This window comes from Balaenoptera acutorostrata, chromosome 15, assembly GCF_949987535.1.
Source record: "Balaenoptera acutorostrata chromosome 15, mBalAcu1.1, whole genome shotgun sequence".
Classification (NCBI taxonomy): Eukaryota; Metazoa; Chordata; class Mammalia; order Artiodactyla; family Balaenopteridae; genus Balaenoptera; species Balaenoptera acutorostrata.
The window spans coordinates 84395219-84680525 of record NC_080078.1 but is presented as its reverse complement, the minus strand read 5'-3'; the positions used below and the strand labels follow the sequence as shown (position 1 = coordinate 84680525).

The 285307-nt window shown below is 49.7% G+C and overlaps 5 protein-coding genes across 14 annotated transcripts; 1 reads left to right on the top strand and 4 right to left on the bottom strand.

Moving 5' to 3' along the window:
- Positions 1-31482: 31482 nt before the first annotated feature.
- Positions 31483-37118, bottom strand: PCK1 (phosphoenolpyruvate carboxykinase 1). The gene is made up of 10 exons (XM_028167289.2): positions 36996-37118; positions 36557-36820; positions 35866-36047; positions 35150-35353; positions 34836-35023; positions 34459-34621; positions 33617-33841; positions 33388-33519; positions 32906-33001; positions 31483-32523 (listed from the first exon to the last, which is right to left on the bottom strand). Exons 2-10 carry the CDS (start codon positions 36778-36780, stop codon positions 32069-32071), a joined length of 1869 nt encoding a protein of 622 aa, XP_028023090.2. The 5' UTR covers positions 36781-36820; positions 36996-37118; the 3' UTR covers positions 31483-32068.
- A 37772-nt stretch (positions 37119-74890) lies between these two features.
- On the top strand, positions 74891-104468 carry CTCFL (CCCTC-binding factor like). Of its 5 annotated transcripts, XM_028167274.2 has the most exons (11): positions 74891-75208; positions 75308-75430; positions 75859-76060; positions 79803-79973; positions 80283-80416; positions 83032-83152; positions 83830-83979; positions 86717-86877; positions 89938-90120; positions 99543-99666; positions 104320-104468. In XM_028167274.2, exons 1-11 carry the CDS (start codon positions 74891-74893, stop codon positions 104466-104468), a joined length of 1836 nt encoding a protein of 611 aa, XP_028023075.1. The 5 variants fall into 5 exon arrangements, with proteins under 5 accessions (XP_028023075.1, XP_028023073.1, XP_028023076.1 ...); XM_028167272.2 differs by having other exon boundaries at positions 74891-75430; positions 75874-76060; XM_028167275.2 differs by lacking the exons at positions 99543-99666; positions 104320-104468 and adding an exon at positions 90646-91396 and having other exon boundaries at positions 74891-75430; positions 89938-90118.
- RBM38 (RNA binding motif protein 38) lies at positions 96143-187278 on the bottom strand. 3 transcript variants are annotated; one of them, XM_057529806.1, is made up of 5 exons: positions 186838-187278; positions 185979-186102; positions 185461-185515; positions 96579-96693; positions 96143-96400 (listed from the first exon to the last, which is right to left on the bottom strand). In XM_057529806.1, exons 1-4 carry the CDS (start codon positions 187072-187074, stop codon positions 96609-96611), a joined length of 501 nt encoding a protein of 166 aa, XP_057385789.1. In that variant the 5' UTR covers positions 187075-187278; the 3' UTR covers positions 96143-96400; positions 96579-96608. The 3 variants fall into 3 exon arrangements, with proteins under 3 accessions (XP_057385789.1, XP_057385790.1, XP_057385788.1); XM_057529807.1 differs by lacking the exons at positions 96143-96400; positions 96579-96693 and adding an exon at positions 138796-139131; XM_057529805.1 differs by lacking the exons at positions 96143-96400; positions 96579-96693 and adding an exon at positions 171949-173558.
- Positions 187279-201246: 13968 nt separating this feature from the next.
- RAE1 (ribonucleic acid export 1) lies at positions 201247-220650 on the bottom strand. 3 transcript variants are annotated; one of them, XM_007185258.3, is made up of 12 exons: positions 220464-220650; positions 217317-217413; positions 216637-216741; positions 215534-215626; positions 211256-211342; positions 210192-210278; positions 209681-209752; positions 208528-208635; positions 206107-206213; positions 205947-206022; positions 205166-205360; positions 201247-201709 (listed from the first exon to the last, which is right to left on the bottom strand). In XM_007185258.3, exons 1-12 carry the CDS (start codon positions 220643-220645, stop codon positions 201623-201625), a joined length of 1296 nt encoding a protein of 431 aa, XP_007185320.2. In that variant the 5' UTR covers positions 220646-220650; the 3' UTR covers positions 201247-201622. The 3 variants fall into 3 exon arrangements, with proteins under 3 accessions (XP_007185320.2, XP_057385572.1, XP_007185321.2); XM_057529589.1 differs by lacking the exon at positions 209681-209752; XM_007185259.2 differs by lacking the exon at positions 211256-211342.
- Positions 220651-226579: 5929 nt separating this feature from the next.
- SPO11 (SPO11 initiator of meiotic double strand breaks) lies at positions 226580-239178 on the bottom strand. 2 transcript variants are annotated; one of them, XM_007185260.1, is made up of 13 exons: positions 239048-239178; positions 237113-237226; positions 235745-235833; positions 235257-235323; positions 234916-235024; positions 234488-234571; positions 233743-233779; positions 233342-233451; positions 230943-231042; positions 230488-230525; positions 229478-229554; positions 227184-227295; positions 226580-226699 (listed from the first exon to the last, which is right to left on the bottom strand). In XM_007185260.1, exons 1-13 carry the CDS (start codon positions 239176-239178, stop codon positions 226580-226582), a joined length of 1188 nt encoding a protein of 395 aa, XP_007185322.1. The 2 variants fall into 2 exon arrangements, with proteins under 2 accessions (XP_007185322.1, XP_007185323.1); XM_007185261.2 differs by lacking the exon at positions 237113-237226.
- Positions 239179-285307: the final 46129 nt, after the last annotated feature.

The following is a 285307-nucleotide window of genomic DNA, read 5'->3' as shown; positions in this document are numbered from 1 at the left end:
TGCTCCGCGGCATGTGGGATCTTCCCGGACCAGGGCTCGAACCCGTGTCCCCTGCATTGGCAGGCAGATTCTTAACCACTGTGCCACCAGGGAAGCCCTCAAGCATTATTTTCAGGCCTTTTCTCTCCATCTCTCTGAGAGACTCTCTCCAGATGGCTGCCAGCCACCCAAGACTTACAGCCTGTCAGCTTAGCAACCCCAGCAGAAAGAGAATTCTTCAAGCCAAACACAAGAGGTAGAATGTCCCAGGGAGGATTCTGATTGGTTGAGCATGGATCACATGCTGATCCTTGAACCAATCAGGGAGAATGGAGCTCTGATTGACTAATGTGGAGTCAAATGTGCTCACCTCCATGGTGGGGGAGGTGAAAGCATCCTGGCTCTCACTGCCTGGCTCACGTTTTTTGACCCACTCGCACATTCTCTTTCCCACCCCAACCTGAGACCCTATGGCCTTTGCCTCCTTCAGCTGAGTCTCCACCAGCTGCTGGAGAAGCGGCCCAGCTGGGAAAAGGCTGCAAAGCCCAGAGATCAGGGGTGTCAGACAGTGGGCGTGAGGGCCGGGCTGCCCCTTACCTGGGCTGCAGAGCCCCCAAAAGGCCTGTCATCGCCTCAGGGCGGCAGACCCAGCTCCTCCCACTGGTGGGAGGCATGAGGGTGCAGGGACGCAGAGTCTGGGACGGAGGCTGCGAGATTCTAGAGGGGAATCCGTTTCACTCTCCTATCTGTGTGACCCCCATCCCTCACTGCCCATTTAAAGGCTCTGAGCCTCAGCCTTTTCATCTGCAGAATGGGCCAGGGAGGCGATTAAGGGCACACAGCTCAGGTGTGCGAGAGTGCTAGACGGTATGGGGGCCTCCGAAGGCTGGACCACACGTGGGAAGAACTCAGTAAAGAATAAGTAGTTCAGTGGTTCCCCACTGGGGCCCATTCTACCCACATCCTCCCATCCTGGGGACAAGTGGCATGTCTGGAGACTTGGTTGTCACGGGGCAGGGGGAGTAGTCTCCTGTTGCTGCGGTAACAAATTGCTGCCCATGAGTGGTTTAAAATAACTTAAACTTAGCATCTTCCTGTCCTGGAGGTCGGAAGTCCCACACGGCCTCAACAGGCTAAAATCAAGGTGTGGGCAGAGCTGGTTCCTCCGGAGGTTCAGCGGAGAATTGCTCCCTTGCCTTTTCCAGCTTCCAGAGGCGCCTGATTTCCCAGCTCGTGGCCCCGTCCTCTGTCCCCAGATTGAGCAGAATCACATCTTCCAATCTCCCCTCCACCCCCTCCTCTTTCCTCCCTCTTCTAAGAATCCTTGTGACGACTCTCCGCCTACCCCGCCAATCTAGGATAATCTCCCCTCAAATCCGTAATCACATCCACAAAGCCTGGTTCACTATGTAAGGTGACATACTCATAGCTGCTGGGGATTAGGGCTTGGACATCATTGTGGGGTGGGGGTGGGACTGTATTCCGCCTCCCCCTCTGCTAGGCAGCACCGCCCCACAGCAAAGAATTGTCAGGACCCCAATGTCAGCAGTGCCAGGTTGAGAAAGCCTGCATCGGTGATGTTATTAATATCCTGGAGATAAAAGAATGAGTGGGGCTTAGCATTGCAGCCCTAGGCGTAACCTGAGCGTAACCTCAGGTAAGTCCCATCACCCCTGGGCCTCAGTTTCCTCCTCTGTGAGATGGGCAGAGATAAGGACAGCACCCTCCCCATGGAGTTCCTCAGGAGGATGAAAGGGTGTCTCGCACAGTGATTCTCAGCCCTCAGAGCGTCTAACAAATGCTGAGTCCAGGTCCAGCCCAGATCGATTGATGACAGTCTCTGGGAGAGGGGCCTGGGCAGCGGTATTTCTTAAAGCTCCTCCATGATCCCAAGGAGCCCCTTGGGGGCTGAGATGTCCCTGCCTGGCTCCAGGTGGACACACCCAGGACACCAATGGACCACAGCCGTAGCTGGGACCCCAGAAACCCCCACCCAGCACCACTTTCTGGCTGGTCTCTGTGGCAGGAGAGCGTCTGTGGGGAGAGGAGCCCCAAGCCAGGTCCCAGCCAGGTCCCAGGTCCCAGGTCCCAGGTCCCAGCTGACCTCAGCCTGAGAGCCTGCAGTGGAGGATTTGGGGCTCAGCCTGTCACGGCTTTGGTCCGAGCGCCACCTGCTGGCTGGATATAGCCCCTCACCAGGCAGGGCTTGTGAACTTCCAGGGTCCCAGTCTGGGGCCAGGCAGGATGGGACCATTCCCTCCCAGCAAAGTGGCCAGACCTACGGCATTTCCCCTAGGGTTCTGGGGCTCTTCACTGCACCCTAAGCCTGTCCACAGGCCCCAGGTCAAGTCCCTGCACTGCCCTCCCTTCCCACGGATGCCAACACCCCAAAGCCAGAAACCCAGTGCCCACAAGAGCTGATTTTCTTCCCTCAAGAGGAACACCCCTGTAAGCTGGGACCCGCCCCCGGAAGACCCCAGACCAGCTCCTGCAGGAGTCCCAGGGACCTTGCCTGCAGCACTGCAGCCCTGAGCCCTGATGTTTGTGGAACTCCCACTTGTACTAAGTCGCTTCATCCTTCCATCCAGCCTGTGAAGAAAGGGATTCTCAACCCATTTCACATGGTGAAAATACTGAGGCACAGAGAGGTTAAGTTACTTGCCTAAGGTCACACAGCCAGGGTTGAATCCAGGGGACAAAGTGGGTTAAGATAACCCCTTTGGATGTAAAAGAAAACCTTCGTGCATGGAAGGCCCACATCATGTTTGGGCAATGCCTTGGTCTGGGAGGGCATATGGGGTTGGGGGCCCCCGCTGGTGAGTGGAACAGGACCCCATCTGAGCACAGTCAGGCCCCCTGTCCTCACGCAGGCCCGCCATGCAGGTGGATGCCCCCGGGTCTCTGCGACAGTGTAGGGCTGAAGAGAACAAGCTCAGGGCCACCCCAGTTCGAAGTTCAGTCCCACCATTTCCTGCTGTGTGACCTTGGGCAGATACCTAATCTGCCTGTGCCTCAGTTTCCACACGTGTAAAATGGAATAATCGTAGTTCCTCCCTCTCAAGACGGTTTGCAGGATGAAATCAGTGTCTGGCTCATAGGAACCAGGAGTCCCTGTGTCAGTGCTGTTGGTAACTGTGCCCTTCGCCACATGGCCTCCCAAGCTGCCCACGTCTCAAAGGCCGCCCCCCTGCCATGTTGCCCCCCCGGACCCCATCTTCCCTCTCTGACTCCCTAGTTTTAATCTGACATCAGTTTGGATAGGATGGTCAGAAGCTGAACCGCCCCTAGTGAGCCCTGCTCAGGCCCAGCAGGCAGCGGCTTCACCCTCTGGGCTGTGACCTCAGCAGCCTGACCCCGCAGTGCACACACAGCTCAGTGCCCAGGGCAGAGGGGGGACCTCCTGACAGGGCAACTCCCTCCCACCATCACACACACACACACACTCACATCACACACACACATCACTCACACACACACATCACCATCACTCACACACACATCACTCACACACACGTCACACATCACACACACACATCACTCACACACACATCACTCACACACACATCACACACAAACATCACACACACACATCACTCACACACACATCACACACAAACATCACACACACACATCACTCACACACGTCACACACACACGTCACACACACATCACTCACACACACACATCACCATCACTCACACACACGTCACTCACACACACACACACACGTCATACACACATCACTCACATCACACACACATCACACACACACGTCACACACACGTCACACACACACACGTCACACACACACGCACACACGCACATCACACACACACATCACTCACATCACACACACACGCACACACACACATCACTCACATCACACACACACACACACACACACACACACACACACACACACACCACACCTCGGGGCCACTGGGCAGCATCACCTCCTCCTGCCCAGTGCGGGGCAGCCAGGCCTGGGCCCCATCAGGGCTCAGACTCTTACCAGAGGCTTGGCCCTGGAACTGTTGTGCAGTCTCCCTGAGCCTCGGTTCCCCGTCTGCAAAGCGGGGGGTTAACAGAGAATCCGTGGCAACGCCTAGCACGCAGCGAGCATTCCGTGGACATCCATGGAGCGGCTGCTGTCATCCCTGTGCTCACGGTTCCCCACAAGGCCACGGCCACAGTGGCAGCAAACAGTGGGTCTAGCCTGCTGTGACTTAATGACATCTGTCACTCAGGCCCCTCCTAGGAGGTATCCGACTCCTCTGCAGCGGAAGAGAACAGGCCGGGCTGTTCCAGAGTTTGCCCGACCCACAGCCCATGAATCTACATATGAACACAGGCCTAGGAACTGTCCCTCCACACAGACGAAGGCTGTTTAACCCTCACAACAGCTCTATGAAATGGACAAACTGGGATTTTGCCCATTGCACAGATGAGGAAATTGAGGCCCAGGAAAGCAAGATCAAATCCAGGTCTGACTGGCCCAGACCGGTCCCATTGTGCATCAGGACCCTCCAACTCTGCGAGGAGCCTGGGGTGGGTCATGAGGTAACTCGGAGCGCCGCTGGGAGGCTGGGTGGGCCTGGTCCCCAGAGCCATGAGGTTTGTATCTGAATGTGGATTTGTCAAAACCCCTTTCTCATCACAGAGCCGAGGGCTTTGAAGTTTCAATCTTCCTCAAGGGAAGCAACGACAAAACCAAAAAACTCTGGAAAACTCACTTTGCTCCAATAAATCCAACCTACAGTGCTCAGCCAGCCTGAGTCACCCCCTGGCCCCACCCCGAGGGCGTGTGCAGCTGCTCAAGTTATGTTGTGAAAGAACCTTCAGTGACACGGAAAGACATCCAGCATCTAGCGGTGCATAGGGACAATCCTAGTAGGTCCCAGAGCTCTGTGTGGGGTGTGATGCACTTTTTGGGTTAAAAAATGTCTGGATGCATGGAAAAGAGATTGAAGGAAGTCAGTGTACATGTGAAGAAAGGCTCTCTATGGCTGAAATCCCAGGTGGTCAGTTTCTTTTGACTTTGGGTCTTCGACTTTATCTGCAGGGCATGTGCATTAATTGCGTAACTATAAACATCTGTCATAGAGACTCCTGGGCCCCCCACTGTGGGCCCTGACGCGGGCCATGGCCACGGCTCTGGCCACCAGGTGGCACCCCCGATCTTTTTTCTGCAAAATGAGCCCAAGTTTGGAATTAACTGAGCAGTGAGACAGGGGGTCATGGGATCCACTTCTCTGCCTCAACTAAGCTGGGACACCTAGGGTGAGGACTGGTTCCTGAGGTCCAGAGCTCAGACTCTAAGATCCCCACCTCATCTCTGTGGACCTGCCACCCCCAAGTTGGGCAGTTCTTCTGCAGAGCAAGGGTGACAACCCTGCCCATCTATCCCGTCCGCCCAGAGGTGTGTGTCCTCAAAGTGACCTTCGGGTGCCTTTGTGTTCAGCTCCTGCAGGGGCCCCACCTGCTCTGGCCCCTTCCCAGCCCTCTCTGACCCCCTCATTCTCGTAGGTATCATATCCTATGCGCGCCTAGAGCCCTAAGAGCTCTTGTCTCTCTCTGCATCCTTCTGTCTGATTTCCTCTCTCTGTCTCCGTGTCTCTGTCTGTCTCCCGCTCACCATCCCCTCCTACCACATGACATCTTATGGTCCAGCAAAGTCCATGTGTCTGCGCAGATAGCCTCCCAGCCCCCCACCTATGTGAATTCCGGCCAGCAGGTCTGGGTGGGGCCCCGGAATCTGCATTTCATGTAAATCTCATCAGACTCTTCTCTGCTGAAAACGCTCTGTGGTGAGCTCACTGCTCAGAATCCCTCCCAACTTGGGCTGGAGGACAGACCTGGCCTTGCCCGCCCCTTGGCTTCATCTCCTGACGTCCTCCTGTCTCCCTCCCTAGCCCCAACCTCACCAGCCTCGAATTTACTGCAATCCTCCTGCCTCAGGGACTTTGCACACACACTCCCTCTGGCTTCCCTTCTCTGTCTCTTCTGGCTGGCTCATCTTCCAGGTCTTAGAGGGTCCCCTCTTCAGAGAGGCCCCCTCCCTGTCACCCAGGCCCTCTCTGTCACACCCACTGAGCAATTTCCATTTAAGCACCCAGAGTAATCGGCCATCATTTTACTTCCCTGTTCCTTTCATTTCAGTCTCTCTCCCTGGACAACACTCTCACCCCACCAGGGCAGAGATCTCGTCTGTCAGTTTGTCCGCTGTCCTCTCAGTTTCAAGAACTATGTCTGGCTTTCGAGTAGGGACACAGTGTGTATGTATTTCATAAATGAATGAATGAACTCCCGCAGGTGACTGATGTCCAGTGCGGCTGGAAACCGGGACGATTAGCTTGCCCTTCAGGGCCTTTCAAGATATGGCCTCACCACTAGGCTTCACTCCCTACACTGTCTCCCTCATGTGCTCCCCAGACCTGATTACTCCAGTGTAGGGTCACCCTTTCCAGCCGCCAAGGCTTTGCCTGGGCAGCGCCCTCCACCTGGATGTCCTCCTTCAATGCTGCCCACTAAACTCAACTGTTAAGGTCCCACCCAACCTCCAACTCCACCAGGAAGCCTTCCTGGGTTGTTCCCTGAGTCAATATTTATTTCTCTGTCCTATAAACTCCACCCCACACTTTATGGGTTTCTAGGGGTTCCGCCCAAGGCATTTGCTGTTTTCTCCAGGGGCAGCCCCACCCAGGGCCCGGCCTGTATCTACCATCCTCAGACCCCAGTGTGGACTCCATAGAAGTGCTGGCTCCGGAGCTCCCAACCAAGAGGTGTAGGGTGAGTGTGGCCCCGGGAATCAGCATTCAGCAGCCTCCTCCCGAGAGCTGACGCGAGCTGTGGTTGGCTGAACTCGATGACTCACGTCTTACTAAGCCAGGGGCCCAGAACCCAGAATAAGCAGCTCCCGCCCTCTGCCCTCTGCCTTCTGCAGGACCCAGGGCAGCAGGGTAAATTGAGGCCTCCTTCTCCACCTTGACCCAAGGGCAGGGGCTTTGCCCCAGAGCTGCCTTGGCAGTTCAAACCCTCTCCCAGGCTGGGCAGCTGTGGGCAAGCGCACAGCCTCTCTGTGCCTGGTTTCCCGCCTGCACCAACCTCGCAGGCTGCTGTGTGCGTCCAGGGATCCCAGACACCCGATGTGCCCGAACAGGCCTGACACAGAGAAGTGAGAGCTGTTTGTTTATTGAAGAAGGAAAAGTCAGTCCAGAAGCAGAGGGCGGGCTCCTCCTCGAGGCCCCGTATGACGCGTAAGGCAGAGGGGCGAGTGTGCTGGTGACCCTCCAAGGTGCTTCCCTCGCCTGTAACAGGGCCCCTCATCCTTCCGACCTCCCCCCTGGATGGAAGAGAGGGACTCAGCTCAGCACGTGTTCCCTCCACCGAACAGTGAGCTCCTAAAGACCTCGGCCCGTCACTGTGCGTGGTCCCAGACGGCCCTGCCCCCTCCCGCATCCCTGTCCGTGGTCCCAGACGGTCCTGCCCCCTCGCCCCTGTGAAGGGAGTCTGTGACCCCTCGATGAGGCCATCACAGCGGGGCTGCACCTCGGATTCCTTGGGGGCCCCAGTCAGGCTCCAGGAAGATCGGGTGCCCTGGGAACCCCACAGTCTCTGCGCCCACTTCCCTTCGGGCTCCGGCTGCCAAGCACCCACACGCAGTCAGGCGTGTGGGGTTGAATCCCATGGCGGGCTGGGACTTTGGGCTGGGACTTCGCTCCAGGCTTGGGTAGTTATGGAGACCCAGGGCTCGCTCCCAGCGCTGACAACGTGGCCGATGTCCCCATCGGAGTCCTCGGCTTAGGCATTGATGTTTCTGGCTGATTCTGGCTTTGGACGGGGGACATCTAAGGGAACTGCCAGGGGCTGGACATGGTGGAAACGGTCCAGAGATTTTCCACCTGAGGCGGGGGCCACCCCTCCCACTCCTAACCCAGCCTCTCCCTTGCTGGCGTTCAAGGCCCAGACCAACGCCCTCCTCTCTGCCCTCGGCCCCAAACTGCCATCCCAGCCCCCCACCTGCACCGCGAGTATGCCTCCACTCCTCTGCCCAACCGTGTCCCCCCTCCAGCCTGCCCTCCCCGTGTGAGGGATGGGGAAAGGTGGGGCTGAGCCACGCCTTCCTGGCCCTTCCAGCAGCTCTGAGGTGGTTCTGCCTCCTCCTGGGTGAGACAGAAGTCCTCCGAGGGAAAGGACCTGGCACCCTGGGTCTCGGCCCTCCCAGCACCCCAGGAGCAGGCAAGAGCCTGGCCAGGGGACTCTGGGCGTCCCCAACCCTGCGCATCACGTGCCCCCCAGGACCCCGCAGATCTTCTCCCTTGAGAAGTCTCCCCGGGGAGGGTCCTGACAACACTCACTCGTTAGAGCCCTCAAACCCACCCGAATCCCCACTTCCAAAGCCACTCTGGCTGGGACCATCTTTCTAGGGCGCTGCAGGAGCCTCCCCACTGACCTCCCCTCTCACCCCTCCGCCCATTCTCCACGCAGCATCCAGGAGACTTGGAAAATGCCACTCCAGTTCTGCTGCCCCCCCGCTGCAACCCTCAATGGCTCCCCATTGCCCCCTTGAACTTGGCCCTTGGGCCGGCCAGACCCGGCCCTCCACCCCCTCCACCTCTTCTCCCTGCTCCCCGCCCCTCCCCCAGCTCAGCCCGCCACCCCCAGCTGCTGCGTCTGGCTCCCCACGCGTGTCGGCCTCACCCTGGCCTCCGAGCCTCCGCGCAAGGCCATTCCCTCTCATGGGAGGCCCTTCCTCCTTTTTCACGTGGCTCAACTTAGGCGTCCCTCTTCCAGGCAGGAGGTTCCTGCCACTGTCCCCACAGAGGTGCCGTCTTGGTGCCGCGGGTGGCCCTGGGATTGGCACTCAGCCGCAGGTCTCCATTGGAGACAGCTGCGTTGGGCCGACGTGGGCCTGGGGTGACAGAGGCTGTGGGTGTTCCCAGACACAGCAGAGTGGGGAGGGAGGTCCAGCTCCCTGCCCGGCCCGCGTGGGGCACATTCCACCTGCTGCTCAGGTCCCCTCCCAGCGGAGCCCCTCACTCTTCCCTCCAGCTGATGTTAGCGGGTCTCGGTCCTGCCCTCAGGATCTGTATGAGTCCCCAGCTGCGCATCCCACTGGACCACCTCACGGGGAACTGGCCACTGGCCTGGGGTCCCCCAGGGGGAAGTGTCTCTCTCCATCTCCATCCCAGGCCTGTCCCACACCTGGCTCACAGGTGGCCAAGGGGCTCAGAGCTCACCTGCTCTACTGTTTCCCACGCGGGACCCTGGGTAGGGGCCTGACCCCGCTGAGCCTCAGCGGCGCCCCCCTTCCCTCGTGTGGAGCTAAGGATAATTTCCCCACCCAGCGGGGCCGGTGTGAGTCAGGCAGATGTTGAGCGCCCAGAGCCATGCCTGATGTGTAGTAAAAGCTCAGTAAATGGGAGCGTTTCCTTTTCCATCGCATCATCCTTTTACCAAGATTTTATTTTTATATTCATGTCCGCATCTGGAGTCTCACACCATCAGGTGCTCCGTCGGTGTTTAGTGAATAAACAGGGGTCCCCAGGCTCCAAGAAGACCCCGCCCCTCTTTATAGGCCGTGGCGGGAAGGGGGCGTCTCTGGGGCTGCCCAGCTCCTGTGCACCAGCCCCCGTTTCTCATCTGATCTCATCCCACCGCATCTTCGCTCTGGAAGGAGCGTGAGGTGGTGTGACCCCAGCCGCGGAAGCTCAGGCCTTCCCCACGGACCCCAAACCTCCCCCTTTCTCGGGTGCTCACAAAACACCCCACTGGAATGATCATGGCCGGGCATGCTGCTGGGGCCTGGAAAATCCATCCAGGCGGGCTCTCTGACGGACAGGGAATGCTTCACAGAGCCGGCTCGGGCCGGATCTCTGGCTGGAAACTTCTGAGCTCTCAGAGACATTGGCTTGGGTTCACTGCCCCCACTGCTCAGGACTTTGGTAACGAAAAGCCAGGCCCTGCCAAGCCCTGTCCTAGCAGGACAGGGGGCAGTGCAGGGGACACCAGCTGGACTTCCCCCCACCTGCCAGGAAAGCAGAACTCCCCAGAGCTGGTGGCATCCAAGGGGGGAGAAGGGGGACTGGTGACCTCAAGTGCACGATGCAGCTCTGTCCTGGTTTGCTCCTTGACTGATTTTGAACTTGGAGGCATTCCTGGGGAGGGGGCCGCTCACTCACAGGCTGGAGCCCAGGCCCCCGCGGGCCAGCCGGGGACTCATGCAGGGCAGCTCCCCCAGCTCAGCCCTCTGCCCTGGGCAGCCCTCCTCTGAGCTGCAGCTCTCGCCCCAGGGCCACAGCCCCAGCCCAGAACGCAGCCGTGCAGGGTCGGGATGGGCCAGGCCTGTTGTGTGCCAAGCTGGGCGAGGAGCGGTGTGACAGTTGCCCCAATTCCTCCTCCCAACAGCCCCAGGGGTAGGACAGGGCGGTGGGGAGGCGCCAGGGCAGACTGGGGGCCTCACTGGCTGGGCTCAACCCCAGCTGTGCCATGGTTTTGTTCTCTGCAAAATGGGCACAGTAATCCAACTCAGAGAGCCGAGCTCAGAGTGGGTAGGCCACTGACCACGGGTCACACAGCTGGAGAGCAGCCTTGCAGGGTTTGAGTCCATGACTCCCCCGGCCGCCACCGGCAGCCCTGCCCCTCCTGCAGATGCTGCCCGCACTGCAGCCAACTCCAGGCACGTCACAGGGTGTCAGCGTGAAGGGTGCTGACTCAGGGTGGAGCCAGCCTTTGCTGCCCACGGGGAGGAAGCAGTAGGGAAGTACTGTGTGGTTGTTGATTACTGGAGCTCTGCTCTTTGAGAGACTTGAGTTCAAATCCTGCCTCCCTGTGTGGCCTCAGGCAGGTCTAGTCTCCCCGGTCATAGTGTCCCCATCCGTAATGAGGGCAATGATAGCCCCTCTTAATGGGGGGTGCTCAGAAAGCACCTCTGGGGCCAGCCCCCAGAATCATCCTCATTTTCATCATTCATGTCCTTGACCTGATTCCTTGAAATGTCTGGGTTAGGGTCCAGGGTTAATATCCAGGGTTCAACCCAGGGCTCATGAGGATTGATCATAAATCACTTATGCTTTCTGGCCTCAGTGTCCTCATCTGTTAAATGGGACTAATAGCAGTCTGCACTTCTCAAGCACTTAGAAGGTACCAGGCCCCATGAGTACAGGTGTGGGGAGGGTGGCCCACACCCCCTCAGGCTGCTAAGAAGAGCACATGGGTTAGTCCTTCTAAGAGGCTGGAACACTCCTGGCACACAGGGAGTGCCGAGCATGGGCGGCTTTGTCACTATTCCCAAGGTGGAACCATATGCTTCGCTTAACTGCTCCCCAACCCCGGCATCCCCCAGGATATACCAGCATCTGTAGAGCCAGCCCAAGGGTCCAAGCCCACCGGGGTAGGTGCCCTTCTCTCCTTCTTGCTTCTTCTTACTCCCTGCGGATGTGGAGTGACACCAGGGGTGCTGCAGGCTAAACCCCAGAAGCCTCCTTGGAAGACCAGGTCTGTTTCAGGCACCAGGTTAGGTAAGCAAGGGCAGAGCCACCCACATCACGATAGCAGGATATAAGGAGGAACATCTGGGCTCATTAAGGGTTGTTTTTAATCACTGGAGTGTTTTCTGGGACGTAGACTTGAAGCCCTTGAGGACCCAGAGGGGACTCGTGGCTGCTGGCACTGTTGGGCATAGCTATTCTGCAGCTGCTTGGGAGAGAGGAGGGAGTTCCCCATCCCGGGAAGAAACCAAGCTGGGATGTGCGTCCTGTTGTCCGTGGTCCTGAGGTGGCTTGCCTGGGTGGGAGGGTGAACCGGACAGTTCCCTGAGGCAGCAGTTTGACAATGAGGGCGGGTGGGTAAATGAGTTAAGACCTGGTCGAGCATTTAGCACAGTGTCTGGCTCACAGCGCCCTCCATGTGCTGGTTATTCGTTAAAGGTCCCTTCCCGTCCTAAATTGCATGAGTCTGTGGCTTTGTGTATATGCCCCAGTGCATAGCATGAAGAAGGGACACCAGGCGAGAAAATGCTGCAGGATTAAGGATTAAGTTAGAAACCAATTAAGGAGTGAGCGAGTCTAGAAGCTTCTCGGAGCCCCGGCTGCCTGAGTGCTAGAACATCCATGGAAACGTGACCAATTGGAGAAATTCATATTTATTAGAGCCCCTCTCAGAGAGAGCGTGTTTGTGATTGCAGGAAATCTCAGGACAGACTAACTGGTCTGGGGATGAAACCTCTTTCCCAAAGATGTGCTTGGACCATAGAAGCGTCCCTACAGCTCCTTCTAAGGAGGTGCAGCCGTGCTCCAAAGGCCTCGTGTTCAGCGGAGCACATGGGGGCTGGAGCAGAACTGCTCGGGCCAAAAATGGAGGTTAAATCCTGACTGTCACCTTCTACACTCTGAACCCAGGACACAGGCACGAGGACATCCAAGGGGGAGGTGGTCTGGGGGCCTTCTGTCCTCTGTCTGTCCAAGAGTCAGTCGCAAATTGAGAAGCCTCTTGATGGATGGAGAAAGATGGGAGACAAACAGGTTCCTTATGGCAGCAAGAAGGTGTGTCTCCTCCTTCCAGAAGAAACCACAAGGTGGACTGCTCAGTCCCCTTTGCCTGAGATGCACCCCAGCTGCCCTAGAGGACAGAAGAGGCCCCTGACGCACCCTCAACCTGCTCCCAGGGAGTCATTTCTCAACGATGACCTTGTACGATGACCCCTGGGCCGCCCCACCAGAGCATGTGCTCCATGGGGACAGGGCCACATTTGTCTGGTTCTCCATTGTGTCTTCACATGTGCAAAGTTCCTGCACATGGTGGGTGCTCAATTAATATGTGTTGGATCAGATTACATACAATCAAAGCCTCTTCCAGAGATAAGCATCTGTTTTCATTCTCTACTTGCCATTCCTGAGCTCCTACGTTCAGTGAACCCATATGTCCCTCCCCAGCCTGACAGGCTTCTCCCCAGCCCATCCCTGGGGCATCTTCTCCTGAGCTCAGGGAGGCGGCTGGCCAGCTGGTCCCCAAACATGGTCCTTCCCACCTCTGCTCCTTCCTCTGCCATCGGTCTGTGCTCACAGCTCTGCACTTCATTCCAGATTTCTGTAAGTCCTAAACGCGTTCCTTTCTCCCCACCTCTCCATCCTGCACGAGAGTCCTTGGGCCATATCAAACATTGTTTACCTGAGCATCCGAATACCACGTGCAAAGAACGGAATTATTTTTCAATGCTTTTTAAAAGTGATCATCTGGTTTTTAAGTTGGTTCTGGTGTGGGGATAGCTCTGTTCTCCGACGTGGAAATTCACGGTGAGCCCACTGGTGTCCCAGCCAAAACCCCCTTCGTACCTTAGTACTGCCAGGGTGTGGCCGTCATTGGAGGGGTCCATGTTTGGCTGGACAACAATTCTTTTAAAGCTTTGAATGCAATTGTGGAACACAGCTATTGATTTTTTCTTTCCTGCCTGGGGCACAGCCAGGTTCACCCCCGGTGTTCTCCACCCTGACACCTATACCCACTCTCTAGCTGAAGCCAGAAACCTAAAGGGTATCCTTGGCTCTTCTTGCCCGCACCCCCCACCAGCCCATCCATCTCCAGGTCTGTGGGTCAACCCTAAATGTAGCCTGACTCTGACACGTTCTTTCCACCCTCCTCTCTCCCCTGAAGACTCTCCTCCCTAGGACGGAAACCCCTCTGCTGCTTCCCACCTTCCTCCCACATGGCAGCCAGAGGAAACTTTTCAAACTGTATGTCAGGGCACATCTACACCATTGTCTACGCTGGTGGTTCTCCAACGTGAGTGAGTGTGGGCCAGAGTCTCCTGGGGGGAGATCCTGGGCCCACCCCGAGTTTCTGATTCAGCAGATCAGGAGTGGGGCTCCCAAGTCAGCCTCGGTAATGAGTTCCCGAGGGCTCCTGCTGCTGCTGCGGGAGCTGAGAGACCCCAGGAGGAGAATGGTAGTCGGCTCGGGGCCTTATCCTGCCTTCAAACCAAAATCAGAACCACACGTCAACTACGCCACAGGGTAGGGTGTTAACACACAGACTGTCTGGTTTCAAGTCCTGGCTCTGCCGCTTCCTATGTGTCCTTGATCAAACGACTTCATTTCTCTGTGCTTCGGTTCAGTTTTCTTCTCTGCAAAATGGAAGCAATAACAGTATCTTCTTTCCAGGGTTGTTGTGAGGATTGAACGAGCTAATACTGTGTCTGGGTCGGGTTCTCCCAAGGGCAGACTGGAGACAAGGATGCGAGTGATCCCGGAAGCCCTGAGGGAGGGGTGGGGAAGAGACACCCGGAAGCAGGAGGCAGGAAGTGTAGGGGCCTGTACAGGGTGGGTTATCCCCGTGGGCAGCTTGGACCCGGCCCTACAGGGGAGCGCTGGGAGCCAGTGCAGGACACGCCACTGGTAACCTTGAGATCGAGGCTGTTCCCTCCGGGAGGTGAGGGAGATGGGGCGTTTATCCAACAACAGGAGCAGCCGCGAGTTGACAGCTGCCCCCAGTGTGGGTGTGAGGCGGTGTGAGCAGCCTGCCCCGCAGCTGGAAGAGCAACTCCAGTGGTCCCAGAAAGCCCCCCGCCCAGTGAGTCATGGTCACCACTGGGAGAGAACCAGGGGCACGTGGGGACCTCCCGAAAATACCAGCAAGGCAGGCGGAGCACCGGGGAAGAGCTGGTGTGGTGGAGTTCCAGCTCCTTTCCTAACTGCCCCTGTGACCGGATCCCCATCCGAATCACCTTCAAGGCTGGCTGGCCCACGCCAGCCCCCCGGCCGGCTTCCTGCTCCCCTGACACGCCCAGTCCGAGAGCCCCTGCGCTGGCTGTGTGCCCTCTGCCCAGAGCATCGTTCCCAGCTCTCACAGGCCTCTCTTCCCGCTTCCTCGTGTGTCAACACCACCGCTGCTCGGGGAGCGCTTTCCTATCTCTCCTGTAAAGCCAGCCCCCCCCCCCCCGTCCCTCTCAATTCCTCCTCCCCTTTCGCTCCCAGCCTAGCACACCTACTCCAAAATCTCCTCGTCCAGTTCCCTGCTCACTGGTTCACAATCCGTCTCCCCCAGCTAGTCTATTTCACCCTGGATTCCAGAAACAATAGTGTTTACCATCCTGTTCCCAGACTCTAGCAAACACAGAATGGCCTTCACTGAACAAGTGAATGAATGAATGAATGACTAGAAGTACTTGGCTGAGAGTCAGAGAACCAGCAATGTCATCTAAGGAACATGGGTTCCTGAGCTGGCACTGCAAGGCTTGAATCCCAGTGCATTTCTCACTCCTGCATCTTCCCTCTGACCCTCCGTGCTTCACTTCTCTTGTGGGGCCACTAACACCCCTCTCACCTTGGCAGCTGCGAGCACTGACCTTGACAGTGTAGGTGGGACTCCTTCTAGCTGAAGGGGCCCATGAGCCCCATAGATCTGAGAACAACCTGGACAGAATGAACAATATCTGCTTCCTCCTCCATCCTAGGCACTCCCAAAAGCCTGGAGCGTGGGTTAGGATTCAGTGTGGTACATAGAACAAAGAAACCAAGGTAAGAGTAACTTAAATGCAACAGATTATTTACCCTCATGTAGAAGAAGCTCAGAGGAAGAACGTCTGGAGTGGGTAAGGTACCTTGCAGAAGTCAACAAAGCCCAGGTCCTTTCTGCCTTGTTGCCCCTCCATCCTCAACACAGAGCTTCTACCTCATAGTCCAAGATGGCTGCTTGTGCTCCAACCATCATGTCTGCATTCTAGCCATCAGTTAAAAGAAAGAGGTGAGGAAGATCTTGCTCGCTCCTAATACAGACACCTCCCAGAATGCCACACAGAAGACTTCCACTTATAACTCATTGGCCAGCACTTGGTTGCACAAGCAAGTGCCCAGCAGTTCTGCCATTCTGTTATTCTTTGATTCATCTAGTATGTGTTGATGAAACAGCAGGGGACAACATGAAGAAAGCCCTGCTTGCTGACTGATGGGACCCACATTCCAGAGCGGGGGGACAGAAGAGAATCAGGTCAACACACACATGAACTGGTGGCTATGGGCAAAGCCCTATGAAGAGAATGGGGAATGGGGAGAGAGGAGGTGAAAGAAAATGAGCAGTGGGGAGAGAGAGGGTGAAAACCTGCCCGAGCCGAGGGACACAGAGTGAGCCTTTCTGGGGAGGAGACATTTGGATGGAGCTACTGACCATTCCAAGAAGCAGGAGATGGCTTACATGCCTCCGCTCGGCCCCGTGCCCGCTGTGCACCCCTGGGCAAGTCCCAGTACCTCTCTGAGCCCGTTTTCTCTCCTCTGCAAAGTGAACAGTAGCCAATCTCTCATTGGTTTGTGGGGTGGAATCTTGCTCACACAATGGGGGTCTCCATGAAGAAATGGAGGCTTACAGAGACTGAAGAACCTGGCTCTAGACCAGTAGTTCTCAGCTGGGTGGGAGGGTGGATTTTGCACCCCAGGGGACATGTGCCAATGTTTGGAGACGTTTTTGATGGTCACAACGGGGGAGGGGGCTGCTGCAAGTGGCATCCAGTGGATGGAGGCCAGGGGTGCTGCCAGAAACATCCTGCAATGCCCAGAACAGTCCCCAGGACAGAGAATCATCGACCCCAAAAGTCAACAGTGCCAAGCCTGAGAAACCCCTCCCTCTGCAGTCGCCCAGCCGGAAGGAGCAGAGTCAGGGTCTAAACGCAGGGTCACTTCACCCAAAGCCCACTCTGTCTTCTCCAAATGCGTTTCAGAATCCCCACCCCAGACCCCTTCCGTGTCACCCAGACAACGGGGTTCAGACGTCTGCTTTCTTACAAACGCCCACGACGACTCTGATATTCACGGAAGTTTAAGGAGAGCTCAACTTTGTGCTTATAAAGTGCCAGGCACGTAGTTGCCACCCCCATACTCACCAAAATCCATTACAAGTTTAAAGTACAGCTATTATTTTTACAGCATTGCTTAGAAATGGCTTGCAATCTCTAATTTGCTAAATTGATGTGTATATTGACTAAATAAATATTCGGCACGAAGCCCGAGTCCCCCTCCACACTTATTAATCCTCAGGAAATGGAAACACAAGACACGAAATGAGCTTTTGCTCAGAGCTGCCGACAGGAATACATTATGTTGTTTTTCAAGCGTTTGGGGACTTGACGCGCTGCAGCAGGGGCGGCCGAATCGGCAGCCTCCAAGTTTTCCATGACGCACATGTCTGCCAGCAGACGTGACTGTGCTGCTATGCCTCTGTCTCGGACTTTGAGAGCCTAGGACAAGAAACCTTTATCTCCATGGGGGAAATCTGGGGTGACTGCCTTTTGGGGGAGTTGATGTGAGGGGTTGATGGATGGCACCGATAACGGTAAATAGAAATCACAGCTGCTGCAGGATCCTAGAGAGATAACCTGGGGACAGTTTCCTTTCTTTTTTTTTTTTTTTTTTTTTGGTGTTTGTTTATTTTTTTTGGCCACACCGCGAAACGTGCGGAACTTCCCCAACCAGGGATGGAACCCGTGCCCTCTGCACTGGAAGTGCGCAGTCTTAACCACGGGACCACCGGGGATGTCCCAGTTCCCTTTCTTTAAGGACTAGGGCTGTTAGTGCTCTCAGCTCTGGGGAGACAAGACAGAGCTAACTGGGGCGGGGCAGTTTCCGTGGACAAAGCTTGCTTTGAGTTTCCCCACTCCTGGAGGCTCTCATCCGGGGTGTTGATGAGTCCTGGGAGCTGGCCTTGTACCAGGGTGACCAGGGGGGCCCCAGACACGTGGGGGTGAGCCTGGGTGTGGAGGAGGTCTTTCAGGAATTAACATGTAAAGGTTCCCAATCCATGGAACATTCACCTATGGTGCTGGCTGATACCAGTGAAGCAATAGAGCCCAGAGTTAAGAGAGAAGTTCATCTCATGAGAATTGGGAGGTGGAGAAATGTCCTCCAGAGAGAAAAGGCGAGAGCTTTCCTTTTGCCCTACTGGGAGGCCGTGAATCCCAAGGGGGAGGCATTTCATCAAGTCTAGTCTCTGCCCAAAGCCAGCCCAGACTGCTCAGGTCTCCTCCCCAAGGAAAGCCAGATTCCATGGGCTAGAGACAGAGGGGGGGCATGGGCACCATGGAGACCTCAGTTTCCTGGTCTGTCAGATGGGGTTGTTCATGATGGGACCACCCACAGTGGCCTCGCCCGCAGCAAGCAAGCTCCTCGCTGCAGAAGGCAGGGGTGACTTCTCTCCGGACACATGTTTACTGACAGATGGGGCTGGTGGATGGGGAGGCAGCAGGGGCCTCTCTGCAGCCTCTGCGCCCTCAGGGCTGCCCCCCATCCCCGCCCCGAGTGAGCCTGTGGGACCCCAGGATGGGGCAGCTACAGAGGACGCAGGGGTGAGAGAGGAGAAAACACAGACGTCTCCAAGGGAGGCCCCTCGTCCCTGCCATTCTCCAGGCAGAAGGAGCAGCCAGTGAAAAGGCCCTGGGGTGGGACTGGACCTGCTTAACAGGTGGGCCTGAGATGCTGCCCTCCCGTAGGACCCGCAGAGACTTTGTGGATGAAACAAAGGGGAGTCCCACGCCAGATGCCACCGCACATCTCGGGGAGGTGATAGAACCGGCAGACCAGGGTGCCGAGGCAGCGCTCGGGCCGCTCGTCCACTTGGAAGTCTGTTTGATGGTTCCTTAAAAAGTTAACTGTGCATCCGTTCTACCCAGGAGAAAGTGCCCAGAAAGACCAGGTCAGGCGTTCACAGCAGGCTTACGCTAAACAGGCAGAACCAGAAACAGACCAGGCAGCCAGGCCGAGGGGAATGGCTCAACCAGCTGTGGTCATCTGAGCGGAAGGGTGGGCTTCTGGTAGTGAAGCCCCTTGAGGATGCTGGGAAAAACAGGCAGAACACAAAATGGCACACAGAGGATGAACCAGGTCCACCCCGGTCTCTGTCTACCACGGATAAGGCGAACCCTGTCTCTAGTGATAGAAGGGTCAGTGGTTCCCTGGGGCTCAGGGAGGTGGGGATTAATAGGAAAGGGCACCAGGGAACTTTTGGGGGGTGAAGATGGAATGTTCTAGATCTTGATCCGGGTGGTGGTTACACCCAGGGGTCCAAACTCATCCCACTTCCCACTTAAGACTGTGCGTTTTGCTGCATGTAAAACATGCTTGAGTGAAAAGTATCCATGAAACGGGGTCTGCAGTTGGGTTTGGGGTCCATGACCCCCCTCCTCTCTCTTTCAAGCTGCCCAAGTTTCCCAGACAGAAGCAGAAGTTCTGTGCAGGTGGGAAGTGCCTCATTCCGGCGCCGAGGGCTCCTGAGGCCACCGCGCCTGCCTTCCTGCTTCCATCGTGTTATTGCCAGAGCCTGAGAATTGCTCCCGAGGCGGAATCTTGAATATTCATCTGATTTACGGCCCGCTGCCGCCGACAGTTTTATGAATCCGCCCACCAATACCTGCAGCCGGTCATCAATCTTCCCCCGAGATTGTGCTTCTGCCAGTAACTCATGAATTAAAGAGGCCCCCGGCGGCCCTCACGCCTCCCTCCCCTCGCGTGGTGCATCATGATGGGAGAGGGACCTGACCAGAAGTCAAAACACTGCTGCCGTCTTGCTGCGGCGGCTAGGCGACCTTGGATGACTCTCTCAGCCTGTCTGCAGCGAGGAAGGGAAACTCGGGGGCCCTCACATCAGCCCCATCCCAGCTCCCAGCCTCAGTTTCCCCACCTGCAGAGACGGACAGGGGCTGGGTATCACCTCTGTCTGCTCACCTGGGTGGGGGCAGACAGGCTGAGGCAGGGGGGTGAGAGAGCTCAAGGGAATGCAAGATGCTTGCTATTATTTGACTTGGAGATGCTCACAGAACGGGAGAGGTGGTGGTCCTCACAGCAAACTCCCCTCGGTTTTCTCATAAACAGAGTGGGAATCAAGGTGTTTCCCTCCAGGACTTTCGGGGGACTCCAGGTGGGACACCCGGCCCCTGTCCATAGGGAGTAGATGTGATGATTTTTATCCAGGAAGGAGCAAAGGTCACAGGCTTAGCTCTGGTTCAGGAAGCAGCCCCCAAGTGTTTGCAGAGCTGACTCCTGGGTGGGACCCCTGGCCATGAAGCTGCTACCCAATGCCTTAGCCAGTCTGGCTTGCCCGGGACCCCCAGCACCTGCCATGGGGATAACACTCGGCAAATGTTCCCGGGGTTGAGCGAACCTTCGCCAACCAGTAAGACATTAGTAATATCTGCAAAAGCATTGGAAGAAACCCGTGTCTGGCTCCATCCTGGTCCTCAGATGGCTGCGAGGCAACGTGGTGGATGCAGCCCCCCGGACCCAGACACATCAGGGTTCAAAGCTTCTCTGCCCCTCAGCACCCAGTGACCTTGGTAAGTTGCCTGGCACCAGCCCCCCAGCCCCGAAAGCCGGACATTGGGGTCACGGTTCCCTCAGAGGGTGGGCTAGGGGCTCGGAGAAGCCACCTGTGGCCAGTGCGTCCACTGACCCGCGCGAGCCCGCGGGAGTGTCATCTCACTGTCCTCCCGACACCTGGCAGCGTGCTGGGCACCGAGGTGTGTGCCCTGCTCCTCAGTGGGTCACTCAACAAACACTCGTTTCCCTTCGGATCACAAAAAGCTCATGATATCTGTGCCCGAGGACACACTGCGGGGCGCCCCTCCCCAAGCGCCAGCTCCCAGCAGTCTCTGCGATGAGGCCACCTCGCTGGGGGCTGTGACCTGCTGCCCGGCAGAGGACCGCCAGCCCTTCCAGTGTCCTGCTGGGGCCTCTCCAAGGCTTGGGTTCTCCGGGCTTCTGTCTAGTCCCACATCGAGGTGTCGGTGGGTTAACTAAGAGGCACCGGGAGCCCCCAGCACAGTGCTGGGTTGGGGGACCGCTCGACAAGCGTGCCCTCCCCTCCCCCTTCCTCTGCTCTGGACCAGAACCCCGCTCCCCGTGTGTCAGGAGTCAGGCGGTCGAGGAGTCCACCAACCACCAAACTGGTTCTGGGGACGGAGTACCTTGGAAGGAAGGAAGGAGGGAAAAGGGGAGGCAGAGGCCAAAGCTGAGGGTACCAGTCTGCCTACTGGGCATTCCCTGAAAGGGGGCAGAGCTCACTGGGGGAAAGGTCTCAGCTTCTGGGAACACTTCCCAGGGGGTTTGGCCTCAGCTGCTAAGGTTTCTGACCCCTGGACTTTTCACCTTGGCACCAGCTGCCTGACCACGCTGGCAGTATTGACCCTGCGGGAAGGGAAATGGCCAGAAATAGGGGGCAAGTGTGTGTATGCCCACCCCCTGGGCAAGGGGTCAGAGCCAGGACAGCTGGACCCGGGACCCTAACAGCCTCTGGCCCCTGAAGCTTTGGATGTAGGTTTTCTCCTGATGCCTTCACCCTCTCTGTGCCCATCCTCCTTCAAGTCTTGCTCTTAGGGCTGAAACACTGGTGGATGGGTGATGCCAAACCCACAGCCCCCGTCTCTGGGGATTTGCTCCCAGGGTGGAGAGAAGAGTTAAAATCCAACTCCCACCCTTGCTAGCCATAAGAACTCTTCTAGTGCCTCATCTATAGAATGGGGATAATGATAATTCCCAAGCCTAGCATTGAGCAGAGGAACTAAAGGGAGAATGCCTGGCAAGTGCCCGGCATGCTGTAAGCGCTCAGTAAGGAGAAGCTATTGTTATTGGACCACGAGGGTTCAGTAAATGTTTACTAACTAGATGGGTGGGTGGATGAGAGGATGAATGGATGGATGGGTGAGATGCATGGATGGATGGATGGATGGATGGGTGAATGTATAATTATGCAAGTGGATCCCTAGACAGGTAAATGGAGGTAGATGGATAGGAGAGTGGATATGTACTCATTCACTATCCAGCCTTGCATCCATCCATCCATCCATCCATCCATCCATATATCCATGCATTTATCCATCCAACTCTGTGTGTGTGTGTGTGTGTGTGTGTGTGTGTGGTGGTGAGGGAGGCCTAGGTGAACAGAAAGTGGATGGACAGGTAGACAGATAGACGGTTGGGTAGATGAATAAATACACGGGTGGATGGCTGGCTTGATGGGTGGATGGATGTTCCGCTGGACAATTAGATGAATGAACAGATGGAGAGAGAGATGAATGGGCAGATGAATTGCTGGATGGCTGGGACCACAAACGAAAACCTAAATTGCCTCCCTGCGGAAGGCGGAGATAACAATTACTTCAGCTCCTGCCTGGCACAACATACATGGACACAGCCACAGGGGCCGGAACACTGCAGCCTTCACAATCTACTCATTAACTGACTCATGAAGCTTTTCACCTATTCGATGCCAACAGGGGAGCAGCGTGACATTTCAGATTTCCTTTCAGCAATCGCTTGCTTGGCCTTTCACAGAACACAGCACGCAGCTGTTCGCTGGCTTGCATTCTCTTCCAGAGGTGTCTTCAAGCCCCCAGGCTGGTAATGGGTCCAGCTTCCCCAGGGCCAAGGGGGGGGTGCCCTAAAATGTTGGGGGCCCCTTCTCCCCAGCTGCCTTGCCATATCCTCTGTCTGCAGCAGTACCACCAATCACCTTAATTACCCTTCAGTTAGGGGCTTTAATTTATAACGTGGTGGCGAGGACGTATTGGAGGAAGAGTTTCCCTGGCAACCAAATTTTTAAACCCAAGATCTTCCAGGTTTTAAAAGCCCCTCCGCGTCTAATTCCCCCCCCCACCCCCCACACCCTGAAAATTAGCTTGGAACTTTTCAGATGCTGAAATTTTTAGCATAACAGCAGGCTAGCACTTGTGTCGGAAACCATAAAAGATGTAGATTCCTCCCCTGCCAGAGGCAAGACCCTGGAACGTTGCTCAGTTTCTTCTGCCACTTTCTTCTTGGTGGAAAAGCAGGGACTGCAAAGGCCATTACAAAATGCCCACAGAGCTGTCATTTTCGGAGCTTCAGGCAGCCAGGCTCCTGACAGCAGCCTGTTTTCTGGCTCAGGTTGTTCCAAATCCCTGTTGAGTTCCGTCATGAGCGCTGGATGGAGAGGCCCCCGCCCCGGGGAACGGCCGGGTGGCCTGGGGCTGCACTCACTGACAACCTGGGCCCATCTCCCCAGGTTGAGAAGACCAGTGCCCAGCAGCACCTCCAAAGGGGACGGTGCACGATTCCAGAGTCTACGCTTGGTCCAGCTTTCTCTCACTGGATGCCGCCCATCATCAGCAGGCTTCCCTGTGCCAACAAACTGTGCGCCGGCGTGGGGGCCCGCCCTTCCTTTCCCTCTCTCCACTACCCACACCCTTCACTTTGCCCAAAGCCGCCCTCCATCCATCCAACCTCCAACCACCTACACAGCACCGCCCCCTCTCTTCACCCTCCTCCCGTCCGCAAGCACGCCCCACGCTCCGTCCGCCCTGATCCTGGCCCACGTCCCTTGCTCCACCTGGAAGTCCTTTCCTTTGCCCTGTAGATCTTGGCTTTCTAAGTCTGACAGCAGTTTATGAACACTGCTCAAAGGCGGCTTCCTCTAAACAGCCTTCCTGACCCCCCTCCCCTTTTTTCTGAACCTTTGTAGCAACATGTCTCCACCTCGGAGAGCACGCAGCTCTTCTGCTCCGTCCAGCTGAGCAGTTACTGTGTCCTGGAGGTACATCTTACAGGGAAAAATCAGGCCGAGCTGCTTCAGATTCTGGCTCTCCCAGCTTGGTAGCTGAGAAGACAGAAGGGTGGCTTGGGGTTGAATGCAGAGTCTATGGCTGATTGACCCCGTGGAGGTCAGATGAGCACCTGAGTGAATGGTCCATTGGATGGGTGTGTGGATGGAAGATGCGTGGAGACAGAGATGGAGGATACAGGAGTGGATAATTAAATGGAAGGTAGGGCTGGATCAATGGAAGGAAGGAAGGAAGGAAGGGAGGGAGGGAGGGAGGGAGGGAGAGAAGGAGGGAGGGAGGGAGGGAGGGAGGGAGGTGCATCCAGCTGTCCAGGCAGAATTACAAAGTCTGCGGGGTGGACCAGGAGGCTGACCACCCGGAAATTCTGAATGGGAGCAGAAAGTGAACCTGTAAATTCTTTTCCACAGAAAATAATGCTCCTGATAACTTGAGGCTTGAAGTTTTTCAGCGACCCTGGGAAAAGGACAAGGCCCCCTGCGGGATGAATTCATTAGGAAGGAGAGTCCTGGTCAGCTCATCTGAGTGCGTGGGCCGACTCTAAGTGCCAGGCAGTCAGAGGGCGTTCAATAACTATTCATTGGAAGGTGGAGGATTGATCTTGGAGACCTGCCATTCGAGGGAGGCACGGCTGGCTGGGGACAGCACCAGTGTTTCACCCGTCAGCGCCCGTTCCCTCGCTCTCAGCGGCAGGAAAAGTTGGTCCTGTTGCAACCAGCCCAGACCCCAGGGTTCAGGCGTTGCCCCCGCGTTTGTGCAGTGACTGTAACCCACACGTCAGAGGGGCCCTGGGGCACATGCCTCCCAATGAGAACCAACATGCATGGTTCCAGGAGGTTGTGAACCTCTGACTGTCTGGGTTCAGTCCTGAAGGACCCGAGGTTGCATCAGATCAGTTCAAGGCCACTTGAGTTATAACCTGTTCTCAGGGGTCGATCTGTCTGTGAAGCCAGGAAGACCCCGTAGATAAAGGGCCACCCCGTGGAGTTGTCGGGGGCAGGGGAAGTGGGGTTGAGTGCCAGCAGGCTTCTCCCGCACTAAGTTAGGACCTCCTTTCCAGGGAGGATAAACCTCGATAGATATTGATCACAGATGCACTCAGAGGCCCAGGAAGGTGCAGACACCTGTTTGCCCACTGAGGCTTCATCCCAGCCTGCAAGGTCTGTTCTGACTTGGGATAGCCTTGCAGACTCTCGCCTGGGCGCCTGGGAGAAGGTTACACTGCACAACCCCAGGGGGTGCCCTTCACAGTGACCAGGAGGGAGGGTGGTGGGTTTCAGTGTGCTCCATTGTTGGAGGGGGTCTTCGGGCCTCTGGTCCCGAGAGGGGCATCTGAAAAACAAACAAAACTTCCTAACAGAAGGCACTGAGCTTTGTGCTGTTAATAAAACTGTCTCTTTACTTCTTCCCTCAGACTCCCTCCCCACTAGGAAATAAAGAAAGGGGTGTGGGGGACTGGAGGGCGACAAATTCACTTCTGCCTTATCTCTAAAGTGTTTAGCTAAGTGCCAGGCTCATAATAAGAGCTCAATAAATAACCATTATTAGGAGAGGAAGAGATGGAGGAAATCGGACAGATCAGAATTTAATTCTGCCACGCAGATTTATTGTGTTTCTGCCCAAGGAAAAAGAGAGAAAGATTATCTCAACTTTCCATCTCCTTCTCTCTCCCGGGCTGACTTTGCAGCAGGCAGTGTCCTCTTGTCCCCTTTTGCCTGCAGCCTGTTGAAAAAAATAAAAAGAAGCAGCTAGTCTGGCACGCTTGGCTGGGCCCCTACCTCCCCAGCCCACAGCTCCCTCCAACTTTATGTTTAATTTCCCTGGGTCGAGAGGAAGCAATCTGATGATCCGAGTTAATTCAAAATGTAAATTTCATCTCCTATCGGCTAACGGCTCTGAGCTCCGCTTTACATAACGGGGAACAGCTGCCACATGAGTCACCCAGGCCTCCGGCTCCCCGGTCTCTGATCTTAATGGTGATGAAGCCCTCGCCCAGGCTTCAGACAGCCAAAGCCTCCGTGCCCACTGAGGCCAGACCGGAGTTGACCTTGGAGGGCAGAGTGTTGTATTAACTGGGGGGGGACCATGGGACAGGGGGATAATGTCAACCCCAGGGGCTCTGCTCAGTCCAGGATGCCCCAACTGGGCCAAACCAGTCTCCTGGGGCGCCCACTCACCCACATTCAAGAGCCTCAGCCCTGGCAGAGAATTTCACCACGAGCCGGGGGTCCCCACTGGGTACAGGGAGCTGTCTTCACCCAGACCCGAGAAGTAGCCTTGAACCCTCCAGGGTCTGGCACTTAAGTGACAGCCAAGGTCTTCCAGATGCTGGCTCTCCTGTGGCTGATATGGTCCCGGAAGTGCCCCTGGGCCACAGAGCGTGTCCCCTCCCTCCCCAGCAGATGCTAAGGGCTGAATACCCCACCGTCTAAGCTTCGTGCCCTGAAGACAAAACCAGCAGCAGGATGTCAGTTTCCGTCTCTCCTCTGTGGCCTGCGGGGGAGCTAGGCTTTGGGCCAGGATGGGGGGGCGAAGGAACCTGGGGGGGCGCCCATGAGCTTGAGCCTCCTGTTGCCCACTGTCTTCCCTGGGTCCTGGCGCTGGAAGAATTGAGCAATACGTGAGGGGCAGTGGGATAGACAGGGCGCAGGGGGCGCCCAGGGGTGGGATTGCAGGCATTCTGCATGAGCTCAGGAGAACTATTTGTGGGTAGAACGTGCTTTCCTGTCCCTGAAGTCATGCTCTCCACCTTGTCCCTCTCTCCACACCTGGACCTGGGCTCACTCAATCCCAGTTCTAAGGGTCCCGCCAAAAAGGCCCACGGCTCTGACATCAGGGCAGGTTGGAGGGGGAGAGACTTCCCCGGGGCAAGGCTGGGGAAACCGAGGCTCGGGGAGAAAGCTGTCGCCCGGCTGCCCAGGATCCTCGTTTCCTAACCTGGAGTCCATTCCACAGGCTTCTGCTACCAGGGAAGGGAGAGGGCCCTCCTGCCGTGGCTGGAGCCTCTGGGTCCCGGGCATCTGCGTTTCGACCCTCCCCTGTGAGGTGACATGAGCCCTCCCTTCCGCTGTGCAAATTTCCTGATCCACTGTCAGAGCTGGGTTGGGGCCCATGGCCTCCTGACTCTGGGATTCTTCCCTCTGCTGAAGACCCCTTGACACCTAGAAACTGAGGTCTCAGGTCTGCCACCTGCTGGTCTCCATGGCTTCTGCAGGCTTCTGGCCTGTTCCTCTACCAGTGGCAGAGATGATTTTTGCGGTGCTCAGTATCATTGGAAGAGGGTCACAGGCCGGGCATTAAATAGCATTGAACCCCATAATGAATAAGTCCGTCCCTTTACCATTTCCTCTGAGTCTTCCTGAGGGTCTCCGGGAGAGCATTCCAGTGAGTTGCCTCTGCCCCTTCCGCCTCCCTCTTCCCCCTCATCTCCCGTTTTGACAAGGTGAATGCAGCCCTCCAACTCAGAGCCTTTGGCAGACAACCGGTTTCTAATGCAAGTTAAGACAGACTTCTGTTTTTATTGTATTTATTCTTTTTTTCAAATCGCTCTATGGATCTTTAATTCACATGCCATAAAATTCACCCACTTACGATATACAATTTAGTGGCTTTTACTACATTCACAGGATTGTTCAACCTTCACCACAATCTAATTTTAGAACATTTTCATCAGCCGCAAAAGAATCTCTGCACCCATTAGCAATCTCTCCCCAGTGCCTCTGACCCCTGACCCCCAGAAACCACAAATGTACTTTCTATCTCTGTGGATTTGCCTATTCTGGACACTTCCTATCACTGGAACCACAAAATGCATGTGTCTTTTGTGGCTAGCTTCTTCTGCTTCGGGTTGTATTTATGTGGTTACCTTAGTGAGGAATGCTGCGTTTAATTAACGATTGAGATGCAACCTTTTCTTCTTCATTCAATCTAGTACGTTTCCCCCATTTCAGTGTACTGATCGTTTGCTCGAGTGAGCAGTTACCCAGGGAAGGTGGGATGTGCTTTAGAACGTTTGGAACACACAGTGCAAATCCCGTCTGAGAGGCGGGGTCCCTTTGCTGTTGGTTCTCTGATTTGGGGAATTTTCCTCTCCCTCCTCTCTCCAGCGGCCCCCAAGCCCCTTCCTCCATCCTCCCTGACTTTTCTCAAAACCCTCATTGCTCGGAGGAAAGACAGGGACCAGGGCAAAGTCTCTGCAAACAAGCAGTTCCTCCCTCTATTCAACAAACGCAGAGGGACAGCTGTGGTCTCATCTTCTCCCCAGTCATTCTGGCCGGAAGCAGCATCTACATCGAGTTTAATTATGCAGTTAAAGTCGTTTTCCTGGGCTGAACAAATATTCACGGCATATTTTGCTGAAAATTTCTTCGCCTGGAGCAAGGTTCTGCCTTTGGGGCTGGCGTGTCTGGTGTGCATTCACACATTTACAGACCCCGCTACCAGGGGGCCGCCCGGCGCCGAGCAGGTGGCAGACAAGCAAGCCCCCAGGAACGAGCATCAGTGCAAAGATGTGGCAGGTGTCAGCCAGGCACGTGTGTTCTGGGCCCCGCCCCGGATGTGACTGTGGGCCAGTGACGTCTGTTGTTCCTCCGTAGCAGCCCTGAATCCCGGCTCTGTGGCATCAAAGAAACCTCTGGGCTCTGGGGTGGAGGGGGGGCGGGCAGATGGTAGAGAGAACATCGTGCGTGGGAGCAGCTCTGTAATAATCAGAACCGCAGCCACCCTGCCTGCGGCACTGTCCTTGTCACCCGTGCTGTGGTCCCGGGAGGTGACACTTAACAAGAGCCCGTGTGGAGCATCTCCCATGGGTCCCACTCTGTTCAGCTTTCCGTGCAAGAAGACTCAAGGAAAACTTCAGAAAAGCAGGAAAAAGTCACATTTTTAATATCACTCCCTCTGAAACTTGTCTCCATCTCAGGGCCCGGGTTTTCCCCCTGGAGGAAGCGTAATCTCAGTGCATTGCAGGGAGGCCAGAGGACTCAGGGTTTTCTCAGTTAGAGGGTTTCCGCTCCACCGGCCAAGCTCCATGGTTTGCAGCAAAGTTCTGAGTTGGGGGATTTGTGTAGCGTCAAAGCATCGAGGCGGGGCTAGGACAGGAGTGATGTTCACAATATTTAAAAACCAGTGGGAGCAATGAGCACCTGGAGGGGATCCTGAGCCCAAATTTGGGAGCCCCTCAGCTGTGTGGGGAGGTCTGGGGGTCCTGAGGGAAGACTTGGGATGGGTGAGTCAGGGCCGGTCAGAGGGCTGGGGCAGCAGCTCTCCATCAGCCTGTGTGGGGTGATTTCAGCTTCTCACCTCCAAACCCACCATATCGAATGTCAGCCCTGATTGGAGTGGAGCCCATTTTACAGTCGAGGAAACTGAGGTTCAGAGTTTTGTGCAGTCACCTGAGGGTACGCTGCTCTGAAGAGGCAGAGTGGGAACTCACACCCAGACCCTCTGGGCCCCAGACCCTATGCTGAGTTGGGCTATTTCATTTCATACTCATTGGACTCCAGCAGAGGTATTATTGTGTCACGGCACGGATCAGGGTGTCATGTCAGGTAACACTGCCGGCCAAAGGCAGAGCTGGGATGTGTCCAAGGTCACCAGTATTTACTACCCCTGAGGAAAGGAAGGAGGGCAGGAGGGAGGGATCGGGCAGCCAGCCCTTTCCCATAGATGATGGGACCCGGTCCCTTGTTGCTGCAACTCCTGGCAGTGAGGACGAAGAAGAGGTCACCGCTCTGGCAGGGGAGCAGGCCCAGGAGCCTCCAGGGCGCCTGCCTGTGGCCTTAAAGCCTGGGAAGGAACATGCTGTGTGGCACCCAGAGGGGCGAGAGCAGGGGCAGACTGGGGGCCCTGGGTTAGGGTGGGCCAAAGGAGAGAGGGAGGAAGGGGAGAGGGCCCTGCAATTCCCGACTCCCAGAGCCCCCGGCCCCTCCCCCTCACCTGCTCCGCTCCCCTGGATTCTCCCCCAGAACCTCGGGTGAACATAGGGACAGGTTTGTTGTCCTGGTTCAATATGTGCTATGTACCTACTGTGTTCTGGTCTTTAACCCAGACCCCAGCAGGGCTCCAGGAACCCATGGAGGTCAGGGGGCAGCTCCTACACTGGATTCCAGTAGAGAACGTCAGTGCCTGTGTTGATTTGAACTCATGTGTACTGGGAGGAGGGCTGACCAGGAACTGGGAGGCTGAGTTTTCATTCTCACCCCCATCCCACCCTGACCAATGGGCCACTCTCAGGGCCTCAGCCTGACCACCTGCAAACGGCCTTGGCCTTACCTGCCTTCCTGCCTTGCTCGGGCTCAGGCACAACACTATAATGTCAGCCATCAAGGTCATAGTTTCCTGATTATTGTGGCCACAGGGCCCAGCACAGAAACTAGGACTTGGAGGTGGAACACAGTGGGCACGGTTTTCGGAAACTGACTTAGGCGCCAATGGCGAGTGCTGAGTCCTTTTGGTTCCCTGAAAACTCTTATTCTGTTTAAGGCACCTCCTCCAGGCTGTCCTCCAGGCTTCCTGGGCCAGGTGGCAACATGGTCATATAAGAGTCTGCTGGCTGGGTGGGTGATGCAGTGCACAGGGAATTCTGAGGTGGCTGGCTTTGCTTGAAAAGGGATGAAGCCTACCAAGCGCCTAGAACAGGAAGCCAGGGCCAGGGGCATGCATTTTAAAAATGGTGCCCACGCTATATCCTGGAAGTGCCTCTCAGGGGTCCAAGGAACTGCCTCAGGGGGTGGAAAAAAGGGAGCCAGGGGGCCTGGGTCCCGACACCTGCCCAGCCTCCTGTTGTGTCTCCCTTAGCTGCTGGGTTTCTGAGTCAGAGTACATGTCAAGCGAGAGTTCTGCAGCGAAAAGGAAAAACAAGTCTGAAAGCCACTGATTTAAATTAATACAGCAGATAGCGTTTAATTGAGTTAAATGGTTTTTCCCCATCAGTGGTTTTGCTATCAGAACCTGACACTTTGTGGGCAGAGCCCCGTCAGCTCTCAACGCCTTAAAGGAGAAGGAAACTCTGGCTGCTGTGTCCCAGCCCCGACGGACCCGTCTGACCTCGGTTTCCCCACCTATAAAATAGGGGGGATCTCAGCTTGACCTTCCACATGGTGCCTGCAAGGCACAGAGGACTTTTGGGGAACCAGCGAGTCTGTGAGTTGTGGCAGCGAGCCAAGCCAAGGCGTCCTGACCCCCCTGAGAACACGCACGCCTGGGGTGTGCTGAGCGGGAGAGCCGGCCCAGAAAGGAGAACGGAAACCAGAGAAGGCCCTGTGTATCCGCGGGCCCCGTCCATTGTGTGGTTCGTTCGGATTGCCCGGAGGACCCAATAAACAAACATCGGGGGCAGAGGGACCAGGGGAGGGCTTGAGGCAGCCCACTGTGAGCCCACCAAAGGCACGACACTCTGTATACAGAAGGCGCTCCATCAGTGCCTGGAGACCCCCTTTGCTGTTTCTTCTGAAGGACATTTTTCCCTCTACTCTCTTCCCCCTATGGATGACAGTGGAGAAAAGCATTTGCTCAGAAAAAGTATTTCTTGACAAAAACCTGTGAAGTTAGCCACGATATAATTCTTGTGGAAAGCCGAGCCCCCAGACCCAAAGTTTTGTCAAAAAGCACATTTTAAATGCTCCTGTTCCAGTTACACAAGATCCACCATTTAAATGTTTGTGGAATTGTTCAAGGGCACTAACTAGTGGCTTCTAGGCGCTAACCAGTGGTTAACTCAGAAAATCAAAAGTGTGGTGCAGTGTCACCTCTGGGTGACATTCTCTCTGCTCACACCTCCCCACCTGGCTCTGTCCTGCCCCCTCCAACCCCACCTAACCCCTCCGTCAGGGGGGTCCTGCCCGTCCTGCGTTCTTCGCAGGGGATTCCGTCACAAAGGGCTTCATCAGAGTTCCCTGTTTTTGGTGGTTCTAATAAGAAAAACAAAGCAAACAAATCCATCTTTTCTATAAAAGTTTATTTTGTGATTTTTTTTTCCAAGAAGTGTTAAGGGAAAACGTTGAAATTATGTAGAGGTAAGAAACCACGGTATATAAAAATAATTTAAACACACATATTAATAACAAAGCAACATCGCTTTCTAGCAACAACTAGTAGGTAATCTTGCCCAAGATTTGTCCAGAGTTATTAAATGTGCTTTCGACAACAGTACACAGACACACACACACACACACACACACACATATATACAGCTCAAGTATCTTCTGTGCATTCCGGCTAACTGATACAGCTAAAGAGAAAGAACAAAAAAGACTCTGAGCCTGAGTGTCCCTAAGTTGAACAAACGTGCATTGCATAGTGAACTTTGGAGCCTGCTGAGATTTCCCTCCACAGCCTCATTAGTGACTAGCCTTACTCTGCCGTGGTCTTATCAGAAAAATTAAGAGGTGTCTTTCGATCGGCCCCTGGGTGCGGTCATTGCGGTGCTGCAGGCAGTGAGAACTCAGGAAGCCCCGTCCCTCTCTCTCTCGCTCGCTTGCTCTGTATGGATTGGAGGCGGAGGACCAGGTGAGGTCTGGGGTGTGATTACATCTGGCTGATTCTTTGCTTCAGGGCCAGGACCTCGCTCTCGATCTCGTGGGGGAGGTCGGCGTTCACCTGTTCCTCCAGGTACTTCTGGATGTCTTCTACCTCCTCCTCCCAGAACTCCTTGGAGATGTGGAAGAGCTCCTTCACGTTGACGTCCCCCAGGCCCCGAAGGTCCAGGGCGTCCTCGTCGGGGATGTAGCCGATGGGCGTGAGCTTGGCGCCCCCTTCCCCGCCAACGCGGGTGAACATCCACTCCAGCACCCTGGAGTTCTCGCCGAAGCCCGGCCAGAGGAACCTGCCGGCCTTGTCCTTGCGGAACCAGTTGACGTGGAAGATCTTGGGCAGCTTGGCCTCGGGGCGCTGGGCCATGCTGAGCCAGTGCGCCAGGTACTGGCCGAAGTTGTAGCCGAAGAAGGGCCGCATGGCGAAGGGGTCGTGCATGATGACTTTGCCTGTTAACAGGGGGGCTCTGTTGGTAAATGATGCCTCAGAGGGATGCTGTCAGCACATTTACTGTTGACACGGCCACTTGGCTTTCTCTACCTCTCTACACAGAGAGAGACACAGGGAGACAGAGGCAGAGAGACAAAGAGATGGAGAGGGAACACAGAGACAGAGACAGACAGAGAGACAGAGACAGAGATAGAGAAACAGAGCCAGAGAGAGACAAAGACAGAGACATGCAGAGACAGAGAGGCACACAGAGAGAGAGACACAGAGGCAAAGAGGCATAGAGAGACAGAGACAGAGACACAGAGACACAGAGACAGAGAGCCACAGAGACAGAGCCATCCATCTCCCTCCTCGGCGGCTCCAGATGCTGGCCAGACTCACCCTTGTGTTCTGCCGCTGCCGTGGCCTCCGATCTCATGGCCGCACCCACAAACACGCCATGCTGCCAGCTGAGAGCCTCATAGACCAGAGGGACGCCTTTAGCAGGAGAAAGAAACGTTCTTTACAGGCCTTGACACCCAGACCCCTCGGCCGGCGATGCCGTCTCACAAATGGAAAGACGCAGCTGCGTGTTGTCTTTCTAACTGAGCTAATCCTGCATCCCCAGAGCTAAGGGCAGATGCCGCCACGTCAAGTTACAGCAGGAGGCCACGCAGCCAAAGTCAATCTGGGGGCGGCATCACAGGACCAAGGATCCAGAAGTTCTAGGTGGCCAGAGAGTACGTTCTACGCTGGAGCTTGCTCATTACCCTGCCGTTTTGGAAAGGAAGCTCTGCATCCCTGACACCCTCCGACAAGGTCACGGCAAAGGGGAGAGTGGGCCACGTCCTCCGGTGTCCAGCCCGAACGCAGAGGAGCCTCACCAACAGGTCGGCGCCCTCCGAAGATGATGGCCTCGATGGGCACGCCGTCCGGAGACTCCCAGTCAGGGTCAATGATGGGGCACTGGCTGGCAGGGGTGCAGAACCGCGAGTTGGGGTGGGCGCAAGGCTCCTCTGCAGCAGCAAGAGAGGAGAGGCCCTGAGCGTCTGGCCCGACACACACGCCCATGGGCTGGGGCCCCGGGCCTCCCGGGGTGGGGGGCGTGCTTACCATCCTTGGGGTCCCACTCCTGGCCCTTCCAGGAAATGAGCTTGATGCCCGAGGCCAGCGGCTGGTCAATGCCTTCCCAGTAAACGCCCCCATCGCTGGTCTCGGCCACATTGGTGAAGATGGTATTCTTCTGGATGGTCTTGATGGCATTGGGGTTTGTCTTCACAGAGGTTCCAGGAGCGACACCAAAAAACCCGTTCTCTGGGTTGATGGCCCGCAAGTTACCTGGAAAGTTTTAAACCAGGTAGTAGAAGTAAATACCAAGCAAAGCATAACATATATTCTTATATCTTGCCAGGCTAATTTCTGTACCAAATTCTCAAGTCTTTTATTTTTATCCTCCTCCCTAGAATCTATTTCTCTTTTCTCATCCCAGCATTATCAGTCAACTCTGACTCTTTCTTCCTCACCAGTTTCCCACCAAGCTATTTTTTTTTTTTAGTCTTTATTGAATTTGTTACAATATTGCTTCCGTTTTATATTTTGGGTTTTTGGCCCCAAGGCATATGGGATCTTAGCTCTCCGACCAGGGATCGAACCTGTACCCCTCGCACTGGAAGGTGAAGTCTCAACCATTGGACCGCCAGGGAAGTCCCCCACCAGGCTATGTTAATCAATTTATTATACAAACAAACAGCAGTATAGGGTCCCATTTCAATCCAGATTTGATATGAGATTAAAGAATGCTGATGGAATACGTATGTCTGAGCTTTTGCGAGAACTGAAATAACTGAATTAAAAATCCAAACACTGTGGACTTAAGAGAATTTGGTACGTTCTGAAAGCCAAAACTTCACTTAGGTTCAATTATTATCATCAACACTTGGGCCTACAAGAGTCACCTTGTCGGTCAAATTTCATCCAGGCGATGTCATCGCCCACACACTCTACTTTCCACCCTGGGAGGGTGGGGTTCATCATGGCCAGGTTGGTCTTCCCGCAGGCGCTGGGAAAGGCAGCCGCGAAGTACTTCTTCTGGCCCTTGGGGTTGGTTATGCCCAGAATCTGTTGGAGGCAAGATTTCTCCTTAAGCACTTCGTTCCTTTCTGCCCCAGAGGTCCACGCTTTAGTCTAGGAGGGTGTCTCCATCATCATTACTGATGGAATTTCTAGACCCGTCCTCGGAGCATTGTCGGAACTCTAACGCGGTAGGGGTTCACCACTTCCCCTCCTCTGCCCGACCCTCTACGGCGCGCATTTAGAATTTCCTGCATCTTACCAGCATGTGCTCTGCCAGCCACCCCTCCTCCTTGGCCAGCCGGCTGGCCATCCTGAGAGCAAAGCACTTCTTCCCAAGGAGCGAGTTCCCGCCGTACCCGCTCCCGAAGGAGATGATTTCTCTGCGGTCGGGCAGGTGGGCGATGAGTGTCATCTCCGGGTTGCAGGCCCAGTTGTTAACCAAAGGCTCTGCACGGGAGGACACGCCCACATCAGTGTGCACCGTCCCCGCCTGGGTTTAAGCCGAAGCTTATTTTTTGCTTTTTCTTTTTTTTTTTTCAATTCTAGCTTTTGATTTTGAAACAACATGCTTACTTTTTAAAGGCAAAGGGCACCCCACGGAATGGAGGCACTTGACGAACTCCCCGTCCCCCAGCGCCTCCAGGACGGGCGTGCCCATCCGCGTCATGATGCGCATGCTGGTCACCACGTAGGGCGAGTCTGTCAGCTCAATGCCGATCCTGGACAGAGGCGAGCCCAGGGGCCCCATGCTGAATGGGATGACGTACATGGTGCGACCTGCGGGGCCGGTGGGTGGGAAGTGGTGAGAAATGACCCCGGGCTCACAAACAACCACCGCTGTTTTCCTCGGTGGACCCTTCTCAAGATCCCCCTCTGACAACATCACGCCTTGCTTGCCACCAGTGGCCCCGATCTAGCAGAGTCCACTGAAAAGTGGCCAGAACACCAAAATCAAAGAGTTTTCATAAATGTGCAGTTGGGTTCCACCAAAATCAAAGAGTTTTCATAAATGTGCAGTTGGGTTCCACCAAAATTAAAGAGCTTTCATAAATGTGCAGGTGGGTTCCACCAAGCTATCTTAAATACACATGTGTAGAAATCATTTTCCTGGTCGTATAAGACAGTCTATAAAACCAGAACTGAGATGTACATTTTCAACACACGGCCAATTTCACATGTGGAATGTAAGGCTCTCTGAGGCCATGGGAGTTTCTATGACAAGTAACATTAGGACAGACGCAATAATAAAAGGTTTGCTGATATTTTGCTCAAATAAACGTTTCACTCACCTTTCATGCACCCTGGAAATCGGGCATTGAACGCTTTCTCAAAATCCTCCTCGGACATCCAGCGACCCAGTTGGCTGAGGCCGGTTTTGGGGATGGGCACCGTATCTCTTTGCTCTTGAGTAATGATGACCGTCTTGCTTTCAATTCTGGCCACATCCCTGGGGTCAGTGAGAGCCAACCAGCTGCAAAAAGCAAAATTACACAGGTTAGGATTGGAGAGGAAGGGCTGCTGTTCTGCACGGCATCTGCGCCCTGGACGCCCTCAGCCCCGCGCCGTTCAGGAAGGGACCAGTTCTTCATCATCACGTTCTTCCCACACCTGGCCGGTGCCTGGCGCGCTAACGAGGCTCCGTCAGTGTGGACACAGCCATGCCGCCGGGGACACTGTCAGGGAGACACACACTAGACCAGGAGCTAGTCTGTTAGGACAGGGACTGTCCGACCTTCCTTTGGATCGGGGACCTAGTTTGCAGACAGCATTCGCACGCGTCCCCTCATTGACGACTTGGGCTGCTCTGCGAACGTCATAAAATTAAGTTTCTGTGGTTCTGGCTCTTTTCCTAAGCTTTTCAAGAGTCTGCAAACCACACAGCCCCGTCCCGGCCCTGCCCGAGGCCCTCGCCCACCTCCTCCCACCTGCACCCCGGGCGGCGCGGGGGGCGCCAACGCCGGGCCCCGAGGCTGTGCTCACCAGCTGTCGTACTTCCGCAGCCTCTTGATCACGCCCTCCTCCTCCATGTGGCCCAGCAGCTGCCGGTTCTCATCCTCGGAGCCGTCGCAGATGTGGATCTGGTCGGGCCGGCACAGCTTGGCGTTGCTCTCCACGAACTCTCTCACGGCCTGGGGCAGGCTGTCCAGGGTGCCCTGGACGACTTTGGCTGAGTAGTTGAGGCCGTCTGAGAGCTGAGGAGGCATCTCTGCGGGGCTGGGCTGAGGGGCACGGGCGCCAAGTTTCCTGCAATAGAAAAAGCACAGGCTTCCTGAACAAAAACCACCACGGATGCCCTCCAACTCCACGCGCCTTGTCCGGGTTGCCCCTCGCCAGACAGTCGGGGCTGGGAGGAAAGAAGAAAGCCAGTTCCTGTTAGCACTGCAGTTTGTGAGAGACGTAAACGAACAGCTCCACCTACCTTTCTTCTCTTTGGAGGATCTGGATCAGGGACCCAAAGGTCTCTTTCAAGGCTCTTCCCGCGGGTAAGCGTGAGTTCCCAGTGGGAAGGCCCTGTCTGGTGTTTGGGGGCAGAACTTCCTGGCTTTAAATTCCGTGAAGGACAGAGGTCCAGCCCCTCGGCCACACCCAGGGAGGCTCACCTCTGACGTCAGGGGCTGGTCTTTGGATCACGGCCACGGCCACGGCCACGGTCAGTTATGCTTTGGACCGGCTTACCACAATAAACCCCAGGGAGATAATCATTGAACAGATAGTCGTTAATGAGTGCTGGAGGCCTCCGGCCCCTGGCCCAGCCATAGCAAACCCTTACACAACTTCTGATTGACGAAACTCTGACCCAGTCCCCTGCTGATGCAAAACAGTACCTCCCACTGACAGGCAGGTGGGACAGAGCACCGGCTCGGGGGGACCTCGGGGGTTTTGGCAGTACGTCTTGTGTACGGACCGCTGCTGGTTGGTAGAAAGAGACAGTGGTGAGGTATCACCCCACAGTCAAAGGCCAACGGGAAGAACACCCCCAAATGCAATGGGACGGTGCGCGGCTATTGGTAATTGTCTCAACTAATTAGGGGCGATTAACCTTACAGAGTGTCCATGGTGCGCCCCCTGCCCTCACTCCAAATAGAAAGAAACTCCATGAGGGCAGGGATTTCTGCCTATTTTGTTCCCTTTTTGTATGCACAGTTCCTGGCACACGGTAGGCGCTGAATGAATAAATGCAGAGCATTGGTGTAAGTGCTTTGTATCGACTTAACTCCTTGCCACCATCTGAGGTGGAGCCCACGAACAGTCTGGTTACAGACAAGGACACTGAGGCACAGGGGGCCCAGCGGCTACTCCCCAATCCGGGGCTGGTGGGTGGCAGAGGGAGGGTTGGAACAGGAGCCACTGGGCTCCGGAGCGGCACACTGGACTGCCCCTTGGGAGGAACCTTTGCCCTTTCTGGAACCTTCCATGTATTGTCCAAGGAGTTCCAGGCTGGATGCAGTTATTTCTGGAGTCGACTATACACTTTTTGTTGCCCTTGCAAATCTTAGCGTCCGGGGAGGGGAGGGGGCTGGTTTTGCTAGATTACACTTGAGCAATGAGACCTTTATAACAGCTGCAAAGAATTTGCTTTGCAAGCCGTCAGAACGTCAGTCGAATTTAATGAGCTATGGAGCTGCTGGCCGGCGTGTCGAGAACACTAGGTGAGAAGTCGGGAGAACGGGGCCAAGGCCCGAGTCCCCGCAGCCACGGCTCAGTGGGCGCCCCCTCCCTGGAGGAGGGCAGTGGGGAGTTGCCCGCCTCCCCCGTGGAGTGTGAACTGAGATGGCTCTGTGACTGTGTCTGCAAGGCGCTGTGACAATCACAAGGCATCGGGAACGACAATCTCAGACCAGGAGTACTTGGAGGACCATCCTACGGGGCTTTGCTTCCACTGCCATGTTGGGTGTGCACGTGTCACCAACTTCCACCGAAACTATCAGCCCATCGCTAGGTTTCATTTATTTAGCTTTTTAATTCAGCCAGCTGAATCTTTCAGTATAAGTACAACAGGAGAAGTGTCTGTTTAAAGTCATTTGCCTAGACGGTCACTGGAATTCATTCTTAATAATGCCATCAGCCACACAGAAGTGAGTGTCCTGTCTAATTTCAACCACAATGTAATGCTCCGTCGCTGGGGATACTTCCTTAGCATCTGACATCAGTGAAATTAGCCATTCAAAGGCACAACCGTACATACACAGAACACACGTTTACACCAGTGTGGCTGATCTCCCCGAGTGGGTAGAGATTCCCATTTTGCCAGTAAAAACTGTAATAGTTAAACCAGGTCCCCCCAGAATCGAGTCCCCTTACTGAGTTTATGGTTAATCACTATCCAAAACTGTTCCCTTGCTCTCTGACCTCAATCCCTTTCTCGTCACCTCTGAACTCCATGCTATGCTAACTGAACACTAATCCACCAGCATTAGATGACTCAGAACATTGATGTCATAACATCACTAACGCACTGAAGTTGCTGCTCTAGATTTCATCACTAACTTACGAACGCAGGTTGTTTCTCCAGGGCAGTGTGAGCTCACAGACCCCCGAGCCATGGACCACCTGGCCAGAGAGTCATAAATCAGAGGATCCTGACCCCTGAAACTACGATTAAGAAATGTCACAGAAATGTCACAAGACAATGATTAATCCCCGTTTCTTTGTTCCTCCCCTTTAATAAAACACCCCCGACTCAAAGACCAAGATGGAGCGGATCTGAGGCTTGTCTCCCATCTCCTTGCCTGGAGCCCTGCAAATAAACCCTTACTTTGCTGCAAACACCCGCTGTCAGAGTTTGGCTTTCTGCACCTCCCTTGATAACAGTCAGTGCCGATGGGCTGCGGACCCTCTGCTGGTGTGCGGCTTCTCCTTTGCAGATCCAGCAGCAGCCCAGGTCCCTTTGGCCTGGGGATCTGGCTGGAGAATTCCCTTCTGGAACAAGCATCAGCACCCCTGGGCAATATTTTAGGCTTGCTGTAAAGGAATGGTTTGGGGATTGGAAGACATCTACGGGTAAGCAACCGGCACAAGGGTGCGGGCCGAAAACTTTTTTTTTAATTTTCCATTTTTTTCTTAGACTATTTTTTTTTAATGATTCTTTACATTCTTTAAAAAAATTATTTATTTTATTTTTTTAATTTATTTTGGCTGTGTTGGGTCTTCATTGCTGGGCACGGGCTTTCCCTAGTTGCGGAGAGCAGGGGCTACTCTTGGTTGAGGTGCGCGGGCTTCTCGTTGTGGTGGCTTCTCTTGCTGTGGAGCACGGGCTCTAGGCGTGTGGGCTTCAGTAGTTGTGGCACGTGGGCTCAGTAGTTGTGGCTCACCAGCTCTAAAGCGCAGGCTCAGTAGTTATGGTGCACGGACTTAGCTGCTCCGCGGCATGTGGGATCTTCCCGGACCAGGGCTCGAACCCGTGTGCCCTGCATTGGCAGGCGGATTCTTAACCACTGCGCTACCAGGGAAGCCCTGAAAGCTTTTATCTTTGTATATTGGTGACTTCCTGGTCCCATTGCCAGGTATTGGGGGAGGGATTGGGTTTGATAAAAGTAAGAGCCTAAGATTGCTTTTGGAATTGGTTTGGCTTTTGTCGTGTGTGTGTGTGCGTGTGTGTGTGAGTGTATATTTGTGTTAAAGAAAGTGCACTATTTTAATTGGCAGACATGGGAAACAGAAATTCAGTTCCTAAAAATAGCCATTTAGGATGCATCCTACAAAATTGGACCACCTTTAGTTCTGGTTTCATGACTAAAGCCAATATATATACATATATATATATATATATATATATATATTTTTTTTTTTTTTTCGTAATGGCCATAATATTCTTTAGACTCTGGAGAAAAATTCCCAAGATGTGGCTCACTGGACAATCCAAAACTGGTTTTGCTGGCTTGATAAAACATCTTTTCAGAATTTTGACCCTAAGGAACAAGTCCTTCTAGGAGAACTTGCTTTTCGCTCCCTATGCCTTGAGATGTAAATGTTCTCCCAGGGCTCTCAGGAACTTGTACCTTATCTACAGTAGATCATTCCAATTCCTGAGAACTGAGGGGGGAAAAAAAGGTGGAAAGAATTTAATTTAAATTTAACTTACTCATTTATAAACCAGCAAATTTTATATTGTAATACCTGATTCATGACTAAGTTTTAAAATGAAGCTATGAGATCTCTGTCTGGATGGATGGATGTCTACGTGTGGATTACGAATATGTCTTTATCTCTGGATGGTCTTACCACAATTAATTTGTAAATGAGTTCTATTTAATTGGCTTAAAGGAAATTAAGCACTTATATAATTCTCAGAAATATGAAATAAACTAACCCGAATGAATTATAGGTTCACGTGATCTGGAAAGTATTCAATATTAAATTAATATTTGGTATTAAGGTTAGTTTAAGTTTGTTGGTTTAATTAATATAGGCATGTCTTCAGAGTCATCAACGTTAAGTATAATACTTTTATTGTACCTAGGTTTACTGAAAGTCAAGTAAGTTCATATTGTTTCTGTTACAAAATTTGTCAGCAAGAAAAATAACTTGATGTGATGAAGTCTTTAAGTAAATCAAATGTAAACAGAGGTTTTTTAAGGGAAATTTTTAGGAACTTTTTATGTTTTAGGAATATCTACTTAAAAATAGTCTCTCCAGATTTCGGTAACTTGAAACTTTAGAGTTTTTCTAATTCAGTTAAATGATGGAAATTTATTGAATATCTAGGTCATTCCAAATGTTTGTCTCCCTTTCAAAATTGAAAGTTATCATTTTACTTTTAACCATACTCTTGCCCCAATGTTCAGGATAAAAAGAAAATTCTCTAGTGAAGTTGTCACAGTATAATTACTCATGACATGTATCACTGCTTGCTTTAAGTCTATTGCTATGTACAATGTTTGTGTGACAATTCAGTATAACTGATAAAATATACAGCCTATAAAATGTTTCCCTATTAGCATACCTCTGAGTTTGTTCACTACATCTGATTAGTTTTACCCCAATGTGGATAGCTAGGCAAATTTATTTATTTATTTATTTATTTATTTATTTATTTATTTACAGAAAGGAGGCATAGCACCAAGGGATAATAAAGGAGCCAAAACAGGCAGCAAGGGACAAACACCTCAATCTACTGGAAAATCTGCAAACAAAAAGGGGAAATGATAGAAGAAATTTTCACATATTGAGGTATGGGGCTCATACCTGGCTTATACATGGTTTAAACTAGAACAGCCTATTTGGACATGTACATCTGCTTTAACTATTAAGGAAAAAAAATGCATTTAGAAATCAAAATAGAGTAACTGTGGGTCAGGCATCCAAAACAGAGCTGGGTGGTCATTGTGGATGTGGTTTCAGACATGTTCCTGGATTACTGAGAACTTGAATTTTCTGAACTGTATTAGACTCCAGAATACCAGCATCCGTTCTCAAAACGGTATCTTCCAGCAGCTGCCAAACACAACCTATGACCTCCGGTTCTCCTCTTGTAACTAGGAAACGCTTCTCTTACTTTAGGAATAGCAGTGGCAAATGAGACAGCTCAAGCCATAGCTTCCCAGCAGAAGGTTCTAGATTCTTTAGCCAGAAGAGTACTAGACAATAAAATTGTTTTAGATTAAAGTTTAGGGACTTCCCTGGTGGTCCAGTGGTAAAGAATCTGCCTTACAATGCAGGGGACGTGGGTTCAATCCCTGGTCAGGGAACTAAGATCCCACATGTCTCGAGGCAACTAAGCCCACAAGCCACAACTACTGAGCTCACGCACCTCAACTAGAGAGCCTGCGTGCCGCAAACTACAGAGCCCACGCGCTCTGGAGCCTGCAGTGCCACAACTATGGAAGAGAAAACCCACACACCACAACTAGAGAGAAGCCCGCACACCACAATGAAGAGCCCGTGCGCTGCAATGAAAGATCCCGCGTGCCTCAATGAAGATCCCGTGTGCTGCAACTAAGACCCGACACAGCCAAAAAACTAAATTAATAAAGTTTAGCAGAAAAAGGAGACGTGTAGTGACCAATAGCTCCTTCATGTATATGTTAACACCATATCAGAAGTTAAAACCTACTGAGATAAAATTAGGCAACTGACCACCTGGCTACAGGTTTCCCCAGAAGTGCCAGGTCCAGACTGGTTTTCAGGCTTATTCTCCAGAATTTCTCAGGGAATGAGATCTCTTTTCCAAGGTTCATTAAAGTTCAGGTTGTCACTCCCCCTCCTACATCTAATTGGGTCTGCTGCACCAAAACAGTGGACCCATGATGGGACACTCAGACTCAAGACCTGGAACTCGGGAATATTTCCAACTTGGTATAAAACATTTCCATTCCTCCAATTAAGGTAGGACTATGCCTCATTTCAGCAGGAAGTAGGCCAGAGTGGTCATCACCCTGTTCCCTCAAAGATTTGGGAAAAGTTAAAACAAGAGTGGGGATTGAAACTGAGCCCCCCCTAAAACTGAGTTCCCTTACCGACTTTAGGGCTAATCTCTCTATCCAAAACTTTATTCCCTTTCTTGTCTCCTCTGACCACAATCCTATGCTAACTGAACACTAATCAACCAGAATCAGATGACTAAGACTGCTGTCATCATCGGTAGCGTCATTAACGCACTGAAGTTGCTGCCGTAGGTCTCATCACTAACATACAAACTCAGGTTGTTTCTCCAGGGCAAGGTGAGCTCACAGACCCTGAGCCGTGGACCACCTGGCCAGAGAGTCGTAAGCCAGAGAATCCTGACCCCTGAAACTATGAGTAGGAAATGTCACAAAACGATGGTTAATCCCTGTTTCTTTGCTCTTCCCCTTTAAAAGCACCCCCAACTCAAAGACCAAGAGGGAGTAGATCTGAGGCTTGTCTCCCACTCCCTTGTTTGGTGCCCTGCAAAAAAATACCCTTACTGTGCTGCAAACACCAGCCGTCAGAGTTTGGCTTTCTATACCATGGGCACAGGAGCCCTTGCTCCATAACAATAGGTTAGATTCCCTTGAAGAGTACCTAGATTAAAAACAAAAAGGGGCTTCCCTGGTGGCACAGTGGTTGAGAGTCTGCCTGCCAATGCAGGGGACAAGGGTTCGAGCCCTGGTCTGGGAAGATCCCACATGCCGCGGAGCAAGTGGGCCCATGAGCCACAACTACTGAGCCTGCGCATCTGGAGCTTGTGCTCCGCAACAAGAGAGGCCGCAATAGTGAGAGGCCCGCACACTGTGATGAAGAGTGGCCCCCGCTTGTCGCAACTAGAGAAAGCCCTCACACAGAAACGAAGACCCAACACAGCCAAAAATAAATAAAATTAATTAATTAATTTTAAAAAATCCAACTAGAAAATGGGCAAGAGACATAAAAGAGACATTAAAAAAACAAAAAGGAGAAACTAGAATTTATGCGCAGTTCTACACGCTACCAACACTTACAAGGTTTTTACATTCTGAGTCTCCTGGAGAGAACAAGTTGGTTCAGTTAGAATTTAGGAGCCGTGAGTCATCCGACCATCCCCTTACACACATGTACATGATGGAAGGACGGTATTATTCCTTTGCAAGTGTCCCTTGTCAAAATGTTAGAAGTAAACATTGGACCCAGATTTACCTAAAAGTACTGAGTTTCTCTAGAAGAAAAGAGTGATACAGAGAGAAGCTAGGGTTTTGAGGACTCAACAGGCAAAGTTCCCTAATCCCTCTGTTGATGATGTCTTAGGGCTCCAGTCTGCCCCTGTCCTTGGAGACTCCCTGCTCCAAAGGGGACTCACTGAGCAATGTCTTCAAAGGGCTGACCAGTGACACTGCATCTTCCCCATTTACCCACGGGCTTAGTTGTAAGTAAGTCTCAGAACTGAGTACTGGCCATTGGTTTCCACAGGGACCTGTAAGGGCAGGTCTACTGTCACCCTGCTCCTGGAATCCCTGAGGACCTTCAGTCAAACCCCCTCATGGATTTTTCAACACACTCCAAGGTGGCTGGGGAGGGTGGGTGGCCACCTCTGGCCGGCCCACCCTGTGAGTTGCATTTGTCGTTTCTGCATTTGCAAACACCGCAGGGACCCCCAGCCCCAGCTTTCCCGGGGCCACGTATGTCCTAATGTACAAAGTTGCTCTTCTTTTGAAGAAACATCTAAAAAGTTGAGTCCACATACAAAATCTCTTTGTTGAAAGGAGAAAGACCAGACACTAAAAAACAATAGTTTCAAACCTAAAGGTATCATCTTCCCTACGCCTTCCTGAGGTCACATACACATTTTTTGTTGTCCTAAGCTGCAGCTAGCTGTCCCCAGGGTCCTGAGGAGTGAGGGAGCAAGGCTTTGAAAAGCCTACGGGATGCCTGCGTGGATGGAGCCGTCAGGAGGGCAACATGGAAACCAGGGCAGGGCCAGGACGAGTGAGCAGTGGAGGCGAGGGGTGCAGAATGGCTCCATTCCAGGTAAGCAGTGAAGAACAAAGCCACGTACTTGGGTGGCGTCTCCCAGAGGATTCTGAGGACAGTGTGATTGACATCCATTGGTCAATGGTTACCTTGAGGCCAATAAAATAAAGACAGAAATTCCAAAGACCATCAACACCAGTGCTTGGAGTTCCTGTACAGCCAGGATCTGTGGTTTCCATCCTGTGCTCTGAGGGATTTGGGGGCATCCCTCTGAGCCTCCCAGGGGAGGAAGGGGGAACGGCCAGGTGAGATGTGCTCAGAGCCTTCCTCACCTGCAGCATCTTTGACTTCACCCGTGGTGAGTATGATATTAGACTGCCATATTGGATCTCTGTTTGAACAAGGAGTTTCAGAAAACATTGGAAGTTCACCACTCACAACCAAGTCTTTCATTGGAGGGGTGGAACCGCTGTGACCCAGAGAGGGCAAATAAGCCATTTTCCCAGGCAAGGGCTCTCCACTGCAAGCCTGAGACCTCCCCCCTCCACCCCACCACCGATGGGGGTGACGGAGAGGCTCATTACACCCAGGGAATGACCACAAAAATGCCCCTCAGTTCAGGAATCTGAATTCGTAGGTCAGCATGCCCCTTTCCTGGTAAAGATCAAACGGACAGCAGTTTTCCAGAAGGTGATAAGAAAACTAACTATGTAAATCCCATATCTTGTCCTGGAGCCAAAAGTATGTGTGCAAATCAACTCTGGGTGTCCATTGCCAGGGATGCTACTCCGTGGGCACCAACTGGCCCAGGCGTGGAAGTTTCCAACAGCAGGAAAACACTGTCCAGTCATGTGATGATCTGTACGGCATCATCTGCCCCTGGCAATCCCAATCATCCACCCCGGCTGTGTTTGTTAGGGACAAATATTTAGATGTTCTACTTTTATGGGGAAATCTTAAAAGTCTCTGAAGCATGGAGGGTTTTGTTTTTTGTTTTTTGTTTGTTTGTTTGTTTTCTACAGAGTTGAATGAGTTTAGTTCCTATTTTAAAGCCATAGAATCATATAATTGAAAGGGTCCTTAAAAGATGATGTTAATCCAGCTTAATGGGTTGGGGTTCTCCCTCAGGGGTGATGAAAGTTTTGGAACCAGATAGAGGTGGTGGTTGCATCACATTGTGAATGTACGAAATGCCACTGAATTTTACACTTTAAAATGGTTGATTGTTGTTTTTAACATCTTTATTGGAGTATAATTGCTTTACAATGGTGTGTTAGTTTCTGCTTTATAACAAAGTGAATCAGCTATACATATACATGTATCCCCATATCTCCTCCCTCTTGCGTCTCCCTCCCACCCTCCCTATCCCACCCCTCTAGGTGGTCACAAAGCATCGAGCTGATCTCCCTGTGCTATGCGGCTGCTTCCCACTAGCTAGCTATTTTACATTTGGTAGTGTATATATGTCCATGCCACTCTCTCACTTTGTCCCAGCTTACCCTTCCCCCTCCCCATGTCCTCAAGTCCATTCTCTACATCTGCATCTTTATTCCTGTCCTGCCCCTAGGTTCTTCAGAACCTTTTTTTTTTTTTAGATTCCATTCCAAAATGGTTGATTTTATGTTATGAATTTCACCTCAATTAAAAAACAAAAAAGATAACGTAGTCCCGTCTTTTATGTGCAAGATGTGGGACAATGGCCCCAATGTGGGGAGCGGGTATATTGTATGTGGGGGAGGGGACGCTTGTCTGAAGGTCACTCTAGGAGGCAGGCAGGTCTCCAACACACCCACCCACCTGCCCCCCACCCCTCCACCTAATCCTTTCCACGTCTCTCAACAGCCTTGTAATGTCTTAAGACCATAGTCTTGGGCTGAATGTACACTCACCCAGCAGAGAAGACAATTTGTGTCATTTGGGAATCTTCTCCCAGGAGAAGATTTTGTCTGTATGCATATTCTTTCCACAATGAAGAAATAAAAAATGGATCTAGAGGGAAACCCATTTTGCCTGTTTTGTGTTAATAAAGCATAACTTTTGCACATAAGATATGTTAAATGAACGCTGATAACCAAGTGTTACAACCTTTCTAGAGGGCTCGTTATCTTCCCTTGCAATCATTAGTGACCCACGGAAATAGCAAATCCACACAATCTTGTTTATTTTCATTTTTAAATTAATTAATTAATTAATTAATTAATTATTTTTGGCTGCGTTGGGTCTTCGTTGTTGTGCGCGGGCTTTCTCTAGCTGTGGCGAGCGGGGGCTACTCTTCGTTGCAGTGCACAGGCTTCTCATTGCGGTGGTTTCTCTTGTTGTGGAGCACGGGCTCTAGGAGCACGAGCTTCAGTAGTTGTGGCATGCGGGCTCAGTAGTTGTGGCACACAGACTTAGTTGCTCTGCAGCTTGTGGGATCTTCCCGGATCGAACCCGTGTCCCCTGCATTGGCAAGCAGATTCTTAACCACTGCGCCACCAGGGAAGTCCCCAGTCTTGTTTATTTTCTTTGGAGAGTTCTCCATCGGGTTTTCTGGAGAGGCATAAAGGAGCTCTGGGTGTGCAGAAGTGATGCACATGTTGGAATTCAACATTCCACGCTACATCCATCCCCTGGACGACTTCAGGGCGCAGGGTCACCTCCGTGGGATGCTGACGGTGAGCTTCTATGGAGGCTAGGGCCCCAGGCAGTGACAGAAGAGTCACCCTCAAAGTCAGGACCGCAGATTCCAGGACTGCTCATAGGCTGTGCCTAGCATCGCGCTTCTCTGTACCATGTGAGACCCTAACACCCCTTGTGGAGTGGCTGTTTGAGTTACGTGGCCTGTGGTTTGCAGCCAAAAGCTTCCTAACTGAGGCAGGATCCCAACCTATAGAGAACCCCGACTCAGGAGACCTGGGGCAATTCTGGTTCCAGCTTCCCCAGAAGCCAGTGAGACCAGCATCCATGCCTCACTTTCTTCACCTGTACAGCGCGGAGGTGGATGAGACACAGTCCAGGACTGCTTCTATCCCTAAAGTCCCGTCGATTCGTCACTGCATGTGTTCACTGCCATGGATTCTGAGGTCCACGGTGGCTTTGGTTTTTGTCTTATTTCCCTCTCCCCTACTTTGGAAGACCGGTGACACTGTGTTTGCTAAGCCTCCCTTCTTGTTGGACGCTGGGAAGGACTTTGTTTCCACTCTGCCTGTGCATATTAAAATGGGAAGTCAGAGTCACATGCCAGCTAATTTAGGTACACAACTACACTGGGTGGAAAGGAGCAGCAAACTAAGATATGACAAAAGAAAATTTAACATTCAGGTTTGCCCTAATTTTTTACAACCCTGCCTTGTTCTCTTCATCACTTTCATGCTGTAAACAGAGCATACCCAGATTTGGCCCCAATCCCCAGTTTTCTACTCTTCCTATGTGTTTGCATATGACTTTTAGTGTGGAGGGCGCTAGCTGGGTGGTACGGCTCCAGGTGGTCTTTGAAAACGCTTGTGCCATCGTTACTGAGTGTTCCTGGATCGGTCACTTACCCTCTACGGTCTCAGTTTCCTTATCCCTAAACTGAGCCGGCCCTTCCGACTCACAGTGCCCTCGATCTCAGGTGCTACAGAGTAAGCAAGTCCATTTTCCCAGAGCGCGTGCAGCAGTGAGGACAGATTCACCGCCAAACACCGTTCCAAGCACACTCACAGAGAAAAGACAGCACCACCAGGCAAAGCACGGGGCAAAAAGAACTAATTGCATAGTTACCGAAAAAAAAACAATCCAACGCACTTATTTTGCAGCGAGAAAATGGATCCACTTTGCAGCGCAGTTAACTCTATCGGAAAGAATGATAATCGCTCGGGAACTGAACGCTCCTCTTCCCTAGCGCTCCCTGGTAACTATGCAAATTCTTCCACATGCCTGCCGTGTTGCGGCTCAGAACAAAAATGTCTTTTCTGATCCGTGCTGGGGATAATTCCTAAAACTCAGTAAATCTCAACCCTTCTCCCAAGGGAGGGAGGTGGGATTCACAGCATTGGTACTCAGGACACATCCTCCAGGATCGGGGTCCAGCCAGCATGTCTCATCAGGGACTGGGGCATCTAACTTAGCCGTAAAACCCTAAAATATTTCCAAATTGAAATACAGAGGAAACGGCGGACCCTCAGGATGCTGCTCTCATCCTAGTACCAAATCAGAGCCCTTCTACCCACATGCAGAAAACCCTGTTTGAACAATGACCACAGAGTCTGATGGAAAAAGATGCCAGCCCATGAGCCCCTTTGCCTAAACTAGTCTGTGTTGCTTGGAAGAGGCAACCAAGTAAAATAAATGGTAAAGGTGGAAAGAAACTTTCATTCTGGTGTTTTGGATATTTCAAGAAAAAGTAAAATTGGCAAGGGGGTGAGAAATCTGTCGTGGGTACCTGGAATCACAGGCCAACACAGATGGGGAAGATTTGTCTCGTCAGTAAGTTGGTGTTTCAGCCGGGAAAATGGGAAGCAGGGGCTGGGGAGACCTCTGCCCTGCTTATGTCTCTGTCATTCTTTAATTTTCAATCAGGCAGAATTCCATCCTGCAGCTCTGCCGAAAGCCGAGGTTAGGCAAGTTTTCTTTCCCTGGTTTGGTGCAAGGAAGCTGTGAAGCAAGAGGCCTCTTTCTCAATCCTTCTCTGCCTTGTTGGGGGCTGACCTGGCCAGGACCAGCAGGGTCTAGGGCATGGACGTCTGTCTCAGGGGCTGGCCTCAGCGCACAAGCCCCTGTGGGCTCTCTCTCCAAGTGGCAGGGTCCACTGCACCAGGGTTGGAAGGCAATGGGAAGTCCGGGCTTTCAGACACCAGCTTCTATATGTACAGATGTGGGTCAACCTCACTGACCAGTGGACCCTCTTTGACCATTCGGGTAATCAGAAACAGGGATTGGTTCAGTATTTCAATCTGCAGGCGGGGCCTATGGTGCCCTTTTGGGGGCAGAGTAGTGTAGTAGCCGACAGCGTGGAAGCCAGAGGCCAAGGCTCCCATTCGTATCTGGACCATGTGGCCCTCATCAAGTCATACCCTTTCTATGCTTCCTCAGTTCCCTCATTGGTCAAGTGAGGATACTTACAGAACTTACATCAGAGGGTAGCTCAGATCATACTTGGTAACCCAAATAAACATCCTTGTGGGTTTTTGCAGGGACAAAAAAGCAAAGGCAAAATTCCTGACTTCTAGGAGTCTGTGTCCTCACTCCTTTCAGCAAACTCTGCACCTTAAACCATGCCTGGCACGTAGTAGGCGCACAGCAAACGGCCGCTAAACAAACGCAGCTGGAAGACAAGTTCTATTCACTGAGGAGCAGAACCCCCCTCGGCGACAGTGACTAAGCACCAAGTACAGGGTGCAGGCAATAAATACACCCAATCGATGCATCCAGCCCCTAATGGAGTAACGGCAGTATCACCTCGGGTTTTTATTTACCTTCTTCCGTATGCTTTCCTGTCTACTCTTCTCTCTCAGTCCCTTGAACCAGATTTATGTTGTCACGTGTGTGGAACAACCAGCTTATCTTTCACTCGTGATGCTGCCATTCCCCTGGCATCATCCGCTCCCCGGAGCACGTTCTGCCTGGGCTCATTCGAAGCTACCCAGGCAGGCGTTTTTCTGAGCAGCCTTTCTGAGCAGTTGTTCACCCTTCCAGAAGTTCCACAGTACCTTCTCATAATTAGAAGCATCAGGAACCCCAGGACGTACGCACATTCAATCAAATGGGTGCACTAAATAACCCGAGTAGTTTTCAAAGTCCTGAGTTACGGCCGACCGGGCTCCTATTAGCAGCACGCAGGAGCTCGTCGTGAATATTGGTAAACACTTCTGGTGGGAGACGTGTCTTGACAGCTTTTGATAAATGGCTGGAATCATTTTCCACCTGGCCCGACTCATTCCAATCACAAGCTGCTGAAAATATCCTTTTTACACTTGCCCTTTGCTAAGTGCTGAGGCACGAACAAAAGTCCATTCCCAGGCTGGTTACCTAATTTTTATTAATAATATCTTCACTCTATCAATCATTGTTAACTAAAGAGAACATATGAAGAAATTAATTTAAGCCTGGCGAGAGGAAGCATGGCAGTCCATTACACTTCCCCTCCCCAGTGGACCCTGCGCCACTGGCTGCATCACAAAGATGCACCGTGACTCAGGTCAACCTGCCTCGACTTTCTCCGAGAGAGGACCGTTTCTCCTTCAGAGAGCCGTTTCCGAGGCTAGAGGGCTATGCTAGCAAAGTTTTCTTAATTGTTTCCCATCCCTGATCTCATTCAGCACTGGGAAGGCTGTTGGCCCCCGATGCTATGGGTGCCAGGGGCTAGTCCATGGGCCAGGGTGAGCCACCTGTCTCAAAACTTCACCTGGCACCGAGGCCGGCCTTTTGCTCCCTGAACTATTTATTCAAGTCAGGCCTCCATTTTTTTGACCAAGGGTGGGGAGCAAAGGAAGAGGAAGAGGAAAAGGGTGAATACCAGGCCCAGAAACAGCTCCCTGGTACCCTTCCCATTGACCCGCTACACCAACCCCATCTGTATTCAGGCCAACATTTGTCTTCCTGGGCCTGTGGCATCTTGGGAGCAAGACGGTAGCCATGGACCAGCCCTTCGGGGGCTCGTGTACACTTCTATTCAGCAAACTACAACTTCCAGGTTCAAAGTTTCAAGAGATGCACGAGCATTCTGAACCCTGCGCACACCTGTAAAAAATGTGATGAGTCGCAGACAAGCAAGCCTGGATTTTCTGTGAGTTGGCCCATGGTGGTAAGTGAAAAGTTCCCGTGTTGGGGGTCACGACACGTTTTTAAAATATCTGTATTTGAAGATGTATCTCAAGCACTTCTGTGTTTAGACATTTTTGCATACATTTTGAGTGCGTGAAGCCTAGCTGAGTAACTGTAACGCTTCGTCTTTCTTCCTTTCAGGTGAAAATGTCAGGTGTCCCTTCAGTTAAAATGAGTCCTCACAGCCTCCATTTGCAGAGAGAGAAAGAGAAATTCAATCACATTCAGTAGGCGTCCACACATAAAGTAGCTCATGTGAATTATTAATGATAAATTTCGGCAGGTGGGGGGAACTTCTTGGACTTTCTTTGTTGTACTTTTAACAATTGAATGCAATGCTCATCAGATGTCTTCTTGTGAGATGTCACATTATTTAAATGAGAGCACATCTGACATTTCCAGAAGCACGTGCTAAATTCTGAAAAGGGAATGTTCTCGCTGATTTGATGGGCACCATTTGGGCTTTTCAAAATAAAGGTTTTGAGCACTTTGATTTTGGAGCGACTTGCATAGTTCGACACAGAGATTTAAAATACTCTCAACTACTTTAAAGAAGAACAGCGAGAAAGTTTCCTGCTTTGTGACAAACAGAGGAACCCTCCACAAAGTGACATTTGAAAGGCACTGATGGCGGATAATAACTGCTCAAAATATACTTAGAAACGCTTGCTGTTTCATTGTTCTTTATGTATCTCATTATTTCGGGTATTGTCATGTCAAAAAAAAGTTTCATATGACATATGTTGTTCCTTTAAAAAAAAAAAAAGTCTAAGTCAGAGATGAAATCTAAGTCTCCACGGTACATCGTGGCCTGGACAGGTCATCTCTGGGAAATGACCTTTACTATCTCTGGTTGCAGGCACTCACGTTTTAACAGAAAGGCATTTATTTGCTTGGGGTTGGCCCATGCTGCTCCTTCCCTTTCTGCAGTGCCTGGGACATTTACTGACGCATATTGGAGTGCAATTCATGAGGCCAGACACTGTGCTAACTGATGTGAGGGGTGAGATGGGTGTGGGACGGTCCACAGAGCAACCAGAAGAATCCCAAAAATGTCAGTGCATTGTTTTTTCGTAACCTGTTCCATCTGCTTACCCAACCCTCTGTATCAGATTGTGGTCAGCCCTTGGGAGCTACAAGGAGCTCCTCAGAACTCCAAAATCAGCTTCCTTTTTGTGAGTTAAACTTGGTCACATCCTTGAGCCACCTTTGTTCCTACCTCAGGGCCTTTGCACCTGCTCTTCCTTCTGCCTGGAGCACTGCCCCTGGCTTGTGCGTGGCTGGGCCTCCCTGTGACTCGGGGCTCAGCCTTTCCAAGCAACCCCCAGCACACTGTCCCCAGGTGTGTTTCCTTCCTGGCATTTATTACTCTTTGACATCAGTGTCTTCATTTGTCTATGGGTTAAACTTCAGGATCCCTGATTCAAAAGTGATGAGCTCCGTGCCGGACAAACACCTTGTCAGCCTTGGTCAGGACTGTGTCCCAGCCCTGACCGTGGTAAATGCTCAGGGCTACTTGCTGCAGGAGAAGGTGAACTCCATTTAACCTAACCAACCACCTTGCTTGAGTTCTATAGTCTTGAGCACCGTAGATTATGACTTGGTTTCTGAAGGCCGTGCAGGTCACAGATGCCAGGAGCTCAGTCCCAGCACAGCTCTGGTCTCACTGCAGGTCAGCATGTTGGTGTTCTTGTTTTGAACAACAGTCTCGTGAGCTTGGTTAAGATGAGCCCAACTCTGAGAGCCATCTACTCCCGGGTTACAACATTGGGTTTAAGGATGGGAGCTTGGAGTCGTAACACTGGGCTATGGAAAAGTCAGCCAGAAGTAAATGTCCCCCTCGATGCAACAGGGGGACAGCCCTGGGGGCCTTGCCCGGGCCTCAGACTTCTGCCACTGTTATATCTTGTTTGGACTTCCAAGCAGATCAAGAAGGCTCCGGGTTTTATTTGTATGAAGTACTTTACCTCTCTCCTTTCCTGAGACCTCAGAGCCTATTTGTACAAGAATTCTTTGAGTAAACAAAATACAAAAACCCCAAACAAGTGTCTTGCCAGGAATAAATAACAGCAGCACTAAATTAGACGATCGATTTTAAGCCAGCCACATGTTCAATAGAGGAGACGCAGATGAGCATTTAGGTGCCTGTGCACACAGCATCTACGAGAGCTTAGCAGAACTTCACTGTCTCAAACACATTCTCCACCAGGGGCAGGACCCTCACCACCCCTGGCCACCGGGCTGCCTCTGGAAATGTGTGGAGCTTATGGGGTTGTCACAAAAAGAGGGAAGCATGACTGGCATTTAGTGCATGGGGACCAGGAACGCGCCACATCCTGCCAAGTGCCGGACGGGCCCGCACACCTGTCCTGTCCCGACACCCAGGGGCCCTGTCGGGAATCTCTGCACACCTGAGTTCGTGGTGGAGGGCAGCGGGCGAGAGACAGGCATCCTCCATCCCCACGGCTAACAGGAGGAACGCAGTGACCTCCGTCAGGCATGCAAACATGTTCCAAACTCCATCTCTTTGAAAACGCAGCACCATCAAGAGTCACTGTAGACATAAAAGCGTGATGCAGAATCGCCCTTTATACTGATGATTCATTTGTTTTTGACATTAGGCAATAATTTCCCTCATACTCTGCACATTTACATAACCACGCCAGTGAAAACTCTTAGGAGTCAGGAAGGAGAGTTGGGGTGGGGGGGAGGGGCTTAAGTTCATCTTTTATCATAAGATCGTCACCATTCACTAAATGTCAGCCAAACACCCCCAAACACGCACTGTTTACCGGGACCTTTCTCTGGTCATTATTAATTTATTCATTTATTCATTAAGCCTTTCAGAGCAGTTTACCATCTGAAAAGAGAGATGACGGCAGAAGGTTTGTAGCAGAAAGTCTGCAGTATAAGCCTGAATGAGGGACTTCAGAAAATATTTTAAAGTTTTTCAATAGTGAAAATATAAAAATTTAAGGGGAAAAAAGAGCAAAGTTTGTGGTGGTAAATTATAATATACTAATATTTAAGAAATGCAATTACATATTCATCACTTGCAGTGAAATGGTTATTATAATAGTATGGTATTATAAAAATGATAGGGTCATTATAAAATAATAGGGAATTTATCTTACCTTCATTGCATTAAGATACAATAAAATTACACTCTGAAAACAAATGATGCCTTCTACTGCCTTCACGAAACATTAGCTAGGCCTGGGCCGTCCACTAGAAACTCTCTCTGCCTTGCCCTGTCGAGGCATTGATTTCAAAGTCAGCCTTTCTTTCTTCATTTGGTCATAACATTTGAGAACTGGAGAGAACCTTCTAGAACGAGACTGAATCCCTTCTTAGTCTGCAGAGGTCCACGGTGGCTGAGAGTGGTTGCCTGAGTCTGCGTGGGCTGGAGAGAGATGGGGGAAGAGCCCCATCCTTCCAAGACCCCACTCTCGTCTGGACGCTGAGCTGAGCTGCCCCGTACACCTGAGGCCTGCCTGGACCGCAGGCCGTGGCCAGCTCTGCAGGCTGGTTGGGCAGGTCGGTGTCTGAGTGTAGGGGGTTTCTGTGCAGCTTGTTCCCCAGACACACTGAGGCACACTCTTGGCAAGGTGTTATTCTGAGAGCCTGGTGAAGCCATTGCCAATGGAGAGAAGAAAAAGACAACCGACTGCAAAGGAGATCAAATGGTCAGAATGGCCCCGTCCATTGCCTTTATGGTGACAGGACAAGTGAAATCCATGTCATCCAAGTCTAGGTGGTTCCCTGAAAACCCCTCCTTCCAGCCCTGCCTGGGAGAGGTACGTTTAAGCGTTTATGCCGTGGTTCCAGAAGGACGCCCGGGGAGGGACACAGACGTCAGGGAGGTTCGAGTCACAGGGTCCTTGCTGTGTGTGACTGAGCAAGCTGCCCCAGTGTCCTCGTCTGGAACAGTGGGATAAGAATAGTTCTAACTGCACAGGGTCACGGGGAAAATCAAAGGGCAGAATGCATGGCGGCCCACGGATGGATACACGGGCCCCCAGTAACGTCACATGTCTTTACCTTTGTCTGCTATTCCCTTTCTGAACAGAAGAATCAAGGAGATCCAGCAAAACCCCCAAACATCACCCTGCTGCCACTCCTGCACCTCACTGACACCTGCAAACTTTGTCAAGTCCCGACTGTCCCCACGCCGAGTCAGAGAGGTCAACCCACAGGACCCCATTGTGCCGCTCACCACCCCGCCAGGAGTGCCAATCTCAGATTGTCTGATCATGTTTCCCAGGGAAAGTACACATAATTTGTCTGGCTTCTTAATTTCTCCTAAGACAAAGTGACAGACTGCTCTTCCCATCTGTGTTGGCTTTTATGATTTCTTCCTTTGTTTTTCCATCTCGCCCACTCTTCCCTTGCTGAGCCCCCCAGCTGTATCAATTGTCACTTTAGTATTAGCCCACTGTCTGCCTGGCAACCCACTATTATGCACTTATTTTATTACTTGGTTTCCTACCCTGATCTTGTGATTCATTTCTAACCTTTCCAACTGTAACATAACTCCTTTGCCTTTCTTTCCTTCCTCCCCACCAGCCCCCTCCACCTTTAACTTTCAGATGTCAGTTTCAGGTAAAGCCTGGTGTCCTCACGTCCCCGGAAAACGGCCTTATCTACAGCTCCAAGTTGACAGTCTTGTTTTTTCACTTACAGCCATCAGTTCAACCAAATCGAGAGCTGTACTTAATGTTTTCAAGTCGCTTTGAATAAGGTCAGGAGAGATAAACAGGAATCAAGAAAGAAAATAAGGTTATAAGTTGGTCCCATGGGCAGGTATCGGACTCGAGACAAAAGACATTCCTTTTTCTAACCTCACCTTGCCTGATTGTGTAACCAGAGGGTTACATAAATGTAGGTCAAGGGTCACAATTCCCATGATCCATGCATGGCGTTTCTAAGTATTTTTAGAATCGTATGGGACGATTTGAGAAGAATTAGGAACTTTCTGCTTTAAGGACGCCCCGTTCAAAGGAAATCCAGTATGTAAAACATCCAAAGTTATTTAACACCATAAGCTCTCTTCATGTCAGTGCTGGCAAGATGTCGGGTCGAATTTTCTGGGGCGATGCTTGGCAAGAAAAGAAGACAGGAAGAGAATCTTGGAAATCACAGGGTATTTAGAGCCGGAAAGGAACACGTGGATCATTTTATCTAACTCCCTGAGGCTTAGATGAGGAAATTAAGGCCCTGAAAGTTTAAGAGACTTGCCCGAGGCCTAGAGGCAGGTCTCCGAACTCCAAAACCCAAACGCTTTCCAGCAACTCAGCACCTGGAGGCATAACTTTTATTAACAGAAATAATGATTTTTAAAAATCCTACTTCAAGTTTTTATGATCATAACCTCCTAATTCTCTCCCTCTCTCTCTCTGTCTCTCTCTCTCCCCCTGTAACATACAATTCACACACCCTAAAATAATTCATCCTTTAAAAGTATACAATTCAGTGGTTTTTAATATATTCACAGAATTGTGCAACCATCGCCCCAATCACTTTTAAAACATTCCATCACCCCAAAAAGAAACCACTCACTACTCCCCATTCCCACCTCCTAACCCCTTGGCAACCACCAATCCACTTTCCATCTCTACTGATTTGCCTATTCTGTAAATTTCCTATAAATGGAATCATATGAGATGTAGCCTTTTGGAGCTTCTTTCACTTAGCATCATATTTTCAAGCATATATCAGTACTTCATTCCTTTTCGTGGCTGAATAGTATTCCATTGTGTGTTTATGCCACGTTTTGTTTATCCATACCTCTGCTGATGGACATTTGGGTTGTTTCCATTCAGGGGCTATTATGGATAATGTGGCTGGCCGTTCTCTTTTCCCTTGTAACAATACTATATAAGCTTCCTTGGTAACTGTGATGGCCCACCTTTCTCCTAATCTTGCCTGTCTGGTCCTAAGTCATGGCATAAACTAGAGACCAAATATCACTGGGCTGACCGCCCCCATCCTCCGTAGCAAGCGCTGCCTCTCCTGCCTGAAACTTGACCTTATCTCTAAAGCACAATGTGTTTTGTGAAATGTCCCTTGTGACATTCCTGCTTTCCTCCAGGGCTCCCTTCCTGCACACTCTCTCTTAAAGATCTTTTTAGAATTCTGATATGCCAACCCATCCATTTTCATTTTGCAGATGTGAGAGACCCTGTGGACAGATTTTTGTATGAAACCTTTCTGCTTTCCTTCTTTCCCAAATTCAATCTTCACAATTCTGAGAGGTAGGAAAATTGAAGATTATTCCAAAATACTGACACTGCATATTGAAGAAATGAGCATAGTGCATTAGAGACAAAACCCGAATCTGGCCCAGTTCTGTTGATGTCCAGTCCTGCAAGCTTTCCAGGAGACCTCATGGCAATGATTCAACTTCTTAGACAGAGATAGGGAGCTACTGCGGGTGAACAGGAATGAAAATTTCCTTTTAAAATTATTTACTGCCCTTTGAAAAATCAATAGGTAAAACAGGACACACATGATTAAATTGGGTGCCCCAAATTAAATTACGTGAAGCAGCTATAAAAACAGTGTCATGACATGAACATTATGTATCTCAGAAATACGGAACCATTGCCCTGGTAAGTGCAGCAAAAATGGAAATGAGCTAAGTAAACCTCATCAATTCTGTACGTCTAATAGTAATCCTGACAGAGGCCAGGTTAAAGTTTACCTTCTAAGATCTTTAAAGAAAGCCTTTGCTAAGCAAATTAACAGCGCCAACAGGACTTCTGGTGACTGCTGAAGCTACTTAAGAGCTCAAGCTGTTACCCAACACATCGAGCAAAGCAGGGATTATATATGCACTTATCTCCTGGCGGGTATTGCATAGGCTCATGAAACCAATAAGCAATAGAGACTTACGAAATGAAGTTCCCAGTCATTCTTAATGTTTACTTAATATTTCCCTAAAGAATTTTCTTCAGTCATAGTTTTCTAGCCCAGTTCTTGCTTGGTTTGAAAGTAATAAAGTACCTCTTTTTTTTTTTAATTGGAAAATTATTTGTACTTTTACTCATTCAGCCAGGCCTTCTCAGAGATTAGTCCAAATTACAGTGGGGCAAACTGTTCTGGCCGTGATGTAGAGATTTACAAACCACTGAGTTCCACTGGTAAGGAACATTTGAAATTGGATAGTAATGCAGACCAATACAGGCACTGGAATAATAGAAAAAAAAAAAAACTGAAGCTTTGACACGTTAAGTTAAGCTCTGTCCTCAAAAACCACTTTGTGGTAAATATCAAGAGGCCGGGCGAGGTACAGTTGAGAATGAAGTTATCATTAGAAAAGAGAGAAGGAGGTAAGAGGCCCGGGAATCTCGGTTCACCTGCGTGCAGGTACCACCTGGGGAACCTGTCGTTGCCCTCATTTTGCACAGGAACCTGCGGTCCCGCGAGGTTAATTCTCATCCCCAAGATCATAATGCTAGTAAATATCGCGGGCAACTGCACAAGGAAAAAGATGAGCTCTCCAAAGAGGTAATTCTATGCAGAGAAGGTTTGTCTCCGAGGGGCCAAGGGAGGCTCCAGGCTGTGTGCGGGGAGCTTCAGAAACCTGGGGTCAAGGCACCAGACCACGTGAGCAGCAGTGCGCGGACGGAAGGGCTCAAGGTGGAAGGTCTGTGTGAGGGAGTGTCCCCGAGGAAGAGGCTGAGACTTGCTCCCCCGTAGGTTATCCCCCAGGTACTTGGTTCATAGCAGTCGTTCGATGTTTGCCATCAAACAGACAAAAGATAGCATAGATGAGAAAAGGGAGGATCAAAGCACAATATCGGGCAGGGAGGCCTCTGTAGCGGTGCGGGCAATGGAGCAAGTTATGGAGGACCATGGGCTTCTCCTTGGTCTGGGTGAAGTTGTCCCTTAGACTGGAGCTCCTCAAGCGGGGTGATTCTGCCCTCTCCCTGCGGACATGGGTCAGTGTCCAGAGGCATCTTTGGTTGTCACAACTGGGTGGTGCTACTGGCATCTGGGGGTAGAAGCCAGAGATGCAGCTCAGCACCAGGGAGTGCACAGGACAGCCCTACAACAGAGAGTCTCCCAGCCTGAAACACCAATAAATGTCAGGGCAGAGAAGCTCTGCCCGTGACCGTCCACCTCTTCATTCGATTTTGTGCTCATCAAGCGATCTTCACCTCCTCCTGGTTTGTTTTGCTTTGGTTGCTGATGGTGCTACAATAGCTGCTATGGTTTCCACCAGCCAAACCACTAAGATTCCTAGTGACAGTGGTGGGTTCCATTCACCGGAGCCCTTGCTATGTCCAGGCACCACGATCACCATTCAGTACCTCACTCAATGCAACAACAGGCCTATGCAGTAGATAACATTCTGATCCCATTTAGTAGATGAGAAGACCGAATCTCAGAAAAAAGAAGCAGCGTATTTCAGGGGATGACAGCTGTAAGAGGAATCCACTCATTGACTCTGAAGTCTATATGCTTAACCACTGCATTTGCCTGTCTCATTTAAATCATTCAGTGCTTCTTTTTAGACCCAGAAGTTTACATACATATTTTCCTTTAATCTTCCCAGCTGCCCTGTGAGTAGGAGGCAGGGTGGCTAGCTTACAAATGAGGAAACTGAGGCTCAGAAAGGTCGGGTCTTGCTGGAGGTCACTAGTGGAGCTGGGACTCTGCCCCAGTCTGTCTTTCCACCAACCACAGTTCTCTCTCGTCACAGTAGCTGCAAGGAATGAGGAAGCCTGGATGGTAGAGTTGGGGTCTATCTTTCTAGAAAGGTCGTGTTTTGTCGTAAATTAAGAAATTGCCACCGATTGATATGCCAGTGCCTTCCGAGTCCACTGTGGAGTCCCGACAGAATCAAATTCCTAGACCTTCATGGCGGCAAATCAGACCCTGAGCCCAAGCAACAGCCTCAAGGTGACCCCCCGTCCCCCTGTGCCATCGATCACCCTGTGACATCAACCCATGACACAATGCACTCATTAACAAAGCACAATGCCACACAAACAACTGCAGGAAAAAATAATACCAATGCCCCCTTACAAGTATTAGCGTGTATAAGTCTGACATTTTTGCAGATAGCAACGATGCAGAAAAACTTCCACTTGCAGAGTAAAGCTCCCATAAAAAAATGCCCCAGTGATATCTTTAGGCATTATTATCTAGAATAGGCATCAATAGCTATTACATCCTTAACGTCTATACTGACAGTTCAGACTCAGAAGTGTTCCATCAAATGAAGATGAACATTTTGATATTGCTAAGAACACAGACGTCCTTGAAGTGTGTTCTTTCATCAGTTCTGCTAGCTTGACTTCCACGGCTGGCCCTGTTTGAACTCCATTCTCAAGCAGCCAAACTCTGCCCGGCACTGGCCCCCTCATTAGCAAAGAAGCAGAAAGCTAATTGGTTTTCAAGCTACTGATCCCCTGCATTCATCACTAAGACACAACAACCGGTTCCTGCTGGAGTGAGGGCTGGTCTGTACCAAAGCAAAGATTCAGCGGTCTTTTGTCTCAGTTCATGTGACGACTGCTGGTAATTGGGAAATTACCTGTAAATTCATCTTTCAAAAAACAACTGAAGTCTAGTCTAACTGCTGAAGGGTGCTTAGTCTATAACTTCCTGACAGGTTGCTGGAAAGAAGCCAGAGGAAATTCTCAGAAAGCAAGCAGGCATATGGTGCCAAAGCAAGCAGTAGGATAAGGGGTGTTGGTACACGTCCACTCCGGAGCCCTGCGCCTCCATTCTCTGGAAGGTTCCACGTCTTGGAGAGTTCGTTTGCAAGAGCTCAACGCTTGCACAGGGTTAATGAGAAGATTGAGTTTGGGGAGTTACGAATGCTGTGTCTGCCGTTGTCAAGGTCAAGACCACCAGCAGTGCCTTCGCTCCGTCCACTGCAGGAACTCAAGACTTAAAAGTGCATTATATCAACCGTACTTCAATTTTTTTAATTATTTAGTTAGTTAGTTAGTTAGTTATTTTTGGCTGTGTTGGGTCTTCGTGGTGGTGCGCGGGCTTCTCGTTGTGGTGGCTTCTCTCATTGCAGAGCATGGGCTCTAGGCATGCGGGCTTCAGTAGTTGAGGCACAAGGGCTCAGTAGTTGTGGCTCATGGGCTCTAGAGCACAGGCTCAGTAGTTGTGGCGCACGGGCTTCGTTGCTCTGCGGCATGTGGAATCTTCCCAGACCAGGGCTCAAACCCGTGTCCCCTGCATTTGCAGGCGGATTCTTAACCACTGTGCCACCAGGGAAGTCCTATATTTCAATTTTTTTTTAAATAAAAACCTAATAGATTTATAAATTTTTTTTTTTTTAAAAAAGGACATTGACATTTGGACTCTTCGAGTTCACTCAGCAGATGAATGCCAGGCGCTGTTCACGGCTCTGTGGGACAGAGGGGACCAAGGCAGCCCTGCTCTCCCAGAGCCACATCCTAAGGGGAAACAAACAATAAACAGGCAAACTCATAAACAAGAATTCAGATGAAAGAGCTAATAAAACACATGACGATGACAGAAATCGTGTGCTGTGGAGGAATATTCTAGACAGCAGTTACACTGGAGAAAGTACACTTTCGTTGAGAAGGAGTTGCCATTTCTATGTCTGAGGGAGAAGACCCCCCAAAATGGGCATGCCTTTGGCATTTAAAAGGAAAGCTGAGGCCAGGGAGGCTGCAGCACAGAAACAGTGGGGCAGAGAGGGAGGTGGTGTGACGGCCCAGAGGCCGCTGGCAGGAGCTGGACCAGGCGGGCACGCAGGCCGGGGCAAAGGGTTGCAATCCGGAAAGAACATCTCGGTCTCCTTCTAGATCAAGTGTCCAAGCTCGACCAACCGAAGACTGATTTCCTTACTCTCCAGCCCAGGCTGTTTAGAACAATCAAGACTAAACAGGTCCCAAATGAGCATCTCCACGGACAGTAATCTGATGAGAAAAATGTTTCGGCTGTAATAACAGACGTGTCTTTCAAGGGAGAGACATGGGGATGACCTGGTCATGTTGATGACCTTTCTGGCCATAAGAAATAATTTCCACTCCCTAAGAAGTCCAGACGCCAGGGGTGGCTTGCCTCCCGCCACCTGGCCATTCACCCGTCACCCTCACCAGAATGACACCTTTAGCATCTTTCTCCTGCCAAGTCAGTGGAAACACAGCAGACCTTCCCATCAGCAAAAATCACAGTTACCATTATGAAGTCGAAAGCATGAATCTAGGCACCTGAGGGTGCAAGGAGCTGCGAGATGAGAGATAAGGAAAGGAGAGAACTTTCTAAAATATAAATTGGGTTGCGTCACTCCCAGGGGCAAACCCTTCCAGTGGCTTCCTATGGAACCCAAATAGAGTCCAACTCCTGACCTCGGACCATCCACACAGCCCTGCAGGAACCGACCCTGCCCTCCTCCACCTCCTGGGAGCCCTGAGAACGGGGAAGAAGGAGGGGGCGCTCAGAGGGGGCCTGTGTGGCCCAGGCAGACACAGAAAAAGGCAGATTTGAAGGAGTCTTGATGGATGCTTCAGAGTTGGACTAGTGAAGAGACAGGAAAGTGAAAAAACATGCAGGGAGCAAGCGTGTGTGCGTGTGTGTGTGTATGTGTGTGTGCATTGGGGAGGACGGTGAGAGCTGTCTTTGATGGTGGTGAGAAAAACTGGGGAGCGATGGGGAGGGATGGGGGTTAGCTTCTGAACACAGTCTAAAGTAAATATAGTCTAAACGCATGTGAAAGTCCCTCAAGAAGCAGCAATAGGTCCAACATCACCAGCTTCCCCTTCCAAGTTGGAAAAAGTCACTCTTTCTCTGGTTAGCGCCGTTGCAGCAATTGTCATGCACTTGGGGGCTCTAGCAAGAGCCCTGGGGTGCCCCCAGTCCACCCTGATTTCGTGCACACCTGCGGTTCAGATGCTCAGGCCGTGCCTGGACTCTCAGGCCCTGTGACCTCAGACAAACATCCATGTACCGTCGTACCGGGAGGTAAATCGAGAACGCCTGAACCAACATGGATGTGGTGAGCCTGATAGCACTCTACAAAGTTCAATTTTTATCACTTCCAGAGCTCTCTTCTGAGGAAAACAATGACTTCATAAGTTCCTAAAGCGCTTACAAGTACTCTTTTGTGACTAAGTAATGGGAACCAACGGGAAAATATCCCATTTGGCTTTGAGCCAATCTGGTTCCTGCATCCATTTTCTTTGGCTGACAAGAGGACTTAAAACTTCTTTTAATTAGCTGCCACTGTTTAACACTCAGAGGAATTTAGTTGCACGCTCAGGCCCTGGCTCGTCTAGAAAAATAAGACGCGTGGCATCTGTCTCTTTGTGGCCGCGGCTGAGCGGTGCTGGGAGCACTGTCTCCCTCGGGAGAGGACACCTGCCCATCTCCAGCCGCCAGAGTCACCGATGGGCCTGGTCCCTAAAGGCAAATGGCTTTGCCGCCTTTGTTCTAGATTTTAAAATGTATCCTTTATCCATAATAGAGGCACCTTGGGATGCTTCATGGAAGTGATCACTGTCACAGGACACTGACTATGGTTCCGGGGCTGCAGAGGAAATAAATCTGGTAACACAGGGACCCGATGCTTCCGGCCCCCACGAGGTTTTCTTCCCACTCTCCATGGACACCCCTGGCACTCGAGGACCCAGCTCACAACGTTTAGCTCTCAGACGCCATCCCCACCCCCTTTGTCAGAGGCTGTCCACACACAGACTTTGGGAATGAGAGGACTTTGGAGTAGGAGCTCTTTAGGACTGAAGTCAGCAGCGCTTTGTCACATCAGCATAGTTCTAGGGCTATGGTATAGGAGCCAACACGACCCTTAATGTCTAGATAAGATAAGCATGAGCCTCCCATGCCCATCTTGTGGAAAAATACAACATCCTTCCCAAGATTTCTGCCAGTTCGCAAGGGGCTTAAATTCTTATGGTCACAGGGATGGGGTAGGGGAGGAGGGTGCGTGTGCCTACAAAGGGGTAGCTGGAGGGATTCCGGGGCTGATGGTACTTGGCATCTTGATTGTGGCTTTAGGAACTTATGAAGCTACACAAATCTACACGTGTGATAGAACTACACATGCACACACACAAAGGAGTGCACGTAAAACTGCGAAAGTCTAAATAAACTCTGTGGATTGTACCCATGTCTGCTTCCTGGTTTTGATATTGCGCTGCAGATACCTAAGATGTAACCACTGCAGGGGACTGGGTAAAGGGACCCCCCTGTACACTCTTGTTTGGCAACCTCCCATCAATCCATAATTATTTTCAAAACCAACATCCTCATGGTGGCCTCTGCGTCCAAACCCCAGTTCTGGGTTAATTTCACGTGTGGATCGTTCCCCCAACCCACGCTGGCCTGCACTGCACACATGCCCACGTGGAAGCCAGCCCTTCGCTTGACTTCTATATGTACACAAACATCACACACACACACACCACATACACCGCCCCCAAACCAAGGCCTCTGTGTGTGCAGGAGAGCTCACTGACGGCTGGGAGAGAGAAACGCAACTTGCAGCTTCATAAGATGCACCTCTAAGCGATACCTAAGCCATTTCGCAGTACAGGTGACCCTTGAACAACACGGGTTGGAAGTGCGTGGGTCCATGACAGGCGGGTGTTTTCAGTAGTAAATACAACAGTGCTGCACGGTCCACGGTGGTTGAATCCCTAGACGTGGATGCAGGGGACCCCTGATGGGGGGAGCCGACTGTACGTTATACCAGAATTTTCGACCCTGCAGAGGGTCAGTGCCCCAACCCCCATGTTGCTCAAGGGTCAGCTGTATTGTTTGGCCGTCCCTCTTTCCGTCCTCTCTGCTCTTTTCCTTGCACGCCCCCCTCCTTCGAAAACAAACAGACAAGAAAAGGCAAACACAATAGAGGCGAATTCTCCACGTCTGATACAGAGCAGTTTCTTTATCTCGTTGAGGGTGTTGGCCGGGAACCTCTTCCACCTGCAGGCAACTTATCAAGGTGATTTTCCACTTCATGACAGTCCTGCTCTCCAGAGATGTGAGGAGGCCAGCTGCTTTAGACAACATGTCTTCCCTTGGGTGGCCTGGCCGGAGGGGCATCTGGCCTGAACAGCAACCTTTGGGAAACCTGGTCTATCCGCCAGCCTCCCACTCACTCATCAGGGTTTCTAGTCTGCTTTTCAAGCCCCTTCCTTCCTCCCTTCCTTCCCCCTTCCTTCCCCTTTCCTTCCTTTCCTTTCTTCCTTCCTTCCTTCCATCCATCCATTCACAAATATTTGGTTGAAGTGCAGCCCTGACGACCCCAAGTTGAAGAGAAGACCATTTGCCCTGCATCTCAGCAGGTGTCCCACACACGGAGACTCTTCTGAGTCCTCTGTCACCCTAAATGCAGCCCTTGTTCCACATGAAAACCATCTCTTCCCCCTTCCAAAGTAATGATTCTGAATTTTAATTCTGTAGAACATATACTTTAGAACATGTGTCAACGAAAAGCCAGAGGTACTTTGGGCATAAGAGGTAAAGCATGAACAGACTCTCAGCTTCCGTTTGGGGCTTCTATTTCCTACTGCTGTATTACTGCAGGCAGCCTTTCTAAATCCTCCAAATAGAGAAGTTAAAGAAGCATTAGACGTGTGTGACGTTACAAGGATATAGACAACTAACCTTAAAAGGTAAATGGAACCCACTACGCATTGACTTTGAACACTTGGCTCTCAGAACCAGGTAAGATTATTGCATAAAATGATTGCACAACTATTCATTCAGGTCCATTCATTCAACAGACATTTGTTGAGTGCATTGCAAGTGGCAAGCCTGATCTAGTACCAGGAAGGAACAAACAGCAGACGAAAACAGGACGACCTTGGCCCTGGGGGAGCATGCATTTTAGTGACATTTGTTATGAGCACACCATGAGCCTTCAAGTTTTGGAGGAGATGCCAACCACTTTTAAATGCTAGGGAACGGGTAGCTGACAAAGGACACTGGGGGGTCCGTTTTAAACAGGGACATCAGGGGCGGTGGTGGTGGGATGAACTGGGAGATTGGGATTGACATGTATACACTAATATGTATAAAATAGATAAGTAATAAGAACCTGCTGTATAAAAAATAAATAAAATTCAAAAAACAAAAAAATAAATAAATAAACAGGAAGGTCAGGAAGCCCTCAGAGAAGGGATGGTGGAACAGAGATCAAATTTTAGGGGAGGCTAAACTTTTCCTCTGTCCTCTTAGGGTCTCCAGCTGGGCCTGAGAATTAAATTGATCTAAGACAGATTAACAGGAGAAACGCACACAGATTGTTCCATGGACATTGGCGCCCCCAAGGGAACAAAGACCCAGTGAACGGGTCAGGTCTGGGTGTTTATCCACTGAGTTGAGCAAAGACAGGAAACTATGGAAAAGTAACAATACATGGGGAGACTAAAGGAAAATAGGAATTATTTTAACAAGTCTGCTTGTTCGGATTTCTCTCGACCTCCACGCCCCATCTCTGGTGACAAGACTGTTTCTTTCTTCCTGGTACCAGGAGGGCACCATTCATGGGGTGGGGGGGGGGTTTCATCTCCCGCTTTCAGGAAGAAAAGGGGAGTTCAGGGGGCCCTTCTTGCATCTGCTCTTTTCCAAGTGCCTTTAGCTCAAAATAATCCTTATGCGAAAGTGGGGTATTTGGGGTGGCATTCTGCCATCCTTCAAAGCGCAAAGTCCCTGAGGGACAGCCTGCTTGGGGTGTGAGAGACAGTAAGGGGCTGTGTGACGGGAGCAGGTGGGAGAGAGGTGGTCGCCTAAAGTCTGGGGGACGGGGGGACACCAGCTCTCCTGGCGTCTGGAGGGCTCTGTGTGGGACAGGGTGGTGTTTCGAGCGGAGGCGAGATCCTAGTGGCCTGTGTTGGGGGGTGAGCAGGGGAGGATTGGAGGGGGGGTCAGAGCACTGGGAACTGAGCAGGGACCCATCAGTGGGGTTAGCATTGACCTTGACAAGAGCAAGAATGGAACAGCTCCTGCAAAAATCAGGACATCCCAAGCTGTCCTCGGTACCGGACAGCACAGGGCATCAGTCCTCTTAGATTTTAGAGTAGAATTACCAGCCTCTAATTATCATCTAATTAGGTATGATCTAACTATGCCACTGAATTTAGACCTTTTTCTAATGCTAAGCCTACTGGAGAAATATAAAAATGTAAAATAATCCCTCTTTATCTGTTCTGTGCCAGAAGATGTAGGGATGTCATTTTTTTTTTAAGGCAGATTTAATTTTAGAACTAGCAAAAGAAATCTAAAAAGTGAAGTTTAAAAGGCTTGCAGAGGGACTTCCCTGGTGGCGAAGTGGTTAAGAATCCGCCTGCCAATGCAGGGGACAGGGGTTCGATCCCTGGTCCAGGAAGATCCCATATGCCGCGGAGCAACTAAGCCCGTGTGCCACAACTACTGAACCTGTGCTCTAGAGCCCGTGAGCCACAACTACTGAGCCCATGTGCCACAACTACTGAAGCCCGCACGCCTAGAGCCCATGCTCCACAACAAGAGAAGCCACCGCAATGAGAAGCCCGTGCACCGCAACGAAGGGTAGTCCCCTCTCGCCGCGACTACAGAAAGCCCGCGTGCAGCAACGAAACCCAACGTAACCAAAAATAAATAAATAAAATAAATAAATAAATAAATAGATAGATAAAGACTTGCAGAATTCCAACAACATAAATATTCTATTATAAATAACAACTGTTGCATAAATCAGTGAAAAATACTAATAAAATAACTAACATTTATTTTGTATTTACTATATCCCAAGCTCTGTGTTATTTTTCAGCACTTGATATGGATTATTTCATTTATTCCCCATAATAATAAAATTAGGAAGGCACTATTATTAGGCTCAAGTTACAGATGAGAAAATAGAGACTCAGAGAGGGTGAGTAAGCAGTCGAAGGCCACACAGCAGGGAAGCTGTGCACCACTTTTACTGCTAAGTTATGCTTCCTCTGGATGCTGAATAGCAGTTAGAAGCTTGGGCTGTAGAGACAAACGGAACACAGTCCATAAACCCTCAGCATTTATTTCAGATTTTTGATCCTCCAGGATTTTTTTCCAACAACAAAAAAGTAGATCACCTTTTCTTTCACACTAGTTTTAGGTACCATTTAAAGAAATTATGCACAGAAAAAAACAGGAGTCTTTCCCATCGGCCTCTTCAGCACCCCAGCCCCCAGGTTAACTACCATTCATGGGCTGGAGTACACATTTCCAGATTTTTTTCCCCCCAAGAATCTTGTTTTTGGACTCCATTTAATCAGACTTAATGTAATAAAGCTTTTATTATTTAGTTATCTACTTATTTCCCAAATGTTTCTTCATGTAGAAGCAGGACAAGGTAGAGGTTATAATGATAAAGTTCTGGAGAGTTCCAGAACACCTACTGCACTTTTGCTTAATAGTCAAATTCCCATGCTTGTATCCTGCCTCTTCCCTTCTCATAAACATCCCACATGGTTTTAAGAATTCTCTCCTGTGCCTCCTTTGTTCCCAAACTCTTCACCCTGTGGCCAAGTCCACGAGCAATGCTGAATTGCTCATTACATAAAAGTACATTCGGTCTGTGTTCATACCAAAGGTCAAAGAATAACGATCCATATAAAAACATTGTTTGCCCAACAGGTCAACTGGCAGGTTCGAAAGTGGACGCTCCTTGGCAACCCATTGGTTGAAGCCAGAGTGACAGCAATCACATTTCAGGCAAAAGAGCTAGGCTGTTTATGTACTCTTTGGGCATGAATTATCTTTATGACACGCAGAGGGGCCAACCTTATCACTGTAACAGCGGATTAAATAATAATGTACTACCACTTGCTAGTCAGGCTTCAGTGCAATATAAGCAAATAAACACAGAAACAACCAACCATGCAGAAGAAAAGCTTGGTATCTACTCCTAAATTCTAATATTTGACAAAGTAGAAATTAACTTTCCATCTCCTCTTCCTTAGAATTGAACTGATTATAGTAACACACGCGGCTGAGGCAGTACGAACATACCTTAGTTAGTACTAGGGCTTCCTCCTAACGTATCATGGGTTAAGTTCTCTTTACCTTAAAGCAGGCCCACCGCCTGTCTTGGGAAGTGGCCCATCCAGTGTGGAGTCTGGAAATTCTGGGGTGCCAGATCACCTTTCAGAGAGGTCCTCTGAGTACCCCATTTCCCAACAATGGTGTTAGCAGAGTTAATTATAAACACCTACGGCATGAATGAACAACTGTTGAATAAAGTAAAAAGTTTCAGGAAGGCTTCTTAAAATGAAGAGGTCAGAGATGTCTTTCAATTGTTCAGGTAAATATCTCTGCAGGGCAACAGGAGAAAACCACCCTGACGTTTACTTATGTAAGATTCCAGCATATAAAAACCAAATTCACCCTTCCTGGATGCTAAAGAGGCAAGAAAAAAGAGTGGGGAAGGGCTATGGACGCCAGCATCCAGCAATTCCACAAAACAGTGCCGAGGGCCCTGCCTGTCCTAGGCACGCTGGATACAAACTACTGACAAAGACCCCTTGCCGCAGATTTTCTGGCAGTTCCAACCTTCGCATAGCATTGCGCCACCAAACTCCTTTTTCACTTGGGAAGCTCAACTATTTAAGTGCGTACCACGTGCCTTGTAAAGATTTTGCACTCAAGTTAGGGGGCCAGGGACTCATTAGGTGGTAAGGCTCATGACACTCGCCCTGCAAGCAGTGAGCAGACTGAGAATAAATTCTAAAAGATGTTGTCGGCACTTGCTGGCCTGCCTCATTCAATGCTGTCCTGCAAGACATTCATTTATTATTTTTTTTGTTTCAAAATATTTTTATATTGATCATGTATATGTCTCTGGGTAAATCTATTAACATTTCTGAATAGGATTATACATTACGTCTGCTCCCCCCGCCGCCACCGTCGTCCATGCCTCCTGGGTCAAAAGCAGACCTTGGAGGTAGACCTTGTGGCCAAGAGAGCTGAGTAGAGGTACTCGAACATTTGCTTTCTGCAACCAAGTGTTAACGTGGCCTCCTACCCTTGTTCCATTTTGCGTCGTAAGCACCATATACTTGGCCAGGACCCTTCTTTCCTTTGAGCCACACTGGCTGGTCAAAAGCTGATAATGTGGAGGAGCCAAGGAACAATACCGCCCACGATGCTACAGTCCTCTGTAGCGTCTCCCAGGAGCCCATCCAACAAGCAGCCGTCAACCACGCAGAAGTCCCTTGACATCCTGGGCAAAAGGCATGGTGAGTATCACTGTCCCCTGAAGGAGGCAAGTGACCAACAACTACACCAAAGGTGCTGGAGGAACCTAAGGCTGGCCGGTGCCAACCGCAGCATCTTTAGCAGATGCAACAGCATTTGCCTCCAGGACAGGATGCCAGGTCTCCCAGGTCTCAGCAGGGCTACGCTATACCCATCAGTGCTCTCAGGGACACCTACGATGGCAAAGCCAAGCCAGGCGCAAAGCTCTGGGTATTAGAACAGACACATGGCTCAGCTTACACCCTGTGTGGCCACTTGAGATCATCAGGAGATGGGTCTGGATGGAGCAGGGACAGGGAAGGTGTAAAGGAGGCAAACTGAAGTGAATCTGAGGAGTCTAGACTTTTGACAAGATGGTTGCAGGCCCACGAGTTAATTGCTCTTTTCATTCTAGACTAAATGCAAGCAAGCTGCCTCACGTTTTACCTCAATCCCCCTAATAAACAGGGATCGAGAGCTTAACTGGTAGAAACTGCTCCACGCACTCGGGCTGAAATAGGTCACATCTCTTATTTTGCTAGTCTCCTGCGCTCCAAGGGCCTTTTAGCAGAAATCCAGCATCTCTTTCTGGAGGTGTCTCCCCCTGAATATCATATTAACCAAAAACGCAGGGAGGCTTATGGAATTGGAAAGGAAGGGTCAGTTCAGATTCCACAGAGAATAAGGAATGGACGTGACAGTCACCTGCATCCGCAAAGAAGCCAGCCCTGCCGAAATGAGGCTTCGACAGTCTGGATTCTTCCAGAGGCTGCCAGCCAAGCCTGCTGTCTTGAGATTGTGTCTGGCCTACCGGTGGGCTCCAAATACTGCCCACCTTTTGAACCCACTCACTGGCACAGCCAGGGTAGCAGCTTGGCCCAGGAAGGCTGCCTCCGCACCGGCCACCTCAAGGGCACTGCACCCGTGAAGTCTCCTCCCCCTCCCCCAGTCAGCGGGGCTGCCTGGAGACTCTCAAAGGAAGACAACCTTCTGGGGTGTCTCTCCTACCTCCACCTTCTGAAAGAAGGCTCCGCAGAGGCTCCAAAGTGACACATCCTTCAGTGGGAGGTTTTCCAGGGAGTCCCAGGGGTGCCTGCAAAGAGCAAAGGAAACAGATGCAATCTTTGCTGGAACTTTCCACATCAGAACCAAAGTTTGGAAAACTGCAGGTTTGTCTGCTCTGCTCTACCTCCTTTGAGTGTTTCATCCATGTCACCCTACTCTCCCTTTCAAGGAGGCTCTCTCCCTGCTCGCCCCTCCCCCCGACTGTCTCCTCTTTAAGCCCCTACTTTTCCCTCCAAGTCTACCTCGGTTTCCCCTTTCTATGTCCCTCCTCTCCTTTAAAAAATGTGTTTTTAATCGGTAGTTGAAATTTCTAAACATGAATTTATTATAGAAATCCTGGTAAAACTTTCTAGCTGCATGAGTGTGAGAGCAATAATGCAAAATTACCCGAGAAGGCACTAAATAGGTCGTGATTGTTCAAGCAGAAAAACTCATTTAAATGATTTAAAAGAAGTTATTATAACACACTATTTTCCCAGTGACCTTCAAATATTTATCTTCACCCATATAGCACACATACTGTAATAAAAACCCAGACACAATGTTAAAACTAGCCATCCAAGATTTTAACCAACAAACCCATTACTGTTGGTACATGAGTTTTTGTTTTTTTGGTTTTTTGGGTTTTTATTGGAGTATAGTTGGTTTACAATGCTGTGTTAGTTTCAAGTGGGTTTCTTTTAAAAGTGAATTTAGTTCTATCCTTTGTACTATCAAAAATTTAAAAAATTTGCATACGTACTCTGCAGGATAATGTGAAATAAAATACAGAGAGCTACAAGAAGGGGCTGTGGAGAATGAATGGGCAGACATATAGGAAGCACTTTGATGGACATCAACGGTTCTCTGGCTATGGATGGGAGAAAAATCCATTACCGGTTTGTTGGAAGATGGGCTCACATAAAGGTAGGCCAAACGAAGGCCATTCCTCCACTGAGCTTCTGGAGGCCCCCCCCCCAACCCTGTCCTCAAGAATGCTTTCTTCTTTGAGTTATTTTTTGTTTCCCGGCATCCAAATATATTTATACACAATCAGCAAACATTAAATTTTCATTAAAATTTTGAAAAAAATTTAAAAGTAAAAATAAAACAGAATGAAATTTCCTGGAATAGTGTAAACCATGCCTTAAAAACATCAGTGAACTGCAAATGATTTTAATCATCCGTTGGCTCCAAACTTGTACTTATTTTGCATCTAGTTGGAGAACCAACTCCTTGTGGAGACCATCAAAATCATTATTCTCCATTAAAAAGAACTTATTGAGATGAAATTCGTACAAGAGAAAGTAACCCCTTTAAAGTGAACAATTCAGGGACAGGTGGTGGGTTCACGGCTCCTTCTGAGTTTTACCTCTCCCCACACCCCCTTCTCTGTTTCTCCCTCACTTTCCCTTGCCCTCCACCTGCCTTACCGCAGAGGTTCTGGAAAGAACGTTATAGACTGTTTAAAGAGCCGGGAAGGATGTAAAGCTGTACGGGAGTCCAGCCCCCTCCCAGCGTCTCACCTTCTCGCTCCCTCTCGCTTCCACCTAGCCGTGTCTTCCTTCTGGCCTCCTCATATCTCCTCCACAGCCCACCCTTTCCCCCCTCAACGTCTTTTACTCCACTGACCTCCATTTCTAACCCCCTGACCATGTCCTGGGCTCACTCCTGTCTCCATCACGCCCGCCGTGTTCCCCTCTCCCTCCATCTCCTCCCCCTCTTCCTCTCCTCCGCCATCCATCCCGCGCTCGGGTTTCCGTAGCCTCCAGCGGGTTCCCCCCTCCCCCTTCCACACACGCCATCTCTCAAAACCCCTCTCAGTTGGTTCTCTCCTCCCCTCCACTCCCCGCTCATCCACCTCCCCCCCAGGTCTCAGCGCCCCCTGCAGGTCCCCCCCCCACTCTCCCCCTCATCCACCTCCCCGTATGTCTCAGTGCCCCCTGCAGGTCCCCCCCCACTCTCCCCCTCATCCACCTCCCCGTATGTCTCAGTGCCCCCTGCAGGTCCCCCTCCACTCCCCCCCTCATCCATCCCCACCCCGCCATGGTCTCTCAGCAGTACCTGCAGCGCCCCCTGCAGCTCCCACCTCCTCTCCTCCACATTCCGCATCTTCCATCAACCCCTCCCCCCGGCCCCGCCCCTTGCACGCCGCCCCACTTTCCCGCCCTGCGCCTGCGTACTGCCATTCTTGACCCTCGAGCCCAGGCAGCTGGCTGGCGGCGGTGGGCGGTGGCCTGCTGCACGCGGCACGGGGTGGAGCACGCGGCACGGGGTGGAGCACGCGGCACGGGGTGGAGCACGCGGCACGAGGTGGGGCCCACCGGGACTGGCCGCCCGGGCGCCGAGGCCACGCCTCCCGGGTAAGGGGCCGCCCCCGGGAGCCGGACTCCAGCCTCCTCCGGAGCCGGAGCTGCCCCGCGTGGGCGTGGGCAGGAAGGGTTCTGGTGGGTGGCGAGGAGGGGGCCGGCCAGGGTGGAGCCGGGGTAGGGGGAGGTGCCCCAGCCCAGGAGGGGCGCATGCTAGACCTGAGGTCTGCAGGGCCAAGGCTGCGTGGCTGAAAGGGTGCCGAATCTGGAATTGTGCCCTGGTGGGAAGCTTGTCCAGGCCTCCCTTCTAGGCCTAGAATGCACATTTGCTAGAAGCCTGCCCAGGGTCAAGCGTTCCAGGCCTGGAATGTGCATTTGTTGAAAGCCTGCCCAGGCCCAAATCTGTTGGTTCTAGAATCTTCTGGACAAACACCTGCTTTAGCCTCAATCCTACTTAGTCCAGCCCCTTCTAGGCCTAGGCTGAGTTAACTTAGTCCTGAGCCGTGTGAGCCCCAAAGCCTTTTGGGGCTGGAAACTTGTCAGGCCTTGATCAGCCCCAAAGCCTGCTAGGCCGAACCCACTGTGCCCACACGGCTTGCTTCTTTCTCTGACAGACCAAGTCACAATGGCAGGGACCGAGATCTCTGTCCCTCCGGAGCAGTTCACCAAAATCAAAGAAGGAGTGTTGATAACAGAAAAAGCCCTGGAGGAGGGAGAAGACGGGGTGTGCAGAGTGAGGGAACACCCAAGCTCTGAAGAGTTAGAGGCCGAGAGCACCCACGGGGCCCTCCAGGCCAAGATCCCGGGGGGCAAGCTGGAGCTGGTGCTGGCCATCCCGGAGGAGGGCGAGAAGCACATTCTGACCCTGCAGACGGCGCACTTGACCTCCGAAGATGCGGAGCTGCAGGACCTGGCACCACAGCACCAGGGAGAGGTGCCGGAGGTGGTGCAGCAGGCTGGTAGTGGGCTGCAGTCACTGGTGTGGCTTGGGGAGGGGTCCCAGCAGAGCCTGCACCAGTGTGTCACCATTAGCATCCAGGAGGAGATGTACCCGCTGCAGGAGGTGGAGGTGATGCAGTTTCATGTTCTGGAGGAGAATGTGACCAGGGCCAGTGAAGACAGTAAGTGTGCAGTGAGCCTGGCAGAAAGCTCTGGATCTATAAAGGTACGACTGGTTTTAATAAAATGCGGGGCGGGGGAGGAAGCCAGAAAACTATTTTTTAGAGTTGCCCTTCATGCAGTATTATGTATGGACAAGCAGTTTAAAATTGGCCATTTAAAATTAAATACAGTAAAAATATTTCCCAGGAAAATCTTGGGGGACCTCGTGTTGTTTTTTAAGAGTTTAAAAAGTTACACTCATTAGAATACGATGAGATGCATCGAGTTTTCAAGTTGTATTCTGTTTCACCACCGAAACCCTTGATGCTTAGTAATTACAGTTTAAGCATTTTGGTTGCAATGGACAATCTTCTGTGCTTCTTTAATGTGTGTTTTTCTCTACGGATTCTATGGTTTCATCAAAGCAAAGAGTTGAATCAGGCTGTAATTCATAGTACTGTACTTGTTTGAATACTTGTTTTTGTGTATTAGCTTGAGAAACGTCAGGAAGAGGAACAGCTGCTGGTTGAAGGTGGATTCAGTGAAGAAACAGAAGGGCAGTTTTTTCTTGTGGAAGCAAGACCAGGAGATGAAATTGTTCTGACAATTTCAACCTCAAATACTGAGAAACCTGCGCTGGGTCAAGCACATGTTGAAAAAGCCAACGCTACAAAAAGTCGAAAGAAGACAAAGGGTAGGCCAGTTCATTTGTAAGAGACTCTTCAAACAACAGGGCTGCTGATTCTCTTTAGGGGAAGGGGATGGCAGTTGAAGTTTGAAGTGGTTGCCTTAGTCCCTTTCAGAATGTCAGGAAATGGGAGAAATTTTGAACTAACATTCTGTATTGTAAATCAAATCCAAAAGAGTTTTTGCATCTTGTGCGCAAATGTTTTGAAAGCATAGTACAGAGGCTCCCGAAAAGGGCCGTGCACATAAATAGAAGTTTGGGCCCCATCTGCTCCCTAGTTTGCAGCCCCGGGGGGTTAGGGGGTGTCTGACGGAGACCAGAGCAAGTGCTTCAGGCCCTGGAGAAGGAAGGAGTGATGCCCAGAGGGCAGCAGAGGTGCCCTTTAAGGGGAGGGGATGTTTAGGTGAGGCCAGGAAAGAGGATGACTCTGACCCTCGAAAATTATTTGTTCAGCTTTTTAAAAAGTATTAGTTTCTCCCTTATTTAAATCAAGAGAGTTCACCCTTGAAGTCTCAACTTTTAGCTCATTTATAAAAAGTCATATCTGGCCACCCTCGGCTGTTTCCTCCTTCTAGCAACAGCTAGTCGGGGTCAGAAAGAGACTCAGTTTAGAAAGCCACGCTGCCACCACGATCCCTTCTTCTTACGTGTGGTGAACGTTATTCATTTAGGCTGATTGCCTCTGGCTTCAGTAGCTGGTTGCATTCGTAACCTTTGCTATATATTAGTTTCTCATATATTTAAATCAAGAGATTGTACCCCCAAATTCCCAGCTCCTAGCTCATTTTCAGGTTTTTAGTATATTCACAATTCTGTGCAAGTGTCACCACTGTCTAATTCCAGAATATTTTTATCACCCTAAAAAGAAAAGTGTACCCATTAAACAGTCACTTCTGGGCATTTCATTTAAATGGAATCATACCCAGGTAACACGTGGCCTTTTGTGTCTGGATTCCTTCACTTACCATAACGTTTTCAAGGCTCATCCACGTCGTAGCATGTGTCGGTACTTCATTCCTTCACCCCTGAATAACATTCCTTTGTATGGATACACACTATATTCTGTTTATCCAGTGATCTGTTGATCCACATTTAGGCTGTTTTTACCTTTTAGCTATTGTCCATGGTGCTGCTGTGAATATTCATGGACAAGTTTTTGTTTGCACACCTGTTTTCAGTTCTTTTGGGTGTATACCTAGGAGTGGAATTGCTGGATACTCTATGTTTCACTATTTGAGGAGCTGCAGCTGCACCAATTTACATTCCCACCAGCAGTGTAGGAGGGTTCCACTTTCTCCACATTCTCACTATTTTCCATTTTAAAAAATTACAGCCGTCCTAGTGAGTGTGAAGGGGTATCCCATTGTGGTTTTCATTTGCATTTCCCTAATGACTAATGATGTTGAGTATCTTTTCATGTGTTATTGGCTGTTGGCGTGTCTTCTTCGAAAATGTCTATTCAAATCCTTTGCCCATTTTTCAATTGGTGCCTGTATTAGCTTCCCAGGGCTGCCATAACAAAATGCCACAAACTGGGTGGCGTAAAACAACATAACCGTATTCTGTCACAGTTCTGGAAGCTGGAAGTCTGAAATCACAGTGTTGATACAGCCATGCTCTGTTGGAAGGCTCTAAAAGAGAGTATGTTCCATGCCTTTCTCTTAGCTTCTGGTGATGCAGCAGCTACGGCATCCTTGGCTTGTAGATGCATCCCTCCAAGTCTCTGCCTCTGTTGTCACATAAAGCTCTCCGTGTGTCTCTGTTCTCTTCTTATAAGGATACCAGTCATATTGGATTAGGACCCGTCCTAGTCCAGTATGATCATCTGAAATTGTCTTCAAAGACCCTATGTGGAAGCAGGGTCACATTCATAGATATTTGCCATTAGGACTGCAACCTATCTTTTCGGGGAACACAACTCAACCCCAAAACCTTCTATTCCAAGTTTGTTGAGTGTTTCATCGTGAAAGGGTGTTGGAATTTGTGAAGTGCTTTTTCTGTACCTATTGAGATGATCACGTAGGTTTTTTTCTCCCTTTCTTTTGTCAGTTTGGTGTATTACGTTGATTGATTTCCATCTGTTCAACCTCTCTTCCATTACTGATAAATTCCACGTGGCCAAGGTGCACAGTCTTTTAAATATGCTACTGGATTTGGTTTGCTAGTATGTTGAAAATTTTTGCATCGGTATTCATAAGGGATATTGGTCTATAGTTTTGTTTTGGTGTCTTTTTTTTCAGTATCAGAGTAATACTGGCCTCATGAAATGAGTTGGGAAGTGTTTCCTACTCTTCTCCTTTTTTTTTTTTTTTTAAGAGTTTTAGATGTTAGAGTTTAGAGTTTAGATGTTTTTTAAGAGTTTTAGATTGATGTTAATTCTTTAAGTCTGGTAGTGTTCTCCAATGATGCCATCTGGCCCTGGGGGTTTCTTTATTGAACGTTTTTTGATTAGTGACTCAATCTCTTTATTGATTGTAGGGCTATTAGGATTTTCTATTTCTTCTTGAGTCAGTTTTGGTAGTTTGTGTGTTTCTAGGAATTTTCCATTTTGTCTAGGTTTTCTAGTTTATTGGCAGACATTTGTGTATTATAGTCCTTTTTACTTCTGTACGGTTGGTAGTACAGAAATAGTAGTACACTTTGCTTCCTGATTTTAGTTATTTGACTTATCTTTTTTTTTTGGTTACCAGTCTAGAGAAAGTGTCAATGTTGATCTTTTAAAAGAACCAACTTTCAGTTTCATTGGTCCTCTCTGCTGTTTTCTTATTTTCTATCTCATTTATCTTCACTCTAATCCTTATTATTTCTTCCTTCTGCTAGCTTTGGGTTTAGACTTCTCTTATTTTTCTAGTTCCTTAAGATGTAAAGCTAGGTTATTGCTCTGAAATATTTTTTCTTTTTTAATGTAAGTGTTTACAATTAAAAGTTTCCTTCTGAGCACTTTAGCTATATCCTGTAAGCTTGTTTGGCATATCCTGTATGCCATGTTTTCACTTTTATTCATCTCAAAGTATTTTACAGTTTCTTTGTGATTTCTTCTTTGACCCATTGGTCCTTTAGGAGTGTGTTGTTTAACTTCTATATATTTGTGAATTTTCCAAATTTCCTTCTTTTATTGATTTCTGACTTCATTCCATAATGGTCAGAGAGCAAATTATTTCTGTCTTTTAAAATTAATTGACACTTGTTTTCTGATTTACCATATGGTCTTTCCTGAAGAAGGTGCCCTGTGTACCTGAGAAGAATGTACGTTCTGCTGTTGTCGAGTGGAGTGTTCGGTAGCTGTTTCTTCTGTCCAGTTGGTTTATAATGTTGTTTAAGTCTTCTGTTTCCTTGATGATATTCTGTCTAGTTCTCTTCATTGTTGAAAGTGGGGCATTGAAGTCTCCAACTGTTATTGAAGCATCTCTTCCTACTTTCAATTCTTTCAGTTTTTGCTTCAAGTATTTTGGGGATCTGTTATTAGGTTCACGTGTATTTATAATTGTTATATCTTCATGATGGTTTGACTCTTTTATCATTGCATTACGTTCTTATTTGTCTCTTGGAACAATTTTTGTCAAAGTCTGTTTTGTCTATTAGTAGAGCCACCCAGCTCTCTTTTGCTTACCATTTGCATGGAGCACTTTGTTCGGTTACCACATTAGGTGAGAAAAGGATGTGTGTAGTTACTTTGTATTTAAGTGGAACTTGAACACCTAAAGAAAGGTTTTTACAAATACATAAATGTTGTCTCTCCCTCCTGCAGAAGTAAAACGAACCTTCCACTGTGACATCTGCATGTTCACCTCTTCTAGAATTTCGAGTTTGAATCGTCATATGAAAACTCACACCAATGAAAAGCCCCATATGTGTCACCTTTGCCTGAAAGCTTTCCGTACTGTTACTCTCCTTCGGAATCATATCAACACCCATACAGGTAAACAGCTGAGAAGGATGTTTCCCTTGAATGATGTGTGTTGAGGCTTAGGTAAGAATGCAAATCCATGTGTTTGTATATTAAAATAATGCATTTTTTTAGACTTTAGTTTTGTCTCTTTTCTTCAATTTTAGTTAAAAACGTTGGATGTTGCAAAGATTTCTCTCATATCTTTCCAGGGCATTTGTGGTTTAAAGAGCCTCTTAATTTTTAAAGCATTTTGAAACTGAGTGTCATTTATAAGTTATGATTCCCTTGGAAAATTGTGGTTAAATCTTGCTTAAAAGAATAAACTATGTGATTTTACAGGAACCAGGCCCTACAAGTGTGGTGATTGTGACATGGCATTTGTCACCAGTGGAGAACTTGTCCGACACAGACGTTATAAACACACTCATGAGAAGCCCTTTAAATGTTCCATGTGCAAGTATGCTAGCGTAGAGGTAAGTTCACTCTTAAAGTTTCATAGTTTCGTATTAAGAAGCTGCTGTAAAAGTCATGTAAGTCAAACTACTAGTAGAATCTCTTGTAACATCTCTGCAGGAAATAATACTCATTCTGTTTCCTAAATTTAATTTTTAAAATGTGATTTCTTTTCTTCTTTGATTACCGACTAGTGAAAGCAGTATGTAGAGCTGTACAAATTACAAATAATCTGTGGTCCTTGAGAAATAATTCTCGTATTTGTTAAAAAGTTCTACCTTGCATTCTTTGTAGGACTCATTCCACAAAATCAAAGTGTATTTGCTCTAAGAGAACAGAGATCCAATCTGAATTTTTGCTGAGATTTTTGAGCTTTCCTCAATGGCACTTGACTCGATACAAAGCAATGGGCTTAAAGATTTAAACATGGCCATTTCCACTCTTAATGACAGAGGCCAACTTTTTAAATCTTCAGTTATAAGTCATGTTCATTTCAACTAGATCGGTTTATTTATACCTTCCAGCAGATTTAGCACACCCTCAGTGAAACAACAGCACAGTATATTTACTTTTGAGTGTCACTTTTGTACAATTAATCTTTAAGAACTCCACTATCTAGCAGAGTGCATGCTGGGTCCTGATTTTGAGCCCCATTGGGAAAGGACGATACACTTGAATTGAACTGAGTTAAAGGGGATGGCTAAAGTTTAAATACAGTAGTGATGAAACTGTGTTTCATCAACTAGGAAATTTCACAGACAGGGCAGAATTTGATTCCAAAAAAAAAAATTTTTTTTTTTTTTGCTATTACTATTTTTAAAAATTATTTGTCATCTGAGTTAAAGGTTGAAACTGTACTGTGGAAACACAAAATGAGGGTTTCAAAGAGCAAAGCCACCTGAGAATCCTAAGCCTAGAATAGACTTTTGGTTGGTGTCCCGCCAGTTCTCAGCACAAATTTCCCACTTTCGCTGAGACCCTTCTCCAGGGTCAACCTCGACATATGGACCCCCTGCTTCTGCCATCACCCTGTTTTTTGCATTTTCCAAGTCCTGGCATGCTGGTCTGCTCCAAGGGGGAGTAGCCAAAGCCCCCCACCCTGACGCCACCCCTTTACACATGTGCCAGCAGGAATGTGTGAAGCTGGGGTGCAGAGTACACCAACTTCTGAACTCCCCTCCCTCCCCCTCCTACCTTTCAAAGCCGTCCAGAGAAGGTCTACACACAGCCTTCTTTGATCCTTCACACCACTCAGCTTACCAAACCTCTCATGCTACAATTTTAAACATTCCTTTTGTTTTGCTTTCTGATACACTCAAAGATATCTTTTTTTCTTCTAAAAATCTAAGCTAAATTTTTTGGTTTGGATCTTGTTTTCCATTCCGAGTCTTCCTTTGTTCTTGAATGTTCTTTAGGCTTCTGGGTACTTGCCGTACGTTAGGGAACCAGGCCAAGTGGAGCCTTCCTAAGATCACAGACAGGCCGCTGAGGGCTTTCCCATGTCTGTAGCCCAAGCATGGTTCATTACCTCTGTTTCTGCTAAAGGTAGAAAAGAGCCTGAAGTAAGTGAATACAGAATAAGAACAGTCCTAGAAGGTTAATACAATAGGCCAAAAACATGATAAAATGGGCATGTTTGCCTTTTAACTAATTGCCTACGATATGTAATTAATCAAATTTGAATGTATTTTCTTCTACTTAAAAGTTCTTACAAACTGCTACCGCGTAGAACCTATTCTTTTTTTATATATATAAATTTATTTATTTGTTTATTTTTGGCTGCATTGGGTCTTCGTTGCTGTGCTGGACTTTCTCTAGTTGCCGCGAGCTGGGGCTTACTCTTCGTTGCGGTGTGCGGGCTTCTCATTGCGGTGGCTTCCCTTGTTGCGGAGCACGGGCTCCAGGTGTGCAGGCTTCAGTAGTTGCGGCACACGGGCTCAGTAGCTGTGGCTCGCGGGCTCTAGAGCGCAGGCTCAGTAGTTGTGGCGCACGGGCTTAGTTGCTCCGTGGCATGTGGGATCTTCCCGGACCAGGGCTCAGACCCGTGTCCCCTGCATTAGCAGGCAGATTCTTAACCCCTGCGCCACGAGGGAAGTCCCCGCGTAGAATCTATTCTTAATGGCAAGGAAGGTGTTCCAACATCCCTGGGCCGTTTAGAGTCCACAGAAGTTGGAACTGTGAAGTGCCTCCGACAGATGTCGGTCCATTCAAGAGCTCATGTTTTCAAGTTTCTCTATTTATGCAAGCAAAAAATTTTCTGGCCTCTGCGCTCCTGCAGCATGATCTAAACTTTGCAGCTATTGAGAGGCCGTTGCCTTAGAAATGAAAATAAAATTGTGGATACCACGGAGCAGCTCGATTTCCGTTTTCCTTTGTAAAGTGAAGCTGAAGGTGAGAGTCTCCTGAAGCTCCGCTCATTATCGCCCGAGGGTCTTATGCACACACGTCAAATGCAGTACCTCATGCACCACGGAAAAGAAAAAGCAGTGGCTTTAGCATGTTTTCTTCAGGCTGTGAGATAGGCTCTGCTGTTAAAATCGGACTCGTTTAGATATCTCTGATAACACGGGTTTATTGAAGACTCCACAAGTTGGAAGTTTCTACTGCCAATAAATACCTTTCATTTGTTTATCAGGCAAGTAAATTGAAGCGCCACATCCGTTCACACACGGGCGAACGCCCCTTTCAGTGCTGTCTCTGTAGCTACGCCGGCAAAGACCCCTACAAGCTGAAACGGCACATGAGGACGCATTCCGGTAAAACTTTCTCACGCTTAAGGCCAAATAAGTAAAGCGTAGTTTCCTTCTTACAAGTGACCTTGTCAAAGTTATCTTCAGTGCAGAATTAAAGTTCGAACGTCAAAGCGAAGTTCTGACACAGGGATGTTGCCTTTGCCTTTATTTAGCGTTAAGGGAGCATAATTCAACACATTAAACACAGCACGTAAATACCCCGTGGTGACCCCACTGTGAAGAGTAAACACCGTCAACTATTTGCTCCCATGGGTTTTCCAGGGTTTTAAAAGTCGGCGCCTTAATTCATCCTTCAGCTTTAAGGCAAAACAAAAAACAAGGTGTACTGATTTCGTAAAGCACTCTCTTTATATTTTGTTGTATAAGGGCTATGATATGTGTGCTTCTGGGTTCTTTACACCAAGGGTAGGAACTAGGTGTGGGTCTTGAGCTGTGAGTAGCCGCCAGATGTTAGGAGAGTCGCCCATCTGGGCTGCTGTCCACACAGCTGGACAGCACGTTGTCCGGGCTTGATTTAGGAACCTGGCCCTAGTTGGGAGTTAAACATATGAGAAAGGAGTTGCAAAGGGAGTCCTGGGGGGGAAAGAAAGGCTTTCAGCTGCAGGTGTCCTTTGGGGAGCAGCAGGGGTTTCGGGGTGAAGCCCCTCGGCGGAGGGTCATTGTTGTCATCCGTGTCCCAGGTGAGAGGCCCTACGAATGCCACATCTGCCACGCGCGCTTCACCCAGAGAGGGACCATGAAGATTCACATCCTGCAGAAGCACACCGAGAACGTCCCCAAGTACCAGTGCCCGCATTGTGCCACCGTCATTGCGAGGAAGAGTGACCTGCGTGAGTGTCTGGCGTAGAGAACTTCTTTTAGCTGCCCCGTGGGCCGGCTCTTCGGGAAGCCTGTGGAGCCCTGGGCCTGATTCCAGGGAGGCAGCGGGATTCAGGAGCTGCTCCTGGGTTGTTGTGTTTTTTTTTCCGGACGTCCTGTGGTGCCATCTTGTGGCTAGATAGCGTAAGTGCAGTTTCAGAGTCTGGCCCAGGCCCGGTCCAGGTACACAGATGAGCTCTCACGGGCATTTGAGCTCATAAAGGGCTTCCCCGGGTATCATTTTATTCCATATTGGGCCTGTTTTTACAGATGACAAAGCGGATAAGGGACAAAAAGCGAACTGCCCCAGAGTCTCGTGACCAGGTGCCAGGAGGTGGCCTGATTGCAAGTTCTGACTCTATTAAATGATCTCTCCCGTGACACTCAGCAAATTTTTCTTAAACCCTTGTTGTGACCCTAAACAATTCTGGGAACCGAGGGTGCAAAGGCAAGAAGCAAGACATGGTTCTTCCCATAAGGAACTTGCTTCAGTAAAAGAGCCCGCTTCATGTGACGTGAGATCCGTATTGTGACAAGGTAAACCCTCCTAACAATACGAGGCACCTTGAGCAGCTCCGAGTGCCAGATTGGGAGCTGGGATTGTATCCCGCCTGCAGGGGAAACCGGCCCTACTTAGCCGTGGGCGGTGGTGGAGGTGACGGTGAGTGAACCAGCCCCTCTCCTTTGTTTCAGGGTTCCTGGTCTCTCATTTTCTTCTTTCTAAAACACATGACACTGTGACACTCAGAATATGTCGGCAGAAATAGAGTCCCTGGTTTGCCCAGAGAAATTCTGGGGATGAGAGGCACAAACATTTGCAAACATTTCTGAAAGGGTAAAGGTGTTTAATGAAGTCTTAACAACTTTGCATCCAAATCCTTTGTCAGTTGCAAAACACAGCCCAGTGAGACCCTCTAGGGCACAAGAGTCTTGAGTCAGTTGCCAAGAAAGGACATTTTTGACACCACGGCAAAGAAATACAGGTTATGTCCCATCCAAGCCGGTGGCGCACTCCCTATACCTCCGTATACCCGTAAGATGCTTTGTACGCAAGCTAAGTCTCCCTTCCTGTCACTATATGAGACACCAAGCTCTTTAAATGACCGAGTCGGCACATATGAGGTGTGTACCTCTGCCCTGCAGAGACGTCTTACACAAAGGATCACAAAGCCACCACGCTTTAGACTCAGTTCAGCAGAAATTATCCTAGAGCGTGCCTCTCAATTACGATGTAGGAGAAAACAGAGCACTGGCCTCTAACAGAACGTCGGGGCTTTTATTTTAAGCCAAAATACAGAAGTTATATCTTTGTTATGTAAAACCATCTTTTTTTTTTTAATTTTTATTTATTTATTTATTTATGGCTGTGTTGGGTCTTCGTTTTCTGTGCGAGGGCTTTCTCTAGTTGCGGCAAGCGGGGGCCCCTCTTCATCGTGGTGCGCGGGCCTCTCACCATCACGGCCTCTCTTGTTGCGGAGCACAGGCTCCAGACGCGCAGGCTCAGTAGTTGTGGCTCACGGGCCCAGTTGCTCCGCGGCATGTGGGATCTTCCCAGACCAGGGCTCGAAACTTTGTCCCCTGCATTGGCAGGCGGATTCTCAACCACTGCGCCACCAGGGAAGCCCCAAAACCATCTTAACATTATCCTAAAATTCCACCCACACCGTAAGGTTCTCCAAGTGCTTTGTTTTTTGGTTTTATTTATTTATTTATTTATTTATTTATGGCTGCGTGGGGTCTTCTCATTGCGGTGGCTTCTCTCTTTGTGGCGCACGGGCTTAGTTGCTCCGCGGCATGTGGGATCTTCCCAGACCAGGGCTCGAACCCATGTCCCCTGCATTGGCAGGTGGATTCTTAACCACTGCGCCACCAGGGAAGCCCTCCAAGTGCTTTGTTACATGAACACACTAGGTCCAATATGCCCTACCTTATGTAACTCTTAACTCTATATGAACGAATATTAAAATGAGATAGTGTGCCGTGCATTTAGAGCAGCAGTTTTTTAGCTGAGAGTGATTTTACCTCCCAGGAGACACTTGGCAATGTCTGGAGGCGCTTTGGTTGTCACAAGTGGGGAGGAAGGGATGGTACTGGCACTAGAGGGTAGAGGCAGAGATACTGCAGAACATCCTGCAGCGCACAGGACACCCCCCAGGAAGGCGTTAGCCAGCCTCAAGTGTTAACACAGGCGGACCTCATTTTATTGCACTTTGCTTTCTCGTGCTTCTCAGATACCGCGTTTTTTACAGATCGAAGGTTTGTGGCAACCCTGCATCAGGCAAGTCTATGGGCACCATTTTCCCAACAGCATTTGCTCACTTCTTGTCTCCGTGTCACATTTGGTAAATCTTGCATTATTTCAAACCCTCCACCAGCAAAAAGATTATCACTTGCTGAAGGCTCAGATGACGATTAGCATTTTTTAGCAGTATTTTTAAAGTATGTACATTGTTTTTTAGACATAGTGCTACTGCACACTTACTAGACTACAGTATAGCATAAACATAAATTTTATACGCAGTGGGAAACAAGGAAGTCCATGTGATTCGCTTTATTCGCTTTATTGTGACGGTCTGGAACGGAACCTGCAATATCTCCGAGGTCTGCCTGTAGTAGCAAGGATGAGAAACCCTATTTGGAGGGTAGGGGGAAATCGGCCTCACAGAAAGTAACCCTATTCTCCTACGTTATGCTCTGTTACTCCTTTAGGTGTCCATTTGCACAACCTGCATACGTACAGAGCTGCAGAGATGAAGTGCCACTACTGTCCTGCTGTCTTCCACGTGCGCCATGCTCTCCTTCAGCACCACAAAACTCACAGAAACGAGAAGAGGTTCAAGTGTGAACACTGCAGCTACGCCTGCAAGCAGGTACTGTGTTTCAGGCACTTTGGGGAGGAGCCCAGAGTTGAAAGCAACCGTTCTTAAAGTGTGGTTCACAGACCCCTAGAGGTCCTTGAAACCAACCAGGATCATAAGATCAAAATCACTGTTATTAACTAGTTGTAATGCCAACACATTATTTGCCCTTTTCACTAGGTGACATTGGCACTGATGGTGCAAAAACAGTGGAGCTGCTTTAATGTGAGTCAGTGCGGCCACACCAAGCAGGACCGCTGTGTTCTTGTCCTTCGTGCACTGGCAGCAAAAAGAAAGGGCAGTTTACTTGAGAATGTCCTTGACAAAGCAGTGAAAGTTATATTCACTTTATTCCATCTTGACCCTGAATGCTCTTTTTAATAGTCTGCACGATGAACTACAAAGTTGGCATAAAGCACCTCCGCTGTCCTCCAAAGCACGGCGGTCATCTGGAGGAGGCATCTGTGGGACTTTTGAGTTGCCAGCTCAACTAGCCACTTTTTCATGAATCACTATTTTTTCTTGAAAGAACAGATGACAAACTCTGCTTATTCCATTATTGGGTATTTGGTAGACGTTCTCTTGAAAGCAAATGAAGTGATCCTGCCATGTCAAGGAAAATGGGTTGCCAAGAAAGCAATTTCCACTTTCAAGAGGAAATTAGAATTAGAATTTTGGAAAACTTATATCCATCAGTGTGAACCTGGCAGCTTTCTAATACTTAAGACTTTGCAAATGAGATTGAAGTGATTTTAAGAAAGCATTTTTAATAGTATATATTCAACACCTAGAAGCTCTTTATAACTCAGTAAGCTGATGTTTTCCAAATGACCCATCTGTTATTTACAAAATCATGCATGGGTAAAAGATCCATTCAAAGTATAAAAAGATCAACACATTTTAACGTAACAAAGTACAAAAAGTTCATTGGTGTGGTTTCAGGCCCCACATTTTAACCAACTTTTAAGAAATTACCACTTGTTGAATTTTGGTGTAATAGAGAAGAATATCCACAATTATTTGAAAAAGACTATAAAAATTCTGCTCCCTTTCCCAACTACATATCTGGGAGAGCAGATGTTCTTCATCTATTTCAGCCACAATAACACACCCCTGCAGACCGAAGGCAGAAGCTATTTCCTTTGAATAATGTTGCCAGACTTAGAAATAAAAATAGATAATGACCAGTTAAATTTGAATTTCAGGTAAACAACAAATACTTTTGTATATAAGTATGTCCCAAATAATGCAATCTTACATATGAGGCGAGACATTAGTTTTTTTGTTTTAAAAAAATAGATAATAGACATTTACAGAAGTATATTAAGATAGTTGATTTGTTGTTATTTTTAAATGAATTGCTAAATATTTTTTATATTTTTAATTTCTCAATTGATTTCTAATACAGTCAATATTAATAGATATCATCCCCATAAACAAAAGCTCCTTGGAGTTGTTCATGATTTTTTATGAGTATAATGGGTCCTAAGACCAAAAGTTGAAGAACTGAACAGCGGTTTTGAAGCACTGTGTGCTACTGTGAATATTTTGCCACTGGTCACCAAAGGCGGAGGTCAGTTCTTATTGTGTTTCAAAGTGTGGGCTGGAAATAGTATATGCTTTGAATAAAGGAGAGTGAGTTTTTCTTGTAGACTTTGAGCATTAGACTGTTCGGATGCCTCAGGCTCAAATTTGTTTAAATGAACTAAGAGAGCTTCCTGGAAGATGGATGAGACTTCGGAGGTGGTTCCAGGGAGGATAGAGCCCCAGGTATTTGGGGAGCAGAGAGCAGACCGGGGTACCTGGAGGCCAGGGATGAGGCCGGAGCACTGCTGGGTGCACTGAGCCGCTTTGGTCCTGGAGAGCAGCCCTCCCGGGTTAGACCATGACTCCCAGCAGGAGACCAGGTGACGCTTACCTGGGAGAGAGGGATGAGCTGAAAGGTGTGTGGCGGGGAGGTGTATGTTCATGAGAGAAAGACTGCAAGGAAGACCATCAGTTAGGGCATTAACAGTAACGCAGAAGTGGTCGTATATTCCATCTGAATAATCATGCCATTTTAAGTAAAACAAATAAAATGTGTACTTTCGCTTGGCTCTCTCTATATTCTTGTCCTGATGTCCCAAATGATTTACTCATATAAATCTTAGTTAAAATTTTTGGCGATTTCTTTGCCAAGAACAATTATTTTCACCCAAATGCTTTTTTTTTTTTAAAAAGGAATTTATTAAATTTATTTATTTATTTATTTATTTTTGGCTGCGTTGGTCTTCATTGCTGCGCATGGGCTTTCTCTAGTTGCAGTGAGCGGGGGCTACTCTTTGTTGCAGTGTGTGGGCTTCTCATTGCGGTGGCTTCTCTTGTTGTAGAGCACGGGCTCTAGGCATGCGGGCTTCAGTAGTTGTGGCACATGGGCTCAGTAGTTGCGGCTCTCGGGCTCTAGAGTGCAGGCTCAGTAGCTGTAGCTCACGGGCTTAGTTGCTCCGCGGCATGTGGGATCCTCCCGGACCAGGGCTCGAACCTGTGTCCCCTGCGTTGGCAGGTGGATTCTTAACCACTGTGCCACCGGGGAAGTCCCCCACTATGCTTTTAAATCAATATGAAGATTTGTAACACTATCAGGAAGTAGCCGGGACAATGTTTAGATGCTTAATGTCCTTCAGACAATAGATTTTCAAGTTTGCAGGTTCCATCCGCCCTTTGTAAACTCAGGTCATGGCAAATAACTGTAGAAGTAGGTCTGCAAATACATAAGCTGTTTTGGAGGGGAAATTGATTATGGTTTCACTCCCCAAGGTATGTTCTACTGCATCCCCCCTGGGACTGTGGGACCAGCTGGGATTAATCGTGAGAACTTGGTAACCTGATGGCAGGGACTGTGTAAGCTTGTTTCCCAGAGGCCAGACCGCGCTACTTCCACGGTAGTGCTGTGTCAAGAATGCATTTGCTTTGTTTTTTCTTAAAAATGCACACATCTTTGGGGAGGAAAAAAAAAAGGTATACAATAAATAACGTCTGATGCTAAAAAAGTTCCTGTCAGTAGCTCAGCCATTTGTTTTCCTTCCCTTCTAGGAACGTCATATGACAGTTCACATACGTACCCACACTGGAGAGAAGCCGTTTGCCTGCCCCTCCTGCAATAGATGTTTCCGACAGCAGCAACTTCTAAACGTGCACTTCAAGAAATACCACGATACAACTTTCGTCCCGACTGTTTACAAATGCCCCAGGTGTGGCAAAGGCTTTTCCCGCTTGGTAAGCTCACTCAAGTCCCAATAAATCCTCCTTGAAAAGATCCCTGTGTCCCCAGGCACGGTGTCACACTTGGGCAGTTTTATCCTGATTATAGAAGCTTGCCAGGATTTAAGACAGCATCTGTCATGCCTTAAGAAAGTGGTTATTAGTTTTTTAGAGTCACAAAACTCTTGAAAATCTTATAAACATGTGGTTTCCCTTCCGTGAAAAAAGACACTCCTGCAGACAGAATCTTGCAAATGGCTTTAGGGAGTTCTCAGACTCCCAAACAATCTACAAAGAACCCCTGCTTTTAGGGTAACATTTTAAAAATTGTCCCTGTGGATTAGATTTAGGCTACTTCACAGAGAGAATGCAATTTTTAATATGTTTTGTAGATATTCTTAGAATAGGGCTCTCGGTACTGTGCTCAGAAATACATTTACTCTTCAATTTTATTTTTTTAGGTGTCGTACTAGTTATCTATTGCATAACAGATTACCTCGAGACATAGTGGCTTAAGACAACCAACATTTGTTACGTCTCATTTTCTGTGGGTCGGGAAGTTGGGAGTGGCTCAGCTGGGTGGCTCTGCCTCTGGGTCTCTCGTGAGTTGCAGTCTGGATGTTGTCAGGGGCCGCAGTCATTTGATGGCTTGACTAGAGCCGGAGGCACTGCTTCCAAGATGGCGTGCCCCACATGGCTGTTGGCAGGAGGCTTCAGTTCCTCACTACGTGGACCTCTCCGTTGGGCTGCTCAAGTGTCCTCGTGACCAGAGCGAGAGAGAGCAAGGAGGAAGCCACAGTGTCCCCTAATCTTAGAAGTGACACGACCCTGCTTCTGTTCATTAGAAATGCATCATATAATTCAGCCCATACTCAAGGGGTGAGGAGTAAAGTCCCTTTTGAAAGAAAGCGTGTCAAAGAATTTGTGGACATTTTAAAGCCACCACAGATGATTAGCTAGATCCCTAGATGATGTGTGTACTTTATAAAAGTTTAAAATTATCTGAACTTGACTATTCTTATGGAAGAAACTATCTTTTCTCTTAGAAGAAGATGGTAGGGTAGTTGTGTTTTTTGGGTAATGTGTGGGACAGTTCTGGAGTGTTAATGCTATTAGTTCAAAATTTCAAACAGAAGCGGTGGCAGTGCTCCAAAAATAGTGTCATTCATACTGAGTTAAAATTGTAAAGAAGCTGCCCTTTGGTGTGAGAAACAAGAAAGCAGAGAAAAGAATAAGTCAGCCTCATAGAATCCTTCAGAACATAAAGTCAGAAGTTTTGAAACTTTTCCTTCCATTTGAGAAAGCACATTGGGACTTGCATCTAGAATATAGAAAGAATTTTTACAACACTATAATAAAAAGTTAAATACCCTATTAAAAACAGGCAAAGGGGGCTTCCCTGGTGGCGCAGTGGTTGAGAATCTGCCTGCCAATGCAGGGGACACGGGTTCGAGCCCTGGTCTGGGAAGATCCCACATGCCGCGGAGCAGCTAGGCCCATGAGCCACAACTACTGAGCCTGCGCGTCTGGAGCCTGTGCTCCGCAACAAGAGAGGCCGTGATAGTGAGAGGCCCGCGCACCACGATGAAGAGTGGCCCCCACTTGCCGCAACTAGAGAAAGCCCTTGCACAGAAAACGAAGACCCAACACAGCCAAAAATAAATAAATAAATAAATAAATAAATAAATAAATAAATAAATAAATTTAGACCAAAAAAAAAAACAGGCAAAGGATCTAAGTAGACATTTCTCCAAAGAAGATATACAGATGGCCGATAGGCACATGAAAACATTCATCGCTGAGGAAATGCAAATCAAAATCACAGTGAGATACCCCTAGGACGAGCCATTAGAATGGCTGTGATCAAAGAAGGCAGATAATAAAAGATATGGGAAAACTGAACCTGTTACACATCGCTGGTGGGATTTTTAAATGGTGAAGTCACCTTGTAAAACAGTCTGGCAGTTCCTCAAAAAGTTAAACATAGAGTTACCATGTGACCCAGCAATTCCACTCCTAGGCATGTATCCCAAAGAGTTGAAACATATGGCCACACAAAAACTTGTACACAAATGTTCACAGCAGCATTATTCATAATAGCCAAAAAGTGGAAACTACCCAAATGTCCATCAACTAATGAACAGATAAAACATGGCCGGCCCATACACTGGAATATTATTCAACCACGAAAAGAAGTGAAACACTGGTACATGCTATATAACATGGGTGAACCTTGAAAAAAGCCAGACACAGAAGGCTACGTATTATATGATCCATCCTGATGAAATGTCCAGAACAGGCAAATTCATAGAGACAGAAAGTAGATGAGTGGTTGCCAGGAGCTGGAAGGAAGGGAAATGCAGAGTGACTGTTTACGGTATAGGATTTCTTTCTGAAATGTTCTAAAATTGATTGTGGTGGATAGTTGCACAATTCTGTGAATGAACTAAAAACCTTGAATTATGCATTTTAAACAGGTGAATTTTACGGTATGGGAATTATATCTCAATTAAGCTGTTTAAAAAAAATAAAAGAAAGGGATTTCCCATTTCTGGTTCCATGTGTAAGGAACTTGGAAGTCACTACTTCATCCTAACAAGTAAAAAGCTGAACAGAGTGAAAAATCAACAACTCTTTAGGATCCGTAAAAGAGGTGAGGCCACAGGGCAGACCGCTGCCCCCAAGCTTGGAGACATAGACAGGTAAATGCAGGGAGTTCCCTCTTACCTGAGCAGAGACTTAGAAGCAGGAACTGCTGTGGAAGCCAGTGCCGGTGTAGGAGAACCAGAGCTGTCATTGATGAATTGCTGGAGGCTCGGTGTGGGCAACTCTGAGTGTTGAAAGGTGCAGGGGGATCCAGTCGTAGGGGGATCCCCACAATATTGTGAGCTTTACCACCAGGAGTTTAACAAGGTTCCCACAGCGAACATCTAAGAAAAAACCAAAAAATCTCCTTCTGCTTCCTGCAGGGGGAGTGGAAAAGGAACCATTCTTCTTAACAAGGCCTGTCCTGGGGGTAGACTAGTTAACCAGTGCCTAATCTGCTGGGGTTTTATCAGAGCCTAACTGACCTGGGGAAGGGAAATACCCAACTCCACCCCATTCTAGACATTCTGTCCCACCCAAGAGGGGAGAAAAAAGAAACTGAGAAACCACAGTCCAGAGGCACAGGCTCACGAAAAGGCCGAGCCTTCAACACAGGCTGGAGAATGCACCCCACACCACCACATTACTAAAGGCTTATTTACGGCAGCTTCTTTTATCCAATAAAAAGAAAATTTCCAAGGCGTGCCAAACAGCAAAAAACACAATCTGAAGAGACAGAGCAAGCATCAGGAATGGCGGGGATGATGGAGTTATCAGGCCAGGAGCTTAAAACAACTATGATTCACGTGCTAAGAGCACTAACAGAAAAAGTAGGCAGCACGCAATGTAAGCAGAGCTGGAAATCCAAAGAAAGAACCAAAAAGAAGTGCTAGAGATCAACAACAATGTAACAGAAATGAAGAATGCTCTGATGAAGGAAATCAAAGAAGAACTAAATGGAGAAATATTCCACGTTCATGGACAAGAAAACTCGATATCATTAAGACGTCACCTATAGATTCAATGCAATTCCTATCAAAATCTCAGCAAGTTATTTTGTGGATATTGACAGACTGATTCTAAGGTTTACAGAGAGAACAAAAGACCCAGAATCGCCAACACAGTATTGAAGGAGAAGAATAAAGTTGGAGGACTGATGCTACCCGACTTCAAATAAAGCTTCAGTAATCAAGAGATAGTGCAGTATTGCTGCAAGAACAGACAAACGGATCAATGGAACAGAATAGAGAGCCCAGAAATAGACATCCGTAAATACAGTCATCTGATCTCTGAGGAAGGAGCAAAGGCAAGACAATGGAAAAAAGATAATCTTTTCAACAAATGATGCTGGAACAACTGGACATCCACGTGCAAAAAAAAAAAAAGGAATCTAAATACAGACCTTACACCCTTCACAAAAATTAACTCAAGAATGGGTCACAGGGAGAAGAGGAAGCTGGGACGAAGTGAGAGAGTAACACTGACATATGTACACTACCAAAGGTAAAATGGATGGCTAGTGGGAAGCAGCTGCATAGCACAGGGAGATCAGCTCAATGCTTTGTGACAACCTAGAGGGGTGGGATAGGGAGGGTGGGAGGGAGGGGATATGGGGCTATATGTATACATTTAGCTGATTCACTTTGTTGTACAGCAGAAACTGACACAACATTGTAAAGCAATTATACTCCAATAAAGATATAAGAAAACAAAAAATTGGGTCACAGACCTAAATGTAAAACACAAAACTATAAAAGTCCTAGAAAATACCATATGAAAAAAATCTAGATGACCTTGGTATGGTGATGACTTTTTAGATAAAACACCAAAGACATGATCCATGAGAGAAAAAACTGATAAGCTGGGCTTCAATAAAATTAAAAACTTCTGTGAAAGACTATGTCAGAAGAATGAGAACATAAGCTACAAACTAGGAGAAAATATTTACAAAAGTCACATCTGATAAAAGATTTATCCAGAATATAAAGAACTCTTAAAACTCAACAATAAGAAAACAACCCTGTTAAAAAATGGGCCAAGGACTTTGACACCTCACCAAAGAAGATATACAGATGGCAAATAACCATATGAAAAATTGTTCCCCATCATATATCATCAGGGAAATACAAATTAAAACAATGAGATACCACAACACATTGGAATGGCCAAAATCCGGAACACTGACAACACCAAACGCCAGCGAGGAGGTGGAACAACGGAAATTCTTCTTCATTGTTGGTGGCAGTGTAAAATGGTGCAGCCAGTTTGGAAGACAGTTTGGAACTTTCTTAAAAACATACTCATACCACACAATTCCACAGTCGTGCTCTTTGGTATTTACCCAAAAGAGTTGAAAGCTTATGTCCACACAAAAACCTACACACAGGTGTTTATAGCAGCTTTACTCATAATTGCCCAAACTTGGAAACAACCAAGACTTCCTTGAGTAGGTGGATGGATAAACAAACTGTGGTGCATCCAGACAGTGGAATATTACTGAGCACTAAAAAGAAACAAGCCAGCAAGCCATGAAAAGACATGGAGAGGGACTTCCCTGGCAGTCCAGTGGTTGGGACTTTGCCTTCCAATGCAGGGGGTGCGGGTTCGATCCCTGGTCGGGGAACTAAGATCCCACATGGCCTCGCAGCCAAAAAACCAAAACAGAAAAAAGAAGCAATATTGTAACAGATTCAATAAAGGCTTTAAAAATGGTCCACATCAACAATGAGACGCCTGATTGAACACCTGTATGGACCATAGCCTCCTGGACTTGGGTGGATTTTGACCCACCTCTTGGATGGCTCCTTGTGAGCAAACAGCAGTAAGATGGAGAAGGTGGAGAAGTTTCGTGGTCTATATACCTTCCTTTTCTTTTGTTTTCCCTCCTCTCCCTTGTCCCTTTCCGACTCCTCCTTCTTGAGTAGATTGTAAAGAAAATGTTAGCATCAGAGAACTAGAATTGGATTGAAAGGGCTTCCAAGAATGGAGAGAAAAGCTTTGGTAGAGGACCAGATAAGTCAAGGGATCTTAACCACGCGGCAAGTGTGTGATTTGTCTTGGATGGCGCCAGAGTGCTTTTTCTGGAACTGCATCATTTTGACAGCGCCACATATGCTCATTTAACACAAATTTGTGAAGGACTTACTAGGTGCCAGGCTCTGTGCTAGCCCTAAGGACGCCGGATTCATAAGGTTGGAGTTATGTCTTTGAGGATCGTTAAATCTATTAGTTCCCTAACATTGTCACTCTTTTTTTTTGCTGTTACTCTTTTTTTTTTTAATTAAAAACATTTTTTTAGGTAGAGAACTTCTTATTAATTCCCTTTATATAATTTAAAAAGCAGGTTTTTCATGTAATAATTTAGCATGGCATAAATGTTTAATCATTACAGTTGGAAAATTGTTACTCTTTTTTTTTTTAAATTTATTTATTTATTTTTGGCTGTGTTGGGTCTTCGTTTCTGTGCGAGGGCTTTCTCTAGTTGCGGCGAGCAGGGGCCACTCTTCATCGCGGCGCGCGGGCCTCTCACTGTCGCGGCCTCTCTTGTTGCGGAGCACAGGCTCCAGACGTGCAGGCTCAGTAGTTGTGGCTCACGGGCCCAGTTGCTCCGCGGCATGTGGGATCCTCCCAGACCAGGGCTCAAACCCGTGTCCCCTGCATTGGCAGGCAGACTCTCAACCACTGCGCCACCAAGGAAGTCCCTGTTACTCTTATTTTTAAGAGAAGTTACAAAAGTTAATGGTAATCCAAAACCAACAAAACAATGGCAACAACAACAAAAACATTTAATATCAAAGAAAAACTTCTATTTTGAAGATGTTATCTAGAAAGAGTGAATACTTTAATTAAGTGAAATAATGATTATTTATGGACTTATGGTTACTTACTGGTTTTTGTGTGCATAGTTCTTTGAAGATCTAGCATGACCAGTGCTGAATACTTCTATTCAACTTGTGATTCCCAAGAAAAGGAATGGGTGTCACTTTCATCTCTTTCGCTGAACTTGTAAATACAAGAAGTGGCATTGTTATCAGTACATTATCTTTCTCTAGGAGGACAACAGTATAGTTTGAATTAACTTCCTGTGTTAGGAGTTCATAGTATACACAGTAATACAAAATGAACTGCAGCAACTGCTTGTGGGGTAAAGGATTATAAGTGTCCCAGATTAATGAAAATGGTGCAATTCTCCTCAGATTTCCCCTTTCTGAACATGAGAGCAGCCAGTTATTTTCCTGTTGAAAATTCTCAGATGTTGTATGACAGCGAGTGGAGTGAAGCTATTTCTTCATTAAGAATAGCTATTAAACGTCTATTTCTTTTCTCTCTAAAAAAGACTTGATGGCACAGGCATAAAGAACTACTGACTAAATACTTGGTTTTCATTCTTAGCCTCACAATACACAATGGGCAAAATATAACAATTAGATGGTAGAAACTTAATATTTACTTTCAAAGTTATGGGGCAGGACATTTCAAGAATTGGAAGAAGTTTTATAAAAATTGTTCATAAAGAAAACCTCAAATTTCTTTTTAGCTTCCAAAATAGTTGAAATTGCAAGATCATGTTTTTGACCACTGCAAAAAAAATTTTTTTAATCAGCAATACAAATTTGAATATTTAAAAATCACTCTTTTATAACATTATTAAGACTAAAGGAGAAATCAAGAATAGAATTAAAATTATATTTAAAACTTACGAACAGCACATGTCCAAACTAACGGGATGCAGCCAAAAACTACAGCTATTCGAGTCCTTTGCATTTCCATTTGAATTTTAGAATTCGCTTGTCAATATTTGTAAAGTTGTAGCTTTAAATGAGTTTATAATACAAAATGTAAAAGAGGAAATAAACATTTAAATTAATATTTTAGAAAGAGCAAAAAAAAAGAAGGTCCACATCAAAAAAATCTTAAAAAATAAAAAAAGACATGGAGGAACTTTAAATGCACATTAAGTGAAAGAAGCCAATCGGAAAAGACTCCATACTGTATGATTTCAACTCTGTGGCACTCTGGAAAAGGCAAAACCGTGGAGACAATAAGAAGACCAGCGGTCGCTTGGGGTTGGGGTTTGGGGGAAGAAAGAATAGGCAGACCACAGAGGATTTGTAGGGAAGAAAATCTACCTCCCTCTCAATTTTGCTGTGAACCTAAAACTGCTCTTTAAAAAATTGTGTTTAAAAATAGACAAATAAATGAAAGTGTATCTGGATACTCAAATTCAATTTAATTTTTTAAAAGTATATGATTCACGGGCTTCCCTGGTGGCACAGTGGTTGAGAATCTGCCTGCCAATGCAGGGGACACGGGTTCGAGCCCTGGTCTGGGAAGATCCCACATGCCGCGGAGCAACTAGGCCCGTGAGCCACAATTACTGAGCCTGCGCGTCTGGAGCCTGTGCTCCGCAAAGAGAGGCCACGACAGTGAGAGGCCCGCGCACCGCGATGAAGAGTGGCCCCCGCTCGCCGCAACTAGAGAAAGCCCTCGCACAGAAATGAAGATCCAACACAGCCATAAATAAATAAATAAATAAATAAAATAAACCCAAAGTTTAAAAAAAAAAAAGTAAGCTGAAATATTAAAAAAAAAAAAAAGTATATGATTCACAAACTTCCATTCTTTAGCCCACAGTGGTCCCAGTGTATCTCTATACCAGAATGTCACAGGGCCACCCCTCTCCTCCCCAGTAAGGACCCCTGCTCTGGATTCAGAATACTGGGCGCCTCCTCTCTTGAGAAACATTTCCCTGACACAGATGTTTGTTATATTACTTTGCCCCCTGGGCCTAAATGTCCATATGTTTACCTAAAATCTTACCCCACTTATTTTTTTAAAGGCTGGATGTGTGTTTGTTTGTTTTGTTTGCTCATCCAAACTGGTGTCAGGAGTTCTTAACCATGAACTTTGTGAAGTTGTAGGGAGACTGTGTATGGAGATACACATGCCCTTTGCTGGGGAAGGAGCCTTGCTTTTTATCATATTCACAAAGGAATCCTTGACTCCAAAAGGCTTGGTTTTATATACTTCATCATCCTATAAACCAGGGATTGGCACACTTTTTTCTGTAAAGGGCCAGAGAGTAAATATTTTCAGCTTCACAGACCAGTTTCTGCCCCAACTACTCAAGTCTGCCGTTGTAGCTCAAAAGCAGTTTGCCAACCCCTATGGATAAGCATAAAATGGAAGAAATTTAAACACCATCCCCCTCCCCTTACATGTGGATCCTTCCTCTTTCCCCCGACGCACCAGGACAGTCCTGAGCTCCACTCTGAAGTCTCGATGGAAATTAGGGGTCACATTTTATATAATCAGCATATTTAATGACATGCCGCCAGTATCTTACTTTAGCATATGGACTTAGTGTAAGTGTTCTCACTTATTTTAAACCATCCTGAGTGTTCATAGACAAAAATATATCGTTACTAGGTTTGATAGGAAAGCTCCGAGCTGCCTTTTTAATTCCAAATGTTGTACAGTTTTAATACCTCCTCCATCCTTTACCTCTGGAGGGAAGCTGGCAGGGCAGTAAAATGCCCATGGTATATTATTGATTTTCATAAAATCGAGGATATATTGAATTTTTCAAGCCTCACTTCAGTAGAAGCAGTCTAGGAAAATAAATTTGGCCTTCTCATTGACGACCATGACTTTAAAAATATTTAAAAATAAGCGGGGTTTCGGCTAGACCAAAACACAACAGAAAAGGGTCACCTTTTTAAAAAATCATCTTTTCTGTACAAGATTACCCAAGGCGCGCGCTCCTCCCCGCTTCCCGTCTCTTTAGCCGTGGGTTTTCCACGCCATTCCCAGTGATGCTGGCTTTCCCTGTGCTCTCATTTCTCTGGCAGAATAACATGCAGAGACACTTGAAAACGTGTGGCTCTGGGCAAGAAAAGCCAACCACCTCGGAAAAAGGAAGACGAACAAAAAAGAGGAAGCCGACCATCCCGAAAGAGACGGCCAAGGAAGCCGGTACGTCATGTTAAATGAATCAGGTTTTATTTTGACGGCGGTTTTCTGGTTGTACGTTTCCCTGGGTGCTGAGCGTTACGGTGCAGGGGACGCATCCAGAAACCCTAAGTGTCCGACCCCAGCAGGCGCCTGGTCCCAGCAGCCATTGCTGCTGCCACCCCGACGGGCGGGTTGGTGAAGTGGGGGGATGCGCAGGGGAAGTGAGCCTGGGGACCCCAGTGGGTCCACACCCCCCCGTCACATGGGGTCCTGGCGGGACGTGAGAGCCAGGCGATGACGCTGCACGTGCCCCCGCTGCCCTTGGTCGTGCTGGTGGACCATCCCTGTGCCTGGTGGAGCTATGGGCCTGTGTCCATCTCCTGGGGCTGCCGCAGCAAAGGACCACATGCTGGGTGGCTTAGAACAATGGGAATTGACTTGCTTGTAGTTCTGGAGGCAGAAGCCCTAAATCAAGGCCATCAGCAGGGCTACGCTCCATCTGCACGCTCCGGGGTGGGGGGGGTGGGCACCCTTCCTTGCCTCTTCCGGCCTCCGGTGGCCCAGGTGCCCGTGGGCCTGTGGTTGCATCACCCTGTCTCTGCCTCTGTCTGCCCGTGTCTGCATCCCCTGTATCTGCGTCTCACCTTTTCTGTCTCTTATACAGACACGTGTCATTGGCTTTAGGGCCTGCCTGGAAGATCCAGGATGATCTCATCTCGAGATCCTTCATTACATCCTCAAAGACCCTTCTTCCAAATAAAGTCCCAGTCCCAGTTTGGGGGTTAGGATGTGGACGTGTCTTTTGCGGGGCTGCCATTCAACCCACTCCAGGCGTCAGTCTTTTCCCTCCGGCCTCAGGGAGCAGGTGTGAGTCCCCAGGTTAACACAGGGGCTGTCCGTGCCCTGTCGGCCCTGTGAATGGCTCTGCTCCACGAGGGGGAGGCCCTAGCTCCTGTGCAGCTGTTCTGTATGTTTTCTGTTCCTTTCGTATGAGACTCTTAGAACTTAGAGTGTGATTGGAAACCAAGGCAACCTTCAGCAAAAACAAATGGAAAATGTTTGCATGACGTCCTCATCCTTTAAATTCCCTAGATTTTGATTCCAGCCCCAATCCTGGACTTGTGAATGTTCCCACGGATAGCTGGAAGCCTCTTCCTTCCTTCAAGGGTTGTCAGATAAAGTGGAGGACACGCCCAGTTAAATTTGAATTGCAGATAAACAATGAATAACTTTGTCGTATGAGTATATCCCACACGCTATCTGGGATAAACTTATGCTAAGCAATGATTCAGTGTTTATCGGAAACTCACGTTTAACAGGGCGTCCTGCAGTCCGTCCCTTTCCCCTCGTCACGCCACCCAAGGTCACTGCATTCCGCCGGCCTTTCCCTGCTCTCTGCAGCCCTCGCACTGCTGACCGGCCATCTCTTGACCTCCTGACCCACTTGCTACAGGCGCAGCCTCCTGGCGTTTCTCCTGCCCCTCTAGCTGCCCTCCCCCGACCCCGCTTCTGACCATAGCTCCTCCTCCTCCACAGTCGGCCTGGTGCCCATAGAGGACCGCTGCCCCCATGCCCACAGCTGTGTCATGTCCACACCTGTATTCACATCCACACCTGCACCCACACCTGTGTCATGTCCACACCTGCACCCATGTCCACATCTGCACCCATACCTGTGCCATGTCCACACCTGTATCCACATCCACACCTGTGTCATGTCCACACCTGCACCCATGTCCACACCTGCACCCATACCTGTGTCATGTCCACACCTGTGTCATGTCCGAGCTGCTCCATATCCACACCTACACCCACACCTGTGTCATGTCCACACCTATATCCACATCCACATCTGCACCCATACCTGTGTCATGTCCACACCTGCACCCATGTCCACACCTGCACCCACACCTGTGTCATGTCCACACCTGCGCCATGTCCACACCTGTATCCATACCTCCGCACTTATGCCCTCGCCCTCGTCCACAGCTGTGTCCACACCTGAACCACATCCACACCAGGCCCACGCCCTGTCCTTCAGGCGGGTCACTGGCGTCCAGAACTGCAGCCCCCGTAGCCTCTGCAGACCGGGGGTGAATATTCAGCTGCCTGGTGAGCACCTCTGCTCAGCTGCCTCAAACTCAGTCCATCCAAAACTGAAGTCTTGACCCCCCTCCGCCATCCCTCCCACCCTCGGCCTGGTTCTCTCCCACGTCTCCGACCCACACCGGCGTCTGGGCCCCTGAAGCCGCGGCTCGCACTGGCAGCCCCTCTCGGCCACATCTGGAGGCAGCCGGTCCTGGCACCTCAGCCCCTGCTCATCCCGATTCCACCCCTGCCTCCGCCTGGCCCAGGACACCGTCTCGCAGCGCCTCTCGCGGCCGCCGGGGCACCTTTCGCACGTGCACGTTGGGCTCCTCCATTCTCACCACCCAGCCCCTTCCCTGACCACCCTCTGCTCCAAGGCCCAGGACCCCAGACGCAGCCCCCCAACTCCGGCTCCCAGCCACGCTGGTCCCCTCCCATCCAGGCCAGGCTCAGCCTCTCCTTTGCCGGGGATTCCTGGGTGATGGTGCCCCGGTTCCCCAGGCTTCCACCTGTACCTCCCTGAAAGCTCAGCTCTGAGCCCCGACCGGGTCAGCTCCCTTCACGTGCCCCCAGGACCGTGCCTCTGCTTTGCAGACCCTCACCCGGGGCTGAGTTTCACGTTTCTCTGACCTTCCGGTGAGTGCCCATTCTCAACTGCACCGTGCTCCCCTGCAAGGCGGGCCTGGCCGTCAGGTCGGTCCCCAGCTCCCCCCGACCAGGCTGGCGTCAGTGTCGGTTCACACACCGCTTGTTAAATAAACCAGCGAGTCATGAGCACAGTCTCTTATGGGCAAAGTCAAGCAGGTGAAGTCGACTCAGATCCTTCAACCACGGAAAAGAGATCCCAAGGTCAGGTTCCCCGGACCCCTCGGCTGGATCCCAAGACGCCGACACGAATGTGTGACCTCCCGGCTAATTAGGCACCTAAGGGCCCCCCCTTGATACACAAATGCAGTATCTTCTTTGTGCCTAAATGGTTTGGCACAATTCTTCCTGAATAAGAGTAGCCTTCACTAGCGGCCTTGAAATCGTCACCCTCAGTTGGTGACGTTTCTGCCGGGGAGCAGAGTTCAAGTCTAAGGGCTTCCAGCCTGGGCACCGGCCTCCGCGGTTGCAGGGCAGCACCTCACCCTCATTAATCCTGAGCTGATCTCTCCCCAACGTGCCTTCTGGACGTTGACATTGAAAGAACAGAAAAAAAAGTTTTTTAAGTGATGAAGAGTGGGTCCCCACGTGCGTCTTCTCCCCCATTTACTTACACTAGTCTTTGAAACAGGACCGTTCTGTCGATGAGCTCTGGGAAGGGCCCTGGAGACACGGCTGGCGTTGACTGTTCATGAGCCAGAAGGGCAGAAAGGGCAAAGCTCTTGCAGGTTTAAAAATCGGGGATGAAAAGACTGGATATATTAAAACGTTTTGCATATCGAAGAGGGTCAGCTGTGTATTCAAAGCAAAGTGTGAATTGAGACAAGTAACCTGACTTGTATTAGCCAAAAACAGGACTTAATTCGCACTTCAGGGTTTTTTTTTAACCTACATCCTCCAGGTAATCGTCTCACTTCTACTTTTGCTGTGTTAGTGGGTCAGCGTGTCCCCCACCAGGTCCTCGGTAGATTTCTGCAAGTTACTGTCAGACGGCACCTATTCCACGACTCTTGTGTTTATTTTTGTACACAAGGCCTGGGTCTTATTCCTCTCCCCCCTCCCCCCCGCCCAAATGCTTCAGGGAACCATAAGCAAAACTATGCTGCAGCAAGTTTGAAGTCACATGCGATAAAAGCCTTCTTCTGCACGGGGCCCTCTGTCTCTCATTCCCCATGCCTCGTCAGTGACTTTCCGTGGGTCTTCTTGGGGAGGAATTTGGAAAATGGGTAGGGCGTTGGATGTGGATGTGAGCCTCTGTTTTTAGACTCCCAACGTTGGGCTGACTGTTTAGAAGCCGCTGGAAGGAGGGCAGGGATGGTCACGGATCTGAGTGTGGCTCACAGTGTGTACCTAGCAGGACACTTGACCCGGAGGTGACTCGGGGTATGTTGATTAGCTGATGGGACAGGTGTCCCGAGAGCAGCTGGCCTTTTTCATTTCATCAGTGTCATTCCGTGGGCACCAGGACAAGACTTGTGTAAGACTTCCGGCCACTAATTCACAGGATCTGCATTCACCTTAGGCCGTGGTTCTCAGCGGGAGGTGATTTCGCCCCTCAGGGCACAGGTGCCTGTGTCTGGTGGCATTTCTGGTTGCCACAGCTGGGGGAGGGTGCTTCTGGCACCCCGCGGGTCAAGGCCAGGGAGGCGGCTAGCCACCTAACGGTGCACAGGACAGGTCCCCACAGCAGGGAACCCTACGGCCCTAAATGTCTGCAGAGCTGAGGTTGAGAAGCCCTGCCTTAAAGCTGAGGTTGAGAAGCCCTGCCTTAAAGAGTTGAGATCAGGATATTTGTACTGTCCTATAACTGGAAGTATTGTTTTCTAAAATGCTGTGCTAAAAATTCAGCGATCGTTTCCAAAATACAGTTGCACCGTTTATCAATTCTGATTTCTTGGCTGCTTTATTTTAAATTTGCCAACCCTGTGCCTTTTCCCCAAGAAGCCGCTGCCGAGGAGGCCTCCCTGGTGAGCGGAGAGCAGTACCCGGGAGGGCTGGTTCCCATCGACTTCGGAGAAGCCACGGCTGGAGGCGAGGACCTGGATGAAGACATGACCTGTGAGATGATCCTGGCCATGATGGAGAAGTGATGGGGAGTCAGGGTTCAGTGTTACAACATGTCGTTCTCAATGCACGTTACGAGGGTTTAGCACCGTCTTTGAAACAGTTAAATTCATGACAATGGATGGTCACAGTTTTTCCAGAGCTTGTGGTAGCGCCTAGAATTGTTTGCCTATTTTCAGTTGGGTATTTCAGAAACACTGCAGGTATTTGATAAAGGGCCCAAATCCTGAATTGGAGGATGAAACCTCAAACCTATTAATTCATTCACTTGATACTGGCAGGGTGGCCCACAATGAATGAGCAGTGATTTTTGGATAATAGTCATTTCCATGATAACGTAGACTACTTAGTGCTTCAGCAAACAGGCAAAGCTGGGAAACTACAGGTTGAATTGTACACACCCATGATATTTCTGATACTATGAGTTTTAAACATAAAAGACTAATTTTATGCAAATGAATTATCCATAAAACTTAAAGCTACCATAATACTTTTAATTAGTTCTAAATTCAATGCAAAGGACCCTAATGGTATTTTAAAAAACTGAGTAGAAAAAGAGAAACCTCAGATTAGACTGGAAAGTGATGAGCAATTTTTTTACTGGGGCAGATCAGCAGGGCTCGCTTTGAGATTTTGTATTCTTTCTTAATTTTCTTTGGCAGGTATGAAGTCTTCCCATTACATTCCGTTATAGCTTATTAGTATATCAGTTTGTCACCCTTTTGTTTTGCTAAAACGCCTTTGTTTATATTTTTAAAATAATTGGCCGAGTGAGAAGAAACAGAAAAATCTGATAATGAAAAGGTGTACCTGCAGAGAATTTGTACTTTTTTAGAGCACCTATAATATTTCTCTTTTGCCACACCAAAGAGATTTTCCCACATTCGAGCAGCGCATGAAATGCCTCTTTAGTACTTAAAATTAACTAGTACCTATCTTTATACTGAGTCGTATTTTTCTTCTTTTCTTAGCTCAGCAGCTGCTTTTGCTGTGAACTCCCCTCCACCCCATATTTTAAAATCATTGATAGGTCCTAAGTTCAAATTCTTTTTTTTTTTCAGCTTTATTGTGATATAATTGACAAATAAAATTGTAAGGTATTCAAAGTGTACCTTGTGATGATTTGATATACAATTTGATGTATGTGTGCATTGTGAAAGAATTTCTCCCATCTAGTTGACTAAATTCAAATTCTTAAAATGCTGATCTGCTGTGAAAATACCCCAAGTTCAGAAGCCCCATGTAAGGTGAACATATGGAAGCAATTTCCCAGCAGGAAAGGCAGTATATTCTTTTTATGACAGTGAATTAATTGAAATCACATAATAAGACTAAAACCCCACGGTCTGTTGTATGCTATAATTGGGCCTATTTGAACTTTTGCAGTAGTTTCTTATTCTTTGACTGTTGTTTACAGAGGTTTTTGCAAAACAAAATAAAATAAAATGACTTAAAATTGCCTTTCTTTGTTATATGTGAATGACGGTTCTGAAAAAACGTCTTCTTTGCCTGGTGGGGATGTGGAGAAACTGGAACCCTTGTGCGTTGTTGGTAGACATGTAAAATGGTGCAGATTCTATGGAAACACTATGGTGGTTCCTCAAAAAATTAAAAATAGAATTACCACGTGATTCAGCAATATGGGGATAGACCCAAAAGAATTGAAAGCAGGGTCTTGAAGAGATATTTGTACACCCATGTTCATGGAAGCAATATTCACAGTAGCCAAAAGGTGGAAGTAACTCAGATGTCCATAGATAAATGGATAAACAAAATATGGTCTGTCCATACAATGGAATATCATTAAAAAGGAAGGAAATTTTGACACCTGCCACAGCATGGATGAACCTTGAGGATATTCTGCTAAGTGAAATAAGCCAGCCTCAAAAGGACAAATACTGTATGATTCCACTTATGTGAGCTCCCTAGAGGAGTCAAGTTCATAGAGACAGAAAGCAGAATGGTGGCTGCCAGGGGCCTAGGGGAGGGGGAGGGGGAATTATTGTCTAATGAGGACAGAGTTTCAGTTTGGGAAGACGAAAAGGGTTCCAGAGATTGGTTGCAAAGTGAATGTACTTAACACTGCTGAACTGTACGCTTAAAATGGGTAAGATGCTAAACTTCATGTCATGGATTTTACTAGCATGTAAGTTTTTTAATTTAAAAAGAACAGATAACATAAGAAACATGGTTTGAAAATGTAAACCCCGTTGGTATGTAGACACCATCAAAAACTCCCCAGAAACAGTCTTTCATAGGTAATTTTCAGCGTTTTGCATGTATAACATCTGGATGAGCTATTAGGTAGAATTAAGTTCAGATGCTCGGCTTTGATTCCATTATGTGTCCAGATTCCCACTGACGCCTGGATCAAAGGAGAAATTCCTGATGCCTTTGACTTCTGTGACAGGAGCAATGACACCAGTTTCCACAAGAGGGCAGTGGTTTCTTTCTTTTCAAACACGGAGACGGACGCCAGACCTTGGAGACAGTTAACAAACCCAAGTTATAACAGTCTTGGCGATTCGTTTGATCACTTTCGTACGACACAGAAAAGTGAGTAAAAAGCTGTGTCTTTAGTAGTAACAGGAGGGTTTCTGGTCCTTGAGGTTTCTCAGTGAGAAAAGGGCTTTTCCAGGACCTGGAAGAGAAGACACTCGTGGCCCTGGGGTCAGGATGCCCAGAGAGAGACCGCCTTCGACATAGTTCTGCGAATCCAGCAGGAAATCATTCTGGAATGCACTCCTCTTGCACAATTTAATGCCTCTTTTTTGGGGCAAGGGTGTTCAAATTACAACATTGTTTGACAACAGTTCTACTATATAAAGGATGCTTTTTAAACACACCTGAGGCTTGACTGTTGCCTCTATTGTTTGAGATCAGTCACTGAAAGGGTTGGGACCACAAGGGGGGTTAGTCCTGATGGAACTCAAGCAGCTTACATTATAAAGTTCGACAGCCTTGTGAAAATGGCAGGAATTTCTTATTTTCCAGGTATTATTTCCAGTATAAATGTTATGCATTTGGCTAACCATTGATCATCTTACTGAATAGCCCCTGGGAATGTATCCTTTATGACAATCAGTCTTTAGTGGGCAGTGTTACTTATACTTAAACATGTTCAATGAACAGCCTTAGGACCTTTGGCTTATCAAACCGACTGTTTTCTACATTTCCCCAATTTTTTTTATTGCAGTTTATTTTTAATTGAGTGTATCAGATAAAACAGATTTTAAGGGACAGCCTCGTTTACGGTGCTACTTAAGTAGCTTTTGTCTAATTTCCAAGGCATGGCTGCAATGATGAGCCTCATTTCCATAAATCATTGTCTTTTATAGTATGCACAATTTAGGATGTCAAAAGACATATATGCTTGTTTTCCTGAGCAGTTGCAGGTAGGTACTATACGGGATGCTTACCATGCTTGTTGAGACAAAAAAATGCAGTAAAGGGAAAAAAAACTCTTAACTGAGCCACAGTGGCTGGGAGCCAGCCATGGGAGACCATATAGGAAGACTACAAATAGCTCTCATGGTGGAATATTCCTCAGAGAAACAGCCAAACGACAGCCGGCACGTGATGTCATTTCCTGTTAATGAAGCGTGACAGTTTGTTGAAGAGTCCAAAGGTCACCGATTAAAAGACTCATCCAGGTAATTATTATAATTGTATCCCAAGGCCTGAACTATAAGTATCAGGGAAAGTAATAACAGAAAACAGCACGCCAGACAATGAATTACTTTAAATCAATCAGCATCCGTCACTAACTTGATTGGAAAAGCTGTGTTTAACCTTTTCCAAGGTAGCCCTTTCACTTAATGGCCATTTGAAAACTTTAAATGAATTTGTGGAGGGAAGCTCAACTAGTATTTCAAAGCATGAGAACCGCTTTACCGCCTAAAAATGAGAGTAACATGCTTATGGCATTGAAATCGTCGGTGAATACTGACAAAATAATTCTAAAAGGGATGCTAGGATTTTTCTACGACATAAAAATATTTTGCCGTTAAATAATTTATCTTAAGCAGAAAGAAGAGTTTCACTACACAGGCACGCCCAAGGTTTGCTGCTGGTGTAGAAGGGTTTAAGTACAGCTGCCCCAGGTGTCAAAAATCAATTTTAAATGGAATATAGGGACAAATAGGCTTTTTCTGTCCTGGCCACAGAGTGTCACTAGCAAGCCTGATGCCAACTCCTAAATAAAAAAGCTAATATTTGAAAGTAGGAGTCTTTCGAAGGAGCTAGAGGAAGTTGAAATTTTATTAATGGATGCACCCAACTTAGCAGTGAAATCCCTGGAACATTTTCTGCTGGGACAAGCCCTGGAGACCGAAGTGTCACCCGGCATGACCGTCTCCCTAGAAGTGGCCACAATTGTTGACCACTCTTTTTCAACTTTGTGCGCCTGGATTTTAGAATGTGATCCCAAAGCTCTGGATATTCAATATCGTATGCGTGAACCCATGTTACAGCTGATTCCTGAATTCCCTCGGAAGCCCCAGCAAGAAATGGAAGTAATGTTTCAGGACGTGGGAAGATCAGCTGCGTTCACGAGCCACAGCGGGAGCCTGGCATCTTTGCTGGAGGGGGTGGGGGTGGGGAGGGGTGTTTTCAGGGACGGATGGCGTGGCTGGAGCTGCAGGTGGGCAGTGAGGACAGCGGGACAGCCCCGCCTGGACTGAAGCCTGTGTCTGCCAGCGACACCCAAGGTCTCTGGGGTGCCTCTGCTCCAGTGGCAGCCCGTCTCTGCAGAGGGCCCGGGGCCTGCTCGGAGCAGCGTCGCCTGTTGCTTGGGCGTGTACTTCTCACTGCACTGGTCACCTGGTCCGCCACTGGCCTCGGCCAGCGTGAGGCCCCAGCGTGGCTCTATGTCCCACCACACAACACACCTGACCGTCACCTGCTCCCGTCACGGGGGCGGGGGTGGAATCCCAGCTCCTCCAAGGCCCTTGACCATGGAGGTTCAGAAATCTCTCTGGGCGTTGGGACTGTCCAGGGGCTTGTGAACTGGACACCCCAGTCCATGGAATTAGCAGCTCCAAGTGGCACCGGAGAATCAGGCAGTATTGTGGCAAAGTCACCTCGGCATCATCTGCCCTCCAGGCTGGGTTTCTTCCCTGTTTTCACCAATGTCGGGAAAACTGAAGATGCTTTTAATACCAGGACCTAAGCATTTCACTCTGGGTGGTTCTACCCCAAAGAGCAGCTCAGCAGCTCTAAGGTGGCCTGTCAACTGGTTTTTGTCCCACAGGGAACGGAAGAAGACAGAGCCTCTGGAAGCGACATGTGAGCTGTGTTCTGGAATTTGCGGGGCCTCCTCCGTGGTTTGGCACTGAGATCGCACGCTCAGGTGGCCTGGGACAGCTGTTTCATGGTGGCAGCGCGTGACCCATGGCAAGGGGAGGGAGATGGCAGGAAGATCCTGGATCTGCCAACGGTACAGCAGTTCCTATCAGGCTGCCGGTAAATGTGTCACGTAGAACACGAACGTTTGAAAATGCATTTGTCTGACTTTGCAAACTTTGCATTTGTCCTGTGTCAGGCTAAGAGTCCACTTTGGATAACACAGACCCATTTCAGAATAAGAACAGCTGGATCTTCTTAAAAATTATTCTTACCATTTATTGCAACAGGTAGGATAATGTCAGGACGGATGGATGGATGTGTACAGGTAGATACTTGCTCACATTTTTTAAAATTTTGTTTTTAAAAAATTTCATGAAGAATCAGAAATTAGTCATGGGAATATGGGGCCTTTAAATGTTGGCCAAATAGAAATTAATTTACTAATCACAACTTTTTATCTAAGTGAAATGGATATTAAAATTCTTCTTGGTGCTATTTTCCAACAATACATTTTTTTTACATATTTTTAATTTTTGAGGTATAAGTTACATAGAGTGAAATCCCCCCTTTTAAGTGTACAATTCTGAGTTTTGACAAACGAATGGCCATGTAACCACCACCCCAAATCCCACTGTGCTCCTTTGTTGCTACCCAGCTCCCGAGCCATAGCAATCACTGGTTTCTTTATGTCCCTACGGTCGTCATTTCCAGAATGTCATATAGATGGAATCATATGTTTCCAATCAAATACACTATATATTTGAGTCTGGCTTCTTTTATTCAATGTAATGACTTTGAGATTCAGCCTTGCTGTTTCCTGGATTATTTGTTAATTTCTTTCTACTGTGGGACAATATTCCATTGTATGCCTATTCTACAGTTTGCCTGTCTATTCGCCAGGTCAAGGACATTTGAGCTGTTCCCACTTTGGGCGGATTATGAATAAAGCTGTTATAAACATTTGTGTACAGGTTTTGTGCAAATATATATTTTCATTTCTCTTGAGGTGAGATCTCTCGGTCATAAGACAGAGGTTGTTTAACTTGATAAGAAACTACCAAACCAGTTCCCAAAGTGGACACACCTGTATTCCCACCAGCCAGGTATGAGTGGTCAAGTTGCCCACATCCTCGCCTTCACTTGGTATTGTCAGGGGGTTGTTTTGTTTTGTTTTGAGCTGTCCTAGTAGGTGTGTAGTGACATCTCATTGTGGTTTTAGTTTGCATTTCACTAATATCTAGTGCGTTTGAAAATCTTTCCATGGGCTTACTTGCCATCTGCATATCTTCCCTGATGAAATATCTGGTCAAATCTTTTAACCATTTTTTAAATTGGGTTGAGAGTTATTTATAGATTCTGGACACAAGTTCTTTACCAGACGTATGTTTTGCAAGTATTTTCTCTCTGTTTTCTCTTTTCATTCTCTTAATGGTGTTTCTCAAAGAGCAGATTTTTCTTTTAAATTTTTGATGATGTCTAATTTATCCGTTTTTTTGGTGGTGAATCATTCTTTTAGTGTCCTGGCTAAGACACCTTTGCATAACGCAAGGTCACAAAGACTTTTTTCTAGGTTTACTTGTAGAAGTTTCATAATTTTATGTTTTGCATGAAAGTCAAGGATCCATTGTGAGTCAAATTTTGTTTATGATACAAGGTGTGGATCAAGGTTTCTTTTTCACATATGGATGACCAATTGTTCCAGCACCATTTGTTGAAAAAACCATCCTTTGTCCATTGAATTCCCTTTGCAGCTGTGTTGAAAGTAAATTGGCCACACATGTGGGATCTATTTCTGGTTTCCATTCCGTTCCACTGATCCGGCTTTCATCAGTACCACACTGTCTTGATTACTGTGGCTTTATAGCAAGCATCGAAATTAGAAAATGTGAGTCCTCCAACGTTGTACTTCTTTCCCAAAATTGTTTTGGTTATTCTAGATCTGTTGCCTCTGCCATATCAATTTACAAATCCATTTGTTGATTTGTACAGAAGATGTACAAATTTGTACATTTTGTTGGACAAAAGTACATCTTGGATGAATTTACAGATCTGTTTGGGAAGAATTTATCATTTTAACAATATTGAGTCTTCCAATCCATGAACACCATATATCTCTCCACTTATTAAGGTTTTTGATTTTGTTCATCATTGTTTTGTAGACTCCAGTGTACAGATCTTTCACAGATGTTAGAACTTATACTGAGTTTTTCAGGAGGTTTTTCTTTTTTTGGTACTATTGTAAATGGTACTGTTTTTAGAATTTCAGTTTCCTATTGTTCATTGCTAGCATAGAGAAATACAGTTGAGTTTTGTATATTGATCTTGTATCCTGCAACCTTACTAAACTCACTTGTTATTAGTTCTGGCAATTTGTTTGTAGATGCCTTGGTATTTTCTAAATAGGCAATCATGCCATCTGCAAATAGAGACAATTTTATTTTTTCCCTTCTCCAATCTGTCTATGTTTTTATTTTCTTGCCATATTGCTCTAGCTAGGGCCTCCAGTATGATTTTGAATAGGAGTAGTGAGAGTAGACATTTTTGCCTAGTTCCCAATTTACAGGGAGAGCACTGAGCCTTTTGCCATTAAGTAAGATGTTAGCTGTAGGTGTTTTGTAGATGCCCTTTATTGCACTGAGGACATTTCTTTCTATTACCAGTTTGCTGAGAATTAATCATGAATGAGTACTGAATTCTGCCAAATGCTTTTTCTACATTAATTAAGATGATTATATGCTTTTTATGTATCTGCCAATATTATAGATTACACTGACTGATTTTCCAACGTTGAACAGCCTCGCATTCCAGGATGAACTTCACTTGGTCATGATGTATTATCTTTATTATATTTTGCTGGATTTGACTTGATAATATTTTGCTGATGATTCTTTTATTTATGTACACTAGCAATACTGGTCCGTCGTTTTCTTGTAATATCTTTGGTATTACAGTAATGCTAGCCTCAAGAAATGAGTTGGGAAGTGTTCCCTCCTCTTCAGTTTTCTAGAAGAGTTTGTATAGAATTAGGATTATTTCTTCCTTGAATGGTAGTATTTACCAGTGAAGCCACCTTGTCTGGAGTTTGCTTTGTTAGAAAGTTTTAACAGTGGATTCCATGTCTTTAATAGCTATGGGATTATTCAGATTAACTATTCCTTCTTGAGTGGGCTTTGGTAGTCCATGTCTTTCAGGCATTTGTCCATTTCACCTAAGTTGTCAAATTTTAGGACATAAAGTTGTTCATAACATTCCTATATTATCCTTCTCATGTCTGTAGAGTCTATAACAATGTTCTCTCTTTCATTCTTTTTTTTTTTTTTTTTATTATCTTTCATTCTTAATACTGCTAATTTCTGTCTTCTCTGTTTTTGTCATGGTCAGTCCGGCTAGAGGTTTATCAATTTTGTTGGTCTTTTCAAGTAGCCAGCTTTTAGTTTCATTAATTTTCTCCCTCATTTTTCCTGATTTTAATTTCATTGATTTCTGCTCTTATCTTTATCATTTCATCCCTTCCGGTTAAATTTGCCATTCTTTTTCTAGTTTCTTAAGGTAGAAGTTTGGATAATTCATTTGAGATGTTTCTTATTTTCTAACATAAGCACTTGATGTTATAAAATTCCCTCCCAGCACTGCTTTAGTTGCATTTTACAAATCTTGATATGTTATATTTTTATTTTTAGTTCAGAATATTTTCTACTTTCCCTTGAGATTTCCACTTTGACCCATGGGTTATTTAGAAGTGCATTTAATTTTTAAATATTTGGGAATTTTCCATATACCTTTCGGTTTGTGAATTCTAGATTTATTACATTACGGTCAGAGCATGAACTTTGTATGCTATCATTTCTCTTAAATTTGTTAGGGTTTGTTTGGTGGCCCAGAATATGGTCTATCTTGGTGACTGTTCCATGTGCACTTGAGAAAACTGTGTATCCTGTTGTTGAGTGGCGTGTTCTAAAATGTCACTTAGGTCACATTATTGATAGTGCCGTCCGGGTCTTTTATATCTTTACTGATTTTCTGTCTGTTTGTTCTTTCAATAACTTAGAGAAGAGTGTTGAGGTCTTCAACTATAATCGTGGATTTGTCTATTTATCCTTTCAGTTTTTCTTCATATATTTTGAAAAGGCATACCTGCCTCAACTTGGGACCTTGTGTTATTAAATGCTGTGCCCATCACTTGCTAAAACCATCTTGCACAGTTGCAAGTTGTTAAGAAATGAGTGCTCAGAACAAAGGCCTTGAACATTAGGGCCTCTGGGAGGGGCAGAGTCTCCTTCATTGCTGGCGGCAGAGCATTTGGGCTCAGCTACCAGCAGGGCCTCTCGGTCTTCCAGGTGTCAGAGACGAATGTACAAGAAGGGCTGATTCCAAGGTGGGGCAGGGGATCTGAGCTCAGGACCCTACCCCACTGCCAGGTGACCTTGGACCCTGATTTCCTCAAGTGAGTTGACACCCATAAATGGAATGTCCTTGCTAGATGCTGGGGAAACCAAAGGAGATCAACTGTGGTTCTTGCCCCGAGGATGCTACAATCTCTCTTTCCTGTTACTTGGGGTCCCTGAAGAGCAGATGGGGCCCTGCATGCATTATCAGGCCTCCTTTCAGCACCATGCCCGTAAATGTTTAACCACAGTTTTGGGTGGGGGAGTCATATTTGCAGCGTTTGCCAATTTCCATGGTGTGAATACTCCCAACCACGGAGGGTTTCAAGCTACCAGCGTGACTCACTCTGTGTGGAGCGGGGAGACACACAGGCACACGCTGTCCTACAGCACTTCCACTGTACAGAGACAATAGAGACAAATAACCCCAAGGTCATGGATAATAGCAAAGTGTAGTGAAATAATTAGGGAGAGGTAAGTGCCGAGTATTGATTACCTTTGGTTTTAATATAACTCATATAATTTAGTTTTAATATTGGCCATGTTTGACAACTGCTATGCAAAACTCCTGCGAATTCAGCCATCAGCTTGTGTGGATTCATAAGGGTGCTGCCTCATTTGCTTGCAGAGACCCAATCATGACTCAGAAGAACCTCAGACGAACCTCAGACAAGCTTGGCCAACGGGAATGAATTCGTTGGTGTGACAGAGGTTCCAGAGTAGCTCTTAAGCAGAGGGTCTTGGGTTCTCCGTTTTTAACAATGTCTGCAGTAACCTCTCTGCTAGCTGTGAGACCTAGCCCTGAAGAACCAGGGCCGTGCAGTGCTCTGATTGGCCAGCCTTGGCCACGCCCCTCCCTGGAACTGGGGGTGGAGTCAGCACCCAGTGGACCAGAGCAGGGAGCAATAGTGTCCCTGGCACACCTGAGAGCATTAGGGCAGTGGTCCCCGACCTTTTTGGCCCTAGGGACCAGTTTCATGGAAAACAATTTTTCCACAGACCAGGGAAGGGGATGGTTTTGGGATGATTCAAGCACATTACATTTATTGTGCACTTTATTGCTATTATTATTATATTGTAATATATAATGAAATAATTATACAACTCACCATAATGCAGAATCAGTGGGAGCCCTGAGCTTGTCTTCACTTGCCACTCACTGATAGGGTTTTGATATGAGTCTGCAAGCAATTGATTTATTATGGTCTCTGTGCGGTCAAACCTCTCTGCTAATGATAATCTGTATTTGCAGCCGCTCCCCAGCTCCACCTCAGATGATCAGGCATTAGATTCTCATAGGGAGCACGCAACCTTGATCCCTCGCATGTGCAGTTCACAGTAAGGTTCACGCTCCTACGAGAATCTAATGCCACTGATCTGACAGCAGGCAGAGCTCAGGCGGTAATGCGAGTGATGGGGAGTGGCTGTAAATACAGATGAAGCTTCATTCACCTGCTGCTCACCTCCTACCGTGCGACCCGTTTCCTAACAGGCCACGGACCAGTACCGGCCTGTGGGTTGGGGACCCCTGCATTAGGGAATGGGGAGTGCATGTCCAGTTGTCAGAAACAGTGAAGGACCATCACACAAAGCCTCAGAAACCTTCAGCTAACTGTAAAATCCCACGTGAGCATTTGGCTGTGGCTTTTCAATCTTGGGATATATTTAAACTTTTTGGTGCTCAAGGTTTTCAAATTTCAGAAGTTATCCACACTTGTTTTAAACAGTAAATATAAAGCTTTGTTTATATAAATATAAAGGACAGAGTTACTCATCTCCCCAGCCTCCAGCTCCACACCCTAACCCACCCAACCCCCCAATGGCCATTGTTAGCAGGCTGCCCCATGCCCCTCTCTGGGCTATGCAGTTCCAGACACACATACACACGGGGGGGTTGTTTTGTTTTTTGCAGAAGTAGACCCAGACACACATGTGATTCTGCAACTTGCTTTCTCTCACTGTGAGATAAATCTTGGGCGTCTCACCAGTCGGTAGACAGACCCCGGCATACATTAGGGTGGGATCTAGCTGGACTGGTGGGGGGAAGGGGGGCTTTTCATTCATTACTCCTACCGAGGGCGTGGAAGTGCAAAGACCTCTTGTGATTTCTAAATTTGGTCAGAGTGTATGAGGCTGTGCAAGGTGCCTGTGTGCTAAAAATACCAGCCCGGGTCTGGGGTGGAGACTGCACATTCAGAGAAGACAAAACGGGGACGCCCAGGGTAGCGGCGCATCTGAGGTCCTTGGCAAAGCATCTTCAGGCTTCTCCAAAGAGCCTCGGCCTCTCTACACTGAAACCCACGCCCCAGGCCGCAGCGGTGCCTGTCTCCAGGTGACCAGGGTACATATTCTAGAAGCTGTACCCAACTGAGTCACCTCCCCGCGCCCCTCTTGGTTATGTTAACCTGTCATTCAGTACCACCTCAGGATTTGGGCCATATCTGGGTACCACTGCACAGATACTTACTTATTTCCAACTCACTTTTTAAAAATCAAATACATTTATTTTTAAATAAAACTTCACAACTATAATAAATGGAAAACCAAGATCGCTTGTCATAAATAGTTATGATATATAGATAAGTAGATAATGTACATCACGATAGTACATGATATTGTTGTTGTTATTAACACTTTTGAGTGTTTGCTCTGTGCCGGGCTCTGTTCTAATCTAAATATGAACTCATTTAATCCTTACAACAGCTCCCCGAGGGAGGTGAAGGGTGGCCCCCTTTCTACTGTCCCGCATCTTGCAAATGAGAAAAGGAGGCTCAGAGTAGCAGCACCTTAAAATAGACAGGTCACTACCAAAACCAAAGACAGGGACACCTTGATCGTCCAGGTGCCTGTGGGCGGGGAACCTCAGCTGTGCTGGACTTTGAATACACTTCTGGCATTTGCTTCACTCATTCACTCATTCATCTCTTCAACAAGTGTTTACTGAGCACCTACTGTGTGCCGAGTGCTGGGGAGGGGAGGGGGGATTCTGTCTCTGCCCTCCACGAGCTCTGTCTGGTAGTGGAGAGGGTGCATGTGGTGGGTGCTTCAGAGCTGCAGTGCGGGGGAGGGGAAAGGACATTCACCAGCCTAGACTTGGGGGTGGGGGTCAGGGTGCTGGACCAAGTTTCTAAACTTTTCAAGAAGAATAGGAGCTGGGTGAAATAAGGGAAGAGGAGAGGGGAACATGGTGATTCAGGTGCATTCAAAAGATGAATTCAAGTCAGTTTCATGTCCTCACCGGAGACCCCTATTGTGAATAGACTGAAAGAAGGAAACCTCAGTTTCCTCATCTGTAAAATGGGAATAATGGTACCAGCCTCATAGAGTTACATCCGTGAGGATGAATGTGTCACACAGTTTGTAAAGCATTCTGGCGGTTCCTGCCACAGAGTAAATGCTCAAAATGTCACTAATAATAATGATGATAATTATTACTGTTTCTGGCAAGTGATGGTGTTTTCCATTTACCAAAGCAGTGTTGAAAAGTTCTTTTTAAGTATTTTTGATTCAAATAAATGAGTTTACAAGTGGCACGCTTCACCTGAAACTAAGACAATATTATAAACCGAGTATAAGTCAAAAAAAAAAGAAGTAAAAAATAGAAGTGGCCCTCTTGCAGTGAGTTTAAGTTAATATCCATATTACCATGTTTGTCTTCATTTGCATACATCCTGAATTTTACAAGCACACAAAAAATTAACCTGTAACTTCCACCTGTCCTTTTGTCTTCCTGAGGCTTTATTTAGAAAGAAGTGGAAATCCAACACCATTCTTCCAAACTAATAGCAATTCATTTACTTGATGGGGGATTTCAATTCCTTACCAAATGTCACCAGCAATCTAACAATGAACAATATTTCTAAGTAGCACAGCTCACGACGTGGGGCTCCCTAGATCTGACTTAGACGGCGAAACATCTATCTTTACGACTAAAGTTTCTCTTCGCAAAGCCACATGGTTTTGCAAGGACATCTATTGGAGGAGCCAATAGAAGCTGAGTTTTTTTCAGCTCTCCCTCCTCTAAACGTACTCACCTGGTGTCTGTGAGGAAAGTGGTATCTGGGGGGAAGTTAAAAATCTGGAAGTATTGTTTAATCAGATGACGGAAGAGCGAGCGTAGGCTCTGAGTAAGACCAGCCTGGCCTAGGATTCCAGCTCCCACCTCTCATTTGTAAGGGATGACAAACTCGTTACTGCCTCTGAGCTTTATCTCCTCGTCTGAGAGATGGGTTATTAAACCTCTCTGTGCCTCAGTTTCCCTCTCTGCAGGACAGGCCACCTCTTGGACTCTTGAGGTCGTGAAACGAGACAATACAGGGAAATGCGTTTGGCACAGACCTGGTGCTTAGTGCCAAGCGAATGCTTTCCGTTATTGTTATTATGTTAATAACGTCTATAGCCTGAGGACGATCCCACGTGGCCGCAGGGGGTTTGAGGGCAACGTGGGGTGATGCTGGACGGCATCTGCCCTTTAGAAGCAACTCTAGAATTTTGGACGGAGCCGTGAACAGGCATCCACAGCGCTGAGGGGGGTGTGGAAATCTGAGGTCAAAGCCATCTCAGGTGGACCGTAAAAGGCAGAGAGTTCAACGGAAAGAGGATGGAGGTTGCTGCTTTTTAGAACTTTTATTCACAGGAAATGCAAGCCTGGGAGACACTAGTGCCCCCCGCCAGCTTCCCTGCACCCACCCTCTACCCCCGGCCACCGTGCACACATGTGGCCCAAATGAAGCCCACAGCTGATGCAGGGTGCCCACCGAGCCCACAGCTGGAGTGTGAGCGCAGAGTTTCAAGCGTGGTCCCGTAATAGTAATAATAGTCATCAGGAACCCATGGGCGATGGGCTAGGCCTAGTCCAAGGGGTTTACACTGATTATCTCACCTCATCTTCACAACCATCCCTTAGGGGAAATGCCATCATTATTCACCTTTTGCAAATGCAGAAATCAAGGCTCAGAAGAAGTTAAGAAACATGCCCCAGGTCACACAGCTCAAAGATGGAACCAGGATTGCAACCTGGGCAGCGAGACTCCGCGAGGCTCTAGGGCAGAATCCATTTGCCTGCCTTTTCCAGCGTCTGGAGGCTGCCCAAATCCCTTGGCTCACGGCCTCTTCCATCTTCAAAGCCAGGAAAGGCCGCTCTTGGTTTTCTCACTCTGACACTGACTCTCCTGCCTCTGTCTTCCACATTTAAAGGACCCCGTGATGACATTGGCCCACCTGGATAATCCAGGACAATCTCCCTGTTTTAAAGTTGGCTGATTAGCAACATTAATTCCACCTGCAACTTTAATTTCCCTGCCACATAAGGGGACGTCACAGGTTATAGGGATTAGGACGGGGACATCTTTGGGGGGCCGTTATTCTGCCTACCACAGCAACCCTGAGTAAATGACTCCACCTCTCAGAATCTCTTGCCTCGTCTCTAAAAAGAGCAATAATGTCTAACCCCCATGGATAGCGCAGTGAAGAAAAGTAATAATAGACATGAAGCCCAGATCTCAAATTGGCCACTGACAGGCTACATCCAACCAATGGACATGACTACTCACTCCCCCCTGCCTCTTTAATATGAATTAATTGCTGGTGTTTTAAAACGAGCTAATTTCCCACTAAAATTCAGAGTTCCTGTTTCTCTTGACTCATCAGAAGCCCTCGCTCACTGGGCCTGCTTCCCAGGACACTGGCCGTCATCTGCATTGAGTTTGGCTGTGCCTTTAGGATGGGCCATGGTTCCCCGGTTCACCACAGTCCCCACCACTCCCTATCGCCTCTCAGTCTGCTTCCTACAATTACATGGCCTGCCTGGCCCCCTGGAGGGAGCCCAGTTTTGTGACATTTGCCCAAAAAACACCCAGTATGCAGAAGATGTTAGATAAACAATAGTCAACATTATTCCCATTCACAAAGATCCATTAACACAGGGATCCTCAAGTGTGGCCGTGCAGTAGAATTCCCTAGGGAATCCTAGTGTCCCAGCTGCATCTAGACCAGGCCCTCTGGGGCAGGACCCGGCTCAGGATTGCTGAAGCTCTCCGGGGATGCCAGCCGTGGCGAGGGCCAAGAACTAGGGCATTCTCAGATGCTCGCTGAGGGTCAGATCTCAGGCAACCTCAGAATCTGCTCAGGGACTCAGAGAGAAAAAGATTGAGATCTGAAGTCAAGGACTGTGGAGCAGACCCTTCCGGAAGCTTCCAGCACTCAGGCAATCCTTCACAGTGGCTGGGGTGGGCTCCTCAGACCGGTGCCTGGTGAACTAGCTTCCGTTTCTTCTATTCTCACGCCCCCTGGAGCCCCTCCTGGCTGCTTTCTGAGTGATCAGGGTCCTCTCTGCTTTCCATTCCAGAGATAGGAAACCTCCATGCTGCTCCTTTGCTGCTTGGGGGGGGGGGGGGTGCTGACATCTGAATGTCCTGGTAACTCAGATGCAGGATCAGAGTGTGTTTTCGTTACTCGTGATGAGAAAGAAGCAAGCCATTTATTCAATGTACAGATCGCGTCCACAAGTATTTATAGAGCACCTGGTGTATGCAGAACACTATGTGCTGGGGAGAAAACAGACTGAGACCCTCTCCCTTGGCAGAGCTTACAGTCCAAGAAGTAAAGAGAGAAGTAAAATGCCTGGTGGGCAGAGGGTGGTCTGTGCTGTGGAGAAAAATACAGCAAGGATGGGGTAGGGAGTGCTAGGGAGGGAAGGATGGATTTCATATGTTTTTTTCAAAAGATGGCCCAAGAATTTGACATTTGAACAAAGAGGGAGTGAGTTGTGTGAGAGAGGGATGCCAGGCAGGGGGCACAGCACGTGCAAAGGCCCTGGGGTCGGAGCGGCAATACCCATGATGCCCTCATCACAACAGCACCCTGTGGTTGGTAGAATGACCACCCTGACTTTACAAAGAGGCTCAAGAAGGCTGAATAGCTAGGCCAAGTTCAGCCAATGGGATTCTAAGCCAGGATTCGAACTTGGGCTCTCCAGGTTTCATCTTGTCTCTGCTGAAGGCTAGGTTGGCCCCTCCTGCAAGTTAATTAGCATCATCACTATAACCCTACCCTCCCCCCACCCCGTCCCACAGCCTGTGGGGGAAGGAAGGGGGCGCAGAGAGTTCCAGCCACTTGCTGGGCAGCAGAGGAAGCTGGAGGGCTTCCACTCGTGTTGCATCTCGTGTTCTCCGGAGTAAATCCTGACGTTTCTCCACGTGGAGGCATCCTTTGGAAAGGACAGCCTGGGCTGTCAGGTCCCCACAGAAGGGGTCAGGGTGAGGAACAAGGTGGGGAGGGGAGGGAAGAAGAGAGGGAGAGGGGAAGCGGAGAGAGAGAGACACACACACACACACACAGAGACAGAGAGACAGAGAGAAGAGAGGAAGCAGAGCAGGAGGGAAAGCCAGCAGCGGCTCGCTCCACCACCCCATGGGGTGCAGGCTCCCCTCCTGCCCTTGATGGAGGGTCCCTAACTCAGCTCCTTGGAAAGACCCAGTGGCCGCAGCCTCCCCTTCCAGAGCAGGTGACAGGAACGGCGCTGCCCTGGCCTGGGGAGGCTCATGGCTCATTTGCATATGCAAAGAGGCTCCGTGTCCAGAGGGGAGGCCAGGCCAGGGTCTGGCAGATGTTGGGGGGCTGGTTCAGGGATCTTCAGCCCCCATCCCCGCCCCCGGAGATCCCCGCCCCGAGCTGTTTGTCCTCACACTCAGCCTGGCCCTGACAAGGCTACTTGACCTTGAAGCCAGGCCTGCCACAAAAAATCACTCTACGTTACTCGTGATGAGAACGTGTAACGTAGAGTTACCAAGAACGTCACCTAAGGAGCGAAGAAAGGAGGGGGAGAGGGCGGAGGAAGGAAGGAAAGAAAAGGGAAGGAAGGTTGTGGGTGCAGGACTGCATTGCAACTGCAGGAGAGCAAGGCAAAATCAAAGCAGCCTGAACAGTGAGTGGGAGGGATGCCGAGCTGAGGACGCCACCTGGGGGGTGGGCTTGCCTACCCCAGCCCTGAGCTCTACCCACCACCGCAGCATCTCCTGGATCCACGCAACCACCTGTGAGGTAGGTCGCCACGCCCATTTCACAGATGGGGAAACTGAGGCTCACCAGTGGGAGAAAGAAGACGGAGAACCCAGGACATGGTCACCAATGCTGAGGACCCCCTCGGAAAATAGCCGCTACCCATGTGTGCAGCTCAGGACAGTGACAGCAACTGATCGGGCAGCCACTTTGACAAGACCTGTTATTCATCCTGGTGCTTTGAGGCTCTGGTGCCGCCACAGGAAGGGAATATGCAAAATCAAAGGCAGCTGAGCCTGGGGGGCGTTTTACAGCGCTCCCCTTTATAAAAATGTCCTTAAGTTTGCTTTTAATATTTTTTAACAGAGAAAAAGAGAGACTTTGAGAGACCGAGTTAATTTGAAGGGAGAGGTGTTTAAACAGAAGGGAGAGCTTTTCAGCTGGGAGGCGATAGGATTTCTAAAGGGACCTCACACCTGAGCTGTGAACCTCTGCGCAGCCAGAGTTCTCACGTGTAAAATGAGAGGTTCAGCTGAACCCCCAATCCCACCCCCCCACAGGACCAAGTCACCCCAGGGCCACAATTCAAATGTCCCCTGGGTCAGGCAGGTGCAAAATGGGTGAGTAGGGAAAGGCAGGAACTGCATTTTCACGTGAACATTCCTCTTGATTCTAACATATTAGGAGCTAATTTGCAATTTTCAGAAACAATCCCACTTGCTGGAAAATGCCGTCTGCAGCTGGATTTGCCTGTGGGCCTCCATCTCCCGTCTCAGCTGCTCTGGGTTCCCTCTTGGTCCTCCTCAGAACAGTGTGTCTCTCCGAGGCTTTCCAGGACCCAGAAGAGCTAGGAGCAGTCTCCTTTTACAGGACTCTGAGAGCACAGGTCTGAGGAGCTCCAGGGCCAGGTCGGTGCTGGGCTTGGAATCCTTATCGGCCTTTATCATCCAGCTCTGAGCCGCTGGACTCGGGGTGCCTGGCAGCATTCGAGAAGCCCAGGAATGTTACCACTGGCGACATCTGCTGAGTCCAGGCAGCCCGTGGAAGGTAAAAATAGGACATCAGCCAGCAGGCTGCAGGGGAAGCAGGTTCTTGCTCCACAAACCCCTCCATCTCTTCTTCTGCCAGAGCCTCAGGGGCCCATTTCCCTAACATTTGCATGGCAGTTGTCTGGGTCCGCAGTCAAAGTGCATGCAAATCCAAGTTCTGTGCCCCACCTTAACTCTTGATGGACGCAGTTCCCAGGAGAGCCCTGACCCGAGATGCCTGGGGAGAGAGGGAGCAAATGTTCTTTCATCCCCCAAATCCATACTAAGCACTTACTATGTGCAGGCAGTGTGCTAGGGGCTGGGTACTAGAGTGAGAGGCCAGCCCGGCTCCCCTGGGGCTTCCAGTCCAATGGGAGACAGCCAGAGAGACAGCCACGTGCCTAATATGTTAACTGGGGATGGATGTGAAGTGCAAGGGTGATGCCTAAAGCAGGATTGTGCGAGAATGTTCTTAGAAGCTTTATTTATAAGAGCCCGAAACTAGAAATAATCCAAATGCCCATCAACAGGGAATGGGGAAACAAAGGGTCATGTATCTGATGGTGGAATATTCCCAGTCGCTGAGGACAGATGAGGCACCAGCCATAGGGGTGCATCTCCATGTGAGAAGGAGGCCAGACCAGGAGAACACACTGTGTGCTTCCGTGCTTAGATCATTCGAAGGCAGGAAGAGTCGATGTGTGGAGCTGCAAATAAGGACAGCGGTAACCCCAGGGTGGGACAGTGGGGACCAGAGGGGCACGAGGAATCTTCTGGGGTCACGTCCTCTTTCCAGATGTGATTGCTGGTTACCCATGTGTGTTCCCTTTGTGAAGATCCATGCATCTGGTCGGTTAAGATTTGTGCACTTTTCTGTTTGTATATTTTACACCTCAATAAAAAGTTTACATAAAATAATAAAGGAGGGAAGTGGAGAGAGGGGGGTGGTCCAGGAAGTAAGGGTGCAGATAAAACACAAGACGCCCAGTTAAATTTGAATTTCGGATAAACAAGGCATCATTTTTTAGCAGAAGTAGGTCCTCAATATTGCTGGACCCACCAGGCGTGTTATTGGGAACTGCAGCCCCAAGAACTGGGACCCCTCCGTCACCTCTCATGGCCTCGGGTGGAGGTTTGTAAATAGCACATCTGCTCCCCAGATGGGCTGCATCGGGGTGCTGCCCAGCATGAACCCCAGGGCTCTGGGGACTCCCCAGGGCAGCTCAGCTCTGCACCAAGACCTGGAACTTGGGGTCAGGAAGTGGAAAACACCAGCAAGCCCCCCAACAAGGACACCCCTGTGTCCAAATGAAAATACAAAACAGGAGTAACGTCAGAGCTGGACTCTTTGGAGTCTAATGGGTAACGGCCGCGATGCAGTTCCTGAGTGTTCAGCAAACATTATGAGCCTCTGGTTTGATCAGCGGCAGCACTATTGAATGCTGAATGTGTGCCCACACGTGGGTGTGTGATTCCAGCACATAACCCAGAGGAGATGCTTTGTAAAAAGTCAGTTGGCTGAATGAGCTCTCCCGTTGCTACAGTAACCCTCCTGGGGGGCTGTCACGGCCCCCCGCCTACCACTTGGGTGGTGGCTTTGGAACACTCCCCTGCTTAAGCCTCAGTTTCTTTCTCTGCAAAACAGAGGTAACGATAGTCACTGGCTCACTAGGCAGGGTTTCTCAGCCTCGGCACCACGGCCGTTTGGGCTGGATCATTCTGTGTTGTGGGGCTGTCCTGTACTGGGGGGACTTTGCAACATCCCTGGCCTCTACTCACAGGATGCCAGTAGCAGCCCCTCCCGGCAGTGACAAGCAAAATGTCTCCAGACATCGCCAAGTGTCTTCTGGGGGACAAAATCACTGGCTGAAAAAGCCTCTGGGTTATTACGAAGACGAATGACATGATGTCTGCGAAGGACTCAGCAGAACCCCTGAGGACGAGGATTTGAACTCTGGTGTGTCTGACCACAAAGCCTGACCGTGCCCAGGGCTGCCCCGGGAGGCTTGCCGGGTGCGGATCTGATGCAGCATGTCTGGGGTGGGCCCGAGAGGCGGCCCCTGTATGAAGTGCACGAACCCTTGCGCTCGACGGCCTCCGGGCCTGCCCGTGGCCTTGAGGTGCTTATGGTCCAGAGCGGAGATAAAAAGGACACACACCACAGGATCTGCTGTACTACATTCTTTCACCTTTTCCGCATGCTGGAAAGTTTACATAATAAAAATCAGGTGGCAGTCAGAGGCAGCACATACATGAAGTCTTCAGTTCGAAAATTCAAATCAGTAAACTCTGACCCCCAGGCCGCCATCTGTCTGTGTAAGTCATGTTTGTTGGCGCCAGGGCTGGGTTTAGGGTGAGGCAAATAAGGCAGGATGGTCCCAGCGCAGGGCTGCAGCCTGTCTGTGTTAAACATTTTCATATTTTGTACATCATGGATGTTTTTCGGCATTGATTTTGATATTTTTTAATTTGGCATCGTATTTATCTTGATGACAGCGTTTTCTGTGAGCAGGGCCATGCCTCACCCTAGCCCGAGTCCTGCTGGAAGGGTTCCAGAAGGGCTCTGTGCCCCCGGATGGAACCAACAGGGGCTCAGATGTGACATTGCCCTGTGTCTACACCCCACTTCTGCCCCCGGCTGGCTGTGTGGCTTTGGGCAGCAGCCTGAGCTCTGGGGCCTCAGTTTCCTCCCTGTGAAATGGGGCCAGTGAGGCTCACGCCGCCGAACCTGGCAGGGATAGTGCAGGAATTAAATGAGATAATATAGGCAGAAGCTTTGCAGAGAGCTGAAAAATACTCATTATTGTCAGCTACGAAGCAAAGTCAAGTTCACAACCACAGCACGGAGGCCAAGAAAATCCAGGGAAACCTTCGTGGGGCTGAGCTGGATCATCGCAGGTGACTCTCGAAACGGGTCTGAAGGAATAAAGAAGGGCTCAGACAATCCAGAAGGACATTCGGGTGAAGGAGCCCTCAGAGGGCAAGGCTCAGAGGAAGGAGTTCTCCCAGCAGGCGGGACGCAGACAGCCACGTGCAGGGGCGCAGCCGGAGCTCAGCACGTCCACACGTCAGCAACAGAGGTCCTTCTCTCTGTGACCAGGAGGGAGGGGAAGTCCCAGGCCGGCGTAGATCACAGCGGAGAGCAGTCACCACGCCGGCAGCAACCGGCCCACGTGCCAGAGCCTCAGCAAGTAGGGAAGGACTTTCCCAGCACAATCTCCTTTGCCATGAACACCACGTGCCGTTTCAGAGCTGAGAACACGTGCTTCTGATGGTCCAGACCTGGAGGGAGGGAGATACACACCAGGGCGGCCAGGATGCAGGAAACCAAACTGAAAATACATAGCAGAGGATTTGGGAATGGGCACCAGGAGACAAGGAGCCAGTGGTGGCCAACCTCGGAAATTCCAGCTTCAGACAGGCTGAGTTTCAAGAACCGCGGGGACCCCATGTGGGGTGGAGACAGGCCTGACAAGTTGTTCTCTGGACTGGAAGCAGCAGGTTCCTGCTGGGGGCCTGGTCTGGGTGATGATGCCCCGAACTTCCCCAGAGGTGGCCCCAGGAGGCGTCCCCTTAAGTCACACAGGACTGGCACGTCTTAAGATGCACCGTCTTGGAAGGCCTTCCCTCTGTGTCCACAGAACTGGGTTGCGCAACCCCGGGGGCACCGGCCCAGGGTGTTCTGTAGAACGTCAGCTTTATCTCCTTGATCTGTGCTGTCAGCACCATTATTATTCCCTTTTGCGGCTGAATGGAGTAAGGCTCAGAGAGGTGGTGTAACTTGCGCTTTGGTCAACAGCTAATACAGGTGGAGAGGGATTCATGGCCAGCTCCGTCCTGCTCCAGAACAAATGCCTTCTACCCCACTGGCCTCTCCCCTGATGATTCACTTTTATCCACATCCCCTCAAAAGATGCTAAATATTCTCCTGCCCCCTCCAGTTTCTCAGCCTGTGAGGGTTGGAGGCTGTCCTTAGGGAAGCCCCCGGGACTTAGGGTTTCTGGGAATTGGAAGAAATCGCTTCCCCCAGGACAACACAACTGAGCCTTCCCCCCGTCCATCCACCTGGGCCTGTTGGGGAGGTGCGGCCTCCAGGGAGTCAGGCTGCTGGGGGTTCAGTGTTGTGCTGAGGTCTGATTTCAGCAAGGAAATTGGCCAAGTCAGACTGCAGGATGTCAGAGGTTTCCTAAAAATCATGTAGCAAGAGAGGTAGAGAGGTGGGCGATACACCCTCCAGGGAGCAGCCCGGTAAGGCGTGGGGAAGGGCACACCCATAAACGCACGATGTTCCCCGCAGCGCAGGGAATCCGCACGCAACCTAAACTGAGACGGGGCTGTGAGCTCTGGTTGGACGACAAGGTGGAAGATGAATTATCATGACAGCCATTTACGGCATCTGTATTCGTTTTCCTGTGTCTGACGCAACAATGCAGCACGAACCGGCTGGCTTAGAACAACAGAAATCTATTCTCTCACAGTTCTGGAGGCCAGTGTCCAAAGTCACGCTGCTGGCAGAGCCTCTGTCCTTCTGCAGGCTCTGGGGGAGGGTCCTCTCTTGGCCTCTTCTGGTGGCCCCCGGGGTCCTGGGCTTGTGGCTGCCTCACTCCAGTCTCTGCCTCCATCGTCACATGGCTTCTCCCTGTGTGTCCCCTCCTCTTCTCTTCTAAGGACACTCTTCATTGGACTTGGGGTCCACCCTGATCTAGGATGACTTCATTTTGAGATCCTTAACTTAATTACATCTGCAAAGATTCCTTTCCCAGTAAGGTCACATTCACAGGCTCCAGGTGTACATAGCTTTCAGGGGCCACCCACAACCCGCTACTAAGCCCTTCCCGTGTGCCAGATGCTGAGCGGGCAAGGGAGGGCTTCCCGAGCACAGTCTCATTTGCAGGCGCTGTTTTGTACATGAAAACATGAGCTTCCGAGAAAACAGTGAGTTGGCTGTGAAGCTGCAGCTGTGTCGGTTGAAGTCATTGCCTGGGGTTTCCTTCATCACCGAGTAAGAGGGGGCGGGGAGGGAGGGAGCTTGCAATGGCGTATCCACTACCCTTTTGAGACGTTTTATATGGGAGGAAAATGTTGCACACCTACACGCATACAAGTTTGAAAGCCGAGCATCTGGTCATTTTACAGATGGGGAAACCGAGGCTGGGATGGCTAGAGGTAGGATGACCGGAAGCCGGAGAATCAGAGTGACAGCCTCTGAGCCCAGGTGAGGTTGGCTGACCCCCGGGGGCATTTCATCCTGCCTTGAGCCTGGTCTCAAAAGGACATCCTCAAACACCTCCCAAAACTGTGGTTGAGAGGCTTCCAAGAGAAAATCCGCGCCTGAAGCCTTTTCCCTCACACTCCTGGGCTGAACCTGTGTCCGAGCAGATCCAGGCCTGCTTCTCGGAGCAGAGTTGAGGCAGGCGCTCCACAGACGGCATCTGTTTGCACTCCTGGAATAAGCTTATCTTGCAGAGATTAAATCCGCTCTCAGGGCCGAATTAAAGTTTGATGAAAGATATTTCTTAATGCCTTGCTGGCCTTCCAGAGCCCCGTGGGAGACAAAGTCCTTCAAAATTCCTTCCCATGAGCCCCTAACCTCCCCAAATCAAACCACATCATCCAAGGTAGGGCGCACCAGAAACGGCCCGAAGGAAAACACAAGTGTTATTCCGGTGGAAAGTTTGGCATCTCCACTACCAGGATTAAAATTCTGGCCCTGTTTCAGACTAACTGAGGAGCAAAGGCTATTTTCATTCGTTCATTCCTCCATTCATTCATCCACAAGAATTTGCTGAGGGCCTACTTAGCCCTGGGGCCCGCATGACCTCACTGTCTAGAGGGAAGGTGGACAGTACACCAGCAATCACACAACCACACAATCACGCCACGGGAGCGTTGAAGGAGAGGCGCGGGCTGCTGCAGGGTGGGACAGGCGGAGCTGACAGATGCCATTGGGAGGGAGACCCTTCCCAGAGGAAGTGACACTTGAAATGAAACTTTAAGGACAACTAGGACGGACCTGGGGGAAGTGGACCTGTGGACGAGCCATCCAGGCATAAGAACCGCACATGCAAAGGCCTTGAGGTGGGAGGACACCGTGGTAGGAAGGCCTGAAACAGGCCAGGGGAGAGGGGTGTGGGGACCACAGGTGGGAACTCAGGTGTGTGCTGGGGTGGGCGGGGCCAGAGCGCAGAGGGGCTTGGATTTAAATCTGGGGACAACCAGAAGCATTTGGAGCATTTATTTTAAATTAAGCTTTTAATTTTTAGATAACTGATTCCCATGCAGGGGTAAGAAATAATTCAAAGAGATTCTGTGCACCTTTACTTAGTTTCCCCTGGTGGTAACACCTTGCAAAACTATAGTGTAACATCACAACCTGGATATTGAAGTGGCTACAAGCCACCCATTTTATTCAGATTTCCCCAGTTTGCTTGCACTTGTGTGTATGTGTGTGTACGTGTGCATGTGTGTATATGTGTGTATTTGTGTAACTATGTGTGTGTACATGTGTATGTATGTGTACACATGCATGTGTTTAGTTCCGTGCACTGAGTAGGCTCCTGGGGCTACTCACACGTTCAATTACCATTTCATAGAAAAAGCAAATAGCTTGTAAAAATGAAAGTATGACAGATGGGGTTGAAGTCCCCAATGACCGCTCCCTTTACTGGTCCCTGTTGCCCTCTCTCAGAGTGACCCTTGGAGATGACTTTGCTGTGGAGACCTCCACAGCTCCGAGAGACAGATGGACACACCTCCACACTTTGGGTGGAAAGATGTAGTATTATTAGTTTTCCAGGATGGCTAACAAGTAAAAACAATGCCATGTGGATATCATGTAGCCCGTGGTAGGATGTGACAGGAAGGGTATTTCACCTCTGTGGTTTTCTTTCCAGAAACCCCAAACCCTTGTCTAACCATGAGGAAAACATCAGACAGACCCAGATTGGAGGACATCTCACAAAACACCTGAGCTCTACTCCCCAAAATGGCCAAGATCACCAAAAACGAGGAACGATGGAGAAACTGTCACAGACCAGAGGACTAAGGAAACATGAGGGCTAAATGCAAAGTACATCCTGGATGCGATCCTGACACGGACACACCGTGGACTCGAAATCAAGTCTAGCATTGGGTGAATGATGATGTACCAGGGTTGATGCAGGACCCCGGTCATGTAGAATGACAACGTTAGTGGGAAATTCAAACTGAGTGAGGGACGTATGCAAACACTGTGCTATCTTTGCAACTTTTCTTCAGAGTTCAAGGGCACCCCTTGAAGTTCTCAAGGGGCCCCAGGGAGCTTATACATACAAAAGAATACAAAGCCCAAAATTCAAATTTCCTTTCCAATCTTCTACCCCAAACCCACTCCCCAGTAGCTGAAACATGATATGTGATTTTCCCCACCTTCAGTTCTTTTAAAAGAATCTACCAATGCCTGATGATAAATCCATCTTTGCAGAGGAGTCCTAAATCAGGGCAGGGTCTCTGGAAAGATCCACACACTTGATCATATTTCAAATATGACCGTAAAACCCACATAGTCGGAGCTTCTGCCGGGAACCAGGCCCTCTGCCTCCTAACCCCAGCCCACCAAGCAGGAACCGTCATTAACCCATTCTCAGGAGGAGGAAACTGAGGCCCTGAGTCCCAGCCATCAGTGATGGGGCTGGGATTCGGTCCTAGGGCTCCGATGGCAAAACCTGTGCCAGTCACCCCCACACAGTGTCACCCCCGCCCCCCGGGGCTTCTCTTCCGCAGAGTACATGCCCCCTTCCTCCCCTCCCTCCTCCCTCCCTCCCTCCTTCCCTTCCTTCCTCTCTCTCTCCCTCCCTCTCCACCTCTCTTTCTTTTTTCCCTTTTCCACTTTCTTTCCTTCTCTCTCTCTCTCCCTGGGCCAGCAGCATCAGTACCACCAGAACGTGGATTGTAAGGAGCCCCTGGGACACTGGTGGGCACGTATAGTCCTGAGAGGTCTGCTCAGAGCCTCTCCCCTCACAAGGGACACTAAGGAGAGGTTCCTGGGCCCGTTGCACTCCAGATGCCGGGCCGGGCCGGGACGGAAACTCAAGGAGGCTCCGTGACTGGGCTCCAGGACGTTCGGGTCTCACGCTTCAGCCAGGCCCTTAATTGGCATCTTCCTCTTTCTAGCCCAGGAAATGGCTTTAAAAAGCTCCTTAGAACCCAGCCCTGGGAACCCTGGCTCGGCCGGTGCCTCATGTCCCCAGGGAGGCCACTCTGCCAGCCCAGGCGAGGTCCAGGCTGGCTCCTGGTACTAACCACACGTGGCCCCCACTGACGGGTCCCATGGGTGGCCAACCCCACCCCAGTGATGCAGCCATGGATCCTGAGCACCTCAAAGTCTTGCACCGTCCCCAGCACAGAGCAAGCACTGGGGAAGGGAGATTGCAAAGGGGGGGAGGATGTGGACCCAGGACACGCTCTTCTCTCCTCTGACCTCTGTGGCGGAGACCTCTGCCCTTTGTGGGCAGGAAACGTCTGCTAAGGGTCTGGGCTCTGCAGCCTGGATTCAGGGCCATCTCAGCCTGTTGCATGTCTCCCAGCCTCGACTTCCCCATCTGTAAAATAGACTGACGATTGTTTCCATCCCCTGGGGGGTGTTGTGAGGATTAAGCGAGATGCTGCAGCAAGAGAGGTCAGCCTGGCACCGGCTCAGACTTGATGAATCTATGGCCAGAAAAAGGTCGAAAATTAAAGAAAAAGCTGGAGGATCAAAAATGGGGTGCAGCGGGGCAGCTCTGAGGGGGCCCCTGAACCAGAATGAATGAACCGCCCCCATCGGGGCCACATCAACGAGATAGCTCTCAGGAGGAAGCAGACATTCGAGAATGTTTGTGAAAAACAGGGGCTCTTCCCATGGTGGCGGGGGCAACCTCAGGGCCCCGACCAGCCCCATAATCCAAGGGCAGGGTCCGGCGAGAAAAGGAAATTCGGGGCCCTTGTTCAAAAAGTATTGAGAATTTCCCAACAGTGACAGCAGAGCACTAAACCAAGCATGGGGTCCTTTAGGGTTCGAGGGCCTGTGTGACTACCCAGGTCACACGCTCCTGAAGCCAGCCTTGCTCAGGGGTCTCTCAAGCCTTCAGAGAGTGAAATGTGGAGACCGCTGTTAACAGATGCCTTTACCCAAGCAGACTGGCCACCCCTGCTCCCACCTCCCCCAATAGCTCCCCAGCGGTCAAAGTGCAAATCGATCTAGAGGTCAGAGTGGCCCACACCATTATCAAGAGGGGCAATGGGAGGAGGGGAGGGGACTCTGGGAAAAGTCAAAGTGTCACCACGCAGCTCCAGGAGATAAGCCAATCAGAGGCCGTCAGCCAGCAGCTGCCAGACGTTTGCCGTGATGCCAGAAATGGCATTTCTCTGGTTCGCGTGGTCTTGGAAGAAAATCACCTCACACACAGGGGACACCTGCTCCATTGCCGGCAGTGGGCGGGCACTTGGAGTTAATACTCCCCCAGGCACACTGCGGGACGGAGCCAGCATCTGATGGGACTGCGGAGCACAGGGACGACCTTCTCAGAGCATCCCCGGGAGGCCTCTGGCCACTGGCAGCCAGAACAGACCTTGAGCCTGCAGACTCGCGGAGACTCCTGCCTGAGGACCCGGGACCTGCTGGAGGCCTTCAGATGGGGACGCACAGAGGCGGGGAAGGAGGTGGGCCCCTCAGAACAAAACGAAAGGCCTCTGGCATCGGTGACCCTGCTGAACAGCCAGGGCCCTGTGGCGGGGCGGGGGCGTGCGGGGAGGCCGAGAGGCAGGAGGAACTTGGGAGTGCACGGCGGGGGATTAACTTCTCACCTCACACCCCACCCCGCACCCCCAGGCAGTGCCAGCAGAGGTGGTCGCAGACAGAGACCAGGCCCCCTTCTCAGGGTGTCCCGACTCGGGGGCGATTGCAGACGGACAGCGCCCCCCAGCAAGCATGCCCCACACCCTGCACAAGTTCCCCCAATAGACACGGAGAAACCTCAGAGCCCAGCGACGCGGCCACCCCCGGTGCTGCTCCGGGGGGGCTCAACTAACCTGTCGCTATCAGAGCCTACATCCTGCAGAGAAGGAGCCTGAGGGTCAGAGAGGAACTGTCTCTCCGGGGTCACACAGCTGCTCAATGGCAAAAGCAGTACGTAACCCAGATTTGAATCACATTCAGGTTCTTCTACCTTTGAAATGAGGCTTTGAGCCCAGCAAGTGCATCTCTCCCCTCTGGCACAGGCGAGCAGAGTCCATCTTTCTTCCTCCTGCAGCCCAGAGAGGACGTGACTCCGGGCGGAGTGCCTGGGGGGAGAAGGATGCCGCAGTGGAAGCAGGAGGCATCACTTGACTCAGTTCTTCCAAGTCAAATAAAACTTGATTTTTGGAGGGAAGTGCTGGGCCCCTCCCCCACTGCAGGGCAGCTTCACACGTGGGCGCGGCCAGGGAGACCACGCGCTTGGTTTTATACTCTGCTGTCTTGAAATTCTTCACAGTTTTTAAACAAAGGTCTTCATTTTCGCTTTGCACTGGGCCTCACAAATTCGACTGCGCATGCTGCCCCACTGTCCCAGGTATCACGAAAAGCCAGGGTCCCTCCCCAGGCGGAACATTCCAGGTGCCGGCCGCTCGCGCCCCACACGTTGCCCTGATGCACCCGTCGTCGAAGCCCACATGGCCACCGGAAGGAGGCAGATCTGCAGCCTCTGCTGAGCCGGAGCTGGAGCCCCCGAGATGGGTCAGGCCTCGCCAGGTGCCCCAAGGAGACAGTGCCCCCGGGGATCCTGCTATCTACCCCCCACCATCACTGCAGGGAATTGGCCACGACCCCTCCCCTTCCCAGTCTTAGGAAGTCCCCCTCTCCCCGAGGGATGGCTGTATCTCCTTTGCCCCCCTAGTTCTTCCCTCCATCCACCCACCTCAGGGAGGGCCCACTGATTCACACACACGCATGCAGTGGCTTTAGAATTTCCCCTCAGTTGGCTTCTTGCCCCTGGCTGGTGTGGGACGCGGGTGTTCACACCTCTCCCCCCTGGTTTTGTCTCATCAAATGCAGAGACAGCTATGGTCTCTGACATCACTCTCTGTCCCCCCTCCCATGCCCCGGTATGCATTTCCACATCTTCTGGAAACAGCACTTAGAATTTTCTTACAGGACCCTCTGCCCCACTGGATTCCCTATTGTTTGGGCAGGGGAACCCCATTCCCAGGGTCCAAGGGTGGACATGTGACTCAGGCTTGGCTCATCAGCTTACTCCATCCTCCAGGCCTCAGCAACTGATTCACAGATAGGAACATGCCGCAGAACAATCCAGTCTGAGTTAATTCTGTGAAACTGCTGGAAAGAAATAATCTGCATTTCTATTGGGCGGCTGTAAATCTTGAGCTGCCAGGAGCTGACTGGAAAGGAAGACAGAGCCAGAGATGGAGAGAAATCAAGTCCTGAGGACAGCATTTGATCTCCTGGATCCAGCTGTGCCTGAAGCCAGACCCAGACCATTTCAGTTACATAAAAATTATTTTTCTTAAGTCAGTTGAGGGAGGTTTTGTGTCACTCGTGACAGAGAGAGCCCTGGGCAGTATCCTGTCTCTCTCTGTTGTGAAGGACACAGCCACACGGGAGCAAGCTTCACACTTGGCTCTCAAACACAGTGCCCAGGACTCAGAGAAACTCCCAAAGCTGGCCAAGGGAAGGCTTTGGAATGGAGCCTGTGCCTCTCACTGACATTTCTTTCTAAGGCAGTTTGGCCAGGAGTCCTTCCAGAGAGTGCTCTTGTCTCCCCAGGCAACACAGAAGAGCCCGCATCCCTTGCAGGTGGCAGAGCACTGTCTCCCTGGTGCAGGCACCCAGCCTAATTCCCTGCCCTTGAACGTGGGCAGCACCGTGAATGGGATGGAATATCCGTCCCAGGAGGAAGTTACTAACTAGTTGACTTGGAGTTTCTCAAAAGGGAGATTACCTAGGGTGGACCTGATCTAATCAGGTGAGCTCTTAAAAGGGACCCGCACCTTCTGAAATCAGAGCTTGAAAGTGTGAGAGGGCCTAAGGAGGAGGTCACATGCTAAGGACCTGGGAGCTCCCAGGTCCCTTAGAAGCTGAGAGCAGTTCCCAGCCAACAGCTAGTGGGACAAAGGCATCTCAGTTCTGAGTTGGCCAACAAGTTGAGGGAGCTTGGAGGTGAGCCTCCAGATGAGAACGCAGGCCAGCCGACTCCATGGCTGCAGCCTTGTCAGGCTCTGAGCAGAGAGCTCAGCTAAAACGTGCCAACTCCTGACCCGCGGACACCCTGAGTGCTCTTTCAGTCACTAAGTTTACGGTACTTTGTTACACAGCTTTGAAGACTAACACACCTCTCCTCTGCCTGGCTCACCCCTTCTCTTCGTTCAGGTCTCTGCTCAAATGTCCCCTCCCCAGAGGCCTTCCTGACCACCCCGTTGCACCCATCCCATCAGCCTCCAGTCTCTAATAACCCACTTTAATGGTCTTTCTAGCCCTTCCACCTGCCACAGCACGGACACCACGGGCTTGCTGACTTATTACCAGTCTCCCCTTTGGACCTGGAACTCCAGGAGAGGGGGCGTGGCCTGACCACCTACGGCTGCTGTCCTGGGCAGAGAACCCGGCGCAGGAGAAGGCCTGCCTCGACATTGGTTGAATAAATGAATGAGCGAGTGAACAAACGAATGAACGAACAAGTAAGTGAATGAAGAACCAGCCGACTTTCGCTGCTCAGGAGCCCTGCCGAGCTGCAGCTCTTGTGGGGAGCAGATAAGAATGTGGTTTCCAAATTTCCTGTTCCCCTTGAGCGGCCAAAGCACTCCCCGTGACCTCTGCGGCTGGCCGGGCCGAGAATCCCCTCCCAAGGCACATGCAAACTCAGGGTCAGCAGGCTTCTTCCCAGAGCCGAGGCACTCAGGCTGTGTCCCCACGCTAGCTGCTCCCAAGAGTGTGTGGCCCTGTCAGCTGAGCTCTCCGTGCCTTGGTCTTCTTATCTACAAAATGGGTACAAGAGTCTACCTGGCTCCCAAGGCTTTCTGAGGATTAAATGAACTCCTTTGTACCCAGGTTGAGAACGGTCCCTAGCAGGTGCCCAGCAAGCTTTGACAGGTATTATCATGGAAACAAATTTGCAGCGCCACCGAGAAGGGTGGTCTTCTGTCAAGAACCTCCACCCTTTCTGGGGGCAAGCTGCAGTGTCTGACTGGCCCCATCTGGGGCGTGGCCAAGCCATAGCAGAGGGCATAGCAGACTGTTAGCACGGCAACGCCCCAGGGCCACGGGTGGAGGGGCTGTGTTAGCGTCAAGGGGGTCGGCGTACCACGTGATGCCTCACTTTTGCGGGGTTGCCAGGGAGGAGCCCTGGTCCTCCACTTTCCTGCCCTGAACTGACCCTGAGTCTCCCCACCCGCACTGCCAACTTCACTGAGCAGGAAACAGAAATGCCCAGGCCCCCGGCCAACAGGCCAAAGAAACACAAGCCTTTGGGGAGGGCAAGGAGCTGAGTGCCGAGGGCGGAGGGCCACCAGGCCCGGGGCTGTGTGGCTCTGGGTGACCCTGGAGAAAGGCAGACACCTGCCAGGCCCGGAGATGTGTCCCAGCCTTCCACTGGCGGGGGCAGGGCCATGAGTACTCCTGGGAAATGGTGAGATGCGCCGGCCACAGTCCCCTCTCTTGCTGGCTCCCACCCCGGGCTCCCCCCGTCCACCCCCTCCTTCCCCCTCCCACTGGGTCCCAAGGCGCCCGGCAGAGCAGAAGTGTCCTGGAAACAAAGCGTTGACAGCGCGTTACCCCAACAGACCGCGATGCCCTATCTCACTCCGGCTGCCAGTACACTTCATCACCTGGCCCCAAAAGTGAGCCGCCCAGACTTCGGAAGCTGTGCTTGGCGCCTTCCGAGGAAATAATAATTCCCGACTAACGGGCCAGCAAATTGACCGCGGCCAAGTGGAACTTAGGATCTGGCAACCTTCAAGTGACATCCAAGCAAGAGCCCTCATGGGCTCCCTGAGGGAATCTGCTCCCCCTCTGCCCGGCCCCGAGCCTCCCTGCCCCTCTCTGCAGCCAGTTGGTCACCAAGGAGAGACATCGCCACCCTTGATGGAGCAGTGCTGATGGACAAGAGCGGCCCATGTCCACGGACAGCCAGATGTTGGCAGATCCGAAATCGTCCCTGAGGCCGTGAGGGCAGCTGCCCGTGTGGGCCGGCTAATTGGCCGCAGGAAACCCAAGAGCTGGGCCACAGCCACACAGAGTGAGGAAATGGGGCCTGTGGGAGAGGAAAGCACATGTGTCACCAGCAGCTGCTGGGCCTCAGTTACGCAAAGTTAGCTGAGTGGGCTTCTCGCCCTCTGTGTTACATAACTCTTTCTCTGACCCTTCCGGAGGGAGGCTCGCACCTCAGCCCAACCTTGGAGTCACCTGGGAAATGCAGATGCCAGGGTCCACTCCAGAGATTCCAAGGCAACTGGTCTGGGGCATGGCCTGGGCATCAGGATTTTAAAAGCCCTTTGGATGACTCCAAAGGCAGCCAGGGTTAAGGACACAGGCTCCAGGTTCAGAGGCAGAGTCGTGGCCCACGGGCCTAAAGGCTGGACGCCACCCAACCGCAAGGATCACAGAGTCTTAGGTGTGAGCCGAGCCCTGGAGTTGTGCAGTCCACAACTTGTGCGACTGGACACAGCAGCCCTGACGGGGGCAGGGGAGAAACTGAGCATCCAACCCCCTTTGTTGATATATAACAACATGGAGGTTCTGCTGTTTGTCCAGGGAATTTGTACTCAGTACCTCCAACCCTCTAATGGTCTTGGGAGGGAGACAGAAAACAAAGACTCTCACAAGTGAATATATAACGACAAATTTGATAAATGCGTGTGATGCAAAAGACCAGTAAGGTAACTATGGGAGGAAAATAGTGGTTCCCCAACCTTGTCCAATCCCGATCCCCAGATTCTGTAAATTTGTTAGGTTACATGCCAAAGGGCAATTAAGGCTGCAGATGGAATTGAGGTTACTAAACAGCTGACCTTTTTTTGTTTCACATACCATACTAGATTTTTTCCCTTAATTTTAAACGTTAGGTACAGTTGGGATGTGTGACAATTTCACGTGCACAGACGGGAAGGTCTTAAAGCTGTGGAATCACTTAGGCAGGAAACAGAAATATATGAGAAATTAGAAAATGAATGAAAACATCTAGGCAAATTAGAATGACCCACTTTTAAGGGAACAAGTTAAAGATTTTTTCAAGAAACTTCTACTCATTTTAGGGACTTCCCTGGTGGTGCAGTGGTTAACTCTCCGTGCTCCCAATGCAGGAGGCCTGGGTTCGATCCCTGGTCAGGGAACTAGATCCCACATGCATGCCACAACTGAGAGTTCTCATGCCGCAACTAACGAGCCTGCCTGTCACAACTAAGGAGCCCACCGGCCACAACTAAGGAGCATGCCTGCCACAACCAAGACCTGGTGCAACCAAATAAATAAAATAAATATATTCTTTTAAATTTCTACTCATTTCATTTTCTATTTCAGGTTACATAGAGAAAATCTTTTAAAATTTTTTATTAATTTTTAATTGAGGTATAATTGACATACATTATATTCATTTCAGGTGTACAACATAAGGATTCAATATTTGTGTACATTGAGAAATGATCACCACAATAGCTAACATCCGTCCTCATGCACAGTCATGAAATGTTTTCCTTTTTTTTTCTGCTGGTGAGGACTTCAAGTTAATCTACCCTCTCAGCAACTTTTAAATATGCAATATGGTGTTACGAAGTATAGTCACCGTGCTGTACGTTACATCCCCATGATTTATTTATCTAAACAGCTGACCTTGGGAATTCCCTGGTGGTCCAGTGGTTAGGACTCCACGCTTTCACTGCCAAGGGCGCAGGTTCGATCCCTGGTCAGGGAACTGAGATCCCACAAGCTGCAAGGCACAGCCAAAAATAAATAAACTAATTAATTAAAAAATAAACAGCTGAGCTTGAGATGAAGGATTGTCCTGGATTATCCAGGTCCAATGTAATCACAAAGAGCCTTAAAAGTGGAAGATAACATATACAGATATATAATGTTATATGTCAATCACACCTCAAGAGAAAAAGTGGAAGAGAATTGAAGGAGAGAATCAGAGAGACGGCAGAGGGGAAAGACTTGGCCTGGAGGCTGCTGGAGGTGGGGGCCAGGAGCCAAGCCTCTGAATTCTGCCGGCGACCCAAATGAGCGGGAAACAGGCGCTCCCCGGGGCCTCCAGAAAGGAGTGCAGCCTGCCACCACCTTGGGAGACCCCAAAACATCCAGCAGGTGGAGCCCACTGTGCTTCTGACCCACGCAAACTGCGCTAATAAAGGCTGTCATTTTCGGCCACTACGTTTGTGGTGATGGGTTACAGCAGCAAATAGAAAAACTATATAGTAGGCGCCCCAAAGGAGCGTGGAGTCTAGTTTGGGGGTCAGAGAAGGTCTCCTGAAGAAGCAGCGCTTGGAGTGAGAGGGAAGACAGAGGGAACAGAAGCAGGAGGAAACCCGGTACAAGTGACTGGAGAGCAGACCCCTGGGGACGTCACCGCGCTCTGCGCCCCAGTTTCCTCCACTGTGAGATGGGACTATAAGAGCATTTCCTCGCTGTGAGGATGAAGTGGGCCCGGGAGCCGTGCAGTGAAGGCTCTATAGTCAGACCAGAGCTGGGTTCAAACTCTATGTCTTCTGGCTACTCCTGGGCGACCTGGGCAGGCAGCAGACCCTCTCTGAGCCTCGCTTTCCCACCTGAAAGACGAGAGCGGGCCAGGCATGCTCAACCAGTCCTGGCTGCCCCGTCATCGTTGTTGGGAGACTGGGGCCCAGAGACGGGAAGGGGCTTGCTCGGGGTCGCACGGAGACCCAGTGGGTGACCCCCTTCCTCCCAGAGTCCAGATGGGAACAGAGCACCGGGTGCAGCCTTGCACGCCCCCCGCCAAGCCTCCGCTCTGATCAGCACCACCCCCGCTCATTTGCAACGTTCGTTCAGTGTTGGCAGAACGAACCCAGGGTTTCCACACATACGTATCAGCAGCCTCGACAAAAACCAGCTGTAAGGTTTTAAAATAGCCTCCCGGGCTTCCAGAGATGCCAGGTCCCTGGCTGGGAAGGAAAACCCAACCCCAAAGAGGGGTTACCGTCTTCAGAGAAGAGTAACAGCTTCCACGGGCCCGGGCCCAAAAGCTTGCCCAAGAGATGGGCTGAGCCTGAGCCCCTCAGAGAGGCACGGCTGGAGGGGAAGCGAGGGGGGTCCAGAAAGCCCCCCAAAGCGGGGCATCGTCTTCCCGTAGTCAAGTCTCTTTCTCTCTCCCATCCTCTCCCCATCTCTCTCCTCTCTCAATACCTTATAATTAAGAGATTGGGCTGCGGAGGGACATTACCCCAACTCCACACCACGAGCTGGGTGATGGCAAGCAAGTGACTTCACCCCCTGTGCCTCAGTTTCCTCATCTGTCAACTGGGGGCCCCGCCCCACTGGGTGGTCCTACGGGTCCACAGGACAGGGCAGTGAAGAGCTGACGGAGAGACCTGCCCGTCAGCAAGTGCCTGACAACTCGCTTCTACCCCAGAGAAGGGCGACGATGGTGACAACCCCACACCCCGACTCCTCTCCCCAGTCCTTCTCCCCTCTTCTGGCCCCCAGTCCTCTCCCTGCTCCCCTAGGGCTCCTGACCTGGCCCGGCAGGCTGAGGACAGCTGATGGAATCTCAGAGCTGGGGATCGGTTTGGCCAAAGTCCACCTGCAGTGCAGCCCTGTTGCCCGGACGTGCCCCATCTCTAGCTTGAAGAGGGAACCGGGGCCGGGCACGCAGCCCACATCCCCCATCAACTCTCACAATAACTTGTGGGGGCTGCTTGGTTCACGGCTGCATCCCACCTCCTAGAATGGTGCGTGGTACGTAGTAGGTGCTCAGTAAATATCTGCTGAGTGGCTGAAGTGGTACTCTCACTGTCCCCATCTTACAGGTGAGAAACAGGCTCCAAAAGGTCAGCTGGCACGTAGCAAAGTACAACCCTCAGAGGATGAGGGAACCCAGGTTTGGAAGGGAAAGGTCCTGCCCAAGGTGCCAGAGGCAGAATGTGAAGCCAGTTCCACTGGCACCAAAGCCTGAATCTTAACCACCAAATGATACCCCGTTTTCCCATCTCTTCTAGCCAGCTTCTGCACTCAGCTTCCTTGCAGGCCAAAGCCTGCCATGCGTGTGCTGTGTGGCCTTAGGTAACTCACACAACCTCTCTGAGCCTTGGTTTCTGCATTTATAAAACAGAAAACTAACGTCGCTGCACTCAGGCAGAATTTCCCTCAGCTCAGTTTTCCTCTGGTTTCTCAGCATCTAGCGGCCGGCTCCAGCGTGCAGTCATGCCAAATAAATCTTTGTTGATTAATTAACTGAGAGGACAAGTTTACTTTAGAGCACTAAAGTCTGCCCAGAACCTCTCTGGTTGGTTGTCTCTGTGAACATATTCCTTCTCTCTCCACTTTAAAGAAAGAGAAACTGCAAAAAGCAGGAGATGATTTAGGCGTGTGGTTTATGCAAGAAAGACATGAGCTGTCGGCAGACCCCTCAGACCCTTGGAGAAAAGACCTTGCCCTACATCAAAATATAAGCCAATGCACATGAATCATCAGGCTTTCCATTAAAATAAAATGTCAAAGGACTAGATAACACGTTCACTGTGACCCCGCCCCAGAGGAGGATTCTGATGAAGACCAGCTCCTGGTTCTGATGGCGCAGGCTACAAAGGCGCCCGCTGTGTTCCCCCTCCACGCAAAGGCTCTTCATCCCTCCCACGCAGCGCAAACGTAGAGTTTGAACCCAGCTCATGGGCTCTAGGCGCGGGTTTTCGGTCTCTGGGAGACCCCAGTGAACAAGCCAAGCCCAGTCCCCTCCCTGAGGGACCTCAGAGCTCAGGAGGGGGGGACCCAGAAGGTTCTGGGCAGAATCCCCGAGGTTCCCAGTGGGCACGTTCAAGCACTGGGTGGGTGGTTTCTGGAGATCACAGAGGACTTTGCAGAGAGGTGGGAAACACACTTTTCCAGCAGAGTGTAACCCTAGGGCCGGTGTCAAGTGGAAGCCGTCAGGGGAGCCCCAAGCCCCTTGGAGGAGCCCCCAGATGGCAGCATCCGGTTCTCGTGCCAAGGAGGGGCTCTGGGCTCTCAGGACGTCCTGCCCCTCGGCCCTGGCCTCTGCCTCCAGGGCTCACCAGAGTGCTTTTATCAGAGTGCTTTTATCAGGGGCTCCACGTCCTGACCTGGCTCCCGGCTGCTTCCATGACTGGGGGCTGGGAGGTCACTTTTACAGGCGTTAAAGGCCCTTCCTGCTGATCGCGTGACCACAGCCCAGCCCAGGTCGCACACGCTCAGGCTGCCAGGGAGAGGGAGGGTTCAGGGCCGAGGCAGGCACACGGGGTCCGCACTCTCAGAAAGGCCCCACCGCTTGGTTTAATGCTGTGCTGCTGCCACCTTGAAAGTCTTGATACTGTTTGAACAAGGGGTTGCACATTTTCATTTTGCACTGGGCCCCTAATTCCATAACCAATCCCAGGAGAGGGGCTCCGAGGTCCCGGCAGGGGACCCCCATCACCCAGAGATTCCCAGACCTCACGAAAAGGCTTCGGAAGTGGAAATCAGCACGAACCACATCTTCGTGCCCACGCCAGGGCTCCGAGCGCCCACACTCTTGCATACGTTCACGGTCACACAGCTGTGCTCATGGCAGCTCATGGGGGCCCTACACGTTCAAACACACTCATGCGTGTTCACACGTGAACACCCGTTGTCACCCCCAGCCACGTGCTTTCTGCTCTGGGAGTGGCTCAGGAGACCTCAAAGTGCCACCCCAGCTCCCCTAGGCTATTGAGAAAGCAGGGAAGGCAGTGAAAAACCGGGGCAGGGGGTGCAGCATCGGGAACAGAGGGAGAGCCCCTGTCTCCCCCTATCTCCCAGGAAAGGAGGGATCCCCTCCGTCACCCCGCATCCCACTTAATCCTCAGACAGCTCTCTCCAGAGCCCCTCCACGCACCTTATCCCGTTGAGTTCCTGCAGCCACCCCTACGGTAGAGTTTGTATCATACCCATTTTAAGGATGGCATGTAAAGCAATTATACTCCAATAAAGATGTTTTTAAAAAAAAAAGGATGGCGAAACTGAGGCTCCAAGAAGTGAAGCTGCTTTCTGGAACCAAGGCAGGCAGACTGGGGCGCTCCATGCCCCATAGTGGCTCCTGAGACGTGACAAGCCCCCGACCCCCCCCGTCACCCACAGTGGGCTTGCCCCTCCCTCTTCCCGTTCCCCACCTGCAGGATGCTTTCCCCCAGGTGCGGCTCAGGCTGGTTCATAGGGATGGGGTCCTCCCAGTTCAGCCAGCGCTCACGCCCCCTCCCCACTACAGGCACAGGCTGGGGACAGGTCAGTGCCCAGGGGTCCTCAGTTTTCTCTAGAGACCCTGTCCGCCTGACCTAGCCCCTTGGCCAGCCTTGCCCTTTGATACCACAGACCAGGCACTGGGAAGGAGCTGACTGGTGTAACTGGTGACCCACAGATCACACCCAACAGCAGAACAGCCCCGGGGGCGTGGGAGCAGGTGTGGGCGTGTGCACTCGGTGGGGGCAGTTCATCCCTTTGGCTTAGTTTGGGGCTCCCGGGGCCACCGCAGGAGTTCCAGGGATCTTTCTGCACCTTGATTTATCTCAGATTCTAAATGGAGCTTTCCGAAGGTTCCGCATGGAACATTCCAACGGTTCTCAACGGAGGCTCCTCTCCCGGGGATGCTGAACAGTCCCCCTGGGCTTCTTGAGGTGGGGCTCCCTGGACCTCGGGGACAGCGCTCTGCGGGGCCAGCTGGCTCCGTGCTCGAGGAGGAAGAGGTGACCCGGCAGGCCCGCTGCCGCCCGCCGCTCTGCAGGAGCTTGAGCCTGTCCAGGCACTGCGGCCCAGGCCTTATTTGGTAAGAAGAGCCCGTGCTGCCAGCCACTCGGGCTGCGAGCGGACGGGACACTGGGAGGCCCCTGAACCGGCCCTGCGCCTGCCTGGCCTGGCAGCCCACGCCGGCCCACCTGGCCTCCTCACCCGGCCCCTGGGCCAGAGGCTGGCGGATCTGGAGGTGCGAGATGCCAGGGGTCAGGCCAAGGCTGGGGCAGCCTCCCTCCGATGCCCGTCCGGCGATGGGGGAGGGATGCCCTGGCTTTCGCCTGTATGTGGCCGAGCAGAGGCGGTGCGCTCGGGATGGGCTCGCAGGCCCCGGGGCTATTGTCTTAAGAGGGTGTTTGGCATTGGGCAGCGAGGCCTTGGATTCTTGTAAAAACCTGGCAGGGACATTGTTTGACAGCTTTGACAGTGTGCTGGAGTCTCCGCAGGGAGCCGAGAGCATGTGACGCGTCAGCTGCCTGCCCAGTCCTGGCAGGCAGGAGGGAGGTGAGGCCGGGCCAGGCAACCACGTTCGGGAGGAGGCTGCCCAGCTCGGGGCGACCAGACGGGACGACTCCTTCTGGGACTCAGTTTCCTGATGCGTGTGTAGTGTGTGCAGTGGTGCCACTGAGGACGCAGGGAGAGGGTGGGAGCGGAGGTGCATGTGAGGTCCCCGTGGGCAGGGCCGCCAGTCCCTGAGTCCCACTACGTGCGGCCACGGTGAAAGGACTGGTCCGTCTTTTTTTTTTTTCTTTTAATAAATTTATTTATTTATTTATTTTTTGCTGCTTTGGTTCTTTGTTGCTGCATGCGGCTTTCTCTAGCTGCAGCGAACAGGGGCTACTCTTCATTGCGGTGCACGGGCTTCTCATTGCGGTGGCTTCTCTTGTTGTGGAGCACGGGCTCTAGGCGCGGGTTTCGGTAGTTGCAGCACGCAGGCTCAGTAGTTGTGGCTCGTGGGCTCTAGAGCGCAGGCTCCGTAGTTGTAGCGCACGGGCTTAGGTGCTCCAAGGCATGTGGGATCTTCTCGGCCCAGGGATCGAACCCGTGTCCCCTGCATTGGCAGGCGGATTCTTAGCCACTGCGCCACCAGGGAAGTCCAGACTGGTCCATCTTTGTACCCCCATCCGTGCCTCACAAACCCCAAAGAGCTGGATGCCCTCTCACCCTTGCGGACAGACGAGGAAACCGAGGCTCGGAGAAGGAAAGACATGTAAGACTCTGGGTTCTTTCTCCAGCCTGCTGGGGACCTTCACAGGCCAACGTTCATTCATTTGTCCTCTTGACGAACGTGTCCTGAGCTCTGCTCTGGGCAAGGCATCGTCCTAGGGCCTAAGGCAGCAGCAGTGAACCATCTAAGAAACATTCTGTTCCCAAGAAGATAAATATCCGTTCAAATTTGGTAGAAAGGGAAGGGCTCTCTGTGCAGATGACTTTTAAACCAAGGGCCAAAGATGAGAAGAAGCCAGTCCCAGGAAGGGGGTAGGGGTGGAGGGGGGGCTGGTACTGCAAGCAAAGAAAACAGCATATGCAAAGGCCCTGAGGCAGGGAGAGGGCAGGTTAGGTCTAGGCCAGCCAGGAGACCAGCATGACTAGAGCAGAGTCAGCAGAGAAGAGCAGGAGATGCAGCCAGAGGTCACAGGGGCAGATCACAGGAGCTTCAAAGGTCCATGGTTTTATTCTAAGAGTGCTGGGAAGCTGGGTTTTAAGCAGACATCTAATAATATAATCAGACCTGCTCTCCTGTATCAGATGTCCACACTCTGCTAAATGCTGTATGTTTGTTTTCTCATTTGATTCCTCGGCATCCCTGTGAGGAGAGTGGGATCTTATCCCCATTTTACAAACGAGGCCACTGAGGCTCCAAGAGCTGAAATGACTTGCTCAAGTGATCGTTATGGGATGGGACAGGGATTCCTCACTCAGCTCTGCCTGATGCCAAAGCCAGGCCCAGTACAGAACCCCGCAGGCAGCAGGGCCAGAGGGGCGCAGAGCAGTGTACTCGGGGTAGCTGACCCTGTCTCCTTCCCACGTGCTATCCAGCCCACCGCGCCACCACACAGGGTGGGTCACCAGGACCTTCCTGGTTTTAGCCCTGAAAGTCCTGCTTCCTGGGAAACCCCTCTGTCCTGGGCAGACCAGGACGGTTGGTCACTCACCCTGCAGGTGGCCCAGCCAAGGCCTCCAGGCACCACCAGGAGCTCAGAGAGGGAGGAGCGGACCGCAAATCCTCCCCAGCTGCGTGCCTGACCCCACGCCCACCTCCGCCCAGGCCAGGAAGGGCCGTGGAGAGGAAAGCAAATAGCAACCCGTGTGTGTGGCTGCCTCAGCCTCCCCCTGGCGCCAGGGCAACGCCACCTGCTCCTGGACCGCCAGCGACAGCAGAACAAAGGGAGGGCGGGGCTGCCGCCGGGGAAGCGGACGGCAGGAGCAGGCCCGGGAACTGGCCAAGCGGGGAGAGCTCGTCCCCCAGGCAAAGACCCAGAGTCACACAGGCCTGCCTTTGAATCCAGAGGCTCTGTGATCTTGAGCATCTTTTAGGCCTCAGTCGCCTCATCTATAAAATGGGAGAGGGACAATAGCCAGAGGTTTGCTGGATGCCAGGCCCTGTGTTAAGAGCTGTGCCAATTATCACTCCTGGAAGGCTCGGGGCACCCTTGGAAGGAAGGGCTGTGAACTCTATGAAGACAAGGAGCAAAGCCCAGAGAGGGTGAGACAGCCACCCTGGGTCACACAGCTGGTAACTGTACAGCAAGGATTTGAGCCTAGAACCGTCTGCTTCAGACCCTCACCCGGTGCAGGAGGCGGCACTCCACAGGGGTGGAGTGCAAGGGCTCTGGGGAATCCCTCCCTGTAGATCCCTGTGACCCTGGGCAAGTGGCTGCACCTGTCTGGGCCTGTTTTCCACCTACAAAGTAGGGATAACAATAGCACCCACCTCCTAGGGCTGGTCATTTATACCACAAATTTGTATAGGCAAATTAGGCATCTACACTATGCCAGACACTGTTCTAGATGTTGAAGGTACAGCAGAGAACAAAACAGACAAAAATCCCTGCCTAGAGCTTATATTCTGGGTGGGGGGACACAAACAAATATATATATATATATATATAACTATGTCGGGGGAGGAATAGAGAGTGAAGGGGCGTCCCCTTTGATGAGGGGCCACAGCGGGCTGTTCAAGGATGGGGACACTTGAGCAGAGCCTGAATGAAGTGAAGGAGCAAGTCGTGCAGATATTGGGCAGATACTCTGGGGAGGGCATTTTGGGCTGCGGGAACAGCCAGTGCAAAGGCCCTGTGGCAGGCTCAGGTCTGGAGTGGCTGCAGCAGAGTGAAGCAGGAGGTGGGGAAGGAGAGGCGGGCAGGGCTCCAGTTGTGCAGGGGCTGAGGAGCCGCTGCAGGGTTTCAAGCTGAGGACAGAACCACACTTGACTTCTTAAAGGATCTGTCTCACTGCCTGTGGGCAACCAAGAGGAGGCAATCATGCAGACAAGAGGTGATGGGGCTTGGCCCAGTGTGGGAGCAGGCGAGGTGGGGAGAAGGTCAGATTCTGGAGATGTTTTCCAGAGTCAGTAGCGTTCACTGCTGGACGGGGTGCAGCGGGAGACAGGGGATGGGGCATAAGGGGGGAGGGATCAAAGATGACTTCAGGATTATGATGAGGATTCAGTGAGCTCATACGTAAGGAGTTCTTAACACAGTGCCATGCATGCAGTAACTGCTCAGTGACCGTGAGCTCTTGTCATCAGTATTAAACGTGACGCTTTCTCCTCTAAGCTGCACCTCACCCTGTAAAGCCTCTCTAATGAGCAGGCAAGGTAAGAACTGGTGCACTGGTCTGATGAAGGGGGAGAGGAATAGTTGGGGAAGGGAGAGCCAACACCCAGGGCAGCCCAGCCACCCTACCCATACGGAAACCCTCAAACCAACGTGGCAATGGCAGGGGGTTGCACTGAGATGCTTCCTGGCCTTGACTTGGGGGGAGGGAGAAGGAGGGAAGAAGAGAGAGGAGGAAGGGAAGGGGAGGCCAAAGGTCCCAGAGACTCGAGAACTGGACACTGGGATTTCCCTGGCGGTCCAGCGGTTAGGACCCTGCGCTTTCACTGCTGAGGGCGCGGGTTTGATCCCTGGTCGGGGAACTAAGATCCCGCATGCCACGTGGCACAGCTGAAAAAAAAAAAAGAACTGGCCACCTAGACACAGAGGACTGAGGAGCCAGGAGGTGGGGGGCCGGCAAGACCTCCACCATCCAGGGCCATCTCGTCAGGGAGGACCAAGAAGGACCCTTAGATTTGGGTTCCAAACTTCAGACTTTCAGGGGTCACCTCTATGACTGACCATCTCCATCTGATCTATCATTCGCTTCACATTTTTTATTTAGAATGACTCACCTTTTAGTTTTACTTAAGTTTATCTTAAAAGGAAATTCTCTGTCACCAATGTAAACGGAAAACCAGTACCACTTGCCACTCATAGAAGATAACTCTGAAAGTGAGCACGGTGAAGACAAATCATGTTATTAAAATACTGTTGCCTGCCCATGGCTCTGAGCCTGAGGCCTACTAAAGAGGGGGGTCAGGCAGGGGGTGGCCGGCCGTCAAGACACGGGAGCACCAAGCTGAACTGAGAAGGACAGAAAAATTGTTGCAAAGGGATGGCCTTCTCGCCCGTGCCCCACGTCTGCCCCACGCAGAGCATCCCGCAGCCATGGCAGCCTGGGCCCCATATTTTCAACAAACTCACATGGGCAAACCCTGCTCTTTAGAGAGGGGGAGGGGAGACCCCAGGAGCAGGGGCCGCTGCCCCCTGAGAGTTCGCAGCACGTCAACACTCACACCAGCCTCGGACATGCCACGGGGACATGTCCCCTCCTACCCCCTTCTCGGGAGGCAGAGGATCCAAGCTCCGGCCTGCACCAAGAGCATCTCCAAAATGTCACGCCCTCCTTGAAGCCGCAGGTGCCTGAAGCTGTCACTATCCTTCCAGCCGCGAGGCCACCGGCATTTCTGCCCGAGCGGGAGACACGAGGGTTCTGGGCATCGGTTCAACTGCTCAGCCCCCATCAAGGCGGCATGAAGGGCGTTGGCTTGATTCCTTGGACAAACACAGAGCATGTGTGCTGGCTGGGTCTGTGGCCTGGGCCGGGCCCACCAACACCGGCCACCAACAGCAGGTCTCCGGGGTAGCGGCTCACCCGCATTCCAGAACCACAGGCCGGGGCACGCCTGCCGGGCAGGAGGCATGCATTTACCACCAGGAGGAAGCAGAAAGAAGCTCTTTTGCCTCTGGTCGCATCCTGGTGACAGCGTACACACACATAGCTGCAGCACCGTCTCTTTGGTGGACGACTCTCCTTTCACAGTACAGAGCGATAGTAGTGTGGGGTGAGGACGCCCCCCAAGTTTCCGGTGGGGCAGCCTGGGTTCAAACCTCAGCTCTGCCACTTACCACCTGCGTGACCACGGTGGGAGGGCTGGACTCCAGGGGCCTCCAGGTCCTCATCTCTGAAATGAGGGCTAAGAAAACACACACCTTGCTGAGCAGCTGTAAGGTTAAAGAGGTAATACATGTTCAGCCTTTCAAATACTGTGAGTACTCCACAGAAGTTAGCACAGGGCATCTGGGGGTTTTGGCTTTTGTTTTTTCCATGTCCCACTATTAAATAAGGCCACACTCTGCCAAAAGACAAAATGCTGGGTGAGAGGGTATGTGCAGTTTCTCAGTGCTTATTTCATGCAGACAGATCGGTCTTCAAAATCTGAATCTGGGGACTTCTCTGGCGGTCCAGTGGTTAAGACTTCGCGCTTCCAATGCAGGGGGCACGGGTTTAACCCCTGGTTGGGGAACTAAGATCCCACATGTCATGCCGCGGCACGGCCATAAAAGAAAGAAAAAAAAATCGGAATCCATTTATAGCAAAGCTGATGTGTTGCTTTCCCCACATCCCTGCCAGCACTGGGCTTTATCATTTTAAAATTGTTTTCTAGTTGAATCAGCATGTAGTGGGGCTTTTGTTTGCACTTCTTTCTTTGCCTGCAAGGCTGTGCCTTCTTCCATGTAACAACTGTGTATATTTTCTCGGGGATAAATGATTTGTTCACCCCGTTTGAACGTTTCTTGGGTGGTTTCTGTGACATCCTTTGGTGGGTCCACGTGGGAAATGTCTTCTGAGCAGGAAGGGAGATGGGAGAGGTTGCAGCCTGAGAAGGCGGTGAGAGCCTCCTCCCCCAGCCACCCCATCTCCTGCCTTCCCTTCACCTGAGTGTCTTCAGAGCTTCCCCAACGAGGAACTCCTTCCCTGGGATGGGATTGCAGGCACCCGGGCTGGAGAGGAAGCAAGGAAGGACCAGAGGAACTGATTGCATTCTTGGAGCAACAAGCCAGCCCACTGAGGCAGGAGTGTAACAGGCACCATTCCTGCCCCAGCGACCACCCCTGCTCACCCCCAGCCCTCCCGGAGTCCCTGAGTATCAGGAGACTTTCCTTCCAAACTAAGGACATGAGAATAAATTCCTCCAAGTTATGATATTGGGATGACTATATCTCTTTGTTCCTTAATCACTCAGGCTTCCAGGCGCTGTATTAACAAGATGCCCAGAACCCCCTTCTCGGGCCCTCCCACACCTTGAAGGGTCCAGGGAACCCAAGATCGTATTCAACCCACAGGTGGGCGTGAGGCCTGTTCCCCACTAAACTTCACTGCTGTCATGGCATCATACCACCACATGGGGTCGCTGTTGAAGACGGCTCTCCAAGAGTCCTGTGGACACTTCTCCACTTTGCAATGATTCCCGAGCTGGTTGGGCCCTGGCCTGGGTCTCGGAGGTCAGCCACACTTGGGACTCGAGTTTACAGCTCTTGTGGGTCACTCTTAAACACTCAGATTAGAATGGGGAGTCACCTCCCCATCCTGTGTCCCAATACCCAGCACCTCACTGACCGTACAGAAGCCTCCTGGGGGGACCAGATGGTAGCATTGCCCCTACTTTGACAGAGAAGAAACTGGAGCCCCAAAAGAGTAATTTTTCCAAAGTCACCTGGCCAGTTAGTACCCAATTCAAGCTGAAATCCATTCTCCGGACTCCCCGTCCTGTGCTCTCAGCACCTTTGCATTTAGAGGCTGCCAGTGAAACTCCTTCTTCTTGGCCCATGAGACTCTGCAGGATGTGACCCCCGCCTTCCTTCCTGGCTTCATCTCACTTCCTCACCCAGATTCAAAATCCTTTCCCACCTGCCTTTGCACCTGTCTCCCTCTCCCTACAGCTCTCCCCCAGATCTTCCAGGGAGGACCCTCATCATTCAAGCCTCTGCTCACCTCCTCCCACAAGCCATTCTCCCCTTCCCTCTCGGGGGTCCCCATCACGCTCCTTCTCAACAAGGGCACTTGCCACCATCAGACGTCATCCTGTCCTATCCGCTCTACCTTCAGAATATACCTCGAGTCCCAGCCACCTCCTCTCTTCCGCTGTCCTCGTGGTCAAAACTACGTCCTCCTCCAAGCTCAGCACCATTGACACTTGGGGCCGGGCCTTTCTCTGTTGTGGAGCCGGCCGGCCTGGGCTGTGTGGCAGCTTCCCTGGCCTCTTCCCCCTAGATTCCAGGAGGATCCCCTCCCCAGCTGTGACAACCGAAAGTGCCTCCGGGCATTGCCCGACGTCCCCCCAGTGGAAAACTGCTGCTCTAGACTATGGCAAAACCGGTCTCCCGGATCCTAGAAATGGATCTGGTCCACCCGCATGACTGCAGGGGTAGCGGCGGGGAGAGCCCACCAGGAAGCCAGAGGAGGCCCCATCCCGGGCCTCGGGGCCTGAGTGTCCCCGCCTACACCCCCTGCCCCACAGGCTCCTGGGGTTCTTGGGAAGCCGCGTGGAAACCCCTCTGTAGGGCCGGAAGCAGTCTCAGGTCCGACCACGCCCAGCCGGGGAAGGCAGGCCGGGGTCTAATTATAGAAGGCAGGCTGTGAGAGGTCCTCTCCGGGAAGAGGAAGTGGCGCTCTGATTAACCCCCGGGTTGGTTCACCCCACATTGAGACAGTCCCCACGGGGAGAGGAAGTGTGGTGAAATGAATTCAGCCTCGGGGCCGGGGCAGCACAGACAAGCCCGGCGGCTCTGGCTCATGGCCGCAGGGATGGCAGGGAACCGGCTCTGCGGCCCAGGGGCCAGGTCCGCTGAGGAAGCCTTCAACTCTCTGGACCCTGGTTTTAAAAGAAAGGGGGCTGGACCAGATTCGATCTTCAAAGTGGGTCTCCTGTTTCAGTGCACGGGCTCCCAAGTCAGGAGCTGTCTGAGCCTCAGTGTCCCCATCTGCAGAATGGGGTTGCCGGGAACCGCGCCTTTCACAGAGTCTTTGGAGGATGCGCTGAGGTGGTCTGTGCTGCGGGCCAGCCTGGGCCAGGGCCTGGCACGGGACGGGGGCTCGGTTAGGTGTTCCACGTTGTCAGAACATCAGCACGATTAGTGGGGTCCAGTCAAAATGAAAATGCGGGCCCCTCGTGCAAAAGTTACTAAAAATTTCAAGACGGAGACAGCAGAGCATTAAGCCTGGCGTGGGGCCCTTCTGAGCCCTGTGTGGCTGCCAGGGCTGCAGGCGCATGAGCTGGGGCAGATGCAGGGGTCGGGGAGGGGGGGGGAAACGGCTCCTTAAAAGGATGGATTCCTCTCCAGCACCGTCACGAGGGGACCTCAACGTGTAGTTGATCGGAACGCACAGAATCAGAGCTCTGCACGCCGTAGGAGACTGTTCGCGTGCAAGCTGTTTAAACGGTGCACACAGAGCAATACGGAAAATTGACCGTCACCATAAACATGGAGGTAGAAACCTGGGCCTGAGGCTGCAGCTCCCACTCCCACTGAGGTTGGCTGTTGGGGGGAGGGTGATGGGAGTTACAGCAAAGCTGAGCTGTATCTGTAACATTTTATTTCTTTAAAAGAAAAAGGATTAGTGACAAATGTGACAAAATCTTCATGTCTCATTGTGTCATGTTTAATTCTGGGTAGTGGTAGTAGGGGCTTATTCTTCTCTGAATATTTTCATTTTGAAAAGGTAGATTTCACCACTTTAAAAAGCTTGAAAGCATTGGGTGAAGAAAGAGCTGGCTTTGGCTGAGGTCCTGGGAGTAAGGTGTCTGGGAGACACACAACTGTTAATTGAGCACCTACTACATGCCTGGTCCAGGGCTGGGTTCTAGGGAAATAAAAATGAGCATTTTCCTTCCAGGAGCCCAGAGGTCAACACGGGGGGCCGGCCTGTCCTGTGTGGGGACCCACATGAAGTGATCCCTAACTCCAGCATGGGGCTGCCACTTGGCTATTTTCGCAGGAAAGCAGGATCTGGGGCGTTTTTTCCCTCTTGCAGAAGGATGCCAGGAGCCTTGTGGGAGTCAGCTGGCAGGCACCAAGGGCTGTGTGTTGGGGTGGCAGGGGCAGAGGGAAGGTGGAACAGAGGGACATCAATAGGCAAGGTCATGGGTGCAGGGGAGCGTCCGGGGCCGCCCCAAACACTGCTGAAACCCTTAGATGAACAACAGGAGAGTCACGAATTGTCAGCAGCCTCTGCTGGCAAGCCTCAGGGTCTGCAGCCTCGGGCATGGAAGTACCTCAGCTGGAACTAGAGCCTGCTCCGGGGCATCAGCAGCCTCTTTGTCAGTAATGGGCAGAGGACTAGACACCAGGATCCCCCAGCCCAGGGCTTTATCCTGAAGGTGCCTTGGCTGGCGGTCCCCTCGGGGTCAGGAGCACAGGCAGTTCCTCTGTCCCAGGGCTGCTCTCTGGTCATTTCTGTCTCCTTTGTTTGTTTTAACTTTTTAATTTTGAAATAATTTTAGACTTAGAGAAAAGGTGCAAAGATAGTCCCCACGTCCCCTTCACCTTGCTTCCCCTAATATTAACCTCTTACATAATAGTACAATGATCCAAACTAAGAAATTCACTTTGATGCAGTACCATTAACTAAACTGCGGACTTTATTTGGATTTTCCCCCAGTGTCCTTTCTCTGTTCCGGGTCCTACATTGAATTTAGTCATCTCGTCTCCTTCGTCTCCTGCAGGCCCAGGGATGGTCCTCACTCTTTCCTTGTCCTTCCTGATCTTGCTGGATTTGCAGAGTATCAGTCAGGTGTTCTGTAGATTGTACTTCAATTTGGGTTTCTCTGATGTCCTCTCATGTTTTCAAATGAGACATAATTCATGTTCCATAAAATGCAACCTTGTAAAGCGTACAATTACATGGCTTTTCATATACACAGAGTTGTGCAACCGTCACCACGATCTAATTCCAAAGCCTTCTCATCACGCCAGAAGGAAGCCCAGGGCCCCCATATCCCTTTTTGTTCACTGCGCAGCACTTTCTCTTGTCCCCTCCCTCTTGCCCCAGCTCCAGTTCTCTCCGGGACGCTGGTCCTGTTTTCTTTCGGTTTCTCTTTGTGTCTCTACCTCTGAGCTGCTCTGTCTCTCTCTCTCACATTCGTTTCTCTTTCTGTGTTTCTCTACATCAGTCTCTCCCTGTCCCTCTCTCCATCCGACTCTCTCCCTCTATTTTCTCCCTTCTCGTTCTGTTTTGCTCTATGTAGCGTGTGCATCTTGCTCCCTCTTTCATTCTAAAGGAGACACCAGCAAAACCCAAGAGGAATGATAAGGCATCCGCAGAGCTCTGGAGACAGACGGGGTGAGGATAGGAAATATCTAAGGGCTGCAGCTAGACAGGGACCTCTCTGAGGAGGTGACGAAGCAGCCAGCCCTGGAAGAGCTGCTGGGAGAGGGCCAGGCAGGAGGGCAGCAAGAGCAAAGGCCCTGGGGCAGGAGAGAACTCCAGGGCCGAGCTAGGGAGAGGCAGGGGACAGAGACAGGGGCCTCCCTGCGCCCAGGCTCTCTTAGAGGGAGCCCTGAATTCCTCCCCAGGTCAGGCCCCCAGGCAGGAGCCCCAGCCAGCCCGGGGCGAGGCTTGTGGAGAATAAATCATGGCTGAACCTCTGAGAATTTTCCAGGACCAGGCCACATGCTCAGCCCTGGGGACCCTGAGCTGGGTACAACCCACCTCTGCAGGAACCTGCAGCAGAAAAGCACAACCCAGGCTCAGAAGGAGTCTGTGTGTTGATTTATTCCATTATTTATTCCAGAAACACTGATTAAGTGCCTGCTGTATACCAGGACCACAAACAGGCATGGGCAGCGCCCTGACCTCACGGGCTCAGAGTCTAGAAAGAGAAGCAGCCCACCTACTCACCCCGACCATGCTGGGGAGAAAGGCTGAAGCTCAGACGGCCATTTATTCATCCAGCAGCTATCAGGGCCCACTGCATATGGTGGACAAACACAGATGACCCTCAAGGGGATGGCCCCTGTTCACAGCACAGTTTCTGGAGCGGAATGGCATGGATTCAAGTCCCAGCTCTGCCGGCTATTTGCTGAGCAGCCTTGGGCAAGTTGCTCACCCTCTCTGAGCCTCAGCCTCCTCCTCTGTAGAGTGGGCTGCTGTGAGAGGTCCAGGCCAGAATGTCACATGCTGAGCCCCCCCTACCCTCCCCGCCCCACCTCCGACATTCAGAGACAGGACAGGAGCTGAGTTTATCAGCCATAATTGTTCTTCCCAGCTGGGGGGAGGGCTGGCTGGGGTCAGGGGGACCCCAGGCCTGCTGGGGACCGGGGACCGGGCATCCTCCCCCAGGGGTGCAGTCTAGGCAGCAGGGGGAGGGAGCAGCATGTGCTGCAGCTGGATAGTGGCTTGTGTCCTTAAGTCACCGAGGGCAGCACCAGGCAGGCTGGCCAGGGCCCAACAGCCTGACCCAGCCTCATTTGTGATGCAAATGGCTGGCAGTGGCTTCGGGCCAGAGCACACGGTCCCCAGCCAGGGCCCCAAGCTTTTATTCTGAGCAGAGCCGGGTGGGGGTGGGGGCGGGGAGAAGGCAGGGGGGAGCCTCCCCAGACAGCCTCGAGGGACCTCTCTGGGTTGGGTAGGGGTGAGCAGGGACCCCAAGGCCAGGAGATGCATTCCTGGAGGCTGACGGGGGTGGAATGGGGTGGAAGGGCTGGGCCACCCCCTGCTTGGCCAGTAGGGTGAGTGGGAAAGCCTTCCTTCTGGCAGGGCTCCGTCCTGCAGAACCCGGAGGTCCTCTCCGGGCTTTACTCCCGGGATCCCGCAGAAACCAGGGCCCCGCATGCCACACCCTGTCACTTCCAAGCTGACCCCCACTGGATCTCCAGCCCCTCCGGGGTCCCCGGCAAAGCTGCGGCCACACAAACCTTCTCTCCTTCTTCCCTGGCTCTTGGCCACACTTGGCTTTTTCACAAGCTGTTCCCTCTGCCTGGAATGCCGTTCCCTTTGTCAATGCCAGTCTTTTTTCGATCTCTGGCCCTTACTCTGTACATGTAACCATATACTCTTTTTCTTAAAGACAGTGCCCCAAATTGTATAACCTTCAGGCCCCATGAAACCTGGGTCTGTCCCCAGTGGTAGGAAAACATCCCCTGACACCATCCTTCCTGGTCCCAGAAGAGATGAGCAGGTCACATCCCCTGTTAGGTCATTCATCCATTCAACAAATATTTACTGAGCAGCTACTATGTATCAGGCACTTTTCTAGGCACCTCGGATAGAGCAGTGAACAAGGCAGACAAGACTGCCTGCTGTTATGGACTGACAGTCCACCAGGGGTACAGGTAATAGATGAATAAGCAATAATAAGTGATACATAAAGTAAAAGTAGGTTTGAGGCGTGATAAGAGCTACAGAGAAAAATAAACAGGCAAGAGAGAGGGAGCACGGTGAGTAGGGGGCTATGAGTTTGAATGCAACAAGGTAAGAGGTGAGCCGTGTGGATACCTGGAAGATGAGTGGTCCAGGTAAAGGGAAGAGCATGTGCAAAGGCCCTGAGGCAGAGGAACACCTGGGAGGGCTTGGCACTTCACTGTAGTGTTTATCAGACTGAAATTAAATAATTATTTCAGTGATGACTTACGAATTTTTTGTCTTCCCCACTAGGACTTTGTATCTGGTAGCTGTTCAATAAGTACAATAAGTTCAATAAGTACAGTAAGGAGACAGAATGTATTTATTTCTTTGGGAGGAAGGGGTTGGTGCTGGTGGAGTTGTAATGAAGCCTCCACCCCAGGGCACTAGGTCGGCTCACAGGGCGGAGCTCTGCAGGCACCTGCAAGGCAGGGACCCGGGCCTGGCACCGGTGTCTGGGGACGAGGGCACCAGGCAGCCTTTTCCAGAGGCGAGGGGGCAGCAGGCATGGTGAGGACAAAGCAGGAAAAGAAAAACAGGAAGACCCCACCATGACCTCGGAGCTTGGTTCGGGGCATATGTGATCCCTCTTCAGATGCCCCAGAAAGAACAGTGACACCATTTCAGGGGCCAAGTTCTAGCCAGGCCACTGAGTTTGGGAAATGAACTTTAAAAGTGTGGCCCTGAATAGTTATCGCGTGGCCCTGAACAGTTATCTCCTCTGGTGTGACCTCCCGGCAGCGCCGTGTGAGGGCTGAGAAAGAGCCTGCAGGTGAAAACCCGGCACGCAGCAGGTGTGCACGCACCGGACAACGGCAGGTGCACCAGCAACTCTGTTCAAGGTGATTCGTTCTACCTCTGCCTGAATGAGCAAAAGGCTGGAAACAGCTTCCACCTCCATCCCAGGGGGCGGGCAGTAGAGCACGCCCACTCACACGTGGAATGCTAGGCAGCCGACAACCAGGCGAGAGCAAGCTCCGTGCGGGCTCAGCAGGGAATCTTCAAGATGTATTTAAGGGAAAGGAGCAACGCGCCTCGCAGAGCGAATGGTGCTGCTGACTTGGGAACAGACACACAGAAGCTAAAATGCAATGTGTTGAAACTGGAGGCCCTGGATGCCTGGAGGGAAGAGAACCGGGTGGGGTATGGGAGGGACCGTCCCATCCCACAAACCGCCCCCCCTCGCCCCACAATGCCCGGTCAATACGCTGGTGAATGGAAGCTGTGCAATTATCCTGAATAAAAATGCCACCGCTCTTAGGAGCAAGAACATGACTACTGGCATCTGGAGGCGGGAGAAACTACCAGGCAGGGGGCAAAGGGGGCGGGGATGCTGGGCACACCCCTCGGGCCGGACCTAACTGTTCCCCTTTCTCACTAAGTCAACCACCGAGGAACAATAGTGCTTCCCCTCCTCTTAGAGGAAGGGCGGGTGGAGACAGCCTGCAGGGCCAGGGCGGCAGGTGGAAACCTCAGTGAGGTGCCAAACGCTATTCTGAGAGGCCGGCGGAAGCAGGGGCGGAAGTCGTGCTGGCTATGGTCTCTGGCTCCGTCACTACACAGGCGGAGGTGCAGGGGGAGGGGGGGGGTGCCCGGGGGAGGGGAGAAGATGTCAGGGGGTGCTCCCACCCCCCCGCGGAAGCTGCTAGTCCAAAGCCAAGCCAGTTTCTGTTTTGTAGGAAGCGTGGGTAAGTTAATGCATTTCATCCCCACCCAGTTCCCTCTCCACTCTGCCAGCCTCAACCGCCTTCCCCTGACCACACTCTTGCCCTCCTGGCCTCCCCGCAGTTCCTCAACCTGGCCCAGTGCACCCGACCTCAGGACGTTTGCACAGGCTGTGACCGCCTCTGGAATGCTCTACTGTCTTCCCTCCTTCCATGACTTTTCTCCAGTGACTTTTTTTTTTTTTATAAATGTATTTATTTATTTATTTGTGGCTGTGTTGGGTCTTCGTTGCAGAGCACGGGCTCTAGGCGCGCAGGCTTCAGTAGTTGTGGCACGTGGGCTCAGTAGCTGTGGCTTGTGGGCTCTAGAGCTCAGGCTCAGTAGTTGTGGCGCACGGGCTTAGTTGCTCTGCGGCATGTGGGATCTTCCCGTACCAGGGCTCGAACCCATGTCCCTTGCATTGGCATGCAGATTCTTAACCACTGCGCCAACAGGGAAGCCCTCCAGTGACTTTTGCTGGACCCACCTCTCACCTGGACTCTCCCGGTTCTTCTCCATTACCTCACCTGCTTGTTTCCTTCACAAATTTGTAAGCCAGTGATTTTTTTTTTTTGCTTATGCCCCTGTCAGGGCAGTAGCCACACCCACTTTTTTTTTCTTTTACTGTTGCACCTCCAGTGCCTAGCACAGAGAAGAAGCTCGGACATTTGTAGAAGGAACAAAATAAGAATCTTTGGGGCACAATGTGCTGTCACTTGGGGGAAAATATTCAATGGTTCTGAGGCTAGTCAAAGGGAGAGCCAGAATCTAACCGAGGTGGGGGATTTTAGAGCAAAAAATTAGACTGCCCTTCAAGATAAAGGAGGTTGATTTTGTGATGGGCTTGGCTAAGGTTAGGGACCAGTGGGAAGGAGACACATTTTCTTTCCTGTGGAATAACCCAGAGGGTGGGAGCCAGGGGCCATGGACTCCAAGCATGAAACCAACATAGGCTGAGAAATAAAGAGAACGTGGATCCTTATAACAGTGCTTGAGCTGCTGGATCCAGCCATTCCTGAAGCCAGAAATTCAGCTGCATAAGCCAGTCATGTCCAACTAATCATTCTCCAGAAGGAGGGAGAATCATTCAAGATTCTTTTCTTTGCAAATGACAGAAAACCCAAGTCAGACTGCTGTGGTGGGTGGAATAATGCCCCTCCCTCCAAGACATTTGTGTCCTAATCCCGGGAATTTGTGACTATATTAAGTTTGAATATATTGTTACATGGCAAAAGGGACTTTGCAGATGTGATTAAGGTTATAGATCTTAAAAGAGGGAGAGTATCCTGGGTTATCCAGGTGGGGTCAATCTAATCACATAAGTCATTAAAAGCAGAGAACCTTCTCTAGCAGGAGGCAGAGAGGAGGAGCAGAAGAGGAAGTTGGAGAGATTTGAACACTAGGAGGGACTTGACCCACCGTGGCTGAAGGGAGCCATGTGGCAAACACGAGAAGGAATGTGGGCAGCCTCTAGAAGCAAAGACCTACCCCTGCTGTCAGCTAGCAGGAAATGAGGACCACAGTCCCACAGCCACAAGGAGCTGAATTCAGCCAGCAAACTGAATGAGCCTGGAAGAGGATTCTTCCCCAGAGTCCCCAGTAAGGATCACAGCTCTGAAGGTGCCTTGACTTCTGCCACCCCAAGCTGAAGACCAGTCTGGGTCATGCTGTATCTGGAGTTCTGACCCACAAAAGTAGGACATAATCATCTATCATGTGTTGTTTTAAGCCACTAAGTTTGTGACGATTTGATAGAAAACTAACACACTGGTTTAATGAAAAAAGAGAATTGACAGGCTCTCTCAGCCTGACTTCAGGAATGGCTGGATCCAGCAGTTTAAACTCTGTCCTCGGGATTTAATTTCTCTGCTGCCTCCTAAGCTGGTTCATGCTCAGGCTCCATGGGTCACCCTGGCAGCTCCAGGCTCCCATCCCCCAGGTTAAATCCACAGGAAAGGGGGCCTGCCTCTCCCGGCTGTCCCGTCATAGGTCTCACTGACTCTCATTGCCTATAGCTGGACCATGTGCCTACTCCCGAGTCAGTCATTAAGGCCAGTGGCATGCAACATTCTTTTTGGCCAGGTCTGGGTCACATGCCCATCTCAACAGGGTTAGGGGTAGATCTGGAGCCACCTGAGACTCGGGGACAGATGTAGGGAAGGGCTAGTTCCCAGGGGGACACTTGGGCACAGTTAGAGGGCAAAGGGCCACAGAAGCCACCACACAAGGGGGCTTGAGATCGCACAGAGAATTTGCCTGTTTTACTTTCTGGAGATGAGCACCATGCAGGGTGGCCTGGGCCGAGGAGCCCCAAGCCGCCCCAGCGAATGTGACTCAGAACCTCTGGACAACTCCCACCCCCAGGGCCCGGTTTCCAAACTCACGGGCTAAACAACAGGGAAGCCTTGCGTTCCTCAGAAGCATGCTCAACTGGGACACAGAGTAAACAAACCGATATTTATACCATGGCCCCACGGGGTGGCCACTTGGCTCTGAGGCAAATATGGTCAAAACTGAATCATGCAGCCCTCAGAAGAGACCGAGGCTGTCCCCAGAGGAGCCCGCGGGAGGCGTCCACATCCCACACTCCCACGGGCATCCTTGATCCTTCCCAGAAGACTTGGGTGGGGAGGGAGGTGTCCGGCTGCTCACTTCTGCTCATCCCTGCCTCACACCCAGACCAGGCAATCCCTCCTTTCCCCGGGCCTGGACTCTGCTGGCCCTTCCCAGGTCAGGTCCTGGCTGGGTCCAGAGCCTACAGGCAGGGTACCCACTCCCCCATGCATCCTCTCCTGAAGATGCACTCCCCACTGCCTCAGATCGCCTCTCCTCAACTTAGAAGATCATTTAATTTAAATTATTTAGAATTCATATGGCCAGCACGTATTATAGGCCCCCTTCTATGTGCCCGGCATTGGGTGCAGAGGCTGGGTACCAGCATGGATGTCTCTGGCCTGCTCCTGCCCCTCCCAGTTTACAGTCCAGGATAGGAGACAGATATTAAATGAGCCAATAAAATGCACTGAGAAGTACAAACCCTGATAAGTTCCCCAGAGGAGGCAGGCAAGCAGAGTGCAGAGTGGGAAGATGGCAAGGAGTCATCGGCCAAGGATGGGCACCGCGTGAACATCTGCGGGAAGGGCACAGGCAGCGGGAACAGCTCGTGCAAAGGCCCTGTGATCACCAGCTAATCTCCTCCCCAGCTCCTGCTGACTCCATAACGATCTTAGTTAACTGTTTCCTTGTCTATTGCCCACTTCTCCCAGTAAACTGAAAGCCCTGTGAGGGCGGGGATTTGCCTGCTTTGTTCCCTGCTGTCTCCGCAGGGCCTACAACAGAGTCTGTGCACAGCAGGCGCTAATACAAGTCAGCAGAGTTCACGGAATGCAGAAACGACAAGGGGGCTGTGAGCTATGCAGGTCAGTGGACAAGCACGTGGAAAAATAGGGAGGTCTCATTTAAAAATACTTATGACTATGTCACTGCCTTGCTACAGAGAAAGCTGGAGAAACAAACACAAATGTTATCTGGGATTGGAGGGAATATTTCCTTTGTACCTTACAGAACTCTGTAGCCATCCAGTGTTTTACTCTGAGATTGTCTTTCTTTCCACTCATTTTGTTTTTTATAATCACAGAAGCAATACGTGAACGTGGCACCACATTCAAACAAAGACACGTATAGAGTAGAAAGTAAAATCCACAATCGCCAGACAGCACCCCTCAACCCGCCCCGAAGTCCACGAATGCCGCTTTCATCAGAGCCCCTGCCTCCCAGGTTATACCTGATGCCCCCATGTCCACGCTCAGACCATAGAGCTGGAGGCCCAGGGTCAGGCGGGTGTGGGTGCAGGCCTCAGAGAGGTCTGGGCCTCCTCCCCAGCTTGGCTAGGCCCAGAGCCTCCCCTCCCCTTGTGTCCTAGAGACACAGCCCAGCACAGGGACGACTCCCTACTCGGGGCCGGGCCTGGCCCTGGTCGCAGCCTTCACCCCATGGTTCCAGTCAAGCAGATACCCTGGGTACAAACATCAAGAAGGATTGGGTACCCATCGCATGCATCATCTAAAATAGAAGTGATATTCAACGATAAATAAGTGTGGGGAGGGCCCAGAGTTCTGCCTTTTCCCGTGGTGACTTCCATTGATCTTTTGGAATATTCTTTCCTTGTCTTTTCTCATTTTTTCAGAGCCACTGCCTTGGTGCTTTCCTAAGACCTTCCCGGTGAGGTGTGCCTGGTATGTGGCAGGCCGCCCCCCCCCCCACCCCCCAGCCCCTGCAAGCACTGACTTACTCTCTATCTCTATGGATTTGCCCATTCTGGACATTTCACATGAATGGAATCATACAAGATGCGGTCTTTTGTGACTGTCTTCTCCCAATTATCATCGTGTTCTCAAGGTTCCCCTGTTTTGGAGCATATATCAGAATTTCATACGTAGAAAACAAACTTATGGTTACCAAGGGGGAAAGCGGGGGAGGAATAAACTGGGAGATTGGGATTGACATATACACCCTACTAGATATAAAATCGGTAATAAGAACCTACTGTATAGCATAGGGAGCTCTACTCAGTACCCTGTAATGACCTATATGGGAATAGAATCTCAAAAAAGAATAGATATAGGTATACGTATAACTGATTCACTTTGCTGTACACCTGAAACTAACACAACATTGTAAATCAACTATTCTCCAATAAAAATTAATTTAAAAGAAAAACAATTTCAGTCCCTTTTCATTGGTCCCTTTATGACCAAATAATATTCTTTGGATGGGATACCATAGTTTGTTTATCCATTTTTCAATGGTGGACATTGAGGTTGTTTCCACTTTGGGGCTACTGTGAATAGGGCTGCTAGAACATCCATGGACAAGGTTTTGTGTGGATGTATGTTTTTATTTGTCTTGGTATATACCCAGGCGGGCAATGTCTGGGTCATATGGTAACTCCACGTTGAATCATTTGAAAACTGCCAGACTGTCCTCCGTTCACATTCCCGCCAGCAGGGTGAGAGAGTTCCAATCCCTCCCACCCCGCCAACACGGGTTCTTGCCTGGCTTTTCCTTCTAGCCATCCTAGGGGCTGTGAAGTGGCATCTCACTTTTTTGCTTTGATTGCATTTAGCGTTATCCTTTTAAACCAGTCTAAGTTATAATAAAAGCCCACGCTATACTCATGGAGGGTCTTAGAACCACATGAAGGAAAGAGATGGGCTCCCGTCTCTCCTGCTCTAACCAGCTGTACTACAAGGGGATTCACAAAAAAAATATTTTTTAAAGTGAACTATCAAAACCCTAAAAAGGAAATTTGAATTCTTTCTCTAGCTACGGAAGGCAGAGTCCTTTTTGACCTCTGAAGAAATGAGAGAGAAAAACAAAGGAAAAACGGACAGGGGGAAACATATAAAAAATTTAAAATGTACTAAACACAGTGGTTCTTAGGCCAAGCTTCACTTTAGAACCATCTAGACGCTCTTTAAAAAATACCCAGGCCCAGGCCCTCCTCCCAGAGACTGGGCTTCAGCTGGTCCCGGTGGGGCCCATGCAGTGTCGTTTTGGGAAGCCCTGTGGAGGCAGGTTCTGCAGTGCAGCCAGGACTGGGGTCGGGGTCGGGGGGGGGCGCTGCAAGGACCCTCCCCCTGTTCACAGCAGACTGTTTGTGTATTGGGTGGGTTACATCCGTCCAGCTGGGGTTAGAGCCAGTGAGCGAGGGGCGCTATCAGCATTGGCAGTGATCCAGCGAGATCCCGAGATCCTCAGAACTGGAGGGGGGGAAATGCAGAGTCTCCCTAGGAACCGACCGGTTTTCTCAGGACCAAGCAGGACAGAAGCACTGACTGTAATAAAGGGCTGGCACTCATCGAGCTCCTCCCTCAAACCTGGCCCTCACTGCTTTTTCCACGGGTGTCCTAGGAGGTACTGATGAGAAAACTGAGGATCAGAGAGGGTGAGTGACTCACCCAGGGTCACACAGCTTGTCAGGAAAGAAACTCAAATTCAAACTCAAGTCTGTCTGATTCCAAACCCTTGCACTGGACCCTTGTGCTGACTTTGCTGGAGTGGGGATGGGGGTAGCAGTCTATCTAACCTACCATTCATCCTTCCATCCATCCCTTCATCCATCACTCCATCCATCCATCCCTTCATCCATGTCTCTCCATCTCTCTACGCCTCCACCCATCCCTCCATCCATCAGTCCTTCCTTCCTTCTCTCTCTCCATCCCTCCTTCTCTCACTCTCTCTCTCCCTGTCCATACTTTCTTCCATTCATTCATCCCTCCCTCCCTCCATCCATCCATCCGTCAAGGCTTAACCACATGAATGTCCTCTAATTAGACATCGAGGTGGATAAAACATATGTGTATCTGATGTAGCCCCTGCTTTCTCCCACCCTTGTCTCTCTCCCATGGCTCCTAGCTGGCAAACTAAAACGCCCACCAGAGCTTGGTGAGAGACACAATAAGGACTGGTGGGGACCGTGGAGAAGGGGGAAAGCACGTGTTTAATCATTGCTACGCGGGACTGTGGGCCCAGTGTTGCCAGAGAAGCTTCTGTCTGTGGCTGCTCTCTCCTTTCCACAGCGCTCCGTGAACATCTCTCCATGTCATAAATGTACTTCTTCATGGCTGCACCGTATTTCATGTCGCCATTCCCTCCAGAGGAGAAGCCAGCAGCAGGTTGCGGGGGGGGGAGCAGGCTTTGGTGTCAGACCTTCTGGGGTTTGGGCCCCAGCTCTGCCAGCTCCCTAACTACTTTGAGCCTCAGTTTCTGCATCTGCAAAATGGGGACAGTGTACATGCATCTTGCACGGAGTTGTTGTGAGCTGACACAGCTGAGTGGTGGGTGCAGGGCCTGGCAGAAGCTAGGTGCTCAGTAAGTGCAGGATTCTCTGTCCTTCCTTCCCCACGAGGAAGAACACCGCGGTCCCACACCCCTTGTGACCTTGGAGACTCTTATTAAACCGCAGCTCCAGACTCAGGAGTATGGCCTTTTTCACAAGCCCTTCCCTCATCCTGGGCCCAAGGGAGCCAAGCAGACTCTTGCGATGCTCACCTCTCCCTGGGTCAGGAGAGCTCGTGTATGCCAACAGGACAGAGCCCAGGTCCACACCGCACAGGGGTGGGCAGTCCTGGGCGTGCTGAGCACTGGTGAGCGGGGATGGTGGGAGGCCTCGGGTCAGGCAGGAGTGGGGTTGTCAGGAGAACGCAGCCCAGAGGACCCGGTCAGCTCCAAGTAGGAGGAGGGAGGAGCAAGAAGCCACCCAGACTCATTCCTGTGATGCTCTGAGGCCAGGTCCAGGCTCTTGTCCCAGACAATGGCGACAGAAAGAGAGACCACTGCCCCAAAAGAAAAATCAGAGAGAACAAGGATGGGGGGCAGGGTAGAGGCAAGAGCTTCGACAAGAAGGTCTGGGAAGGCATCTAGCAGGTGGTGAGCGGGGATGACATCTGAGCTGAGACTTGGTGACTTTTGAACTCAGGCTGAGGGACAAAAAGGAGTCGGCACAGGACACCTGGCGGGAGAGTGGCTCTTGAGAAAGGCATCTGAGAGGTGGCAGGGCCAGTTCAGCCATGGCAAGGAACTGAGATTTTCTTCCAGGCCAGTGGGGAGCTTCTATGCCAGGGAACAGCATGCTCTGAGTTACCTTTTTAGAAGATCAAGTGGGTCCCCACAGGCAAGAGGCGGGTGGAGGCAAGGACAGCTGCGGACCCCACCCAGCTCTGGCTCATCAGAGACACGCAGAAGAGCCATATAAGCAAGCCGGCGGGCACCCAAATGACCCCACCCTGTTAGTATTTGGGGTATGTGCACACAGATGTAACATCAACCAAATGCCAAACTTCATTCTCCAATTTTTCTTGCTCAGTTGTAAATCGCACAGAACTGTGTTAAGAAAAAAGTAAAACTCTCCTGTAGTCCTAGTACCATTAACAGCTAGTCTATTTCCTTCCTCCCGTTTTTATACACATGTGTAGATTATTTTAATAAATTTCCTTTATTTTGGAATTGTTCCCCAACAGTTCTAATGTTATAATTTATTTTTAAAAAAACTTTAATTTCTCTAAAAATGTCCCTATCACGGTGCCAAGAAGCCAGCAGGAGGCACCAGGAACTCTTGGGTTGCCTTTAATGCACCAAGTTCAGCTGTCTGGTGGGCTGGGCTTCGGGGGGTGGGGTTGCCCCATCCTTGATCTCCAGGCTGCTGTGCGCCCCGATGTGTACACAAGGTTTGGGGTGAGCAGACAGGGCTGATAAGCAAGGCTGTGCACTTATCAGCCCCAGCAGGAGGCCCAGGAGGTATCTGGAGGGCCAGGTGCCCACCCCACACCATGCCCTGTGCAGACACCCAGCCCCAGGGCACGCTGGACAGCTGCCCCTGTTACTCTCGCTGTATCTGGATGGTCCCCAAACCCAAGGGGCGTCTGGTTCAGCGTTTACAACTCTGGGGACAAGCACAAGTGTGACTCAGCAGTCAGGGCAGGGACCTGCGGGGGGAGGGGTGACAAAGGAGAGGAGAATGGGGCGGGGGGGTGGGGAAGCCAGAGCCCAGCCCTCTGGGAAGGGCAGTATGTGCCCTCCTGATTCAGGATTCTTGAGTACAAATCCTGGCTCAGCCACACCAGCTCTCTAGCCTTGGGCAAGCAGCTGAATCTCCCCAGCCTTGGTTTTCCCATCTGTGAGCTGGGCACAGTCAACCTCCCACGGTTGCTGGGAGGGTTCAGAGAAAGAATAGACATAAAAGCCATAGGAAGTATTTAATGAATGTCAGTTTTCATGAGTTCTGGGGCTCTGAGGACAGCCTTAGTTCCAGAGCTGAGGGTAAAACAAGGTGGGAGTTGCCTCGTTTAACTGGAAACATGGGGTCCTTCATCCACAGGTGGGACTCTGAGAGGCAGCGGGCGGCTTTCACAGGAATTAGGGTGGTTTTCTCACCTCCACCCTCCACTGCTTGCTCAGCTTTCCCACTGGCATGGGGGCCGGGGGCTCCAGGAGCTGGGCACCTACCCCAAAGGGGGCTATCACTGAGCACTTTGCCTAAGTCACCCCCTTTCATCCTAGTGGTGGCCCAGGGAGGGTGACCGTGGGGATTACCCCATGTGCAGGTGATGTAACCACGACCCAGTTATTGCCCAGAGACAGAGCCAGAGGTGCCCAAGCATCTGGCCCTTGGCACTGCACCATGTTGGCCCGATGGGGTCTGCTTGCCTGGAGGCGGTGTGCAGGGCGGAGGGGAGGGGTGGGAGCCCGGGCCAAGATGTTCCACCTCAAGCTCCCGGAGGCCACAGAACCAACAACACAGGCTTTGGAGTCAGACAGACAAACCCAAGCCTGGACCAGCTACGTTCAACCACATAGCCCCTCTGAGCCCCAGTCTTCCCCTCTGTAAAATGGGACTATTAGCCCACTCCTCGTGGGAGGGTTCTGACCAGGAGGAAAAGAGCCAGTACACCGGAAAACATCAAACGGTCCCCCTCTGGCAGCAGCAGACCCAGCACCCCACTCGAGGACCCTAAATGTGAAAGTACCTCGGGCTGCAAGTCCTACGCAAGGGTGAGATGCCCCGTGATGACTGTTCACCAGACCTGAACACACCATGAGGGAGAAGTTTCAGCTGCTATCTCAGAACTGCCCCTGGGGAGCCAGGTGACCCCAGGCAAATTCTGTGAGCACTCTGAGCCCCGATTTCTCCATGTGGGAAATGGGCATAATGATGATAGGCCCAGCTCACCTCTCTGGTGTGAAGGTCGAAAGAGAAACTGAGTCAGTACAGTCTCCACAAAGCCCCTGTGAATGAGACATTAGTATCCTAATGTTATTTTGGTTTTTTTATTGTATGTCACTCAGCCTAATTTTTAAAGTAATGCAGCCCCTTTGAGATTGTATATATCCAGAGTCTTGATTGCAAGGAACAGAAAAAAAAAAAAAAAATTAAATAGGCTTAAGTGAAAAAGGAAATTTTTTAGCTCTTGTAATGGAAAAGTCCAGTGTCTAACTCAGGCATAGCTGGATCAAGGGGCCCCAAAGATGTCACTAAGACCCTATCTTCACTCTTCAGCTCTACTTTCCCTAGTTCTGGCTTCCTTCTCAGACAGTCTCTCCGTGAGCACAAGTAGTCCCACCTCTCAACCCCACCCCTTCACCCCACCCCCCCACACACCCTACCCCCACCCCAGCAGCTCCAGGCTTATCTGCTCCCAGATTGGCTTCCCCAGCAGAAAGACAGCTTCCTTCCCCCAGGAGTGCCAGCAGAAATCCAGGACTAACTCACTGACCCAGACTGAGTCATATGCCTATCCCTGAACCAATCACTGGGGCCACTCTCACTACACTGTCTGCTGGGGACGCAGCGGAGAAGGGACAGAACCCCGGCCTCGGAGGACGGTCATGGCCCCATTCCCAGTGAGGCTCAGGGAGGTGGAGGCCTGGCCGAGCTCACCCTGCTGGCCTGGGGGGAACCAGGGCCGTGGGTCAGGCCCACGCCCTTCAGCTCCACGGCGGAGCACCTCCCACCACCGCTCCTCAGGGGTCTGGGCAGTGATGGCTCCACTCCCGTGTCTCAGTTTCCCCATCTGTGCAAGGGGGCCACTCTGAGCGTTCACCTCTTGGTAACCAACCAGCCGTGAAAAGCGCCTGCACAGCACCTGAGCCGAGTCCGCACCGCGGACGTTGGCAGCGGTGTTCACCATCATCATTTATAATCATCGTCACCGCATCCCCCGCAGGCACAGACCACGGCCCTGCTGCCCTCAGCTCGGCCCTGCTCTGCACTCAGTGCCCTGACTCTGCAAGCTCTGTCTCTCCTGGGTTAGCCACCGTCCAGAGCCCTCAATCCCGGGCTCCAGGAGGATGTTTCTGAGTCCTCAAGGTCTGTCCCAGAGGCTGCCACTGGCCGATAGTGACAGGAAACGGGCTGGCCACAAGTGGCGCTCCCGATAACCCTGGCAGCACCTGCAACCCTCTCCATGGCCCCCCGGCCCTTATCAGCTGCAGCAATGTCTCCTCTGAGCTGGAAGCCCCATGTTGACCTCCCTGACCCCTTGCCAGTGTTTGCAAACTAAGACCCAGCCGGAGGGAGATGGGCAGGTGGCAGGGGCAGGCTGGGAGGGGCATCAGCGGTTCCAGGTAAGAAAAGGGGACCCTGCCTGGCAGGATCCCACTGACTTGACCTCGGGAACCCTGGCCCTTCCCTGGGCAGAGCCTGGGGGCCTGGACTACAGAAAGGGGGAGTTTGCAAATCTCAGAATCAAAGCGATTGGAAAAGGCCCGAGGAGATCCCACAGGGACGCTAGGACAGAGCAGAGAAGGTGGCTCCCGGTCACCCCCAGCCACCTCCCGAATCGGGGTGACCCATCTCACTTCAAAGCCAAGGGCTGACCATGTGGAGTTGTCACTGGACTCCAGGGTCAGACCCAGCTGCCCAGCTCCGTGCAGGTGCTGCGCTCCCCATGCATCTCCTCCGCCCCATTCCCTGCAGCAACTCTGACTTCTGCCCCCCCCGCTCCCCCTTTCCCTGGCCCCAGCCTCAGATCTGCCCAGCACACTCCAGCCGGGATGGACGGTCCCAAAACTCCCGCTGGTGTCCTCTGCCAGAATCAAGTTCCGAGTGCTGGCAGGCCTCAGTTTCCCTGCTGTGCCTGGCACAACAGTAGGTGTGGGGGACACAGCAGGACAGAAGGCAGACAGCCCCTGCCCCCCTGGCGTCGGTGTTCTAAGGGGGGTGGGACAGAGACAGGTGAGGACGCAGGTGAAGGGAGACACAGTTCAGCTGCCTGGACCGAGACCGGGGTCGGAGGAGGCCGCTGGGACAAAGACACTTCCGCGTTGAGAGCTGAAGGAGGCCGGCAGGTAACAGCTGGAGGATTCAACAGCAGGTGCAAAGGTCCTGTGGTGGGTGAGCTGTGCCCAGTGTGGGCAGGGGCCTCACAGACCACAGCGACAGCTTTGGCGTTTTCCTCAAGGGTGATGGGGAGCCACAGAGGGGAGCTGGAGGAGCCGTGACCCTCTAGCTGCATGCGGAGTGTGGACTGAAGAAGGACGGGGCAGAAGCAGTGAAGGGGCCACTGCAAGGGTCCAGGAGAGAGGAGGTGGTCCTGGACTGGGGCTGGAAGCAGGGGAGGGGGCAAGGAGGGGAGGAGGGGGGCAGATGTGAGACAGGCTTAGCAGGAGTCGGCCGTGGGTGTGAGGGAGGAGTTCAGAGTGACAGGAGGGAGGCTGGCTCGCCCGCTGTGCGCGGTAGGTGAACGTGGGAGGCGGGACAGATGCACATGTTGTGAGGCCCAGCTCCGCTCTGCAGGGTTGGGGCGGTGGTCGCGGGGAGGATAAGCCTGGTGTCTGGAGAGCGACCGTCCCAAAGGAGGCCAAGCCGCGACCTCCGAGCTCTGCCCAGACTGGCCTCCCCACCAGGAGCGCCCACTCCACTCCCCCAGATCACCAGGAGCCCCTCCATCCTGCACGGCCCAGCTGCCCCCCGGTGGCCCCTAGCCCCTGTGCAGTCCTCCCCTCCCCCATGGCATCAACCACACTGTGCTGAGCTGGCCAGGCCGTGTCTGTGCGTTGCTACGCCCGCTCCCCAGACTGTGCTCACAGCACATCTGTCCACCAGGTCTCTGCTGCATCCCCAGCCCCATCACCTCCGAAGCTCACCTCCCACCGACTTTCCCCTCACTGTGCCTCTCCAGCCACACTGGCCTCCTTGTCCCAGGGCCTTTGCACCTGCTCTTCCTCCTGCCTAGAACCCGCTCATTCTCCATCACCCCCGGTAATACGTCCTGACCAGTATGTGAAATTGCCCCATTTGCGTGTTTGCTGCATCTCCCCCACTAGTTTGCATGCTTGCTGTGTGCCCCCAGTAGATTATAAACCCCAGTGGGAAGGACTGTGTGTTTTATGACTATCCCCAGTGCTCTGCATGTGACCCGGCACACGCCATTTCTTAGAATGAATGAATGAAGGAGAAAGTGAGGCAATGAGTGAATGAACCTCCTCTCCAGCCTTCACACCCCCTCCAGGAGGCCCCCGTGATTCCCCCAGTGCCGAGTCGGGGCTCCAGCTGGATGGTGGGAGAGGCTGGGACCATCCCGGGATGGAGCCCCTCTCCCGCACACCCAGACGTCCCTTCCTGACTTGCGCCGCGCCCGGCTGCCAGCACCCTGAGGGCCGGGGGTCCGGACACCTGCTCCTATGCCTTCTCAGCAGCTCCTGCCCGGGTTCTGCCAGCAGTGCCCTGCTTTCTCCAAGGAGCCGCCCCCTGTTCCACCTGGCTCTGGTGGAGCTGCCCAGCCTCTGCCCCCAGGGCCCTGCTCTGAGCACATCAGAGACCGAGCCCGGTGGCTATGGGGGTCAGAGGCGCCCACTTCGAGGGAAAAACTACAGACCCACTTTTTCTTTAAAGAAAACAAGTTTTATTTTTATAATCATAACATTCTAATAAAAATATTATTAGAATCTGAGCTACCTTTGCTTTCTGGGCCTTGGCTCTGCCCCGGCGTGCAGGGAAGCACCTGCCCGTGTGCAGCAGCCCCGAGGCCTCCCACTTCCCTGAGGTAGGTCTGCAGGAGCAGCCCTCACGCCCCAACCCCCTCGGGCCCGTCCCCTCATCGCACTCTCCCCTCCCCCTCCAGGAGCCCCATCGCGGGCTGTGGGAGCTGTCACCTCCCCCGTCCCCGAGCCCCCAAGGCAAGCAGATGTGTCTCAGCTCAATCCCGCAGCTGCTCGGGCTGGAACATACACGGCAGGCGACACCGCGGGGGGACGCGGGGGGCACTCTGAGCCTCCACCCTGCCGGCCAGGATGCTGCGGTCCGGCCCCTCGGCCCGCAACCCCGTCACGGCCGTAGGGAGGGGGACAAGCTTAAGACAACTTACTGTCTGGAGACGCCTACCCTCTGAGGCGCTCGGGCACTCGGGCCAGCAGACACCTTATCACAGAAATACTGTCACTGGCTCCTCGGGTGCAGAGCCATCGACAAAAGCGAGTCTCTCAAAGTCAAAAACAGGTTTTGGATTCTTGGTGGTGGGAGTCTCTGCTGAAAAAATAGACTGAAATTCTGAAATCGTCTTAGTAGCAAAACAATGACGGTAAGAAAAAAAAAGTCGCAGTGCTTCGACGTAAAGGACCACGGCCAGCTGCCCCGTCGCTGGTCACCGGTGGCCCTGCCGCACCTGGGCGCCTGGGGGCCGGGGGGAGGGGGAGCGCCCCAGGGCCAGCATTTAGAAAATGGGAACTCAGGAGGCCGGCGATCCCCCCCGTGCACGGTTCAGAGCTGTGCAGACGGAGCGACAACAGTCAACACACTTCGCAATCCTGGGCTTCCCTGGAGTAAGGCCTCTCTGAGCGGGACAAAGTTTCTGCTCACCCCAGAGGGCCGCCGGGGTCTGTGGAGGGTCCAGAAGGCCCCACAGGATGCTGGGGGGACCGCCCGCGGGCTCCGGGGGTGCGGGAGGGCGGGGACAGTGCGTGTGCGACATTCAGGCTGATCTTCAAATGGCTCTCGGTCACTCTTTTCTCTCAAAGTCCTCCCTCAAGGCGCGACGGTCCTGGGTGTAAAGAGAAGTGGTCTCTGGGCCGCCCAGGGTGCAGGCGGGGTCCCGCGGGGTCTCCCGAGGCACGGGTGCAGTGCGCACCCCTGGGCTCGGCCGGCGCCCGCCCAGCGCGTGGTGGTGGAGCTGCAGCTGCAGGGGCAGAAACGGCCCTCACTGCATCCTGTCGGGCTGCAGCTGCTGAGGCTGGTACTGCACGAAGGCAGTGCCCGCGGGGGCCGCGGCCGAGAGGGCCTGGGGCACGGCGGCCGGGTAGCCGTAGCTCACAAAGCTGGCGGCTGTGGCGGGCGAGGCGGCATACGGGTACTGGTCGTAGGTGGCCGGCGGGTACTGGGCGTAGGCCGGGCTGGCCGGCGTGTACTCAATGTAGGGCGAGGACAGTGACGGGACTGGGGCCGCCGGGATCACCACGCTGGGCTGGACGATGGCTTGTGGGTAGATGTAGTGGGGGGTCAGCCTGTGGGGCCAAGCAAAGAGGATCAGGGTCAGGGTCAGACGACAGAGCGGGGAAACACAGCGGCTCGGGTGGAGTGGAGGTGCCGGAAGAGCCGGGTGATGCTGTGTCCCCCCTCCGGCATCTCTACTTCCTCATCTGTAAAATGGGTGCATTTACAACAATAATGGTGCTCCTACCACAGGGCCTTTGCACTGGCCATGCCCACAACCTGCACAGCACTTTCCCCAGCGACCCACAGGGCTCCCACCTCCCCTCTTCAAGTTTGCACTCAAATGTCTCCTCCGTGAACCCATCCAGGCAGCACCCCCCATCCCACCCTACACACCAAACACCACCCGTCCCCCACAGGAGCAACACGACATGATTTGGGGGCAGGGGTGGGGAGTTTAAAAATCATGAACAATTTCAGCACCAAAGCATCAAATCCAGCACAAGCCCTTCTGAGCACAGGTCCCTGTGTGATCACCCAGGTCACATGTCCATGAAGACAGCCCTGTCCCCCCACTTCCCTGGGTTCATCTTCCCAGCATCTGCCACCCCCACAGTGACACCCTGCGCAATTTACTTGTTTACCACATCTGTCTCCCCTGACTACTACGTCAGCCACCCGTGAACAGACAACACAGACCCTGGCCCAGGCAGGGGCTCACTTGCTGAGTGAATGAGGACAACGACGTAGTACAAGTGTAACCGCAATGACGGTGCCGCGAGCAAAGATGACGGCCAGAGCCTCAGGGACAAGGCGCAGCAGGCCGGTGGCCACGCCTCACACGCAGTAACCGGCTGAAACTTCCCCCAGATTGGCCTTCAGGTAACCGTCTCATTTTACAACAGAAAAACTGGTCTTGGAGGTGCCTCGCCCAAGGTCCCCCGGGCATCAGCCTGGGAGCTGAGAGCTGCAGCCCGCACTCGTCCCTCCCTGCAGGCTGCCCACCGCGGGCCCCGTGTGCACAGCCCTCCACTGTAGGGGCGACCCCACACGTCGCAGACGGAGAACCTGAGGCTCGGGAAGGCAGTACCAGCAGGTGCCCACTCCGGCAGCCGGCACCGGGCCCCACGGCAGCGGTGGGCACAGAGCGGCCTCGGCGGGGCAGACGCCGTGGCCTCCAGCATCAGCTCCTCCCCCTCCTCTCAGGCCTGCACAAGTCACACAGGATGAGGCTGACATGGCTACACACCTGGGGGCCACCCCAACTTCCCTCCACGCCTGTAAGACAGGCCCCGGACCCCTGACCTGCCCCCCTTCCATTCCGAAGAGAAGCTGCTTTGAAAGAAAAAGGGAAACCTTCCCTCCCGGCGCTCCCGCAGGCCTGGCAGGGGCAGAAACTGGGGCAGCTTTGGGAGAGCAAGTGGACAGAAAGCCGGGCCCTGGAAGCTGGGCTCCCTGCCCCCGCCAGGCCCCTCGGCATCCAGCAGCCCTCCCTCCCGAACAAGGACAGGGGCTCAGTGGGTCCCGGCGGCACCCCTGGGAACAGCGAAAAAGCAGAGAAACCCAAGTGTTGTCCACAGGGACGGAGCAGCGTCCAGTGTCCCCCAGACCACCCCACTTGGCAGCAGGACGAGGTCCACACTCAGCCCCAAGCCGCTCCCCTCCACGCTGCCGGGAGAGAAGGCCAAGCCACAGAACAGAGATACTGTTTATGCAAAACTGTGATATTTATACTGAATGGTGATAATGTTCATGCTAAAAAAAAATCAAATGTGTATTTATATCCATGCTAAGGATGGGTGAGGTGGAATTGTATGAAACTGCTGTTTTTATGGGTCCAAGAGCTGACTGAGGGCAACTTTATGTGGGGCAATGTTTTGAACGCAAAGAAAAGGCCTGGAAGGAGGCTGTGTAAGGGTTGCATGGGTCCGAGCATCTCGGGTCCGAGGCAAGTGGATTCACAGGCACTAAGGGGAATAAGAAGCACTACTCGCGACAGCCAAAAAGGAAAAGCAAGCGTCCATCCACCGATGAATGGATTTCCAGACTGCAGTGTATCCACGCCAAGGAGTGTCATTCCCCCAGAAAAAAGAATGACGCGCTGACACACGCCACTGTGTGGATGAACCTTGAGGACACGATGCTGAGTGAAAGAGGCCAGACACAAAAGGCCACAGACTGAATGATTCCATTCAGGTGAAATCTCCACAAAAGCAAACCCAGAGAGAAAGTGGTTACACTGCAGGGGCTTCGGAAAGCAGGGGAGGGGAGTGAGGGCTATGGGTCTCCTTCTGGGTGACGAAAAAGTTCTGAATCAGATAGTGGTGATGGCCGCACAGCTCTGTGAATATATTTAATGCCCTAAAACAGCAGATTTTACGTTATGTGTACTTTACCACAATAAACGCACAAATATAAGGAGCAAATCCTGAGCGAGGGGTGAACAACCCAGTGAGGAAGGAGCTGGGGTGGTGACGGGCACCACAGCCCCATGATCCAGCAGCAAACCCCTGGGGGTGAGAGCCTGGGCACACCTGGCCGGTCCCGGAGGGGCCCCAGCTCCCCCCCGCCAGGGAGTTCCTACACCGGGTCCCCGCCTCCCCGTCGTGTGCCCTCCTGGGCGGCAGCACGCCTATGGTCGCCAAGGCCACACACCGCTGCTTGTCAGGAAGCCAGGCAGCTGTGGCCAGGAGCCCTGCGCCGTGGCCCAGGCCATGGCGCCCACGCTCCCTCTCCGCCCTATTGGGAGTTTCTGCTGCCCACCCGCTCCTGCCTCCCTGGTGGGAACAAGAGCCCTGAACAGAGTGAGGCCTGGGTTCGAATGCCGCCTTGGCCTCCCAAGCTGCAACCAGCCTTCTCACGTGTCTGCGGGTGTGCTCTGGGCAAGAATGCAGCGGTGAGCACACGACCCAGTCCCTGGCCTCTCAGCGCTTGGATCCCAGAGGCACACGAACACACCAACCCGTGAACCAGAGCTGGGAGTGGTCGGGAGAGGCTTTTCGGAGGAGGGGGCAGCTGCTCAGAGCCTGAGCTCCTGGCCCATCTCCCCCACGGGACCTCACACGAGCAGGTGGTGCCTCGCCCAGGGCCTGGCCGCGGGAGGGGCTGGACACGCAGTGCTGACAAACAGCCGGCGGGCACAGACCCCTCCGAGAAAGACAAGGGGCCCCGGCCGTCCGGATGCCTCTCTAAAAGGGAGCCAGAGGAGACACGATGGAGCGTGCCTTGGTGCGGTGCCCACTGTGCCGTCCTGGGCGTCATCGATGCCCCCACCACGTGAGCCCCACGCGGCTCCCGGAACCCTAGAACATTCCTTAGTGGGAGGCTGTGGAAGCTTTGAGCCCAGAACTTCTCCCAACACGGGCAGGCGCACCGCTGCCTCAGACGGCATTTGCTAAAAATGTGGATCCCCGCAGACTGCCAAGTCAGATGGGGTCCGGGAATCTGCATCTGACAGGCGCCCGGGGATTTGGATACTGGCACTGCAGAACCACTGCCTGGACCAGGCACACACTGCCCACACGGCAGAAGTACCCGGGGCTCTAAAATGACAGGTTTCTGGCCACACCTGCCTCAAGGCTGCCGGCCAAGGCAGCCGTCACGTTTACCAGGTTTCTGACACTCAGTGTCGTCAGGACTAAGCTCTGCTCTGGCCACCACAGAGCTGCCCTGCTGGGGGACGCTCAGACACGGTGTGGGCGAAAAAGCTTCAGGGTGAGAGGAAGGGGGACTCCCTTGTTTCCTGACCTGCGGGGACACTGCATGTCTGTATCTGTTCACCTGTTTCCCTCAAGCACCCTGTCCCCACTCCCCACTCCTTGTGAAAAGCCCAAGATAACTTATGAAGCATTTCACAGCCATAAAACAGGTGCTGCTGTTACCCTATTGCCCAGAGAGTGAAACCAAGACTCAGAGAGGCCGAGGGACTGGAAATCACACAGCCAGGGAGACAGTGGCTGGTGTGGGTTCTGCCACTGGGTACGCACTGCTGAGTCAAGGTGGGGGGACGCTGCAAAGCTCCCCCCCCCCACCCCCAGGAAGGGGACCGGGGCCCTCAGCTCTGCGCTCAAGTTACAGAGCTTCTGTGAGTCTCAGTTTTCCCATCTGTAAAACGGGTCTGGCAGAGGCTGTAGTCAGGGCTTGAGAACCGAGACCCTCCACCAGAACAGCATTTCTCAGCCACAGCGGCTCTGCCCCCAGGGGATGCTCAGCTGCGTCTGGGACATTCCTGGTTGTCACACTGGGGGTTGGGGGGCTGCCAGTGGCAGCCAGCGGGTGGAGGCCGGGGACGCTACCAACATCCCACAGCGCACAGAATGGCCCCTCCCGCTGACCACGAAGACTCCTCCAGCATCACGGCAAGGTCAAGACCCTGCTGTAAACTACAAAGAAAAAGGCAAATACCATTGTCACGACCACAGACACCCATGCAGAGGGCTGGGAAAAGGCCAGGCGGGGGCCAAGGGACTGAGCTGGTGCACACACACAGCATCCCCCACGGGAACCCACTAGACTCTTCGGTGAGAAGGAAACCCCAGCCAAACCACCAGCTGGCCCCGTCTGAGCACAGCCCCTGCGCCCCCTTCCCAGGCCCGCACACCACAGGGGGGAGGTCCCACGTGCCTGGCACCGGGGAACAGGGTCTGTGTCCAGCGGGTTCCTCAGCGCCCCACCTACTCCCCAGAAAGGTCAGGGTGCTGCCGGCCTCCGCGTGCTTGCTCTGCAGGCTTCTGAAAAGGGCACAGGCCTGACACGCTCTGTCCTCGGGGACTCCCCTGCCCACGTCCACCCCACCCACGCCCCGGTCCCCCAATTCCCCCCGTTCTCCCCCTGTCCCCCAGCAGCAAGCCTGCATCCACCCAGACCTGGCAGGCCTGCTGCGCCGCCCCCTACCCGGCGGCCAGGGGTTGTCTTAAAAACAGTCCAGGAGACCACGCCACTCAGGCACGTCCCCACAGGGGCCTCCCCTTCGCCCAGAGCCAAACCCCGACTGCTCCCCACCCCCCAGGGCCTCCCTCAGCCTACCTCCCCAGCTTACCTCCAGCCCACTGTCCCCACTCTGGCCACCCAGAGCTCCATTCTGTCCCCCAGACTGCACATGCTTCTCCAAGCACAGGGCCTTTGCACCTGCTGTTCCCACTGCTGGCAGGCTTCTTCCCACAGCTCAAACCTCACCTCCTCAGAGGCCTTGCCCGACCACGCCCCTCACCGCCAACCGCCGGCCGGCCTTCCTTCCTACAACCCCAAACCGCCGTGTCATCCACCTTCTGTGCCGCTGTCTTCCCCACGAGAACGCAAGCCCCACGAGGGCGGGAACCTGGCCTGGACCACTGGGTCCCGAGTGCCTAGCCAGCCCCTGCCGAGTGCCAAGGGCCCTGCGGGCACCCGGTGGCAAAGAGGCCCCTCCGGGGCTGCTGCCGCTTCCTGGGCCGCGAGTCACGGCCCTGGGGAGGCAGAGGAGGCAGCCCGGCTGGCACAGCCGGGGACCCTGGGGAAGCAGAACCCCCAGCCTCCGTTCAAGTCTGGCTCTGCACCTGCCAGCCTCGGCCTCGACCCCGGGGGCTGGGACTGCCTCCTCTCCACGCCCCAGAGACCCCCTCCTCGAGCCTGAGAGAGGGCAAGATCGGCCCCCACCCAGCCAGGATGGACCAAAGGCCCTCCCAGCCCAGCCCCATGGAGGGCAGCCCAGGGCCCTGGAGGGAAAAGCAAACCAGCTAGCAGGGCGGTCAGGTTTGGGGTTAGAACCTAAAAGTCAGTTGACCCGATGCCCAGGGCCTGGGCAAAGCAAACCCCCACACCCCCAGACTGGGAAGGGAGCTGCAGCCGGCCAGGTTCAAAAGGCCAGACCATCCTGGAGGGGCACACGCTCAGGCTGAGCACCCCCTGCTGAAAGGGTGACGGCCGAGATCTCCGCCTGGACCCACGCGCCCAGGGTGAGCGGCCCACAGCCAGGAGCCGCCCAGCTGACTCGGCCTGATGGAGACCAGGGCGGAGGGGCGAGACCCCGAGTCTGGCTCCTGGCCGTGCCTGTCCAAGTCCGTCGGCCCTCTCTGGCCTCGTTTCCCCATCTGTAAACTGAGGGTGCCACAGAGTCCGACAGAGCCTCCCCTGGAGCCCTGCAGGCAGAGGTCTTGGGGTCTGAGCAGGAGCATCTGGGGACGCCGGGGCAGGTGAGGGGGGCTGAGGGGGCCGACGCCCAGGAGACAGACGGGCACGCCGCCCACACACTCAAAGCAAAACTCTCAGCGAAAAGGGGTCAGCTGCGGCCCCAAGCACTCATTCTGTGAATGCACAGCTAGCCCCAAAAATAAAAATAACAAAGGCAAATGAGCCCATTTCACTTTCTCTGCTCTCTGGAGGTTTGGCCTGATGGGTCGGAGAAGCCGGCGGCCGCTGGGGCACAACTCAGGAGCCTCAGGCCGGGGAGGGGCCTCCCAGGGCTCTCCGGAGCAGGGACATCCAGGCTTTCTGGGGCCGTCGGACCACAAAGCAGGTAAAACGCATCTCCCGAGGGGCAGTGCCAGACCCTGGCCCGGCATCTCCACCGGAACCTGTCCAAACCCAGACGCCCGCCCTTCCCCCCAAACTGCAGCCTCCCCTCACTGCCAAGGCCAACTGACCCGCCATTAGCTCAGGCCCAAAGTTCTAGAATCTTCTCAGACTTTCTTTCACACATTCTTTCAATGTGCTCAGAATCCCACAGCTCCTCACTCCCGGGCGGCCACCACGGCCACACGTGTAGACTGGATCACTGCGAGGTCCGCTAGTGGGGCCCCGACCCTGGCCTCGGTGGTTCAGGCCTACCCAGCAGCTGAAGAGACCCTCTAAAGACATAAGTGACCCGGCCCTCATCTGCTCAGGGCCCACAGCGGCCCCCCAGCACTCAGGCAAATCCAAATGCTCCCCTGGGCCACCGTGACCCGATGTGAGCTGAGGCCATCTGACCCCGCCAGTCTCCCACTGCCCCCACCACTCACACCAGCCTCCCCTGCCCAGCTGCTCCTCTCCCCCCAGAGCGCCTGTCGCCACCCGAGCCGCCACTGCTCTGCCAAAGGAAGCTCCATAATCACAAGCAGGGCCAGGACTCCCTCCGTCTCCACGAAGTCCCCAACCTGCCACAAACTGGCCGAATGAAAGCACAGCTTCCTCCTTTCAGCCACGCGGGAGGGGTCAGGAGAATGATGCAGATGCACCCCGCCCCCCGTCAGCACGCTGCAGGGCACGCATCACGTCCACGTGGCAGATGGGGAAACTGAGGCTCAAGGACGAAAACTCGTCGCGAGAACAAGGGGTCACACAGACAAGTCGTGGGGCTTGCAGGCTCCTTACACGGCCTCCTCCCACTGCAGTGAGGAGGGGCGGCCTGGCCCACTTGGGAGCCCCCAACCCGGGTCCCTGCCCTGGGACACACCCGTGAGGCCGAGTGAGATGCCCACATCAGCCTGCGTGTGGTCAGGCCTTCTCCCTTCGACCGGAGGCTTCCTGACGAGGCCTCAGTACGGGGGCCCCTCCCGCCAGGGCCACTGGGGCCGGCGAAGAGCTCATCCTTGGACAGGAGACCGAGAACCGCCCCAGAGGCCAGTGTCTGTTACAGCAGACGGGGACAAACAACAGGTGTGCGCGGGCCGCCCGCCAGGGAGGGCCACGCACCGGCCCACTCCTCGCTCCAGCGAGTGCCAAACAGGAAGCGACGGGCTGGGGAGGGGCAGGGCCACCCCAGACACCCTGAAAGTAAAAACAAGCCACGTGATGCCACGTGGGAGGGCACCAGCTTCCTCTCTGCCCCCATACCCTCCGGCTCTGACCTCACTTCCTGCCACACCTCCAAGGTGCGGGCCCCCTGTTCCAAGGCGCCGCGACTCCCCCCCGCTTTATTTACTTCGTGTCATGAAATCACGAGAGACTCTCCGGAAAGTGCAAACACAGTAGAGAGAGGCCCCACGGGCCCTCCCGTGGTGTCCCCAGTGGTGACGTCTCATAACCCAACACGCTACCAAACCCAGGAGCCGCACGCCGGTGCACCGCTCTGAGCTTGGCTCCGGGCCTTGCTCGGATTTCACCAGTTCAGGGGGGTCCTCGGGTGTTAAGTCCATGATTCTGTATCGCACGCACAATCACCCACCCACCGTTACAATCTCAACACAGGCCTGTCCCAGCCCACGAGGCCCTCCGCCAGCCAGCTGCCCTGTTCAGCTGTCCCCGTCACCACCTCGGCCCTCACGTGCCCACAAGGATGTCTAATGGCCTGGCTTCCCTGCCAGAAAGCGAGATGGAGAACCAACCACATCTTTCTTATTCAAAGTATCCAGCAGGCGCTCAATAAATACTGGATGAATGAAGGATTCTGGGAACAGCTCTCGGCCTTCCGCCCAGCCCCTTGTGCTCCGTGACATCTTCCTGTCATTCTCTGGCCCCTCTCCAGCCCTGGGGACCCAAACACTCTGCTCAGACCCCCTGGGCAGGCACACACCCACGGCCTGGTCACAGCAAGGGCAGCGGGTCTCAATCTGGGCACCGGGGCCCTTCACACAGAGGGTGTAGGGGCCCTGAAACTCTAGGCCGAATGGCGTGTGCACGTGCTGGGGAGAGGGTCCCATCCCCAGTCGGCCCTGGGAAGTGGCACCGACACAGTCCCCACCCCGCAGACGGGGAGATGAGCCCGGAGAGAAGGGGCTGGGCCTAGCCTCGAGCCCGGGGCCTCGCTCCAGCACAAGGCCTGCCTGACACCCAGCAGCCCCAGGACCCTGTCCTGCCATCTGGGACCTAGGGACCGGCCCCAACCCGGCACCCAGGGGGGCGGCTCGCAGTGGACGGCTGTGGAGCCCACAACAAGGCACCCTTGAGAAGCTGGGCTGGGGAGCTGAGCCCAGAGAAGCAGTTGGCCCTTCAAAAATAACCCAAGGAGAGGCTCCCAGTGCAGCCAGGCCTGGGACAAACCTCAGCTCCTACAAGCCTCAGGCTCAGGCCTGGACAGACAGCCCTGACACTGAGAGGCCCCTTCCAAGCCAGACCCAACGCTCTGCCTGGACCTGTGCCTGCCGTCTGCTGACTGTCCCACCCCATCAGCAAAAGGCCGGTCGGCTGGGTGGTCTATGGCCACAGTCCCCACCCTGTGATCGAGCCACCTGCCACCTGCCAAAGAAGCCTTCTTCAAACCCTAACCCTAACTCTAACCCTCGGCCCCATGTAGTTAACATGACGGAAATGTCCCGGTCGCATTAGGTCCTGAAAAGTCCCGTTCTTGAAGAAAAGAAAAACTGCGGGCAGGGAATCCAAGCAAAAAGCAGAGAGTGTAAAAGTTCTTTGGCAAATCTTTCCATGCTGACATTTACGACCCAGCCAGACGAGGATTCCGCAGTGGCCTTGCCCAAAAGCGAGCTGTGGAATCTTCAGAGCTGTCCCAGGCACACGATCGGGGCCAGAAAGTCAGGGAAAGTTCCGCCAGGCAGGAGAGGGTTAACGGGTTTGCAAACTCTGGGCTGCCCGGGCCTTGCTGCCAGCCCAGAGCCGACACCACTGACCGCTGAGTCAGGCCCGGCCAGGCCCCGGCCCGTTGTTTGCAAAATCAAAAGGGACGCTGACGGCCCAACTCTCCAGCCAGGCGGGCGGGCGCTGGCAGGAGACAACTGACCCCAAAAGCCCGGCCCGGCACCGCTCCTGCCCCCTGGGGTCTCAGCAAGGCCTGGTGGGAGGCGGCACAGCTCTGAGAGGCTGCAGTCCACCAGCCGCTGGAAATGCAGAGCTGGACTGTCCCTGTTTGGGTCTCCACCCCCTTGGTAACCAACAAATAGGGCCAGCGGCCTCTTCACCGTCACAGGTATTAAATGGCCAGCCAGCAGATTCACTTACAAAACACTGTCGCCTGCAGTCGGGAGCACATGGCAGTAAAATCTGTGACCGACGCCTGACCACCCTCCCATGGGTGGCGCTCTGAGGACCACGAGGGAAACCATCGGAGCACCCTTCCCACCCACCTGCCCCACAGAGCAGCGGCTGAGAGCACGCGTTCCAGAGCCAGCCCGCGTGGGTTCAAATCCTGTCACTTCAGCCGCCCTGGACAGGTTGTTAACCTTTTTAACCTTTCTTTGCCACAGTTTCCCCATCTAAGAAGCAAGAGTAATATCGGTCCCAACCTTTGAGGGCTGCCGTGAGGGCAGGAGAGAAGGCAGACAGGCATGGAGCCCCCGGCCCCACGTGCCAGCACTGCCTCAGGTGGTTATTAGTCCCATTTTCCAGATGAGGAAAGTAGAGGCTCAGGAAGAAAACATCTCTTGCCGAGATGGACCAACTGGTAAGGGACAAAGTCAGGATTTGAACCCAGGTCTGCAGGCTCCAGAGGCCAAGTGCTGAGGGTCACCAAGTCCCAGAGGCAGTTGTGACAGATCACAAGGGAGCCCAGGCTCGAGCGGGAAGCTATGGTCGCATTTCAAGCCGCGTGTGCTCAAGGCTCACGCCCGGATCTCCGTGCCAGCCCCGGGCCCAGCCCCTGCCCTGGGAACAGAGCCAGGGCTGCGGAAAGTGAGGACACCCTCCTCGTATGGCCTGAACCCAAACAGGAAGAACCTGGGTGACGGCAGGAAGACGGGGGTGTCCCCAAACACCTTCCAAGATGGCTGCAGACACAGGTGAAGCAGGTCCCAGGGCGAGAAGGAAACCAGAACCCCCTGCTCCCTGCCGCCCTCCAGGCTTCCTCTCAGGAGGACAGACCGGGACCTGGGCTCACACACTTCCTCCAATTCACGTGGGGGTCACTGTGCTGCCACAGAGGCTGCCCGTCAGGGTAAGCAGCCCCGAATCATGGTGGACCTGCCCAGACCACCCAAGCCCAACTCCCAGCCTGCTCCAGGGCCCGGTTCACGCTGCCCCAGTGAGCCAGGTGGCCCCTTAAACCGAGCCTCTGGGGCAGGTACACACACGCTCACACACACACACACACACACACTTGCAACTTTCAGCACAAAACGCAGGGCCTGGGATTCAGTCTCCGATAGCTTAAGAGGTTCTAACATTCTAAAAGGGGCTGCCTGTTCTATAACTGCCCCCCCCAGAACCCCCATCCCCATCAGCACGCTCCCTGCACTGGGGCACACAGCCGACATCGATCACAGGGCTGGGAAGTCAGCCGGCATGGCAGGCTCCTTTGTCCCCCTAAAATCTCTGCCCTTTCCCAAGCAGCTGCTAGACCTTATTAGATGTTTAAAAAAAAAAAAAAAAAGAAGACAACGACGAAGGCCCTTTTCGGATGGAGGAGGCTGGGACACACTGCTCTAAAGCACATCAGACAAAAAGCCCACAGGCCGGGCCCACTTGGGCGGGGACATCTGGTCCTGATCCCGGCTCACCTGTTGCAGCTTCGCAAACATTGGACTGGTTGGCAGTGACCTGCTGCCGCCATCTGTCGGGCACTGGAGCAGGTCAGAGGGGCGCCCTCAAAGAGCCTGGCCCGGTTCCTAGTCGGCAAACCCTTCCAGCATACTTACCTAACCTGCATGGGGCCCATGCCAGGCCTCCACCCACAGAACTCAGAGGTGCTGTCACCATCCCATATCACAGGTGAGGAAACTGAGGCACTGGTGGCTGCGTGAGCGGAGGTCACGCACCCAGCAAGGGGAAACCGGGCTCTGAACCCAGGCCACAGGCTCCAGAGCGTATGCTCCCCATCTCTCTGTGGTGCGGCCTTTTCCGGGGGGCAGAGAAATGCAACCTGCCTTCTCCCCCTTCTCCCAGCTTGTCTCCCTCCCACTCCCAAAACACAATGACGCTTCTGAAAGGCTGGAGCAAAGGTCGGTTCTCAGACACAGAAAGGTGGTTGCACACAGCGCAACCAACCACCGTGGGGTCGGCGGTCCCAGGGTAAGAGGCTCCCTCAGACCGATGGGCGCCTGCACTACAAGACCCAGGAAGCTCACAGCCCCCTGGCCTGGCTTCCAAGGCCTGTTTACCGCCCCCCATCCCAGCCAGCCGTCCACTCACCCGTAAGTCCGCTGGATCAAGGTGGGGTGCAGCTGCTGCGCGCCGACGGCAAAGCCTAAAACGAGGGACCAGTTAGGGGCCCGGCCTGACACAGGAAAGAACCTCACAACCATCCACCTCTAACCCAAAGCGTTAATCAGCTTCCTTTCCCCTCCCAGGCCACCTCCACATGAACCCCAAAACTCCCAGCCGCAGGAGGCCAAGGAACCCGAGAGGCAGCAGCCTCTGGGTGTCTGTCCTCCCAACCTCCAGCCCCGGGGACCAACTTCCTCCCTCCCGTGAGGACAGCTGACAACTGTGTGACGTGCCCTCCGTGCCCTGTCCCACTGGCACACACAGCTAGAGGAAGGGGTTCAGCTTCCAAGCTGGGACATGGCTGCTCTGTGACGGCTCTCTGGGAGCACATGACAGCCGACTGCCACCCCTGGAGGTGGGGGGGGGGTGCCTTTTCCACCCGACAGATACCAACGCTGAATATAGCAATCAGAAGTGCCAGGGAAGGAAAACACGGCTCTCACCCGTCTGGAGGCTCCGCGGCTTGGCACCCAGATAGGCCAGGTTCACGTTGGCCTTGCGGCCGTCAATGTTGGGGTTAGGGTCTTTGCAAGCCCTCTCAGCTGCCGCCCGGTCAGCCATGGTCACCTGGAGGAGCACAGACGCATCAGGGGCTTCCCTTGCCGGCGGGGGGAGCAGAGAGAGAGCTCGAGAGCCCCGGCACAGGGCACTCGTTTCCCCGCCCCGCGTGCCCATTACAGGGCACCCAGCCCAGTCCCCTCTGACCCCAGCCTGGGGCCCTCCCAAAGCTGCCCCTGGGCCCCGGCTCCTCCCCCCGAGTTCAAGTGCTAGGAAACGCTGCCCTCAAGGACGGAAACAACCCCCAGGGAAGACAGGCCACCCCGAAGGGAGGCAGGGGTCCCGGCCAGTGCGGACCACAAACTTCCTCATGGGAGGTGTTTGGGGACACCCTAGTTAGAAAGGGAGTAAAAGAGGTGTCTTCAGGGCGATTTTTACTTAGGTTGTTTGGGGTGTCTGAGAGGGCTGCTGGAAGATAAAATGGGGGTTGCTTCAGGGCTCCTGAGCGCCGGGGCCGAAGCCCGGCTCCTCGCTCGCTTGTTGCTCCAGGAAGTGCCGAGAACCTCTCCACAAACTTCGGAGTCCTAATTGAACCCAGCGGCTCTCCCTTTTAAACCGGGCGTGGGGAGGGGGCAGGGAGACCGGGCCTTGGGGGCGGGGGCAGGACCGGCTGGAGCCCGAGAGGGGGCAGCAGGTGCCGAGCCGGCGGGAGGCGCCCGGGGCTGGCGTGCGCCCGCCGGCTGACTCAGCGGCCCGGCCGCGATAAGTGCGGGGCGGGGAGCGCCCGGCTGCGGGGCCACTTACGAAGCCGTAGCCGCGGGACTTGCCCGTCTGGCGGTCGGTGATGACCACGGCCTCCTCGATGTCCCCGAAGCCCTCGAAGTACTTCCTGAGCGAGGCGTCGGTGGTGTGGTAGGGCAGGCCGCCCACGAAGATCTTGGTGAACGTGGTGTCCTTCTGCGAGCCGTGCATGGCGCCGAAGGCGGCCGGGGGCCGCGAGAAGCCCGCGCTCGGGGCGCACGGCGCGGGCTGCAGCAGCATGGGGGGCGGCCCGCCGCCTACGGACCCGGGCCGCGTGGGGCTGCGCTCATTGGGGGCGGCGGGGAGCGAGCGGGGCAGCAGGGGCGCCGGTCCAGCCGCCGGGCCCGTCCACTCGCGGGTCGCTCCCGCTCTACGCGCGGCACTGCGCTGCGTCGCGTTCCTGCCGGCGCTGCGGGAACTCTGCGCCCCGTGGCCCACCCGGGCTTTGTAGTCGGCCCCGCCCCCTGCCCGCCCAGTCCCCGCCCCGGGCGTCCGGCCCCGCCCCCTCATCCCCGCCCGGGCGCGCGGGGGCCGCCGGGAAGCGTAGTCCCGCCACGCCACGCCACGCCCCACGTGCCCCGGTGAAGCCCAGGGGCAGGGCGCGCACATGGGTAGGGGGCGCATCCGGGTGTTTTGGGGGGACTAATACGTGCTCACTGGGTTCCTGGCCCCTGCTCTCGAGGAGCGCACCGTCTAGCGAATCAGATACAAACGATTCAAACCATGTTTAGTGAGTCTGAATCGTTTCCCCAGTGCAGCTTACGGTACAGGAACTTATATTAAAGGTGAAACAGCCTTTGTTTTTATATGTAAATGTAATTCGTTCGACGAATATTTATCAGGGCGTGGGGGATGCAGAAATGCACGCAACACACTCTACCCCACAGAGCTTATATGAACAAGACAAACAGGTAAATATACAATGTACTATCCGTTAGGAAATAAATCAGGGTGCTGCCATCCAGGAGTGGCCAGAGTGGTCCCGGAGGCCCCTCTGAGAAGGTGACTGGGCAGGGGAAGTAGTTCTGGCCTCCTCAAAAGTCCATCCCTGTGCCAAGGATCCCTCCATCTCTACGGGCCATCCTTGGGGGAGAGCAAGCAGAGGGTGCCTGTTCCCTCTGTTCCCTTCCCCAGCCCTAGAAACAGGCCCACCCCTGGGTCTCTGCAGCAGGACCCGCTACAGAATTGTCAGGGCACCTTGTCCAAAGTTATTGGGAATTTCATGTCTGACAAGAGCACTGAACCCGAGGCCCTGGCACCAGCACCCCCCGACCAGTGGGTCACATGGCCGTGCAGAGCCAGGCCCCGAGGATCTCAAACCCTCCACATGTCCAGGCACCAGTATTGTGATGTCCTGTGCAGTCAGGACTCTGATGTGGACGAAAAATGTCACCTGCCATGTCAGTAAACAAAGGCTGTTGCGGCCATCAGCCACTGCAGCCACCCCTAACTGTGTACCCTGAGGGGATTTAGGGTGGAAAAAAACAGGATACTGGCCCTAGATGGTTAAGGTGCACATCAAAGGAATGATTTCAATCAGCCCAGACTCTTGCATCTTCGCATACATAGAAAAGCGCTAAATTCATTAACTTGAGATGTGTGGTTTTTCTTTAATTAACAGTGATCTTTTGATGTTCCGAAGTTTTGGTTTTTGTTGCAAAAACTCCTCTATATCCTGGCTCCTCCCTGACCTCTTTGGAGCAGTCCCTGAGAGCTGCTTCAAGGGTTCAAGTCCTCCTGGCGGACTGAGGGGTACAGGGAGGCAGGCGAAGCGTTCACTAGTCTTTCAGGCGTTTATCAGGCACCTTCTCTGCCAGGCTGCGTTTGATTCCAGGCCCAGACCAGCTGTGCCTCAAGCCCCTAGACTCCCCGACCCCGCGCGCCACCCGGCAACCATTGGTCTGACCCTTCCTTCCCCCCAAACCCCCGCCCCAGCTCCCTCATGCTGGGAATGGAACCCCCGAGTCCTCCGGGGACACACTTTTCAGTCCCCCCTCATTTCCCCCTGGTCTTGTCGCTCCCAGTTCCCTCCAACTCCCCAGGCCCACTCCTGCCTCGGGGCTGGGCCTCATCGCTCCCCCTGTATTCTGCTTTTCTCTTCCTTCAGTGTACTTTTCACCTCCTCAAGCTCTGGTTACCTATTCACGGGTTTAAGGTCTCTCTCCCCTGCGAGGTGGGCCCTTTGATGGTTTGCTCAAGCTGTGCGGCCTGGCAAGCAGAGGGCCCCCGGGAAATGTTTGTTGAGTGAATACAAGATGGAAGGAAGAAGCCGAGGAGAGCTCTCGACCAGACAAGGGACACTCAGCGCGCCCTTGGAAAACTTTGCGAAAGTGTGACCTCCACTTTTTGGGCCAGGGAAGGCGGCCACCGTGCGGCCCCGCGATCTTGGGCACACTGGGTCCCATCACCGGGCCTCAGTTTCCCCTTCCGTGACAGACAGGGCCTCTAGGGGCGGGGGCAGGCGGGGCGCGGGCGGCGAGACGCCAGGCCTACAAGTCCCAGAGCCGCCCGGACCTGCCCCGCCCCGCCCACCCCGCGCCCCTCCCGCGCCCCTCCCGGCGGAGCGGCCGCGCGGGGAGGGGCGCCGCGGGGAGTGCGGCTGCGCGCCGGCCTGCGGGCGTCTGCGGAGCACGTGCTGGCGCTGCGGGGTCCGAAGGGTCTCGACCCGGGGGGCGGGCCCCGGGCGGGCCCCCGGGACGGGGACACGCGGTCAGAAAAGGGAAACGCGCAGGAGCTGGGCAGGGCGTTCTCCGCCCCGGGATGGGCAGGCTCGTTGCGTGCACCTCGCGCTCCCGCCCGGCCCGGAAGAGGGCAGGGGGCGTCAGTGTCTTAAAAGGCGGATGCGCCCGCTATGGTTCTTTCACGTGTTCATTCTCCGGCCCTTAAGTTTCTGCGTCACCGATCTCTCCGCCCGTCGGGTGGCCCCACGTGCCCACGTGTCACCAACTTCTGCCTGAGAATCAGCTATTCACCCAACACATCCTTATTAATGATCCATTAGGTGCCAGGCCAGGGTTCTAGACCCCGGGAAGACTGCAAGTAGGAAACTAATGACGTACCCCACCCCCAGTACACACACACACACACACACACACACACACACACACACGAGCTTACATTCTAGGAGGAATAGAGAGAAAATGAATGAATGAATATTAAATTTACATTTAAATTTTTCCAGGCGGGTCCTGAGATGGGAGCAAAGAAAAGTGACAGGTATTCTTTAGAGTCAGGTAAGGCCTCTGGGAATTGGTGAGAGCCAGTGGTGAGAGCCAGAGCCATTGGCACACAGGGAACAGCACAGGGAACAGAATGCAAAAGCTTAGAGGCAGAAGATCCAGCCACCATCACTAACGGAATAACCTTTGAGTGCCGGGCACTTTTAGTGGCTAATCCTCCCACACCACTAAGAATAATAAAGGTCAGTTGTTTTAGTGCCTGTTTTGAGCCCAGCCCTGAACTGGGTGACTTATATATATTAGGTGATTTAACCTCAAAACACCTTTTTTTCTCAGGTAGGTACTATTAGCCCAGTTTTAAGAGGGAGGGAACTGAAGCTCAGAGTGACTTCCCCAAGGCCACCCAGAGCAGTAAATGGCCAATCCATGATCCCATTTTGTCCTCCCACAGCCTTTAGAGAAGGCCTTGTCTCCCTGCTTTGAGCGCTGGGCAGGTGAGACCTCAGAGAGGTCGAGTGAAGTGAGAACCAAGTAGAAATCTGTTTGGCTTCCAGCCTTCTGCTCAAAGAAACAATGGTAGCTGGTACCAGCCCCTTATTGTTATTTCTGCTCTGAACATGGTTGGGATGTTCGGAGCTGTGGCAGCTGACTTACGACCATGAGGCAAAGTGCAAGAGACTCACAGACACCAGTCCTGATACCACTAAACCCAGGGGACATTTGGCAAATGTCTGGAGACATTTTTGGTGGTCACAACTTGAGGGAGGAACGCTACTGGCATCTAGAATGTGGGGGCCAGGGAAGCTGCTAAATATTCTATACTGCACAGGACAGCACCCACAACAAAGAATTATCCAGCCCAAAATGTCAGCAGTGCTGAAACTGAGAAAACTTGGGCTAAACCAAGGCCAACAACCAGGCTCCTTGTTGGGTAAGAAGAATAGATCCCAACATGTTTAAGCCACTGTAGTTGGGTTTTCCATGATGACAACCGAAAGCGTTCCCAAATGAAGCATATGCAGTTTGATAATTTCTACTGAAGGGGCCAGCATGGCTGGACAGGGGTCATTTGTCCCTGCTTCCTTTGGTGTCCGTCACATGGTGGGTTGGGAGGTCAGCCCAGAGGTTGATCTTGGTCCCAATGCTTTGGGCCTTTGGGCCGATGCTCCTCTCTCTAAAGTTCCAAGCCCTTCATTACAAGGGGACAGAGCAGGACACAGGCGGGACATTGGTCAGCCCCCGGGTGGGTGGGCTCACTGCATGCACCTTGCACTCGGGCCCAGCCAGGAAGGGGACAGGGGGAGCATCGGTGTCTCAAGAAGAGGACAGCCAGGTTTGAATCATTGACTCATTCATCCTCTGTCCCCTTAGGTCTCTGCATCACCAACAGAAGGGAAGGTGGGTTGGGAAGCCAAATGGAAAGACACAGGAGTGACGATTTAGGCCAGGCTGCTCGGGGTGAAGGTCTGTCCGCTGCTGCCCAGCACACATGCTGCCTCTCCTCCCCTGAGGACACTTTCCCAGGCTCACAGCTCTGAATGTGGCAGGTGGATAAAGCCCCGTCCCCCTGCCCACTGCCTACCCTCTCCTGACACAGCTCACTCAGGAGATGGCTGAGTATGAAGTCCCACCTTACAGGCTTTGTCACTGTCTCCACGAGGGGAGCCTGGACTCAGGACCCTGCTCTGAGACTGTGCCTGGATGTGGGCATTTGCTATGGGTTGGATTGTGTCCCCCAAGAATATATTCAAGTCTCTGGTACCCGTGAATGTGACCTTATTTGGAAATAGGATTTTTGTACACACAGGGAGGAGGCCATGTGAAAACAGAGACAGAGGTTGGAGGGATGCACCTTCAAGCCGAGGACCACCGTGATTGCTGGCAACCCCGGAAGCCAGCACCAAAAGGCATACAGGGGACAGTCTTTCCTCTTAGTGCCTTCACAGGGAGCACGGCCCTGCCGACACCTTGACTTTGGCCTTCTGGCCTCCAGAGCTGTGAGCGAGTAAATTTCTGCTGTCTGAAGTCTTCCAGTTCATGGTCAGATGCTGCAGCAGCCCCAGAAGACTAGCACGGCCGGAGGGGAGAGGAAGCCAGAGCCCTGAGCGGGTGGAATCACGGCTGTCAGACTCATGGTTTGGAACGGCCTTCAGAGCCACGTGAGGGTCCTGGGACTCCCTAGGGTCATTCCAGGACCGGGAAGCACCCCCTGTACCTCTCTGGGCTTCAGCTGCTCAGCTGGGAAAAGTGGGGGTCCAACTAAGGATCCTTTCACTTGAAGCATCCCCAGTTTATGTCCGGTCCCATCCTTCCCTCCCAACCCCCGCTGGGAATGGAACCCGCGTCCACCTTCCCTGCCCCCCCTCCTGGCCGTCTCCTGAGTCTGGGCCCTTTCACTCAGCGAGTAGCCAGGCTGAGACCCCACCGTCCATCCCCACCTGCATCTCAGAGGCAGCATCTGGCTGCAGCCCCAGGAACGACACAGATCCTCTGTTCCCAGCCTGTCCTGGAAGACAGCCGGCCTGGTGTTTGGATCTGCTGTCGCTGATCTGGATGCTCCCAGGGCCTGGGACTCGGACTCCATCCAGGCCTCTCCTCCAGCATCCCTCAAAAGCTCGTGTCCCTGCCCGACCCTGCTTTATACATCTGTTTGTTTCTGTGTGGACCGCCTCCCCACGAGAGGCCAGCTCCAGGAGGACGGGCTGCTGGCTGCTTTGTTCACTGCCGTGTACCCAGGGCCTCGCAAATGGAAAGCACTCAGTAAAGATGTGCTGAGTGAAGGAACAAATGCGTGAATGAACGCATTCCAGTAGACTGAGACTGGGAATGTGGAGGGATCCCCAAAGCCTGTTTATCTTAACAGAGATGCAGGCTACGCAGTGTTCCTGTGGAGTCAAGCCTGGGCAGCCCCCTCTGCATCCCAGACCTGGGCTGCAGCTGGGGCCGTGCAGGCCACCTGCACCCACCTCCACCCAAAACGGCGGAGGCCCGAAGAGCCTTGAAATAAAACACTGACACAGCGAACCAAAAAAGGAAGCGTAAGAGACTTTTGCGCACCAGCCGGGCATGGGTTGGGCTCTGCTGTTTCAGCTTCCGAGAGTAACCTGACCTCTGGGCTCCTCTCTGATCATCCCCGTCAGGTAGTGAAGTCCCTCCCCCTTCTTTTCGGGCAGATGGCAGGCCACACTTGTGTCCTGCACGCATCACGTGCTTGCTAGCCAACGCCTCTCTGGGCCTCAGTTTTCTCAGCTGTAAAATGGGCATAATGACAATGACTTCCTCCTAGGGCTTTGGTGAGGCTGAAGTGAGATCATACACAGAGTGCTGAGCTCATCCTCATACTGAATGGGAGCTTGGTAAATGTGAACTCCTGCAGTTTTGGTTTTTTCACCAGGCACGCATCAGTTTCCAGGGAACCTGGCAGCCCTCCCACGTGTGCTGCTTTGATGGCTCCCCAGTGCCCTGGGGCAGAGTCCCAGATCCCTTTGTTCAAGATGCCTTCCCTGCTCTCCATACCAGAGCCAAAGGGCCCAGGCTCCTCGAGTCATGTCCCTTCCCAGGGGCCCACAGCTCTGTGTAGGCCACGGAGTCCTGGGCAGTCTGCTGAGACTGAAGGACCCTCCTCAGACGGATGGTCTTAGACACTTAATAAAATGCCTAGGAAAACAATCATACTAAAACACAGCTTTTAAAATAGTTAAAAGCAAGCATATGCTCCTTTACTAATGCATTAAGCAATAAATCCAGCAGGGGCGCTAGTGAGTCTGTAGTTTTGAAGGCCTGATGAGCAAGATGGCTGTGTCAGGATATCAGAGAAACGGTGCGGTACAGCCTCCGTGGTTGGGTCACAGCTGCTGCTGACGGTGGGGCCCCGTCCAAGTTCGTGGCTCCTTTGTGCCTCAGTCTGACTCTGGTTGCTGAAGATGAACACTTCCCCCTTCCATTTCATGGACCCCGAACTCTACATGTGGGATCTATGGGTCCCAGGTAAGGACCCCTTTGCATTAGCTCCCGTTGTTGCTGTCACAGAGTGCCCACACCTTATGGCTTAAAGCAGCAGACATCTATTCTCTTACCGTTCTGGAGGTCAGAACCCAGAACGGGTCTCACGGGGCTTAAGTCAAGGTGTAGGCAGGGGTGGTCCTTCTGATGGCTCCAGGAGGGAATCCGTTTGCTTGCCTTTTCCGGCTTCTAGAAGCCGCCTGCACCCCTAGCTCGTGGCCTCCTCCTCCACATTCAGAGTCGTGTCTCTCCCACAGCATCTCTCTGACGCTCTCTCCCTTCTACCCCCCTCTTCCACTTTAAAGACCCTTTCAACTCCACTGGGCCACTGGATAATCCAGCATAATCTCCCCATCTCATGGCCCAGGGCCTAGGTCACATCTGCAAAGTCCCTCTTACCATGTGAGGTGGCATGATAAGCGGGGGACGCCTTGGGGACTGATGATGGCGTGTCAGTGCACACCTTGGGACACCACCTCCGGCAGCCTTAGAATAGCGGCCGCTGCTGGTGTGAAAATGTGGACTAAACACAGTCAGTCCCATCCCCCCGGGAAGGCTACGTGTGTCTTGGTTTTGGGTGCTCTCCAGGCCAGCAGGTGTGCTGGGAAGCCTGTCCTGCCAGCAGAAGCCCCCTTCCCCAGGATGGTGTGCGGCTAATCCCCAGCTGAGAGTGGTCCTCGAGAACCAACGCTGGGATGAGGGCCAGCCTGTCCCTGCAGTGGGAGGGAGGGCGCCCCCTGCTGGCAGGGGTCTTCCCAGTGAGCGCTGGTGGGAGACCCTGCCCCGGCAGATGCAGCCTGGCAGGTGACTCAAACCACCTGCTCTGGGAGCCCAGGAGTGTGTGTGAAGGTTCCTGTAGGTGCAACATGAACATGGGCTCTATTCCAAGGAGGACACCTTGTCACACAGCTGAAATTCACATGGCTACCTGGGAACACGTAGCTCAGGGTGCTGTGACAAAGCACCACCAAAATTTATTTCCTCACAGTTCCAGAGGCCAGAAGTCCAAGATCAAGGTGTGGGCAGGGTTGGTTTTTGCGAGGCCTCTCTCTCTGCAAAACGGCTTGCAGATGGCCATCTTCTCCCTATGTCATCACATGGTCTTTCCTCTGTGGTGTCTGCGTCCTAAACTCTTCTTTTAAGGACACCAGTCATACTGGATTCGGGCCCATTCTAGTGACCTCTTTAATCACCTCTTTAAAGACCCTTTCTCCAAATCCAGTCACATTCTGAGGTACTGGGGAGTTAGGACTTCAAGATACAATGGCGGGGCACAACTCAGCCCATGACAAATACCTTCTTTGCATCTGCAGGCGACTGAGTTGTTAACCAGAATCACGCTCGGGGCCTTCCGCACTGGTCAAGGGCCCTCACTGCGGAGTCCCACCGATGCGGCCAAGGAACAGGTTCATGTCACGTGAAGTCCGAGAGCTGAAGAGCCTCGGGGGCGTCCCTGGGCCCTGGCACCAGGAGACACGCACTGATCTGAGAACAGCGGGTACTTTCCACTCTCGGCCTCCACTGCGCTTCTGTTTTAAGGGCCAACCCAGGAGTCAGAAAGATCTGTGAGGGAGTTGAAATGATGGCAGATACGGTGGCCGAGGAGGCGCCCAGGGTCAGGAGGAGCCGGGGTTCGACTCCACTGCAAGCAGTGAGTCCTGGCCGGAAGCCCGGGCCACAGGGAGCATTGGCCAGCCCCTCCCAGTCCCAGGCAGCCTTGTGAAATCTGGTGAGTGACCAACGCCCACAAACTCACCTGGAGCAGTGCTGACACTGTACCGAGGGGCTCCCGGCCACATCTAAATTCAAGACTCAAGAGCAGAGGGAGAGACCTTCACTGCTGACCAGTGACGGGGAAGAGAAACTGGAGGTGCGGGGGTGGCCCAGCACTGCCAGTGGTCGTGATGACCCAAAGGGCGGTGCTGATCTGGATCCATGGGATGCTGGGGATTGACAGTTTCTTCTTAGTACTGCGTCCAGCTCCTCCCCCCATCACCACCTCTGCCCCACACCTGGGGGGAAAACACCAAACGAACGCACACCAGTTGCTTTCTAGGGGCTGACTTACTATTTCAGCAAGTGCGTAACAGGTTTTTCTTATTTGCTTCGGAAATGGCCCTCACCTTAAAGAATATTTCTCAACATACATCAATGCAAAATTCACAATAGACTTACATACAAAAGGCTACAAAATTACTTACTCTGCTTCCATTTGCCTTTTGGTGACATAACACCTGTTGTGATTTAAAACTCTCAAAACTGCAGCCGCATGGTTTTGCCACCTTCTCCCACCTTCTGCTGAACAAGATCTGTGAAATCTGGGTAACCTCACTTAGCAGGACATCCTGCAGAGCTATGAAACAGTGGCAGTCTCTGGGTATCAACCCAGCACCTCTCAAGGAAATAGGACGCTTGTGTTGAAACTGCCTTTCCTAAACACTGCAGCCCCGAGAGATTTCCCACCAGGCAATGGGGACCCAATGACTGGGGCTATACAGCTTGTTCAAGGGCCTACAAAAGTGTCTGGGGGTGGGAGGAGAGAGGAGAAGAGGGGGGAGAGAGAGGGAGGGGGCGGGGGGGGAGAGAGAGAGAGGAAATTGGCTTCAAAATATAAAAACAACCCAAAATTAACATTTCATTGTGTCTACAAATGTAATACTATCAAACAGTTTAGTGTTCCAAACATTTGTCAGAAAACATGTATGAGAAATTTCCTGGTATTCAAGGTGATCATTAAGAAATCATTGCCAAGTGTGAATTAAAGACTGCCAAATAATTTCAGAAGTAACATATGAAACAAAAATTTTCAGAAAATTTGCAGCAAGAATGTGTATTTAAGGAGGGATGTGGGTGTATTTTAACATATGATGTGATGAGTGGGGAAACCTACAAAAAGTCAGAGGGCCTGGGGCCCCAGTGTCCCAGGGAAATACACTGCGAGCAGTAGATTTACATTTCTAGGAGCCACAGGTACAAAAGTATGATCAGGTGGAATTAATTTTATCATCCAGAATATTATTTCAACGTATAATTGATATAAGAAGTTAATGAGATTTACATTCTTTTTTGTTTTTGAAATCTTCTGTACCAAATTTTACATTTACATCTCAATTCTGACTAGTCACGCAGAGGCCTAGAGCATCCAGAGTTACTAAAACTCATTGTAAAATGGCCTGTTTGCCTCCAGTACCCATCTGGGATGGAGATTTTCCGAATCTTTCCTTCCCAAACCAGGGCAGGGATGCTGAAGGGTGAGCAGGTGCTCAGAGCCCCCTGCACCCCACACAACATGGCTGCAATGTCCCAGGAGGAAACCAATGGGGACATTAAATTTTAAGTAGAAAAGTCAGGAATCTGACCACTGAAAAACTGTCCCCTTCAGCATTTCCTAAGGAGGCCATCAATCTTCTAAAGATAAACGTGTATTAGTTTAAAGAATAGTCTTCTAGCAGGATAAATAATCTTTGACTCCACTTTCCAACTATTTGACAAGCTTACTAACAGCAGCAAACGGAGAGTAAACATGCCATTTCTTTTAATCAGCTGAAGTCGGTGAAACTGAATACAGAACCTTGTCCCCAATACTGCCATTGGCGTCATTGGCGCCATCTGCTGGCCACACTGAAACACAGCCTCCCCCTGCGACAATCCTCTTGTCGTTTTTGTTCCGGCAGTCTCCGTGGGATAGGAAACTTCCCACCGACGCCATCCCCCCTGAAGTTACAATAGCAGCAGCTGACATTGGAGCATTTATTACATGCCAGCCACAGAAGCCCTTGGCATGCATTAGCTCTTTAAATACTCACACCCACCTTTTGCGGTAGCTACTTTTAATGTCTCCTATTTTACAGATGAGGTCACTGAGGCTCAGAGAAGTTTAAGTCACATGCTCAAGGTCGCAGAGTTGGTAAGGGACAGAGCTGGGATGTGAAGACAGGCAATCCAACTCTGAGTGCATGTTCTTAACTATAACGTTGTACAGGCATTTCAAATGTCACATTAGAATTGATACATTTCCCCCTCCCATTTTGGGGAGAATGCAAGGACATAACTTATGACTGGTACTCATACAGTACTACTTGAGGTTATTATTGAACCACAAGAACTCACTCTAAACCATATAAAAAGCAACAGGGACAGAGAAAAATGCCCATCTCCGATATTATTAAAATATATCATACATACACGCATCGATTCATATATACACACGTAATGGTAGCACAACAATACTTACCGTTACTGTATGCAATGTACTGGAATGGGTTCTGTCATCTTTCGTGGCTCCGTTTAAAAAAATGCTGCAACTACAGTCATTATACCACCTATGAATGGGTCATGATTTAATGTGGAAAATGCTGGCTTAGATGTTCCTATATGCATTCAAGGTTCATTTCTTACAGAGCCCTTCCTTAAAAGGAAACTCAAATTTTGAATAAAAAAAAGTATCCCTCCACTCTACCAAGTAGCCTAGAACACATGGAATAATGTCACCTTTGCAGAATTTTCCAGCGAGGTATGTTTGCACCTTGAAGACGACTCTCAGGTGTACGTTTTAACTTCCACTGTATTATTTCCTGTCTCATTTTCATTGCTTTATTTTCACTGTATTATTTTTTATGGTTACTTTCTACAATACCTTGGGCAAGAGCTATTAGTTTTCCATATCCTGAAATTTTTTCTCTAAATTTATGGCAACAAATTTATTTTTGAAAGGTAACTATGTTTTCAAGAAGTGGATCGATTTAAAGACAAATCAGTAAATACCAGTGGAAGCGGTGGCTCAGCCTGCCTGGGAAGCTGCACTGACACCCGCCATCCAGCGCAGGGCCCCGCCCCTGAGGAGCTCCTCACCTGCTGGAACCGCCGTTTCTCTGGAAGGACAGCAATCCCTCACTGCAGGGAGTCGGGCACACACATTGTCCCACCCAACCCCACCCCTGCATCCTCCCGTCCAGGGCTGGTGACAGATGAAGCCGCCCGTAAAGCAGCCTTGGGCAGGGAGGGTTCGGAAGGCCCCCGTGCCTGAGCGGGATTCTCGCAGGCAGGCTCAGGCGCGGGCCTGCAGACCTGCGCTCACACACGGAGAACCACAGTTCCCTGCCATTTCCAGGACCTGCCCCACTGAACCCGGGTCAGACCAAACCTAACAGGATCAGAGAGGTGCTCCTCCCTGTACTCAGGTTTGGGAAAACCCGTAAGGACACCTTGTTTCAACAGCATTTTTTTTTTGGCTGCACCATGAGGCATGCAGGATCTCAGTTCCCCAACCAGGGATCGAACCCACGCCCCCTGCAATGGAAGCACGGAGTCTTAACCACTGGACCACCAGGGAGGTCCTGAGCAGCCTCTTAATATGATCATGTCCACAATTAACCAAGAAAGTTATGTTATAAATAGGGATGAGAAGAAGCCTAATAAAATCAAGTGGAAAACTGAATGGAAGCAAAATGTTAACTGTAGAATCTAGGTGGTAGATATATGGTCACTATAAATCTCCAACTCCTCTGTATGTTTGAAAGTTTTCATTAAAACTGTTGGGAAAAAAAAATAAGCGAAAACAAAACTTGTCTTCTCCATGAGGTTTACATATTCCATCTGCAGCAAAAGCAGGAACTCTATTTTTAACTGGGTGTAAATTTTTAATGGCAGAATGACTTGACGCTTATTAAAGCACAGTCAAGATTACACTTGTATCTTTCCAAACTAGAAGATACCATCAAATTTATGACTACCTATTGAGCACCTACTGTATGCAACATACAGTACTGGTGCCTGCAGGGATGAGGAGGTTGAAGATGCAGAGTTCCTCAGACTTCACATACCTTTTAGGAAACATGAGAACAAGTATCTTAAGAAGTTTAATGACTTCAACAAATTATTTACAGGTTCATCATTAGAAAAAATACAGCAGACTTTTATGTTCTGGGTTCTAGGCCGACAGAGAACTGAGCCCGTCTCCCAGCAAGGAGCTTACTTTACTCCTGGTTTCTGGCAGCCCCAAGTCCAACCCTGGACTTAAGCAAATGTTTTAAATTTGCCAATTAGAAAAACTATCCCCTCGGTGATGTGACAAGGGCCAGTCTTGGAAAAGAACACTCTAAAAGGCTCATGACTTAAGACTCACTATTTTGTGGTCATTTTCAACCACAGCCAGTCACTAGCTTGTAAAAAAAAGAGTAACAAAACTGCGGCTAAACTAAAAGTGATCCATCTATTCTCACCTCCAACGGACATCGGCTTCTGAAATAGCCTGAGCTTGGCTAGAGCTTGGCTCTCCTCATGGCAATCTTTCCTACTCGCCGTATCTGCCGATACACACAGATCGCAGAGCTGCAGGGCTGATTCATAAAGGGAAGGAAAAAGTTAGCTGTAAACAGTTAACTTGAATATTAAGACTTTTCTAGTGCACCTGCCTTTCCCTCTCTCTCAAAAAAATAAAAGAAAAAAATAACCAACCCAAAACAAAACTTTTCAGACCAAAAGAACCGGAGAGTTAATGGTCTGAATTCATCTGTGATCTGACTACCAAAGAATTTAAACCATTGAGTGCTGGCAATGTCTTTCAGTAGGAAACTTTATTTTGTCTTTTAAGAGTAGGCAAACATGTCTTACAGTATTATCAATGCCAGAGCTCCACACTCAGGAAGTTAATTTACACACCAGCCCCAAAGAGTAAAGCAGAAAAAGCATTTGGGATTGCAGGGTAAAAACACAACAGACTCTCATTTCAGATACTTACCAATCAGGAATTTTGAATTACATGAAATAAAAAAGCAACACCCCAAACCTATGGCTACTGGGGGCACCAGCTCCGAGTACTTCCCATGCAGGGGACTTGGGTTCTAACTTGAAGGCCACACATGCGTCACCCACTTGGGCTTTGCCCACAAAGGCCTGTCACTCAGAACAGGAACACCCCTGTTCCAGTCACCAGGACATCTGCCCTGCAGAACTGAAAAGCACTGGAATGTCCAAGACAGGAATGAAGGAAGCAAAAGAAAAACACATTCAAACTCTGCCCACCAATGCTTGGAGAGACTGCTGCTAGACAATCCACACAGCAGAAATATTCCCAGCTCAGGATTTCCTCTCTCCTAAGGGGCAAAATTTCTTCATTTCCCACAGGGCATCTGCAATCACAAATCAAAACCCAATGATGATGCCAAGCAGGGCCACCACTTCAGAGCTTACGGGGGTGGGCAAGGGAGAGACAGACAAAGGGAGCTTAGTAGACAATCTTCAAAATATTTTATTACAAAATACAGTACAGGGCTCATAGAATGTTTCCCAATGTTCTCTAACACATACACTGCTGAACAAAGCACTGCAAAATACCTGGCAGTTGCCCACATGAATCTAAGAACTTCTATAATAATTTTAATCCCCTTAGAGTTACAGACGAAACCTGTAACCGGCAGTGGAATGGAGAGATGGAGAGTCACCGTGGCCGCCAGGCTCCTGACTGCTGAACAATGACATCGTTTTCTCCAGGGGTTGAAATCCATATCCATGGCTGACAACCCACCGAAAGCTGGGACCCAAATTCGTACAGAGATGAGGCAGAGTGGAGAGAAGACAACTCTGGACAACCCACAAGTCTCCAGCCACTACTTCTTATTCCTGGGCTTTAGCTCTTCGGCTGCGTTACGTAGGAAAATGTAATTTTTCTTTTGGGGGTTATAAAATTCATGTCCCTAAAGGGGAAAAAAAAAAAACAGTACCTTAAAAATTGATTAAAAATCAGGTTAGCATTTTGTGGGCACTTTTAACATGCCAAGTCCTGTGCTCCATGCATGATGCGTAATCTCTCTGGAGGAATAAAACAGGTAAATGGAGAGAAATAAAAGTCAAACGTTAAACAAAAACTTTAATCCTCAGAGTAAAGGTTAAGGACTCAGTGGAAATGTCTTCAATGTGCCCCTTAGAAGGATGATCTTCTACATATTTATCTTTTCAGCACTGAGACTTCTGTCCACCTTCCACTGCTTTAATGCCAAGATGACTCCCCCTCAGTGAGCACAGGCTGGGGAGGGAGGTTGGCGGAGGATGGGCTGGAGGTTTCTCAGCACAGGAGACTTCTGGTCTGTGACGTCACAGGGAGCGGGGCAAGTCCCAGGACGCGCCACCCCAGACGCGTAGGGAGGCGAAGTGCAGGTGTCAGCGTGTCTGCTTGCGCCAGTGCTGAGGAGGAAGGGGGGCTGCGTGACACTGGGGGAGTCGGAAGCACCCAGCTCAGGCCAGGCTAGAAAGGGCTGTGGACAAACCGAGGCCTGTGAAAACTGTCCCACAGGGAAAAGGAATGGCAGCCACAAAGCTAAGTGACAATACAATGACAGGACTTATGTTTCAGGAAGACAGCAGAGTGGTGTGGGTAAGACAGATGAGTGGAAACCCGAGGTAACCAAAAGGCCTGGAACAGGGAGGTGGGAAGCGCCCTCTGGGTGCATTCTGCCGCCTGCAGTGCAATGATATGCTTTATTCTCACTCTTTGACAGTTACGCCAAGATAGTTCTAGAAGTTCTGCTCACCCAATGACCATTAAGTCTCATCGTAATACACAAAGTGCAGCTTTTCGGAACAGTTACGCTCAAGCAACAAGCTAATAATATTAATCATATGTGGGGATAACTGTCCTTCGACTAAGAACAATGGAAAATTCGTAAGCAACTTTTTTTTTTTTTTTTTTTAAAGGATTTTCTTATTTATTTATTTATTTATTTTTATTTTTGGCTGTGTTGGGTCTTCGGTTCGTGCGAGGGCTTTCTCCAGTTGCGGCAAGCGGGGGCCACTCTTCATCGCGGTGCGGGGACCGCTCTTCATCGCGGTGCGCGGGCCTTTCTCTATCGCGGCCCCTCCCGTCGCGGGGCACAGGCTCCAGACGCGCAGGCTCAGCAATTGTGGCTCACGGGCCCAGCCGCTCCGCGGCATGTGGGATCTTCCCAGACCAGGGCTCGAACCCGCGTCCCCTGCATTAGCAGGCAGACTCTCAACCACTGCGCCACCAGGGAAGCCCAGCAACTTTTTTTTAAGTTAAAAGATTATAATTTAAGTGTTCCACGGTTAAGCTGACATTAATTGCTCAGATGAATTAATTCTGAGTAGCATTTAAAGCGATGAGCTTTGATTTTACACTGTTTTCAATTTACAACTATTTTTTCAATGCCTGAAACATGCAGAGCCATGAGTGTGATGTGAGTTAAACATGGAGTTTTAATGCGGCTGCAGGCTGAGCAGGTGAAGAAGAGGAGATCCATCGAAGAGGCCCATGGGGAAACTGAGGCCTCAGGCCACAATCTGGCTCCAACCCCAGCCAGGCAGAACCAAAAAAAGCACACTCTTTGCAAAACTGAGTGCGTGGCTTCCACAGGTGAATGGATAAACAAACAGTGGAGACATCGAGACACCATGGAATACTACTCAGCAGTAAAAAACAAACTAGTGACACATTCAACAGCAAAAAAGAGTACACAGTATATGAGGACACCTATACAAAATTCTAGAAAACGCAAATTCACCTATAATGACAGAAAGCAGATCAATGTGTGCGTGAAGGAAAGGATTACAATGATACACACAGAAACTTTTGGGGGAGATAAAAATGTATGTTATCTTGACTGTGGTGAAGGTTTCCTGGGTATATACACAGATTCTGAAACTGATCAAACTACACTTTAAATGTGTGCAATTTACTGCCTTTCAATTACAACTCAGTAAAGTTGCTGGAAAAAGGCAGCTACGCGGCTCATATAAGCAAACGCTCAGAGAGAGTGCGCCTCCCACAGGCCTGAGCAGGCATCACAACAATGCGCTGAGCGGGCAAGATGTACCGCAGGTGACGTGGACAGAGCTCCGTGACTGCCCAGCTCTTCTGAGAAAGAGAGAGAACCAAAGGCGACTCCGAGACCGACACCCCACTGACTAGGAGGTGTTTGCCTCAAAGAGGAACGAACACAGGAGAAGCCGCAAGCGGGAGGGTAAAGCGGGGGGGGCGGGGTGGTGGGGGGAATCCACCGGATTTTGATCTCCTAGGTTAAGGTGCTTACGGGGTAGCCAGGGGCGGACATCCCGTTGGGACTGGGACACCGGAAGAAGTGGCGAGCGAGGTCAGGAGCCAAGTTAGACCTAGAAGAGTCACCAGCTTAGGCTGGAAGAGCTGCTGCTTCGTGAATGCAGACGCGCCTGGAGGACCCGAAGGAGAACCACAGAAAAAGGCCTGCGTACAAGAGGTGGGCAGAAGAGCAGAAGCCACCAGATGGCGAGCAGCAGTCAGGAGAAGGAATACAACAGACCACAGAAAGGTCAGAGAAACCAAGGGGAGGGCTGTGTGAAGGGAAGAGGAAGGGATGGACCGGTGCCCAGCACAGACAGCAAGGAAGCTTCTGTACTGGACAAGAACAAAGGCAGCAAGAACCTGACTACAGTCCAGGAAACTGAGGAGGAGACAGAGGTGGGGGAACAAAGAGGGCAGGGGGTCACCACTCTGGACAAGTTTAACAGAAGGGAAACCAGGCTTCTTAACACTTGTTTTAGAAGAGCCGAAGTGTGTGCTTACAGACGGGGGAACGAGAGAGGGGAGAGGCAGAGAAGAACGGAGTCGAGAGAGAGAGAGTTGTGTGCTGTGTGTGTGTTGTGTGTGTCTCGGGGAAGGGAGGGGGCCAGGGCCAGTGAAGACAGACACGTGTGGAGGTGAGCAAGAAAGACACCACAGCTCTGGAACCCAAGTACCCAGGTCTGCTCTCTTCACCATCACGCTGGGATGACTCCAAAACACAGCCAAGACCCTGTCAGTCCCTAACTTCCCTCCTCCCCACACAGCAAACAAGCAAAGAGCCAATGCCTCTGGTGGAAGCCCCACGGCCTTGCTGAGCCCTCTTCACTCTCGCCCAACAACCCCTGGCATCACTGGATGACTCGGACCCCCCCGAGTGGCGGCCGCTGGGTTTACGCTGACCAAGCTCTTGACGTGGGCACGTTCTCAGGGAAAGCATGAGAGGGAGGCCCTGTTTCCCTTTGCAGTGAGGTGACGGTGACATGCCATTTGCAGACACACAGCGTGTCTGGGAGGCTTCGCGACTCAAGCCCAGGCCTTCTGACTCCAGAGCCTGGCTCTGCTGCCTGACGGGGCCCAGCGCAGGTTTGGGAATTCTCACCTTTGACCAGTCGTAGCTGGAAGCATATGCAAATATGTTTCCATTGTGATTGAAGCAGCAAGCCGATATCGGTTGATCTAACTGTTCCGAAGTTTTTAGTTTTGTTCTGGCATCTTTGTCCCAAAAGCTGAATCTACCATCAGAACCCACAGTTGCAAGGGTGCCATGAACAGGATGGAACGCAATTCCATTTACCTACAAATGATGGATATGTACAATGAGAAGCAGAGGCAGAGGAGGGAGGAGAAATCAGGTTTTCGCCAATGCAGACTTCCTGGTTCAGTCAGGACACAAAATGGAACAGACGGTCAGTTCAGTAGAGCTGGCGGCCCGCTGATCACAAGAGAAACTAGCCCCACTTCCTGAACCAATCAGCAGCCCAGGACTGAATCTCGCCTCTTGTTCAAAACACGAGTCAGCAGAGGTTAATAAGTATGTAAGCTAGTGACACCAAGGAGCGAACCTCAAGAAAATGCCTTTTTCTTTTTCAGCAAACGGCAATTTCTCGGTTTTAGCTAAGTGTATCAACTGTCTACCAGCACTCATAGAGGTGGAAGTCGCTCCCCAAAACTCCTAAGCCTGCATTCAGAAACAGAGAGAACGAAGACGGTCAACATGTTCATAAAAACAGAAAACTGAAACCTCTCACGTAAGCCATTTATCTCTGCACGCGAACACACACAATGACAGTGATCTTTTCTGATCCCATAATGACTCAGCTACCCACCTCCAAGTCTAGTTTCTAGACACATTCTCAGGGTTACAGTTTCTAAAAACGTACCGCGTAAATGTCCTGAGGAGCTGAAGTGTTGGTTCCGTTAGATCGATGACATTTAAAGGTGAAGTTATCTTTGGCACTGAAAAACAAAGCCCCAACTTAGTTTTCCTTTTTTAAAAAAAGCTTCAAGTGAAAATCTTCAAGCTGATCAGGCCTCACTTACGGATTTGGGGGGTTGATGTAGTGAATGGCAACTCTCCCCTCAATGCTTCCCAGGGCAAAACCTGTCGGCTTGTTCTGTTTGTCTTTAAAAATAGCCACACATCGATGCTACAGTTGGGGGGGAAAAAGTATATCATCACAATGTAAGCTGTAACATTCCATAACTAATGTGACTGTGAACAGCTTTTAGGGTTTTGAAAGAACCAGAAACAGTATTTCTCAAATATGGTAAAGAAGATAATTTCTATTCCTCCAGTAAGCATTATTTTCCTTTTACTCAGCCACATGATTTTATGAATAAACCTCGGACCAAGTGCTTCCATCCAGGCACTGTTCTCCCTCTGCCACCCTAAAGGCCCTGCTGTCACTGCAGCAGGGGACGCGGCCCTCAGAGCCCCGCCAGGTCCTATTCTGCCACGCTGAAGGCCCTGCTGTCACTGCAGCGGGGCACGCGGCCCTCAGAGCCCCGCCAGGTCCTATTCTGGCGCTGGCCCCCTGGTAGGTCGGGAGAACACGTCACTTTGATTCACAGCCCACCACTGACTAGGCGAGTGCCCTCCAGCAAGTCACCCAACGTTCCAGAGCCTCTGCATCCCCAACTGGAAAAGGGAAGTAGTGTCTGCCTGTGGAGCACGGGGGACCAAGGGTCAAGCATACAGTGGACGTGGCCAGAACTTTCTAAACCGTGCATAAGCTATGCAAAAGCCAGACACTGCCCTCGATCCAACACTGAGTTTGAGGGCCCAAAGGAGGGTTTCCTGGACTCCACAGAAGATCCCACAGCAACAGCCCACGGCCCAGCCTCCGGGGGCAAAGGAACACAGATCCACATTCTTGTCATTCAAGAAGAGCTGCATTAAATGTGGACGGAGGGAAGTAGAGAAATGAACAGATCTGAAACCACATGCAGGGTAGAAGTGAGCTTGGTGGTTGATGAGATGGGAGAGGAGGAAAGGAGGGAGAGTGAATCAACGACGACTCCTGATTTCTGGCTTAGACAACTAAGGGGCGGAGGCCCCATTTAGTGAGATGCAGAGCACAAGGGGAAGAGCAGGCTGGGGTGGTGGGAAGGGGCAGGTAAAGACTGCTCACTCGGCAAACACAGAATGCCTTCTATTCAGGCCTGGCTCCAGGTGCCAGGAATGAGGCAGCAATGAACACAAAATCCCTGCTCTCACTGAGTCTATGCTCTGGTCAAAAAAACAAGATGAGTAAAATCTACACGTACGTATATATAAGACACACACACATATCTATATATACATAGCCTGGGGAGAATGAGCAGGGAGGATCCTGAGAAGAGGTAACATGATCTGCAGAAAGTGGTCCTGGGTTTGGCACGGGTTTGGCTCTTGGGCTGAGACATGAGGAGGATGCAAAGGAGCTGTCAGACTGTGGGTGTCCTTGTCAGGAGCACAGAGGCAAGGACTGCTGGGGATCCAAGTCTCCAGCCCACAAGGCGTACCTAAGCAACAGCAACGGCCGGCAGACGTAGAGAAGGCAGTGGTCAAGGGCAGACGCCTGGGGAACCTCAACATGCAGCAAGAACCAGCAAGGAAGACAAAGCAGCAACCAGAGAGGCAGGACGTAAGATGCTGGCATTACAGAAACCAAGGACAGAGTTTTAAGAATATGTAATAAGAACAGCAGCGAATGCTGCTGCCATGGTAAGATGAGGGTTGATGAGTATCCCACTGGAGCTACTCATTAGAAAGCCATCAGTGGCCATGCCAGAAACAGTTTCAGTAGAGTAATGGGGGCAGAAGTCTCAAAGAGGGTGAGAGATGAGTGGGAGGTAAGGGAACCAAGAAAGCTCACGTAAGACACTTACTCGACTTCAAAGGGAAAAAGGGACCGAGGTGGCAGAGGATGTGGGGGTCAGAAGAGGCTTGTTTCCTAGGATTGGACTTGAGCCTGGTTCAGTGCCAATGAAGTACAAGAAGAGGGGAGATGAGATACAGGAGAGAGGCAGGTGGCTGACAGCCTAAGGCTCCTGAGAAGGCTCACCTAACAGCTGGGAAAAGGCAGGGAAGATGCAGGTGTAGCCAGAGTTCTAGATGCAGCAGGAGGACGATGGGGAAGTTCCCAACCACCAGCTTCTATGTTCTCGGAGGGAGTGTCCCGGGGTCTGAAGAGAGTGAAGGAGATCTAAGAATCCGTGGCAGGTAAAGACCAAGCTAAAGACGGAAGCTGTGGATTCACGATGGAACCAATCCACCGAGGTGTGCACCCATTCAGCAGCATGCAGCGAACCCGGGGGATGTTTGCAGAAGATGGTATTTACTCACTAACTATTTGTGTTTATATCCTTAAATTCACCCCCTCTGAATGTCTGAAAGTACGATTTCCATATGGGGCCACGTGGCCAGACTGCCTGCGACAAGTGCTAAATACGAGCTTCTTGATTTGACTTGTGACTCACCTGATGTTTCAGCGGAGATTCTATCCTCCTGAATTCAGAAGGTTGATTCTCTAACTGATAGACGATCAGTCCCCGCTCTGCAGTCGCCACCACAGCCATAGGGTATATCTGGAAAACACAGGAAAGCAGAGACGTGCTTAAAGTGGACTGTGCTTTTTCATACCAAAGTATTAGATCAATTTTTTTTAGAGTCACAAAAGTAAGTCTGAATTTTTTTTCAAGTTTAACAGTTCAATGATATTATCACATTTCAAGGTAACCTAGAGAAATCGTATTTGAAAGTAGAACATTCGTATCTTTTTAAAAGACTCGTTTTTTAAAACTACAAAATATACATTTAGAAAATGTACTGAGAAATAGAGAAGAAATGAACATCACCTCTACCGCCCCATCAAATGATAACTGCTGTTAGCATTATGGTATGCTAACCCCCGTCTTTCTTCCTGAACATTATACAGGTGTGTATATATATGTTTCTATATAATGCTGATCCTTTACTCAAAGCGTATTTAGTGAGCACCACCCCACACATTTTCCAGAGAACACTAGCAGTGGCCACATATCTAACATTCCCTCAAATGAACCCACCACAGGGTTCACTTAACCATGTCTGTCTTGTTGGGCCACTTGGTCACTTCCCATGTTTTTACTATATTATAGAGAACAAAAAACATTTGCATCTTTACTTTTCTCATGATAAATTCCTAAAAGTGGAATTACTGGGGCAGTTGGTATAAAACTTCAACTTCTTGCTAAACCAATAGAGAAAGTTCTTTAGTTTCTATCCTGATCACTCAGAGACAGTCACCAGAGCTCTGGCACCACACCACCAAGATACTGCCAGTTCTCCTCCAGCCACACAGTGCATGGCATTCTGGGGACAGCGTGGCATGTGGCTATCTGCCTATGTTCATACAAGTGACTAAAAAAATGTGACATCCAGGTTTCTGTAACTCTGGAACATATGCAGCACAAAAATCTACAGATTTAAGACGACTGAGGCAATCCAAACTACATCCCACGTCTATTATTAAAGTTTGAAGGGTTTTTACATTACCCTCTGATTGCAAGATATCATAAGGTAAGAAGTGCCTTTTTTCTTCTTTTTTTTTTTTTAAAGGAAATAATTATTACTAAATTAAAAATTCCTTACCATGTCAGCACAGTAACACCTTTCAGGGAGTTGTAAAACCATCATAGGATTTGATGATCGTGTATCCCAAAACTAAAAGACAAAAAAACCCAAAAAACAAACCCACAAAAACCCAGTAAGTGACCATTCAGAGCTAAAGTCCAAATAGTGCAAGAATAAATGTCGGGCTTCCCTGGTGGCGCAGTGGTTAAGAATCCGCCTGCCAATGCAGGGGACACGGGTTCAATCCCTGGTCCAGGAAGATTCCACATGCTGCAGAGCAACTAAGCCCATGAGCCACAACTACTGAGCCTGAGCTCCAGAGCCCGCGAGCCACAACTACTGAGCTCATGTGCCACAACTAATGAAGCCCGTGGACCGCCACAAAAGAAGCCACTGCAATGAAGAGTAGCCCCCGTGCAGCAATGAAGGCCCAACGCAGCCAAAAATAAATTAATTAATTTTTAAAAATAATAATAAAATAAATGCCAATCTTGGTCAGGCCATGCAGTCCCTCAACAGTATATTATACCTTCAAAGTCTTATCCCAGCTCCCGGTCATCACACAGCTGTAGTTTGGTGCTTTGATCCAATGTATGGTTTTAACAGGAGCATCGTGCTTTCAAGACAAAACCAAAATACACCAAGGTGAATGTAATAATATGCTACACAGCTTTGGTTCTGGAAATTCAAAGAAAAGGAACCTTAAATACTGAGGTCATACCAAACAAAAACCAAAGGATAGTTCAGCCCTTCCCCATGACCAAAACATTCAATGTAGCATCAAGAGCATGTATCTACCTTCCATTCTAACAAAATTTAATTTGATTTTAACCATAATTAACTAGCATGTGAGAGTGAAAGGGGGAGATATTCAGGAATAACTCATAGGGAACTCCACCACGGTTGTATCACTTAGATGACACGCATTGAGAGACTGAGGAGGTGCTTCTAGCGCACAGCACCGCGATCTCACGGTACACAACACCTTCCTGAAAATGTCTCGGTGTCAAGAGGCTCTTCCTCGCCAGGCCAGACCCTCCGGTTCCAGGTTCTCTCATCTTCCTCATTTCTGCTTTTCTTGGCAGTCTTCACACAGAACCTGCCTGCTGTCCCGAGCAGACTGTAAAAGCTCCTGGCATGTGGAAGGGTCCCTCTTACTCACTGCTGCATCTCTACTCCTAAGGACAGTGCCTGGAGTATCACAGGCATTCATTCAATACAGACTTGTCGAATGAATGTGTGACCAAATGCAGTTGGTACAAAGGCAAGCCACACATGGGTGTCAGAATGTTGAGGACCAGCTGTACCATTTACAGATTTTAATGTCACTAGCTCCTTATTATGCCCTCCTCATCCACACACTACGTAAGACCCATGACAGAACAATTTATGAAATACTAGTTAAAACGAGAATGTGTACAAAATTGGTGTCATTTTTGTGCTACAGAGGTTTCTGGTATATTTAAATCTAATTGATTTGGAATGGTCAAACTGCATCTTTCCTATAATTGAGAATTATTGTAATTAAGGAATCATCGCAACCCTGGGCACCAGCCTTGCCCAGCCTTCCTGCAGAGGGCAAGTTTTTACTACCTGTGCTATCTGTATCGCCTGGTTACTGTTGAGGTCCCACATTTTGGCAGTTTTATCACATGATGCCGTAAATACTTTGCTCCCATCCTAAAATAAAATAGAAAAAAATCTGACATTCTAAGAAAAATAAAACCTCTATATGAACATCTAGATATTAGACTGAACATACCGAGGCAGGTTTTATTTTGCAATTTTAATTTTTCCAATTATTTGGGGGCGAGAGTATTGCAAGCTACAATATCATATACAAAACACATTTTCTGCTCTTTTTAATTGTTAATTTTTTCTAAGAGATAATATGTAAAAAGGTCAAAAAAACCTGAACAGCATTTAGAATTATAGAGTGAAAACGAAGTCTCTCCTGACCCCAGCTCGCCGCTCAGAGGCAGCCATGGCCACTGGCATGTCCTCCAGGAACAGCCTTTGTACATCCTGTATCGATGTGTGTTACCTACCAGGAACCACTTCAAAATTTTTTTCTTATTTTCATCAATTTCAAGCCTTCACAAAAGTTGCAAGAATAATACAATGAATACTACTCATAAACCTATCACCTAGATTCACCAACTGTAAACACTTTGCCACATTTACTGTATCTCTTTCTACCCACCCCATTCCCGCTCTATACCACACGTACAATCATTATTACTTTTCAGCTCAGTATCTCATAGCATTCTAAAGTGCATGCAATAAAACTACACTAATTTATGATAGTCACTGGTCCAATGTAAACTATAGAATAGCTTAAAAAATTGGCAGTCACTGTATAGTGGTTTTAAAATACTCACATACAGAACTCATAAAGTAGGTCAGTCAACATGAAGCACAAGGTAATTTAAAAACAAAAAGTACTGAGTTGAAAATTCTAGACCAGCTGTCAACAAATTTTTTCTCTTAAAGGGCCATACAGTAAATATTTCAGTCTTTGCAGGGCAAGAGGTCTCTGTTGCAACTCCTTAACTCTGCTGTTGTAGCTTGAAAGCAGCCATACACATTATGTAAATGAATGATGTGGCTGTGTTTCAAGAACAGTTTATTCACAAAAATTGGTAATGGGTCAGATTTGGCCCATGGGCCATCATTTGCTGACCCCTGCCCTATAGTACTTCATTTCTGGTTCCACAGCTCACAGACTTACCACTATCTTCCCCTAGCAAAAACTTCTTCCCACTTGAAGTCGCCAAGATGCTAACGCATGGAGCGGGCTGCCCCGAGGCTGAGTGGAACGCCGGCCCCTCAATCTCATAAAATGCCACTCCTACCAGCTGCAGGATGCCAGGCCCCAGTGGACACACTGAGACAGAGGCCAGTCTATCAGACGGCTGGGGCACAGAAACGAGATTCCCAAGCGCTCTCGACTCAGCTCCTCTCAGGTCCACCTGCTGTGGCCAGACCGACCGTCCTCAGACTGCCAGAGAATCACCCTCAGCAAGTTTGGCTTTTATGCCTCAAGCGTTAACCGTGGCTCTTCTGTGCTTCTGTGCCTTTCCACAGCTGCCTTCCTCTCCCAGGCTAGCTCCTACTCCTGTAAGCCCCTGTGAGGGAGGCTGTTAAGTGCATGGGCTCTGGAGGCAGGAGGGTCCAGGTCTGGGCTCAGCCTTCCACCCCCTATATTCCCTCAAACAAGTCTCTTAACCACTTCCCACAGGTGCCCCGCTAGTCTTTACGTGGCTGAATCTAGCTGTCACTGATTTCCACTACCTGCAATCCTTCTCTGTTTCTCTACGTCTGTCTTAAGAGATCATGAGTTCCATAAGCACAGGATTTGCCTACCTCGCCTACTTTGACTTCCACTATATCCCAAGTGCTTAGCATACAATAGGTGCCTGACAATTACTGGAACTAAATATGTTATTACCTGTTGTAAATACTATTATTATCGTCATCTTATAAGTGAAAAAACAGACTCAGAGAGATTAAATAACTTGGCAAAGTCAAAAAGTGGAGATAGGGCTTCCCTGGTGGCGCAGTGGTTGAGAATCTGCCTGCCGATGCAGGGGACACGGGTTCGAGCCCTGGTCTGGGAGGATCCCACATGCCGCGGAGCAACTAAGCCCGTGAGCCACAACTACTGAGCCTGCGCGTCTGGAGCTTGTGCTCCGCAACGGGAGAGGCCACGACAGTGAGAGGCCCGCGCACCGCGATGAAGAGAGGCCCCCGCTCGCCGCAACTGGAGAAAGCCCTCGCACAGAAACGAAGACCCAACACAGCCAAAAATAAATAAATAAATAAATAAATAAATTTATTTTTAAAAAAAGTGGAGATAGACCCGAAATTTGAACCCAGGCCTGGAATGGATGAGACAATGCTCTCAAGCTATATAAGCAGATGGTTTACTGTTAAGATTCAGCTCAATTCTTGCCCCTTCTGTGGAGCATTCACAGCCCCCTTCCCAAACTTTATAGCTGCCTTCTGGGTTCTGCCCACCCAGCACAGTGCATCCTGCCTCTCTCAGAACTCAGCTCACTGAATTGGAACTCTTCATGTCTATGTTTCGATGCCTCCACTAGATGGCGCACAACTCTAATGGAGATGGAGAAAGGAAACAGGCGGTACACATCTCTGTAAAAGCCAACAGCCTACTCAGTAACATCTGAGCGACAGAATTCCGGTGTCAGTTAATTCTATTTCTTACCATACTTGATAAGAAACTTACAATTCTGAACTGTTACCTGATCAGTAAAGAAAGACAGGCAAAATAAATTAGAAATATTTAAAATCTATTCAAGTTGCTATTTTTCTACAGGTAAATTAAAACTATTATTAGTCTCATAATAACGCAATCAGACGTCAAAAATACATTTTACAGATAACAAAAATGCTTTAGAGAAGGCTGTCAGAGCTAATGATTAAAATGGGAGCAACTCTGGCTCCTTAACCATCTCAAAATATTTATAAATAGTAGAATCATTTCCTATTTGAAAGCTAAGTAAGATCACATAAATGTATGGTGTGAGTAGTTTGATATTTCTCATAAAGTTAAACATATATTACATATGACCCAGCAAGCCCACTATTAGATATTAATGCAAGAGGAATGAAAACTTATATTCACAGAAAATCCAATATACAAATGTTTATAGCAGCATTATTCGTAATGACCAAAAATGGGAAACAACTCAAATGTCCTGCAGCTGGTGGATGGTGAACAAAGAGTGATACATCCATACCATGATTACTACTCAGCAATAAGGAAGACAAACTACTGCCAGATACAACAACCTGGATGGACCTCAAATGCAGTGTGCTCAAAACAGCCCGATTCAAAGGGCTTCTGTTTATGACATTCTGGTAAAGGCAGAACCCCAGGGACAGAAAACACATCAGTGGTTTCCAGGGACTGGGGGCTGAGGAGGATTTGACTACAAAGGGCAGGAGGATATCCTTGGGCTGATGGATCTCTTCTATATTTTGACCACAACTCTATGCATCTCTCAAAACTCACAGAATCATACACTAGAAAGGTTCAATTTTACTGTTTGCAAATCGTATCTAATAAAAAAAATTTTGCATGAGCCTGAGGAGGGACCTTGAGGCTTAGCCTCCTCAGCACAGCTGCCCCAGACTCTCAGTCAGGCCCCTTTGTTTTCTCACTTCTGCAGCGTTCAGCCATCAACAGAAGGGAGGAGCGAAAGGCTGGGCTGTCAATCCTGGGCTCCTCCTTTAGGGAGGGGTGGGTCCTCCACAGCTGTGGCTCTTGCTGTGCGTGACTTCACCATCCCTGCTGGTTTCTTTGTAAATAGTACCTTCATTAAACTCCCCAATCACCCACCCACTCCCCCAAAAAGAAAAATAAAGAAGAGCTCAGAGCTGAATAAACTTGAACACATTTACTTATATTACTGATGTTCAGGATTTGGGAGGAAAAAGACTTCCAAAAAAATGAAATATTTCAGAAGTTTAATAATGGAAAAGGATTAATTTTTCCCCTAGGACTTATTTTCTGGGACACTAATTTCTAATTTTAAAACAACATAAGCTCACGGAACATGTAGAGGTAGGAAAGGCTTTAAAAAATTGTCTAATCCCTTGCTCAAGGAAATATGTCAATAAATTAATGGATTTTTTTAATGCAAGAAAAGCTTTCAGAGAGATTAAAGTTAACATGACTAAAGTTAACTGATTACATTATGAGTATCAATAAATTACTATATTTAAATTCAGAATGAGCACTTCTACAATGTGTATACATACTTGCTATTTGTGTTTCAGGTTATATAAAAACATATATACATTTATGTACACTCTGAAAACATGAAAAAACTGAATGAAACTTACATCACTCCAGCAGACATCTAGCACAGGCCCAGTGTGCATCTGCTGGGCTTTTGGAATAGTCTGTCCACTGTCTTGAACTTCCCAGCATCGAACCTATAGTAATAAAACAAATTAACGCAAACAGCCAATTAATGATACATTATATGCATTTTAAGCCCTTTGCCCCAAGCCATAATCAGATAAACACAAATTTACATTATAGACACTTTTTCCCTATCAAATTAACAAAAATAAAATGAAGAATACTTGGCGCCAGCAAGGATAAGCTGAAACTTGTACAACTGGTAGGTGTGTAAATTGGTACAGCTCTTCTGGAGGATATTTATCTGAAATCCTTAAGTCTGTACCCTGTGTCTCAACTATTTCGGGACTTGAGGATTTCCCATGATGTACTTTACATGCGTTATCTGAATTAATTTCTACAACAGCTAAAGCTCTGTGAACTTACTGTCATCTCCATCTCATGAAACAGGACACGAGGCTTAACGAAGATAACTGGCCCAGGTCCCATATCTAAGAGAGTGGCAAAGCCACTATGTGTTTATCTGATTAGGAGTGTGGTTGAACGTTTCAAGATTACTCCAGCAGGCCACTTGCACTCCTTTGTGAAGTGCCTCTAAGCACCCTTCGCCTATTTTTCTACCAGAGTTTTTATCTTTCTTTTCGTATGCTATGATTTCTTTTTGGTAAGTATAGTGTCTGTGCAGGATTTATGCTATATCTAAAGGTGAAGAAACTTTAACATATGCCTGAAGAACATTTGCAGGATGCCTAGAAGGGAAATTTGTGTATACCGTCATGGACAACTTTTATTTTCAATGAATACTACAGATCTGGGAATATACTTCAAGATACTGAACTAGAGTAGGAATTTTTGAATGACGCATATGATCCTGCTTTCTTAACAAAAATCGGCACAAGAAGTGATGCCTGCCATTCAGACGGGTTCACACTCTAAACTCGGTGCTTTAAAAAAGCCATGAATAAGCCTGAACTCTCTGCTTCATTCACTTGGAGCAAAAAGAGAAAAAAAAAAAAAAAAAGCTAACTGTGCCCATACAAAGAGATATGACAGAGAGAACATGCGTTTAAGGAGCACTTACATCGTTAGCCCACGATCCTGCAATAAGAAAGTTCCCCGGCAAGGTTGGTGGGCTAAAAGATAGACAACCAATGCTATCATCAGGAGAGGATGTGACTTCAATATCCTGGGGTGGAAAAAGTCCATGTTAAAATGTATACATCGTCACAATTCAATTCAAAATTGCCTTCTTTCTCACCAGCACCTCATGGTGGCCTTCCCTCGTGTCAAGAGCTAAGTCAATCAGACCTTTCTTACTCTGATAAGAAGGGGAGCATAACTAAGCCAGTGAAAGCACGGGCACTGCCGGACTGCAGGCAGCGCTCTCAAGGCAGGCCACAGCCACACTCCCCAGATGACGGCCCACCCGCTCACTCTTGCCCCAAAGTGCTGCATCACAGCACCACCGGCCTCCCTCCGCCACAGAAATTCTGAGTCAACAGCTGTGGGCTGGGCCCTAGGAACCTGCAATTTTAACAGGCACCTCGAGGGATTCCAGTGATCAGGAATGTCAGGGGGAACAGGACACTCGTCCAGGGGACATGCAGTTTCTCTGCTCCAGTATTTGAGAAAGCAGCCTGGACAAAACTTCAGAGTTTTCACCCCCAAAGGAGGCTCCCAAGCCATCTGGGTTTCTCTCGCTGTCACCAGCGTGGGGCCCCCTGCAGCGTCTCTACAAACCCATGCAGCCTCAGGTGGTACCTTCATAGGGTTGTGATTATCTGCGGCGGCGCTGCCGAACATGCTGGCTCCCCCCGTGCCGAACCCGGAGGCTGCTCCAAACAAGCTCATCTGGGCCCTAAAAATAATGGGAAAAGCTAAGGACAGGGCCTCTCCTAAGTAATACACATCGCTGAGAGGCAAGATACAGACAACTAAGTTATGGAAGGGAAACAGAGCGTAAATAAATAAATGGCTTGATGTCAGGCTTCTCTCTTCTGAAGAGATCTAAATATGCGACAAGCAGAGTGCTTTTTAAAAATAAACTTTCTATTTTAGAGTAGTTTTTAATGGAAAATTCTTAAGACAGAAGAGTTCCCTGGGCTTCCCTGGTGGCGCAGTGGTTAAGAATCCACCTGCCAGTGCAGGGGACACGGGTTCCAGCCCTGGTCCGGGAAGATGCCACATGCCGTGAAGCAACTAAGCTCGTGTGCCACAACTACTGAGCCTGTCCTCTAGAGCCCGCGAGCCACAACTACTGAGCCCGTGTGCCACAACTACTGAAGCCCGCGCCTAGAGCCCGTGCTCCACAAGATAAGCCACCGCAATGAGAAGCCCGCACACTGCAACGAAGAGTAGCCCCCGCATGCCGCAACTAGAGAAAGCCCGCGCACAGCAACAAAGACCCAACGCAGCCAAAAATAAATAAAATAAATAAATAAATTTTAAAAAAAAAGAAGAGTTCCCATACACCCCACATCCAGTTTCCTTCTTAACTTTGTCGCAATTAATTCACCAATACTGACACGTTACAGCAGAGTATTTTTCAGTCACCAGGTAAAAAATAAATTCGCTCATTTCTTTTTACACAGTTAGACACACGCTGCTGAGCACCAGGAACACAACTGGAAACCAGGAGAAGGCCCCATTCCTCCAGCTTCCCACTTAGTGACAATTCACTGTCTTCGTACTAATGTCCGCACTCTGGATTAGGTCAATATCTCTGCATGAAGTTACTTAGAAAAGCAACCAACCCTGGCAGCGATCGTAAGAGTTTAAAAAAGTAATCCATTTTGGTCTGCTTAAGTAGCAAAAGGTTTGGCATTACGTTTTGGGCATGTGCCCAGCAAGAATCCCCCCACTTTGAGTTTTCTCCTGGGCACCACAGTCTAGCAGGCCCACCTGGGTTAGAGCCATGCCTCTGCCACTCACCAGAGCTGGGACCCTGATCTCACCAAGCCTCATTTTCCCTACTCTGCAAACACAGAGAATATTAACACCTTCTCCAGAGTTGCTCTGAGGATCAAATCAGATTATCTATGTAGAAAGTGCAGTGTCTCGTGCATAGTGGGTCATAAACAACCTTCCCTTTTTTCCTTCCAAGGAGAAAGTCTATTATTATAACTCTGATTCCTCACATACATTGATGCCACATTTTCAATTCTGTCATTGGTTAGTAAATTTTTACACCCAGAAGCCTACCGTATCAGCAACCTCTCCCAAAGGAGGCTAGCAGCTGAGTGACAAAAGTGACTAGCCCAATAACATACAGCTCATGGGACAGGAGATAACAAGAGTAGCATCTCTTAAGAAGACAACACAGAATGGGAAAACTGTGAGGAATTCTGGGGAGGCATTTGAGTTTCCCGAGCTTTATGAAAAATAAGTGTAGACCTACTAGGTCTATGAACGCGTTAATATCTCAGAAAGCAACCCCGTGCGAGGCCGTGGTGCTTGCTGACCACCTCTGCCTCAAATGTTTGAGATGTATTTGAAACACCAGTTAACTGCACAAGCAAACAAAGGAATGACAAGGTTTCTGCAGTCAAGTCCAGGAACTAAATATATGATTTGGGGCACATTATTTAGTCTTGATTTTCTCATCTGTAAAAACAGACCCTGATATCCACTTCACAGAGTTACGAAAACCAAGTGAGGTTGTACACACTGTGCCTGAAACGCCTGTCCCTTCCTCTCTTCAACCGTCAAGTTTGGGAGAGAGCATTTCTGCCATTAGGGATGAACTACGGGAGAAGAACAAGGGCCATCGAGCGTTAATTAGCCTACGTGGGCCACATGTTGTGCAGGACACCGAGGACCCTCTCTAGACGTTCGGAAGACAAGTGTACGTCTCCAGCCTACCGAAGCGCGCGCTCCTTGCCTCCTTGCTGCACCCCAGCTCTGATGGCTTCCTCTCTGCCCCTGAACAAAGCAAGCTCCTCCCAGCCCTGAAGCATTCCTACCAGCTGTTCCTCCAGCCTGGGATGATCCGCCCTCCCCCAAACCCCCAGCTGTCTCAGTTTGAATCTTCAGGTCCCACTTCAAAAGAGGCCTCCTGCGAACTTTTGAGGGTGATGGAAACGGTCTAAAACCGCACGGTGATGATGTTTACACGACTTAAACTTCCCCAAATCATCAAAATGTACACTTTAAACGGACTATCGTGTGTAAGTGACATCCAGTGAAGCTGTTAAAAGCATCTTCGTAAAGGAAGGCCCCTCCCAGAGGCTTCCCTGCCTTCCTAATGTAACACGTTGGAGCCTCCATCGCATCTCCGTCTTCTTCACAGCACCCGTCCCCATCTGGAACTTGTTGGCAATCAGTCGCCTCCCCAGGAGTGCGCCAGCTCCACCACGGCAAAGAGCCGCCTGAACGCTCCCCTGAAACACACCTGGCCCTCAGCACAATGCCTGGCACTTCAGAGATACTTGCCTGGGCACAGCGTGTGCACGTGGATACAGGACTACATGATGGAGGGAACAGAAACAAAGAACCAGTTCAGAGAGGGATAAATGCAACAAAGGAGATGAAACCGGTTACCGTGGGGGAGACTAAAGGGGGATGGCCTTCCGCAGAAGAACGGTCCGGGAAAGTCAACGACGTGGCGGCTTCTATCTTATGAGAAGCCAGGCGTGTGACGAGGAAGGGCAGAGGTGACAGAGGCTGCCATCCACTCTGTGACCCTTCCCGGTGCCTCGGTTTCCCCACGAGAAAAACGAGGGGGTTAGACCGGAGGTGACCCGTAAGGCCCCTTGCAGCTCTGACGTCCCTCCCAGGGGCCACTAATGGAGTTCGCCAACAGTCCTGCTCGTGCCCCAGCACCTCGCGGCGGGCCGCACTCGCCCGGGAGGACCCGGCCTCTGCGGCGCCATGGCGGCTGGGAACGGGGGGAAGCGGCACGGGGCCTACCTGAGAGTCGCGCCGCGGAGGAAAGCCGGCGACGGGGAGCGGGAGGAGCTCGGGAGCCTGCGACCCCGCTCGGGCGCGGAGGAGGCGATAGCGAGGTGGCAGGAACAGGAATCCCGGGAGCCTAATGTTCTTCTCACGCCGGTCGAGGAAACGGCCCTAATTACCGCGGAGACACTGCGCATGCGTCTCCGAACCACTTCCTGTGTTGTCCGGAAGGCAGGGAAAAGAAGGAAAAGGCTGCTCCGCCCTTAAGGGAGTTGCACATGCGCAGAAGCACTATTGACGCCAAGAAGAAGTCCTCGTGCCAGCAGTTTGCGGATTGGTCGAAAGTTGGTGTAGCCGACGTAGCGGCAGAGCGACCGCTCTGATAAATCCGCGGCCCCGGCTGACGAAGGTTAGTTACAATTTTCTCCTGTGAATGACAAGTCTAGCAAAATTACGATTGCCGCCAGCTCTGAAGGCCATCCTTCGAGAAGCTGATGGAACGCTGCCTGGTTTCCTGCCCTGGCCTCCCTATTTGCGACTGGGGTATCTTGAGCCATCTGGTCTCTTTGGACTTCAGTTTCCAGCTGTGAAATGGGGATAATGATGCCTAACTTCCAGGGCTATTCTTAATTAGGTTCAAGTAAAGTAACACACATGAAGGCCTTTTGCTAAGTGTAAGGTTCCATAGGAATATTAAGGGGCTGTTATGACGCACATGTGCCAACTCCGAATATTTCAGGTGGTTGCTTTTTCCCCCTTTAAGAATGTCTGAAGGAAAAAAAGAGGAAGGGATCTCCTGAGGTTGTGGTACATACACTGACCCTTCTCCTTTACTACTCACCGTGGGCTGCGTACCAAAAGCCTTGACATCTTCAGGGAGCCTGAGGATCCGCGGGACCTGGTTATAAAATGCAGTTTCAGAAGGTCCAGTGTGGGCCTGAGAACCCACATTTCTAGCAAACTCCCTGCTGAGGTTGCCAGGCCATGGACCGCAGTTGAGCACCGAGGATCTAGATGAGGTGTTTAGAATCACTTGGGGAAACTTTTAAAAAAACTCTGATGCCTCACCCTCAGAGATTCTGATTTAGTTGTTCTGGGGTGGAAGGAGGGAATTAATATTTTTTAAAAGCTCTCCGAGTGATTCTAAGATGCAGGCAAGGTTCAGAACCTCTCGTCTAAATAATGATGATAATAGTAATAGCTCCTTTAAGCACTGGATACTCCATCTCCTGTAATTTCTTTACCAAATGGATCCTCTCATAGCATCTCTCAACTCTCAAAGCCCTCTCAAAGCTCTCTCAGTGCTTACCATATTCTGTCTCATAAGATTGTGGGTGTATTTGCCTTGTCTAGCTTCCTAGATTTTAAGCGTTGTGTCTTAAGCCCATGTATATAGCACCAAGCACAGTCTTACATATTTTGGTGTTTAATATTTGTCGAATAATATTTTCCATGCCCAAGGAATCTTCCAGAAGCCTCTGTTATGTACAATACTGGTTATTCAGCATGCTTAAAAAAAATCTTTGTTGTTTAGGGGTGTATAATCGACAAGCTGGTTTTGCATATACCATCAGTGGAACAATGGTAGCAGCATGTGTACCCAAATATAACAGTAACACTCCTTGACTCTTTCTAAAGAGTGTTATTCAAACCCACACTTGTTCTCACAATGACACTATAGGTTAGGTATTATCACTATTATCCCCATTTTACAGTTGATGAAATGAAGGCCAGGTTGTAACTTCTCCCAGCTACAAAGGCAGTGAGTAGAAGTGGAATTGGGATGCAAGCAGTCTGCCCCTCAAATTATGACTTTAGAGATGGCTGTCTGTGGCTTCACCTCACTTTTTCCCTCAGAAACAAAAAGGGGGATCAAAACAATCTGTATCCATGGGTGTGATTATTGAGCCAAAAGTCTAGGTGAAAATTTTTAAAAATAAAAAGTAAAATTAAATTTTGGTCATGGCTATTATTCACATTAGTATACCCTTCTGCAGTTTTTTACACAAGGGAGTATTTATGAATGACTACACAGTTTATATTCCATTTCTGGGTAAATAGAAACTGAATGCTTGTAATTTTAGTATCAGTTCCTTTACATTTGAAGTGATCTTTAATTCTGTTATTTTAATTAAAAAGTCCTAATATGTTGTCTTAAGGTTTTGTAAATAGCTTGGTTGCAACGAAGCACACATTAAGTGTAGCTTTACAAGGAATTGCGGGCATCCAAAGATGATAATACAAAACGGGTTCCTGTCTAGAAGTGCTCAGTCTCACACAGAAATCCTCATGGTTTCCCCAACCTCTTGTTGTGTCCCAGACTCTTCCACCCCATTCCTGAAAACAAGGACTTGAATATATATATTTTTTTAATAGATCTGTATTGGAGTATAATTGCTTCACAATACTGTGTTAGTTTCTGTTGTACAACAAAGTGAATCAGCCATATGCATACATATATCCCCATATCCCCTCCCTCTTGGGACGAATATATTTTAAAGAAATGTCCACCCCAAACAGTGGAAGGATTTGAGAGAACATAGAGCTTCTGCCAGCAGAGGGAGACCTTGGCTTGTTTTTACAAGATTTTCTTGGGATACATAACCTTTAAATGGTGAACAGAAGTCCAAACAAAAGTAATGTTTCTCAATAGTTTACTACAAAAACACCCCGTTGAAAATACTGTTTAGTACACATGTACTTGTGGCTTAGCTTTGACAGCATCTATTCTTTTCAGCACCACTGAACAGGTATCTACATCAAACAGGTCAACTGAGACATTCATTAAGGGAAGTTATAGATAGAAATCCTGGAGTGTTTTTTGCCTATTTTGTAGAAAGTGCAATATGGGTTTCTTTTTTCATGAAATCATGACTTCTGAAATCAATTAGCATCATCAATGATGACGGTTAAATTTCCCAGAAACCTGGAGATATCACGAGAGCTTTTATTTTACGAGGGTGATTATGAGCCCTTAAGGAAAAAAACCAAGATTCTCTGAACATCTTTTGGTTGCACCAGTTTTTATTCACTTTAATTATAAACAGACTCCAATCCAAATGTTCTTTCTTGATTAAAATTATGGAAATATTAAAAATAAATACAGATGGTAGAGACTGGAGCCTACCCGGGCTCTTTGGTGGGGCTAATGGCGGACTCTGGGAGGGCTCACGCCAAGGAGTACTTCCCAGAACTTCTGCTGCCAGTGTCCTTGTCCCCACCGTGAGACACAGCCACCCCCTGCCTCTGCAGGAGACCCTCCAACACTAGCAGATGCTAAAGAGATTCAGGGACTTCCCTGGTGGCGCAGTGATTAAGAATCCGCCTGCCAAGGCAGGGGACACAGGTTCGAGCCCTGGTCCAGGAAGATACCACATGCCACGGAGCAGCTAAGCCCGCGTGCCACAACTACTGAGCCCACGCGCCTAGAGCCCGTGCTCCGCAACAAGAGAAGCCACCGCAGTGAGAAGCCCGAGCACCGCAATGAAGAGTAGCCCCCGCTTGTTGCAACTAGAGAAAGCCCGCGCGCAGCAATGAAGACCCAATGTAGCCGAAAGAAAGATTCAGAGGAAGGGAGAGATCTATATAGGTTAAAACTCATGATGAGAGACTTCTTAGAAAGCTCCTTCAAGAAATGGCTCAAAATGTGACAGAACAGTGCTACTCCAAGTGTAGTTAACGGAGGCGGTGTACTCCTCAAATTGTTAGCTGTCCGTGATAAATTCAGAAAATAAGATTAAGCATTTAGAAACTTTTATAGTTGACTATTTTATGTGTTGAATCTAATAATATAAAAGTGAGCTATAAAAAATAATAAATACACATGGTTAGAGGGGATGTCTGTTGTCAGTTGCCATTTTAAACAGCTGCCTATTTTACAGTAATACTTTTTAGAAACAAATCTTAAGAATGAGAATTCTAGCTGGGTCCCAAATAGCCACTAACATTAACTTTTCAGCTGCATCTAGTAAAGATAGGGAGCAAAGCCAAACTGCAGTGCATTTTGCTCTCCTCCCATTTTCACTTCCCAAATAAATGAAAATTATTTTAAGTAAATTTCCAAATATAAACTTGAAATGAACTTAATTATCCAAACTGAATGTATCTGCAAGCCTTTTTCAAATTTATTTTCAAATTTTAATGACTATTATAGATTTATTCCTTCCCATTTTGACAGTATATCCTAATCCAGACATTTTGTGGCTTAACCATATATTTCTAAGTTAGTGTTTTTCTCCTTTACAAAACTTGTCAAAATTCAATGATTATTAGCTGTTAAGGGAGAGACTATGGCATAAATTCAAAGAAAAACTTGAGATTTATAAAATGTTTTTAGAATTTTCAATAGTCTCGCAAGTAAGTCAAATTAACAGTTACCAAAATGTTCTCAGAATGAAATACCTGGTTCTGATGTGACTAGAGAATATAACATAACAAGCTTGACATCACAGGCTTGATATCAGGGAGCCTTGATTTGACACCTCGCCAACAATAGAAATTGTAGACCCTTCCTGAGTGGTGTGCCTTCCCGGCCAAATGTGAAGCACTTTACATGTACCAGTATCGTGATTACAGCATGAACTCTGGAGTCAGACTCTCTGGGATTAGGTCCCAGCTCCACTGCTTGATAGTTATGTGACCTTGGCAAAGTTACTTAACCTCTCTGTATGTTTGTTTCGTCATCTGTAAAATGCGGATGATAAGAAAGGTACCTAGCTCATAGGGTTTCTGTGAAAATGAAATGAATGTTCGTAAAGCACCTAGAAAAATACCTAGCACATGATAAGTGCTATACAAGTATTTTCTTCCATTATTATATTTGACCTTATTTACCTCTTGAGCAGGGCTGGCTTCATGGCTGTGCTACCTGTGCAGTCACACTGGGCCCCAGGCCGAGAAGGGCCCCATGCTCGGTTTAATTCTCGGCTGCTGTCATCTTGAAATTCTTAATAACTCTTGAACAAGGGACCCTACACTTACCTTTTGCACTGGGCCCCAAATATTCGGCACCCGGCCCTGCTCTTGAGGTAGAGAGTGTTACTGTCCCCATTCTGCTACATCTGGCTGGGTGGCTTTGGACAAGCAACATCCTCAGTGTTCTCACCTGTAAACTGTAAGTGTAACTACTGACCTGACAAGGCTCTTCTCAGGAGAATTAAATAAGATAACGTGCAAGCAGTGACTGGCACATACAAGTTCTCAGAAACATCTATTATTATTATTAACATTTATCTCAGTAAAAAACTAACCCAACATTTCTTTACTTCTCCTATAAATACATAATCTTGCTTACAATTATAATAAACTTTCCAGTGCAGTTAAAACTTTATTGAAAGTACAGAATAAAATCATAAAACTCATCTCTGGAAAAATTAAGATAAGTTTATGACAGGAAAAGATCACATCTTTACTGTTCTAGAAAGGCCTTATTAAAACTTGAGGTTTCTGTTAATCTTAAAACTAGTTCTTTGTTCTCTAAACCTAGACTAGAGAAGAATTCAGGTGACTTGAATTTGGGTGAGAACTGATACAACCCTGGGGAAATTTTTCAAATAAGTATATTATTAAAAAAAAAGTATGCTCAAAATAAAACAAAGCACTGAAGACTACATCAATCCAAATATTTATTCATAATAAATATTACTAATTTCACAGTAAATGAATGAGGTATGACCCTTATACTATGAAGACAAAGGAAAATATAACTAAGAAGAAACTGCTGGACACTATCATTCATTTGCAACCTCTCAAAGTTAGGTTATTATTATTTTTGTTACTAATAAGATACTCCATGCCTTAACATTACTTGTATTGTAGAAAGTAAATAAAATATTTCTGCAGACTTTGATGACATGTGTAAACATTTTTTTTCAAGCAAAATTTAAAAGTCAAAATAACATACATTCTTTTATGATTTACTTTAGAACATAGGATAGAAATTAGTCTCTACAGAGAAGGATAAAATAAAGCCTTCTGAAGAAAATTAGAGTGCAGCATTTTTTTTGACAAAAAATACAATTAACAGAAATTATTTTATTAAGACCATATGTTCTTTCCACAACAGCACCCACTGCTGAAAACAAAACTAATGAAAAGCCTCTTGCAATCACAAGATATATTCTGATATATTTTTATATCCATCCTCCAAATTTTAATTTGTTGGGTAAGTACACTCTGGAAAGATAATCTGATGATAGGAAGGTCAAAGCTTGAATTTCTGCCTTCATTTTAGAGTCTGCCATTATTTCCATCTGTCAATAAAAGTAAAATATAATCATACCAGAGTCCTTTGCTACAGTTCTGTCAACTCAAACTGATAAATCTAGATTTGTTTTATTCTCCAAAGCCATCGGCAATAACCTTTAAGTCAGCCAGAATATTCTGGAGCTGCTACAGCTAAAAATATTAGTATGGATTCCTTCAATAATTAGGAATGGTCTGGGATCTTTATAATTTCCTTCTCTCCTTTTTTCCCTCATGAACTATAATACAGCCATAGACAATGGGTATATAACTACGGTGAGGATAAACTAGATCAGCTCCACCCAGCTGATCTTACCTATTAGCATTCACAATTCAATGTTTCTACAACCATTTACTGCTGAACAACACACACGTTAGTTGTTGGTTATATAAAAATTCAAGAAGGATAGTTCCAAAATATTACGTAAATAGCCACTGCTAAAGTAAAAGGCAATAAAACATACAACATTTGAATTTTAAAAAGAAACGTACTTCTTTTCTCCAAAATGGTTGGCAAGTAATATAAGGTCTCTTCAGGATACTGTCAAGTTTCATTTGGTCCTGTTTTGTCAGTGGAATTAAAGTACCTTTAGGTATATTTAATCTGGAAAAAAATAGATGAAAAAAATCAGTAAAAACAAAGTGCTCCTTTAACTTTAAGGTCACATATATTTCATTTTTATTTATCATACTATTTCAAGAGACTCAGAAATAACAGATGAGAAAATTAGTACAGATCCACTTTTAAATACAGAATTTGGGGGATCTGGCATGTCTTAGACCAGCAAATGTTCAAGATCATAGCGGAAGTCTGTTTTAAGTTGTTGTTTTCTTTCATGCCACACTCACAGGACGATGACAGGAAGACAGACATTGGTTATAAAACAAATGCCGAGAACACTAACATCGTGTGTATCAACACCAAGGCAGCCTCCAGAGCACCGCAGTTTCGACGCGGTGAGCGCCAGTATGTGTGGCCAGCAGCAAGATCCACTGTGGCATTTTAGGTTCCACTGAGTACTTAATTCTCTGTAATTCATTGAGAATTTTCTGGGCCGAAGAAGTTAGTCTATCAATTTTCACTTATGCATTCATGCATGCACACAGACATGCACACATCTATTTAGTTTTACACTTTTAAAAAGATTGTAATTTTATCTTGGTATGTGTTTTAAAAATAGAACATGAGAGGTCCAGGATTTATGTTGTGAACTGCTTTTTGAAGTCACAAATCCTGGATTTCTCAGGAGAGCTCCAGTTTCAAACAGTCTTTTTCAATGTCCCCATAATTATGACCATTTGCCAGTGGCAGCTCCTGAATAGGATGACAATTTGATTGAAAGGGAGGCCTAGAGGATTTCCCTTGAAGCCATGTTTGTGTTGCTATCACACTTTTTTCTTTGATTGTACATTTATTTAGAGTGGCTTTTGAGGGCACTGATGGAATTTATGAGATGCAGCTAGAGTTTCTTCAAGTTTTCCACCTCAATAATCAGATCCTCTGTCCTCAAGTTGTGTTAGAAATGATATTCCTACAAATAGATGACCCCCAAGGGATTTTGACCATGACATATACACTAAACTGACAAAACTTTGATTCACTAGAGCGTAAACATTCAAAAAACGAAAACAATGTTTTCTCTGGTGCCCTCATTTTGTAAGAAGCAGTGATTACCCAAAACCTGTTCATGTTGCATATTTATAAAATAAGCACCTGTTACCACGGTTTGCTCACTGCTTAAAGAAATCCAATAAATGTTTAATTTCATTCTCACTGGCTAATTAAAACAATAAAATATTTTAAAATATCACATTAGCAGAGATGAATAAAGTGATAATGTCTCATGCTGAAGGACAGATGGGCTCTTACTCTCCAGGGAAAACAAAATAATTAACCTATCCAGAGGGCAGTCAAAGCCTTAAAAATGTGCATACCCTTTGACCCAGCAATTCTGGGAATTCGGCCTATGGGACTAATTAAGGGTACGGGGCAAAGATTTAGTTACAAGATGGCCCATCAAAGCACTATCCACTGGAACAGAGACGTGGAAACCACCCAAACGTCCAACTGCAAGGGGCTGACTGAATAAACACACTCAGAATTGGAACTCAGCAGAAGAAGACATTCAAATGAGGTCTTAGGAATGTATTTATTGATAAGGAAAAGCGATCACATTGTGTTATGTGAGAAAAGCAGACTACAAAATAGAGTATGACTCCATTCTTTTGGAAGAAGTTGTGGCAATGCACAGCAAATAATCAACAAGGGTAAAGCTGTTCATCCGTAGGTGACTTTTATCTTGTTACTTAATGATATTTTTTCTATAATGAACATATATATATTAAAAATGACAAAATTTAGATTTCCCAACTTTAATCTTAAAATGAGATTTTTAAATGAAGTTAAAAATTTAAATCTATGATAAAGTTAATTCATATGGCAAATGGTGTTGTCAATGATTACCATTTAACTAGATTCAATGCCTTCATACTTTCTAAGTATAAAAAAAATTACTAAACACTTTAACCATAAAGGTAAAACAAAAAATGTCTTCTAGCTAGCTAAAGGTTCAATTAACCAAATATATTTAAGTATTTTAGTAGTTGAAACAGAAACGTGGATAAATGTAATTCATAATTATATAATCCCGAGTCATTGTGAACACGGTAAGTAAAAACCATTAAGTGCTTTCCCAGGTAGTGACTTTTTAGGCTGTTACATATTACATATTACATATTACAATGAATCATCATTTTAAATATCCTACTTCTGCTAACCACCTAACCTTTTGATATCAGAAGGGAGGAGACCAAGCCATCTAATAGCTGGAACTGTGAGATTATGGGCTTCAAAAGACATAGCCTAAAATAAAGAGCAGAACTATATTAGCAAAGGTATGCAGAGAACTAGCATACTTGTTTTTGCAGCAAATTTCTTAACTTATTAGGAAGGACCAGTACTGAAGACTTCACACCCCCAGAGACCACAGAAGTAAGAAAAAATCACCAGGGGCTTAGCTAAACTTGACTTTCAGTGGAGGTTTTAAAACTGCTCTGTAGTATTTCTGTATTGGTTTTCTATAAAGTAAAACTACAAATGACCCCTCTGACCTGCATTTACTATTGTTCATGATTCCATACCTTAACACCTTGCTCCACCATCCTTTTCATCTGCTATAAACATATACATCAGGACACTCAAGGTGTACACCAATGGTTCCCAAACTTCACCATGTGTCAGAACCACTTGGAACGCCCACCCTTGGAAATCCAGACTCAGGAGGTCTGGATGGGGATTGAGATTTGCATTTCTAACAAGTTCCCGGGTGATGCTGATGTCCAGGACGACATTTTTGACAACCACTGATGTGTGGTAGTTGCTGTCTCTAGTGGTGAAGTTTGGTGATCTTTTCCTTTCTCCTTATGGTTGGAATTGGAATTCAACCAATGGTTGGAAGTCGGAATTCAAGGCTATATATAATTTTCAGGGTATAATCAATGATCAATGTTGCTATGCTGAGGGCCCACAGTTACTTCAGCAGGCCAGGAAAGTGGAGGATAATTAATGCCTCTTGCCCACAGGTAATCCCACTCTGTCATCGGCAGTCACACTGGTCATGCTGGAAGCTGGAATCACAGGTCTCAAATAGACTGGCCCTAGACTAGGACAGTAGCTTCCCCAGTATATTTTGGGGGCCCTTAGCTTACTAGGGGCTGATAAGTAAATGCAGAAATCACTTCAGTGAATATAAAATATCTCAATAGTGAAAAAGGAAAAATATTTTTCTATACTTACCATAGATCCATACTTATAGATACACATTATTTCTATGCCTGTTAAAAGAAAGTTAACTTTAAAATTAGTCTTCTTGCATATTATAGGCTAGATAATTATACCTAACATCTGCAATTTTTATTTTTGTGGACATTACCAATGGAAAATTTATGGTTCAGTTTAATACGGTAAAAACAGCGATAAGTTGCCCCAAATGATTACAGTCATTCATTTTAATCTAATAATCATATTCTTTTAATTTTTTTTTTTTTCGGCCACGCTGCACGGCATGTGGGATCTTAGTTCCCAGACCAGGGATTGAACCCGTGCCCACGAAGTGGAAGTGCAGAGCCTTAACCTCTGGATGGTCAGGGAAGTCCCAGAATATTTTATGAAAGTGTTCTATGAGCAGAAAAACACAACTACAGACATGATTTATTATGACTATTGTTTCAAATAGTCCAACAATAAATTACCATGAGGATCAGCATCTACAAGAGTGAAAATAGGAATGTGAAATATATCCCACAGCTTCTTGACTAAAAGTCTTGTGTTCAGATCAGGTACTCCCTTTCCCTAAAAGCAAGTATTGAAATCATTTAGTAGAATGAAACTGATCAAACTATATTCTTATTTTGTTAGTAACTTAAAAGTTAGATCCCCTCACCTTAAATTTCAAGTGACGGAAGACTGGTTTTGACTGTGAAAAAATGTACACTATATACAACAGGGTGAAAAAGCCCACATAACTTCATACCTTTGACAATTATCCCAGTCCTAGAAAATAATCCTAAGGAAATATTTCAGCAGAAACAGAAGTAAGAAAAATCTGACATACATAAAGATGTCTACTGCAGGGTTATTTAACAGGACAGAAACTATGATAAATAGCCAAAATATCTCACAACAGGGACATGGAGAGGCAGCAGAGCACGGTGGTGATATGCAGCAGCTTTGGGGCCAGACAGCCTGGGCTGGCATCTGGCTCTGCCACTTCTTGGCAGCATGAACCTGAAAGAGTCACGAAGACTCTCTGAAGTTTGGGGCTTCTTAACACCTTATAAAATTACTATAGGAATTAAATTATTTAATGATTTATAAAGCATTTAAAAGAGTACCTGGCTTACATTCAGAATTTAATAACCCTAAGCAGTGGAAGAGTATTATGAAGCCATTAAAACAACAATTATGTAGAAAAGTAATTTAAAGAGCTTTACAATAGCATTAAGAGAAAAAAGCAGAAAACCAAATGAAACATGGAGCAGAGAAGGAAGCAAGCAGAGAGAAGAATGGGCTTTCCATGCAACCGCTCTGAGTTTGAACTCCCTCTCCGCCAATCATGAGCGGGTAAAGTTGGGTTGGTTTCTTAGTGTCTTTGGCCGTGGTTTTATTTATAAAGTGGGATAAACATTCCTGCCACACAGTTATGGGGCTACAGCAATGTGCAGCTGAACTACCCGAATCCCAGCCCTAGTTCTGACCAGCCTTAAGATTGCGGTGAAATACCTTCCTGGGTCCCACTGTCCTACTGTTAAAACGGGGATGATAATCATACCTACCTCACAAGGCTGGAAAGACTTTACACGTTGCTATGTGAAAAACAGCCCTAAAATGGGAACCCTTATCGTACCCAGTGCCCGGCAGAGCTCCTGGCACACCATGAGCACTTAGTGAACGCTAGCGTATTTTAATTTTTTCCTTTGGGAACGACTACACACGTATGTGGTAGAGGAGACCACAGAGGAGTACCAAAGGCTCCTTCCTAGCCTGGCCCTCGGTTCTCAGCTCCCCTCTGTAGAAACAGCTACTACAGGTCAGCTGCTTGTGGGTGTTTCACCACAGCAATGACAGCAATTATCAGTGGACACCATGATAGCACCAACGTGTAGGTAGGCAAGGACTAGGAGGCAGCCTACAAGAGGAAAGGCAAGGTAGAAAAAGAAATGTGACAGAGAGCCGAGCTTTACTTGCGCCTTCGATGCGCTAGTACCAGCCGTGATTCAAACGCCAACAGCTGAACAGAGGCCGGGGCCCGGGCAGCTTCCTCTGTCGGTAGTGGCTTGGCTTCCTATCAGCCCAGCAAGCATGCACTCTCACCAGGGAGGTGTGAAAGCTGAGGAGGACTGGACCAAAGCGTGAGCCACAGGACACCCCCACTGAGAGATCACTTCAGGGGTTCAGGTAGCGCCTTTATTACTTATGAGCTCTCAGTCTGCATTTTCCATCTCAACCGTTCTCCCCTCATTTCAAACTGGGCAGAGGCCACTAGGATTTCCTGCTATCATCTCAAATTCATATTTCTAAAACTACATTCAACATCTTTCTGGCGCGAAGAACTGGGCCTTCCCACCAGTTGTCCTGTAGTATCGCTGGTGACATCATGGTAAAGTTCCACACACCAGAGTCATTTTGACTCCTTCCTCTCATCCCATGGTCACCACGTCCTTTTGGATTTGCCTTGGAAATGCCCTCTGCTTAAGTCCTTTCTCCTTAATCATTCCCCTGGCATCCTTCCACCCAGGCAACCACCTGAGAGCCTCTGGACAGGCTCCCCAAATCCAGTTACGTCCCTCTCCGTCTAACTGATGACGCTGCCACACTAATCCCTGTCATTTCCATTCTCACCAATCCACTTTTGTAAGCACCCGATATTTACACTATATCAGGATGCCTCCAGGGAGGCGTTATTTGATTTCAGTCGGATTTGAGGATGGTTAAATAAACACCTTGGAAATTCTTGTTCTATAATCCCAAAGGATGCATCATATTGATAACAGAATGCTGTCCAAGCTTATGGATGATGTTATAAACCCCTCTTACCAATCACCAATGTAGTATGTTAGTCTTGGAATAGTGGTAAAAGTAGATAATATACCGTAACCATGATGCACGGAGACATTCTGGTGCAAAAATTGTCATCTAGGAGCCGCTGAAATGTCGCATCTTTTTCTACAATTAATAGAAATTTTGCATCTGTAATTAAATCTGTGAAGTTAAGGCTGATAAATTTAAGGCACGAGTATTTCAATTTAACCACTAACTAAATAACGGTTATATTTGAAGGTAAACAGAGATCTATTCACACACAGTATTTAGATATCTGTCTCTCCTACTAGATGGTGAGCTCCTAAAAGGATCTTAAAAAAGGGACCATGGTGTGCTCGTCTTGACCACTACAGGGTTTGGCTTGTTGGTTACACATTATGAAGGCTTGATTTATCAAAGTCATGGATGAATGAACATTCTAGACGTTTAAATAGTTTTCCCAAAGGATACTCCGAATTCCTTGAATATTAGACGGCACAGCGACAGCCTAACAAAACAAGACAGTTTTTATTTTAAATAAACAGCAAGCTTAACGACATTTTAAAATTTATCACAAAAATCCTATATTTTCATTAAAAAAATACACCTGTTATCAGAGGTCTATGCCTCAGTAAGAAAACGGTAGGACACAGATTTACTTTTCAGTAAGAAAACAGACATATGACCTAAACTACTTCCTAGAAGGTGAGAATTTCTTGGAAATTTTATAGATAAATGGCTTAAAAAGCAGAAACTGATGAAGGAAAGACTTCCTTATGCAGCATCTCATAGGTGTCATTCTCCTCTTTCCAAAATGGTGAGCTGGCCCTTTCCAAACTTCTGTGCTAGTTCAGTACTGTGGGCTTTCTATGTACCAAGCCTAACAAATAGTTCAGTAACAAACATTAATTTCAGAACCAGAAAATTTTATGAAGGTTACATAAATAACCATGCTAAAAGGGTCAGGTCACGCTCTGCCTGAAAACAACAGTGCATTTTAAAAAGGAATGTGTATGTTTGTTTCTTTCAATATGACATTTGGCAACTGGCATATTTTGAAACTAATGTACAACCCTGTACAGCATATACATATTCATCGATTTTATTTTAACATCTTAAGCTCCAAACTACATAACAAGGCAGTAAATAAAATACATTTCAAACACAAACGATCTGAAATGGAGTTAAAACACGTGAAAACATTAATGATGCTTACTGTTGCACATGCACAATTCACCTTGTTGCCATCTTCCTCGATATACCTTAAATTGCCAGCAATTAAACCTTTTGATGTAGATAACTGAAAAAATAATAGACATATCTGAAACCTTTTTCTTGAGTTTACTTTATGCTTCTCAGTCCCTTCTCATGTTCACCTGCTAAATTATATGTATTTTGGCTCAGACTGGAGTTTAAGAAATAAAGGAGAAAATACGTAAGAGCATTTAGAAATGAAAAATATTTGATAATTCATCTGTTTTGGTTCATTTATCCAAGGGAATACGAAGAGAATAGATTATTTAAATTCATAGTGAGAAAAACATAGTATCAAAAATACGGCAAGAAGGCACAGATTACATTTATTCTTCTATTACAATTTTTATATGTTTTGTCTGTAAATGTTTTGTATGAAATGCTACTTACTATATGCAGACTTCTCCTCGGCACTTTTAACATACAGGAAATATCATTGATAATATTGTCCACAACAGTCTGGTTACCAAAGAGTTGGCTGTCGGTGTAATATATGTCTCTATGAAAATTTTAAAAATATATATTTTAATTAACCATACTCTCTTTGAATATGGTAAGTATTGGAGTATTAATTGAAGAAAGCTTTAACTGGATGAAGGCAACATATAAGCAAAGTAGTTTACTACCCATAGCCTAGTTTTATGTAACTTTTCCAAACATCTAATGAAAGTTAATGCCACTAAATCTCACACTGCATTTTAAAGAGTAATTTATTAGAACAATGTACTTACCGTTTGGTTGCGTAAGTGTTGCTCTGTACTAATTTATAAATCATGGACAATATTTTAAGGATTAGCGCTGGAAAATAAGACACAATAAACAAGTTACTCATCATTTTTCTTACGAATTCAAAACATACTGCTATCAAGGATTTTAACTGTCCTCAGTTACTTTCCACAATATTACAAAAATTATCTTCCCAAAAAAGAAGTGTTAAGTACAGAATAATAACTGCCTGAAGAATCAGATAAAATTAATTGCTCTATGTACAGCAATATTGAGAGAATACTTTTCCACTGACTCATGCATCTTGAAAATTTCTTTTGAAATAATACTTTACTACCATGGTTATTAACAATGCAAAATTCTATAAATGTATTTCAAGTACAGGGTGGCCTATTAAAGAACAAGTAAAATTATTTAGCTAGGAAAAACTATAACCCAGAAGGTAACCAAAATTATTTATTTTACTACAGAAAGCTAAGAAAGATTAATTTACCAAAATTTTTAACTGATTTTGGTGAATCACTTTTGATTTTTCTTGTGGTACAATGAGATACCATGTGAAGACCCACAGAATCTTCAAACCTGTCATTTTGTTTAAAGCAAGGGAATAGAATAAAAAAGAATTAACTTCTGAACACCAAACAATATACACTTAATGTCCTCTTCTGAACATCATTTAAATCCCCATTTCTTCTCAATGTAAGCACTGATATATTATGATAACCTCGTTTATAAGCTTAGATAATTCCAGGTGGTAATTAGGTAATTAGCTTTGCAACATACAGAGGCACTAAAAGCAAGTGTATAAAATACATGAATTAAATACCTTTAATTATGATGCGTGTGTGTGTATTTCTTTCTTTCCCAGGAAGATATTTAGGGTATGTGAACTATTACCAAATATTTCACAATTTTATTAGCATTTTGCTCATTTTCTTGATTGGTTTATTTAATAATTTTACTCAATTTAATAATGTTTTGAAATGTTTTATTTAATTTACCCCCAAAGTTACAGTAAATGAAATAACAATTTAGACTAGGTTGTTAAATTGAACTGCCAAGCCTGTCCTAAAGGTGGCAGAAGGCACCAGGCAAATAGGCTAGGTGACAGCTGCTTCAAGATCCATCTTACAAAATATGATTCAAAAGTTTACAGTTACATTAATTACATTGATCATAAAAGAATACTTAGTGCCTAAAGAGCCTTAAAATTACTTTAATTCTGTTTCTGTAACTCTTATTGAAGACTATTCTTGTAGTGTTTTTCATTATTAAGTGGAAAGTGTCTACAGGTTGATGATCTGAAAGAAACAAACTATGTAACTAGGTTCCAGGACTTTGATAAAGCTGTTTGCTGATTTTACCCTCTTGGACACAGGACTTAGCAGGGGGAGATTTGCTAGGGAAAAGAGCCATCAAAATGTGCTCTATGTTCAGGATACATTTATTTTGGTCTCAGTATCAGGACTGGTTGTAGCTCCCCTGAGCAAGTGGTTTGCTTTTGCAGTGTAGATGAGAATTCCACTGGTGCTATTTCCCCCTTTTGAGTGCTAGAAAGCTTAGATCCAAGTCTGGAGCCTATTTTTAGCAGGACTGTGAGACTTTATCATATGCATTTTGAATTCTAACCCCTTTTGGTGCTGCATTTTTTGTTCCTAGCATTGTTTTCCCTTTGCCTTATCTTTCACACCTACTTCTAGTTTATAAAACCTGCCTGTATGGTATGTATTTTGTAAACTTCCTTAGATCTTTTTGGCAGGGTAAAGGCAATAAAAAGAATTAAATCCAACTAGAACTCGAACTCAAACTCAAATAATGACATAGATACTGCATTTAAAAGTAAAAAATGCAAAATGCCCACTTTATATTCTCCCAGCTTGATCTGTTGTCTATTGTGAATGCAGGTGCTTCATTTCTTGCCAAGCTTGTGATTATGTCTTGGATAACATTTTCTATAGATGCAAGAACCTCAGAACTGAAACAATAAATACACCATGATTCAATCTTAATTCTAAATTAGACCTTTAAAGTATGTAACATTTCCCCAGATCAATATTAAAGTAATTTTTAGTTTCATTGGTTGTTTTTTAAGACTAGGTGATATATGTCAATGATATTCTCTCCCACTAAACTTTTACAACAGTAATGCATTAAAACAACAACTGTATTTATAGTGGTGAATTACAGAGAAATTTCATTTGCTTGTAATTTTACTTCTCAATTACCAATTGAAGTAATATCTCCCTTTTAATGACTAGACAATATAATTTATAAATATATTTTTATCTACTCTTCATATCAGCCTACTTTAAATACAAACTCATTGACTTGAAATACTACTGATAAATCTTTTAATTAAAATTGATGTAATACTTGCTTTGAATTAATTTCCCCAAAATGCAAAGCGAAAATATTTCAAAAGAAAAACTTCATGCTGTAGCACGTTACCTTAATTGATCTCATGCCATAAATCAGCCCTTTTGAATTTTAGTGACACAAAAAGAAAAAGTTTAATCACTACCATAAAAGGACTTGGCAACTACTACACCACAGAAAATTATTAAGACTTAGCCCAGTTTTCTGTCAGCTGACTTTTAATTTCACAAGCCATCAGCTTCAAAAAATGTTTTTCTGTTATAAACACCGTAAGAATATTGCCTAGGAAGGGAACTCATATTAAATCTAGAAAATGCACAAAATGTAGTGTTCTAATTTCCACAGAAACATCAGAGTTTTCATTGAAAATGCATGTATCAGAAAATAAATTTTAAAACATTTCATATTTTCTAATAGCGGGATGCAAAACCTGATTCAAATATCTCATTTTTCCAGCCTGGAAAAAAAAAGTTACAATAACATTATGACCAACTTTAAAACAACCAGATTTCCATCTGAAATGTAAAAAGGGACTTCCACCCCTTTCTTTCCTTCACTCCCAGTTCTCCCTTAAACTAAATCCTTTTGTAAAAAATTTTTTGTGGGTTTTTCCGGCTTTTTGGTTTTTTGGTAGTTGGTTTGGGCTTAAAAGTAAAAGGCAGTAATTTGTTTAAGTGAAAAAGTTTGCTGATAAATGGGAAAAGCAGATCAAGGAAGCAGAACAACAGAGCATTTTAAGTAAAAGTGGTGAATAATGTAAACATAATTTCTGTAGTTAACTCCAAGCTGGGCAGCTGGAGAATCTCCTAACTGATTTTATCAGCACCGCACTCTGAGCTAACCTCTAACTGCTTTAATCCATTTAAAGAAGTGTACATTCTCTTCACTTCGAAGTCAAAAACCCCATTGCCTCACTAGAAACCACTTAAAATGTGTTGACTTCCTTGTTCATTTTGATAAAACACACTTATTGAGAACTCACAACATTGATTTTCCCCCCTTCCAAAAAAAAAAAAAAAGCCTGAAAACTTCTAAATTTTTACACTTTTGTTTTTTTTTTTAAACACACACAAGGCCAAACTGTGCCCTAAACTCCCCCAAACTGTTAGGATTTCAAGAAACTCGTGAACCCAGCTGTGGGGATGCTCCTGGAACATTCTAGAAGACATGGGGGGGAGGGTGGTCTGTCACCAGGCTTTCTGAGTTCAAAATAAGTTAACAGCAGAGAAAGGGGGTCGCTAAACAAGGGCCTTTCTCGGGGTTCAGGGCTGGCAGGCCCAACAGGCCTCACCCTGGGGCCGCCACAGTGGGAGACGGGAAGGGGCCCAGCATTTCCCCACGGAACACCTCAAGCCCGGCTGCGCCGAGGAAGTTTTTCCGCTAAGTCCCGCCGTCTTCGCCCCAGAAGGAGCCCTCATACCTAGAGGCCAGGTGCGTCCCCCAGCCAGCAGGCTCCCCGCCGCCTTTCCTCAGGGCGGCCAGCAGGGAAGCCCTGTGCTGGTCCAAAACCTGGAAGAACGAGGCCTCAGGACCCCTGGGTGCAAAGGCCATGAGGACCGCCCGGCAATGAAAGTGTCCAAGAGCAGGAACTTGACTTGGGCTGATATCGCCCTTCCCCGCACCCACAGAGCACTTCCGGGAAAGGACGCAGCTCCTTTCCCGCACTTTCTGGAGAGGGCTGACCGCGCATGTGCACTCCTCACCTCCCCCCACGCCCCAGGCGGAGCTGGACCAACGCATGCGCATAGCATCTCCATTGAGTGAGGCGTGCATGCGCGGGGCTCTCTCAGGTGCAATCCTACCTGGGAGGCAAAGTGAGGGACCGTTGTCTGGGCGCCGTCTGGCAAGTATGGGGACAAGCATAAGGGACCAGAAGGGTATGCTTGCAATGTGGGACCTAGATTTGGGACCTTTAAATTGTTTTATGTCTTTTTTGGGGGGGGGCTATTTATGGAAAGTAGTACCAGCGGTTTTTCACTGAAACAAATAGTTATGGCTATCCAACTGTGTGTCAGATACAGCTCTAGGCACTGGGTTCAGCTCAGGATCAAGGCAAACAAAATTCCTGCCCTTGCTAACATTTATGAAGTAGTTGAGGGCTTAAAAGCCCATTTCACTCAGCCTCTCTCTTTTAATTCCCATAACCATGCCAAGAGTTTCCTAATACGATCATGGGGATTTTGCAGGAGAGGAGAAAGTGAGGCCCACAAGCTCAGGCAGGCCTGGGTTAACATCCCAACTCCATCACTTTGTTGGCTTGCCAGATTTAGCAAATTATAATACAGGACCCTCAGTTACAATTGAATTTCAGATAAACAGTGAATACTTTTTTTAAGGATAACCAGGTTCCATGCAATCTTTGGGACATACTTTTACTAAAAAATTATTTCATTGTTTGTCCGAAGTTCGAATTTAACTGGTCGTCCAGTATTTTAACCTAGCAACCCTGCCCTTGCAGGTTTGGTGAGCTGAGCCTTTACCCCTGCTCTCTTCTAGAGCAGAAGATAGGAATTCTGAAGCCCCGCGGAAGGAGTCCTGCCTCTGGGGGACATTTCTTTGAGAGAGAGGACAGCGGGAGAGGCCCTGGAGCATGGTGGCTCTGAAGCCTGTGGGAACAGGTCCTTTATGGATGGGGTCCTGGGGGCTTTGCCCCAGAAGAGCCACCTGACATCAGGCCCTCTCCAGAGAGCTGTTTTGTTCCCTCAGTTCCTGGTGATTTGATAGTGTTGAAACAAAACCTGCTTTCCCATCATAAATAACAAACTCCCTCTGTTCATAACGATGAGTGTCTGTGCCGAGCCTGGTGCTGAGGGCCTTCGTTATTATCAACACAAATACTTCCTCACCGCCTACCCTGCACTAGGCAGTTGTAGTTATTGAGGTCACGTCTGTGAGCAAGGCGGACAGAGTCCTTGCCTTTAGGGGACTCACAGTCTAGGGGAAGGGGGGAATTGAGGAGAAACAGGTGAACACTTAAATAATTAAATTGGCAGGGTGACTTAAATCAACAACCCTAAGCTGTAAAAATTATTCTCCCCATTTCACAGGTGAAGAAACTGAGGCTTGGAGAGGCTGAGCAGTTTGGGCAAGATTGCATTGTGGTCGGCGACGGAGCTGGCAGGTAAACCTTGACTCCCCAGTGGAGCTCTTACCGCTAGATTATGAGGCACCACTGAGGGTCTGGCTGGGAATGCATCATAATTTTGCGGGGGTTTCTCTGGTGGTGGAATTACCCCTCCGGCCTCAGCTTTTACATCTTTCAGATGAAGGCATTGCAGCAGGTGGGTTCTCCATGAGAAACAAACAATAAAAGGCCTTTGAAGGGAGAGGCTGAGTCAATGACACCATTGAGGCTTGTCTGCTGGGAGGCACCTCTCTCCTGGGACAGAAACCTTCTGACCACTGATCTCTGTCTCTCAGGAGGGCAGACCCTTCTGTATCACGTAGCGCTACGCTCAGCCAGGAGCCAGCGGCCTCACTAGACCTGACATGAAATGAAAGGTCCTGAGCTGGGCGGGGGCCCTGGGAGGGGATCAAAACAGTGAAGGGAACAAACCCATAATAAAGCTGGCCTTCCTGTGGGGAGAAACCGCAAGGTGCAGACTTGAAAGGGCCTCGCTGGGGTTCCCACTGCGCAGACCAAAGGGGGAGGCCTTAGCCCTCCTCCCAGGCAGCTGCAGCCTTGCCCTCAGGTCTCCACCTCCACTCAGGTAACTCGCATGCACGCCGTGCACCTCCTTCACATCAAAGTGAAGCCCAGCCCCGGGCTGAGAGGAAACCAGAAAAACAGATATTCCACCCCTAGCAACAGATTGCAGAGGAAACTTGCAGACGCCACTTTGCAGGGCAGTCCCAGTACCAAGTTCTTTCTTCCTACTGGCCGGCTGTGCTCAGCACAGGGACAGGGGGTGGGGGGACGCTCCAAATTGTGTTCAAACAGCATTCCGTTGGGAAAATGAAAAGCTTTTCCCCAAACCTTACTAGTGGGTCTTTCCTCCAAGCTCAGCCTGTCACTTAGAAACTTGTTTGAGGGCCAGAGCCTCCATGAGGGTTGGAAAGAGCGTCGCTGAAATTAGGTGCAGTTATCGTTTCCATGTCTAACGCACCAAAAAAGGGAAAGGAGGTGGGGAAGGATGGGGAGGCCCTTCCAGCAAACCAGGCGGGAGAGGGTGCTGTGCTTGTTAGATTTTTTTTTAAGTGGTTTTTTTTTTTTTTTAAGCAAATGTGAATGAATTTTAACATATTGTAGAATTCTTGAGAGGAAAAGAGTAGAGAAAATGCTCTCATAATTTCTTTACTCCTTGGGGCTTTATAAGGTGTTTTACTTTTGTATGTGTTTTTTTAACTTTTAAAAAATTATAAGAATGACACATGCTTCCATAAAATATTTTCGTAATTCAGAAGGTATGAAGTAAAAATGAAAGAAACCCTCTCCCAGCTGCGGCCACTCACTGCCCCACCTCCATTTGTCCTGCTTGGGACTCTGTGATCCTTCTGAGCCTGGAATTAGTCCTTCTTGCCCTGAGGGCCTTTGCACTTGCTCTTCCCTTAACAGCTTGGAATGCTTTGTCCTTTTTTCTCTCCCACCTCTCCGCCCTCCCTCCCTAAATCCAACCTGGCTAATTCTCCTATGTCCTTCAGATCTGGTCTGGACCTCTCCCTGCACTGCCCCTAAGTCTTGAGCCCTGTTTTCCCCTTGTCTCAACATGCCCTCCTTTCTCTCCCCAGGAGAGCAGGGGCTGTGCTCAGGCAGTGGCCCCAGTTCCCCTGTGCCTGGCACATGGAAGGTACTTACTCAGTTGTGTTTGTTGAATGAATGAATGACTCCCTGTGGGATTATCTCTCTGTAATCTCTTTGTAGTATTTCATCCCAGTCATCTTTCTGCAGATGCCTGAATAAGCATACTTTTTTAATATGAATAGACCCTACTCTGCATTCTTCTGGTGTTGCTGCCACTGGTCATAATAGTCACTGCAGTTTTCTGACGGTCATACACTCGGCCAAGTGCTCCACATGCAAAATCTCACTTACTCCCTCCCATTTTACAGGAGAGAAAGTTGAGGCTCCAAGAAGTATATTTACTGGGTTTCCTAGAGATGCAAATGACAAACCACGGACAGGAATAGTTTCTCTACTCTCAGCCACTATATGATATTGCCTCCAAGTCAAGGTAATTTAGTACTGATGAATGAATTCACCCATTTTCCATAGCCAGGAATTATATACCTGGATGTATGATGTAAAACAGAGCAATAAAGAAAGTTAAACTGAATTTTAGTAAGAGCACCAAAATATTTGTAAGCTTGTAGGTCATCTGATTGATGAAGTCATGTTTGTTTGTTTTTAGGGAGAGGGTATGTAATCCACTACCACAGACCCAACAGCAGCTGCCATGATTGGTCAATCACAGCCAAACAGCCAAACTTTTTCCATCTACATCCTCCCCTTTCCCCACCTCATTCCAGATTATTTGGAAGCAAATCCCAGGCATCATATTATTTCTTCCACAAGTATTTGAACAAATATCTCTAAAAAATAAGGATTCTTTAAAAAATAACCATGATCCCATTATCATACCAAAACTTGCATTCACAATCATCCTTTAATATCACTGAATATCCCATCACTGTTGAAATTTCCCCAGTCGTTTCATGAATTGTTTTCACAGTTTGTTCTTGTCAAAATGCAAACAAGGTGCATCCACACGTGGCTGTTGGTTGATGTGTCTCTTAAGACTCCTTAATTCCACAGGATTCCCTCTTTTCCTTCCTTGCCGTTTATTTGTTGGAGACAGCTAGTCATTTGTCCCAGAGAGCTTTGTGCAATTGAGAGTTTGTGGGTTGCATCCCTGTGGTGTCATTTAACATGTTTTTCTGTCCCTGGTAGTTCCTGTAAATTGGTGGTAAGACTTGGGGACTTGACTGTTTCTGGTTTGATTTTTTTTTTAATAAAAATATTTAATAGGTGGTTGGAAATATTTAGGGCCTCCAGTCTAACCTCCTAGGGCCACTATGGCGGGGGCTTCCAGGTCGAGACGTTCCAAGCAAGCCTGATCCTCTCATTAACAGAAGGAGAAGCCAAGCTCAGGAGGCTTAGTTGTGCGCAGCAAAATCCTTGCAAAGTTCAAAATCCCTTCACAGAAGACCACCCCGGAGGAGGAAATCTGGGGAGAGCTTTAGAAGCTGCAGTTCCTTCCGGTGCATAGCCGTATCCTGTGGATTTGCCAGGAAGGTTCCTCAAGCCGGCTCTCTCTCTGCCTCCTGGTACTCAGGGTGGCCCCAGCCCAGGCTGACTCATGCCCTCTGCCTTGTATTTCCTTCCTCCTCACACCCCAAGTGGACGCTCATCGCTCTCCTCCACCCACCCCGTTGTCGAGACTGCCGAAGCCGTGACCTTGAGACGCCCCACCACTGCTTTCCATTCCCATTCCGATGTCTAGTCCCTGCTTTATTTGGAAAATCAGCCGACACTAAGCAGAGACTTGCTTTCATTTAAGAAGACTTTAAAAATTTTAAAGGAATCTTCGTCCTCCTCTTCTGCTGTTTCTTTTCCTTCTTGTATTGTGTGTTTTCCGTTTTAAAGACCTCTTGGCAACCGGTTTTGAAAGAAAGAGACCTTTTACAAAAGACCAGAAGGCATGTTCCATGCCCACAGCCACGGGGATAAAACTGATAAAACTCCTCAGGTGTTTTCCCCTCCAATCGCCAGTCTCGACCATGCCCAGGCACGCGCCAGGAGGGCTTCCCGATTTACCTGTTGACAGGCTCATGATTCATCCAGCACTCAGAGACAAGCGGCTGCCGGGTACCCAGGCTCTTCTTGGCACCGGAGATTCAACGAACAAGATCACCAGGCGTCCGCACACACGTTGCTGGTGTTTTGGTGGGGAGAACAGATTATAAGGAAAAAACTAAATACATATCATAAATTCAATAATGGTGTGTTACAGGGAAAACAAATCCGAGTATTAGGGGAGTGAGTGACTGGGTAGAAAACAGCAAAGAAGGTGGACAGAGAAAACCTGAATAATGAGGAAGAAGGACGGAGGGAAGAACACATGCGAAGAGCCAGAGGGCCGCGCTTGGAGAGTTAGAAGATCAGAGAGCAGGCCCCCATTGCTGTGGGATGTGGGTACCGGAAGGTGGTAGGCGAGGGGGTGGGCAAGGCCAGACCATCAGGAGCTTCTCAGCCACAGTGAGGAACTGGGACTTTCTTCTAAGGCAGCAATTCCGACCTGGGCAATTTGTCCCTGTGAGCATCTGGCAATGTTGGGAGATATTTTTGGCTGTCAAACTTGGGGAGAAGGTGCTATTGACATCTAGCAGGGAGAGGCCAAGGATGCTGTGAAGCCCCCTACAAGGCACAGGGCAGCCCCCCCGGCAGAGAGTGAGCCAGTCCCAAAGGTTAACCGTGCCGTGGTTGAGAAACCCTGGTGCACAGGCAACAGGAGACCCCTGGGGGGCTGGGAAAGGAATTGCACTTGCTCAGGAGGGATGAGCTCCTGGACCAGGGTGCTGACCTTGAAGCTGGAGAGAAGGCAGATATTTCGGGATTCTTTTTATTAAAGTAAGCCATGGTCAAACATGTTTTGGAAATGCTGTATGCTACATCGAGATATGCAGTCCAGCATGAATCTCAGAGCAAAGCTCGTTGGGTTCAATTCTGGACATTGTCACTTGCTGCCTGTGTAATCTTGGGCAAGATTCTCAACCTCTCTGGGTCTCAGTTTCTTCATGCGTGAAACGAGGGTAATAATAGTAACTACCTCATAGGGTTAGCATAAGAACTAAATTAGTTAATATGTGTAAATGAGTTAGTGTATGTCTGGCCCATTGTGAAAACTCAATAAGCATTATCTATTATTAGGACATGTTCCTCTTAGGAGTGTCCCTGTGCATATCTACGAATTGAAGGCTCTGAGAAGTCCTGCATTAAAAACCTTACTGAGCTTGTTAAACCTGAATTTGCCAAGCTTATTTTTTCATAACCTTTCCCCGTGAACGCTCAGAAAACCAGAGCCCCTTAGAACATATTTTGAAAACAGCTTTATTGAGATATAATCACATATCATAAAATTCACCTTCTTCTTTTTTCTTTTTTTATAAATTTATTTATTTTATTTATTATCTTATTTTTGGCTGCGTTGGGTCTTCGTTGCTGCACGCGGGCTTTCTCTAGTTGCGGCGAGCGGGGGCTACTCTTCGTTGCGGTGCACTGGCTTCTCATTACGGTGGCTTCTCTTGTTGCAGAGCATGGGCTCTAGGCGCACGGGCTTCAGTAGTTGTAGCACGTGGGCTCAGTAGTTGTGGCACGTGGGCTCAGTAGTTGTGGCACGTGGGCTCAGTAGTTGTGGCTCACGGGCTCTAGAACACAGGCTCAGTAGTTGTGGCGCATGGGGCTTAGTTGCTCTGCAGCATGTGGGATCTTCCCGGACCAGGGATCGAACCCGTGTCCCCTGCACTGGCAGGCGTATTCTTAACCACTGCGCCACCAGGGAAGCCCCCAAATTCACCCTCTTAAAGGATACAGTTCAATGGTTTTTATAGTATATTCCCAGAGTGTGCAACCATCATCACAATCTAATTTTGGAATATTTTTGTCCCTCTCAAAAGAAACCCTGCCCCTGCTAGCAGTCATTTCTCTTTCTCCCCTCCCCCAGCCCCTACAACCACTAATCTGCTTGCTGTCTTTATAGATCTTCCTGTTCTGGACAATTCATGTAAATGGAATCATACACCGTGTGCCCTTTTGTGACTGACCGCTTTCAGTCAGCATAATGTTTTCAAGGTTCACCCACATTGTGGCATGTATCTGCGCTTCATCCCTTTTTATGGCCAAAAAGTATTCCACTGTATGGACATACCACATTTTAGTTATTCACTTATTAGTTGAGGGACTTACATCATTTCCACTTTTATGACTAATGCTGCTGTGAACATTCCTGTGGATGAACATTGTGTGGGTGTGTATTTTCCTCTCTTTTGGGTGTGTACCTGGGAGTGAAATGGCTGGGTCGTGTGGTAGCTCTGTTTAGCATTTGGCAGAAGAGAGTGCTCTTTGCGGTGTGTTGATGCTGTCATTTTGTCTTCTCTGCTGTTTTCCTTCGTCCTCCTGCCCCTCCCACCCTATCCACCATCTAGGGCGTGGGTCAGAACTTTGCCACTCCCCAGCCGTGTGTGACCTTGAGCAAGTAACTTACACTTCTCTGAGCCTCCATTTTCTCATCTGTAAAATGGAGATACAGGTGAAATGAGGTTGTTTATGTAACGTTCTTACGCTCACGTCTGGCCATCAACTGCAGCCGTATTCTTGCCAGCAGCATCTGTGAGTGTGCCGGTAAGATTGTATCGGTATAAGCATTATATGTTGGTAGCTGTGATTGCAAGCAGTGTCATTACCAGGCGTCCTGTGCTTGCCTCCCAGGAGGAAGAGGTTCCTCCTCTTCACTTCCACTAGATTCTGCCAAATGAATCTCTAAGGGATTACATTGCCCTGCAGTCTCAGTGGAAGCCCCTGTCACACACATCCTTGCCAACCCTTGATCATGTCAGCGTTCTTTACTTTTTGCCTATCTGAGGGTAGAAAGCCGTGCCACCTTAGGATTTTGATGTGGGTGCCAGGCACCTTACCTGGACTCTTTCATTTAGCACCTACAGACACCCTGTGAGGCAGGTACGAAAATTCTCCCTGTGTCGCCGATGAAGGGGGGACCGGCCCTTATGACATGGAGGCAGGCAGTCTGGCTCTGCTGCCTGGGCTCTCGGCTGTAGCTTCACTCTGCTTCCCGTGGAGCCAGGACTGGCAGACGAACATGAGAATGACCTCGGGGTGACTACTTAAGACCATTAAGAAATTTAAGAAACACTTATTGAGCATCTACTCTGTGCCAGATGCCGCTCTGCGGCATGTGGGATCTTCCCAGACCAGGGCTCAAACCCGTGTCCCCTGCATTAGCAGGTGGATTCTTAACCACTGCGCCACCAGGGAAGCCCTCCTTGTGACTTTTGAAAGGCAGGATTGGAAACAGGTCCGGGAGGACAGGTGTGCTGGTTGGTTTGGAGAGCCTCCCCTCCCCAGACACCAGTAATCATTGTGCTTGGCCTTCCAGTGACCACAAGGACATCATCAGGCCCCCTCTCCCCTGCCACACGGACCCTGCTGGGACTGGTCCAGCCACACCAGCCTCTGTGCTGTTCCTGAAATCCACCAGTCCACTCCTGTCTCCGGGCCTTTGCACCTGCTGTTCCCACTGCCTGCAGCACTCCCCACGCATCACACATCGTCCTGCGGCTTGCTTCTAGGCTTCTGTTCCTAGGCTTCTACTCAAGTGCCCCCTTAAGGACTTCTAGATCAGGCTCAGTTTGCTGCAGTAACAAACAGGCCCCAATTCTCCAAATTCAGGCACAGCCAATGCTCATCTCTCACACACACTGCATGTCTGGTGTCATCCCCTGGGGGCTCTGGTGGTCACTCAGAGGCCCAGGCTGACTGAGGCTCCGTCTCTACTTATATTTTCACGGTCACAGTGGCCACGGGACGGGAGTGTGGAGAATCACACAGTGGCTCTGCAGTCCCACCGGGTAGTGACACCTATCCCTTCCATTCACGTTTCGTGGCCAAAGCCAGTCACAAGTGTCCAGAAGGAGAACCAAAAATTTTCGGTGAACAGCGCAATGTTACCCCTTTTCTTAATCACCCTACATCTGCTCACCCCACCCTGCTTTAATGCCCTTCCCTGCACTGCTCCCTACCTGACATTATATTATATTTAGTTGTTTGCGTCTTCCCCTAGAATCTAAGCTCTGTAAGGGCAGGGTTTGTCTGGTTTTGTTCACTGCTGTACCTGCAGCACTTAGAACACTGCCTGGTATGCAAAAGGTTCTCAAATAAATTTTATTTAAGTGGATCAGTAGTAATACAAATTGTTAATGTCTAAGGTGCTTACCATATGCCTGGCACTGTTCATGCATTAATTCATGCGATCCTCATTTCAGTCCTATGGGGGATGTAGGTCTATTATGACTGCCAGTTTCCATACAAGAAACTGAAGCTCAGAGAGGTTGAGACACTTGCCGAAGGTCACACAGCCAGCTGGTGGGCAGAGCCAGCCTCTTGATCTGAGACGCCCTGCTGGGCCCAGCTGCTTATGACCAGGGAGCAGGATCACCACATCCAGGCACAGCAACTCAGTGTCCATCACGTGCGGGGACGGGGACGGGGCGCACGTGCAGAAGATAGAGTGACAATGGCTAAAAAGAAATAAAAGGATCACGGATTAGTGGGTACCAGGGAGGCACATCTTATTTCATGCTCAAAAAAATCACAAGAGCAAGTGTTCAAATCCCCACTGAGCAGAGGGGGAAACTGAGGCGGTGCTAGGACTTTCCAGGGTGCTGCTACTCTTGAAGGGACAGTGGGACTTTGGCCCCAGTCATCCAGACGTGGAGGCTGCAGACCTAACCTCACCGCTGTCCTGCTTCCCAGCCGACCTGTGCAACCAGGGCATCGAGAAAGATGCACTTATTTCCATCTGCAGCCCCTCAGCAGTCAGCTGGGCCAGCTTTCCTCACCCGACTTTCCGAAGCTCTGTGATAGAGATATAATGCAGGACGTTGCCTTATTGCTTTGCAGGGGCAGTTCTATCTTTCCAGCTCAGAAAAGTAGAGTAATTTTCATGTTTTCTTCCCACACGTGCTTGTACTTCTGCCCCCGTCGGTGCCTCACCTCACCTTGGGCTCCATCTCCCACCCCCGACCCCTTCCTTACCCTCTGTCACACCCGTGTGGCCGTGTGGTTGCGATAATCATACACGTGAAGTGTGTGCAGCGTGTCGGTCCCTAGCCTCACCACTTACTAGCCCTCTGACTCTGAGCATGTTTCTTAGCCTCTCTGAGCCTCAGTTTCCTCATCTGTCACGTGGGGGTAACCATCATACCTGTCTCAGAGGGTTGCGAGGATAAAATGCATTCACACTATTAGGACACACACAGTAAGTGCTCAATAAATGGAAGCAATCGTTACTTCGAAGGCCTCTGGTGGTATCAAATTTCTCTGCTAAAACATTCGGTGTCTATAAAAATCGGCAGTGTTTTTCATTGCCTCACTGTTTGGAAATGCAAAAAACTTGCAAGCACTCAGATATTCTCCAGTGCAAGATTGAGGCAATGCTTTCCATATACACAGTGGAAAACTCTCTAAGCTGATAACAGGAACAGAGTGCATACTGCCTGGCTACCCGTTGGGTGAAAAGGCCAGCTGTGTCACATTATCCCACTTCAGTACATTATACTTTGGGGGACTTCATCTTCTATATTATATATGTCTGAAATGTTTGAACCGTTTTATAAGGTAGGGATTATTTTGTCTTTAGGAAAAAGGGAAAGAGACATGAGTCTCATGTAATCCCAGTCAGCAAGGATCTTTGTATTTCTGTGACTTTGTCTCCCTCCTTCCCAGACTTGGCTTCAAAGAGTTTTGGGTTCTTAAAGCAGAAATCCTTGTTCCTGGTGTTTTTTGGAACTTGATTTGCTGCTGAATATAGAGTAAATGGGTCTTGTAGGTTTGATTACAGTCTGCTGTGAGGGCATCGCTCATTTCTCTTCACTTGCCCTGTGCAGGTGCTCAGCCCACCTGTCTTTAAACAAAGTTTGGTGCTGCCTTATTTGGTGGCTTTAGTGAGAGTTGTCCCCTAGCCCTCACTGTGGAGGTAGCAGCAGATGAGGCCGTACCCTTTCTACCTCGTGCACCTCTTTCTTCTGCCTGCCTTGAAAACCATACCCACGTGCTTGAAAACTGTTTTCTTAGCCCTGCATGTGGAGGCGGTGCTGGTGGCTGGACAGCCCTTGAACTCCACTATCCCAGTGCCGCTCGGCATCACTGCCCGGTCCTGTCACTCAGGTTCATCCGCCAATGCCAGCCGTTCTATCGAGCAAGTGGGTTTCATTAAGAGACACTACCAGCCATCCAGACCTTCTCAGGTAACTCATTAGCATGTTGTCTAGACAAGGTAAATTCTGGAAAGAAAATAGCAGGGGGGCAGGCAGAGGGGAGCAGTCACCAAATCTGTGGTTGGGGAACCTCTCAGGTGATTGTCCCAAAATCACAGGGCATCCAATGACCAGTGGCTTCTATTTCTACCGCATTTGATGGGGAGTTGGTTTGGTGTCTCTTTCAAAGGACTGGTTCACGGCTCCACAGTCAGGACCAGGAGCAAGGACCTCCCTGAGAGTAGCCCAACTTCCCAGCTGCAGGCACAATTCACCTTGGTTTTTGTAGTGGCTAATAGCATATGATCTGTGGCCAGAGTTCCCGGGTTCACACTTGAGTTCTGCCAGTTATTAGCTGTGTGACCTTGGGCAAATTATCAGTCTCTCTGGACCTCACTTTCTCTGTCTTTAAGAGGAGGATGGTAAAGTATCTGCCTCATAGGTTGTTAGGAGGATTAAATGAATTAACACATTTCACTCATTCATTCATTAATACAAACATTCATAAGTAAAGAGCATAGAATGGGGCCTAGCACATAGTAAGTGCTCAGTAAAAATTAACTGTCATTATTACTACTACTGTTTTATTATCATCATCTTACAGTTGTCATGAAAAAGTAGGTCAGTGTAAGCACATGTTCAAAGCTCTGGTCACATCTTTTGTGTGTCCATTTCCATCAGTTTGATCAAAAGTCTGTCTGTGTTGCCTAAAGGTTATATTCTGACCCCCTTCAAGATCCTGGAGTTTGTTAACTGTAACATCAGCTTTGCCTCTATAGAACTTGGCAATCTCACCTGTTTATTTCGCTCCAGCCATCACCTGCAGTCTCCCACATGCTCCTTCATCCTCATGCAGAATGCCACCTCCCCGCTCTGGTCGGTGTTGTCCATTCCTGGGGACAATCTCCCCTGTAAGTCTTCCTCACTCCCCTGCCCACCCCGTCTCTTGCTACTTCTTGTTCCTACAGCTCCCAATTCTGGGAGCACTCACATAGAATCTTATACGCAGACCCGGCCGCCTACTCGGTCTCTCATCTGTAGGTGGGACATCGGATCCGATCATCCCTAAGATCCTTTTCACTCCAGTGTGGGTTTTTGAAATATAACTAAGAAAATATTGATGAAACCTTTACAGGGAAAATTATAAAACATTATTTAAGGTCATGAAAGAAGACCAGAATAAATGGAGACATATGCCATATTTGTGGATGTAAGACTCAGTATTATAAAAAGAAGAATGTGTCCAAATTAACCTAGATCCCATGAAATTCCAATAATTCTTTTTGGAATTTGCATTCTCAGTGGACTTAACAAATCAATTCTAAAACTTGTATGGAGAAACAAAGGGCAAGAATAATTTAGATAAATTGGAAGAAGAAGTTGAGCCGATTTAACTTACCGGACATAAGACTTGTTACAAAGCTCTAGTTATTGAGAGAAGCTGATGTTGAAACAGTGATGGATAAATAGATGAGTGAAAGACTTGTTCCATGACTTGTTCCATGAGTGGAGACTTGTTCCATGACTCAGGTGACCTTGAAGATAAGGGGAAAGGATGGGCTACTTTAAAAAATAGTGCTATGACAACCATTTTTCCATGTTGAATTTTTTTTTTTTTTGGTTTCTACTGTGTATCATACTCAAAATTCACTTCAAAGTGGTTTAAAGACCTATGTGTGGGAATTCCCTGTGGTCCAGTGGTTAAGACTTCCAATGCAGGGGGTGCGGGTTTGATCCCTGGTCAGGGAGCTAAGCTCCCACATGCCTTGGGGCTAAAAAACCAAAACATAAAACAGAAGCAATATTGTAAGAGATTCAATGAAGACTTTAAAAGTGGTCCACATCAAAAAAAAAAAAAAAGACCTATGTATGAAAAGCAAAACTTCAAAAAACACAGCACATGACTTTGGGTAGGGAAGGATTTCTTAAATGCTGTAGGTGGGAAAGGTCAGGAAGACTAGTGGCCAGACTGTGGATCTGGAGTCACCACCTGCAAGCAATGTGATGTCAGACACCCAGCTTCATCTTTCTGCACCTCGACTCTCCTCATCAAGGATGGGTGAACATTTGAGAAGACACTATCAACTGTCTCCCTCCCCCAAGTCCTTCTCCTTGCTGGCAAAGCCCACCTCCCACCACGGGAGATGAACAGTCTGGCTAATTCCTTGCTAGTGAATGGTGGGGCCAAGTGGAGGGCTCTGCCCCAGTCCTGGCAGACAACTCCCGACGGCCTGCGTGCCTTCAGTTTAGGGCAAAGGCTTCCCTTCCTAATAGAGACGGACAGGACAAATGCCGCTCGTCAGAGTGTTGTCACATCTGCGTGTGACACCTGGAGCTGCAGCAGCATTCCGTGACCATGAGGGAAGAAGCCAGTCTGCAGTTGATGGGGGAGCAAGAAGATGGAAAGAGCCTGGTCCTTGGAGAGTTCACGGGGGCACCAATCCCACCTGGTACAGCCTGCCAGCAGACATCGAGTGCTGGGAGAAAACCCACTTTCCCCCTTGTTCTATCCGCTTTTAATCGGCCGACCTGTGAAACTGCTATCAGAAGTGTTCTGACTGATGCAACAATGGTCCCAGTGTCATAGGTTTGCTGGGAAAATTAGTGAGGTAATGATGTTTGTAAAACACTTAGCACGGTCCCTGGTGCCTGAGAGCACTGGACAAAGGGCAGCCCTACAGTCACTGGAACACAGAAGCCCTTCACTGTGGCAGCCGCAGTTAAGCTAACAGGGCCTCAGAGGCACTCATGGAGCACATACAACGTTTAAAGCTCTGGTGAGTGTTTGATGAGCACGATCTCAGCGAGTCCTCCTAAAGATCATTTGCGGTTGGTGCTATTATTATTATTATTTTTAAATTAATTATTTATTTATGGCTGCATTGGGTCTATTATTTATTTATGGCTGCATTGGGTCTACATTGCTGTGGGCGGGCTTTCTTTAGTTGCAGCGAGCGGGGGCTACTCTTTGTTGCCGTGCATGGGCTTCTCATTGTGGTGGCTTCTCTTGTCACGGACCATGGGCTCTAGGCGCGTGGGCTTAGTAGTTGTGGCACACGGGCTCAGTAGTTGTGGCTCTCGGGCTCTAGAGCACAGGCCCAGTAGCTGTGGCGCACGGGCTTAGTTGCTCCTCAGCATGTGAGATCTTCCCGGACCAGGGCTCGAACCTGTGTGCCCTGCATTGGCAGGCGGACTCCCAACCACTGCGCCACCAGGGAAGTCCCGGTGCTATTATTATGTTCATTTTACAGATCAGGAAACTGAAGCTCAAAGAGGCCTCAGGGCCTCAACTGAGGCTGAGGCTCCCAGCAAGGTGGCGGAGCTGGGACTTGAATCCAGGCCTGTCTCCCAGACTCCGGAGCTTGTCCACAGTGCTGGACTGGTTGTCCTGGGACAGGAGCCCTGCTGGTTCCCGGCCCAGGTGGAAGCACTTTTGTGCGATCAGCAAGCGCTGCAGAATGAAGTGCCCCTCGGCTCCTGCAGATCCCAGCTCAGGGCCTCCGGTCCTTTCTCTTCCCCTGCCTGTGTTATGGCTGGTCCTGACGTGCTCCCCAGAGAGGCAGGGAAGAGCCAAAAGCGCCTGGCTCAGACGCCTCCTAATAGAATTAGAATGTTCTTGTCAAGATGGATTTCTTCTGCGGATGGCCAAACAAGCCACGTACTCAGCTGCCAGAGGCAAAGGACAAACACGATGTGTCACCACCGCTGACACTTTGTCTGCCGGGCTGGGCCTGCGCAGCAGGGCCTGTTATTTGCACTCCAAATCCAACTTGACTGGGGGAGTTTTGATAATTTTGATAACTTTGGGCTTTCCTCCCATGTTTCTGTCATTTCTCCCCTTCTTCTGAGGCCACTCTCCGTGTCAACTTGCAAGAGCTCCACTGCTGGGACATGGCATGACATGGTGGCCCCTACCCTCTTTGGGGGTCTGATCAGCCCAAGACAGGGACAGCAAGGTGCTGATCTGGGGTAGGGGCCCCCGGTGGTCTTCCTTGACCATCTTAACATTACCTCCTTCATGGAATTCCACAGACCGTGGGGAACCCTGGGTCAGAAACTGCTGTTTCTGTTGGCTTTAAATTCCGTCCCTGGCTCTCTTCAAGGATTTCTTGGCCGGCTTCAACCTGGACCCTGCACAGCGGATTCCCTCTGGAGCACAGGACTGGATGCTAATGAGGTCACCACCGAGCTCCCGGGGGGCTTCAGAGGCGAGAGCAGCTGGGAGGCTGAAGCCTGCAGATCACAGCCTCCTTGGGATGCCACTTGTGCGGCCCGAGACTTGGCGTCGGAGGACAGTTGCACGCAGACCTGAGTTCTTTTTCTCCTTGTCCAGTGTTCTGCAAATCTACCCACCCCGTTTTGCATGATTTGCACCCAGGAAAGCCGGCCATACTGTCCTGCGCCCGTGAATCCCCATCTGCACTGGCCTCTCACTTGTCCAGCTGCTGCAACTCAGGGTTTAGCATCTACATTTTATTTACCCCATTGAAATTCCATTCCGGTGTTCTTGGTTCTTATGTACTGGTCACAGATGAAGGACATCCTATTTGAGACTGTGCTGAGCTTTTGGCCACTCACTCAAAAGAAGGCAAAATACAGGATTCGGGAGGCCCCTTCCCAGGTCAGCTAAGCCGGCAGGGGGGGCGTATGTGGATGCCATCTGCTGGGGGCTGCCTGGTCCTGTCTTCACACTGTGCCGTCGGCTCTGAAAGCCGGGGCGGGCAGGGGTGTGTGTGTAAGGAGTCCACCCCCAGGTCGACCTCATCAACCATCCCTCTCTGTTGCCATTTCAAAACCCCTGGTGTAACTTTCACTGCTATGTGGTGGCATTTACTTTGACCAAAGCATGACAGAGTCACAAATACATCCCCTCTGGGACTTTTCTCACTGCCCCTCTAGTTCTAAAATTCCACATTTTCAAACAAACTCTAAATTGTTTCCCTTTCAGCTCCTGTCTGTCTCTTTCCCTTTGGGCTGCTTCACGTCACCTCTGACATTATACTATATCTGATACTCTAGCTGACCGTAAGGCCACTGCCTGTCCTCTCCCACTGGGATGGAAGCATCCGGAGGTCAGGGGCCTCGCACGTCTCCATTCCCTGTGTCTAGAATAGTACCCTGGGCATGGCATGAGCTCAACCAGTATTTCATGACCAATTGCGTGAATCCGTTCACTAAATATTGACTAGTGGATGTCCCACAATGTGTGTGGAGGGCATGAATGACAATCAGATGTACAGTTTATGGGCAGCTGGGTGCAGATGCTGTGCTGTGTGTGTGTTTCACATCCATCATCGTGTTGAACCAGGGAGCGGTGCGGCTGGTGGTCAGAAAGCTGGGCTCCACTGTCCAAATGCCTGGGTTCAGTTCTGGCCCCAGCACTTGCTAGGTCTGTGACCTCAGGCAAGTTGTTCAGGCGCCCCCTGCATCAGTCTCCTCATCTGTAAATCCCTCTTCTCTGGGGATGCCACTAGTACCTGTCTCATTGGGATGTTGCCCAGGTTAGATGAAGTCATGCCTGTAACACACTTAGATGCCCTGCGCGGGATACAGGCTCAGCAAAGGCAGCCGCCACTCATCCTTAACAGCAGCCCTACTAAGGAGGAACCACTAGGATCCCCATTTAGCAGAACAGGAAACTAAGCCAGCTTGTTAACAGACAAAGCCAAACGAGACCCACCCTGCCCCTCAGGGGTTTGCAGTGTAGGGTGGAGGAGGAGACAACGGTACAAAAAACTGCTGTGCATTGCACTGTGCTTAAAAAAGTCAAATGCAGACAGTGTACTTCATTTTCAGCACTCAGTTCCCAATCCTTACAGAGGGACTGGCTCCAAAGCCTACACCCAGCTCACAGAACTATATTCCATGACTTCCAGAATGCCCTGGACTGATCTGTGTCATTTCGAGAGAATCCCAGTTATGCAAGGACGCTTGGGGTGTGACCTCAGCCTCATGTGATGGTAAGCGTCTTACACAAGTAGCAGGATGTTTGAAGAGTGCTCTGTGAATGGAAAAGTCTCCAGTAATAATATCACAGCCCAGGAGCATCCCCAGTGATGGTTTAGGGTGGGCATACTGTCACAATTCGTTCACAGGCTAAATTCAGTCATGGCTTTCCTAGCATCTCTAGCTAATGTCCATTCATACATAGACTGTCCCATTTCTGCTGTAAGAGTGCTGAGCCTGGGGATTGAGAGGACCGGCAGCAGAGTTCCCACGTGCTTCTTATTCCTTAAGTGGAAGTGAAACGCTCCGTGCAAGGCGAGGCTCTTTGCTACAGCCTCACCTAAGAGAAGCTCCAGGCCCTGCATAGCAGGCTGGAACCTGCCTCAGACTAAGGCCCAAGAGGGGTAGTCATTACCCGGCCCTGGGCTTTGAATCTTGCCGATGGTGCTATTTATATTCTTAAAACCTGGCTGAGCAGGCAGGCATTTCACTGGGGTGGGCCTCGTTTGAAGAGTTAAGTCATCAGCTAACAGTGTCTGCAGATGATTTCATGGAGACCACCCGGGAGATGGTCAGGGGCTCGGTCTCCTCTTTAGTCCTCAAGGTCACCGATGGCAATGGGCATTAATGGGCCAAGGACTGGGGAGAGGAGGTAAAGTTTAATAATAGTCGTCAGTGTGGATGAGTACTTCCTATGGGCCATACGGTGCGCACGGCGTTATTTATAAGACTCATGAATAGGAAGTAGTATCCCCATTTTACAGAAAAGCAAACCAAGTCTCAGAGAGGTTAAGTAATCCCAGCAGAGATTACTTGATGCTTGATCTCTGATGTCTGGGGTGGATGATTCCAAACTCCACACTCAGCCTTCATTGGTCCTTAATTCATCCTCTTAGGAAAGCAGGAAAGAAGACAGTCTCCGAGAAGGGGAAGAGGGAGAAGAAATGAGGGGACAGGAGGGTCAGGGGAAGAAAGGAGGCGTTTCAGGCGTAAAGGAGGGAGGTTGGGTGGCCTTGATGATTTGCCCCAAGCCTCCCAGAGGAGCCCGAGCCTGTTGGGCAGGAGTGTCAGCTGGCAGCTGGCTACGGAGCTCCCAGGGCAGATGACGGAGGTGTGGCACTGAAGCAACTTCAAAAGCCATTCTGTGTGTTCTGCCTCGGCATCAGCAGGACTCTCTAGGTTGCAAGTGACAGAAAACCTAATCAAACCAGCTTAACCGAAAAATAAATATCGGCTCACGTAACATAAAAGTGCAGAGTCAATGGCTTCAGGCAAGGCTGTGTCCGGGTGCTCCAACAATGCTTCTCTCTGTGTTGTCTCCTTTTCTAGGCAGATGGTCTCTAAGAAAGACGGTGGTCAGCAGCGCCGGGCTCAGATCCAGTGCCCTCATCAACTCCGGTGGAAAGAAGTGCATCTCACTAGAGTTCCAACAGGAACTTTAGCACTGAGTGGCCTTGATGCTGACTGACCTAGCCTGGGTCCATTTATTGCAAGCTCAGCATGGGCCAATCCGTTTCAAGTGCCTTACTTGTTCTAGCCCACTGCATTCTCCTGGACTCAGTGAGGTAAGTGTTGTTCTTACTCCCATTTTACAGAAGGGGAGAAAGAGGCTTAGAGAGACTAAGGAAGGACCTTGCCCTTGATCACCCAGCTAGAGCTGCAGAGCTGGGATCTGTAGGCTCCGGAGGAGACCACACACAGCGGCTGCATCTCCCACGTGTCCCCTCAGGCTCATGCTTCTTGTGGCTGAAGATGAGGAGCTTTCATACAACATGGGCCCTAAAGCCAGGGCCCCTAGTGAGTTGGGGCTCTCTGGACAACATAGTGTCTGTCTTGTCCATCCCCAGGGGAAAATCTGACTGTACTGGACTCTGGAGATGCAGCAGATGGGGTCTTTACCAGTGTAAGTTCTGGAGAGAATTTTTTTTACATAGTTTTTTTGCTTGTTTACTTTTTGAAAAATTGAGATGAAATTCATGTAACATAAGTAACTATTTTAAAGTGAACAATTCAGTGGCCTTTAACATAGTCACAATGTTCTGCATCCATCACCACTATTTAGTTCCAGAACATTTCATCACTCCAGATAGAAACCCCACACCCATTAGGCACTCACTCCCCATTTCCCCTCTTCCCCCAGCCTCTGGCAGCCACAAGACTACTTTCTGTCTCTATGGATTTGCCAGTTCTGGATATTTCATATAATTGGAATCATATAACATATGATCTTCTGTGTCTGGCTTCTCTCACTCAGCGTATCATTCTCAAGGTTCATCCCTGTTGTACTAGGGTATCAGTACTTCATTCCTGTTTGTGGCTGAATAATATTCCATTGCATGGATATTCCACGATTTGTTCATCCAGCCATCAGTTGATAGACATTCGGGTTGTTTCCACCTTTTGGCTATTGTGAATAGTGCTGCTCTGAACGCTAGTGTCCAGTGTTTGTTTGGGTCCAGAATTGAATGTGTTTTCAGTTAGTTTGCGTACATACCTAGGAACGGAATCACTGGGTCATATGGTAACTCTGTGTTTAACTTTTTGAGGAACCGCCAAACTGTTCTGAGGGATTTTCATTTCAGTTGAGTTACAACTTTTTTATTGACTACACACGTTGTTAGTACACAGCTTGATACATTTTTCCATATATATGGACCATTTCCATCCCCCCACGGTGCCTCCTCAGATCTCTTCCCCGGCAGTACCTCTCCTCGTCCCCCCAACACTCTCACCATAGATTAGTTTTGGGACTTTATGGAAATAGGTTCGCACAGCACGTTCTCTTCTGTGTCTGGCTTCTATGTCTCAGCATAACGTCTGTGGGATTCATCAGTGTTGTGTACTGGTTTATTTTTTATTGCCGTGTAGTATTCTACTGTGTGAGCATGCCATAATTTATCCATTCTATTTCTGATGGACATTTGGGTTGTTTCCAGTTCTCGGCTCTTAGGAACAAAGCTGCTTTAGGCAGTCCTGTGCTTATCTTTTGTGGGGATAGACACATGCTCCTGCACATGCCACGGGGAGAGTGGCTGGGTCCCGGAGTGGGGCGGGGATGTGCTTAGCGTTAGTAGTTGCTGCCCAAAGTTTTCCAAAATGTACAACCTACTGTGCTTTCAGGCCAGCAATGCATGAGCTTTCCAGTTGCTCCATATTCTCACCCACACTTGATATTTTAAGTTTTTTGGTGTTTTTAAGCTATCCTAAAAGAATTTCAAGAGTAATTAAAAATTGTTTAACACTTTGGGATTTCCCTGGTGGTCCAGTGGTTAGGAGGCCGCACTTCCACAGCAGGGGACACAGGTTCAGTCCCTGGTCGGGGAACTAAGACCCCGCATGCTGTGAGGTGCGGCCAAATTTTTTTTTTAATTTTAAAAATTGTTTAACACTTTGAATAGCTACAGTCATACAGTTTAAAATTCAAAACCTGTATAAACATAAACAGTGAAAAGTCTTCCTCCCACCCAACCCTCTGTCTACCCAATTCCCATTCCAACAGGAAAGCCCTATTAGTAGTTCATTGTTTATCCTTCCAGATATTTTTATAGATAAAAGGCAATGCAAATATATATTCCCCCCATTTTCACATAAAAGGTAGAATATTATGCACACTTTTCTGCATCTTGCTTTTTTCCTTCTAACGATCTTCTGAAGAGCTCTTGATTTTCATACATGAAGAAATTCACTTTGCAGATGTGTCATAACTAGCCCCCCTTGTTGGATATATTTAGATTGTGATTGATCTTTTGCTGCTACAAAGAGAACTGCATTTAATAACCATGTACAAAAATGGTCTTGCTCCTGTGCAAGGGGAGATCTCTAGGATTAGTTCCTAGAAGTGGCATGGCTGGGCATGTGAACTTGGAATCTTCATGGATAGTTCCAGATTACCCTCCAGAGGAATTGTACCACCAGCAACATATATGGGAGCCTTGCCAACATGGCGTATTATCCCAGCCTTAGTCTCCTTAGGGAGGAGGAGGAGGGGCAGGGGCAGAAGGGTAGCTTCCAGGGGAGCTGGTCCTCTTCAAAGGTTTCTCCTGATGCCCAACCCAGCAACTTCCGCTGACATCTTATAGATTTTATAGAAAAGTGGATAGCAAATGCCCATATCCCCATGGCCTAAGTTCCACAACTAACATTTACTAAACTTGCTTTTCCTCATTACCTGTCCTGCTCGCAGACATTAGTATAAGACAGCCCAATTTTAAAAGTTATTGTGAAAAGTTTTTAGGTAAATGCTAAAGTTTCATAGATTGAGGTGTTATAGGACTTGAGTGGAGAGTTATTTTATTCATTCATTTAGATTTTTGAACTATGTTTTGTCATAGTCTTCTAGGACAAGTCTGTCTCTTTCCCTACTCATCCAAAGGGTACATCTACCAGATTTTTGACCCAGGAATTTTAGGGTAGCTTTTCAGTGTTAAAAGTATATGTAAAAATTGTCATTCACGTTTGTTCATTCACCCATTCACTCATTCATTCATTCAAAAACACTGGTTGAAGTCCTTTTAGGAGTCAGGCACTGTTCAAAGGTACTAGCAGGCATCTCAAGACTAGAACAGGTGAGCAGTGCATTGTATGTAGTAGATGCTCAATCGATATTTGTCAGACAGTGAAATGAATCTCTAGAGAACTTGCCAGCAATGACATTCTTGGATATTGGTTGGCTTATTTATCATGTTTGTGTGTGTGTGTGTGTGTGTGTGTGATGGTTTCAACATATGAGTTTAAATTCCAGCTTTTACAAGTAGTAAAAATTGTAACATGTACAAATAGATGCACACATTACAAATTTGTAAATTCCGCAGTTTACAATGTGTGTGATTTGGGATAAATTATTCAAGTCTCTGAGCCTCAGGTTCTTGACTGTGTAAAGGGAGATAATAAGCTAACCCACAGACTTGTTCAGGAGAGGAAATAAAATGAGCCTTAAAAAGTGCTTAGCACCCAGTGGTTGCCCACAGGAACTCTCACTCTCGTTATGCCTGTGACCTGGACGGCTCTGTGCCGTCTAGTGGATTCTGAATGGCTGCAGGGGAAGGAATGTCCGAGTGAGAGGGAAGGAAAGCAGGATTGTGACCACCTGGGCCCTCTGTCCCGCTGTCTGCTCTTTCCTCTCCCACCTTGAAGCCGCCACATCCCAAAGTGGAGGAACCTGGTCTGCCAGCTCTGAGCCCAAGGTCTCCCTGGTCTGAGCAGCCCGGAGGTCTCTCCAGGTGGCCAGAGCTGGCTGACACAGGGCACTGCACGTCCCATTCCTGCACCTCTGAATAGCAAGTGTCTCCTGGGCTGGCCCTCGGATCCCCGAGGTCAAAGTCACACTTGATGCGCTGACGTTCCTTTTGCAAAATATGCGACAGCCCTTTCCAGGTCACTGCAGTGGAATCTGACCCCTGGAGCCCGGCTCTCCCCCTTTCCAGAGCCAGACTCTTGCCTGGTCCGTTCCCACCACCTCCTAGAAGCTCAGCCTCTGCCTCCTCTGAGGAGGGCAATGACGGCCGTCTGCATTTCAATGTCTCTTTATTATTACATTACTATTTTCAGATTATGAAAGCCATATAGTCTTATCGTAAAAATATTGAAACATGAATGTCAAAGTAAATCCCTTTCCCCAGAAATCAGCATTCTGTGAAAATTCTCTTAGAATTTTTTTTGCATATCCCGACAATATTTTTTAAACAAAAATGGAATAACACTCTGCGTATTATTTCATCACCTCCTTTTTTTAACTTTAGGGACATCTTGGACATCAGTCTAAATCAAGACATTCTTTTTTTTAAAATTTTATTTATTTATTTATTTATTTATTTATTTATTTATGGCTGTGTTGGGTCTTCGTTTCTGTGCGAGGGCTTTCTCTAGTTGCGGCGAGTGGGGGCCACTCTTCATCGCGGTGCGCGGGCCTCTCACTATCGCGGCCTCTCTTGTTGCGGAGCACTGGCTCCAGACGCGCAGGCTCAGTAGTTCTGGCTCACGGGCCTAGTTGCTCCGCGGCATGTGGGATCTTCCCAGACCAGGGCTCGAACCCGTGTCCCCTGCATTAGCAGGCAGATTCTCAACCACTGTGCCACCAGGGAAGCCCCAAGACATTCTTTTTTAACAGCTGCAAGGAATCTGTTGTATGGATGATCTGTAGTATATTATTCCCACCCCTATGGGTAGCTATTTAGGTGGTTGCTAATTCTTTGCTGTTACAAATACTGCTGCAACAAACAGCCTTGTGCATGTATTGTGAGGCACTTGAGGAATCATAAAACTGAAAATTGGAATTAGAATCAGAAAAGTAGAATCACTAGGTCAAATAACCATCATAATATTAATCAAGCACTTACTAGGTCCCAGGCATTGTCTAAGGTGCTTTCCGTTTATTAATTAATTTAATCCTCACAGCCATCTTTGAAACAGTCACTATTAGTCCCGTTTACAGGTGTGGAAACTGAATCACAAAGAGGTTAAGTATATATGAGATCATAGCTAGTTAGAACTGTGTTTTAAATTTTGATCTAGGGACTTCCCTGGTGGTGTAGTTGTTAAGAATCCGCCTGCCGGTGCAGGGGACACGGGTTCAAGCCCTGGTCCTGGAAGATCCCACATGTTGCGGAGCAACTAAGCCGCTTGCACCATAACTACTGAGCCTGCGCTCTAGAGCCTGCGAGCCACAGCTACTGAGCCTATGTGCCAACAGCTCCTGAAGACCGTGCGCCTAGAGACCGTGCTCCGAAACAAGAGAAGCCACTGCAATGAGAAGCCCGCGCACTGCAACGAAGAGTAGCCTCTGCTCGCCGCAACTAGAGAAAGCCCGCACGCAGGAATGAAGACGCAACGCAGCCAAATAAATAAATAAAAATAAATAATAATTTTTAAAATAAAAAATAAAAATAACTTTTGATCTATATTCCGATATTGACCTCCAGCAAGATCGTTTCCAAGTATGCCCTGCTGTCAGGAAGTGAGAACCAGAGCTCACATTTACCCAGAGCTCATCAGTGCTCTGTGTACTGCAGTCTTCGAAAGTACCCCATGGAACTTACGCCACTTACTGATGGGGGAACAAGGCACAGAGGTTAAGTGGTTGCTGGAGATCACCGGCTGGCACAAGGAGAGTGCGGATGATGACGCCTGTTTCATTTCCAAATCAAAGAAAATTTATGTGCAAACGGTCTTAAGAAGTCCACAGCCACCCAAGGGTTTCCTGGACCCCCCAGGTGACCCCTCTCCCTAGTCGTTCCCTGCACACGTCGTTGGTGGATTTGTGTCATTGGTTTTGGGCAGTGACAGTGCCTTTGGGGTCTTTGGGGGCGGCTGGGAGTGATTTAGGCGCAGAGGCTGGGCAGAGTTTCCTGAATGAAAAGGCAAGACCCTTCCCAGGGTTAGGAGCGTGGGGTGGGAGCAGAGAACCCTGCAAAGGTGATAGATGGGAGTGACCTTCCACTTCCAGAGACAACCACGTGGTGAGTCCTTTCTGGGAGTTTCTAGCACTCCTGGGGCGGCCACTTCCGCGCCCCTCCCCATCCGCTGTCCCGCCCTGTGCACACAGTGGGTCTTGACTCCTCTGCGTCCCACTGGGGCCCGCAGGCGTCCACCTCTGGGTGAGGCCACTAAGTCGCTCACACCTGAGTGTCAATTGCTTTACTCAGCTAATTAGATCAGCACCTTGCCTCCCTGGATGCCCAAAACTCCCCCCCCTCCCCCCCCCCCCCCCCCCCCCCCCCCCCCCCCCCCGCCGAGGGCTTATCAGAGAGGAGACAGACTTATTTCTGAGGGAAGATAGCCCAAGGCTGACCGGTGGAGCCAGAGCTGCCCTCAGGAATTCCAGGAGGAAGAGAGAAACAGGAGGGAGGGGCAAGGCTGTTTCCCCGGCCGCTTGCGGGGAGGAGGTTGGGGTAGAGTTAACTGGAGAGGGGGGACAGATGGAGGAAGGGGCCAGGCCTGGGGATGGCTTGCAAGAGAGGGGGGATGGCTTGGGCCCCAAGGGGACCGGCAAAGCCCTCAGGGTGGCAAGGTCACTCCTGCACTGGTCAGGCAGGCCCATGGCTGCCCCAGCTAGGATGTGACCCCACCGCATGCGACGGGTCCTGTGCACCCAGCTTCTCGGGATTCTTTGTGTCTCTCTTTGGCACATCTTGACCGGCCCACTTTCTGTCTGTCTGTCTGTCTGTCTGTCTGTCTCGGGGTGAAGACAGCAAGCTCTGGGGTGCGGGGTGACGCCCTGAGAGACCGCCAGGTGTCCCCCCATCTAAGGTCAAGTCCAGATTGCTCAGTATGGTGGGCCTGGGGCTGACAGTCCTTCCGCCCGGGGCATCCCCGCACCTCCGCTCACACCCCCAGCCTCCAGCTGCAGCCAACTGACCATATGTTTTCTCCTCCGAACCTTTGCACAAGCTGGTCTGCCTTCCCAGAATACCACCCCTCACCCCAGCCCCAGGGACAGGGTAGGGTGACCCCCTCCTGCAACAGCAGTTTCCTTGAGTGACCCCTCCCTCTGGGCAGAGTGTCCCTGCCAGCCGGGGGGACCCTTGTGTGAATTTGTACAGGACGCCCCTGTACCACGATTAGGTGGGATGTTAACATTAGGGGGAGCGGGGTGAGGGGCACGCCGAACCCTCTGTACTGTGTTTGCAACTTTGCTGCAAGTCTGAAATGACTTCCAAAACAAAATGTTAACAAGAAAAGGCACCCTTTCCTCCGTCCTACTGGGCTTGATTTCCTGTCCCCGGGCAGGGCAGCCTGTGTGACTAGACCTATCGGGCCTGTGCGTCAGGGTCTCTGCTTTGTCCGTCCTCCAGCCCCGTGTGGCCCCCACTGATACAGAGCATGGACCGATGGAGAAATGGCTCAAAACACACACTCGTTGGCTCATTGATCCTTCTGGTTTTGGCTTCTCAAACCTTTAACACAGTCAGTTTGACCTGTAACCTGCTGTTTGAAACCAGTTTTGCTAAATGTCTCTGTCTTAGGCCGAGTCCCCTCGAAGCAGACGCTGAGACACGGATTCACGTGCCCGTGACTTCCTGAGCATGTGTGTCCAGGGCAGCTGGACGGGTCGGGAAGACGCCAAGCATGGGGGGTTTTCAGGCGCGCCCAATGCCAAGCTCAGGACCCCGCCTGGCGGGAGTCCTGTCCAGAGTGTGAGTGACACTCGGAGCTCAGCCTACCTGGAGGCAGGGGCTGGACTCTCGGTCGTCGGCTAAGGGCCGCTGGGACCTCAACGGCCAGGTGTCTTTGGCTCCCTGGGCCTGTGACACAGCAGGAGCAGCTGCCCAGGTGCCAAGCTCTGGAGGGAGCAGCAGGAGGAGAGCACAGAAGCAGAGAGGGGGATCCGAGGAGGCACAGGCAGACGCTGGCACTTGGGATCTGCAGGGCAGACAGTGGGACCAGGAAAATGGATGTTCAGTGGGGGAGGAACCTTGCAGAACCCACAAGCGTGAGCTGGAGCCCACGAGGACGGACCGGAACCTGTGTTGGTTCTTGTCTCCTCTGACCGTGGTGATGGCGGTGTCTTGCTATGGCCGGGACCTTCACCAAGGAGCTGAACACACGCCCGGCCCAGGAGCTGGAGGAACCGATGGAGGAGCCAGGAGAAGGGGGGGGGGGCAGTGGCAGCCCCCGGTTATGGGTCGAATTGTGTCCCCCCCCCAGAAGATATGCTGAAGTCCTAACCCCCAGGGTCTCAGCGCGTGACCTCATTTGGAGATGGGGTCGATGCAGATCCTATTTGGTAATTAGTTGCGGTGATAAGATGAAGTCCTGTTAGAGTAGGGTGGGCTCCCAATCCAGTAGGGCTGGTGTCCTTGAAGGGAGAGGGCAAGGTGGACACAGATACATGGAAAGAAGACGACGTAAAGTTGGAGGCAGGGATCGGAGGGGTGCAGCCTTAAGCCCAGAACACGGGAGCCGCCGGAAGCTGGGAGAGGCCAGGAAGGATCCTCCCTTAAAGGCTTTGGCCCTAATTTGATACCTTGATTTTGGACTTCTAGCCTCCAGAATTTCGAGAGAATAAATTCCTGTCATTTTAAGCCATCTACGTTTTGGGTGCTTTGTTATAGCAGCTCTAGGAAGTGAATGCAACCCCCTACCCAGGCACCGCAGAGAAGGGAGTTCCATGAAACAGGTCCCAGACTGGCCACGGCGGTGTATCAGAGCCACCCAGCCTCTTAGATGAACGTCACCACCTCAAGGAGGAGCCCTGAGCTGGGCCCCTGCCCAGCTCCTTACTGGTGCCAGCCGTGCGTAGTTGAGTGGCGTCGGGTCACTGGGCATCCTTGCCGGCTCCCCAGGAAACCATTCGTTCTGGCAGACGAGCATGCCATCTGGTTCCTTCTCTCTGTTGTCTCAGGCCTAGCAAAGTGCCTGGCACATTGTAAGGCCTTTGGTAACTGACAGAAGGGGGCGGGGCGGGCTTTGCAGGGAGAGAGACTGACCATCGCTGGGCAGCCTCAGTGGGCGGGAGCTGGGGCCTCCTTTTCCCAGACCCGCACTGGTCAGCAGATCAACGTCTCAGAGAAAACCCAGCTTTTTCTTCCTTGCTCCTTTGGACAGACAACCCCCAACCCTGACTTACCAGTTTCCTCCGAGTGCTGATTTATCAGGACAATAATGATCTTCGGGATGATTTATGGTTTGGAGGGATTACCAGCCTGTAGTGGCGGAGCTGATAGGCGTTTATTACCTACTTAACCATTTAAGTCGAACAAAAAAGGAAAGCCTTGTTGCACAAAAGGTGATGAATGTTTCTGTTAAAACACCCTGTTAACATGATTCATTAACATGACAAAGAATGGCTTGGTCTCCTGACACCAGCTAGGAGGTTGGAAGATCCCACCAGACCTGCGCTCTGGGGGCAGGGAGTGGGGCAGGGGGCCGGTGGGAGGCTCTAGGAATTCAGGGATTTGCTTCGACTCTGCTTGGGGTGGGGTGTGGGGCACCCCACAGGTCTCAGGCCAGCTGCTTTGTGGGATTTGGGTCTTTTTGAGAACCCTGACCCACATTCACCTCTGGCAGCGGGCGCTGCAAGCTGTATTGGGAAGGAAGTAGCTATAAAAAAGAATCCCAGAGGTTTCCCTCAAATCTGCTGCTTATTGAATCATTTCTAAACAGCAAAGGGGTTGGGTAAGGATGTCACGACTGTGCCGTCTGATGCCAGTGTCAGGTCACTCAGCAGCTGACACAGAATAGTGGATACTGAACCTTTAATGAATAGAAATGTGGCAGAGAGTGATACAGTGGAGTGAACAAGAGCTGGGGGTGGGCAGTGGGAGGGGTGCTGTGGACTGGCCTGGGTTTAAACTCTCCCTCCGCCCCGCCCTCACTGTGCGATCTTGAAGAAGTCACTTCTCTCTGAGCCTCAGTTTCCTTGCCTGTAAAAACGGAGCTGACACCTGGACCTAGTTCCAGGGTTGTTGCCAGGGTTCAATGAAAGAATCATAGCAAAGCTCTTGGGTCAGTTCATGGGTGGAGCGTAGCACAGTGCCTGGCACAAGTGGATGCTGAATAAACGGTCTTTGGGGGTATATTCAGGCTGTTTCATAAAATTCCTGGTTCATCAAAGATACCATCTGGGCAGTGCGCTCCAGGATCAGCCCTTCTCTGGAGTTCTGCCAGCTTGTTAACGTTTTTTAAAAAATACAGATGACATTTATCCAATGCCACCTCGTCTTTCTCCCTTGATTGTCACCCCAGCCCCATGAGGTCTGCTCTGTCATCAGCTCCATTTTCCAGATGAGGATTGTTGAGGCTCAGAAAGGGTTAAGTGACTCACCCAAAATCACATGGCCAGGAGAGGATGGGTGCCCAGTTTGAACCCTAATCTGTCTGAATCTTTGTCTTTGGTATTTAAAAGTGTATTCTGCCAGCTGGGAGAGGCAGGAAATGGGCAAATGTTTCTTCAGGAATCACGTACCAGAATCTTTCATGCCCTTTATCTCATTGAATCACTATGGCAGCACTTCAAAGCAGGTATTTTATTAGTCTTGATTTATAGCTGCTTGCTCATAGAGTGTTAGTCCTTCGGTACAAGGAGTGACTTTGGGGAGGCAGGCCGGCTTTGGGGCAAACCACTTTCAGGTTCAGCTTCACATGGAGCTGTGTGACCCAGCGTGAGTTGCTTAACCTCTCTGTGCCTCAGCTTCTCGATTGGGAATCCTGGCACCTGCCTCCTAGGGTGGTTTGAGGCTCCATGACTTTCTATCTCCATGAGGGGCTCATGGTCAGGGCTCAGTACTTGTTTTCTGTGATAATTGGGCAGCGGCGGGCCGGACTCCGGCAACATGGCCCCCTCTGTCCCCACACCCGTCATTCCTCAGAGGGTTACAGTGATCTACAGGGTTTCCATCACTAGAAACTGTTCACGCCGATCTGACCCCACTGATAACAACTCCCCAAAACACACCTCCCTATTTCTCTTTTATTTGAAGATGAAATTCATATTTCTACTATCTACTATAGGTGTGTCTGAGAGCAAAAAAAAAGTAATTTAGAAGCCTGGAATTCAAAACCCGCAAACCTTTGAAGCTAGAGCCAGCTGAAAAAATTGCAGTCAACTGTAGTCACTCATGTTTATCACGAAGAGAAAAAAAGGTTCACTCCAAACAAAGGCGCTTACCGGGGAGAGGGAAAATATGAGAAGTATTTGGTCAAATGCCGTCCTCTGAGCAGCTTACCCAGCAAGGCATTTCACCCACCAGGGGCTTGGCCTCTCCCCCCACCCCAGGAAGTTATTAAGTTGAAAATAATTAAGGTTGCTACGTGATTTCACCTCTTGTGAAACCGCTAGAAAGGAATCCCGTCATTGTTTAATTAAAAAATGAAGAAGGGAAAGAAGGAAGGAAAGAAGGGGAGGAAGGAAGGAAGGAAGGAAAGAGGGAGGGAGGAGTGATGGGGGAGGGATGGGGAAGGGAAGAAAGGAAACCGTGTGATGTGCTTAGAGGACGGGGCTCTCCCGGGGGGTGGGGGAACATCTCTTCTTATCACAGAATGAGCTCATTTCCCACTCAGCTGGAAAGTGGTCCCTGCCAGGCCTTCCCCCTGTTGCTCCCACCCCTTGCCGGCACCTCTGTTTCGGCGGTTGCCTCTTTCCTGCACCCAGGAGAGAACAAAGGGATTCTGAAGTTCTTTTGGCACCACGTGCCAGCTTCTTCTAAAGGCACACAGGGTCCCAGTTAGAACACGGGGCAGAAGTTCTGGATTCAGACTGGCTCCAGCGTTTCCCCGTTATGTGGCCTGGGGAAAGGTCCCTGGCTTTTGCTTGACTATGATTTTACTCATGTGCAAAACAGGAGCAGTAATATACTTGTTCTGCCTATGTATTTAGACTGAACTCTATTTTGTTTTTTTTTTTTTTGGTAGGTCAAAAATGGCCAAATATCAGTAATTCCATAAGGTTCTACCTGAATCAGTTAAAAAGGAAAGAGCATGGGAGTGTTTTGAAAGTGGTTAAGTGTTGTACCGATACAGGCATTAAGTCAGCCCACAGGTAGTCGCTGAGTGTCTCCGAGATGCCAGCACTGGGCTAAGTCAGCACGTACTGTGGACCCCGCTTAATCCTGCGACAACCCCAGGGATGGATACGACTGTTCCCCATTTTATGGATGAGGAAACTGAGGCTCACATGTCCAGAATCACATACCCTAGGACATTCAGTGGAACGTAGAGCAGCCAGAATTTGAACTCGAGCAGTCTGGCTTCCGAACCCAAGCTCTTCATCAGTAATTAATCAATCATCAGTTATTTTTAAAAAAATCTTTATATTCATTCAATAAATATTTATTGAGTTTTTTAAATGGGCCAGGCACTGTTCTAGGCATTGGGAATACAGTGATAAGGAAGATAAAGTCCCTGCTCCTATGAGAGAGAAAGACAACATACAGCAGATGAGTAAAAAGCATTACAGATACCGGTAGTAACAGGAAGGAAGATAAGGGGTGGGGTGGAGAGGCTATCGTATAATTTGAAACTCTTAAAACCTTTGGAATTTTCTGAGTAATAGGGGTGATAGGAGCATCTTTTGTTATAATATTTGGTGTTTGGCTCTGGTTCCTGACACAGAGCTCCTAAAACCTTTGGAATTTTGTGATAGGAACATGTTTTGCTCTAATGAGACGACTCTGGGCAGATCCCTGAATAGCTTCATGATGGGGACTGGTCACCGGAAACACTGGATCTTGATTAGGAGCTTGGGACTTTCAGCCCTACCCCCGCTCCCCATCTCAGGGGAAGGGCGAGGGGCTGGGGATTGAGTTAATAGTTGATCATGCGTATGTGATGAAACTTCCATAAAAAACTCTAAATGCTGATATTCAGGGAGCTTCCGTGTTAGCGAACACATCCACATGCTGGGAGGGTGGAGCACTCCAGCTCCACAGGAACAGAAGCTCCTGGTTTGACCCTTCCCAACCTTGCCCTATGTACCTCTTCATCTGGCTGTTCATTTTTATTCTTTATAATATCCTTTTTAATAAACCAGTAAATGTAAGTAGTCCTTGAGTTCTGTGAGCAGTTATAGCAAATTACTGAACCTGAGGAGAGGGGTCATGGGAACCCCCAATTTATAGCTGGTTGGTCAGAAATGCAGGAGGTCCAGGACTTGTGTTTGATATCTAATGTCAGGTTAATCTTTTGGGACTGAGCCCTTAACCTGTGGGGTCTAACTCCAGGTCGTTAGTGTCAGAATTGAATTGAATTGTAGGATACACAATCGGTATCCAGAGAGTTGGAGAATCGGTTGGTGCAGGAAAAAACCCCCACACACATTTGGTGTCAGAAGTGTTGGGAGTAGAAACAGAGCATATCGTTGGTGTCAGGAGTGGGATTTGTTAGAACAGCCCTGGCTCATGGAAACATGTGGCTTGAGAAGAGAGAGGATGAAAGGGTGGGGGATGAGGGACTTTTGATTCCTGGGTGGCCACGTGGTCACCCATGGTGTGGAACAGCAGGAGTGCTGCAGTCAGTTACTAAAGATAAAAATTGCTAATGGAATTCAGAGTTGGATCCAACTCCTAGGGAGCTGGTTCACTGGATGCATCAGGAAATGTAAACTAATAAGAAAAAAAAGCAAAATATATTCAATATAATGCTTTGGTTTTTGTTGTCTATAAGAGCTAAAATGAAATTAAAAGAGAATGCTGGGTTGGACCTTGATGCAAGACAAAGCTCAGATTTCAGTCAGTCTGTGCTTGGCTACCACCCTCAAAGCCACCCATAAAAGGAAAAGTTATGTGGGGACCACAGAGAGTACCCCCAAGACCTCTAGTCACCAGGAAAGTAGTCCATGTGAGGGGAGGGAAGAGCCAAGAAACTTTTGAAATCAAGGGGGATAGTGTGAAGGAGTTGTCTCATTTTGTGGATCAGTGTCATCAGATTCCTGAAGAAGCTTAACTAAAATGCATTTTGAGAGTGATCACCTCAGCGGCAGCACCCTTAGTTTGTAACACTGCGGAGTAGAAGAGGCTCTTCTGATGGGTGGTCTGGGTGCTGATATTGGAGGAGGCCAGGGTGGCTGGGACATCTGGAATGGAGCCAGAGCAGCAAGGGCTGCCAGAAAGGCAGAGCAACTGTGAACTGTGGCCTGGGTCTGGGTGCAGGCGTGAGAAGTGGGTGGAGTCACAATATACCTTGAAGGTAGAGGGGGCAGCACCTGCTGATAGACTAGGTGTGTGAGAGAGAAAGAGAAGGCTGTTGTTTTTGTTATTCCAAGTCCACAGCTAATAACTTGCAGAGAGAGGACTAGAGGTCCAGGCTCTTGATGTTGGTCAAATGTTGTCTACCCTTCATTCATTTCACAAGCATTTATTGAGTGCTTGCTGTGTGCCTGTGCCTGGCGCCGAGGCAGACCTGCTCTGCTCTCATACAGCTTACATTCTCGAGGGGAAGGCAGATTCCAAGGCACAAGTGTCCTAATGGCTACTAGAATCATGTGGATGCAGAGAGGTGGGGGGTGCCCCAGGAATACAGGGGGGGACCTCATTACCCCAGGCTTCCCTGGACCTGCAGAAGGACAAAGCTGGACCAGAAAGATAGCCAGCGTCTCCTGACCTCTTCCCAGGGGCTGGGGGGTATGCGGAGCAGCTTGCATCCGGGATCTCATTTTAATCTTGTTAAGAACCCTAGGAGAAAGGAATTATTTTTATTCCCCTTTTATAGATGAGAAAACCCAAGGTTCAGGGGAGCAGGGGCAGGTAGCCCAAGGTCACACAGCTGGCCGGGCCGAGACTCAAATCTCGGGATTTGGATCCTAAGTTTCACCGTCTTCTCTGTTCAGCCTTCTCTGATATCAGCCCCTTCCCATTACTTCTTGGAGCAAAAGGGAAGTGATTAATAAATCAATATGTCACATAATAAACATGGTTTACCTCCAGACAGTCCCCTGTGATAGAAGCAGGTGTGTTTTTTTGGGAGGGGGTGAGCATGAGGGAAACTTGATGAAAGTCCAGAATTTTCCCCACGAAGTCCACATGACCTTTAATTACTTACAGATTTAATAGAATATCATTCCACATGATTTATTCCACTGGAAGATTGATTAGTAATATAACTTGAATTGTATTCCATTTCCCCATGCAATTTAAGATGATTTAGTGCCAAATAAAGACTAACCTCAAAGCCCTTGCTTCAAAGAGCAGCAGTCCCCCTTCCTGTTCGAATGCATTTGGGAGGGAGAAATTGTGCCTCCTCCCTCCCCCCCCACCCCCGCCCCCAGTCAGAAAGCAATTCCATCTCTCCTAACCTTTAACTAAGTGAGGATCGGGATCCTTGCAATCTTGGCCGTGGGTCTGGGTCACTTTCTCTTAGCCCAGGGTTTCTCAGCCTCGGTACTGTGGACATTTGGGTCAGATCCTTCTCTGCTGTGGGCCTGTCCCATGTACTGTAGGACGGTGACCAGCATCCCTGGCCTCTACCCACCAGATGCCAGTAGCACCCCCTGCAGTTGTGAATAACTGAAAATGTCCCCAGACATTGACACCTGTCCCCTGGGGGCAGAATCTTCACCCCTGGCTGAGAACGACTGATCCAGACTTCACTGATGTGGGGAGAACCCAAGTGTGTTCTTTAGAAAAGAACAAATGAGCACAATTAAAATCTCACTTGCACATGTATAATTAAAAGAGGGGAAACTTTCTCGGAGGGATAAATCACACCTTTTGTTTCTTGTCTCTCTGGTCCCTGTTGTTACATAGACAGCATCCTTCAGGTCCACCTGGGAGACCCTCAGAGGACACTCAGGTGGACCTCAGGTTTTAACAGGGGTGTTGAGCAGGCAGCACGTTGTGACCTGTGAGTGGGTGGTACATTTCAGTCTGTTTCTTCCCTTGTATGTCGGATCCTGCGGGTACCAAAGGGACCCCGAGGCCTCCACATGAAAGCACAGTGGTCCGAATGTGGCTCTCCCAATGCAGGCTGGGTTCTCGGGCCAGGGAAACACATGTTGCACTTAGTACATCGGCTCTACCAGCTCCTGGGTTTTCAGCTTTTGGGAACCCCTGTCCCTCTGGGATGACATTTGATGTTACTTTGTGAGTGTGTGTGTGTGTGTGTGTGTGTGTGTGTGTGTGTGCACGCATGTTTGAGTCTCTAACACGTTGCAGACACTAATTATGGAAATTTGTGGGACAGTCCGCCTCACACCAGCCCCCTTCCCTTTTCCATTTTAGACAACAAATAAAACAGCCCTGTTCTACTTTGCGGCAGGACCACCAAGGCTGAGCAAAGGGCCGCCAGCCCCTCCCAACGGTTCCCTTGTGCTCTGCCCCACTTGGCTCTTTCAAGGACAGCTCAATGAGTGGCCTTGTTGAGACTTCCACTAAGGCCCGGCCTAGAAGGGACCATTAAAAACAGTTTAATCAGAACAAAAGAAGTTCTGTTCTTATTGTCCCCCTGGTTGCAGTTTGGATGCAGCAGCTGAAAATCTATCTGCACTAAGCCGCAAATCCGGATCCAGCCATGCCTCCGAGTTCGCCCTCCACAGAGATTTCTGGATGGATCTTTGGAGCAGATAATTTACAACGAAAGCAAAATGCAAGGAGAAGCCTTTTTATTTGGCACAAATGTTTCCTATTAAAAGCCTTCGAAAGCCCCTGGTAACTGGAGTGCTCCTTTTCCTGCCCAAGCTCAAGGTGATCATATTTATGCGTACAGAGCACCTTAAAAGAATTCCTGGCTTGGGTGCCCATCCTGTCTGCGAGGAACAGTGTGGAACCTGACTGTGAAAAAGTATACAGAGGCAGAGGCGTGTGAAAGGGAGTGTCTTTGGGTTGATTTTCAATGCCTGCCCTGGAAGCTTTGTGGTCAGTGATTTTCTGCTGCTGAGAAGTTCCAAACAGGTAGGGGCGTTTGTGGTAAGCTTCCTGAACCGTCCGGAAACAGGGAGAATTGCCCCGAAGTGGAGCTGCTTGTGTGTCGTGAGGGGATAGGAATTTTTGTGGCCAGCTTTCTGGGACACAAAAGAAGCTCAGTGCTGCCTTTTTTTTGGAATAGACCATCTAAAAGAGGTTAAATTTTTAAATTTTTAAATTTTTGATTTTCTAAACTTCGTTTTTAGTTCTATTTTTTTTCTGTATTGGCAAAGATGAAATTCCTAGGGAGACGAGGTTGAGAAGCTCATCTTATTTGACCTCGAGGTTCCTTGTCCAGATTTTTCCAGAATGGTCAGCTCGTGGGGTTGTGGGCTCTTTTTGCTGTGCAGGGCCTAATGCAGCTCAGAACCATTTTCATCCCAGCTCATGAGTAGCTCTGAACAAAAGGAGTCAAAGGAACAAGTCTTACTGTTTGGGCCTCAACTTGGGGGAAAATGTGTCTGTTAAGGCCCGAGGAGGACCCTCCGGTGCAGACATCAAAGAACTAGCCAGAAAGCGACGCGGGAACGGCTGGGTGGAAGCATTTCCGTGTGATGTCGAATAAAAGCCCCAAAGGGAATTCAGTGCCAGGTGGATGTCACCTCTCCTGGTACCCAGCAGCCCCAGAGTCCAGGCCCCTGTCTTTCCTTATCCCCCGTGGAATTCCTAAGTGCCCATCTGGGGCAGTGAGGGTTATGAGGCTGTCACGAGACCAGTACTTGTGATCAGTCACCATTTCTTTTTTTTTTTAATAAATTTATTTATTGTATGTATTTATTATTTTTGGCCGCATTGGGTCTTTGTTGCTGCGCGCGGGCTCTCTCTAGTTGTGGCGAGCGGGGGCTGCTCTTCGTTGCGGTGCGTGGGCTTCTCATTGCGGCGGCTTCTCTTGTTGCGGAGCACGGGCTCTAGGTGTGCGGGCTTCAGTAGTTGTGGCACGCAGGCTCAGTAGTTGTGGCTCACGGGCTCTAGAGCACAGGCTCAGTAGCTGTGGCACACGGGCTTAGTTGCTCCGTGGCATGTGGGATCTTCCCGAGCCAGGGCTCAAACCCCTGTCCCCTGCATTGGCAGGCGGATTCTTAACCACTGTGCCACCAGGGAAGCCCTAGTTACCATTTCTTTTTTTAAAAAATTATTCTTTATTTTATCAATTTATTTTTGGCTGCGTTGGGTCTTCGTTGCTGCACACGGGCTTTCTCTGGTTGTGGCGAGCGAGGGTTACTCTTGGTTGCAGTGCACGGGCTTCTCATTGTGGTGGCTCCTCTTGTTGCGGAGCATGGGCTCTAGGCACGCAGGCTTCAGTAGTTGTGGCACGAGGGCTTAGTAGTTGTGGCACGAGGGCTCAGTAGTTGTGGCTCACGGGCTCTAGAGCACAGGCTCAGTAGTTGTGGTGCACGGGCTTAGTTGCTCCGCAGCATGTGGAATCTTCCCGGGCCAGGGATCGAACCTGTGTCCCCTGCCTTGGCAGGTGGATTCTTAACCACTGTGCCACCAGGGAAGTCCCTTAGTCACCATTTCTTAAGTAATTAGCATATGATGGGCACTTTCCATGGATTTTCTCGCTGACTCTTCCTGGCAACATGGGGGAGATAAATGAGAGAAATAAGTCTCCCCATTTTACAGATGGGAGAATGGAGACTCGGAAAGGATCAGTAAACTGTGCAGGCTCCCACGGTGAGCAGGTGGAAGGTTCTGATCGGCAGGCCTGGGTGGGCTTGAGGTTCTGCTCCCAGCGATGCCAGTGCTGCTGGCCCACCAACCACACGTTGAGAATCAAGGATTTAATGCAGGAACCGGTCAACGTTTTCTGTAAAGTGTGGTTTACAGATTGTAAATATTTTTGGCTCTGCAGAACATATGGTCTCTGTCCCAGCTATTCAACTCTGCTGTGTAGCATGAAAACAGCCATAGATAATATGTAAACAACTGGCGTAGCTGTGTTCCAGTACAACTTTATTAACTAAAATAGGTGACTGAATGTGGCCTGTGGGCCATAGTTTGCTGACCCCTGACCTAGTCCCTAGACTAGATGCACAGTCTGCACCTCACAGAGATGTAGGGAGGCTGAAATGAGTTAGGCCCGTGACGTGCTGAGACAGATGCTGCTGGTTGCTGGCCCTGTATCCCTTCGCCCCTCCTTCCTTTCTACCAGAACCAACATGATGCCAGTTAAAAGTACCCGCTGATTAGCCTCTGTTGCAGCTAAGGATGGCTGTGTGGCCCTGCGATGGCTCAGATATGAGGATGAGATATGTTGCTATCAGGAAAGGCTATTGTTTCCCCTTGTCCCCCTCCTTCTTCTGTTCATCCTGCCTGGAAGACTGGTGTGATGGCTGGAGCTGGGCAACCGGGAGGACACTGAAACCATGAGGAAGCAAACCACAGGCTTCGAACAGCAGGGCAGGAAGCTTAAGAAGAGGAAGGTACTTGTGATGTTTTCTGGGCAGCTACATCAGCCTTGGACTTCCTACCTGTACACTTCCGGTATGGGAAAAAAGCACACCCTCTTTTGGTCAAGCCATTATGGGCAGGTTTCTGTTAATACAGCCACATGCAAACCAGTCCAGTTCTGGATGCATAGTGAGTATTTATAAGTGATTGATATTCAGTGTTGGTAATGTCAGAAGTGAAATCTTTGACCTCTTGGGCATCTTGAATGATGGGTAGGGTGGTAAGGTGGCATGTTTTGTCATGGTATCAATTTTAATGCCTTTTTTCCCCTTTAATTCAGTGAGCAGTTAGGAGGTTGGGTAAAGAAGTGGAAAGAACAATGCCTTTGTATTTTTCATGCTGTCATAAATTGTGCCTGTTTCTCTCCTTTCCCCAAGGACACAGTTGACCTCTGTCTGAATCATCCCTGTGCCCCCGGGTACTGGTACCTGCAACTCACCCACCACATGCTTGTAGAGGCTTGAGGGTGGAGCCTTCTTGCCCAATACGATGGTTAATTTTAAGTGTCAACTTTACTGGGCTAAAAGATGCCCAGACAGCTGGTGAAACATTATTTCTGGGTGTGTCTGTAAGAGTGTTTCTGGAAGAGATTAGTATTTGAGTTGGTCAACTGAGTAGAGATGATCACCCTCACCAGTGGGGGTGGGCATCATCCGATCCATTGAGGGTCTGAATAGAGTGAAATGTGGTGGAAGTGCCAGTTCAGTCTCTCTGCCCGAGCTGGGACATCCATCTCCTGCCCTTGGACATCCTCACTCCTGGTTCTCAGGCCTTCAGACTCCGACTGAATTACACCACCAGGGTTCCTGTTTCTTTAGCTTTCAGAGGGTAGATTGTGGGACTTTGTGACCTCCATCATTGCATGAGCCAATACCTGTAATGAATATCGATAAATATTGGTTCTGTTTCTCTGGAGAACCCTGAACAATACACTCCCATGGCATCACTGTTGTTTGTCCATCCAGCAGTCCCTCTCCACCTGCTTCTTACAACAGCAGAGGAGCTAAACCTGGTACTTATTTTCCCAGCCTCCCCTGCAGCCAGGTGTGGCCATGTGACCCGCTCTGACCAATGGGATGAAAGGAAGGTCCACTGGGGACTTCTGGGAAAATCTTCATTCCCAATAAAAAGAGAGAGGGGCAGAGGAGAGGTTCCCATGCCCAATCCCTTCTATCTTTGGCGCAGGTTGTGTGAGGGCATAATACCTGGGTCTGTGGCAGCCATTTGTGACCTTAAGGTAACAAGTCAGAGAAAGAAAAGCCAACCCAATGAGGAGGGCAGAGAAGGGAGATGGAGACAGCCTGAGTCCTTGGTGACTCTGTTGAATTTCTGAGCCAATTCTAAAACCATTTTCCTCCTTACCTGTTGTTCTTTGAGATCATATAATAGCTGTATCATTTAAGACACCAGTCAGGGTTTCCCTACAGCCAAACACATCCCAAACACATCACCTTCTATGCAGTACCTTTTTAAGTTTAGTAAGCAGAGCTCTTCACAGGGTCCCCCAGCCCCCAACCTCTTCTTCCTCCCCGTTCCCCACCTCAGTCCATGACACCACCGTTTACCTGGTAATTCAGGCCAAAAACCTTGACATCATCCTTAGTCTCTCTTTCCCCCATGCCCTACGTCCAGTCCATCTGGAAATCCTGTTGATCTGTCTTCAGAAGGAATCCAGAATCCAATCAGTTCAACATTCTTACAAACTTAGTGACTTAAAATAACACATGTTTATTATCTTTTAGTTTCTGTGGGTCAGGAGTCTCTGTTAGCCTAGCTGGGTCCTTTGCGGGACTGCAGTAAAGGTATTGGCCAGGGCTGGGTTCTCATCTGAAGGCTCACCTGTGGAAAGATCTGCTTCCAAGTTCATGTGGTTGTTGACAGGACACAGTTCCTTGCTGACCGTTAGCCAAAGACCACCCTCCAACTTTGTTCCCTAATGCTCCAGCCACAGGGACCTCTGGCTGCCTTAAACACACAAGCATGTCTTGCTTCAGGGCCTTTGCACTTTCTGTTTCTTTGACCTAGAATGCTTTTCCGCAGGGATGTGAGCAGCTCCCTCCCCGCTGCCTTCAGCAGGCTCTGGTCAGACACATGTCCTCCAGGAGGGTTTACCTGACTACTGTAGCTAAAGTAGCGCTCTTGTCTCTCTCTGAACCCACGCTGTGCCTTACTGGGTCTTCTGTCTGGCAGCCCCATTAGGATAGAAGCTCGACAAGTCGGGAATTGTATTTGGTCCTCGTTGTTCACCCTGTACCCACCGTTCTCAGGAGGGTGCCTGCCGGGCACGTAGTTATGCACCATAAATACTTATTGCGTGCAAACAGGATGAACCTCTAGAAGGATGAACCCTTGCTCTTGAAGAAGAGGAAGAAAAGAGGTTAAGGTGCAAGGTAGGAGCAAAGACAGGGAAAAACTAACCAACACACAAGCAAAAACCACTGGCACATGACATCCACCCCTAATTAGCGCCTCCGACCACGTGCCAGGCACTGTCCTCAGAGCTCAAGGCAGGTGGATTCTGCCGTTTTAGTGAGGGAGGTGGACAAGAGACCAGGAGCTGCACTGAAGCGAGGTGAGTTAGGCTGTGGCAGAAAAAGTGCAGGGGGCTCTGCATCTCCTCTGTCAAGCAGGTATTTATTGAGCACTGACTGTGCAGGGTCCCGAGTTAGACACAGAAAGTATAAAACAACGGTATCTAGTGTGCCCTCTGGGACCTCAGAAAGCAATGGGCACGAGGCGTCCGCGCCTAACGTTCGGCCAGCAGTCAAGCAGGGCTGGGATTTGGAGGATGGAGAGGCCACGTGGCAGTGATAATTCCGGTTCCCCAGGGTGTCTGTCTGTCTGCAAAACCCCAGCTCAGCTGGATGCTTGACCAGAAAGGGGATTCTTTGATCAAAGGTGGTGCTGGTATCTGCTGTTTCATTTTCACCCACCTGGTATCCCTTCCCCGCTTTCTCTAGTGACAGCATTCCCTTGTTGTGGAGGAACTGCTCCTGCCCCACGGCAGGCATGGCTCTCTGGTGAGGCTTTCAGTGCCTTGATCCCCACCCTGACCCAGGGGCAGTCAGGTGACCCAAGTCAGGAAATCCAGGTGCTCCATTAACTGGTCCACAAGGTGAGCCAAGATCTGGACATCCTCTCCTGGGAGTGGATCCCCCCTCCGCCCCCAGGGTCACCAGCCAACACTGTACGGTGGCTGAGACCCCCTGCCATGCAAAGAAAGCTCGTCTGTGGTAGGAAAAAATGAACATTCAGACAGATGCTGAATCAAAAGAGAGAGACAGAGAGAAACTAAGCCACAGAGAAGAAAGCACGGTAAGCCCCAGCACAGCCCAGACAGAGCTCCCTTTTAGCAGCACCACTTGGATTTGGGCTGATGCCACTGGGACTTGATAGACCCCCCTGACTTACTGTAACAGCTCAGGGAAACTCTGCACTTTAATTAAAGACCGAGGAGACCCGCAGTGAAGAAACCTGTTTATCTTTCTTGAGCTCATCATTTCTTAAACTTACTTGACCAGAAATTCCTTTTTCCACAGGACACGTGCAGACATTTTGATGACCAGGGAGAAAGAGACGGCGCATTCCAGGTGATGAGACAGCAGAGGTGTGGAGGTAATATTTGCAACATAAAAACTCATCTGGGCAATGGGGCTTCGAGGTAGCTTCTTGAAGCCAGAAGTAGGGAATTATCTAAATCCCTCCAAACCTTCCTGCCTCTTGTAGGGTTCACTTCCCGAGTGAAGAGATCTGTGTCCACATGGGACCATTTTTACAAGATGACTTCTCTGAGTCACATTCCGTTGTTTTATCTATAAAAATTCTGCCTCGGAGACAGACCAGCTTTTTAAACACAGGATGGTTTTATCTCCTTGGCCTGTTTATTGCTTAATGCCAAGAAGGCTTTCTGAAGACACAGATGCCTTGAACTAACCTCCAAGCAAGGGGGACTCAGTGTGGTCACACTCAATGGATTTTTTTTTTCCTCTTTCAAAAATGGGTATGAAAGAACCGAAAGTCTGTAAATTAAATTTTCTGGTTATAATGATGCTTTTGAACCACTGTAGATCATCCTTTTGTTTCTCGGGTTCCCACCTCCCAGCCCCAGCAAATTCCCACAAGGCATTTGGGAATCAAAGAATATTACCCCATAAAAACAAAATCAGGGCCATAGTGCCAGAGACATGGAGGGACATGGGAGCCACAGATTGCGGTGGGGATGGGGGTGGCTGGAGGCCTCAGCAGCTTCTACCCTTCGCCGGAGCCTAAAGAAAACACGTCAGACTCAGTGTCTAAACAGCAGCTGCAGGAAAAGGTCTGGCTCTGAGGTGACTGCAATCTTTGTAACCTCTTTGATGTCTGGGAACATCACGAATCCTGGCTTTGCAACTGCAGATAGCTTACTGGGAGCACGGTCTTCACACGCGGCTGGGCAGGGTCTGGCTGATGAGGACGCTGAGCTTCAGACCAGGAGAAATGGACGAGCACCCAGCAACACCGAGTCTGAACTCTGCTTGGGGACAGAGGCCCAGGCTGGTTTGGGCTGAGTTCTCTTGGCTCTAAGAATTAGGCACCCGCTTAAGTCAACCCTGGGAATATGTTGGTATCGTAAAGACACTCGTGTCTGGGGATCTGGGCACAGGGACCCATCAGACCCCAGGAAAAACTGGAGTTAGAAGTTATTTCTGGAGTTAAGCAGCCCAGATGCTCTTGAGATTCACCTCAGGGCCTTTGCACTGGCTGTTGCCACTACCAGGAGCAACTATTCCCCGTTTGTCACATGCCTGACTTCTTCTCAGACATCTGCTTTTCAGACAGGTCTCCCCCTCCTGTTTCCCTCAGCCTCTCTCTTGGCTCTGTTTTCCTCTTTGGAACTTCTCACTCACTCGTTTCTCGTCTGTCCCCCCCAGCTAGAATATAAGAAATTTTGAATGTCTTTCCACAGCTGCTACCTCAGGGCCTGTATAGAGACTGCCACATGGTAGAAACTAAATACATATATGCAAATGAATCATGAATAAATAAAATCTCAGGGCTGCCAGGTACAGTCACTCAGGGTGTGCACTGCACAAGTCCGGAGGTCACCACTCTCAGACAAGGATGGGAATGGTGATCCAAGGGAATGTAGTGCACAACCTGTACCTCTGGACGTGGAGGCCCTGAGCTCCTTAGTGATGCCGGCTTGCTCACAGCCCATCATGGCTGTGTTCACTTCACTTTCTACCTCCTGACCTGGACTCACTCCCATTTTCTCATGATATGCCTCATTTTTCTGGAATTTTCTACTTTGAATACTCAAGAGAGTGAATCTGATAAGCCTGGCTAGTGTCTTGCTCTAAGCCATGTCATTGATCACTCTGGCCAGCATGGAATGGTGGCCCTTAGGTGGCCTCCTCTAGCCTAATCATCTCTGGCTAGAGAAGGGACAGGGTTGCCTGTGGTGGGCACTCGGGCCCATGCAGGTACTTCACACAACATCCCCGCCAGGTGGTATTGTTATTAAACCTGTTTTACAGGTGAGGAAATGGGCTCAGAGCCTGATATCGGGCCGTCTGAGCTCATGTTTGATTTTATTGCTGTGTGGTAGAGAAACCCTGGGAAAACTGCTTACTCTTTCTGAACCTCAGTTTCCTCATCTGTAAAAAGGACTGATTTCAAAATACTGATTTCCAAAGTGCTATGACGATTAAATGCAGTCATGCAGATAAAGTGCCGGGAAACCTAAACTATTTAGCTACTGTTGATAAGAATGTCTGTAAGTGTGTTTTCCTTCCATCTGACACAGACTCAGTTGTCTGGGGGCACGAGCCCTTGGATGAGAAAAGGAAACCACACTCGAATACTTGAACATGTGGCTTTTCTAATCTGTAGCCACTGTTGAGGTTGTTTTGTCACCTGACCTCCCCTGTGATGCTGGGCTATAAGGTGACATTAAGGATGGTGCCTCGGGGACAGGGTACCAGTGACAATCCCAGCTCCTGATTCTGAGTCAGGCAGTGTTCCTGACAGAAACCAAGAATTGCTCTCAGGGAGTGCATTCATTTACTCAGCAATTATTTGTGAGTGTCAACTATATATGAGACGCTCTTCTGGGCTCTAGTGAACAAATCAGACCAAAATCTGCACCCACATTCCAGTGGGGGAGAGAAACAATAAACATGTGACTATATAATATTTCTGGTGGTGGTAAGTGTTATAGAGAAAAAGCATGGAGAGGAGGAGAGGAAGGCAGGAGTGGGGAGAGATTGATTCTGGTAGGGTGGGCGGGGAAGGCTTCAATGACATTTGAGCAGAGACTTTTTAAAAATATTTTTTCCATTTCTGTAATTTTATTTTAATTAAATTAAATTAATTAATTTATGTTTTGGTCTGCGTTGGGTTTTCGCCGCTGCGTGCGGGCTTTCTCTAGTTGCGGCGAGTGGGAGCTACTCTTCGTTGCAGTGCGTGGGCTTCTCATTGCGGTGGTTTCTCTTTGTTGCAGAGCATGAGTTCTAAGCCTGCGGGCTTCAGTAGTTGCAGCACGTGGCCTCAGTAGTTGTGGTGCACTGGCTCAGCTGCTCCGTGGCATGTGGGATCCTCCCGGACCAGGGCTCGAACCTGTGTCCCCTGCATTGGCAAGCGGATTCTTAACCACTGCGCCACCAGGGAAGTCCCTCGAGCACAGACTTGAAGGAGGTGAAGGAGGGAGCCGTGTGGATATTGGCAGATGAGCCTTCCAGGAAGATGATGCAGCAAGTGCAAAGGCCCTGAGGTGGGCATTTTACTACAAGGCAGAACCTAGGACACAACTGATGCTTCTTGCTTTACCCAGAAGAGCCCCTTAGTGTAGAATTGGCAGATATAAAATACGGATTGTCCAGTTAAATTTGAATTTCAGATACACAATGACTAAGTTTTAGTATAAGTATGTCCCACACAGTTTGGGACATATTTATATTTTAAAATTAATCATGTGTATCTGAAATTCAAATCTAACTGGGTGACCTATATTTTTAGTTGCTAAATCTGGCAACCTTACTCAGCGGTTAGTCATTGTGTGAGCTATGGAAATAAAAGTTGTGGGCTGGCTCTATGGAGAGGTATGGCTGGAAGAAATAAGGGAGTCAGAATCAGGCTTCCCGGGATTTGAATGCTGGCTTTGGCCTTCACTAGCCATGTGGTCTTGGCCAAGGTCTTTGACGTCGGTGCCTCCACATCTTCATCTGTGAAATGGGAGATGCGGCATCTAATTTCAGGGCCATTCGAAGATTCAAGATAATCTGTAATAGGAATTCCCTGGCGGTCCAGTGGTTAAGACTCGGTGCTTCCACGGCTGGGGGCGCGGGTTCGTTTACTGGTCGGGGAACTAAGATCCCGCGTGAAGTGCGACGTGGCCAAAAAAAAAGAGAATCTGTAATGTGCTCAATTAATGTCATTAATGTAACTCTCATTAGCGTTAGCTGTGTCATTAATGTAGCACTCATTAGTCTTCGCGTCTGTGTGATAGATGAGCTGAAATCTGTTAATCTTCCCAAATCATCTTTTTACATGAGTCAGGACTAACCTATTTAGAGTGAGGCTGTGCCTGGCGGGGGAGATAATAAAGATAAAACCCAAAGTAGAAGACAGAATAATTAAAAAAAAAAAAGGGGGGGTCAGAAACAGAGTGAGGGAGGGAAGAGAAGGAAGAAGAAACAGGGATGGAGAGAAGCATGGTGCGGTGCAGTGAAGAGCTCCCAGGACCCTGAAGGCCAGGAGCCCCAGTTCGAATCCCAGCTCTGCCCTGACTCACTGTAAGGTTTGGAGCCCCACAGTTTTCTTCTGGGTCTCAGTTTCTCTATCTTCAGGATGAAGGAAATGAACCACACACTGGCAGGACTTTGGTTGTAACTCACTGGAAACTCAGTATACAACGGCTTAAACTATCAAACATCTTTTTCAATAAACAAAGAAATAAACTTCCAGCATAAGTATGTCCCAAATAACAC

Coding starts and splice junctions, on each gene's coding strand:
- PCK1 (XM_028167289.2), bottom strand. CDS start 36,780: ATGCCTCCTCAGCTCTCAGACGGCCTCAACTACTCAGCCAAAGTCGTC. Junction 34,622..34,835: donor GGCTGGCAGAGCACATGCTG/GTAAGATGCAGG, acceptor TGCCTCCAACAG/ATTCTGGGCATAACCAACCC. Junction 32,524..32,905: donor GGCAGCGGCAGAACACAAGG/GTGAGTCTGGCC, acceptor CCCTGTTAACAG/GCAAAGTCATCATGCACGAC.
- CTCFL (XM_028167272.2), top strand. CDS start 74,891: ATGGCAGGGACCGAGATCTCTGTCCCTCCGGAGCAGTTCACCAAAATC. Junction 76,061..79,802: donor AAGTCGAAAGAAGACAAAGG/GTAGGCCAGTTC, acceptor TCCCTCCTGCAG/AAGTAAAACGAACCTTCCAC. Junction 99,667..104,319: donor AGAGACGGCCAAGGAAGCCG/GTACGTCATGTT, acceptor CTTTTCCCCAAG/AAGCCGCTGCCGAGGAGGCC.
- RBM38 (XM_057529805.1), bottom strand. CDS start 187,074: ATGCTGCTGCAGCCCGCGCCGTGCGCCCCGAGCGCGGGCTTCTCGCGG. Junction 186,103..186,837: donor AGTCCCGCGGCTACGGCTTC/GTAAGTGGCCCC, acceptor GTGCTCCTCCAG/GTGACCATGGCTGACCGGGC. Junction 173,559..185,460: donor TTGATCCAGCGGACTTACGG/GTGAGTGGACGG, acceptor TTGGCCCCACAG/GCTGACCCCCCACTACATCT.
- RAE1 (XM_007185258.3), bottom strand. CDS start 220,645: ATGCGCAGTGTCTCCGCGGTAATTAGGGCCGTTTCCTCGACCGGCGTG. Junction 215,627..216,636: donor CAGGATCGTGGGCTAACGAT/GTAAGTGCTCCT, acceptor TTATTACTATAG/GTTCGATGCTGGGAAGTTCA. Junction 211,343..215,533: donor TAGATGTCTGCTGGAGTGAT/GTAAGTTTCATT, acceptor ATTTTATTTTAG/GATGGGAGCAAAGTATTTAC.
- SPO11 (XM_007185260.1), bottom strand. CDS start 239,178: ATGGCCTTTGCACCCAGGGGTCCTGAGGCCTCGTTCTTCCAGGTTTTG. Junction 235,025..235,256: donor AACACTTACGCAACCAAACG/GTAAGTACATTG, acceptor AAATTTTCATAG/AGACATATATTACACCGACA. Junction 233,780..234,487: donor TGAATTGTGCATGTGCAACA/GTAAGCATCATT, acceptor TTGTTTTGTTAG/GCTGTCGCTGTGCCGTCTAA.